The sequence below is a fragment of the Ahaetulla prasina genome, chromosome 2 (assembly GCF_028640845.1).
Source record: "Ahaetulla prasina isolate Xishuangbanna chromosome 2, ASM2864084v1, whole genome shotgun sequence".
Classification (NCBI taxonomy): Eukaryota; Metazoa; Chordata; class Lepidosauria; order Squamata; family Colubridae; genus Ahaetulla; species Ahaetulla prasina.
Genome location: NC_080540.1, coordinates 267,314,398 through 267,561,614, shown reverse-complemented (window position 1 = coordinate 267,561,614; position 247,217 = coordinate 267,314,398). Strand labels below are relative to the sequence as shown.

General features: G+C 37.1%; 4 protein-coding genes across 9 annotated transcripts; 3 read left to right on the top strand and 1 right to left on the bottom strand.

The window, feature by feature from the left end:
• The first annotated feature begins 27,514 nt into the window (after positions 1-27,514).
• Positions 27,515-151,018, top strand: RASGRF2 (Ras protein specific guanine nucleotide releasing factor 2). 2 transcript variants are annotated; one of them, XM_058169265.1, is made up of 27 exons: positions 27,515-28,452; positions 59,604-59,710; positions 67,518-67,665; positions 68,081-68,170; positions 74,601-74,854; positions 75,868-75,947; positions 76,521-76,714; positions 78,041-78,150; positions 82,098-82,216; positions 89,730-89,890; positions 91,369-91,435; positions 92,904-93,040; positions 97,266-97,348; positions 98,375-98,623; positions 99,857-100,239; positions 107,933-108,058; positions 109,583-109,672; positions 114,625-114,731; positions 129,361-129,473; positions 134,765-134,825; positions 140,396-140,499; positions 141,535-141,619; positions 142,200-142,397; positions 142,906-142,985; positions 144,298-144,415; positions 146,018-146,086; positions 147,767-151,018. In XM_058169265.1, exons 1-27 carry the CDS (start codon positions 28,168-28,170, stop codon positions 147,857-147,859), a joined length of 3,711 nt encoding a protein of 1,236 aa, XP_058025248.1. In that variant the 5' UTR covers positions 27,515-28,167; the 3' UTR covers positions 147,860-151,018. The 2 variants fall into 2 exon arrangements, with proteins under 2 accessions (XP_058025248.1, XP_058025247.1); XM_058169264.1 differs by having other exon boundaries at positions 27,516-28,452; positions 107,930-108,058; positions 147,767-151,017.
• A 6,242-nt stretch (positions 151,019-157,260) lies between these two features.
• Positions 157,261-198,295, top strand: CKMT2 (creatine kinase, mitochondrial 2). Of its 3 annotated transcripts, XM_058171352.1 has the most exons (11): positions 157,281-157,317; positions 159,231-159,419; positions 174,540-174,726; positions 178,282-178,480; positions 182,099-182,194; positions 183,979-184,200; positions 185,494-185,579; positions 189,320-189,443; positions 191,691-191,825; positions 192,027-192,152; positions 196,727-198,295. In XM_058171352.1, the coding sequence occupies exons 3-11, from the start codon at positions 174,575-174,577 to the stop codon at positions 196,844-196,846; spliced, it is 1,260 nt and encodes a 419-aa protein (XP_058027335.1). In that variant the 5' UTR covers positions 157,281-157,317; positions 159,231-159,419; positions 174,540-174,574; the 3' UTR covers positions 196,847-198,295. The 3 variants fall into 3 exon arrangements, with proteins under 3 accessions (XP_058027337.1, XP_058027335.1, XP_058027336.1); XM_058171354.1 differs by lacking the exons at positions 159,231-159,419; positions 174,540-174,726 and adding an exon at positions 173,964-174,150 and having other exon boundaries at positions 157,261-157,317; XM_058171353.1 differs by lacking the exons at positions 157,281-157,317; positions 159,231-159,419 and adding an exon at positions 163,778-163,863.
• Positions 198,296-207,735: 9,440 nt separating this feature from the next.
• On the top strand, positions 207,736-216,038 carry ZCCHC9 (zinc finger CCHC-type containing 9). 3 transcript variants are annotated; one of them, XM_058169924.1, is made up of 7 exons: positions 207,736-208,017; positions 210,110-210,169; positions 210,804-211,201; positions 212,718-212,868; positions 213,015-213,107; positions 214,702-214,770; positions 215,841-216,038. In XM_058169924.1, exons 3-7 carry the CDS (start codon positions 210,842-210,844, stop codon positions 215,957-215,959), a joined length of 792 nt encoding a protein of 263 aa, XP_058025907.1. In that variant the 5' UTR covers positions 207,736-208,017; positions 210,110-210,169; positions 210,804-210,841; the 3' UTR covers positions 215,960-216,038. The 3 variants fall into 3 exon arrangements, with proteins under 3 accessions (XP_058025907.1, XP_058025908.1, XP_058025906.1); XM_058169925.1 differs by having other exon boundaries at positions 210,784-211,201; XM_058169923.1 differs by having other exon boundaries at positions 207,738-208,017; positions 210,824-211,201.
• Positions 216,039-216,744: 706 nt separating this feature from the next.
• Positions 216,745-246,912, bottom strand: ACOT12 (acyl-CoA thioesterase 12). Its single transcript, XM_058168087.1, has 15 exons — positions 246,417-246,912; positions 239,631-239,700; positions 236,379-236,439; positions 235,433-235,534; positions 234,361-234,496; positions 232,759-232,915; positions 230,398-230,517; positions 225,223-225,370; positions 224,682-224,737; positions 224,001-224,064; positions 222,964-223,047; positions 220,130-220,263; positions 218,618-218,746; positions 217,665-217,821; positions 216,745-216,888 (listed from the first exon to the last, which is right to left on the bottom strand). The coding sequence occupies exons 1-15, from the start codon at positions 246,532-246,534 to the stop codon at positions 216,745-216,747; spliced, it is 1,680 nt and encodes a 559-aa protein (XP_058024070.1). The 5' UTR covers positions 246,535-246,912.
• Positions 246,913-247,217: the final 305 nt, after the last annotated feature.

The following is a 247,217-nucleotide window of genomic DNA, read 5'->3' as shown; positions in this document are numbered from 1 at the left end:
ATAATAAAGTCTCCATCGTTTGGTCATGACCCTCATCTTTATTATTATTATTTTTATAATAAAATAAAATGATATACAGTTATATATAAAACAAAAGTAGTTTAATATATATACACACATACATACAAGCTCCAGAACTGAAATAATTAAAATTTTATTCTACTAAGCTTTCGTCAGCCATTTGCTGACATGTCAGAGTATTAAACTACCATTTTTGTTTTACAAATAAATATACCTGGAACTTGTATTTTTAAAAATACTTTGTCTTATATAGAATATAGACATATATATGGACTAGAAGACCTCCAAGGTCCCTTCCAACTCTGATATTATTATTATTATTATTATTATTATTATTATTATTATTATTATTATTATTATTATTATTATTATTATAATATAATATATATATAGAAACTTCCACCGCGAGCTTAAGACACATCTATTTATTTGTGCAGGGCTGGCCTAGGGTTTAATTTTAAAATTAATTTTAAATGGGGTTTTGTACTTTTAACTATAGTTTTAAATTTGGCCTAATGGAATAAGTTTTTTAAATGTTGTTTTAACATGTATTTATTTTATACTTTATGTTTTATAAGGCTGTAAACCACCCTGAGTCCTTCGGGAGATAGGGCGATATAGAAATTTGAATAATAAATAAATAAATAAATAAATCTGAGAAAATAGAATCTGCCTGTCATGTGCATATATCCTGAGAAAGGATATTTAGGGCCCCAGCTCCATGAGATCAACATTATAATACAGATTACCATCCGAGGTTCATTTCAACCCTTTCTTGCTGGCATTTCAAAAAGGTACAAAACCAATGTTGTTTTGACAGCATGTAGTCACTGAGAAGAATGCCAGGCTGTTTTTGACTTCAGTTTGCATTTAATTCTAATGACAGTTTTTAATTCAAGAGATGCTGGTTTTATGGAGGCAGTGAGATGCTTGGATTGTACTTTGTGATTTTTTTCATGTATATCAGCTACACTCACTGTGATCAAACTGTATATAAATCTATGTAATAAATAAGAATGGATCTTTTTGCACCTTGTATTCATCAGTGCAACAGGGCCTGGACAGAATTCCAATTTAATAATAATAATAACAGAGTTGGAAGGGACCTTGGAGGTCTTCTAGTCCAACCCCCTGTCCAGGCAGGAAACCCTAAACCACTTCAGACAAATGGCTATCCAACATTCTCTTATAAATTTCCAGTATTGGAGCATTCACAACTTCTGTAGGCAAGTTATTCCACTTATTAATTGTTCTAACGATCAGGAAATTTCTCCTTAGTTCTAAGTTGCTTCTCTCCTTGATTAGTTTCCACCCATTGCTTCTTGTTCTACCCTCAGGTGCTTTGGAGAATAGTTTGACTCCCTCTTCTTTGTGGCAACCCCTGAGATATTGGAACACTGCTATCATGTCTCCCCTAGTCCTTCTTTTCATTAAACTAGACAAACCCAGTTCCTGCAGCCGTTCTTCATATGTTTTAGCCTCCAGTCCCCTAATCATCTTTGTTGCTCTTCTCTGCACTCTTTCTAGAGTCTCAACATCTTTTTTACATTGTGGCGACCAAAACTGAATGCAATATTCCAAGTGTGGCCTTACCAAGGCATTATAAAGTGGTATTAACACTTCACGTGATCTTGATTCTATCCCTCTGTTTATGCAGCTCAGAACTGTGTTGGCTTTTTTGGCAGCTGATGCACACTGCTGGCTCATATTTAAATGGTTGTCCACTAGGACTCCAAGATCCCTCTCACAGTTACTACTATTGAGCAAGGAACCACATATCAGGTACCTGTGCATTTTGGTTTTTTTGCCTAAATGTACAACCTTACTTTTTTCACTGTTGAATTTCATTTTGTTAGATAGTGCCCAATGTTCAAGTCTGTCAATTTCTTGTTAGATAGAGACCAATGTTCAAGTCTGTCAATTTCTAAGCTATACATTCCTATCTTTTTGGAATGAACTCTACAATATTCCTTTTGATAGGAATCTTCTGAGAATCCATCAGGACTGTTGCATTCTCATCATAGAACAATGGCCTTGACAACCATAATTTATTCCTCTACTACATCTTGCTTTAGAATTATTTTTGCCTCCTGAACTGGCCTGACCTACTGTACTGATCCCTACCCTGAATCTCTCCCTCATTCTGTTCATGTTGATGTCAAGTCTTTCAGACTTTTGGCTACTATTCCTAGTCATTTTATGTCCTGGAAGATGGCAAATTTAACAGCAGTGATGTTGATTTGTCAAGTGGAAGATTTATACAAATTGAAATGCTCTCTACTTTTCAAAGGATAAAGTAGTCTTCTCAAGCATATCTTTCTTCTACCATCTGTCTCCATTTACCCCAATTTCTTGATAAAGAAATCACTCCATTGTTTCAAAACAATGATTGTCTTCTGCTTGGAGACTACAAGAAAAAATTGGTTAATTTAAGTAAGTATCTGTAAATTCACACAACCCACCCTGACACCTGTTTCAAGTGATCTCTGTTTCTCCTTTGTTCCATTGTATCAGCCTTAGAAACTGAAGGTCTTTGCTATGGGCAGTACCAAATTATGCATAGTATGCAGACAGAGCAGGAGTCTATGAAGAATTTTGTAAGCTTCCAAAGGTCAGAATGGGCTCTGTGGAGATGCATGATATCAGTGCAGCAGTAGTGTAGAATTTTCATACTACTATTAAAAGTAGACAAAATCATAACCTTACATTACAATGACCATCTATATGTGATCAAATTTCTAATTCAGAGTCCTAATCTCTTCATAACATTTTCAGTAGAGTATCGGATTTGGTGGGAATGCAAAATTACCTGTGTCTCAAGCAATCAATTTTCTATTGATGAACTGCAACAATAAGCTATTTGTAGCAGAACAGTTTAGCATAAGAACTTTGGGCTAGTTCAGATCTAACTGCAGTCCTGCCTGGACATATATTCTCAAGTTTTGAGATTGAATTAATTCTTTTCTAAAATTGGCTTTTGTTTTATCTGAGACTGGAAGAAAACTGGTTTTGCCTCTGAAGCCCATTGTTCTGTGGAGTATGTGTCAACTTGCCTCCGATCAATGTTTAAGAAAATAAAGACCCAACTCCATCATTTTGAAGAGATGGGTAATTTTTACTAACCATGTCAGATTGCAAACAAAGTTAAGCCAGAACTGAAAGTATACTAAAAACACAGACGTCATATCCTCTCCTGAACCCTCCTCCCACTAGAGTTCAAACTGTCATAATCCAATGTTGTCTTCCTCCTTGGCCACGTGTAGTTTCACTTCCGATATTCTCCCTCTGTCAATCTTCTGGATGGAATGCGAAGCAGGCAACTCCCTTTACATTCATGTGCCAAATCAGTTCAAATGTCTGTTTGAAAGACTATTTCCCCCACACACATGCAATGTAAGCCCAACGCTGGCAACAGTACAAACCTCCCCCCTCCTCCATAAATCATGTAAGACATTCAGTAAGAAGAAAACCTTTAACGAAGTAATAAAACAGTAAAACAGTCTAGTTAGGTGAAATACACTTAAAATAAAGCGGAGGCTGACAGTATGTAGGCTGCCCATCTCAGATTTTGGGCTTTCTACATTCACCACAACTTTCATTACCTCTTTTTTGGTCTGTGCCTGCATTGCTTAGGACCTTTGATCACACTCTACCAAATCTGGCTGCAAAACTCAGATATGCTTAGACTGTTATCATCAGATGCATGGCTTCAATAATTTTTTTCCTTGTTTTCTGTCGTGGAATCTGTCCTGTGGAATGAGATCCCCTCTGAGATCTATATAGCTCCCATCCTGATGGAGTTCTGGAAGGCCTTAAATCAGTGGTTCTCAACCTTTATAGTGCTGCGACCCCTTTAATACAATTCCCCACGATGTGGCGACCCCAACCGTAAAATTCATCGTGGTGATGGGCAGCAATCTCAGTGCGCCTCAGCAGCCATAGAAGGGGGAAAAAAGCGGCAAACTGTTTTTTTGAATTTATCATGCCTGAAGCTGTATTGGCTAGCGATCTGAATTGCTTGCGATTGCCTTGAGGACGGAGGCATTAAAGCGGAGACTCCTCCCCTATTAAGTTTATCGCGCCTGAAGCCAGATTAGGCTAGCGATTGGGAGTGATTACAACTGGCTTGAGAGGGAGACATCAGAGCAAAGATTTCTCCCTTTTTTAATTCATTGCGCCTGAAGCCGAATTCGGCTAGTGATTTGAAGAGCCTGCAACTGGCTTGTGGAGTCAACCATTGGAGCGCGATTCTTCGACTCACAAGTATACTTTCCATATTTCCGATGGTCTTAGGCGACTCCGGCAAATCGTCATTCGACTCCCAACGGGGTTGCGACCCACAGGTTGAGAACCGCTGCTTTAAACAGCTGCCTTTTCTCCCAGAACCTAAGGCTGGGGCTGATAGAGCCCCTTGTTGGATGTGTTTGTACAGTACATGATTTCTGAGTCAAGTGGCCAGATGCCCATCATGTTTAGATGCTTTGTGTTCAGTTCTTTTGACAGGAAGAAGAATCAAGGAAGTGTTCTGTTTATCCTCACAATTCAAATTATGGAAAGGAGTTGTCAAAAGAACAGTATGAGTCTTTCCTGTTTAATGCCCAGTTTGAAGACATTGGTATCATATTTATGTAAGAAATGGTTATTACAGTCATATGATTTGGCCATGCAATTCCCTAATTAATTAGTGGTTGATGCACAGTTGACTGAGTATAAATGTCAAAAAAAAATAATACTGGGGACAATCTTTTCACAGAAATACTTTCACTGATAGATCAGCCTGATTCACATTTATACAAATATTACAACTAAAGAGACAGGAAAGTATGGTACATTGAACAGTAGTACCTAATTAATAATAAAAATATCTAATGGGTAATAAAATCATATAATTCAAATACATTCTGTAAATAATGTAATTAAAATTCAGCTATGTTCTGTGTAATTCTGAATGTTCAGTACTTGCAAAAAAAACATACCCTTCTACAAAGATTTTTAGATATTTATATCTTTTGCACTTATGTAACATAGACTTTAGTATGGGGCTAGTAGAAAGGCTTTCACACTGCCTACACACTGAAGTTCATTTTTCTCCTCTTTGTCAGGAAATTTAGAATTCAGATATTGTACAAGAGTTCTACAAAGTGCTTTGCATCCTAAAAAGTCTTTATTTATAGCACCATAATGTTACTTCACCAAATTCTAAAATTGAAGACTATTGGTAATTTTATGTGCATATACTGTACTTTCAGCAGTCACATGTTAATTAATTATTTTCTAAAGAAAATCCTTTTAATTTCAAGGCAAGTACATTTTTAGTAATTTTTAGTTACTCTGTATGTAAATTAGGCTAATGCCATAGTATCAGTTAACTAAGTGGTTAATTAACTTGTCAAAAAAATCAACCTTTTTGTCTCTCTCAAATATTCCTTTAATTCTAGGATAGAAGCCTTTCTATTGAAATCTATATAGCTGATTAATCATAGAGGTGCCTCTTCTCAATGATTTCTGGCAGCCTCACTAGTTCAGGTACAGTACAGTATCAGTTTCTGAGACCAGTGTCACTTAGTGGGTTTTAAGAAGTGTGTCTTCTTTGTCATGATCCTGTCCTGTGGAACAGCCTCCCCTCTGAAATATGAACAGCATCAGCATAGGCCTTCTGGAAGACCATGAATATCTGACTATTCGCCCAGATATTGGGGCCAGATATTAATGAAGCTCTGACACGGGTTTGGGTGTGTCCAGTAAACTGATTTTGTGGTTTTCTTACATTGATGTATTTGTGGATTTAATGATTTGTGAATTTGGGTTTTGTTTCTATCTTTGTTCACCATCCAGCATTTCTCTGATAGATAACTAGCCATAAAAATGGGTCCAATAAATAACAAGTATCTTGAGGCATCTAAAAGTAATTTTAAAAATAAAGGCCTTTTACCCCTATACTACCCAACTTTTTAATAGTCAAAATAGCCTTCAGTTCTTGACTTTTCCTTACCCAAAGAAGCCATTATGTTGTATGGTCTCTGTTTTAACATCCATGAATAGGAAGATAGAGAATGGCAAACACAAAAAGTTGCTTGGGCAAGAAGAGGAAGAGCAGCCTCATGCAATCTCATGACATTTTATTTATTTGTTTATATCCTGCCTTCATTACTTTTATAAATCACTCAAGAAGGAAACATAAGCAATACTCCTCCCTCCTCCTATTTTCCCAACAGTAGCCCTATGAAGTGAGCTGGTCTGAGAGTGACTGGCCCAAAGGCCTTTACATGCCTAAGGCAAGACTAGAACTCACAATCACAATCATTTGAAGATATGAAATGTGGGGGAAAAATATCTTGAGTTTTCAAGAAGGAAATCAGTAATTTTTTTTTAGCAGTTGTTAGCAGTTGATGAAAACAACATGATCCAGGTGGTCAAGAAGGCCCAACAGAGACTCCGTTTCCTTAAGGTCTTGTATAAAAACAGGGTGGAACAACAATTGATGACCTCCTTTTACCAGTCCACAATAGTAAACGTCCTTACTTATTGCATCACGGTATGGCATGCTAGTCTGATAGTCATGAATAGAAAAACATTACAGAGGGTGGTGAGCACAGCACAAAACATTGTGGGCTGTCCCCTGATACCACTAGATGAGATCGCTAGGGCTCGCTGCCTTAGAAGAGTGAGGAAAATTCTCAGGGACGACTCTCATCCTGGTCATAAGTTCTTTACTCTCCTACCATTGGGAAGGAGATATAGAAGTACAGCCAGTCATACAAACAGGCTGAAGAACAGTTTTAATCTGTGGGCTGTCAGACTCCTGAATGAGAAATAACATCATAACTATGTAGTATGATGGACTGCAGGGTTGGTTCAATATGTAACATGTTCACACTGATGCAATAGGGCTGGGTGTTTTGTTAATATGATTTATTGGATTAGGAATTTTCTGTCTTCACTGTGAGTTGTGTTGGGGTCTGTGTGCACTGAGGGAGCTCAACCAATCTCATTGCACATATGTTGTGCACTGACAATAAAGATTTGAATTGAATTTGAATTGAATTGAATTGAATGAACTTTGGAACCTGACCTCTACCGATAATTGCGTTATATTAGAAAACATTTAGCGTTCAGGTTCGGCATTCTTGATACTGTGTCATTTTTGATGATTTCTTAAAATGAGTAACTATTCTAAATCTTATGGATAGTCGGTCCCTCAAATGCTAAAGAAACCAGATCAGAAACTATTGGAACTGCACAGATTCCCTCTCAACACAGCAGATAAATTGGTGTGCTTGGAATGGGTGGGTAAAAACAGTCAAGATAACGGCTGCATGCATTGTGATAATTAAAAAAGGCTTGGGGCTTTAACATCACATGGTTGCAGATTCCATTTTGACTTTTTTGACTATCTACCTCCTCTCCCTATGGATGCTCCTGCATGCACATATTGATTTCAGATCTTTCTGGTGCACCAAAACATAGGAGCAGTAGTGTGTTATTTCCTAGCCCCTTGCAAATTAAAACTGTCAGTTCAGTTGACCATATTAAACACATACCTTTGGAGTCCTTTCAACTCCGTAATGCCAATTAAAAAAGGCATTTTGGTCTGTAGATTCTGTAGTATTTAGTGTGTAGATTTAGATGTAGTATGCAGATTTAGATTCTGTGGAAAGTTAGATGCTGATCACTAAAGCAGGGGGTATATTTAATCCATTCCTGCCTTTTTTTAACTCAGCCTCTTGGAGTAATAACTGTGATGCAAAAGATTCCTTGAGCGCCTTGAGTAGGTCACCAAACTGTCAAACAAACTTTGCTCCCGACTACTTATTCTTTTTAAAAAATGCATATATATATATATATATATATATATATATATATATATATATATATATATATATATATATATATATATATATATATATAATCAAGGTTGCCAGTTTGAATTGCTACTGTGGGCAAAATTTTCTCTCAAGCCAAGGTTTCTGCTGTGTTTTCAATGGAACTAATAGTCCTACCCACAAGGGGCCATTCATTTGTTTTGCTGCCAAGGTTGTATTTTTCTTCCTTCATTCATCAGAAATCTCATCTGTGCTATATACCAAATGTATTTCATTAATATACTGCTCTAAATGGTTAGTGGTCTGTTGCTAAGCTCTCAAGAAAGTTATTTATGGGGGCATTGTGAAATGTAACCTTTGTCAAATTATAATTCATTTGAAATGGAAGAGAAATGTTGCCTAAGTAGGATGTAGCTTTATGAAAGGAAGGCAGAATCTTTCACTTTGTTGGTATGTGACAAATCAGCCTCTATTAGTTATAGTCTAAAAACAGAAGTAAATTGTTTTGCAAAGGCAAACAATGATAAGAATGAACATTTGTCAATACATTTGCAATCTTTTCACATATATGCATATTTTTGCAATCAGATTATCATGAATATTCAGACATATGATTGTTCTTCTGTTGGCTCTTTTCTAGTTGCCCTTTTCTCTGAAATGGATTTATCAGACTATGGTTAGAGAACAGACAAACAAAGCTAAAGTGGGGTATATAACTTACACAGATGGAGTTGCACTAACTCCATTCTTGAACCAACTGCATTGTCATTCATAAATGCTGATTTTGATTTATAAAGCTGTAATCGTTCTGGGCTCAAATAATTGAAATATTATCTTCTCCTGAATATCTCTGACTATAACCAACATTTTCATCATATTCTGTTGTATGGTTTAGTATTTTAAAAGAATCTTAGGAGCTCCCCTTACAATAGTATCCCAACAATATTTTTTGCAGACTTTTAATAAAATTTAGTATAATGTCTTTGAATATTACTTTTTTGTTGTTGTTACAGTATTATTGCTTTCTTTAAAGTTTATATTACTTTGTGTACCCCCGTGGAGAGTTTTTAAAAATAAAAATTTTAATGAAAACTAATGATATAAATATAATGATATAAAATGAAAATATCTGAACTTTATTGCGAAGAATGTAATAATGTGGCTATTATTGTAAATGTTTACGTAGAGCATAAGCATGCATCTATGAGTAAATTACAGTCATTTGTTTATATTATTAAATTATTAAAATATGAATAGTAGACTTGCTTTGGTTACCATAGCAATTATTTTATCTTTGATGGTGTATTAGTATATAATCAATCTGCAGTGATAGACAAATATTTCATTTGTTGTGATTTCACCATGTTATTTCAATAATAAAAAGCAGCAGCATCTACATTAATTTTGCTGTTAAGTCAGTTGTTGATAAAGTGTTCAACATGAATCTGGGAAACCCAGATTCAGATCCCTTCTGACAAACAAAGCGAATTGGGAGGCTGAAGTAGGGCAGCGTTGCCCAACCTAATCTGTTTCACAGAGGTCTGGCAAGGATAAAATGTGGGAATGCCATCTGTTGATCTGCGTATTTTAGAAGAAACTCGAGATAAATATGTAATACATGCTTATTTAGTACTTAGATGATTGTTAGAAAATTATTATTACAATTTTATTATTCATAACAATTGCAAAACTTACAGAGTTCAAAAAATCTTTATTCTGAGAAAACCTGTAACAAGATAAGGGCACACTGGTATTACAATTCTACCTGTCTCTGTTAGACCAAAGGTATTTCTTTTAGTTACTCTCGCTTGTACCTTTGCTTTCATCTTAGCTGTGTTTTGGTTGCTGGCAGGCAATTGCTAATTAACCTTTATGTGTCTGGCTCATACAGGTTCAGGCTACATGAGCAGCCTTGCCACATGTACAACATTTTCTCCTATTCAAATCCTCATTTTAGCTTTTTGCTGCCCCTTTTAAACTACAGTGTATCCTTCTAAATTAGTCTCTTGTGTTCCTCAGACACAGTGTTATGTTTCCGTTTTCTCTAGCCCCCTTTTTTTAAATAACTAACCAGCTTTTCTTAACTTCTTCTGTCCTGCAGGCAAAACAAAAAAAATCCTCATCCAGTTCTACTGTACAATGGTCTCTCTCTGGGAGGTGCTATTCTCCCCAGAAGTCCTTATGGAGAATGTAGTAACTTTTCCAGTACTTCCAACGCAAGAGAATATCTGCTAGAGAGAAGTTCCTTTAAGATGGGTTCCAAATTCCAATACGAGTCTGAAACTTCAGAAGACAAAACTACTGGTTCCAGTGACTGACCCTGATTGGATCCTACAACCTTATCCTGGGACACATATATTTGTCTTCATACATGAGAATATCTGTAGTTTAGGATTGAACCGTGGAGTCCTTGCTGCTCTTGAGCTTGGTTGTTTGCTTGCAGACGCTTCATTATCCAACTAGGTAACATCACCAGTGCAAAGGTGGGTTTCAGCAGGTTCTGACCAGTTCTGGAGAACCGGTAGTGGAAATGTTGAGTAGTTTGGAGAACCAGTAGTAAAAATTCTGACTGGCCCCGCCCCCATCTATTCTCTGCGTCCCAAGTCCCAGCTGACTGGGAGGAAATGGGGATTTTACAGTATCCTTCCCCTGCCACGCCCACCAAGCCACACACACCAAGCCATGCCACGCCCACCAAGCCACACACACAGAACCAGTTGTAAAAAATTTTGAACACCACCACTGCACCAGTGCAATGTCAGCAAGCAAGCAACCAGGCTCAGAGAGCATCCAGGGCTCTGCTATTGTAACACGGCTTGTTTCACTAATTTTCTCTGGCTCCTCTTCTCTGGTTGTAGCTATTTGCTGCCTAGGCCAATGGAGCTTGCAGTTCTCTGACTCCTTCGGGTACATACAGACATCCACTAAATCTCCGCTTGGCTATGTCATTCAGTTGCATAGCAACCGATTGACTCTTCAGCCCCTTTTCTACCTGCATGGGTTTTCAGGTGTCTGTGCTGTTTTGGGTATAGGTACAAGTGTGTAGTTTAATATCCATGTCAGCTCCTAATGACAGCTCCTCCCAATTTCCTAAACAGAGTTTTGAATTCTGGATCCAAATTCTTTCTTTCATTACAGTAAATTAGTGCCCTTCTTCAGGCATTAAGAATTTATTGTGTATCTGGATTATTTTTAAATCCTACCTCTCCTATCTTCTTGGAGTTACTTGCTCCTGTGGGGCCTGTAGTAGAACCTCCTCCTTGGTACAAAGCAAAGCCAGTCCATGCAATACAAACAGATTGATAGGAATGCCCAAGTTTTTCCTCCTCTTTTACTTAATGCTTTTGTTCTTTCATAGATTTGCAGCTAGACAGCAGATGTTTTAATTAAGCCTGAAACTTTTTGGTGTCTATTTAAACACTTTGCCTGATTTTGACCCACAAAAAAAGTCTTTAACCTTGAGATCATTGCATCATCCCAATTCTATCTGGGTAGTGCACATACCATTCTTAGCACAATTATAAAGTTGCATAGACATCTGAGCAAAATTCTAGGCCTTTTATAAAGTCTTAACTTTTTTTTACCCAAGGAAAGCTTTTCTTAGCTGTTTCTGTTAATCAAATTACATTTAAGTTAATACGATTATAATGTTAAATATTACAATTTTATAGAATCTATGCCAGGCTGATAAATTGCACTAAGCATTATCCTAAATCTGATGTTGATGTTCCTGCCAAGATCTAGACAAAAAAAAGTAACTCTTCCCTCCCTTGTACTTAAGAAATCGACATGGCACTGTGCAGCATGGAGACACATTGTCCCTTTTGCTTATGGGAACAAAGGAATTCCACCCTGATTAAACTGGTAAATGTTATTTCTCTTCTCTTCTATTTATTGTTTAACACTTCTTAACTCTTGGATAACAATACTCTCTATCATCCTGCATTAATAATGGCTCTTTAACTTTAAAAGTGATGACATCACAAATGACTAAATTTAATAATGTCATGAAGGGTATTCACGGGGTTAAAAAAATCTAGATCGGATCATGACTAAACAGTTAGAGCTCTTTCCCACTTTTACTTATTCTATATGTAAAAAGGGACAGGATGTTAATCAGATATTCCACAGCCACCATCTTGACTTTTCCTTTTATACCCCTTCCTACCATGAAGACACTCCTGTCTACATGCCAGCCAGGGTTTGTGCTGCCGTTGCTACCGGTTCTCCGAACCACCCACCACCATCGTTACTGGTTAGGCTGAACTAGTCCGAACCGGTAGCATTTCACCCATGGTTGGTGGTCACATGAGTAAGTCCCCTCCTCACAACTTTCCTATGCACTGCACCATTGGCCTGCTTGCGCTTCCATGAACCTGTGCCCTCTGCACCCTGTTTCCCTTGCCCTCCTTGTGCTCGTACTGCAACACCTGTTTCCCAGCTTGCATTTTGCCTGTGTCAGGCCTTCCAGGGCCTCCCCCACCCCCATAGCACCTTTAAACTCCTTCCCTGGGGCTCCCACCGCTTCCTGCTTAACAACCCACAGGATATGGGGATTCAGTGGCAACCAGGACTGCCTGGATTGCCATCTCAAAGCATGAGATGTCGTGCTTTAGGTTAGGATCGCTTAGCAACAGTAATCCTGGTTCCAGTTATCATTACAACCCAAGGACAACTGCTATTTTACAGTGAGAAATATGGTTGGAGAACTCATGGCTCTTGATGCATATTACATAGTGCATTTCCCCTCTCCCCCCATACTTATACAGACAAGATCGCACAAAGGAAAAAATATAACCCACACAATTAATACTGATCCAAATTATTTACTGTAATTGCAGATGCCTACATAAAAAGAAAAACAAATGCTCCTTCAAAAACTCACAGATTTATGACAGTACTAACATATTACACAATACTATAATATCTGTTTGTTTGGATTTTTACTTAATTTAACCAGCTCTATGACAAGGCCTGGCCTCCTACAATCTCCACTTCTCTGAATACAACAAAATATCTTATGCCACCAGACTTGAAATCCTGGGTTTAGAAAATTTAGAACTACGCTGCCTTTGACATGACCTGAATTTAACTCATAGAATCATCTGTTACAATGTCCTTCCTATCGAAGACTACTTCAGCTTCAATTGCAACAATACACGAGCACACAATAGATTTAAGCTTAATGTTAACCGCTCCAATCTTGATTGCAGAAAATATGACTTCAGTAACAGAATTGTTAATACTTGGAATACACTACCTGACTCTGTGGTCTCTTCCCCAAATCCCCAAAGCTTCAACCAAAAACTGTCTACTATTGACCCCATTCCTAAGAGGTCTGTAAGGGGTGTGCATAAGAGCACAAACGTGCCTACCGTTCCTGTCCTATTGTTTCTTTTTGTTATATCCAATTAATATAGTTATTACATACTCATGCTTATATATATGCTTATATATAGTATAGTAGTACCTGTGAGAGGGATCTTGGAGTCCTAGTGGATAACCATTTAGATATGAGCCAGCAGTGTGCAGCAGCTGCTAAAAAAGCCAACACAGTTCTGGGCTGCATAAACAGAGGGATAAAATCAAGATCACGTGAAGTGTTAGTGCCACTTTATAATGCCTTGGTAAGGCCACACTTGGAATATTGCATCCAGTTTTGGTCTCCACGATGTAAAAAAGATGTTGAGACTCTAGAAAGAGTGCAGAGAAGAGCAACAAAGATGATTAGGGGACTGGAGGATAAAACATATGAAGAACGGTTGCAGGAACTGGGTATGTCTAGTTTAACAAAAAGAAGGACTAGGGGAGACATGATAGCTGTGTTCCAATATCTCAGGGGTTGCCACAAAGAAGAGGGAGTCGGGCTGTTCTCCAAAGCACCTGAGGGTAGAACAAGAAGCAATGGGTGGAAACTGATCAAAGAAAGAAGCAACTTAGAACTAAGGAGAAATTTCCTGACAGTTAGAACAATTAATAAGTGGAACGACTTGCCTGCAGAAGTTGTGAATGCTCCAACACTGGAAATTTTTAAGAAAATGTTGGATAACCATCTGACTGAGATGGTGTAGGGTTTCCTGCCTGCGCAGGGGGTTGGACTAGAAGGCTTCCAAGGTCCCTTCCAACTCTGTTGTTATGTTATGTTATATTGTTTAGTTATTTCATGCTTATGCTTATATATACTGTGTGAAAAAATTAAATAAAAAAATAAATGTAGTCAACAATGGAGATTAGCATCTGAATATATAGTCAGCGTCTTGTCCTCCTTTCTTGTTATTCAAGTTGTTCAATTGGGATCAAGATAACACCTAATCCCAAATTGACTCTATATAGCTTAAAATAAAACAATATTAAAAATACAATAATGGTGAACTCATTTTTCTTTAATTAAATTGTTTTGATTTTGCCTTTTAAATATTTTTATCTTACCTAAATAGGGAGCTGAAAGGGAGTGGAATTTCTAGAACAATAGATATATGCAACGTCTCTCAAGTGATTTTATAAACTCAAACACAATATTTTTTGACATTTTAGTGAGATCTCACATATATTTTGACTCTTTTCACATGTGATTTTACAAATTTTTGCAATGAAATGTTGATGTTCTTGGATAGGTTTAATTAAGAAGATGAAGAAGCCATTCAGTTTCTATTACATGATCTTGAACATATACCTACCATACTTTCAGGGACCAACAGAAATTGCTTTGAAAATGAATCTGATTGATAGAGAACCAGAGAAATTATGGAATGAATGTAAAAGAAATTGCCAATGGTGAACATAAAAATAGACTGCAGATACAACAGGAAAAGCAAAGCCAAGTGAATGTTAGAACAAATTGTGGAAATTGCCGAATAAAGAAGAAAAGGCAAAGTCAAGAAAGACAAAAATCCCAGAAAATTTCAGAAACCTCTTGGAAGAGACAAGAGGCAGTATTACAATGATATTTGTAAAGAGACTGAAGTTGAAACAGGCATGGAAAACAAGAAAAGTCTTTCAAAACAGGTGATGAGTGAGAAATGCACTTTTAAGACTTGCAAGATTCTGTTAATGTAACCTTATAATAAAGATAAAACTAGTACTCCTGGGTGTGACTGCTTGTTTGTATTACCCTTTTTGTAATGCTAACAAAAAAGGAGGAAGGAAAGAGAAGAAGATGACCAAGAGCAAGATAGACTCAGTTGCACTGGTGATGAGTGCAGCACTGGAAGATGTGAAAGACCAAGTCATGGAGGGATTGCCATGGAGAAAATCTGTATGGTTGCTAAGAGTTGACAAGGATTTGATAGCACATATTCAATCGATTTCTATGACTAAAGTTGAATTCTGAATACAATTTCAGCTGTCCTATGATAAATGATAAATTGGAAAAGAAGCCTAGAGTTTCATCAAAATTCTAAAATAACACACACCTATTTTAATATATTGTAAACTATCCTGGCCATAGTTATGTAACACATTAATCCTAAACCAAACCACATTGTAGCTTAATTCAAAGAATGAACCAAAGCTTTTTCTCTCAGCACAGATGTGAGATATTTGAACTTATAGATAATGCTAAACACCACAGTTTGTGGCTGATTGAGACACAAATACACACATACGTAGACATAATTCTGTACATAGATATTGAAGTTTTCACTTGTTTCTTTACAAGTTTTCTTTTTAATTATAATTTAAATGCACAGAAATAAAAGAACATTAAACATCTTACAATTTTTTAAATTTTATGCCATCCAATTGTGTATAAAATAAATGTGATCCTCTTGATTTTTAAACGTTTTAATTTAATTTCCCCATTTAATATCTGTTTGCGTCATATGAATATATATAGAATAATAAGAATATAACTTTATTACGGACATAGACCAGCAATAGGTATCACTGTTTACAATATATTAAAAAATAGTACTGACATTAATAGTGGATAATAACATCCCTGTTAAGAAAATACATGTTCTCAAACAGTTAGGGTCACTCCCTAGTTTATGTGAGTGGAGAGCCAATAAGTATGTGAGTAAATATAATTTTTCAAAAATTGTTAAAGATATCTCCAAAAAATTGGCACAAGTTGACAGCTAGAAATCAATTTTTTTTCTTGTAGACATTGCAGCAACACAGCATTTTGCCACTGTACATGTGACAGCCAGGTTAAAAATTGTCTGTCCTCCCTGGCAATCTCTCTAATAAGGGGAGACTATACAGTGACCTATAAATTCTGTATAACTCACAGTACAATAAAACATGTGAGATATCTTCGACTTCTCCTTTACCACATATGCATACCCATTCTGCTATTGGTGTTCTCTTATACCTGCCCTGGAGGAGTGCTGAGGGGAGAATGTTAAATCTGGCTCTGAAGAAAGCTATTCTTTGTTTTGGGAAGGTCAGGTCATTTGGATATCTTGCCAATTCCCAGACAACTTGTTTGATTCTGTCCCTACTGTGGAGAGGCAACCTATTTAGTTCTTCTTGGAATTCCATGCCCTTCATTCTATTGATTACTACTTGCTTTGCTTGATCAAAGCCTAGGGACATTAAGAATACCGGTGAGAGCCCGTAAGAGCCCAGCTTGTGGTCTATCAGCTATTTCCAAGTGGAGGAGATCATATGAAGCTATGCTAACATAGTGTATGATTAAATACCATTAAAATAGTTCTATTTTAAAAAGTTACTTATTAAAAACATTTTCAATATTAAATACATGTGAATTTACATATCACATTAGTCAATCAAAGTTTAAAGTGCAACAAAGTAAAAAATGTGACTGGGTTTTTTTCTTGAGAAGAAAGCTTGAGAAGAAAGAGTACTCTCTAAATACTTTATGAATTAATTTATGTGATTCATATCTCCAGTTTGTAAATAGCCCATTTTTTTATTACTATGTTTCTCTCCCCAAAATATTTCTATTGTCCTTTCTTTTCTTGTAAAACTTCGCTCTGCATAATACATTCTCTAATCCACTAATTCACTTATTTTCCTTCCTCTCAGTCATAGTGCTTGTCAACTTGCATTACAGCTGAATAAGAGAGAAATACAAAGGCATACCCTTGGGTGGAAAAGTGGTTCAGCTTTGTAGGATGGGCAAGCTTAATCACATAAAATAATTACAATAGGAACTTATAATAAATATAACCATAAAGGTAACAATCTTGACTGAGTATCACTGACATTAACTTTAAGAACCAAAACTGAACATCTACGAGGTCGTATCCACCCAGCTTGTATTTAGTGTTCTGATTTTTGCTGCCAGTGTGTAAGACAAAGCATTTGTTGGTTGAGATTTGAAGTTGCCAATTGTTCGACCATTCTGACACATAGTCAAGGTCACTTTTTAGGGTAGCAGTATTGTCAGTGGTGTTAAATAGTTTTACATCATCAGCGAAAAGGATGCAGCTTCTTATAATATGATCGCAAACGTCAGTTTTGTTTTTTCACCAAAGAGATTTTTTTTTTGATTGGAGCTTCCTTATTGTTATGGGTAATTTGTGTTTTTTTGGCTTTGGGGGTTACTAATGGTATGTATAGTTTAATGACTTTTTTGACTTCAAGCAAAAAAGTGTTATAATGGTCTTCAGCAGTATTACAGCCAGTGAACAGAATGCGCCAATTAAGAGATGAGAGAGGTCGGCAGCTATGAGATCATAGTTAGCTTTTTTAAAGTTATAAATTGGAGTTCCATCATTATGACCCACTTTGAAAGGACGTAAATTGAGACAAAACTCAATCATGCTGTGGTCACAGTTGGAAAAGTGTTCTTTTATTTTATTTATTCTTCTTTATTTCCTTGCTGGTGGATTTGCACAGATGGAGAGGTGGTAACTTATCCTTCTTCTTGTGACTGGTAAGAAAAGCAGAGATGTTTATCTTCACCTCTCCAATGACAACCAAGGTCAGTTGGCAGTTATTCTGTCTAAAAGGAAGGAAGTTCCCTGCAGTCAATTAATAAAAGCATCTCAGCTGCATTTGTTCTAGGACAGGGGTCTCCAATCTGGGCAGCTTTAAGATTTGTGGACTTCAACTTCCAGAATTCCTCAAAATCCACAAGTATTAAAGTTGCCCAGGTGGGAGACCCCTGGGTTTCAGCAGGTTCTGACCAGTTCTGGAGAGCCGGTAGTGGAAATTTTGAGTAGTTTGGAGAACTGGTAGTAAAAATTCTGACTGGTCCCACCCCCATCTATTATCTGCCTCCCAAGTCCCAGCTGATCCGGAAGAAATGGAGATTTTACAGTATCCTTCCCTGCCACGCCCACCAAGCCACGCCCACTATGCCACGCCATGCCACGCCCGCCACACCACACCTACAGAACTGGTAGTAAAAAAAAATTGAAACCCACCACTGCCTTTGTAGGAAATGCCTTTAATTCGTCACTGGTAGCAGAAGACAGAGTGTATTCCACTTTTGCTTGACTCCCTCAGATGCTGTATTGTTACTTCCGAAGATAGGCATTCGCTCACATATACGCCAACCTCCATAGGACTTGGATTTTAATGCATCAATAGCAGTTGTATTGTTTTTTAAAAACATAATTGATAAGAAAGTAACAAGCAATTATGATGGCTGATCAATGAGGAAAGAAATCCAACACTGAATACTTTTATTAGAATGAACCAAATGACAAAAGCATCCTCAAATTCTGGGTTCTCTAGATCTCGTCATGAAGCAAAATGCTACAAAACACTAAGAATGAAAAAGAAGAAACTGCTAAGATATCTGCGGATTAGTCTTGTGCTGGTAGTTGTAAATTTCCCAACATGGATTCTGTGCCAGTTTGAATCAAGTTTTGTGTTTGCATTACATTAACTATGTATGAGAGATATATGTTGGACTCAGCTGTCGTATGACTGATGCTGCAATATATATTCTCTTTAAAATGCTATGTTGGAACTATTTCCTCAGCCTATTTGCTATTGGTGGGTATAACTGCCCTGACTTACTTTATAAGGGGAATTTATATTTACCAACAAAGAAATAAAGGGAGACTAGTATATATCTATTTCAAGCTATTTAGTTCTCATCAGCTAGCCATACCCTTCTGGGATTCGAACCTGGGTATGGATATCTGATGAGAGCTAAATAGCTTGAAATAGACCTATACTAGTCTCCCTTTATTTCTTTGTCAGTAAATATAAATTCAACACAAAAATAGTTTGTTGTGAAAATGACTGCCTGCAAAGGCTCCTGGATTGGGGCTGAAAGGTGAAAGTGGAAGCAGTATGCTCCATCCTGTAGAATAGAATAGAATTTTTTTTTTATTGGCCAAGTGTGATTGGACACACAAGGAATTTGTCTTGGTGCATATGCTCTCAGTGTACATAAAAGAAAAGATACGTTCATCAAGGTACAACATTTACAACACAATTGATGGTCAATATATCAATATAAATCATAAGGATTGCCAGCAACAAGTTATAGTCATACAGTCATAAGTGGAAAGAGATTGGTGATGGGAACTATGAGAAGATTAATAGTAGTGCAGATTCAGTAAATAGTTTGACAGTGTTGATGGAATTATTTGTTTAGCAGAGTGATGGCCTTTGGGAAAAAACTGTTCTTGTGTCTAGTTGTTCTGGTGTGCAGTGCTCTATAGCGTCGTTTTGAGGGTAGGAGTTGAAACAGTTTATGTCCAGGATGCGAGGGGTCTGTAAATATTTTCACGGCCCTCTTCTTGATTCGTGCAGTATACAGGTCCTCAATGGAAGGCAGGTTGGTAGCAATTATTTTTTCTGCAGTTCTAATTATCCTCTGAAGTCTGTGTTTTTCTTGTTGGGTTGCAGAACCGAACCAGACAGTTATAGAGGTGCAAATGACAGACTCAATAATTCCTCTGTAGAATTGGATCAGCAGCTCCTTGGGCAGTTTGAGCTTACTGAGTTGGCGCAGAAAGAACATTCTTTGCTGTCCTTTTTTAATGATGTTTTTGATGTTAGCTGTCCATTTTAGATCTTGTGATATGATAGAACCTAGAAATTTGAAGGTTGATACTGTGTTGTCAAGTATTGTGAGAGGTGGAAGTATGGAAGGGTTTCTCCTAAAGTCTACCACCATTTCTACGGTTTTGAGTGTGTTCAGTTCCAGATTGTTTTGGTTGCACCACAAGGCTAGTCGTTCGACCTCTCGTCTATATGCGGATTCGTCATTGTCTCGAATGAGACCAATCACTGTTGTGTCATCTGCGAACTTCAGTAGCTTAACAGATGGATCATTGGAGATGCAGTCATTGGTATACAGAGAGAAGTGGGGAGAGCACACAGCCTTGGGGGGCCCCTGTGCTAATTGTACAGGTATTTGATGTGATCTTGCTTAGCTTCACCTGCTGCTTCCTGTTTGTTAGGAAGCTTGTGATCCACTTACAAGTCTGTTCCGGTACCTGTAGCTGGTTTAGCTTAGTTAGAAGAATGTCTGGAATGATGGTATTGAATGCTGAACTAAAGTCTACAAAAAGGACCCTTGCATAGGTCTTTGGAGACTCATGATGCTGTAGGATGTAGTGCAGAGCCATATTAACAGCATCATCTGTTGATCTGTTTGTTCGGTATGCAAATTGCAAGGGGTCTAACAGCGGATCCGTGATGGTTTTCAAATAGGAAAGCACTAGCCTTTCAAAGGTTTTCATGACTACAGATGTTAGAGCAACTGGTCTGTAGTCATTCAGTTCCTTGATAGTGGGCTTCTTCGGCACTGGGATGATGGTAGAGCGTAATTGGGTAGACCAGTAACTGGGTAGACCAGTTAGAGTAATTGGGTAGACCAGTTGCCCTGATAGACCGGTCTCACTGGAAAAAATACAAGGGGAAAATAGCTTGAGGGCTTCAGCTTTTAATCCTATAGGAACCACTGATTTTTATCTATCTGGATGGAATCTATGCACGAAAGAATTTATACAAGTATTGTCTGTTTTCATTCAGTTTAAACATTAGGGTAACAATATAGAAATGGGCATTGACAAATTAATTTTATCTATATGCATTATCTATGTCTATAAAACTCCATCCATCCTAAATGCCAAAAATTGTATTTCCCCAAGGAACATAAAACGGAATATTTTTCATGAGAAAAGCTCCCAATTCAAGAATTGGGTAATATTTTTATAATGACCAATTAAAATGACATAAAAAGTGTATACAATATATTCCCACATTCTCCAGAACATAATAAAAAATTGAAAATATAAATTTAGGATTTTGAATTAAAGCCAAAAATTGTTCCGATTAATATTAATAAATTAATTTTCAATAACACTTATTGAAAATAAATACTTATCAATCAAACATCAATTTAAGAGTGGCCTAGAGGTAAGAAGATTGAGAATTCAATCCTAGACAATGGCAGATGTTTCTCTATCAGGCCACAAAGAGAAAATATCTGCTGTGAACTCTGTGTAGGTGTCAGGAAGGCATCTGGCTAGTAAACACTCAGGTCCATTCAGTCGCCCCAACTCCACCCTGAACAAAGGAATTAAAGAGTCGTAATTTTTTTTTTTTTTAAATCAGACTTCAATTATTTGATCGATTGATTCTTACTGGAGCCTAATCTGAAATTATGGTATGATTTGCTTAAGGTAAGTAACGCACGATCAAAGTATACACTTTTGAACTCAAGAATTTCTAAACATTATTAATGTTCTTAGTTAAATAATATATTAAATATTTTACTTGAGATGTCTATAGGGAATGATAGCTATCTGGTTTATGAATTCTGTTCCAATGAAATGAATTTCAAACTTTTATATACTTTGTATTTGCATCATCAATTATTTAATATTAGTAGTATATTCATGCTTGCTATTTTTTTCTGCAAATGTTGATGCTATTGACCAAAGACCTAGTGAGCTTTCCCCCCATAAATTGAAACTGACTTGGATTCACATCTTAAAAAGTGAGTCTTCTAAATTTTTAAACTGTTTTTTGGAGGTAGAGTTGCTGGAATACCTGCTCTAGGGCAACATTCATGCTGAATATAAACTATTAGTAGTGAAATTTACCCCGTTATAACACGTTGTGTCATCTGCGAACTTCAGTAGCTTAACAGATGGATCATTGGAGATGCAGTCATTGGTATAGAGAGAAGTGGGAGAGCACACAGCCTTGGGGGGCCCCTGTGCTAATTGTACAGGTATTTGATGTGATCTTGCTTAGCTTCACCTGCTGCTTCCTGTTTGTTAGGAAGCTTGTGATCCACTTACAAGTCTGTTCCGGTACCTGTAGCTGGTTTAGCTTAGTTAGAAGAATGTCTGGAATGATGGTATTGAATGCTGAACTAAAGTCTACAAAAAGGACCCTTGCATAGGTCTTTGGAGACTCATGATGCTGTAGGATGTAGTGCAGAGCCATATTAACAGCATCATCTGTTGATCTGTTTGTTCGGTATGCAAATTGCAAGGGGTCTAACAGCGGATCCGTGATGGTTTTCAAATAGGAAAGCACTAGCCTTTCAAAGGTTTTCATGACTACAGATGTTAGAGCAACTGGTCTGTAGTCATTCAGTTCCTTGATAGTGGGCTTCTTCGGCACTGGGATGATGGTAGAGCGTAATTGGGTAGACCAGTAACTGGGTAGACCAGTTAGAGTAATTGGGTAGACCAGTTGCCCTGATAGACCGGTCTCACTGGAAAAAACACAAGGGGAAAATAGCTTGAGGGCTTCAGCTTTTAATCCTATAGGAACCACTGATTTTTATCTATCTGGATGGAATCTATGCACGAAAGAATTTATACAAGTATTGTCTGTTTTCATTCAGTTTAAACAGTAGGGTAACAATATAGAAATGGGCATTGACAAATTAATTTTATCTATATGCATTATCTATGTCTATAAAACTCCATCCATCCTAAATGCCAAAAATTGTATTTCCCCAAGGAACATAAAACGGAATATTTTTCATGAGAAAAGCTCCCAATTCAAGAATTGGGTAATATTTTTATAATGACCAATTAAAATGACATAAAAAGTGTATACAATATATTCCCACATTCTCCAGAACATAATAAAAAATTGAAAATATAAATTTAGGATTTTGAATTAAAGCCAAAAATTGTTCCGATTAATATTAATAAATTAATTTTCAATAACACTTATTGAAAATAAATACTTATCAATCAAACATCAATTTAAGAGTGGCCTAGAGGTAAGAAGATTGAGAATTCAATCCTAGGCAATGGCAGATGTTTCTCTATCAGGCCACAAAGAGAAAATATCTGCTGTGAACTCTGTGTAGGTGTCAGGAAGGCATCTGGCTAGTAAACACTCAGGTCCATTCAGTCGCCCCAACTCCACCCTGAACAAAGGGATTAAAGAGTCGTAATTTTTTTTTTAAAAAAATCAGACTTCAATTATTTGATCGATTGATTCTTACTGGAGCCTATTCTGAAATTATGGTATGATTTGCTTAAGGTAAGTAACGCACAATCAAAGTATACACTTTTGAACTCAAGAATTTCTAAACATTATTAATGTTCTCAGTTAAATAATATATTAAATATTTTACTTGAGATGTCTATAGGGAATGATAGCTATCTGGTTTATGAATTCTGTTCCAATGAAATGAATTTCAAACGTTTATATACTTTGTATTTGCATCATCAATTATTTAATATTAGTAGTATATTCATGCTTGCTATTTTTTTCTGCAAATGTTGATGCTATTGACCAAAGACCTAGTGAGCTTTCCCCCCATAAATTGAAACTGACTTGGATTCACATCTTAAAAAGTGAGTCTTCTAAATCTTTAAACTGTTTTTTGGAGGTAGAGTTGTTGGAATACCTGCTCTAGGGCAACATTCATGCTGAATATAAACTATTAGTAGTGAAATTTACCCCGTTATAACACGTTGCCTTAGTGTTAATTTTGTTGCCATAGTTACCATGTTCTTTTTGATACATTTAGCATTACCAAACATTTCCCTTTTCGAATTCTGTTGTCAGACCATCTCACTTGACTCATACTGGAGAATGCTGCTGTTTAAAGAATTATGCAAGCTTTTCATGGAGACAAAGAAATCTGGCATTGATCAAGAATCAGGGGAATATGACATCGGTCTAATAAATTAATAACCACTTTTCGTTCTTCTGGTTACTTTCAGTTATGTTAAACTCAATTTCTAATGTGTATCTGGGAATTATGAGACCAGTGATCCAAAAGATCTAGAGAACCACAGGTTAGGGAAAATTGATTTTACAGTACACTAATTAGTAGCAGCACTCCATGGCTTTTCATACAGTAATCATTCTCGCTGACATTTTAACCAAATGCTATTTATAAAGCAAATGCTTTACCTTTGAATTTTCAGCCACTACACATTGGCTGCACTGACACATCATGTCAGCCATAATGTGGAATATTTGGTCTTTTATTAATTATGTGTGAACTACAGTATGGCTAGTTCAATAAAATATAATTAAAACAAAGTATAGTTAGAATATTTGACATCTGAGTTTGGATTTCCTAAATCCATGCCACTATTGTTGGAACAGAGCTTTTCTAGGATAAATGGCGATTTTTATTTTTTAAATATATGGGAGATTAATTACACCATTCATGTTGAAACATATGTTCTTCTTTCCAAATAACAATACCATTTTCTGTAAAATACCAAAGGCACATATTAATATGAGATCAGGAGATCATTTTGATTTTTCCAAAATGTGGTGTTCCCAATTCGGGTTTGAACATGGTGCCAAAGTTGATGAAGAACACCATACATGAGGTGCAGGTTTTGTTTCCTTTCATTGAAGTGCTGCAAGAACAGGTTAGAAAATGCCAAGGAACCAATATCTCAGGGGCTGCCACGAAGAAGAGGGAGTCAAACTATTCTCCAAAGTACCTGAGGGCAGGACAAGAAGCAAATGATGGAAACTAATCAGGGAGAGAAGCAACCTAGAACTAAGGAGAAATTTCCTGACAGAACAATTAATCAGTGGAATAACTTGCCTCCAGAAGTTGTAAATGCTCCCAACACTGGAAGGTTTTAAGAAGAGAGATTGGATAACTATTTGTCTGAAGTGGTGTAGGGTTCCTGCCTAAGCAGGGGGTTGGACTAAAAGACCTCCAAGGTCCCTTCCAATTCTGTTATTCTATTTCTATTTCTCCAATACACATTCTGTTTGCTCCAGGCCATCCCCATTTCTAACTACTAGCTGAGTTATGCAGGATGACTCTTCGGTACTGTTATCAGTCATCTAACCACCTAGAATAGATGCAAGTATTGCACATGCATGTTCTCTGTGAATAAACAGTCTTTGTTCTTGCCAGAGAGACTCCACAATTACAGGCATCCCTTTTCTTTCAAGTGGATGCCATAGCCTTGCTTCCTTTTAGCTAACAACATCAATGGGAACCTATCTAACAATGTTTGGATCTAAATGAGCACCATTCATACTCTACTGACAGGTATTCCCCACCCTAGATCCCGATGATTTGCATGTATCTAGAACTGTAGCATTCAAGACATAAGTCACAGCTGATTATTTAAAATGTTAATTGGAAATCAGCTTACTCCTTTATCTGGCATTATATAAATCAGGAAGCAAAATAAAAGAGCCTTAGAAATGAATATTTCAGCAGGAATGCAAAATAACTTATCCATGTTTTATTACATTAACAATATTAATGAATAAGATCTGGCAAAAGTTCAGTGTGCTTATTAGGATCAACTAGCAGTTAATTTGATGTACAGGTATAAAATAGGGATTAATCAACTCTCAGGACTACCCACTCAACAAATGCCTTATACTATTCTGCAAGCTACAAAATTGCCCCTTGAACTTGGGCAAGTGTGCAGACATAAAACAAATTAAATGGTGTTAAAAATAGTTTTGCGATTATGAGTCCCAATGAAAAAAGGAATAGCAATTGCAAACAATGTTTTGCTTAGTTATATACACTGAGACTCACCAATATCTATTTTTATTGTAATGATTATCTGGATTTTTGTTTATGACTGATAAGGCAAATTGAAATAATAAATTTTATTTTTGAAACATACCAAAATATATTAAATGAATAAAAGTATGGGGCAAGCAATAAAAAGATATTAAGAATAAACTATTTTTACTGAGTAATTACTTTCCAAATTGACTGAATCCTTAGAGAAGGAAGATGTGATCTTTTAAAATGGAAAAGCTTTACAAACATATTTGCCATTTTATATGGAGAGAGACAAAAAGGAAGCATTATCTAGCATAGGAGATAAATTGTTAACCTGTTGCTTGATGTCAGCAGGTAAATCAGACGATAAATTTATATCCTGTTTAAAATGATGCAATATTATTTTAGATGGGAATCTACGTAGTGATTAGTGATGAGGAATGTCTATGCTTAAGGGATTGCAATTACAGATTTTGGTTAATTCAGATTTTGCCAATTTGCCAAGTGACCTGCCAGTCTTATGGCAGATACTTTGCAAATGTGACTGACCTTACAACTGATCAGGCATTTCAACAATACTAAGCCTTTCATTAGTTATAGATAGTCCTGTTTTGCACAATTTTTGTATAAATGGCTGTAGAAGAATACCAAACAATTTTACAACAAACTTAATAACCTATGTTAATTTCTGGAGGCAGACAAGTATATAGTTGCACTATTACTGAACAGAACTCCAGTGCCCTATAGTAAAACAAGGACATTTTTCATGCCAGAATATGATGATATGCCTATTCAGATTTAACCGGTAAACAGCACAGTCCCATGTGGGTCTATTCAGAAGAGACCCTTACTTTAATGGAATTTGAGGCCGAAGTTGATGGAGGATGCCAATGCTATGATTCTATGGGTTTTTTTCACCAGTTGCTAAATCTGAAAGGACACAGCCTTCTGTGCTTCTGGGAAAAAATGATAAGATGCTACATTCACCTATATTTATATAATTAAGAAAAATCATGAAGATTTTTTTAATCAGTGAAAGCTTATTTGATAATCAGTTTAAGATTTCAAGGACACCTGTAGAAAGAGATTCCACTTTTTGAGTTGACATTTTTCCAAAGTTTATTTTATAACTTTCTGTCTGACTGCTGTCTGTGCCATGCAAGTTGCTGAGGGATTTTTGGAAAACTCAGAAGCTTGTGCATGATTGGATGTCATTTTGCCCATTCCTAATGAAACCATTATTCAGCTCTGGGCTGCAGGTTCCTTTTGCTTCTCAGCAGCCAGGCCCAGCACCTGTTCTTTGAACTCAGTAAAACGTTTAACCTGTAGAGCAGATTTTGTGTCTTCAACAGCCTTGAAGATGAGGTGAGGAAAGAGTGGAGGGAAACGCTCTCTCCGTCTGCGTTACACAGACTCAGGAACACATGCTTAGGCTAGAACAACTCCTCCACTCAACTGGCGTGTCGTGAGAGAATGTGAAGATACTTTATTCTCGCTCCCTCCAACTAATCCCGCAGCCGGGAAAGCACCGCAGGAGTGGATTAAGCACTCCGCTTAACTTCCCAGGTCCTCATTCTAGAGCTTCGTGGGCCCTCCCGCATCGACGCAGAAAAAGCGACCGCTGCCACATGCCGCCTCGAGCATTTTGTCCGACACATCCGCGCTTCTCCTGGCCTTTCTCCCCTTACCCCCTCCACAAAATCCCGTTCCTTCCCTTGGCTCGACGGGCTGGAGATAACGCCCCCATTCCCGGAGGCGGGCGGCAAAAAAGAAAAAAGAAAAGAAAAGAAAAAGGAGGGAGGGAGGGTTAAGCTCTCTAGAAGCGGGAACGCGCGCCCACTCCGAGGGAGGGTTGTTATTCCGCGCTCTGGCACCGGCTGCGGTGGCGACTTTGTGCTTTAAATTGGTCTCAAAGCCGATTACGGCTCATCTCCCGAGTGATTATTTTCCTTTCTGGCTCCCGGTGGAGGAGAGGGCTGGGGTCGTGTGTGGAGAGGTTGAATGGGCAGCAGCTGCCGGAGGAGGAGGACAGGTCCGGAAGCCTCAGCGAGCGCGGCGCGGCTGTAGTCGGGGAAAGCGCGGCTCGCAGAACTTTCCCGGGCGAAAAGAAGCGTGAGGCGCCCAAAACAAGGATGCCGCCGGCGCCCCTGGGCGGGGCTGAAGCGCTCGGAGCAGCAGCCGGCTGAAGCAAAGGAGCTCAGCTACAGCCCCGGACTCCAATAGCGCCCAAGGTGGCGACACCCCCCACCAGGACGGAGGAGCGCGCCGGCGCGAGCCTTTGCAGTGGTGTGCGCCACCGCGGAAAGGCTGATGGCTCTGGGTTCCGTCAGGCTTCGCCTCGCCTGTCCGGAGAAGCCGCGCTGCTCTTCGACGACGCGCTGGTGACGGCAGGGGCTTCTCCCCCACCCTCCCACCCTCCGTTGATCCGAGCGGTTCGCCGTCGGCGCTGGAGGCACCATGCAGAAAAGCGTGCGCTACAACGAAGGGCACGCCTTGTACCTCGCCGTGCTGGCTCGCAAGGAGGGCACCAGGCGCGGCTACCTGAGCAAAAAAACCGCCGAGACCAGCCGCTGGCACGACAAATGGTTCGCCCTGTACCAGAACATGCTCTTCTATTTCGAAAGCGAGCAGAGCGCCCGGCCCGCCGGCGTGTACATGCTGGAAGGCTGCAGCTGCGAGAGGGCGCTCGCTCCAAAGGGCGCATCCGCCGTCAGCGTTAAGGACTCGGCGCTGGACAAGCAGGTAGCGGCGGGCCCCGCCCTCGCTAGGGTTTCCCCCTTTCTCCGCCCGGCTCTCTTCCTCCTCCTTTGCTAAGGTTCCCTTCCCGCTAATGGGACGTTGGCGCAGAAAAAGGGCTCAAGTTTAAAATGGGGCGCCTTGGCCCTGGGCCACCGCGCGACCGCGGGCTTTTCTCCGCTGAAGTTCTGGGGCTACTAGCCGCGTCTCACTTTGGGTAAAGGAGGTCGTAAGGCAGGTGCAGATATGTGCTGCTCTGCCCAGCGGAGGTTTGGCTCTCCCTGAGTTTAGAAGTTTTGAGCTCTCGACTAGCTTTTCTCAACCTTCTGGATGAGTTGTGATGCAAACTCCTCTGAGTTGCCCAGCTAGGACTCGGGAAGGCTGTCGGATGAGTTAGGGTGTGCTTGAAGCAGAAAAGGCCTTTAAATTTTGAAGTCAGCGCAAACAGCTCGACTTGAAACATTCATTTCAAATATTTTAGAGTTCTCTTCTCTTCAGTCCCACCGAATTTTGGAACGGCTTGACTGATCTCGGAGAAGAGTAACTGGAATGTTGGCGTATGTTAAAGGTTACTCCTCACCCAGTGGGGATGAAATTTAGTCAAGGATGTGATTTTCAACACGTTTGGGGGGGAAAAAAGTCCCCAAGAGAACAATAGGAACATTTCTCTTCCCTGACAAAAGTAGTTAGATTAACATGTCTTTAAAAAAAAAAAAGCTGTCAGCAGAATTGAAGGTATTTTCAGTCTCTTTAAATAAAGCCTCTAGGTTTTTCAGCCCATAGAGTACAAAATGAAGACAGCAGCTAAACTCTTCAACATTCCCTTGAATAGGGATCAGTGTTAATGTTTGGTTTTTAAAAATCCTTGGCCAATTTTTGATAGATACTGTTCTTTTTCTCAGTCTGCCTGCCAGGTGCAAATGGTGTTTTGTTTCTGATGTTTTTGCTGGCATATAGCAGTGACTGCTGGCTGAAAAAAAAAGATTTCCTGATTCTTCTTAACTGTTTAATAACATTAACTTTCAAAGAAACATGAGAGAATGCATACAGTGCATGTGCAAATCAAAATTCAATAAACCAAGGCAATACAGGTAGTCGTCTTCTTAGGATCACAATTGAGGCCAAAATTTATGTTGCTAAGTGAGAAATTTGTTAAGTGAATTCTGCCCCATTTTACGACTTTTTTCCCTACATTAGTTAACTGAATCACTGCAGTTGTTAAGTTAGGAGCATGGTTTTTAAGTGAATCTAGCTTCCCCATTGACTTTTGTCAGAAGGTTGCAAAAGATGATCACATGTTCCTGGAACACTGCAACCATCATAAATATGAACCAATTATGAAACATCTGAATGTAAATCATGTGACAATGGACGTGCTGCAATGGTCATAAGTGTGAAAAATAGTAATGTCACTCTTTTCAGTGCTGTTGTAACTTCGAACGGTTTCTAAATGAACTATTTCGAGGAGTACCTGTATAGTACAGTACTACAGTACTAGTCTTTCTATTTATACAACAAGTGGCAACACTTGTTTATGAAGGAGGTTAGGGCACATGTATGCATACTTTCGACTAGCACTGATGATGTTACTTAGTTTGAGTAATAAAACATCTGTAAGAAAACAGCCAAGCTCAGACAGCACCCAAGGACTCCTTTTACTTTTGTATTGCCTGTCTGCAAATGAAATACAGCACAATAGTCAGAACGCTCACTTTGTTTCTAGCTTCTCTTTAGAAAGTTTTTGTTGTTATTTTGAAACAGGAATAATTTAGCGGACATGCAACTTTGACTAACTTTCTTCTTGAGTCTAACTCTGTTTAATACAATTCTAGCTGCTGTACTGGCTAAGCAGGAAAACATTTGGAAAAAAGGAGTCCAATCATAACTGTCGTTCTTGGAAAGCCAAGACATTCAAGTTTTATTTCACTCTTGGAAAACAATATGCTCTGCAAATTATTTTGACACAAAACACATGAGTTTTAATTCAGGATTGGAACACTCAAAATAGGTATTTTGAGGTGAGAACATTTTTGTGGTTGTTTTGAACATTCCTGGTTATAGTCCAACTCATCTGAAGGCACCAGATCAGAGAAGATTGGTCTAAAGTATGCTGGCTGGAAATTTGTGAGATGTAATCCAATTTATCTGAAATACACCAGATTGGGTCTAGAATAAGACTTTTAAATATTGCTGCCTCTTTTTGAACTATATCCCCTGTGGATATGGATCAGCTCTCAGTATGGAACAAGGAATTAGATGGTTTTCAATGGAAAAAATGCTGTGATAACTTGATAGTATACTGCCACTTTTGAAAAGTTATCAGTTTTCCATGACATATAATGAAATATAACAATAAAGGTGTTAGTTAGAGATGAAGGAGATCTTCAACCATAGAAAACGATGTGGTGACTTTGAGGTAGTCATTCTTAATATAATCTGCCTGGCAGGATTGTTCTTGTGAGAAAAAAATGGAGGAAGAGGCAGAGCTGTTTATGCCATCCTGAAGAAAAGATACAATATAAATTTGATTAATAAATGGATTTAATCTATTTGGAAACTAGTTCTGGAACTTTTAATGTCAAATGTTTCAAGTATTCAAAATATGTAAACTTTCAGATGTTAAGTACAGTTAAACCAAATATTTCTGAACTTTTTCTTATTAAAAATAGACTGTATATGATTTGTATAATTTATCAAACTTTACTGAATTAATTTGAATTTTGTAATCATAATTTTTTGTTTTTTGAAACATAATTATGGCATTTCTTTAAATATAATACATGGAAACAATGGGTCCAATTATCCTGATGATGGATCAAAAGAGCTCAGTGATGTTTATAGGATGAATATATTTGAATTTAGATACCGCTATAGTTGTTCAAAGTCAGGATTAAATTCACAAGTAGGAAGCAATTAGCAATGGTAGTTTTTAAAAAATGGAAATATTGTAAAATTGAAAGTTTAGGAAACAATGCATTTTAATTGATATTTTGACTCAATACAGCGCTATTCCTAGACCCTATTAAAACTACCAATAAAATACTTTGGTTATTGAATTGAATTGTTAATTCATATAGCTTGCTTGATCTAATAAAATGAGGAAAAATATTTTATGCATTCAGAAGTAGTATTGATACAAAGTAACAGAGACAATATTCAATGAGTGATAATATGATGTAAATTCTCATAGTCATTTTACAAGTCTACTCTAAAATAAATGTCATCATGTTCAATAGGCATTTCTAGAATAAGAAGCATTGAACTCCAATTTTAGTCATATGCTATATCAGACTTCAGCAGTGGCATCTTCATTGCCAGTGCATTGTTCCTATGTGAATACAAATTTGCATTTGATGATAGACACTCATTTCTTTTGATTTATAGAATCAAACAGGTGTCAGTTTCTTTGGAAGCTCTGGAATTTTATCTCTAAAGGAATACATTTTTGACATTTAAAAAAATAGGAAATAAATTCTTCATAGCTTCAAAAAATCCATCAAATTAACTACATAAAAAACCCAAACCATGCCAGAAAACAAATGTTCAGCTGTTACAGTGAGAGACAATTAACATTTTTAGATGTATTTATAGAAATCAAGATGATTTAAAAGAATGTTTTTAAAATAGAGTTATTCTGTTTTTCTACTTTTGTGACAGATTTAAGCATAAATGGTTTCATGCTTAGTTAGCATGATCTACACCCACCCACCCATCCACACACGCTTGGTCAGTTCATTTGTCTTAGCCCCAACCCCAGCCCCAAACAATATTAATTGTATGAAATTATATTAATTGTTAAATTTGGCTAAAGAGATACATGTGCTTAAAATCTTGATAAAAATAAATGAAATATATTTAATGGGAAATACGTTTTATGGATTAGACCTGAATTTATTTCATTTGTATTTATTGTATTTCACTGCAATACAATGTTTGGTGATCTGGGGTGGTGACATAGGCGGCACAGGTCAAATTATCAGTTCATTACGGTATGCAGAGTGGAGGATGAATGACCTTGTTGGTCAAAGTAATAAGCATGCCTTCTGCTGTTCTACATGTAACTGCAGGTTTTTTTTATTGTGTGCTGCCATTCTCCAACATGAATTACCTTAATCATGTTGTTAGCTGTAACTATTATTTTATAGCCACATAGATCCTAAAATTTCTGTTACTTGGTTAAACCTGAGTGCAACAAAAGTAAAAGAGAACCTATTGTTTCCAATAAGGAGTAGTTGCTGCAAACCTACCATTGGATGATGTGATTGTCATGCATTAGCTGGCTTTTGAGTAGCTAACAGTCACAATTCTTGTTATCTCACAATTTCATCATTTTGTTGTAATAAATATCTATCCTGAAATGAAAATGTTTTTATTTACCTTTGCACTGTATGCAAGTTTATTCTATGTATAAAGCAATAAACATATATTGGGCTAGAAAAAACTCTAGAATGATATATTAAATGGGATTAAAATTTCTGGTGGGAACAGTGAAACCAGTCTAGCATTCTCCAGAACATGTTAAGACTGAATCTTCCAAAATTTTCCAGATATTGAAATTATCAAGCTAAGTACCTACCCATGTTTCCCCGAAAATAAGACTGGGTCTTATATTAATTTTTGCTCCAAAAGATTCATTAGTGCTTATTTTCCAGTTAGGTATTATTTTTGAGGAAATATGGTACTAAATGTGTCCATCTGGCTGATGATTTTAATGAGCTTATTTTTGGGGTAGGGCTTATATAATGAACATCCTGAAATATTATGCTAGGACTTATTTTCTGGTTGGGTCTTATTTATTCATTTGGTTTTAAATATGGGAGGAAAGAGAGCATAGATAAATTTTGCATCAACAGGCATAAAATAGCCATTGCAACTACATCCAAGGTTTCATATCTCAGTCTTATATCTCAAGTGTCATTAAAACATTTAAAAGTTATAATAATGTAAAATATGATTAAATATTTGATAGGCAGAAACAATACTGAATTTGCAAATGCACGCAGTGAAACAAACCAAAAAACCTTTTAATTTCAAGAAGTGGTGATTTCACATAACTACAGAGCAAATTTTACAGTAATTCTTTTGAGCACAGTACATTATATAATGCATTGTCTGCTTTATATGCCAATCCTAAACACTATTAATTAGAAGTAAAATTATTTACTACAGTAAATTTCAGGCAAAACTGAATACAGAAGGTTTTGCTTAAGCACTAGAAAAATATAGTGAAACATCAGGATTTACAAAATTGCAGTATACATTATTCAGTATTGGCAAACCTTTTCAGCACCAAGTGCCGAAACGGGAGCATGCGTGCGGGGGGAAACGCTGGAAACCGGAAGAGTAGCTCCCTGGAGTGCACGTGTGGGAGTGCAAGAAACCAGAAGAGCAGTTCCCCGGTGTGCATGCTGGTCATCTGAGCTTCCAGTTTCCAGTGCAATCATGCGTGCGAAGACCAGCTGGCTGGCGCCAGAACCCAGAAGAGCAACAGGCAACGGTTGGTGTGCCCGGAGAGATGGCTCTGTGTGCCACTTCCGGCATGCGTGCCATAAGTTCGCCATCATGGCATTATTTAATTCAATGAAATCAGTGAAAATAGATTTTATTAGAAGTAAATTTTGAAAGCATAGAATATTAACAGAAGGTAAATATGCATTACAGGAACCTAGAGCTCAACCTCTCCCCTTACCAGCATTGACTAGCTGCAGAGAAAGGAGGAAAATCACTGCAAAACCGAACCTCCCCCTCTAGTCCCCAAAACTGGCTCAGAAGGATATCAGAGTTGATGGTATCAAAAGAGATTGAGAGATCTAGGAGAGCAAGAATAGTTGCATCCACCACCACCCTTGTGTCAAGCCCTCCAGAGGTTATCTGCAAATTAATGCAATCTTGGCCTGAAAAGGGTCCAACTACAGGGCTCTGTAGCTAAGCTCCAACACCCCTCTCATCAACTTCCCTAAAATGGGGAAGTATGGGAGATGGGTTAAATATCTAAACTGTTGGGTCCAAGGATAGCCTCTTAAGAAGAGAACATAGTAAATTAAGATCTTCCATTTTATTACTTCGGTGGCTCTTCTTATAGTTATAGAAGCAATTTGTGGTAAGATGCATGAGAAGGCCTAGCAAAAACCTGGAAGCAGAGTCAAAAGAGGAATCAGTTTTGAGTTCTGCATAATTACAAAGGGACTTAGTCCAACCTCTTTTTTTTATTATTTTTTTATTTTTTACATTTATATCCCGCCCTTCTCCGAAGACTCAGGGCGGCTTACAGTGTGTAAGGCAATAGTCTCATTCTATTTGTATATTTACAAAGTCAACTTATTGCCCCCCCAACAATCTGGGTCCTCATTTTACCTACCTTATAAAGGATGGAAGGCTGAGTCAACCTTGGGCCTGGTGGGATTCGAGCCAAGTCTTAAAGGGATCAAGGTTGGAGACCCCTGCTCTAGAGAGTTAGAGTCATTGCCCAGAGGATCATTGGTTGCCCTCTCCCCTCTTTGGAAGAGTTTTATAACTCCCACTGCTTTAAGAAAGTTCAAAACATTCTTAAAGATCCAACTCATCCTGGGCACCCTTTTTTTGAACTATTACCATCTGGCAGACGGTATAGGACAATAAAAACAAGGACAAACAAGCTTCTATCCCGGGGCAGTAACTATATTGAATTCTACTGTATAGTGCAATATTAATGCAATATCGGGTTTTCAATTCAATTGTATAGAATGTGTAGGTTGTGTGTTTGTGTTTTAGTTTTATAGTTATAATGTACATTGAATATGGATTTTAATTTTATTGTATAGGGTGCAATGACAATAAAGTAAACTAAAAACTAAAATTAAAACTAATTAGAGCTTCATATATAGTTCTGATCTTTATGCCTAATATCTCTTACTTAAAATTAAAATTAACTTAAGGGAAATGGGAAGTCAGTAAATGTAGGTTTGTTTACTATTTTTATAATATATTTATTTTGAAAATGACCTAAAAGTCAAGTTTGATACAGGAAATAAAATCTACTATATATTGTCCTCGTCCTTTGAAGGAGTTACGTAACATGTTCCATTGCCAGACTGCTTTATTTTGATCTGTGAAGGCCGTCAGGTTTTGGATCCTGGATTTTTGGCCATTAAAAAAAACACCATAATTTGTGGACATTCTTGAGACAACAAATGATATATTAAGATAAAAATTGATATGTAAAATAAAATTCAAGCACTTGGCTGCCTCCCATTTACTCTTGCTTCGCTCTCTGATCTGCATAAGTGAAACAACTGCAATTTATCAGCATTTTCTGATCTAGTGATAATGGAAAGTTAAGATTCATGTTTTCTAAAAAAGGATATGAAGCCATGGTTTAATTTCAATTTCTGAATCCTAATGAATCTGGAAACAATTATCCATATTTCATAGGTTTTGAATTTTTGAGATTTTAATTTAAGACACAGCAGATCAGCACTCCTTTTGGTTTTCCACCCTTTTCATTTAGCAAATTCTGTCCTAATTCCTACTTAAAGGCAAGTAAGAAATAGTTACTCTAGCTCAGGGGTCTCCAACCTTGGCAAAGCTGGCTGGGGAATTCTGGGAGTTGAAGTCTTCCAAGCTTAAAGTTGGCAAGGTTGGAGACCCCTGCTCTAGCTGACATTCTTTTTTTCTCTTGAACTCCATTTGCGCTTCCATTTCTGGCAAAATGTGGGCCATTTTTCTTCAGCCTAGGTAGAAACATTCCCTGAAAGGTTTTCTTCTTTAGCACTCTTCTCTGGATTGTACCCTGCCTGTCCCCAAGAACAAACCTTTAACAACCAAATTCTGTGTCTATCTTTGGTTTGCTAGCATTACACCTCCATCTTCTTTCTTACTTTTTAAAGATGCTTTATCTGTCTCCTTCCTCTGTTAAGCTCAGCAGTGTCTTTTTCCTAATGGAGAATATGCTATCTAGTAAAAAGAATAGTGTTCTATAAAAGTTACAAAGAACAACATGTCTATTTGTTTATATGTTACAGAATGTTGGAGAGCTATGGGTGACTGGAGATTGTCACACTACAGTGCCTTGCCAGCTACAATTTATAGTTTGCATAGTTTGTTCAGCCTGATCATAGAAAATGTGTGTCAAAGGACTGCATATTACTGGATGAAATACATTTAGCCTGATTTATTGAACCAGGTTGAGCCACTAAAACTGTAGGTTAATGCCTATACAGGTAGTCCTTGATTTACGACAAGTATTCAGTTACTGTTCAAAGTTCCAACAGCATTTAATGAATGATACTTAAGATTATTCCTTGTAGTTCTGGACATCACAATATTCCTGTGGTCACATGATCACAATTTCCCATGTTCCTTGCTGGCTTCTGACAAGCGAAGTCAATGGGGAAACCAGCAGATAATGAGTTTGAAGTAATAATCACATGAGATACAATCTTTAACAACCTTGTTTAAAAATGGCAACTGGGATTGCCAGAATTGCCGTTGCACAGGTGACATGATCACATAATGTCATGCTTTATGGCCATGTCAGTTAGCAATAGCAATTCTTGTCCAAAGACAAAGACTAGGCTACGTGTAATTAGATATATTATAACACTATATATAAAATTGAGTACAGTGTAAGAAAGTAAAAATAAAAATATGAAATGAAAAGTAATAAAAGATACCACATTTCCTTGTAATATAGTACATGGAATGATAGGATACCATATTTTTTGGAGTACAAGACGCACCAGAGTATAGGACGCACATTAGTTTTTGGGGAGGAAAATAAGAAAAAAGCTGATAGGCAGATAGATTGGCCTCCTGGAATACCTCCAATCAGCTGTTCCAGAGGTGAATTTTAGCAACAAGTTCCTTGGTTGTGAGCTCCGTGCCTTGTTTTTTGTTTTTTGTTTTTTGCTTTTTTTTCTGCCTCTGAAAGCCTTTGAAACAGCTTCAGAAAAAAAGCCTCTGAAGCTCTGTTTGGGAGCTTCTTTTCTGAAGCTTCATTTCTGATGCTTTTTTCAGCCTCTGAAACTTCCGTTTGAGAAGCTGGGTGGGGCTACAAAACCTACCCAGATTTTCACCCTCTTTTTTGGGGAAAAAGGTGTGCCTTATACTCTGAAAAATACGGTAGTTTAAGGTAGGTTTGCTGACAGTCAATCAGTCTTTATTCGGCCATAGACCAGCAGAGATTTTCAGAGAAATCCTGTAATGCTTTGTAACATCCTTGATTGGATTTAATGTTACATGGAGCAAAATGCTACAATGTTTGTTCCTACAGGTGGAATGATGAATGGTCCATGCTCATCATTCTCTTGGGTGTCCCCGATGTTCTTGAAGTCCGCCTTGGAAAAATTGAGATAGATTTTTAGAAGTTGCAGAAGAAAAGATTCATAAGAAAAAATCGATACTCTTTTTCCTCGAAGTTACACTATAATGTAAAAGAGAAGCAGAAATTTAGACAACAAAGTGCATTTTTTTCTAATATTAAGAAATGGAATGGAACGCACAGTTGGGAACTAAAAAGTAAAATATAATTGTTCATTTAGAATAATTGTTAAATTGTTTTAAATTGTTTTAAAAATATTCTTACATATAGCAAGAGAAGGACTTAAACAAATGTTTGTTATTTAAAGATGATTAGCAGTTTAAAAATAGGCTGCTAGAAAAACCATTTTTGCTGTTTATCTCTGTTTAACTACAGCAGAGATGTCAAACTCGCGTCATCACATTGTTACATGACGTATCATGACTTTCCCCCCTTTACTAAAATGGGGGTGGGCGGGGTCCGCGCATGACGCATCCAGCCCACAGGCTGCGAGTTTGACACCCCTGAACCACAGTATCAAGATCACTTGGGGCCTACTGTAGGTGTCTCATATGTAGGTTGCAAAGATATGGATAATCACAACAGGTTATCAAAAAGTTAATGCTTTTTATATCAGTTTGCTGCTATCTAATGATTTCCTGGATTTTTGAAGTTCAAATACTATATGCCTATTGTAATAAATATGATAGGCATATTATATTTGAGAAAAATTGTTTGTGCTGCTGCAGTGTTACAAATGGAAATTGGAGAACATGAAAGAAGAAGAGAATTTCTCAAACTGGTTTCAATATTGTGGTCAGTATGTACTGGTAGATTGGCAGACATTTTTTTGATAAATGCTTTTAGAATTGCTACTAAACATAGAGAATAATTTAAAGGAAGAGTAGCTGAATTAAAATGTTAAGAAAAGCAACAGTAAACCTTGGTAATACGGTAGTTTGTAATATAATTTCAAGCTAAATTTGAAATTTTAATCAGACTTGTTATAATAGCTACTATGCAGATTTTTTTTCTTAAATAGCGAGCAATAATGACATTTCCTTGGTGACTATAGTCATGTCTGTAATTTTTGTAATTTGTTATTTTTTTGTTACTGTTAGTAGTGTTATTTTGTCATATTGATTTTCCTATTTTAATATTATTATTATAAGAAGGGAATATAACCTGGTCAAATTCCTGATGCATCGAAGTGTCATGTAAACTCCAAGAAATAATAAATGAAATATTAGTATTGTCATGTTTAGATGCAAAACATACATTGGAATTCACTCAAGGATGTATAGGACTTGTGATATAGGTGAAGAATAGATAGACTTGGAATTTGTGTAGGTACTCTAATGATATATTACTATTGGAGATTGTAGAGAGGCAGGATAATGAGTGAATCTCAAAGAAATTGTTCATGAGCACACTGGTTGATTAATTATTGATTGATGATCATGATTTACTGATTATATGCCATTGTCAGTGTTGATTTGATTACATACAAATTTTGTGGAGACTCTGTCTCCAAGCTGACCCTTCAGGTATTCTAACACTGTATTTAGTGACGATAAATTGATACTACCTCTGTCCAGGCGTAATCGCCTAAGGTGTTAAAAAGACATTTTGAAGCACTGAAAAATGTGGGTCTAAGATAAATACTGTATGATAGAGCTAAACCAATGTTTTTCAAGCCTGGCAGCTTTTAGATGTATAGACTTCGAGCTTCAAAATTTCTCAGCTAGCATGCATCTTAAAGTTGCCAAATTTGAAAAATATTTATCTAAACCTACCATTCCAGTACAATGGAAAGCTTAAGCGTCAAAGCCCTTCCTTAAGACAGAAAACATTATTTAATTGTGGTGAACTAGGGAACAATATATAAACAGTAGCTGTTTTGTTTATTATGTCATCCAGTCTATTAACTGCTCACACATCAGTTTGGAGCATCAACTGTTTCATTTGTGTTAGTTGAAAAAGGAAGATAGGACTAACTGTAATCTTGATATTGTTGACAACAGCTCATATTCTGAGATAGCCTCTACAGGTGGTTTCACAGAAATATTTAAAAGCACTTGGGATAAAATAAAATCCTAATGAACCTGATAAGATTGCTAGCTGCCAAAGAGCAGTGCAATAATTCCCCAATATCATCTTCTGGAATCCATTATTTACTTGGAATGGCACCATTGTAATACATTGCCTTAATATCCTGCTACTAATAACTAACCCAGAAGGACATTGTAGTTAATGGTACTGGAAATTGCTAAGAAATCAAACTAGATCAATTCCCCCCAAGAGAGTAAAGCAAATAATTTTTGTTCCAACTTTCTTTATTGATTTCATGTTTTTATGATGAACTGTAGAATAAACAATATTCCTGGAGATTCAAAAAATCATAAAATCACAGGGTTGGAAGGAACCTCTTCTAGCCCAGACAGGAACCTTCAGATCATTCTAGACAAATAGTTCTCCTATCTTTGTTTGAAAAAAGACATTTCCCTGATCCAATAAAATGACATTGTTTTATTGATAGGATTTTGATAAATGGGAATTTATCATCTGCTTATGATGTTGTTGTGCACTTCGTGTTTGAAAATACTATGAAGATACAAGGAAATGTCTGCAGATATTCTCCCGTTTTGAAATTTTATTTTCTCTGTGCTGCTTTGGCGAAGTGTAACCTTCATTTGTGTTTTTTTTCTGAAGTTTTATTGGCAATTAAGATAAATTGTGTGCTGAGATTGCTAGATTACTTGACAAAGGACACCGCTCATTTGCAAACTAATTCAGATATAATTTTATTATGTCTGAGTTGCAGGACCTTAGATCTGAACTATCTAGTTATTCAAATATTGCTCTTTTATATAACTGGCTCCTAATTGCTTATTATTGCTTTATCCTCAGGAAGCTGAGGATAAACTGGAATTGTGTTATACTGGAATTTTGGGTGCGGTTTTTTATTTTATAAGGAAAGCTTGAATAAACAATCTTCAGCTAATCACTCCCTTTCCTGGGGTTAACTACATTTTTGTGCCTGGGGAATAAATGCCATCCTGAATTCTTTGGCGAAAGAATAGAACAAAATGAAATCAGTCAAACTGTTTGACTTATACCCCATCTTCCTGCTTTACATTCAAGTTGCTATCAAAGATTGCAAAACAAAAAGAGGCTATAAAGTTTAAAACAAAAAACAAAAAGAGAATATAAAATTTAAAACTGTAGATAATACATTTTACTTGGGACAGAAGAGAAGTTAATTAGCAAGATTTATAAATTTTTGTTGCGCTACAAAACGGAAGAGGAGATAGTGAAAGAAACAACGATTAAATGGGCACAGAATTTTAATTATACAATAGATTTGGAGAGATGGGAAGCAATGTGGCAAATAAATTCAAAATTAACATTATCAGCGGTATTCAAGGAAAACCAGATGAAGATGTTTTACAGATGGCACCTTCCAAAGATGTTCCCAAATAATAATACAACATGTTGGAAATGCAAAAAAAGTCAGTGAACATATTACCATCTATGATGGATGTGTCCAGCGGCAAAAAAAAAATCTGGGCAAATATTTAAAAATGGCTAGAAAAAATAACAGAACAACCAGTTGAAAGCAAACCGGAAACATTTTTATTAGGAATCTTTACAAGAACATACACCAAAGAAATAAAATATCTGATTCGACACTTTATAACAGCTGCACAAATAACTTATGCACAAAATTGGAAACAGGAAGAGATACCAACAGATGAAGAAGTGATAGGGAAAGTTTTAGAGTGTGCCAAAATTAACAAGTTAACAAAAGAAATTAAAGAGAAAGAAGAGACAAATTATTATATAATCTGGAATAAATGATATGAATGGCTTGAATCTAGAAATAAAGGAAAAAAATAAAGGGGAGAAATCAGAATGTACAGAATGTATTGTTGTTGTTAGTTGCGAAGTCGTGTCCGACCCATCGCGACCCCATGGACAATGTTCCTCCAGGCCTTCCTGTCCTCTACCATCCTCTGGAGTCAATTTAAACTCATGCCTACTGCTTCAGTGACTCCATCCAGCCACCTCGTTCTCTGTCATCCCCTTCTTCTTTTGCCCTCAATCTTTCCCAGCATTAGGCTCTTCTCCAGTGAGTCCTTCCTTCTCATTAGGTGGCCAAAGTATTTCAGTTTCATCTTCAGGATCTGGCCTTCTAAAGAGCAGTCAGGGTTGATCTCCTCTAGGACTGACTTGTTTGTTCGCCTTGCAGTCCGAGGGACTCGCAGGAGTCTTCTCCAGCACCAGAGTTCAAAGGCCTCGATTCTTTGGCGCTCAGCCTTTCTTATGGTCCAACCTTCACAGCCATACATTGCAACTGAGAAAACCATAGCCTTGAATATATGCACTTTTGTTGGCAGGGTGTGTCGTGTCCCACTCCTCCGCTGATGGCCGGGTCAGGGAAATCCGAATCAGGCTTGCCTCTGCAGCTCTGCCCAAAGTCCTAGCAAAGTCCTCAGAGCAGGCAGGAGACCAGAAAGTGACTTCAGCAAGATAAGTTCGACTTTGCCTGACTCAGAGACTGCCAGAAAGCAGATCCTTTATATAGGCCATGGGGTGTGGCTCCATGACTCAGCACTCATTAAGGCCTGCCCCTCCCTTCCTTCTGTTGCCTCCGCCTATCCAGTCTTCTGATGCGAGGGTCACTCCAATCAGCAGCTGTTGGAAATAAACTTTCCTCAGGCTCACATGCTGTGGAGGAGGGGGAGGGGTCTAGCTGCTCCGTTTGCCTGGGCATGGAGCCAGGGCTGGGGCCGGGGGGTGCTCCCTCCTCTGCAGCCTGCTTGGGCATGGAGCCAGGGCTGGGGCCGGGAGATGCCCCCTCCTCAGCCTGTCTGGGCATGGAGCCAGGGCTGGGGCCGGGAGGACATTCTTCAGCGTTCGGAAGCAGATAAGCAGACCCCGGCTGCGGTGAGAGCGGGCAAGACACAACAGGGTGATGTCTCTGCTTTTTAGTACTTGTCTAGATTTGCCATAGCTTTCCTCCGCAGGAGCAAGTGTCTTTTAATTTCTTGGATGCAGTCCCCATCTGCGGTGATCTTGGAGCCCAGGAAAATAAAATCTGTCACTACCTCCATTTCTTCCCCATCTATCTGCTAGGAATTGAGAAGGCCAGATGCCATGATTTTAGTTTTCTTAATGTTGAGTTTCAAGTCACCTTTTGCATTCTCCTCCTTCACCTGCATCAAGAGGCTCTTTAGTTCCTCTTTGCTTTCTGCCATTAGAGTGGTATCATCTGCATATCTGAGGTTGTTGATATTTCTCCCGGCAATCTTAATTCCAATTTTTGATTCATCTAGCCCCGCCTTTCTCATGATGTGCTCTGCATATAAGTTAAATAGACAGGGTGATAGTATACAGCTTTGCCGGACTCCTTTCCCAATTTTGAACCAATCAGTGGTTCCGTGTCCAGTTCTCACTGTTGTTTCTTGACCCGCATACAGGTTTCTCAAGAGACATATGAGATGGTCTGGTATTCCCATCTCTTTAAGAACTTGCCACAATTTGTTGTGATCCACACAATCAAAGGCTTTAGCATAGTCAGTGAAGCAGAAGTAGATGTTTTTCTGGAACTCCCTAGCTTTCTCCATGATCCAGCGTATGTTGGCAATTTGATCTCTAGTTCCTCTGCCTTTACAAAATCCTGCCTGTACTTCTGGTAGTTCTCGCTCCATATTCTGCTGGAGCTTAGCTTGTAGGATTTTAAGCATAACCTTACTAGCATGTGAAATGAGTGCAATGGTGCAATAGTTTGAACATTCTTTGGCATTGCCTTTCTTTGGAATTGGAATGTAAACTGACCTTTTCCAATCCTGTGGCCACTGCTGAGTTTTCCAAATTTGCTGACAAATTGAGTGTAGTACTTTTACTGCATCGTCTTTTAAGATTTTGAATAGCTCAGCTGGAATACTGCCTCCTCCACTAGCTTTGTTGTTGCTCAGATTTCCTAAGGCCCATTTGACTTCACATTCTAGGATGTCTGGCTCAAGGTCAGTGACCACCCCATTGTGGTTAACAGGGATGTTAAATTCATTCTTGTATAGTTCTTCTGTGTAATTTTGCCACCTCCTCTTAATCTCTTCTGCCTCTGTTAAGTCCCTGCCATTCTGGTCCTTTATCATGCCCATCTTTGCATGAAACATTCCCTTCATATCTCCAATTTTCTTAAAAGAGATCTCTGGTCCTCCCTGTTCTATTGTTTTCTTCTATTTCTGTGCACTGTTCATTTAAGAATGTATTCTTATCTCTTCTAGCTATTCTCTGGAATTCTGCATTTAACTGGGTGTATCTTTCTCTTTCTCCCTTGCCTTTAGCTTTTCTTCTTTCCTCAGCTATTTGCAGAGCTTCCTCAGACAGCCATTTTGCTTTCTTGCATTTCTTTTTCTTTGGAATGGTTTTAGTTGCTACCTCTTGTACAATGTTGCGAACCTCCGTCCATAGTTCATCAGGCACTGTCTATCAGATCTAATTCCTTAAATCTATTTGTCACCTCTACTGTATATTCATCAGGGATATTGAATGGTTTGCCTTGGATTCGAACTGAGATCATTCTGTCATTTTGGAGATTGTATCCCAGTATTGCTTTTCCTACTCTTTTATTGATTATGAAGGCTACTCCATTTCTTCCAAGGGATTCTTGCCCACAGTAGTATACCTGATGGTCACCTGAATTAAATTCGCCCATTCCTGTCCACTTTAGTTCGCTGATTCCTAAGATGTTGATGCTCAGTCTTGTCATCTCTTGTTTGACCACATCTAGCTTGCCTTGATTCATGGATCTTACATTCCAGGTTCCTATGGAGAAAAAATCTTTACAGCATTGGACTTTCCTTTCACCACCAGATACAGGGGTCGGTTCTCTCGCCCCTCCTGTTTAACATCTACATGAAGCCGCTGGGGGAGATCATCCGTGGTTTTGGGGTGAGTTGCCAGCTGTACGCTGATGACACTCAGCTGTACATCTCCACCCTGAATCATCCCAACGAAGCCGTCAATGTGATGTCCCGGTGCCTCGAAGCCGTTCGGGTCTGGGTGGGGATGAACAGACTTCGACTCAACCCATCTAAGACGGAGTGGCTGTGGATGCCGGCGTCCCGGTACAGTCTGCTAGTTTCTTCGCTGACTGTGGGGGGGTGAGTCACTGGCCCCCAGGGAGTTGGTTCGCAGCTTAGGCGTTATCCTGGATGCACGGCTGTCATTAGAAGAGCACTTGACGGCCGGTGCCAGGGGAGCTTTTTATCAGGTTCGCCTGATCTGCCAGCTGCGTCCCTTCCTGTACCGGGACTCGTTATGCACGGTCACTCATGCCCTCCGGAAGGGAAAGGGTAAGGAGAGAGGAGTAAAGAAGGAAGAAAGTAGGTAGGTAGGTAGGTAGGAAAGAAGGGAGGGGGAAGAAAGGATAGGAGGAGCAGAAGGAGGGGAAGATAGAGGGTTAGAAAGGATGGAGAAGTGGGAAGGAGGAAGGGAAGTAGGAAAGCGAGGAGGAGGAAGGTGGGGAAAGTAGAAGAAGGATGAGAAGGGTAGAAAGGATCAAGGAAGGGAGTGGCAACTGAGCAGGCCCGATTGAGCATAATTTGAGTATAGGATCGATTGTTGGATAAGTGATTGTACTGTACACTGGTCAAATTGTTGCAATTATTATGGGAAATAAAAAACTTTTTTTGAAAAAAAAAAACATTTTGAAGGGGCTGTATTCTGACAGATTTTAAGAACACCTTTGTCTAATCTCCACCCTCTCTTTTGGGAAGAGTTTGTTGAGAAAGGTGGTCAGGTTGGAATTAAAGAACTTCCTGGAGGCAACAAGATTACCAGTTGAGTTTCAGACACAGCAGTACTTTTTGATGATCTCAGCCAAGTTCTCGTAGCAGTTTTGGATACCATCAATTGTGATATTCTTCTGGATTGATGATGTGCTATGTCCTTTGTGGGGTGGTGGTAGTGATTCTCCTTTTTTTGTGTCTGGTTACAGTTGGGGATGGTGGGAAGGGGACAATCAAGTCCAAAGCCTTTAAACTACCGGATGCCACAGAATCCAATGCTCTCATCTCTCGTTGTAATATCTATAGGCAGCTGCTGAGTGAAGTTATGTATTGGCATGGAGTCAGGTATCATCAAGAGGCTGGTAGTGGTATACCCCTCATTGACAAAGTGATGCTACCAGGTTTCTGTCCCTGTAAGCTAGAGGGAACTGAATGGGAAGCATAGACTTAAGTTCAACCCTAGCAAGACCAAGTGGCTATCAGGATTTGGATTTTTCAAAACCAGGGTTTTACATCTCAAGTTCTGAATGGGATTGCACATCCCCAGATGATACTGGTGCCCAATTTGGGAGTTTTGTTGGACTCTCAGCTCCTGTTCAAAAAGCAGGTGGCTGTCTTATGTGCCAATTCCAGTCATTGCTGAACTGGATTTTCATATGGTGTCAGGCACAATCAACAAGAACCACTCATGAATAGTCTCAAGCAGAAGCTTTATTGTTGAATTATATAATATAAATAAATAAGGGGCGTGCATAAGTGCACAAAAGTGCCTACCGTTCCTGTCCTATTGTTTTTCTTTCATTATATGTGCTTGTATATAATGTTGTGACAAAAATAAATAAATAAAAATTTTTCCTTGCGAACAATCAGTTTCAGACTCAGAGAGAAGTCAGGCCTGAACTGCTTTTTTCAGTGCAAGACATCTAAGCTCACCCACTTTTTAACACTTCCCTTCAGTCTGTCTGGAGTTCCTACCACATCTAGTTTCTCATTTCTGAGGAGTTTTATGTCTGCTCTTCCAGGATGGCTGTCTTCTTTTTTTGTTGCCCTGATGTTTCTTTGGTTTTAAATTTGTATTCCACTCAGTCATTGAAACGTTTGGTGGTTTTAGAATTAAAAAACAAATAATACTCTAAGGAATATAAAATATTAAAATGTACACCCTTATTTATGTGATATCCTTTACATGGAAGTGATTTAAAATCTGGGTGATGTGTCTGGAAGGCAAAACTTAATAAGCTTTGCCAGTAAGAGAATTATAAATTGATATGCAGCTTGTATTTTCTTTTCTACTTTTAAAATATCAAACTGAATAAAATACAAGATTCTTTTATTCTGTTTCTTATGATTCTATTTATTTATTTATTTGTCAAACACAACAATATATATAAGTATGAAATAACTATACGAATTGGATACAATTAAAGGGAACGTTAGGACAGGAATAGTAGGCACGCTGGTGCTCTTATGCACGCCCCTTACAGACCTCTTGGGAATGGGATGAGGTCAATAGTAGATAGTCTTTGGTTAAAGCTTTGGGGATTTTGGGAAGAGACCACAGAGTCAGGTAGTGCATTCCAGGCATTAACAACTCTGTTACTGAAGTCATATTTTCTACAGTCAAGATTGGAGCGGTTCACATTAAGTTTAAATCTATTGTGTGCTCGTATATTGTTGCGATTGAAGCTGAAGTAGTTTTCGACAGGAAGGACATTGTAGCAGATGATTTTATGAGTTATACTCAGGTCATGCCGAAGGCGGCGGAGTTCTAAATTTTCTAAACCCAGGATTTCAAGTCTGGTGGCATAAGGTATTTTGTTGTGATCAGAGGAGTGGAGAACTCTTCTTGTAAAATATTTCTGGACACGCTCAATTGTATTAATGTCCGAAATGAGGTGTGGGTTCCAGACAGGCGAGATTCTATCTAAGATTGCTAACTATCCCTAGACTGCAATAGCTATTTTATCAACTGCTTTTGACAAAAACTTAATGTGCAAATATAAGGTAATGAGAGCATAGGACACATGGCTCTGAGACTGCAATCCTATAATTTTCTGGGAAATAAATGCCTCTGAACTTAGTTGTATTTGTCTTTCTATTCACGTACTTGGACTACAGAAATAGGGTGTTCTGTCATTTTTGTATTCATACACTAAAATCTTAACTCACCGTAAGATTACTTTTAAATGGTCCAGAGCAGGAAGGATATAGATAGGGTGTGGTATGGTGGGAAACTTTACCTTTAAAGGGAAAAATGATTGTGATATAGTTAACACAGTCCAAAAACAATTTGCTGAGAGTAACGTTTTGGAAGTCTTCCCAAAACATTTCAGTTGACTTAGCTGTACATGTTAAAGTAATAGATGATAAAATGAAATATATAAAACAGAAAAGCAGTATAATTTAGATCAGGGGTCCCCAACCTTGGCAACTTTAAGCCTGGAGGACTTCAACTCCCAGAATACCCCAGCCAGCAAAGCTGGCTGGGGAATTCTGGGAGTTGAAGTCCACCAGGCTTAAAGTTGCCAAGGTTGGGGACCCCTGATTTAGATAAGAAAAAGTGGCTACTATGGTTAGGGACATACTTTCAGGTTTTTTTCCTCTCAGATAACTTCTGTCATAGAATGCATTGAATTCCAGTAAGAACTTTAATGTATCAGTTCTTTTTTTTTTTTTTCATTATTTCAACAGGAAATACCCTTCTTGAACAAAACAAAACTTTCAGGTGTGCTTTTTGAACCCGATGTCATCTCAGAACCATCCAAAGGGATGCCTGGTTAGGGAACGTTTACATACAATAAAGTCCCCCCCCACACACACCAGCAAGAGTCATTGACCCAGATGGATAGAAAAACTTTGTATATTTAATGATAATATTAAGTGTACAATATATACAATTATTTCATTCTATTAATTTTAAAAATATTGCAAGATCTGGGAAGTTAATCTTGAGTGAAGAGTTGTCTATTCAGGTGAGAATCCATTAACTAAACTCTCCAGAATTAGGCTTTTATTTCTCAGTGGCTGACTCTTTCAAGATATTTTACCAAGGATATAGATAATCTTTAGTTAACAGTCATCTGTATTACCCCAAGAATCTTCTGTATTTTTTGTCCTACTAAAAATCATTTCTTTTAAATGGAGGACTATAGAATAGTCAACTACTGAAATGAAGTCCTCTCTGGAAGCAATTTGAAAGGTGCAGTAGTGTGCAGACATTCAGTTCCTCCTACTTGGGAATATTTTTATTTTAGAGAAAAACAGAAGAATGGGGGAAATTTAGATGCAGCTGTTAGGAGGGGTTTGAATTGTCTTTTTACAGTTATGCAACTACCTAATGTGTTTGTCAGCTTTTCCTTTGGGCTTAGTTTAGGTGATGCTTCCTGGAAATGCCTGAGACTGGATGATTGTGAGGCCGGTGTAGCATTCAGTCCCTGCACAGAAATGTTCTCTTTTCCTTAGACTGAAATGTTGAGGAAATAGAAACTCAATTTTTAAAATATTGTTTCAAACTGGTTCCATTAAAGGGATTGAACATATAATCAGATTTCTCTGTGCATATATTTTGCTGGATCAAAATTTGTCAAGCATAAATCTGATAGTATAATGTATATAACAGCCATAATGTCGCCAAAATCTCCAAAACTTTAACCTAAGACTGTCTACTGTTGACCTCACCCCATTCCTAAGAGATCTGTAAGGGGCATGTATAAGAGCACCAGCATGCCTACCGTTCCTGTCCTAATGTTCCCTTTAGTTGTGTTCATTTTAAATAAATAAATAAATAAATAAATAAATAAATAAATAAATAAATAAATAAATAAATAAATAAATAAATAAATAATGTGTTTTAAAACTAGTAAAAATATAAGGTTGTAGAATATTTTGTATTTAAATCCTATACATAGCATTTGGCTATACCTTTTTAAAACAGCTGTATTTTTTCTTGGGATTGCACTGCAAAATACTCCTTTACCCTCAAACTCCAAGCTCCAAACTCCACGTTCTTTTTTTCCATTTTTATTTTATTTTTAAAAAAGTTAAAATACAAAATACCATTTTTTTAAAGAGACAAAGGAAACAAAACAAAATAAACAAGACATTATTAAAAAAGGGAAAAGTGCATTAAAAAATCCTAACACATATATACATATTGTCTCCCCAGTTGAATGCTGATTAATATATTACAAAAACATTTATTTATTTAGAAAATTTTTATTGCCGCCTATTCGCACATGGTGACTCAAGGTGGCTTAAAGGAATATAAAAGCATATATAAAAAATAAAACAAATAGAAGAAATTAATTTAATAAATTAATAAAACAATAAAATAGCCTCCCACCCCCACCCCCCATCCTGTGACAACACATCACACAAGCCATTTAATGGACTCCATCCCGCTCTGGGTTCCCCAAGCCTGCTGGCAGAACCAGGTTTTTAATGCCTTCTGGAAGAGTGTTAGGGTAAGGGCCATTCTAATGTATGAGAGAATGAAATTCCAGAGAGAGGGACCCACCATGGAAAAGACCCTTCTTCTGGGTCCCACCAGGTGTATCTCTCTAGGGGATGGGACCCACAACATTCCTTGCCTCCATGTTCTAATGGATCAGGGTGGATATGACTGGCAAGAGACGGTCCCACAGATAACCTGGTCCCAAGCCATGAAGGGTCTTAAAACTCAGCACCTTGAATTGCACCCAGAAGCAGATCAGCAACCAATGCAGTTCCCGCAGGAAAGGTGATACATGTGCACACCGAGGTCTGCACAAAACCATGCTGCATTTTGCACCAACTGGAGCTTCCGGATGCTCTTCAAGGGCAGCCACATGAAGATGTTGAGGAATTCTGGGAGTTGAAGTTGACAAGTCTGAAAGTTGCCAAGGTTGGAGACCCTTGCTCTACTGCATGCTTCTCTCCATATACATATGGAGTTGTATATGGAGTTTCACTGAGGACTAAACACTGAATACAGTTGGTCAGCCAATTTTGAATGCATCTGATGTTGATGCTGTTTATCCCACATTTTTTTCAATCTTATCGAAAAATAGGCTATGGTCTACTTTGTCAAATACTTTACTGAAGTTAAACGTGACAGCTTCACTTAACAAATGAGTTGCTATCCCAACTTTGGTAACTAAATGAGGATTACCTATGACCATTTTTCAGAATTAGTGTATATCTAACTGTGGTAACTAATTTGTAATATGGGGTAAAATCATGGATGAAATCCATTAAATGTGAGCAGATTTCTTCCTTTGCTTTGTTGTAGGGTTTTTGGTCAGGACCCAAGATTTCATATAGCCATGCTCATATACATACCAAATATATGACTTCACCATAAAACCAAGAATCCTTGCTGTTATGCACAGCTTACATAGGAACAGGAGATCAGTGTCAGCAGGGTGCTGGGTCATACAGTAGCTCCTAGGCAACAGAAGGTCTATATAGGTACTAGGAAAACTATGTTCTTGTGCAGAACTATTATTATTGGAAGGCAGATAATTAACTAGATACATGTATATGAAATATGATTTGACATTTTTAGATTCCTAGTTTTCAAATTTATTTGATTTTTTAAAAAATGGATTATTTACTAATCTTGAGCTGTGTAACAAGATTTTCCTAGCAGTAGATGTTCTTAAGTAAGCTAATGATTTGAGAAATGTACAAGAACTATTATAATATTTTTCTCCAAACTAATCAGCATATCTGTTATACTTCTTATAGCTCTAACTGTTTGTAGCTCAAGTGAATGACAAGTCCACATTTCAATACATTTAAGACTAGATTTCAAAGATGGCATGTTAAGTTGTTACTTAGATATCTTAACCTTTGCTAGATACCACATTAGATACATAGCAACAACAAGCAAACTGTGTCACATGGACGGCTTTAATGATTGCTTTATCTGTACATTTCCATTTAAAATAATCAATTGCAAATTATCAGTATATATCTGTTAAGTTATTTTCTATGGGTATATTACTTGGAACACTTGACATCTTGTTTATATAACCAAGCTTGTCTCTGCGGTGGGATTTATTTGTACTTTTTGATTATAAACAAAAGTATCCATTTAGAACATAAACTGCTTTATGCTATTTATTTCCATGTTTCCCCAAAAATAAAACCCGGACTTATATTATTTTCAGTCCCAAAAGATGCATTAGGTCTTAGTTTTGGGGAAACATGGGCAACATGGGCAAGCCAAGAGATGATGGGACAGATTGACACCTGATTTAATAGAGGCAGGTGATTCTGATGTGCGGTGGCATCCGCAGCAGGCAGAGGCATGGAGGAATGGCAGGCGATCCCGATGTGCTGCGTGGCCTTCTCTGCCGGCGTGGCCACAGGCAACCAAGACACTCACCACCTCCTGTGCTGGCCATGCCTCCACCCCTCCTGGACAGATGACAATCTTCACTGGGGCTTATTTTTGGGATTTGGGATTTTGTCATTTGGGATTTTGTCATGGTTCCTTTCAAAGATGGAATGGAAAGCAGCAAGAGTGACCAGAAAAAAAAATCTGGTTATTGAAATGTAGATATAGGAAATCTGTTTCTGGTGGCTTTAGGTTTTGGAATTTGCAAATTAATTTGGTTATTTGATAAGCTAAATATTTCAACCTTCTTAAGAGCCTGCTTTAGTCTACTGCTTTTTGCTTGTGGAGGATAGTTTAATAAGATGCTATATAAGGAAAGGATATTCTGTTGTATCAGCTAACCGAATTTTAGTTGTGTTACATGTTTTATGGGACATACTATGTTTGTCTCGTTCATTTTATAAAGATTTTTCAGGTAGTTTTTGTCTCCTGTTGATTACCAGATAGGTCTTGCAGCATTACACAGTATAACTAATATGTAAAGCCTGCTATGAGATAATAATGGGGTCTTTGTAATATTTTTTTCAAATCTAGTGAATTTGATCATGTTCCTGTTTTGCTGCATAGTACCGTCTTTATTTAGCTTTATTCTAATGTTGCTAGTCTCTGACTGAAATTAGATTCTCAAGCAGGCTGTAGCTTACCTCAGATAAAATGTGTAATATTCAAGTCAGTGAGTATCTATGTTTGGTGATGTTGGTTGGTTTAATATAATAGTCTCAGGACTAAGTGAAATGGGTCCTGTAATTGCAACTGTGCCAGAGTAAATTGAGCAGGTAAGCATTATTTTTCTTCTGACATGTATATTTGGTAAACCAGGAGTCTGCAAAAACCTAGTTCTAGTCTCAAAAACCAACTGGGTGATTTTTGGCCAATCTCTTTCTTAGCCCAATTCACCTCGCAGGGTTGATATGGGGAAAATAGGAAGAGAAAAGAGTATTGGGTGCGTTTGCTGCTTTGAGTATTTTTTTTTTAAAAAAGATGTGAGATATAAACAAATAAAATAAATGCTAATCTTAAATCCAGATTATCTGTTTATCTGGAGTACTAGCTTTCCAGATTTATTTGGGAAATATTATTGGAAGGGAAACCATGTTATGCATTCCTAGACTCTAAGCTAAACATTATAGTCATTTCCTGATGTTTGCCCTGACCATCTTGCTATTAAGGTATGTTTATAAAATATGTAAATCTGGCTTTCAGGTAAAAATATTTATTTACAGTTGCTTAATAAACCACCAGTACCATGTAAAGATATTTCTGCAGTTGTATGAAAAGAAAAATATAAACATTTACAAGTTCCTACATTATGCAAAGATCTCTCTCTCTCTCTCTCTCTCTCTCTCTCTCTGTGTGTGTGTGTGTGTGTGTGTGTGTGTCTAACCCTAACCCTAACCCCACCCCCCTCTCCTAAACTTCACCACAATAATCCATTCTCTCCTAAAAGGCCAGCTGCAGAAATTCAGGTGATAGGAAACCACCCTGCTCAATCACTTTGCCCCCCCTCAAAGAAATTGTAGTAGAAAGTGAGAGGTTTCGTAGAAGAAGCAATACTAGTACCGTATCTTCACATCTGGACAGCCTTGTTTGAAGTTGAGCTGCAAGAATCATGTGCTTTGCGGACTTCATTGTGCTTTTAGCTGAGGCTTCAGGCCTCCAATGATTATGTAGGCGCCAGGACTGTTTAGATCAGGGGTAGTCAACCTTTTTATACCTACTGCCCATTTTTGTATCTCTGTTAGTAATAAAATTTTCTAACCGCCCACCGGTTCCACAGTAATGCGCTGTGTATCATCGTCTGCGCATGCCTCTCATGCATCGTGGATTGGGTTTGGAGGGGTGGGCGCCGGCTACCAGCTCTGCTTGTCTGTTACAGTTGGGTGGTGTGGGGTGAGATAAGCGAGCTATTCTGGGACGAGGCTCTTTTGTTTGCGGTAGCACTATAGCGTCGTTTAGTTTCACTTACGTAACGTGAACTAAACTTATGCGCGGACGATACAAATAGTATATTTTCAGAAATTTAAATTCTCACGGGGAAGTTTATGAAAATCTAATGAAATTTTTTTAAATAATGCTATGAATTTTTTTTAAAAAGTCAATTAAATTAAAAAAAAGGAAAGTGCTTCAGTATCAGACAAAACCCTACCGCCCACCATGAAAGCTGGAACGCCCACTAGTGGGCGGTAGGGACCAGGTTGACTACCACTGGTTTAGATCCTGGAAAAAAAGGGTTGATTTCTGCATTTGCTTGGAATTTTAGCAGACGTGTGAAGAATTTTAATGTGGGAAATAAACAGAACAAAGGCACAATAATACTTTTTTAAAAGCTAGGTTGTTACATTTGTTTAGAAATTATATTTAGAATTATGGACCATTTTTAAAATCAATCCTCTGCTGTTTAGTAGATTATTACTCAGGAGACTTTCAGCTAAGTCCTAAGTGCGATTTTGCAATTGCATACAAATAACTAAAATATTAATGTTGAAATGTACATGTTTCCAATATAGGGTTTACTTCACATTTAAAAGCACTTGAGAAGGCATTTCCACCATTTGCTTTATTTTGAAATATACAGGTGACTGTCAGAAAGAGACTGGCCAAACTGGGGGAGAGGAGTCAAAGTGGAATTAGTCTGGAATTGTTACGTAGGCATACGAAGGCAAAATCTGATACTCCCTCCCACCCCCACCCCCGAATTGCCATTAAACCTTATCAAGTCCGGCCCAGGAGCAAACTTCCAGTCTGGGAAGATTCCTGTGAAGACGGCCTCAGCAATGAAGTAGCTAATTGAACTCTTCATGTGTGGTTCTGGTTCTTCATGCCCAACAAGGAGACAGATTTATACAGCATACTATACAAGTACTAATAATATGGTATATCAAACAATATATTAAGTTTTCCAGAGTAAGCCATTATATGACAAAATATGTTATTTCTAATTGAGTGTCTGTATGTAGTGAACAGAGTTGCCCAATGCCTTATTTCTGAATTTTTGATTATATGAAGCTTTTGAAAGTTCCAGTAAATAGTTCTCACTGAAGGAGATCAACTAATGATTGCTGTTGTCATAAAGGAGATCAGATAAACAAAATAAGTTTTTTGGCAGTATCATTCTGGGTCAAATCCAGTAGCAGAGGTTGGACTCAGTGTTTGTTTTTTGTCTTTACTTCATGACAGAATTTATCATTCCTTAACTCACTCTGAGCTATGCTATCCAAGCATCTTTTAGCCTAATTTAGGAAATAATAGTTTCACTTACATGCTGAAAGATTCCTTGTAATTCAGTATACCTGTAAGTCAGGTATAACTGATAACATCAAGTAATTTACCTGATGATAATTAAAATGTAAAGGTATAAAGGCAATGTCACACAGACAATTAGATATGAATAGCATACTTGTTTTGTGCTTGCTAATGCTTATCCCAAAGGTACTTTTTCAAGAGGCAACTTGACTTTCTGACTTTTTTCTTTGAAGACGTTTTGCTTCTTATCCAAGAAGCTCGTTCAGCTCTGATTGGACAGTGGGGAATGGAAGGATTTATACTTCTTGCAGAAAGCTGGTCATTTGCATTCTTTTAGTGAGTCATTGAGGCCACCTGGAGGTTTATCTGTGTTGTTAGGATCACTTGAGTAGTGCAAATGGGTTTGGAGCCTTCTTGGAACGGTTGAAAGGACTGGAGAAGCGAAACGTCTCCAAAGAAAAAACAAAAAGTCCAGTTGCCTCTTGAAAAGGTACCTTTGGGACAACCCTAACCTGGATGACTGAAAATCTCCATAGACATTGCTGATGTTTATATTTTATCAATATCAAGCCCAATTTGTAAGCCAACAGCTATCAGCCTATTAAAAATTTAAAGTTAGCCATTTTAGTCTTTTTGCAAAGTTTGCTATAAAACAAAAGGGACAGCACAAGTAGAAAAGCAGAAGTCACCATTCCCTATTTTACATGTTATAGATAAATGTGTGTTGCTGTACTTCAACCCCATTCTACAATCTTAGATGCAGGAGATAGAAATGTTAACAAGATGAAGAAAAGGAACACAGGATCCATATTCTCTATTATTACCTGTCATTCCTTCTTCTGTTTTTTTTCTGTTCTTAAGAGGCCAAGAAGAATTATTGAAGTCTTAATACAGGCATCTATCAAGTGTCATCAGGCCAAAGAGAAATGGTTGTTTCAGTTATTAAATCAGTCTCTTCCCATCCCAACTTTGCACAGTTTGACAGAGCATTTCCTAGTTTAACAGTAAAATACAAGGAAACTGTTGTTATTGTTTATGCTGAGTATGACTGTTCTCAATTGCCTATTTTTTATTGTTCCACATTCCTGGAAATAGTTTAACATCAATTTGATTAACTTGAACATACTGAGTACTTGATGAGAAAAGCTGCAATATTTTGGCAAGCACCACCAAGGTGTTTAGAGAATCAATGGCCATTTTCTAGTTGGTCAGCTTATGGATGATAATGCTTTTTATATTTGAATCTATATTTTCAGAGATCATACAGGGCCAGTCCTAAAATTACTTAAAATCCACATTACTAGTCAGACTGTAACACCCCTAACATTCTGAGTTTCTAATCTATCTATATAAAAGTAAAAACCACTCACGCCGTAATCACGAAATCTCCAGAACCATAAAGCCTGCAAACTTGAAATTTGCCACATTCCTCTTGGCTTCTAGGTGCTCACTAAGAAAGGATTTTTCGAAATGACCATCAGAACATTAGTATTTCCTATATTACTATGACATGCTCTGATGCTAATTAGTTAAATGTTCTACTCCCCCCTCCCAACTTGAAAATAACTCTGGAGAGAATGGGATAGCATAGGACAGGCTTCTGTGGGGCCAGCCTCATGGAGAGAAGGGGCTAGAAAGCCTGAGGGAGAGAAGGGGATAGGATAGCAGACATTTCTGTGGGGCCAGCCTGAGGGAGAGGAGGGGAGAGGAGAGGCCCATCGTTAACTACTCATTAATATTCAAGCTGTAAGTGTTCATTTATCAAGCCCGATCACATAGTTTTGTAGTGAAGCATGGGGATTCAGCTAGTATATGAGTAAGTGTTTCTTTTAATGTGTACTTATTTATTTATTTATTTATTTATTTATTTATTTATTTATTTATTTATTTATTTATTTATTTGTCGTAACAATATATACAAGTATAACATAGAGGATTATATAATATATAAACATATATATGAGGAGAAACAAGGTACTATAAACACATATATATATAGGGGAAGAAACAATAGGACAGGAACGGTAGGCACCTTCCTAATTACTTCTTTAATTATTAAGCTATTCAGGGGCAGGATGTGTGTGTTTGTGTCAATGACTACTTCAGCTTCAACCACAACAATACACGAGCACACAATAGATACAAACTTAAAATGAACTGCTCCAAACTCGATTGCAGAAAATATGACTTCAGTAACAGAGAGGTCAATGCCTGGAATGCACTACCAGACTCTGTGGTCTCATCCCAAAACCCCCAAAACTTTAACCTAAGATTGCCTACTGTTGACCTCACCCCATTCCTAAGAGTTCTCTAAGGGGTGTGCATAAGAGCACCAGTGTGCCTACCATTCCTGTCCTAATGTTCCCTTTAATTGTATTCATTTTATGTATTCAATTCATGCTTATACTTATATACTTATTATCTTATTATCCACAACATAAATAAATAAAATAAAATGTATGTGCTCTTTGACATCCCATAGCTAAGAGAAGCACTTTATATGAGAACATGAAAACATTTTCTGTTCTAGAATTCTTTTCCAAGAGATCAAGCTTGATGCTGACCTTGGAATTCCTTTCCCACACAGGCCACGGGTACCAGCCTTGTCTGCTTTCACTGCTAAATAAATACTTGGCTTTTGATACTAGTATTTGAGCCTAAAAAAACATTGCCCAGCCTTGCTATTTACCTACAAATGCTTTTGATGCTAGTATCTGAACCTAAGGAAACATTGCCCAGCCTTGCTATTTACCTACAAATGCTTTTCTATTGGTTTTTTTTTTACTGTACTTAATTTTATTCCATTAGTTTATTTAATAAAATGCTTTATGAAGGAAATTTGGATAGACCAGAAATAATTTTCCTTGCTCTCTATAGTTAAACTATACTATTTGCTATGGTAATCAGAATATATACTGTTGAAAGAGTAATAGAAGTATGGGACATAAGGGGTTTGTATAAGTTTTTGTTTTGTTCTTACATTTTTTTAGTTGCTGTAAAACATACAGAGTTATGTGTTTGAAATGGATGGCCATATAAATAAGGGTAAGTAGGTAGGTAGACAGACAGGCTACCTGTCATGATAGCTATATGATTCAGTTGCAATTAGAAACAGTAATGGTAGCAGCCATTGCTAGGACATCTTCAGACAGCTTTAGGCTGTGAATCAGTTATGCCTGTTCCTGGATTAGGAAACTGCTTAGTCCCTTCCCGATTGAATTATTGCAATGTACTCTACATGGGATACAAATGATTATTTCTCGCTCTCATTTATCTATATATATAAAAGCGAAAACCACTCACACATTAATCACGAAATCTCCAGAACTGTAAAGCCTACAAATTTGAAATTTGCCACTATGTTCCTCTTAGCTTCTAGGTGCTCACTAAAATTTTTTTTTTCGAAATGACCCTCAGAGCATTAGTATTTCCTATATTATTATTGACGTGCTGTGATACTAAGGAGTTCTACTCCCCCTCCCTACCTCAAAAGAAATCTGTTCCAAATGCAAAACACAAGCAGAGGAGTTTCAGTTTCAGTTTTATTTTCACAGCAGGAAGGAGCTTTAATACAGAACACTTGAGCTAAGCCACATCCAACCTCCTTCCTGTCTCCTTGCTCACACAGCAAATACAGTTTCACTTTCCAAATAGCCTTCTGATGGTAAGGAGTTCTACTCCCCCTCCCCACCTCAAAAGAAATTTGTTCCAAATGCAAAACACAAGCAGAGGAGAGGACTTTCAGTTTCAGTTTTACTTTCATAGCAGCAAGCAGCTTTACCACAGAATAGTTGAACTAAGCCAAACCCTGCCTCCTTGCTCACACAGCAAATACTGTTTGAGTTTCCAAACACCCCCTCAACTCTCTCACACATATTAACACACTTTGATGCTACGGAGTTACACATTCTACATTAAGTTTCAGGCTGTAAATGTCAATTTATCAAGTCTGAGCACATAGTTTCGTAGCGAAGCACGAGTGTCCAGCTAGTTCAAGTTATATAACAAGCCTGAGGAGTGGCTCAAAAGCTATGTGCAGTTATAAAAGGAGTCAGGAGGTACAAGCCAGCTAAGACATAATGCTAGCCTGCTGAAATATCAAAGATGGTTTGACTTAAAACACCTTTTCTGATGATGACATTTAGGTGACTGCAGCATTGTGGTAATTTTATTGCTGAAGCCTAAGTATGGCAACGTAATGTGATTAGAACAGATGCAGGGAGAGTATTCTATGAACTTGAGATGTGTTTCTGAAGCCAAATTCTTTTTCTGAATAGAGAATCTGTTCAGTTCAGAAATCTTTTTCACTAAGAGAAAACTCTATGAATTGTGATAAAGCAGGGGTTCATTGTATGTACTGATTGTACTACTTAGTTAATATTTACATTTTAATTTTACTGTATTATTATACTGACATTACATTACCACATTTAAACCTTTTTAAAACTATTTACAGTATTATTTCACAGTCCTCTTTGGCCATGAAGGGCAGAAGCCGCTTGAGCTCCGCTGTGAGGAAGAAGCAGATGGAGAGGAGTGGGTGGAGGCTATTCAGCAAGCCAGGTATGAAATTCCAACACTAGCTACTAATAATTTGGTTTGGCTAAGGGACAATGTTTTCCTTCCTTCCTTTTCTCGTTTCTCCTTTCCTTTTTGCCTCCTGGGGATTTCTTCACCATTACCATCTCTTTTTGTGCCTCTTTCTCTTATAATGCAGAAAAAGGAAAGTTCAGGCCAATACTCTTCAAAATATTTATTTCTACATCATTCATAATGCTAAAATGTCCCCTTTTATCTTGTTTTGTCACATTTTTCATTATACCTGATATGCAGGTCCCAGCATGATTCATCTATTTTGTCTGTATGGGTAGTCATATCTTCTGAGATAGGAGCAGCAGCTTAAGTCACTTTTATATTGTAACAGTAAAGTAACATGAAGAGTTACTTGCTGAACTCACGTATGTAGACCATTTTTTAATGGTGTCAAGTCACCTTAAACCGTGAAAAAGGTGGAAAATGAAACAAACAAACAAATAAAACAAGAGAAGGCAATTTCTGGACCATATATTACCTTGCAGCATTCATTTTGTAGTTCCACCCCTTAAAATATACATATAATTTCTCCTTCCTTATTGGTGAATCTTCTCATTGATAAAATGACAAAATGGATACCTTAAGGCTGGAGTGTCAAACTCGAGGCCCACGGGCTGGATGCATCCCATGGGGTGCTTAGATATGACCTGTGGGGCCACCCTGTAAATAATGAAAGATTGGCTCATTGTCCCTCTGCCAGCGAAAATGGATCTTGGCAGGGCTTCACACTGTATTTTTGCTGGCAGAGGGCTGCAGGAGGCCCTTGCAGGTAAAAACAGAGTTTGGGGCCATGTGAACCCCTTCTGAGGTCCATTTTTGCTGGCAGAAGACTGGAGCAGGCTGTTGCAGCCAAAAATGGAACTTGGATGGGCCGCGTGAGGCCCTCCCAAGCTCTGTTTTTGCTGGCAGACATTTGGAGCACGCCATTGCAGCTGAAAATGGCGCTTGGGTGTGTGTGTGAGGCTCTCCTGAGCTCCGTTTTCGCTGGCAGAGGGCTGGAGCAGGCTATTGAGTGACATTGAGCTGGCCATGCCCCCCCAGCCACGCCCCCTGCCCCCCTGAGGTCAAACATAACCTTAATGTGGCCCTCAATGAAATCGAGTTTGACACCCCTGCCTTAAGGTATCTTTTTTATCCATTAAAATTCCAGATATTTTGAAAAACAGTCTGAAATAAGTTACCAACCCTTTCTGATAATCCCATGACATTAAAATACACTCTCTAAAAGAAGATGCTTACTTATAGTTTGATCTCGACCTCAGTGGCACCATGATAAAAATCTGATCTAACTGGAAGAAGTTGCTTTGTTCCCCTTCAAAGGAATTAAGAGGAAGATCTTACATGGTATATCAGAGAAGCAGCTGGAAACAGAGCCCTTCTGGAGGGCATTTGGTTGGGTTGGTAGATTAGCTTTGCTATGTATTTTGCAATCTGTGTTCTACTTTTATTTGACGGTGGATACTTTGTGTATTTTTATCTGCCATCAAAAGTCCTTTAGGATTGCACCTCGCTATAAATTTGATAAATTACTTGCCAATGCTGAATTTCAGAATTTATGGTTTTTCAGATAGTGTGAGAAGATTGAGAGGGAATTTCTAATTTCAACAGTATATTTTTAGTGAAGGAGTTGACCAGAGAAGACACACTTGTACTTTCTCCTGTGAAACTTTCAGCAATCATCCACTTGAAAATCTTGTTAAGTTCTAATGCTGGCTGTTCTTGGTTGTAAATATTTCTCTGAACTCTCAGACATATGTCTGGCTACAGTCCATTATTATCCTCATTTCTTATTGTAACTTACTGCTTTTCTTTGTGAGGTTTTACAGAAGGTATCTTTTTCTTGGAACAAAATAAAACATATGGTATAAATTAAAAGAGCATCCGTCTGTTTGTTATTGTAATCACAGCTATTGGAATTTAGGTGTATCCAATTCATGACAAAATGCAAAGTGCATAATGTTATTAACAGAGAGCTATTCCTTTCCTGATGCAGCCTTATAGAATATGGCTTCTATCTTGTTTTCCCAAGAAAATATGAGGCCTTCCAGGTTGCTTAGGTTGAAGACTGTTAGAGTTGTAGCCTTCTCCTTGCTCCATTGGCCTCACTTTCTGCTTGTCACTAAACAGGATAAATAGGCTTCACAGCATGGGCATCCGGAAGTGAAAATGAAGCCGCCTCATCAAGAGTACATGTAATTCTGCTTTAGTAAAAGCATTCATTGAAGAGGGAACTGACTGAGGCTCCTATAGATTACATGAGTTTACAAATCTTAGCTTTCAGAGCAGTGGTGAAATGTAAAATTTGTTACTACCAGTTCTGTGGGTGTGGTTTGGTGGGGGAGGGGTAATGTGACTGGATGGGGTTGGCCAACTTTTTTTTTTACTTTTAAAAGCATTTTTTCTACAACCTCTTCGGCTGAAGAGAGTGTAAAAAAATGCTTTTAAAAGCCTCTAATGATCCCAGCTGACCTGTGCAATCATCAGAGGCTTTTGTTTTACTTTTAAAAGCATTTTTTTTGGTTGAAGAAAAAATGCTTTTAAAAGTAAAAAAAAACAACCCTCTGATGATCGTGCAGCTCAGCTGGGAATGGGGGTGGGCAGGGATTTTTGCTACTGGTTCTCCGAACCACCCGCCGCCATCGCTACCGAATCAGGCAATCCAGTCTGAACCGGGAGCATTTCACCCCTGCTTCAGAGATCATTGACATTCATCTGACAGAGTAGAAGGGGACTCAAAAAGTGTGTTCTTGATAAAGAATTAGAGATTTGAGTGCTATTCTTTCTGGTCTGTCTCTGTAGTTGGTTGCCAGAAGATTGCTTCTGTTATCACCCAGTGTCACCCACCTCAAAAAAAGGGAGAATATAGGTTTACCTGCCACTAAACGTATTGCACTCTCCTTGGCTGGTTCACTTTTTCTTCGGATCTGAAGGCTGCCCTTTCCCTGAATGACTTTGGTTTTTGAACAGGCCACCAGACTCTTTTCCTGGCATTTCTTCCCCCAATTTCTCTCGCCACTTTCTCTGTGGATATCTTGGATGTAGCTTCCTGCTTGTAGAGAACTACCAGAAGGGTCTTTTGCTTAACTATTGTGTCAGGACCTGAGAAGGTGGCTGGGTATTGCTTTTCCAAGTGCACAGAGTACAAGACCAAAAGAAAGCATTTTCTGCATGACACAGGAAGACCTAATTTATAACTAGAAGAGATGGGGTAAACCTTTTATTCAGTCTACAGGAATTGGGAATAAAATGCCTCTTTGGAAGGTGGCATCACTCAATTTTATAGGTTTTTTTTTTATATTCATGCTTGTCCCAAAGCCAAACAAAGGAATTCCATACTGATTGCACAGCTTTAGCAAATATAGCTTTGAGACAAATATATGTCAAATTGCTATGATCAAAGAAAAATCAGTTTTTCTAAAGCCAATGACTTACAACAGGACCTTTGATACTTCTATCATATAATATCAATTAAATAAAGCATGCATTCCATAGCACATCATTTTGCAATATTTATTGAAAGTAACAATTTATTTATTAAAAACTGTTTCCTTTATGTGTCCCCAAATTAAATATTGGTTCTATACAGTGGTGAAATGTAAAATTTGTTACTACCAGTTCTGTGGGTGTGGTTTGGTGGGGGAGGGGTAATGTGACTGGATGGGGTTGGCCAACTTTTTTTTTTACTTTTAAAAGCAGATAACCGCCCAGCCGCCCTGTTTCGGGTGACCCGCTCCCTCCTACATCAGGGGGAGCGGGATGACCCGTTGCAGGGACGTGCTGAGGAGTTTAACGGTTATCTATACGATAAAATCGTTCAGCTTCGGGATGGTTTGGACCAAGATTGCGGTGATACGGGTGAGACGGCTGAGGGCGGTCTTGGTGACATTGTATGGGATGAGTTTGACCCTGTCGCTCCCGAGGACATGGACAGGTTGTTGGGGAGGCTGAATGCCACCACATGTTTACTGGACCCGTGCCCCTCCTGGTTGGTGCTGGCCACGCAGGAGGTGACACGAGGCTGGCTCCAGGCGATTACGAGCGCTTCTTTGGTGGAGGGAGTCTTCCGCCGCCTTGAAAGAGGCGGTGGTGAGGCCCTCCTCAAGAAGCCTTCCTGACCCGCTGTTTTAGGTAATTATCGTCGTCTCCAACCCGCCGCGGCGAAGGTTGTAGAGAGTATGGTGGCATATCAGTTTCCTTGCACCTGGATGAAACTGTCTATCTAGACCTGCTCCAGTCCGGTTTCCGACCCGGTTACAGCACGGAGACGGCTTTGGTCGCGTTGGTGGATGATCTCTGAGGCCAGGATAGGGGTTGTTCCTCTGCCCTGGTCCTATTAGACCTCTCAGCGGCTTTCGATACCATCGACCATGGTATCCTGCTGCGCCGATTGGAGGATTGGGAGTGGAGGCACCGCTTATCGGTGGTTCTCCTCCTATCTCTCCGACCGTCGCAGTCGGTGTTGACAGGGGGCAGAGGTCGGCCCCGAGGCGCCTCACTTGTGGGTGCCGCAGGGTCGATTCTCTCGCCTTCTGTTTAACATCTACATGAAGCCGCTGGGTGAGATCATCAGTGGTTTCGTGTGAAGTACCAGCTGTATGCGGATGACACCCAGCTGTACTTTTCACACCGGACCACCCCAACGGTTATCAAGTGCTGTCCCGTGTCTGGAGGCCGACGGGTCTGGATGGGGAGAAACAGGCTCAAGCTCAATCCTCCAAGACGGAGTGGCTGTGGATGCCGCATCCCGCACAGTCAGCTAAATCGCGGCTGACCATCGGTGGCGAGTCACTGGCCCCGATGGAGAGGGTGCGAACTTAGGCGCCCTCCTGGATGAACGGCTGTCTCTAGAAGATCATTTGACGGCCGCCTCCAGGAGAGCGTTCACCAGGTTCGCTTGGTGCGCCAGTTGCGCCTTTCTGGACCGGGAGGCCCTATGCACGGTCACCACGCCTCGTGACGCCTCGCCTGGATTACTGCAACGCCTCACATGGGGCTCCTTGAAGGGCATCCGGAGGCTACAGTTAGTCCAGAATGCGGCTGCGCTGGTGATAGATGGAGCCCTCGTGGCTCCCGTGATAACACCCATCCTGCGCAGGCTGCACTGGCTACCTGTGGCCTTCCGGTGCGCTCAAGGTTTTGGTGACCACCTTTAAAGCGCCCATGGCATAGGGCCGGGTTATTCACGGGACCGCCTACTGCGACCAGATACCTCTCACCGACCCGTGCGCTCTCACAGGAGGGACCTCAGGGTGCCGTCAGCTAGGCAGTGTCGCCTGGCGACGCCCAGGAAGGGCCTTCTCTGTGGGGCTCCGCCTCTGGAACGAGCTCCCCAGGACTCCGCCAACTTCCGGACCTTCAACCTTCCGTCATGAGCTCAAGACACATTTATTCATCTGTGCAGGACTGGCTTAGATTTTAAATTTTATAGGGGTTTTAAATTGATTTTAATAATTATATTTCTATTTTTAATGATAGGGCATTGGAATAAGTTTTTTAAAGATTATTTTAATTTTGTGTATCGATGTTTTATATGCCTGTGAACCGCCCTGAGTCCTTTGGGAGATAGGGCGGTATATAAATTTAAATAATAAATAAATAATAAATAAATTTTTTCTACAACCTCTTCGGCTGAAGAGAGTGTAAAAAAATGCTTTTAAAAGCCTCTAATGATCCCAGCTGACCTGTGCAATCATCAGAGGCTTTTGTTTTACTTTTAAAAGCATTTTTTTTGGTTGAAGAAAAAATGCTTTTAAAAGTAAAAAAAAACAACCCTCTGATGAGGTTGGGGTGGGCAGGGATTTTTGCTACTGGTTCTCCGAACCACCCGCCGCCATCGCTACCGAATCAGGCAATCCAGTCTGAACCGGGAGCATTTCACCCCTGCTTCAGAGATCATTGACATTCATCTGACAGAGTAGAAGGGGACTCAAAAAGTGTGTTCTTGATAAAGAATTAGAGATTTGAGTGCTATTCTTTCTGGTCTGTCTCTGTAGTTGGTTGCCAGAAGATTGCTTCTGTTATCACCCAGTGTCACCCACCTCAAAAAAAGGGAGAATATAGGTTTACCTGCCACTAAACGTATTGCACTCTCCTTGGCTGGTTCACTTTTTCTTCGGATCTGAAGGCTGCCCTTTCCCTGAATGACTTTGGTTTTTGAACAGGCCACCAGACTCTTTTCCTGGCATTTCTTCCCCCAATTTCTCTCGCCACTTTCTCTGTGGATATCTTGGATGTAGCTTCCTGCTTGTAGAGAACTACCAGAAGGGTCTTTTGCTTAACTATTGTGTCAGGACCTGAGAAGGTGGCTGGGTATTGCTTTTCTGCATGACACAGGAAGACCTAATTTATAACTAGAAGAGATGGGGTAAACCTTTTATTCAGTCTACAGGAATTGGGAATAAAATGCCTCTTTGGAAGGTGGCATCACTCAATTTTATAGGTTTTTTTTTTATATTCATGCTTGTCCCAAAGCCAAACAAAGGAATTCCATACTGATTGCACAGCTTTAGCAAATATAGCTTTGAGACAAATATATGTCAAATTGCTATGATCAAAGAAAAATCAGTTTTTCTAAAGCCAATGACTTACAACAGGACCTTTGATACTTCTATCATATAATATCAATTAAATAAAGCATGCATTCCATAGCACATCATTTTGCAATATTTATTGAAAGTAACAATTTATTTATTAAAAACTGTTTCCTTTATGTGTCCCCAAATTAAATATTGGTTCTATACAATGGTGAAATCCAAATTATTTTACTAACAGTTCTGTGAGGGTGACTTGGTGGGTGTGGTGTGGTTTGGTGGGCGTGGCTTGGTGGGCCTGGCAGGGGAAGGGTACTGCAAAATCCCCATTCCCTCCCCACTCGTGGGGGAAGGATATTGCAAAATCTCCATTCCCACCTCACTCTGGGGCCAGCCAGAGGTGGTATTTGCTAGTTCTCAGAACTACTCAAAATTTCCACTACCGATTCTCCAAACTGCTCAAAATTTCCACTACCGGTTCTCCAGAACCTGTCAGAACCTGCTGGATTTCATCCCTGGTTCTATACCAGGGAAACATTGTAGAATGCCTGAGAGTGTGTAGAATAGCTACAGTGTCAGGGTTCTGACCAATGCCCTAATTAAATCATGAACCTTGAGTCAGACTTCAAAAGAAATCCAGTTATTTATTAGGAGCTTCCTGTCGGCAGGTTCCAAGTGAAGCCAACTCTGACCTCTGTTTCTCCCCCTCCCCCAAGGTGTGTCATCAGTCACATTCTCCAACGAAGCAATTTCAATTTCGTGGGTTGTAGAGATCACTCCCCTCCAGCCACTGTGGGTTACCGGAGACTGCCAAGACAGAGATATGGCTGGCATGTGCTTTTGTTTTGACTGCCGTGCTGCCTTACAGCAGCTGTAGAGTTCGTTCTCCCATCCCCCTTGCCTATGGCAACTCAAGAGCAGGCCAGGGATACTTTGCGAGTTGACATTTGGTTTATAAAAAATAATAGGAAGTTTACTGGTCAAAAACCACTTAATGGAATAAATTCTGTTTTGATAAACATAAGAGTATCTTAACATCAGTATTACCAATATAGCTCTTTTTCTCAGCCCTGCATATTTAAATATTCCTGGTCAGATTTATACATAAATTGTAAAACATAAAAATGTGTGGGAATACACTTAATTTATTTATAAGAATAATGGAACCTTGCATTTAAGATTTTGCTTAAATATGTTGCCTACATAATTTCTAACATAAACATTTTCATTATTTTTTCAACATATAGCTATTCAGATATCCTGATTGAGAGGGAAGTATTGATGCAAAAATATATCCATCTAGTTCAAATTGTAGAGACAGAAAAGATTTCAGCAAATCAGCTACGTCATCAGCTTGAAGATCAAGACACAGAAATTGAAAGGCTTAAATCAGAGGTATATTTCAAAATTCATTCTTATTGTGCTGCTACTGCTGTCTAATTTACAGTCTGGCTTCCTTTTCAATCATTGGCAAAAGTTTCATTAATTATAATGAAATTTTGGCTAGGAGTAACACCTCTGAATATGAACCTTATTACCTTTCCATTTTGTCAAGTTTATTAATCATTTTTATTAGTCTTGCAAAATTGTTTTTGAATGTTATTTGGAATGGTTGTCTTTTTTCTACAATAGATTGCTTTGCTCATTATTCTAACCTGGGCAAGCTAAAAGCAAACAAAAAACTATCTGTGACAATTTGCTTTAATAACAATCCAGGGGCTTGAAATTACATCTTCAAAATTTCATGTGATATTCTGAAATCTGTTGAAAACTTTTAAAATTTTACATTTTTGTTTCTTGTTTTTACCAGATTGTAGCTCTCAACAAAACAAAAGAACGAATGAGACCATATCAAGGCAATCAAGAAGAAGAAGATCCAGATATTAAAAAGATTAAAAAGGTACTTTCCTACTCCATTTAGATGAAGAAGTGATAACAACATTTCCTGGTTTTTTTTTCAGTTAAAGAAAATACATTTTCATTTGAATCGAGCAGCATAACATTTAGTAAGTGTTCCAGAACAGCTAATTATCTTGATGAACTGTTTGGTGAACCGTTTGGTGAAGTTAATAAGATCCATGTGGCTTAAAATTCATGTATTAAAGTACTCTGTGAAAACAATTATAAAGAAAAAAATTCTAACTATTGCATTTTAAAGCTTTTGAATGTAACATATCACTATAATATCAATTAAATAAAGCATGCATTCCATAGCACATCATTTTGCAATATTTATTGAAAGTAACAATTTATTTATTAAAAACTGTTTCCTTTATGTGTCCCCAAATTAAATATTGGTTCTATACAATGGTGAAATCCAAATTATTTTACTAACAGTTCTGTGAGGGTGACTTGGTGGGTGTGGTGTGGTTTGGTGGGCGTGGCTTGGTGGGCCTGGCAGGGGAAGGGTACTGCAAAATCCCCATTCCCTCCCCACTCGTGGGGGAAGGATATTGCAAAATCTCCATTCCCACCTCACTCTGGGGCCAGCCAGAGGTGGTATTTGCTAGTTCTCAGAACTACTCAAAATTTCCACTACCGATTCTCCAAACTGCTCAAAATTTCCACTACCGGTTCTCCAGAACCTGTCAGAACCTGCTGGATTTCATCCCTGGTTCTATACCAGGGAAACATTGTAGAATGCCTGAGAGTGTGTAGAATAGCTACAGTGTCAGGGTTCTGACCAATGCCCTAATTAAATCATGAACCTTGAGTCAGACTTCAAAAGAAATCCAGTTATTTATTAGGAGCTTCCTGTCGGCAGGTTCCAAGTGAAGCCAACTCTGACCTCTGTTTCTCCCCCTCCCCCAAGGTGTGTCATCAGTCACATTCTCCAACGAAGCAATTTCAATTTCGTGGGTTGTAGAGATCACTCCCCTCCAGCCACTGTGGGTTACCGCGGAGACTGCCAAGACAGAGATATGGCTGGCATGTGCTTTTGTTTTGACTGCCGTGCTGCCTTACAGCAGCTGTAGAGTTCGTTCTCCCATCCCCCTTGCCTATGGCAACTCAAGAGCAGGCCAGGGATACTTTGCGAGTTGACATTTGGTTTATAAAAAATAATAGGAAGTTTACTGGTCAAAAACCACTTAATGGAATAAATTCTGTTTTGATAAACATAAGAGTATCTTAACATCAGTATTACCAATATAGCTCTTTTTCTCAGCCCTGCATATTTAAATATTCCTGGTCAGATTTATACATAAATTGTAAAACATAAAAATGTGTGGGAATACACTTAATTTATTTATAAGAATAATGGAACCTTGCATTTAAGATTTTGCTTAAATATGTTGCCTACATAATTTCTAACATAAACATTTTCATTATTTTTTCAACATATAGCTATTCAGATATCCTGATTGAGAGGGAAGTATTGATGCAAAAATATATCCATCTAGTTCAAATTGTAGAGACAGAAAAGATTTCAGCAAATCAGCTACGTCATCAGCTTGAAGATCAAGACACAGAAATTGAAAGGCTTAAATCAGAGGTATATTTCAAAATTCATTCTTATTGTGCTGCTACTGCTGTCTAATTTACAGTCTGGCTTCCTTTTCAATCATTGGCAAAAGTTTCATTAATTATAATGAAATTTTGGCTAGGAGTAACACCTCTGAATATGAACCTTATTACCTTTCCATTTTGTCAAGTTTATTAATCATTTTTATTAGTCTTGCAAAATTGTTTTTGAATGTTATTTGGAATGGTTGTCTTTTTTCTACAATAGATTGCTTTGCTCATTATTCTAACCTGGGCAAGCTAAAAGCAAACAAAAAACTATCTGTGACAATTTGCTTTAATAACAATCCAGGGGCTTGAAATTACATTTTCAAAATTTCATGTGATATTCTGAAATCTGTTGAAAACTTTTAAAATTTTACATTTTTGTTTCTTGTTTTTACCAGATTGTAGCTCTCAACAAAACAAAAGAACGAATGAGACCATATCAAGGCAATCAAGAAGAAGAAGATCCAGATATTAAAAAGATTAAAAAGGTACTTTCCTACTCCATTTAGATGAAGAAGTGATAACAACATTTCCTGGTTTTTTTTTCAGTTAAAGAAAATACATTTTCATTTGAATCGAGCAGCATAACATTTAGTAAGTGTTCCAGAACAGCTAATTATCTTGATGAACTGTTTGGTGAACCGTTTGGTGAAGTTAATAAGATCCATGTGGCTTAAAATTCATGTATTAAAGTACTCTGTGAAAACAATTATAAAGAAAAAAATTCTAACTATTGCATTTTAAAGCTTTTGAATGTAACATATCACTACAAAAATGAAGTTTAAGATGAACATCTTTTAAGGGGAGATCCTTAATAGTTGCTATTCTGGTGCTAGAAAAGAGAAAAAAGGGGAGAGAAATTTAAAAGTTTATATAGCCAACAGTGCATTGTTATCTAGTAGTCTATAAACATACAATTATGGATGATAATGATACTTAAAACAGTAGGTCCTATTATTAGTAGGATTTTTTTTCCTTTTACATTTTACATTAGGGTTATATATTTGTGGCATTTTGACACATGCATTGGATAGAAAATACACTACCACTTTGTTTGACTATTTAAAACTGATTATTCATGAATAATGGCATTAAGTTTGCCAATTGTCTTCTCTGGGAACTCAAGATAGCATGCATGAATCAATTCACTCCTCATTTTATTCCTAAAGTGTCCAACATACTTGGGAAATAGGTTGGCATCAGAGAATGACTTGTCCAAAGTCAGCAACTAAACACTAGGACAGGTGTCAGCAATGTAAGGCTCCTGGGCCGTATGCAGCTCTTTTATCCTCCTGCTGTGGCTCCCTGTCAGATGGCTGGCCCCACCCCACCCCTCACCTTCCCCTCCCAGTCACTCTTTGCGTGGCCTGAGAAAGTAAGGGCGATGGCAGGGATGGAGACTCGCTGCATGTTCCAGAGCGGGAGGAAAGCGCCCCTGTACTTGCCTCTCATCTTGCGGGTGCATCTTCCAGCACTTCTTGGTGTTGCGCGCACCTCAATCGCTTGGGGAGATGCACGACTTGACCTCGCTTCAAGACACATCTGTCCTGGCTGCGCCCGATGCGCCGAGTTGTAATGGGTTCCAGGAGGAGGAGGGGATGCACTAAATTGCACAATTTAGATGCACTAAACTGTGAAGTGCACTAAATTTAAGTTCCTGTCCAGTGAGAGCAGTGAGCAGGCCATGGAGGCAGCAAGCTCTCGAGCAATCGAGGTGCGCACACAGCACCAAGAAGTGCTGGAAGAAGTGCAGTGAGATGAGAGGCAAGTACAGGGGCGCTTCCCTCCCGTTCTGGAATACGGAGCAAGTCTCCATCCCCGTTCTCGCCCTTACCTTCTTAGGTCACGCAATGAGTGACTGGGAGGGGAGAGCGAGGGGCAGGGCCAGCCAGCCAACAGGGAGCCACAGCAGGGGGATGAAAGAGCTTCATTTATCTGGGAACCTGAAAAACCTCTTGATTTAAATCATATGGTAAAAAGCACCCAAAGGAGAAGAAAGAACAGCAGGAACCCCCCCCCCCACAACCCTTGCCTGTTTTTGGAAATGGTTCAAGAGGGAGCAAACACACACATGAGAGAGGAGGGGAGAAAGAGAGAGAAGGTGGGGGGAGAGAGATGAGAGAAAGAAAAGGAGAGAAAAAGAATGAGAAATGAGAAAATGATGGAGGGAGAGAAAGAGAGGAAAAAGAGAGAAACAAATGAGAGAGAGAAAGGGAAGAGGGAGAGAGAAATGAGCTGGAAGGAGAGAGAATGAGAGGGAAACAGAGAGAGAAGGGGGAGAGAAAGAAAGAAAGAGAAAGAAAGGAAGGAAGGAAGGGAGAGGAAGAGGAAAAAGAGAAAAAACAGAAGGGAGAGAAGGGGAGAGGGAGGGAGGGAGAGAGAGAGAGAGAGAGAGAGAGGGAGGGAGAGAGAGAGAAAGAGAATGAGACCCATTTCCCACAGAAAACACCCAGAGCTACAAAACCCGGGTAAGTGTGGCTGGGGCAGATCATGTTACTGGGTAGGAATGCCATTGGGTTGGCCACGCCCACCCAGGTTTTGTGGCTTCCAGTGTTTTATTTTCTGCGGGAAATGGGTCCAAATGGCTCTTTGAGTGTTTAAGGTTGCAGACCCCTGCACTAGGATGTTGAATCTGAGTCTTTCTAGTTGAAATCCATCAATTTTAACTGTTATGCCACATTAGTTCCTCTGCAGTTAACTTTCATTTAAATCAATACAATTTATTGTATAGACCAGTGGTGGCAGGGGTAAAATCTAAAAATTTTCCCTACCGGTTCTGTGGGTGTGGCTTAATTGGTGGGTGTGGCTTGGTGGTCAGATGACTGGGTAGGCTTGGCAAATAACAATAAATAATTATTATTTTTTTAATTTGCATTTATATCCCGCCCTTCTCCGAAGACTCAGGGCGGCTTACACTAATAAAAATAATTAGCAAAGTATAAAAAACAATAAGAGGTACCAAAAACCAACTTTCACATTTTACACACACACAACAAAACAAAACAAAACACAACTGACTCACACAGTGTAAAAGCAGCTGCACTTCACACTTCACATAGCCATAAAAAGCTCAAAAACCAACTTTCACACTTTACACATACACAACACAACACAACTGACTCACACACAATGTAAAAGCAGCTGCACACAGTCACAAAAAGCTCAAAAACCAACTTTCACACTTTACACACACACAACTGACACACACACACACACACACACACACACACACAAAATGCCCCATACAGCTTTCTGAGATTTTGTGTGTTTGTGTAAGAGTGAAACACTACAGAAACACACAAAATCTCAGAAAGCTGCACAAATATTTTATTTTATTATTGTGGACTTCAAATCCCAGAGTTCCTCAGCCAGCAAAGCCAGCCAGTTGATCACCGAGGAAATAGATTAGCTAAGTGATTGATTCTGTCTGGCTGAAACTGAAACTGCTTTCGGGCTGTGGCCATGCGTTCATCAGTAATCAGGTAAGTGCCTTAGAATCTCTACTCTTACTTGTAGAAAACATATTTTCTACAAGTAAGAGTACAAGTAAGGTTCTGCTGATGAGGAACTCAGGTGAGATCGGCAGAGGAGACTTTAATTTTTTTTAAAAAGTTTAAAGTCTCTGCTGATCTCAGCTGAGGGGCGGGATCCTCAAAGGCTTTTTTTTTTTACTTTTAAAGGCCTGTTTCGGCTGAAGCAAAACCGGCTTTTAAAAGTTAAAAAAAAACAACACACCTCTGCAGATGGTGCGGCTCAGCAGAGGCAGGGGGGCGGGACCAGGGATTTTTGCTACCGGTCCTCCGAACCAGCAGCTGCCATCGCTACCAAATCGCGTGATCCGGTCCGATCTGGAAGCATTTCACCCCTGAGCGGTGGGTTGCTCTCGGTTCTGTCCGGTTCTATAGAACCTGTAGTAAAAGTGGTGGGAGGCTCCGCCCACCCGCCCGGACATCATAATTGACGATCTGCGCATGTGCGTGTTCCCGTTGTGAACAGGTAATAAAGGTAAGTAGAATCCACCCCTGGTATAGACCTATGGAAATGTTTCCTTTCCAGTTGATTTTAAATGTGAGATGTTGGTAAAAATAGAATACAGTAAGTAGAATGCAGAGTTTTGGATTGAGTGTTCAAGTGTTCTAAAATGCATATAAACTCATTAAAATAGATGCATCTTACCCCAGAAGCTGGCATGGTTGTTTTAATAAGTTTCAGATTAGTTCTGGGTTCATTTTTCCTTATGTTCAATTACATATCCTCTAAAACAAATGTGAAGAACGGCTACTTGGATTTGCTGAATTTAGTTCTGTTATTCAGATATGACTCTCATAAATATATTTTCGCTGTACTTAAATCAAACCAAGCATCCTAATTCCTTTGCATAGTCTGTTTTCTGAATCACTCTACAATGCCAAATATTCTAAGATCAGCTAAACTATTCTAGTCTTTCTAAGCATGCTCTATAGTAGAAGAGTAATTGCCACTTTATATTTATTAACTGCAGGCATTTTTGCCTTCCTTTCTTGAGATACTGATATATCAATACATCTGTTTGAATGGGATATATATGCATTTCAAAGACCATTAAAAATGTTATTTTTATCAGATCAGTATGAAGTAGTTTCTCTGAAGGTGGCCAGATTCTGTTATACTTTATATAAAATTAAGCAAACTTTTAACTCCCTACTATTAATCCCCTACCAATCACAGTATATTATTCTGTCTTTATTTTTTTACTATTATTGTTGTTTTTAATGCATTTATTTGTAACGCTGGTCTGTGACCGTAATAAAAATTGTTTTTTTAAAAAATTCACTCTTTAGGTACAGAGTTTTATGCGTGGTTGGCTGTGTAGAAGAAAATGGAAGACAATTGTCCAAGATTATATTTGTTCTCCACATGCAGAAAGTATGCGAAAAAGAAACCAGATAGTTTTCAATATGGTTGAGGCAGAATCTGAATATGTGCATCAACTTTATATCCTTGTGAATTGTTTTCTAAGGCCCTTAAGAATGGCTGCAAGTTCAAAGAAACCACCTATTAGTCATGATGATGTAAGCAGCATCTTCCTCAACAGGTATTATTGGATACATTTTAAAAAACTCATTCCAATATGATTGTATGAAATTGTTTTCTATCTGTTTTGATTTATAAGAAGCTGTAGAATGTGTAGAACATGATTACATTTGATTTTTAGAAGTTTCCTTCCTCTTTTGGGTGGCAGGGGAAGACTAGATGAATTCCAGTTTTTCCACCCTTAATTGCCAAAGCTTCATTGGGATGATATGGAAAACTAATTTATGTTGATTAAATTAAATTAAATTGAATTAAATTAAATTAAATTGAATAACATATTCATATGAAAAACTAGTGGACAAGTAATCCTAAATGGCTGAATCAAAGTCGAATGGTGCATCTATAGACTCTTTGATATCCTTGCCAATCATATCAATTAGGATAGAAGGTGCAAGAAGGTGTATTCCTGATGGGCTTCTCAGCCTAGCAAATCTAGGCATTTTAATTTCACTTTCAGCTCTTTAGATAGCTAAGGTTTGGGATGTTGTTTGATGTTGATATAGCTGATGTGCGTGTATTGGCAACATTCAAGTGATCAAATTGACTTAGAATTTAGTGGGTTCAAAATTGTCACTCCTTACTCACAGAAAGCCCAATTTGGGGATATTCCGCCTGCCACTATCAAAAGAGCTACAGATGCTACTTGATAAGCATCCTCATTTTGTGCCTAAACTGGAACTCACATTGATTCTGTTTATGATTGAAGTTTTTAATCTTTTTTTCTTTTGTAAACTGCCTGGAGTTAATGTATGTATAAATTATTTAAATAAATATAGTTAAATAAAAATATTGTTTATTATTTTGAAACTATGAAAAATGCTGCTCTGTAGTTTTATTTATTTTTAAAGTTCTAACTCACTGCATGAGGTGGCAATGCTTATTCAGATAGCCTGTTTTAATAGTTGTTTCATGATATGTGCTGATAATTTCAAATAATATATTTCAAATAATATATTCTACACAGAGATTTTTAATTTTTTGTTTCATTTTGTCAACTCTTTTATTTCTCTCCAGTGAAACTATAATGTTCCTTCATGAAATATTTCATCAAGGATTAAAAGCAAGAATAGCAAACTGGCCTACCTTAATTTTAGGTAATTTTGTGTGTTGGTTTCTGTGTTTAAAGAGTAGCATTACATTTTTTATTTAAAAGTTAAGGGTTTTTTTAGTTTCCTTACAATAAATTGCTTTATTTTTTATTTGCCCTGTTAGATAAATTTAGAAACTTGCAATATCCACCTGTGTATTCTTTGTTCAAAGAGTAACTTTGTTAGGAAGCTGCACTGTATTTCATTACTGTGATATAGTTTACAGCTTTTTTTTTCTTCAGTCAGAATTTTTTAAAAAAAAATACTATATTACAGGCAGAAATAAGACAAATGTGATATTTTTATCATTTGAAGTTCTGTCCTTGCATGAGATATACTTGCAAAAAGTATAAGGTTAAATTTATTAATATAGATAAAACTGTATCAATCACTTAATGTTCTCAGAAGAACTGAGCAGGCAAATGGTGACAGTATTAGGGGAAATTTTAATAAAGATGCTTTTCTTTTTAACACCTGTAATTATACAACATTACAAATGGAATTAATGTGGTTTAAACTTTTTATTTCTGTGAAGAAAAAAGAATGACTGCAAAAATCAAATCTTTTTTGTCTTTATAGCTGATTTATTTGATATTCTTTTACCAATGCTGAATATATATCAAGAATTTGTTAGAAATCACCAGTATAGCCTACAGGTGCTGGCAAACTGCAAGCAGAACAGAGATTTTGACAAACTCTTAAAGCAATATGAATCCAACACTGCATGTGAGGGCAGAATGCTTGAAACATTCCTTACCTATCCTATGTTTCAGGTAATTTTAATGCTTGCATCATTTTTATTATCATCCTCGTGATTTTTGCTGTCAAATAATCTTTCCCAAATGATGTTATTAGAAAGAGTGGCTAACCTGGACTCACTAAACTGAAGAAAATTGCTATAAGTCTTTTTATTTTATTCACTCGAGATCGATTCTGTATTACAATCTTTTATACTGGTCAGAATTACATAGACATTAGTATTTTGTTGCTTATTATTTTTCAGTGATAATTTTGCAGTGATGTATTTTTACATTATACTCAGTTTTCAACTATGAAAATTAAAATATTTGGGAGGATACCTAAATGTCATTATCACATTGTAGGAGTGATACTCAAACACATCTAAGTATGCATGAAAGTCACAATCCTCTTAGAGAATGAAGACTGCATCAGCTAAGTATGCTGTTGATGCCATGGTACTCTGGTTAAAAAGGATTGTCAGGTTCAAATAAGAGAAATAGGCAAACTGGTCCTGGATAGTGTCCTGGTTGGACGAAAAGCCTTTAAAAATACTTCTGCTGATGTACTGTGCCCATTGCAGCATGCATTTAGAACTTGCTGTAGCTTTCTGCAGCTACAGATTATTCTACTTCAAATAATTATATGGCAGCTACTGTTATTAGCTCATGAAAAATCTGCTGCCAAAGTCCTAGCGCGGGCTTTAAGACTAACAGTGACAGCTGTCAAATAATCACTTAGGAGGAGAAAAATAAAGGTTCATTTTGGTGAAAACAGCTGGGATAGACCGAGTTCATCCCTGTCAAGAAAACCTGTCACTACAATTTCATTGGGGAATAGCCTTCCTTCCCCCCACCCAAGCAATTTAAGTGAAGCAACTTTTATTTTTCTATGTGACAGCTGCCCTCAGAATAGTTAATGAAAGCAGCAACACCCCTAAAGCAGCTTATTAGAGCTTTAATAGCTGCCCTGATACTCTACACATATCTGAAGCCAGGTCAAAGATTAAAGATTAATCTGTTTCACTTTGGATGACTTTCGGAAAAAAAACTGATTCAGTTTAAGATTTAGCTATCATCAGAAACAGATGTACACTAAGTTCGTATTACTCTCACTGAATTGGTATTGCTATTTTAAGTAATTTTTGGGACTCTGAAGACTCTTGTACTGAGCCGAGGATTCAGTGGCCTCAGTGGCCCTTCAGGCTCCATAATTCTGTGACTGATTTCTGAAGTAGGAAATGCTATTTTTTTTAGATTGTATTGATGATATTGTAAGGAGATCCAAGATGGAAAACATATCGTGTTATAATTAATTATACATTTAAAAAGCATCGCTGACCAATATTTTCAATCCTTTAGATTCCTAGATATATTATCACCCTTCATGAACTTCTAGCTCATACACCACATGAACATGTGGAAAGGAAAAGCCTTGAGTTTGCTAAATCTAAACTGGAAGAACTTTCAAGGTTTGACTGCTTTTTGTTCTCAATATATAAATGTAGAACAGAAGTTTCATATGTAAAATCAGATAATATTTTTTTTTAAATTGTGCATGTATATTTTATTTATTATGTTTTTATAATGTCATGTTCCAAAAGACTAGTAGCTCAAAGTAACAACTATAAAGACATGACAATCAAAACAAATTCAATATTATGTACTGTGTGTGTGTGTATTAAAAAAATCCCATTGGTGTTGAATTCCATTGGAGACTATTCTAGGTTAAAGACTCTACAAAACACCACTCTTAATAACTCTCCATTGGGGAATGTACTAACTAATCTTCTGGGAGGAGAATATTTGAAAGTGAAGGGACTGCAGTGGAGAATTGCCATTCCCTTGAATATCTCAAAATGGAGGACCTTTGAGTATTATCTTATGGAATGAACTTAAAGGACAGATTGGTTTTTCTCCAAAGAGGCAGTTCTGGAGAGACTTGGAAGCCAAATCATGGAGGCTTGATAGATTAAATTAGCATTTGAAATGTACCCAAATACTATCAGAAAACAATGCAGGCCTACAGACCTAGTGAAATATAGTTATATGGTTTTTACCCATTGAGAAGTAGACCGTCACATTTTTCACGAATAATACCATAGTTTACAAGTAGTCTCTAAAAGCTCATGTCACATGCAAAGAACATTATAGTAATCTATAACCTCCAATAATTAAAATCAGATGGTTTTTGAAAAAAATAACTTAGCCTTCCCAGCGTTCAATTAAATTTATATTATCACATCCATATGCACTCAATAACAATATCTCCATCTTAACCTGGAAGTATATAATTTAGTGTCTTCAGTATACTTAAGATACTTCATCCTGACCAATGGATGTTCTCTCCTGGCAATTCAGATAAATAATAAAAAGCAGAGGGATACTATAACAGAACATCTACTGTTTTGACCTCTCTTTTGTCCCTGCCTGGAATGGCTCACTTAGGATGGAGTAGAAACATGGCAAATAATTTTCTCTGAACCTTGTAGATAGCCCAGAAGTATACCATTATTGAGGGTATTGTATACCACCAAGAAAAAGTTACAAGACAGGGCTGCATTATTATCTAGACCATGACAAAAACCTCTGCAAGATGGATCAGTACACGTTTCATTCCGTGCCCAGGTCTAACCAAACTGAAAGGGGTTCAAACAATTTGCTTTTTCTGGGATATGTTGCAATTGACATCCCACTTCCTTGCCAATTACTTTACCCCCAAACAGAAAGATGGACACAAGATGAAGGTTGAGCAACAGTCTAGGGGACAGATTATTTTGTCTGTTTTTCCCCAACTAGAAGTGGGTAACTTTAAAGTCGACCACGAGGGTATATCCCATCAATGCAGTAAGAGCAGCGGTTACTAAAACTTTGATGCTTTTACTGCCAATGTGTAGAGTTGAATGTGAGCTCTTACAGGTATTTAGTCAGATTTATTGGGACCTTCTTCCACTGGCATGCTAGGCATTTAACTTGCCATTTCATCTCTGGGAACCTTTCCAGTAAAACGAAGAGTTCCATAGGAATGGCAAGTAAGAGGCTGCTGAGGATAATCACTTGTATGACCCAGGTTGCCTCTGAATTCCAGATTTAAAAGTAAACACTTCATGGAACTATCTGCCAGATTGCTGAAAACACCAATAAGTGCCTACTGGAATCCATCTGGATCCAAAAGGCACCTGGATATCCTGCCTCAATCAGGCCATGACAAAATTATCTTTTTTGTCATCTTAAGATTTTGTCATCTTTTTCTCAAATAACAAGCCAAATGCTTTGAATTGGAAACAAAATCTAATGTTTGATTTAAACTTAACATTGCTGGGATGTGCCCATAGTTGCAAAAGAGATCTAAACTCTTAGTTTGGAACTAAAAGTTTAGTTTGGAACTAAACTTTTCCAAACTCTTCTGCACCTAGATGTGGACACTAAAAATACACCAGTTTCAGAATTGCCAATTAATTCTTGTACATCAACCCTACAAGGTAGATCAGATCAAGAAACAGATGCAGTGTAAAATTAGAATAACTATAGTAATAGCAACTAGCAAGTTTCTGAATGTGCATCCTCTTCTCCCTCTTTTCTCTTCATGTGAATTGGGGGGAGGGGAAATCTGCTTTAGGCATTTTTATAAATCTTTATCTTTGTAGGGGCTTAAGCCATATGTATCTGTTTGCTGCCTTGGTAACAGATTTTCCCAGTCTCTGTCAAAGCCATTCTGTATGGTCTTTATATTATCATTCTTATGGTAATTGTATTGCTTTTTGAAATTTATTATTTATCAACAAACATTTTATTGGAGATAGAGATAGAGATAGATGGAGATAGACAGACAGACAGACAGACAGACAGACAGACAGACAGACAGACAGGCAAATTATTAGCAGTTTGGCCCAGGGTCAAGGCTGAAGGTTCTGAAAAACTTTCTTTATTTTTTATTTTTATTTTATTAAATTTCTATACCGCCCTTCTCCCGAAGGACTCAGGGCGGTGTACAGCCAAAATAAAACACGGAATATATACAATTAAAAGAATTTAAAAAGAACTATTACTATGCGGCCGATTATTAAAACATTTAAAAATTTAAAATATTATTAAAACCCCAATTTAAAACAGCTATTTATGCCAGTCCTGCTTGAATGAATAAATATGTTTTAAGCTCACGACGAAAGGTCCGAGATCAGGCACTTGACGTAAGCCAGGGGAGAGTTCGTTCCAGAGTGTTGGTGCTCCCACAGAGAAGGCCCTACTCCTGGGGGCCGCCAGCCGACATTGTTTGGCGGACGGCACCCTGAGAAGGCCCTCTCTGTGAGAGCGTACGGGTCGGTGGGAGGCATAAGGTAGCAGAAGGCGGTCTCGTAAGTACCCGGGTCCTAAGCCATGGAGCGCTTTAAAGATGGTAACCAGAATCTTGAAGCGCACCCGAAAGGCCACAGGAAGCCAGTGCAGACTACGGAGCAGTGGTGTTACATGGGAGCCACGAACGGCTCCCGTTACCACTCGCGCAGCTGCATTCTGGACTAACTGTAGCCTCCGGGTGCACCTCAAGGGCAGCCCCATGTAGAGAGCATTGCAATAATCCAGCCGAGACGTAACCAGAGCGTGAGTGACCATGCATAAGGCATCCCGGTCAAGGAAGGGACGCAACTGGCGAACCAAGCAAACTTGGTAAAAGGCCCTCCTGGTGACGGCCGCTGTTCATCAAAGGACAGCCGACCATCCAGGAGGACGCCCAAGTTGCGAACCACCTCCTTTGGGGCCACTAACTCGCCCCCAACAGTCAGCTGCAGGTTGACTGTTCTTATGATTCCTGTCATATATTTTTTGTTTTTTCAAACCCCCGTGATCTGTCTATCCATCTTTCCCCAAAGGAACCCCAGCCCTCAAATTCCCCGCAGCTTAAAGCATGTTCTGGAGAGCATAAGAATCAAAATGTAAGCCGCCCTGAGTCTTCGGAGAAGGGCGGGATATAAATTCAAATAATAAAAAAAAAGAAATATTTCCATTTACCCAAGTGAATTGCAATCTAGCCAGCAATGTGACAGATATCTGACCAAAACTATTCTTATAAGTGTTCAATTTGGTGGGGCTGTTTAGTGAGAGACACCTCTCCTCTCATGTTGGTATAATAAATGAAAAATGTGTTTTAAATTGTTCCCTGCTGGGGGGAATTTGTTAAGGGATGTTCCAAAGTAAAATAGCTTGAAAAACAGGAACAGCAATTGCTAAGGAAAGAGGCAATTAACTATTCAGTGTACTAGTATGGAGGAGATCTCAAGAATAGCATTCTACTTTCACCAACAAATATCAGTTATGATGCACATAGAAAGTCTTATGATGGCCATAAAGTTCACCCAAGCTATTCTTGCTTTACAAATTCATAACTAAATAACTTATTTTTTTGCTCTCTCATCTGCAATAGAATAATGCACGATGAAGTGAGTGATACAGAAAATATACGGAAAAATCTTGCAATAGAAAGAATGATAGTAGAAGGTTGTGACATATTATTGGACACCAGCCAGACCTTTATACGACAAGGTAAGACCAATGAATTTAACATGCATGTATTGATTAGGCAGTTATAGAATATGAAGGAAAAATGAAATTGAAAACAATAGAATTCATGTTGGCATCACTGGGAAGTATAAGATGCAAAATATCTGTTTTTGACATCTGCACATCTATATATTTGTAATTTCCGGGCTGCTGTTGAGCCCCACTTCTGTGCTGTTTTTTTTCCAGGAGACATGAAAAACAGCACTATAATAATAAAGCACCCATGGGAAAGTCACATACACAATAACCGGACTATCATCTTCAGCGGACCAGAAATTCTCTCCAGCACCATGGAAAATAGTTCTGTCTGGCCGATAGATGTTGCAATCCCAAATGATGCCAACATTCGGGCAAAAGCACAGGAGAAACTTGAAGTACTTGAAGCTTTGTCAAATGGTGGAGCGATTGTGAGGAATGAAAATAGCTGTTTGTTGTTCCCATTTTTCATTTGTACTTCTAGAACAGCTCACACAGATATAATTTAATTTCTTTTTAAATTAAAATCATTTATAGTGGCAGATTTTTAAAATCATAGTGTGAAAGATCTGCTGATATGCTTCAGTTCTGCCAATTGGAAGATCTCTCTATAGTCCTTGTGGAAACTTAACAAATGTTCTAGAAGGTTCTTTACATAACTGTGGTGTGAACTGCTATCATATATGCTAACTGTATACTTAATTCTGCAAATTCTCCTTCTTATGGAACTCTAATACTGTTCCTGTAAAGAAGTGGTAGTACAAGTATAAAAAAATGGGTAGAATCCTTTAAGGAATTACAAGGCAACTTGAGCCTCTGGTGGCTCAACAGACTAAGCAGTCTGTTATTAACACAGCTGCTTGCAATTACTGCAAGTCTCACCAGGCCCAAGGTTGACTCAAGGTTCCATCCTTTATAAGGTAGGTAAAATGAGGACCCAGATTGTTGGAGGCAATAAAAGTTGACTTTGTATATAATATACAAATGGATGAAGACTATTGCTTAACACAATGTAAGCCGCCCTGAGTCTTCGGAGAAGGGCGGGATATAAATTCAAATAAAAAAAATAAAGCAGAGAATAGAACAGAAATACTAGAAGAAGACGTATCTGGCTAGCTGAAATCATGGAGAGGAGGAATTATAGTAATTTGTTTATTGCACATGGCATTCTTGCTATAGAAAATGCTGAAGCAATGTACAGTTGCTTTGTGTTTGTACTTTATAGAATAAAAAATGATGGCCACAGTCTAATGGTTTGCTCTAAGAGACCCCAAGGCCATTTGCCCATCTCTAATGGAATGTTTTCTTTGAAAAACAGATTCCAACACTGGATATAAGCTGTTGATTTAATGCCTCCACATTCCTAAGGAGTTGATTTTTTGTGAGGTTGGCACTGGAGATGGAGAAAATGTTTAAATTGCCCAGCGGGAAATGCATTGCAGAACAACTCAAATAGGAAATTTTATAGATCTATTTGATTTGATACTTTTTCTTTCCAAAGAGAATTTTTACAGAAAGCTAACACAGTTTTCCAAATTTATATAAAAATTCCAGATAATTGTAGCAGAAAATTCTCCAAACAGTAGTATAGAAAATAGATTTAGATTAGTATGTTCTGCCAGGAATACAGGAAAGAAGGAAACTGTGAGTGACTGGAAGAATTTTAGACATCTAAAATTTGATATTAAGGTGTCAGCATTTTAAATAATCCTGTTTCCATCCACACAACTTCTAAATATTAGTATTAAAGTAATTTCTTCTAAGCAGTGTTTTCCTTGTAATTTCTGTCCATGATTTGAAAATGAAATGGCTATAAAAAAGAAAAGTTTGAGTCATGGCACTGGTATAAATATAAAAATACTTTAGTACTAGGATTCATTCACATACTTAATATTTTTATGATGAGGATTTTCACTTATGAAGTATGAAAAAAGAACTTGTTCTACAAGATGAATAATATGAATAAAATAATTCTAATTAAATGCCAGTTTGCAGGTTTTATCTTTTCATATTATCAAGATTTTCCTGTGACACCTTGGCAGAGTTTTTAGTATTTGTCAGTGATCTATATAAATTATTTTTAAAAACTTTCAAGGTTTTATTACAAAGCATCCTTATCATATGTATGTATGTATGCCTACTCAGTTTTGGATGACTGCATTCTTGGGAAAAATTTCTATCAGTGTGGAATTCAATAAGTATATTGATGACCTCTTGATCTTTTTTGTTTGTGAGGAGATTATGCTTGAAATATTCAAAACTAAAAAAAAACATTTTGTTGTATGTAGATTACAAAAAGGCAATTTTATTAATGTTAAACCACTAATCATGACTAATCATAGAACTATTAATATCTATGAGTCTTAATGCTGTGTATTAATCATATTATAGTTTAGTGTATTAATATGTGTTCACTGCCAGTTTACATTTGTGCCTATATATGTGCAAACAATATATGATTCATCACATAGACAGCCAGATCTTCAGACTGGATTTGGTATTTTTGTTCGCTTATTGCAGTTGTGTCAAACTTGATTTCATTGAGGGCCGCATCAGGTTTGTGTTTGATCTCAGAGGGCTGGGTGTGGGGCGTGGGTGGGTGTGGGTGCATGGTTGGGGTGGGCGTGGCCATGGTGGGCGTTTGACACAGCCTCAGGATGCATTTTTTTCCTATGCATTCAAAACAGCTATTCCAGACAAAGGGAGTCCCAATTCCATAATGTAGAAATTAAAGACATGTAGAGTCCCCAGCTGCTATGGAGCTTGACTCTTTTGTATAGGAGCAGAACATAAATGAACTGACAATTTCTCCAGATGTCTCTAACATCTCCAAATGTCTGTCCAACAGTCTATCAATATTTGTTACTACCTCTGACACAGCCCTAGAGGAGGACTTAATATTAGTAATACCACCCAATTCTCAATGACTCTGGGTGGGTCACAACAATCAAAAAATTTACAATTAAATCAATCACAGGTAAAATATTAAGATAAAAGATGACAGACTCAGTGATACGAGGGGGCTCAATTTCACTTGAGTGAAGAGCCAGATGTTTTTTTGGCTCTTCTGAACAACAGCCATCCAGATCTTGGAGGGTACCTAGTTCTAATTGGGAGATGCTGCTAAAGAAAAGGTGAAGAAGGTGCTGCCTCCTGCAGCACTCTGCCAGCCACGGGGTGCCTCTCCCTTCTACAGCACTCTGCCTCCTGCCCACAGGGCCAGCCTGGAAATATCAAAGAATTGGCCTACGATGCCTCTGGCAGCAAAAATGGGCCATGGGGCCCCATTTTCAGCCTCCATGGCTTCCTGCAGCACTCTGTTAGCCAAAAATGGACCACAGAAGGGCTATGGGAAACCCCCCATGGCCCATTTTCATCCGGCAGAGGCATCGCGGGCAGATCGTTTGATATTTCCAATCCAGCCCACGGGCTTTGAGTTTGACACCTCTGGCCTATTGGATCCTTCCAGAGGCAGAATAGGCAGATATGGATGTTTGATGGCATTACAGATATCATCGCAGGATGTAAGCTGTTCCAAGTAAAGCTGCATTTTGCAATTGATTGATGGTGAATTTTTCAGGGCTGATTGTCTTTAAGTGGTGCTCCATTTGTTCTGGGATTGCACCCAAGGCACCTATTACTACTATTTCTACCTTTTTTTTGGGGGGGGGGGTTCATAGTCATTGTATTTCTATTTGCATATGTTTGTATTTTTTTCTCCACTTCTTTCTCTTTTGTTTTTTTCTCTCTCCAATTCTTTCTCTTCTCTTCTACTGTCTCCAGGTATTGCAACATCTACTATCCAGACTTTTTTTGTCTTTTTTATAGACACTTGAGTTATGTGGCTGGTGCTTGTTTGCCTGAATTCTAAAGTCCCAGAGCACTTTATTTTCTTTATTTTCTATTACTTTCTCTATTTTATGGTGCTGTCAGTTCTTTCTTGCAGGCAAGTAGTATTTCTTGCAAATCTTCCAATGTACCATTGTTGCTACTTTGTTGTTGTTTGAAGTTAGTCTGGGCAATCTTCTTGCAGCAGCTAACCAGCTGATCCATTGTTTCTTCTGCTTCTTTGTAAAGGCGTCACTTGCTATCTGTTGCTGTCGTCTCAATTCTGGTTTTGTATGCATTTGTTCTTAAGGCTTGGTCTTGTGCATCCAGAATTAACTCCTTTCTCTCTTTATTGAACTTTCCTGCTGTTAGCCATTGCCAGGGTCTTGTTATTATCTATTTTCCCTGCTTTTTTTTTTTTATGTACTAGCCATATAATGCTTTGTCTTCCCCTGCTTCTTTTCTGTTCTTCATTTGGTCTTTCTTGTAGACCAGTTTGGTTTCTTCCATATTCAGTAGGCCTTCTTGGTATACTAGCTTCAGTGCATCTTTTTCACTATCCTTCAGATATTCTTCCAATGTCCTTTTTTCTTCTTCAACCATCTGATGTACTTACAACATTCCATGCTCACCTGTTTTCCTTGGTAAGTAGAGTCTGTCAACATCACTGCATGGATGAAGTACATGATTCATTGTCATCATTTTTAATAAATTTCCAGGGTTTTATCAGAAAGCATCCTTATCAGATCTATATCTACTCAATTTTGGATAACTGTTCGTGGGAAATATTTCTGATGGCATGGAATTAAATAAGTTTATTGATGATGTCTTGATCTTTTTTATGTTTGTGAGGGGATTATGCTTGAAATATTTAAAGCTAAAAATGCTCTATTGTACATAGACTACAAAAGGGCAATTGAATTTTATTAGTATTAAATCACTAATCGTGGGTAACCCTTATAGAGCTATGCTAATACATATTATTCTTAATGTTGTGTGTTAATTATATTATAGTATATTAATATGTTTTCACTTCCTATATACTTTTGTGCCTATGCATTTACACACAATATATTATAATTATTATTGTTGTAATCCCAAATCAGTCCAGAGCAGGAAGATTTCTTCATTAAAGGTCATGTACTTTAATCTACTACAGTACTACATTCATCAGGTTGTGTTGGTAAATAGATTTTTTTGACTTCCTAGTCTGGGGCTGAAAGAGTGACTGACAGAAAGTCACCCTGGTGGTTTCTGTGACTAAAGAAAAACTGGAATTTGGATCTCCCAATTGCTAGTCCAGTACCTTAACTATTAAACTACTCTGGTAATCTTTTGTTATTTTCCATTTCCTTCTCTTTCTCTCTCACACATAAACACAATAACTTGGAAAGTATCAAAATATGTTTATTTGGAATCAAGTTTCATTAAGGACCTCATTTAAATGGGGTTCATGAAAAAGATTTTGTGGGATCTATTCCTCTGAATTTTACTGTTACGCTGAATCTTCTTTAAAAGATCAGTTTGTTTCTTACAAATTGTGACCTATTGTATAGAAAGAACATATTTTTACATTATAGGGTTGGTGTCCACATTAAAATACTTTTGTATTTGGCTTCATATGAATGTATTTGTCAGGATCTAACATCTTGTTTAAATAGATGCCACAAAGATGTGTATTGTCTTGGCTGAGTTTGATTTATTTGTCTGAAAATATGAAATTCAATAAACTATAGTATAGCAAAATTATATTTAGTGTATTTTATTACTCACATTGACTCATATTTTTACAATTCTGTGTTGTTACAAAAAAAAAACCCGAATATTGTATTCTCACAGCCACTTAAAAAAAAGTAAATCCTACAATACTCGTAATTCGTTTTTGTTTGCTTTCTATATTTAAAAGAATATCTCAGTGCTATATACTTAAAAATGCTATTTCCAATTCTAAGTAAACCTAATTAACTTGGATGAAAGGGCTACAAACCTCAGTGAAATTTACATTATGATGAATGAATATGTTAAGTATGTAATTGAATTTTATCTCAGGTATATTTTGTTTTCATTTAATCTTACATAAGGATTATTTTAATATTTAGAGATAGGTTTGCAGTAACATAAGCTATGTTTTTTATTCTTGGTTTGTTGAATACACAATAATAGCCTTGTTTATCTGTTAGAATAATTCATGAATGGGTATATCTCTAAACCCAAGCAAACCACATTTTGAAGACCCTTGATTCAGGATGTGAACAACGTGATATAATGGATATGGTCTTAGATTGGGAGGCCTGGGTTTTAATCTTCAATTAATCCTGAAGTTTACATAATGCCTGGAATAAATCTGTCTTGGCACATAACCAAATTACCCTTTTTATAGCACTATGACAATAAATTGGGATTAATGTTTATACTTTAGCCATCCATCCTCTTTATTTTATTAAAGTTTATTTCATGTTTAAATATAAAATGTATCAGTTTACAAAATAAATATAATAATACAAATTATGTAACACAATTATAAAACTAGAATGCAACTATTTCCAGGCAGTATAGTAGGTAGCAGAAACCAATAAATTCTGAAAATAAAAAAGCAGTGTAATACAGAATTAAGGAAAGAACTAGTAAGTGTGCATCCAATTATATGCACAGTGTTGTACCCTAACCTTACAATATATATTGTATATATATTCAATATAAATATTGAAGAATGAAATCCAGATCATATTGGTAGACTTCTATTTGCAAATCCAGACTTTTTCCTCTTCTGTTCTGCTTTTGCTTCTGTTGCTGGTTAAACTTGTGACTTAAAAACATTTTAGAAATGTATAAAAATATATATTAATTAGTCACAGTGTGTTAGCACTCTTTTAATATGCTGTTCTCCTAATTGGCATTACAATTTTCAGGATACTCAGACACTATTAGTTGGTTGAGGATGCTTAGAGGAGGGTATATTATGTTTTTTGTCCTTCCATTGTTTGATAAATGAGCTTTATATATTATAAGAAAAAATTGTCCTCAGCAAAGGATAAGGTAAGTTTTGTTATTGGACCTTGGGTTTCATGTTATGGTTATGTATAATGAATATATTACAATCTTATGCGTTATTTATTTATTTATTTATTTATTTGATTTCTATACCGCCCTTCTCCCGAAGGACTCAGGGCGGTGTACAGGCAAGAATAAAACAGACGGTACAATATACAAATTTAAAATGCAGTTAAAAAACTTATTTCAAAATTGGCCTGAGAAGTAAAATATATAATAAGCTAAAAAACCCCATTTAAAATTAATTACTACTAAGAATTTAAAAATTTGTTAAAATCAATTTAAGCCAGCCCCGCGCGAATAAAAAGATGTGTCTTCAGTTCGCGACGGAACTGAATTACATATCAAATGTTGATTTCACAATTGCAGCCAAATATTTTATGGAAATAAGATTTAGATAAGGGCTGTCAAACTTGCGGACCACAGGCTGGATGCCACGCCCATGCACAGTTTAGCGAAGGGGGGAAAAGTCCTGATACATCACATGACATCGCCATGATGATATGAGTTTGACAGCCCTGATTTAGATGGTCATCTAAATTTGTTATTTAAGTGGCAACAGATTTATTGTAAACCATAAAAAATAAGAATTATGTGCATTATATGTTTACAGAGTATTATTTGCTTTTCTGCTAACTAGGAACTCTTATTCAAGTCCCATCAGTTGAGAGAGGAAAACTTAGTAAAGTTCGCCTGGGATCATTGTCTTTGAAAAAAGAAGGAGAAAGGCAATGTTTTCTATTTACAAAGCACTTTTTAATTTGTACAAGGAGCTCTGGAGGAAAGTTGCATCTACTTAAGGTACGTACTTTTATAACAAAAAACTATGACTAGAATAGTGAATTGTAGAACACATAGTAAAATATATGACTGTTCTGATTAATTGCAGTAAAATAATATAAATTTTTGCAAAAAGAAGACTACACTATTGCCTGCTAGGCAATCAGAGCTTCCAGTTATAATATTAACATGCTTAAGGGGACTTTTTGTATTTATACATGGTAGTTTGTTTCATCTGTATAATTATAAAACCAAAATTCATTTATTTTAATTCTTTTTAAAATAAATATTATAAATAGAACGTATAGTTCAGAAAATAATTAAAATTTTCTAAAGAATCAGATGGATTTTTATGCATTTCTACATCTCTGCCTTCCTAAGCTAAATATCCTCCAGCAGAAACATTCGAAATTACCACCTGGCACTGAAATTCTGCTTGTTCCCTCAATGATTTTCTCTGAGCACTTTTTTGCTTTTAATATTACATTTTGTATTTTTGTTATTTGTGATGGATTGAACACATGGAGGAGCAGTGGAGGGGAGGGTTGGCAGCACAGAACTCTCCAAGGAAGGAGGCAGTGTATTCAATCAGAGAGAAGCCCACATTAAGAGACTGCCCTACCCTAGATCCTCTCAGGATATATTTATTCAGGTAGAGAGTGATAGTTTTTATACCTTGACAAGTTCTGTCCATTGGATGTAAGCAAATAAAGGATTGGACTCCATTTGATTTTTCTGCGTCAGGGCTGGGCCTGACATCATTCTGGTTTTGATCAGGTTTTTTCCCAATTATTTTATGGAACATTTAAATATAATACAGAATTTCTAGTACAGCTTTATATTACAGAATATTTCTGGAATTACAATAGTAATATATTCAGATATTAAAAAATAGATATGTTGTAATTTCTTATTTAAAAATATTGCTTATTTTGTCAAAATATTGCTTCTGCTGTATTGAAATACTGCAGTTGAGTGCTTCATGTTATTAATATTATTGGTAAAATTATTTTCAGTTGAACTGGGAAACACAGAGTTGTTTTAATTGGAAAAAGGAGATTATGTATTTCCACATTCTTTGCTAGAAATAATAATGTTCTCTTTACTTAATTTAAGAAACTCATCTAGTTATTGGAATAATGCATTATACCATGTACAGTATAGAATCATCTTGTCTAGTCCTCCTTTATGTATGAAACCAACTAAGTGACTTCGGGCCATTTCATCTCTCTGAGACCTAGGAAGAAGGCAGTGGCAAATTGTTTCTCAAAACATTGCTAGGAAGAGTGCAGGGACTTGTCCAGTCAGTTGTCAGAAGTTGAAACTGACTTGAAGGCCCTCCTCCCCCATACACAGAGGATGCTTGTCCAAGTATGTTGAATGAGGTTTACTTTAGGTTTGTATTCATGGATTGTACCTTCTGTTATATGATTCCATATACTTTTAAACTGAAGAACAGTGAAATAGATTTCTGAAAAAAATGCAATTTATGTCTCTAGGCAGGAGGTGTCCTTTCATTAATAGAATGCACACTGTTTGAGGAAACTGAGACAAATGATGATGAATGTAAGTTCTATCAAATTGTTTTATGGAATTATGAAATTTTCTTTAAAAAATAGCATTCATATTTTTTTTGCTTAATGAAATATAGTATAGACAGAGAGAGTGTTACTAATAAAAATTATAATTCAAGAAATAAAAGATGTACGTATATATGTGTTGATTTATTTATCATTATACCAGACTAGAAACTGAGAGACACTGAATTCTAGTTGTGCCTTAAGCATAAAGCCAGCCAGGTGACTTTGGCCAGTCGCTGTTTCTCAGTCATAGGCAGATAGGAAATGGCAATCCATCTCCAAAATCATGCCAAGAAATCTGTCTCTACTTGTCCAGCTCTATACATATGAGGAGGTGGAGAGGTTTGGGGCTTTTCAATTGTGGCTTTTTATTGTTATATACCATCCGGGGTCACCATCTGTGAGTTGGATGGTCATATACATTTGTTTAGTAAATAAATAAATTTTGGGCTGTTTACGTATGGTTAAAAGCAGAACAACCCATAACAAAGCACACCAAACAGTAGATTTTAAGATAACAGATGCTAAACTACAACTTATTCCAACTAAGTCATTTCAGGATGGAATCATCCAATATACTAGTCGAACACCCCCCAAGGCAAAAATCAGACTTTGAATACATTATGGAAAGTCAACAGGATTGGGGACTTTGTGGTTAGAGAATAGCAATAGCAATAGCACTTGGGCTAATATGCTGCCCCATAGTGCTTTACAGCACTCTCTGGAAGCTTTACAATGTAAGCATATTGCGCCCAACAACCTGGGTTCTCATTTTACTGACCTTGGAAGGATGGAAGGGTGTGCCCTGTCAGATTGAACTCCAGGCTGTGTGCAGAGTTAGCTTGCAATATTGCACTGAAACCACTGTGCCACCAGGGCAGGCAGTAATATCGTAACAGAGAAGACACATTTTCTAGGACCTGCTACATGACTTTACTTCATGGAAGGAATGTCAAACAACTTGCCAGATTTTACATTTTAAAAATAATTACTTAGGAAAGGAATATTCTGTACTTTTATTTTAATTTTTAAAAGGTTTAGAAATAATAATGCTGGCGTAAAAATTACTGCTCAGTTTGTATCTCTATTTTGCTTTTTCTACTATTAGCAGAGTTGGTTCTGAATTAGGTGTCTTGCCAATTAAAAGGCTATATATTGTCATAACAGAGTCAGATGTATATATTTTTGCCTCAAGTGAATAGGTTTTAACTGGAACACATAATATAATTTTTCCTTTGCTTAATTATACATTCTGTGAGCCAAAACTATTTTATATTTGCATGAATTTGCAATGTTTAAAAATATCACTGGTCAAAGATACTAAATTTGTACTTTAAATTTTGGGCATATCTACGCATCACTATGGGAAGTACTCGTCTCTGCACTGTGATGTAAACTAGGCTCTGCATTTCAACCTGTAACTGCCAAATTCTGTTTCTCTTTCAATCATGAAGCAAAAGGTTCTGGGCAAGTATTTGGGCACCTTGACTTCAAGATTGTGGTAGATCCTGCAGGTGCACCTCCATTTACAGTGGTCCTTTTAGCTCCTTCACGGCAGGAAAAAGCAGCATGGACCAGTGACATTAGTCAGGTAAGCAGTTTGGGGGGCAGGGGAGGAATACTACATAATTCATTCAGCACATTAATGTTGTTGTGAAGCTCATTATAAAATTTATGAATTATTAACAGAATATTGCTTTGAATACATATGTGTGAATGAGTGGCATGTTGACATAGCAGGTAAAAGTAAAGGTTTCCCCTGTCCAGGTATGTGTTTTGTCTTAGCCCCCGTGTCTGGCCTCCTGGCAGAGAGTGACTCAGAGAGTGAGGGGGAAGAGCCAACAGGGCTTCCCTCTGCAGGACCTTCCTCTCTGGCTCCGCTCCAGGTCCCAGAGGCAGGCCAGGTGGAGGAGATGATGAGGCCTCTTTCTCCCACACCTTTTCCCTCCCAGGAAATGCCTAAAGACTCAGCTGCTGACAATCAGTCCTGGTTAGATCCCAGGCATCGCAGAAAGGAGAGGCGGGAACAACAAAAGAAGGAGTGGGGCAGGCCTAGAGTGTGCTGAGTCACGGAGCCACACCCCACAGGGTATAAAAGCAGGAGGAGCTGCTCTATAGCTTCTTGTGACAGACAAAAACTGACTCTTGGAAACTTTGGCTGCAATATTTTGATATTAAGACTTTGGCTTCTGTTTATTCCTGAACTGCAGTTACGCTGGTCTGAGGAGATAAGAGAACTTGGCAGACAATCGCAGGTTCGTTGCCAGAACTGATATCTGTCATCGGAGTAAATTGCTGGCAGATATAGTCAGCTCGCGTGTCTGCTTGGTTGTGATTGCTGGGGACAGAACAGTATGTCTAACTCTAGCGGGTGGTGCTCATCTCCGTTTCCTAGCCAAAGGAGCCAGCATTATCCAAAGACACTTCCGTGGTCATGTTCCATGACTATACACCGAAACAAATAGAACACTGTTAAGTTTCCACCAAAGTGATACCTATTTATCAACTTGCATTTGCATGATTTCAAACTGCTAGGTTGGCAGCAGCTGGGAGAAGAATGGGAGCTCTTCCTGTGGTACTTGGGTCTCGAACTGCCAACATTCAGTCAACAAGCTGTGTGTCTTACCCACTAAGCCACTGCGCCCCCCACTAGGCCACCACGCTTTCACGGATACAGCAGCTAGTGTCTTGTGCTTAGAGTTGGAAAACCCTCATTTAAATAGTTATTCATCTGTGAAGCCAAGTGACTTTGGGCCTGCTACTGTTTCCCAGCCTAAGAATTTGAAGATTTTGGGGATTTTTTAAAAAAAGAGCAGGTGATACAAGAGGAATGTGACATAAACTAAGATTTTCTAAGGTTTCAGTAATAGATTTCTAAACGCCATGAAAAAAACAAGTTCCAATTTTCCAACGGACTATTTTCACACAAAGATCTTTTTCATTTTATTTAATAGTTTAGCGCAGCTTTTTACAATGTAAAGCTCCATTTAGATACATTAGAACTGTGAACCGCTGTGCTGACTGACAATTCAGTTGGAAGGGTACCAGGTTGGAAAAAGCTGTCTTTAGTCTTTATGCATATTGCATGCAGATGTCATTTTCCAGAATTCTTTAAAAATGTATTATATCTGCACATTTTCAGCTTCATGGAACTGTTCCTGCATACAGAAAAAGTTTCCAGAGAAAATTGAATTTAAGATTAAAGAGAATTGAAAGTGGCCAAATCTGGATATTCTGGAATGGCCTTTATTTTTGATCTCATGTTACAACTGTACCAGGTTTATGTTTTTGATTGCTTAGATCCATTGTGTTAATTGTAAAATAGTTAAAAATAAATAAGTTTTGGCAATGAAAATAAGAGAATGGGATAGCAGCTTGGAAGCGTCATTATGCAAGATTATACTGCACAAGATGCCATATATGTTTATATATGTTTTAAATAGTATAGAATATTTTGTACAGAAGTGCCAAGAACTGGAGTACAGAAATAGTTCATAGATGTAATACAGATTATATTTGCATAACTGCCAATATATATTTCACAGTGCTGCTACAAAAACAATATTTTTTATAGTTACAGTTGCAAAACTTACACTGATTGCTGCAGATCAGCCCAGTTAATCTGAGTTTATCTGATAATAAAGAAAAAACCAACATTAGCATTCATTTTTTTCTCTGTGCACTGGTAATATGATTACAATTGCAGCTAATTGGTATATTATGTAATTAAACATTTAATTGCAGATTAAATTTTGCCTGTCATTATTTAATGGGACTTAAATTAAAGGGCAAAGCTCTTTGAGGCCACATGGTTACTGTATATATCCTTGTTTACCTTCTGCATGCTAAATTAGAAGAAATGAAATAGAGTTGACTATTTCCTCCCAACTGTTTTATTGTATTAGAAACAATAGCAGAAAAATATTATTTATTTATTTTATAGAGTTAAAAAATGCCTGACTCCATTTGACTTTTTTTAATAATAAGAAAGTTAAAACAATAAAATATGCATATCCAGAAAAGCATCACAGAAACTCTGAGAGCTCTCAGTGATTCATGGTTAGGTCTTCTCATCCTCTCAATGGAACATTCTTTCATCACTCCCTCCTTTAGTGTACCCCTTCATGTTCCACTCCCCAAAAGGAACCCAAAGTTCCAGGTCACTCTCACAACCTGTCACAACCACCTCACAAAGCTGGTTCCAGACAAGCAGAAACTCAATTCTGTTGGGGACTCAGTTAAAGCTGAGCCTTGTCCAGCCACCGCAAAGATAAATTCAGAAAGGTATCACCAGACACCAACCTCTGTGTGTTGATCTAACTGACAAAGAACACAATGCCATGCTGCATGCTTATTCCCCAGTGACATTTCTGTGGCAATCCAATGTCCCATCAATCCAAGTTTCCCAGAAGACTCTCTCCCACTTCTTCAGTGACTTTCCAGCCCAGCGTAGGGCTCTGCTGGCAGCTGTCATCTTTTGCTGTACTACTATTAGATTTTGGATTTGATGCCTTAATGCATCATTTTTCAAATGGTTCTGTATAAACTCCAATTGATTCATAACATTGTATTAAGCCAATCTATGCAACTGCTTCCACAAGCATAGTATGCTTTAATAGATCAGAAAGAGTATTTTTGCAAGACTGTTTAAAAAGAGACTTTCATATTTTAAACACATTTCAAATACATTTATTAGGAAATATTCAATATTCCTGTAAAACCACCTGTTGGAAAAGATTACAAATATTTAAAGTTAAAAACCAGTGAAATGAACATTTGTTGCCAAAATATTATTGGTCAGTTAGGTATGTATGGAAGACAGTACCGGATGAGTTGTTGAGACCAGGCCTGTTTCCCGACCCCCTAAAATTTGACACACTCTGGATTAAGATGGAGGAGGGTGGGCCAGACTCAAGTGTAGTGGCCTCATTTTGGGCTACTATTTGAATTTGATCATAATCCACCTTAGAAATAAAGACCTGAAAGATTAATATTGAAATAAAACTGGATTAGCTTGGTTCAGTACCTCACACGACTTTCTCACACTCTCGAGCAGTTCCACCAGTTGCCTTCATATTCTTTCCTGGAAATTATATTACCTCAGAGCAGTTAATGAAACTAGTGGTGGATAGAATCCAGAAACTGTGAGAGACAGAAGAGTGAACTGATTATTTCCCAAATCTATTATGAGCCTGCCCAGTTGACAACGTCTCCTGGAAAGATCCTTAGCAGCAGATTGTCACTTTTTGAAACTTAATCTTATGACTATGGAAGATTGCTATTTCAAAAGCTTCAAGGCATCAATTGTTTCCAATAATCAGGAGCTGCTATTTTCAGTGCCTTTGGATTGATTGACCTGATGCAAAAGGAATTTAAAACCTGTGGTTTTGCAATGTTTCCAGGAGCAATATATTTTGAGATGGGAAATACATTCAGAACAACCAAATATTATTCGTTCATTTGCTTATTGACTGGAATGATATTCTAGGCTTTATCCAGGTTGCCAAAAGATAAAGATCACCTCAAAGCCATCCAATGAACTTCTGGGGTTGAAGATAGACATGAATGTAGGTCTTCCTTAATCTGCTCCAACATTTTAATTTCTGCAGCACACTGAATTATTTGCAACTCCAGGGACTTTAAATAGTAAAAAGTTTAGTTTTGATTCTGAAAATGTTAAAAATGTGGCAGTTCATCCTTTCTACTAACTAAATAATTGTTCCATATAAAATTTTATTTTCTGTAATTGTAGGATCTGAGATATATAGTATTGAGCAAAAACAAATCTGTGATTTGTTTTTTATCAACTTTTCTAGTGTATTGACAACATACGTTGCAATGGTTTAATGACAATAGTGTTTGAAGAAAATTCCAAAGTCACTGTGCCACATATGATCAAGTAAGTGTAATTGTTCTCATGTTATATATGGTTGTCTACTTTTGTTTAAATTCAAATACAGATTAAACAAAAATTAGCAGTTTTACTTAATTGTATTAACTCTGCATTTCATGGGAATATGTTAAATTATATTGTCAATTAGTCATTCTATCATCTAGGTAGCTTTCTATCCATCATCATCATCATCATCTATCTTTTTAAATGAATTTCCTGGGGCCAAGATTTACAAGTTACTAATCAGGGTTGCTAAAATTTCATGTACATCTCATAAATAACCCTGAAAAATAGATATGACCAGTAATAAAATATTCATGTATTAGCTCTACTTCCAGGATGTTGGCTTTCAAGTATATTTACCTTTGTTTTTATTTGGCCAGTCAGATATATTTGCAGAAAGCAGTGGGTTACAAACCAGTAGTTTTTTGGGAAATAAAAATGATGTTAAAGGCTAGGTGTCAGCGTTCCAGAAAACCCCTTCCTGCAGAAAACACTTTTTTCTTTTCATCATTTTTTTTTTCAATATTAAAGGACTTCAAATAATAGCAATAGCACTTAGACTTATGTACTGCTTCACAGTGCTTTACAGCACTATCTAAGTGGTTTACTGAGTCAGCATATTGCCCCCAACAATCTGGGTTCTCATTTTATTGACTTCGGAAGGATGGAAAGCTGAGTCAATCTTGAGCCAGTGAGATTCCACATTTAGCAGAAGTAGCCTGCAGTACTGCATTCTAACTTCTGTGCCACCACGGCTCAATAAAGAATTTAAAGTCAAGAAGGCTGAAAGGCTTCAGGCAAAACAAGAGATGCCCTAAGCATATTGGTGCTTATGCGATGGGCCATATTGCTAATTTGGCCCATCGAGAACCCATGAGACTATTCTATTGGCCAGAAATATGATTTTGATTTTATAAGTAGTTAAGATTATAAGCAGAACTTGTGTCTTCATATCAGAGACAATCTGCAAAAAAAAAAAAAAAATGATCTCTGACTTTCAAAGCAACTTTTGTACTGTTTTTCAAATAGGTCTGATGCCCGTCTCCATAAAGATGACATTGACATCTGCTTCAGCAAAACTCTGAACTCTTGCAAAGTACCGCAGATTCGTTATGCAAGTGTTGAACGCCTTTTGGAAAGATTAACAGACTTGAGATTTCTCAGTATTGATTTTCTTAATACTTTCCTACATACTTATCGTATCTTTACTAATGCAACAGTTGTATTGGAAAAACTGTCTGATATTTACAAACGGCCTTTCACTTCCATTCCTGTCAGGTGAGTTGTTTTCTACGGTACATTTTAAATTATTTTTATGGAAATTTTGGTAATAATAGTTGTTCTGGTCGGGGCGAAGGATCACGCTTCTCAAGCAGAGAAAACTCCATGCAAACAGGAAATTCATGCAGATTAAGTTTATTGTTCAGGCATTCAAAATCAATAATTTACAATACTGCTGAGATTCATCTGAGGCTGAATTCATAATCTGATCCCATTAAACGTAGATGAAAAGAGGTGCATCCTTTCCCATGCTTTGAGGCTGATACTGGTTCCTTTGTTAAGATTCAAAATGACCGCTTATCTGCATGGTATATTACCCAGCAGAGCTATAACTCAGTGGCCAATCAAATTACACAGATGCTATCACATGTCACAAAGACTACATTTCCCAGCGACCACATGACATAAAGACTACATTTCCCACAGATCTATCTCTTAAGGAGATACGTTCCCAATCTAAGATAAATATCCCTTTAGTCAGCACAAAAGTCTTCTTGCAAACTGCATTATATATTAATGGTTTGATAGAGCAAAAATCACTTTAGTTCTGCAAGATGCACTTGTTAAGTGAATCTGGTTTCCCTCAGTGACTTTGCTTGTTGGAAGCCAGCTCGGAAAGTTACAAATGGTGATCACAAGACCCTGGGACATTGCAACTGTCACAAATACATACCAGTTATTAAGTGTTTGAATTTTGATCACATGACCATGCAAGAGTCATAAGTGTGAAAACTTGGCATAAGTCACTTTTTTCAGTGCCATTGTAACTGTAAACTGTAACTACATGAATGGTTGTACAGTGAAGACTGACTATCTGTAGTTTTGGAAATTTTTTACATGGTATTCAGAACTACTACCATATAGTATTTTTTTTTAAGAAAACCCAGGTACTTCTATTCTCCAGATAGGCAATCTTGGACTAAGTCCTTGGCAAAGACAGGCCCTGCCTATAAATGTGTTACTCTAATCTCTCTGACCTGTGTTGTTGCTGATAAGAATACTTGACAAGCACCAACTAGATCCTAACTAGTGAGTTTGATCTTCCTAGTACATGGTGATTTCTTATCTAATGAAATCACAGATTATAGAAATTAATTTTGTATCTTGGGGTTTTCATTTTCCAGGATGTTTCCAATTGTATGTTGGTTATAGTATTTTCTTATAAACTACTTTTTAAAGGCAATACTGGTATGGTAAAATTACTTCTGAGTTTTTTTGTTTGTTTTCTAGATCTTTGGAACTGTTTTTTGCTACTAATCAAAACAATAGAGAACATATGGCTGATGCAAAGTCGCCACACCTCTGCCGCAAGTTTTCTTCTCCTCCACCTTTATCTCTCTCTAGGACATCTTCACCCGTTAGAACAAGAAAATTATCATTAAATTCTCCGTTAAATTCAAGAATAGGAGCATTAGATCTATCTGCTTCTTCTGTTAGCAGTCCTACCTCAACATACAGCCCTGGAACATCATCACCCCCCACGTCAACGAAAGTGCCACTGGATCTAAGCAAAAGCCCTTCATCTCCAGAGCAAAGCCCTGTTTTTTCAGAAGACAATTCAGAAAATCCACGCAATGAGCTTTGCAATAAGCTACGAAGAAGTATTCGAAGAGGTATTTGTCTGTCTGTTTATCTGTCCATCTAATCTTCTGTATCTATCATTTATCTATTTCATTATATTATATAACAACTTTATAATGTAGTCTTCTTCAATGTGATCTCCTCCAAGTGTGGGGTTTGGAAATCTTACAATATCCAGATATCCAGGCAATAGCTAATGCTTATGGTCTCTGAAAGTTTGGGAGTCTCTAGAAACTAAGTTGGGGAAAGTGCTGGATATTGCAGCTAATGAGTGCTCACTATGATTAATGTGGTCAACTGGATTATAGTAGAATAGTGAAAGTGGCTTTGCTGATGTTTTGTGTGAATACTGCCCACCAGATTTCTGACACCAATATTTCACTTAAATGTATCTGTGAAAAGAATTAAAAAGCAATATTGGAAAAATAAGCTTTTCTGCTTCCAATGCAAGGATCTACTGTTAAGCTAGAAAAAGAGTTGTTATCAGGCAGAGCCAGATGCAGGTTTTTTTTGAGACAATTTAAAGATGATCTGCCTAAATACATTACTGTCAGTCATGTGTGTTAATATTTATTTAATAGGTATATATGCTGTATGGATTTTTATCCCACATTTGTTATTTCTATAAATAACTCAAGAGCATGAACATGACTAATATTCCCCCCTCCTATTTTCCTCACAACAAAAAACCTATAAATTGGGTTGGGCTGAATGAGAGTGATTGGCCTGAAGTCACCCAGCTGGCTTTCATGCCAAAGGTGGGACTAGAATTCACAGTTTCCTCGTTTCCACCTTGAGATTTTAACCACTAGGCCAAATTTCTAGAAACAGGAGAAAAAAGATTGTATGGGGATCACTCTTTATGCATTGTAATTGCAGTAAAATAGTCCATTACTATGAATTTAATAACATTTTAGAGCTGTGATGGCGAACCTATGGCACGAGCTCAGCTCTGCCCTGCCTCCAAGGGGCCGGGCGGAAGGCCCAGCTCCGCCTTCACTATGAGAATTTTGATGACATCACTTCCCTTCGGCTTCCTGGTTGACTAACTGTACTCTGGACTCGTTGCTCCTGTGAGTGCCCCCTGGTGGATCCGGAGGAAATTACAAGGATACTGTGCTTGCCTGAGGATTTTGAATTTTTTTTTTTAAATGGCAAAAGGTCAGAGACCAACTGCTGGAGAGATGGAGAGAATTCTGGAAAAGTTATCCAATATGGACAAGAAACTGGATGATTTGCAAAGAGGCCAAACGGAAATAAGAGCAGAAATTGTGACTATCCAAAAGGATTTAAAGGATACTCAACAAGTCTCAGCAGAAAACAAGCAGAAAGTGGAAGGTCTGGAGGGTGAGATGCGGGCAGTGCAGAAAAGAGAGGAGACGACAGGCAATGCTGTGCTTAGACTACAGATGGATAAAATGTCTTATTTCCTTAGGTTTCAAAATTTGGAAGAAGTGGACCAAGAAGATTTGAGAGATGTTGTGACTAAATTGTTGGGAGAATTTCTTGGGAGAGGTGTTGATTTTATGAATTGGGATGTGGATCGAGTTTATAGAGTTAATTCACAATATGCACGCACGCATGCAGTTCCCAGAGAGGTTCATGTCAAATTTGTGAGAAGAGAGACGAGAGATGAAATTCTTAGAAAACATAGGAGTGGGGCACTGACTTACAGGGGCAGGGAGATAGCCATTCTGAGGCAGATTCCCAGACAGGTACGTGAAATGAGAAAGAAATATTACTTTTTGTCAAGCAAATTGTACCAGAAGGGAGTAGGCTTCAGATGGCTGATGCCAGAGGGATTGATGATTTTCCGGGAGGGCATTATGAAAAAAATTAGTACAATTGCGGAGGCTACGGCCTACGTGGAGGAACACAAAGCCCTCCTGGAATCAGAGGACCCAGGAATTGAAGAAGGGGAGGTTATAGACCATGGGGCGGAGGCGGCTGCCGCTGTTGCGGCCCTGGAGTTGGGTCAGGCTGAACCCAGAGTTCTGAGATCCAAAACTAGGAAGTGATAAAGATATTTGGTATTGTGTTGGTTTTCCTTATTCTCTTTTGTACGATATTCTGTTTATTCTTGACCCTTCTTTATTGCGTATGTAAGATTTGTAAACTTATCTACTTCGTGTCACCTGCTTGCCATATGGCTGTTGTATGTGTTAAAAAATTTGAGTAAAATTCTTATTTTGAATAAGAAAAATGAAAATTTACCATACCTGATATGTATTTGTATAAACCTTTTTTGACCAATAAAAACTTTTTGAACAAAAAAAAAAAAAAAAAAAAAAAAAACATGTATAACCACTTATCAGCCTTGTATGTATTACCGATTCTCTTGTTCCTTCAATATAAACAAATCAATCATGCTTTTAGTTTTGTATTAATTCTTTTAAAATATATAAATACGAATATATATTGTATTTGTAATGATTTTTTTCTAAGCAGATCTCTAGTCACCATACTGATTCATTCTTGGGTCTCCAAACAGCCATGTGACTTTTTCTGTGGTATTTTTTGTTCCATTTCCCATTTATTTATTCATATCACCTAATAGAATTTTTTCCCTTGGATCATTCATTGAAAATATTGCACGGCTTCCCCCCAACCACCCAATGCTTCTTCTATTATGAATGTGTATGAGTGTGACAGAGCAGCAGGGCCTTGCCTGCCAAAGAGAACTTACTGGGCCTAGTTGATAAGGAGGAAGCGGGACGGATCTGCCTTTTGCATAAGGCAGGAGAAGCATGAAGTCCTCACCTAACAATGATGTGGTTCTCACCTAATGACCACAACTAGGATTACTGGAATTACCTTTGCTAAAAAGTGTAGTCACATGATGTTTCAACTAACAATTGATTTGCTTAGCAATGGAAATTATGAACCAATTAGGGTTGTTATATGACCACTACCAAATCCAGGCTACAGTCTGTATTTTTCAAATGTACCCCATTAGATGCAGAGTAACTGTACTAACCTATCTTGTGAAATACATACTGTATTCATTCACTTGGATGAAAACATTTTCCAGTTTTTTGAACTCTCAAACTCCCATTTATAAAGTTACAATTAGAAAATAGGCTTCGCTTTTACTTCATTTCTCTGTTCTTATATTTAAAAAGCATTCTATAGTTAAGGAGTCACTGGCAAATTGTGGATATAATTAAAAAAATTTCTGTTACTGTTTTTTTAAATATATTCCTTTTTTTTAAAAAAAATAATCCCATTTATCAGGAAAGGTAAAATAAATGCTATTTCAGTTATATAGTCATAATGAAAAACTTCAAAATGTGAAATTTCCCATTTTTATACACTATTGTATATAGTGTATAGTTGTCAGTTGAAGTTTTCATTCTGGTCCTCTATTGGAGCGGGAAAATACTTCTCCTAATTGGTTGTTTGGCTGATCAGTTTCATATAAAAGCAGCTGTGTCAGCCAGGGAGAGAGCTTGCCTCACAGGCAATATTGAATAAAGTACTGTTAGAAATCACTCTGGCCTCATCTCCATTTTTCGTCCAGAACTTAACACCCATAGTCAAAGTAAATGGGATTGCAGACAGAATTTAACTCCGATAAACAGAATAACTTGCAATAGAGAAATGCTAATTACTTCTGCGCAAAGTATGTGTGTTAAATGCACATGTCTCTGGACTCAGAGGACTTAGAGCAGTGATGCGAACTTTTAGAGACCAAGAGGCATCCCAAAACCCACTTATTTACTGCAAAGTGCCAACATGGCAATTAAACATTAATGGTTGTATGTTGCATTATTTTGAAAGGACAGCACATTTACACTGTTATACAAGCTGTATACTCACTACTTTACATTGTAGCCAAGTGTCATTTCTTCAGTGTTGTTACATGAAAAGATATACTTAAATATTTACAAAATATGAGGGTATGTACTTACTTCTGTGACATACTGTATGTCATAGTTTTCTCAAAATAGTCAAATTTGTTGACTTTGCCCAAAAATCCCTTTTTGACTTAAAAAGTTGTTGTTTTTAATTTGCATTTATATCCCGCCCTTCTCCGAAGACTCAGGGCGGCTTACACTATGTAAGAGTGTTACATGGATGAGGCTTGTAGTTGTACATATTTACAAATTAAATCAAGATTCAGAAGGTGACTTTACCACAGTAGCCAAATTAAGACAGTAGAGACAGCCTCAGAAAAACCACATCAAAATTTAACACAGCACACCATTAATTGGGGAAAAAAAACTTCCGTTAATTTCTTGATATCCCAAATTAATACATGATTTAGTTTGCATTTCTGATAGGATTACTGTAAAGCAGAATTGCAAGTCACTGCTTTGCTCCTCAAATTGAACACTATAAGCAGCTGAGCCCATTAACTGACAAAATATTCCATTTAATTAAGCATTTTAAGACAATGTTCCCAGGGAGGTTTCATATCCAAGTTTCTGGAAAAAAAACTGTTCCAGCCCCAGACAGTTACTATATCTCACAAGCTATGAAACCTGATTTTGATCCCAGATGTTGATGTATTATTGTTATCTCTAACCCCTCATCTATTTTTTTGTTCTTTGCAAGATTATTTCTGAGTGGTTTGCATTTGGTTAATTAAAAAAAAACTTCTATATTCTACTTTCTATACTGTCCAGAATGTTAGTTAATGTTAGTTAAACACTAAAAATGCATGGTGTTTGAATCTCTAATTAGGATTGGGAGTGAATTTTGTCTTAAAGATTTTTTTGAAAGGCATAATTAAGCTTTAGGGTGAATATCCTGCATTTCTTTCCTACTCTCCAAAAGAACTGAGCAGGGATTTCAATTCTAATAACTTCTCCCCTTACTAATATTATAATAATATTTTCAGATGGGCAGCAAATTGGAAAGAAATTGGCTTTCAAAAGCTGCAGTTTGGAGGCATGGCCCCGCCCCTGTCCATCCACCGTGGAGAAAGGCTACGGTTCTTTCTAACTGAGTGCTTCACATTAGTCTTTCCTTGTTTCTTTTCCTCTGGGGGGATGGGCTTGAGAAGGGGATTGGGACAGCCTCGGTGGGATCAGGCATCTCATGGAGCAGCCTAGGGAGCGGGGTCCTCACCCTGGCAGAAAGTGAGGGGGGCGGGAAAAGAAGAGCCTTATGGAGCTGGAGCTGCAGAAGTAGAGACTGATGTTTACAGCGGGCCAAGGTAACCGCCCCTTCGGCGAACTCTGTGCTGGGGCGACGGCATGCATGCCCACAGCTATGAGTGTCATCTCTGGCACACGTGCCATAGGTTTGCCACCAGGGACTTAGAATGATTCATGCCTTATTCACCACTCATCTACTGCAAATGGTCCAAAAGACACTAGTATGGACAATATTTGGTGTCTCCCATTGAATTCATAAAACACAAAGCATGCTTCTGCTTCATGGACTGCACTGATTCCCAATGGGCTTCTACATCTGATGGCAGGATAACTAACATAAAAGAGTTATTCAAAATAAGCTAATTCATATAAATATTAATTTGCATTTTTTAGCTTATAATATGAGGTATCTGGATTTTCTGACAGCCTAAAGAATTATTCAGGAGCATTTACTGAAGAAGAAGTGGCTAATATTATGAGAAAGCTAATAATGAACGGGAGAGTCACAGGATTGAAGGAGCCATGTAAAACATCATGTCCAACTCCTTGCTCTGTGCAGAAAATCAAATACTTAAAATACGCAGGATAGATGGCCCTCTGGCTGTTCTTGAATCCAGCCAATGAATGGAAGCCCACTATTTCTTTGGTCCCATTGTTGAGCTGTCACTGTTAGGAAATTGTTTTTACCTTACAAAAGATACAATGTTCTACTATAAAAGTAATTCTCACTGCCAAATAAAGTGTTAAATGTAGAAGTCAAATCTGTTCTTCATTATCAAGTGCTTTCCCAATCAAAGAGTGGAGCACAGTAAACTCACATCTGGAAACAATTCATGGCCATGATTTTATTATTCTGAATTTTAGTCTTCTGAATAAAGAAGTTGGAATTTTAGTTCAGAACCATCATTATTTTTAGGGAGCATCCTTTAAGGTTTATGATACCAAGGGGAAATGTTTGACATCTCTTGTTATAGATAGAACCTTAGGAATTAAGCTGGTAATATCTGAGCTTGTCTATTCCTCCAAGCTTATATTAGATTAACATTATAAAGGGGATAATCTTATAGAAAAAAACTTCTAAACTAAATCAAGTCAGTGGTGATTTATTTTAAATATTAGGGTGTAGTATTTGATAGATGAAATGATTTTTTTTCATAAAGGTAGAACTAAATCAAATCTCAACACTGAAAAGAAAAGCCTTTCTCAGTTTTCTCATGTAATAGCAAAATGGTTTTGCAAACAATAAGTTTTAGTGAGCTATATGTTTTCTCTTTCATTAAACAGTCTTGTAATTCAGATTCCTTCCTTGTTTCTTTAACCTGGATTCTGAGGTTTTGTGTGCACCATTAGACTGTCTAAATAAAACTGGTGCAAAAAACCCAACTTTGCTACTTCCAAATATGCAGTATCACATTCCCCTAAATTATGGTTGAATTGAGTTAACATTGAGTTTTGCACCTTTGCCTAGTTCAAAGCATCTTGTGCTGGCACCTCCTTAATCCAAAAATGTATTTTCCCTAGGTTGCATGGCTGCTGTGCAAATCCAAGAAATGTTTGACATCTCTTGTTATAGATAGAACCTTAGGAATTAAGCTGGTAATATCTGAGCTTGTCTATTCCTCCAAGCTTATATTAGATTAACATTATAAAGGGGATAATCTTATAGAAAAAAACTTCTAAACTAAATCAAATCTCAACACTGAAAAGAAAAGCCTTTCTCAGTTTTTTCATGTAATAGCAAAATGGTTTTGCAAACAATAAGTTTTAGTGAGCTATATGTTTTCTCTTTCATTAAACAGTCTTGTAATTCAGATTCCTTCCTTGTTTCTTTAACCTGGATTCTGAGGTTTTGTGTGCACCATTAGACTGTCTAAATAAAACTGGTGCAAAAAACCCAACTTTGCTACTTCCAAATATGCAGTATCACATTCCCCTAAATTATGGTTGAATTGAGTTAACATTGAGTTTTGCACCTTTGCCTAGTTTAAAGCATCTTGTGCTGGCACCTCCTTAATCCAAAAATGTATTTTCCCTAGGTTGCATGGCTGCTGTGCAAATGCAAAAGCCCGCCAAGTTTGCACCATCCGTATAATGTGAAAAAGAAAAAAAAAAAAAAAAATTATATCAATATAGTGATTAATTATTGAACAATGGTGTTCAAATAGAAACATCTGCAATTTATTTATTTATTTTATTTGTTGAGTACATATTAGATAATATATATAAGTATAAGCATGGATTGAATACATTAAATCAATACAATTAAAGGGAACATTAGGATGGTAGGCACGTTGGTGCACTTATGCATGAGCGTGCCTACCGTCCCTGTCCTAATCACAATTTGTATAAACTGAATACCATACACATCATACCCCAGTTGATCCATGAATTACTTGACATTGTGCTCATCAATTTTAAAACCTGTTGAGATGTTTTTTCCCTTTCAATTATGTATTTTTATTTGTGGAGTTATAAATGTTGGTTATATACTGCCCAGATACAATACGTTTTCAAAGTTGTTTCAGTCATTCGTTTCTACACACTGAAAATTTAAGTTTTTAGAATAAGAATTTTGTATGTTTCCTGTATGTCTATAGTTCTTTTTTTTTTTTAAATATAGCAGGAGTTTTGGAATCTGTACCAGTTGATCATTCTATCCCAGAAAGTGCCTCAACAGTAGATCCTCCTGAGCTGTCTCCATGTAGATCCCCTTCAACTCCACGACATCTACGTTACCGGCAGACAGGAGGTAATATGAAAATATTTACTTCATTACAGAGCTCTGTTGCATGGATTTAAGCTGCTTCAATGGGATTTGAATTCTTGTGTAAATCAGTCTGGATTGCAGTCTTAGTCCTGAATTTGTTCCTCTTTTTAAATTTTTTTAATCTCTAAGATATTAATTTCCTTTTTTTAAAATGCTTCTTTATCACACACTATATAGAAAAGAAAATGTAAATAATACCATTCAAAATGACAGTGGCAGCAAGAGAATTTTTTGCATTAGCTGTGATGAAATGTTCTGAAACATTTTGAACAAAATGTACATTTGTTTGAAAAAAACATTAACTTCAGACTTCTGACAAATTTGTGTGATACAAGCTTGAGGGCACATTTTGGCTACCTGGTGTGAAGAAGATACGTACTATTGTTAGTGAGAAATAAGTCTTGTACTTAATAATAAAATAAATGTATCCCGTATATACAGCATAGGTAGATGTCCTAATCTGGTGAAAAGGCTTGGAACTAGCTATTAAGGAAACTGCAGAGAGAATAAATACTAGTTAACAATAACCCCAATGATTGCCTTAGCATTCTTTTTCCTTCCTTCCTTCCTTCCTTCCTTCCTTCCTTCCTTCCTTCCTTCCTTCCTTCCTTCCTTCCTTCCTTCCAATACATCTGAGGTATGCTGCATACTACTGAGATATAAAGAATTTAAAATATTTCGGAAGTAATAAAGTTTACATGTACAGAATCATACAGTATTTATTAATATAACATTAATATAACATTAATAATTTTTATTATTAATATAACATTAATAATTTTGCCTATATAATATAGGGTCTCAAACCACTAACAAACAGGAAAATTAAAGTCCAGGTTACTGTTAAACATAATAAAACTTGGGAAGAGGACTATGGATTTGAGCCCAAAGAACATAATGTTGTGAAATCCACTTAAGTCATTAGATGTAGGCCTGCTTTGGTTATTCCCTCAATGTGAAAAGACATGGGCATAGCCCAAAAAACAAATCTTCTCAATGGTGGCCCAACTTTATGGAATATGTGGTCTTTGGACAAGATTTTGTCCTTAAAATCTTCCTTTTAAAATAGGCTTTTAATATCTTGAAGCCTAATGAGAAAGAGGGATAGGCATCTTTGCATTTATTTTTTATTTATTTATACTAACATATTTCAAGATTGCTTGTTAAGATTTCTGTACATTCCTCAATGTTATGAAATTGGAGTGGAAATGAAATAAATAATGAACTGTGTTTGCTTCCATTCTTGAGTTGCTGTAAAGATTCAGACTAGACATACTGTATCAACACTCTGGAAAATTCAAACAAATTCATGCCTGCCTTGGTAGAGCTTGACAATAGAGACAGTAAGACTCATTCTATAAGCTGAATACACACACACATACACACACAAACATATATTGCACAGAGATGTTCAACTGGATTCTTATTTATAAAACAATGTTAAGTGAGGTATTTTTATTTATAAAACAATGTCAGCTGATGTATTTATTTTTATTTTCCTTGCAGTACAGGTGACTGACAATGGTCATTGTCCTGTTTCTCCTGCTTCAGCTTTTGCTATTGCTACAGCTGCAGCTGGCCATGGAAGTCCACCAGGTAAGATTACTAACAGATCTATGTGAATCAACCCTGATTTGACTTGAACTGGACATTTGAGCATGATAAGTTTCCAATTCAAGATTTAAGGGCAAACCAATTTATTCTACCTGATATGAGAGTTGATTTTAAAGAAGAATTTGTTAGTCTGTAATGAGAAGTATCAGAATATCTATTGCTTCTTCAGTTTTTGGACTGATGGGATAGAAATATTAGGGATTACAGAGCCAAGTTTAAATTATCTTCACAAATTCTGCTACAATAAATCTTGAATTGCATTTCTAACTTAAAAATAAACTTTTTGAAAAATTATAAAATATGATGGTTTTATCTCCGAAGAGTCAACTCTGAGGTGCAAAGACTGAACATAAATTTGTTTCAATCTGTCTGTAAATTATATATCCATCTACATATATTCTGTTTTCCTTGTAACTTTCACAAACCGTGATGAATTTGAATAGAATTCTATTTTTGTTCCAGAAGTAAAAGCTGTTTTGAAACTGGAGAACTGTTGCTTAGCAATTCTATCAAATGGTTGGGTAAATGCTTTCTTTCAGACTGGCAAATCATACTATGAAGCTTTTATTAAGTAATTATTAAGCAATAACCTTGTATTAAAGTTACAGTTATCTGAGAAAGATAAAGAGGACTCCTCGTTGATAAATACATGGTAATAAATATATCTCCTTTTATAAGGAAAGGCGGTGTATTTTGGTGATAGTGCATATAAGGTAAGTTCCAGATTCAGTCCTCTGGTCTTCAGTTAAAAGCATCGGCAGGTGATGGGACCAAGTTGTCAAGGATGTCCTTGAGATATCCTAGGAGACCGATAACACTTTACATTAGACATGGTACCTGTTAATAATGCCTCTGAATTCTAATTTATACTAGAGGTTAGTGAAATGTGCACAGCTTTTTTTACGTTAATACATTAGAAATCTTGGTTGTGGTCTTTTTCTTGCCCCATGATAAAGTCTGCACTTGTGGTACAGCCAAAACAAAAACAAATCTCATTTTATTTACATTTTATGTTAATTAAAATTAAATATACTTCTGCTTTATATGTATTTAAATCTGTTCAGATTTTATATAAGGAGAAGTATTTTTAAAATAAGTAAATTCTAATGCAGAAGAAGCAGGAGATAAGGAGTAATTAAATAACTCACTTCCTTTTTTGGATAATACTTTATCACACAAATGTATATTTTCTACTATGTAGACACTTGAGAATGTATCTGTACCATTCAACAGCAGTGTAGGAAGGGACTTTTAAAAAAAAATTCAATTGCCTTTCTTCACTTGAATAATGATGAAAAACTGTTATGGAAACCCAGGATTAGTCAAGATTCATTCTATTTTGACAGAAGAACATTCTTACTTATGTGAGCAAAATAAATTCCTTTATGACTCATTGTTTCTCTTCGATTGATTTAATGTTAATTTGCACAAGAATTGCAATTTCAAATAACAATAGTATAAAACTAAAAAATCAAAATGCAGCACATCTTCATAGGTATTGTTAATTAAATCCTGTGGTTGGAATGGCTGTTTAAAAATACTTCAAAAATGCTTCAGACATTTATTAATTCTTTCAAAAAAGTGGTGTTTGGTGGGTGTTCTTTAGAAATGTATTAGAAAAACAGGAACAAGAAAGTTGTCAACACTCTTCTTCATTGCAACATTCTTTCCCATTGGTGGCTATATAAATGAATGAGAATAAGAGGAATTAAAATTTTAAAACTGCCTTGCTAGAATATAGTTGAACAGGAGTCTGAACAATGATCATCTGGATGGAACTGGACAACAAACAAATACAATAAATCAATAGCAGAGATTGTCATCTCTATTCCTGACGTGCTTTGATAATCAAAAATGTATTGCCATATACTGTATGTAAAAACTACATTTATAATTGCCTTGTCTAGTAACTGATAGCTCTGGGCATCCACTAACTATAACCACAGTTAAACTATCAAAATTTGTAAGAATTAAGTATGCAAGGATATGTACAAATGAAAGAAGATATATTTGTTTTCTTCTTGCCTATACTATATTCTTTTGTCTATACTACTAGACTATTTTATTGAAACATAAATGTAATTGTTTTCTATTCATTTGCTTTAAGTATTGCAGAGTTACTACTCTGCTAGTTTATAGGCTGGAAATAAACATTTTCTTAACATTTCTTCCAAGCCCTTAATAATTGTAGTTGTTATTTTTATTTTTTTATATTTTTATAACTACTGTTATAAAAATGTTAAGTAGAATATTTAAAGTGATGATAGCTTTCTATAAATTTGTATAGCTGCATTACATTGACTTAAAGTTCTTTCATGAATTAGTTCACATGTATAACATGCAATTGACATTTTCAGAATTCCCTTTATTCCCTTTGCATATTAAGAATATAAATTCCATTAATAATTAAGTGCAAAGATGGCATATCCTCTTCAAAGTAAACCATTAAGATTGCATTCAACTAGCGTAGCTTTGATTTTATCATGTTGAATAATAGACGGAAAGTTAAATGGAGTTCATCATCATAGAACTAGAAAATGTTGAAAGTTAGTTAGTTTATTTATTTATTTGTCAACAAATACAAGAAACAAATAAAGTAGACACAGACATGGACACATGAAAAAATTTTGGCACAAAAAAAAAAGAATATAAATTGGCAAAACAGCCATAAACACATAGAATGATTACATATAGTTGGGACCAGTAGGGCAGGGATGGTAGGCACGCTGGTCCGCTTATGCACGCCTCCTTAGGGATCTCTTAAGAAACATGAAAGGTTCTTGGTAGACAGTTTGTGGTGAAAGGTATGGGGATTAGAGAGACTAACAACAGGATCAGGTAGATTGTTCCAGACGTTTATTACTCTATTTCCTACAATTGTTATTGGCTTGTTTAGTCCTCATAAATGATAGAGCCATATAAAGAGAAAATCCCACCTCTAATTCTGTGTTATACGACAATAATATGTGTATTGCAATAAGTAGCAGAAAGATTCCTACAAAACAGCACACTTCAAGTGGCTGACTGTCTCCAAATCAATCATAGTAAGCGTTGAAAAGAAGCCAAGCATTCTCCCCCAGAGGTAGAATAAGTCCTTCCAATCCCAATTATAGGAAATCTGAGAAAAGGAGAAAAGTGTTCTTTTTCTAAATATGGAAACTATTTTGAAGTTTCCCTGCATGTGAAACTGTTTACATATGTCTTTTCAGCTTTAAGAGAATCAGTTTGGTATAGTGGTTAAGGCATCAGGCTAGAAACAGAACATGAGTTCTAGTCCTGCATGAAGCCAGTTGAATGGACAAGTTGTCCTCTCTCAGCTCTAGGAACCAGGCAATAGCCAAATAATTCTGAAATCTTGCTAAGAAAACTGTAGACACTACAGGTAGTCTCCAGGATGCTATAAATAGAATGAAGCCTGGAAGCTATAGCATCTGTCTATCAAATGTTTGGTATATTTAATTTGTCTGAACAGATGGACAGACTAACTGCTCACAGGGACACTCAGCTCTAATATTTCTGGTTATTAAAAGATTTGAGGAATGAAATGGTTGCATGTGGATGACAATCATCATATTATCTCTCTTGCTTCTTGGTTCAGACAGGTGGTACATATCTTGATCATTGGTTTGGGGGAAATGGACCAGTTATGGGAAATAGATATAATCTATATATTTATAGAATTGTTGTAGTTAAATCTGCTAGATTCTGTATTGCACTATTGCTTTGAAAACACACGTTTTATCATCTGATGGTTGTCTTGGAGCCAGCCTTAATCTGGGTTGGAGTTTGTGGCTAGATGTGCCTTTATGCAATTTAGATTAGATATGTGCTATTTGAAATGCTGTTAATACACTCTGCATGACTTTGCCTTTGAAAAATGATCAGACTTCAGTGATCCATAAAGCAAATGATCATGTTATTAACAGAAGCAACATATTGAGACTAAGCAATTACATTAATGTATTAAGAACATTGTGAACTGTAATTATTTGATCCTTAACTACCAATGTTTGAAACCATAAGGAATTGCCTTATTAAAGACTATTTACCAGTAGGAGTTCATGCATGGATAAGGTCAGAAAAAATCTCCTTGACAGCATCAGGTGTGCTGCTGAGTCTGCCTCTTTCTTAGTAGCTTTGGAGAAAATCATAATTTGAGATTAGGTAGTCCTCAATTTATGACCATAAATGAACCCAAAATTTATGTTGCTAAGTGAGAAATTTGTTAAATTTTGCCCCATTTTGTTGCTTCATTTTTTAAGTGACTCACCGCAGTTCTTAAATTAGTAACATGGTTGTTAAGTAAATCTGGTTTCCTCATTGACTTTGCTTGTCAGAAGGTTGGAAAAGGGGATCATGTCAACCCCGGAACCTGGCAACTATCATAAGTATGAGCCAATTGCCAAGTGCCCAAATTTTGATCATGTGACCATGGAGATGCTGCAATGGTCATAAGTGTGAAAAATGGTCATAAGTCACTTATTTCAGTGCCATTGTAATTTCGAATGATCACTAAATGACCTGTTGTAAATTGAGGACTACCTGTATTTGGTATAGGGAATATTAGCTACATTCCCCACACTGATACAGTAGTTGCATGTATAGATAGTTAAATTGCATGTCAACATAGTTAAAAATCTGAGTAGGTAGCAGCAAATAGGTTATGAACAATTAATTTATTGTTTTTGCTCCCCTTTTCAAGTAAACTTTTTTTATAAATGCAGGAAACTCTTTTTCGGCAGTTGCAAATATATGTTGTAACATTTAATATATATGGTATGTGTAAGCAAAATTTTTAAAATCCTATGTGTGTCAACAATGAAAGTTTTTTAAAAAAATGTTTTTATCCAACCAAGCTATACTATGAAGAATTTTACTTTGATAATTTTCTTCATCTAATTGATTTTATTTCATATCTCCTTTAAAATATGTAGCATTTAATAATTCTGAACGAACATGTGATAAGGAGTTCATAATACGTCGAGCAGCTACTAATCGTGTCCTGAATGTCCTTCGCCACTGGGTGTCAAAACATTCTCAGGTACTTTTTATAATATATGTTTTCATGTGAAGCAGTGACACATTATTTCCACAGTTTATGTATTGTACAAATTCTCCTACTTTCCAGTTTTACAAAAAAGTCAAGAATTTATTAGACTTGCATCCTCTTTTTTCTTATTGAGATGTTAGCAATGCTGAATGAGAATTTTGGGAATTTTAATGCCAACACCTATATGGGGAAAACTCTGCTGGCATTAAACTTTGTAATAGCTTGCGTATAATTTTTGGCAACTCTTCCTTATTCTAAGTAGCTCTTCTGGATATTGCTATTACCTGGTTTCTATAAAATAAGGTTTGTACAATAAACTGATATGAAAGTCCCCCCCCCCCATTATTTCTAAAATATATGCAAGGCTGTCAAGAATCCAATACTGAATCAGCAAATAGGTTATGAACAATTAATTTATTGTTTTTGCTCCCCTTTTCAAGTAAACTTTTTTTATAAATGCAGGAAACTCTTTTTCGGCAGTTGCAAATATATGTTGTAACATTTAATATATATGGTATGTGTAAGCAAAATTTTTAAAATCTTATGTGTGTCAACAATGAAAGTTTTTAAAAAAAATGTTTTTATCCAACCAAGCTATACTATGAAGAATTTTACTTTGATAATTTTCTTCATCTAATTGATTTTATTTCATATCTCCTTTAAAATATGTAGCATTTAATAATTCTGAACGAACATGTGATAAGGAGTTCATAATACGTCGAGCAGCTACTAATCGTGTCCTGAATGTCCTTCGCCACTGGGTGTCAAAACATTCTCAGGTACTTTTTATAATATATGTTTTCATGTGAAGCAGTGACACATTATTTCCACAGTTTATGTATTGTACAAATTCTCCTACTTTCCAGTTTTACAAAAAAGTCAAGAATTTATTAGACTTGCATCCTCTTTTTTCTTATTGAGATGTTAGCAATGCTGAATGAGAATTTTGGGAATTTTAATGCCAACACCTATATGGGGAAAACTCTGCTGGCATTAAACTTTGTAATAGCTTGCGTATAATTTTTGGCAACTCTTCCTTATTCTAAGTAGCTCTTCTGGATATTGCTATTACCTGGTTTCTATAAAATAAGGTTTGTACAATAAACTGATATGAAAGTCCCCCCCCCATTATTTCTAAAATATATGCAAGGCTGTCAAGAATCCAATACTGAATCAGCAAAATAGGTTTTGTCTTTGCTTAGTTAACTCCTTCTATGATTGGGGCCTTGTTAAATGTAATTGGATTTTTGGCATGATTTTAGGGCAGATAAAAGAATCATTATATTCTCTAAATTTGATCCATGGTCCATCTTAAAATTAAGTGTGTTATCCTAGAGCCAATTATCTGGGTAATATCATTTCCTATAAATTGTGCTTGACATTTATAGCCTCAAGAGTTCAGTTATGTCAATAGTAGTGCCAATCTCATTTAGAAGATGTATTCTGTTATTGGCATCAGCTATGGAAATGAAGAATTGTGTCTTTTTTCTTGCTTTTGAGGATCGATTCTATTTTCTAAAGAAGTATACCATAGGTTATTTATCTATAATTATTGTGCTTGTGGAAAATGGTACTGTGGCACAGCAACTTTACACACAACAAATAATGTTTGAATAGTATGTATCATGTGTATTGGCCAACTGATTCAGTTATCTAAGCAGCAGTGAAATTGATCCATATCACCTGTCCATAATCTGTCCCCTTCCAGATTGTGCTGGAATACAGTTCCCATCATCTGGATAGCTTTGACTGGCAACAAGAAAGTAGCACCTGAAGAGCACAAAGTTGGAGAAAGTTCTCCCTAACTAAACTCCCTAGATAAGGTCATTATCACATGGAAGTGAATTAACATCAGAATAATACAGCAAACAAGTTTCATGCTATCCAATAGTATGTTGCCCTAGTAGAAAACCATGAAGAGGTGAAGGCAAAAAGTGTACAGTATGCTGCTGTTACTTTCTTGAAACGGATGTACAGAAGCTCGCAGTAGTAGTAAGCGTGTACATAAGAAAAAGTAACTTCAAAATCCCCTTGATAAGATTAATTAATAATTAATTAATTGTAATTATGTAGCTCAAACCTAAGTATATTTAGTCAAATAAGTCACTTCCAAGTAAACTTACCTAGAATTAAATCATAAGGATTTAGCATGTCAAGATTGACATCAGAGTATTTTCCAAATTAGACCAAGTATATCTGAAAATTATGCCATAACTATTTACTGCTTTCCAAATTAACTTGACTAACTAAAATATAATGTAACAATCTATATAACATTTTTTTATTTACTGGAAATATAAAATATAAGTTCAGTGCAAATCTTATACATAATGTATTTAAAGTATGATAAATACAATATATATAACATGCAGCAAGATATAAAAAATAAAACACAGTAATAAAACACAAAGGACATGTGGAAAAGGGGTCTGAAACTACAGGTATCTCTCGGAAAACAGAACAAGGTGGGACAACATGTATATCATGATTTATGTACTTGTGCCAGACTTAAATCCTTAAATGTTTTACCATTTGGACAAAGGCCTCATGATATACATCAGTTTGACTCCCAATCCCAGGTTAATGATTTCACATTGTATGGAGTTTTTTTTGTTTGTTTGTTTGTTTGTTTTTTTTACATTTATATCCCGCCCTTCTCCGAAGACTCAGGGCGGCTTACAGTGTATAAGGCAATAGTCTCATTCTATTTGTATATTTACAAAGTCAACTTATTGCCCCCCCAACAATCTGGGTCCTCAGTTTTATTCAAGAGAAAGAGGTGGAGGAAGATAGAGTGACCAGATCATCTGGAGCTCCATGCAAAGCTTTTAAAGAGAGGTTTTGTTAATGTTTTTATTGTTATTAACTGATTGTTTAATTCTTAGTAGATTTTTTTCTTTTCTCTAAAAAGACATGAGATATATCTGTGTTTTATCAGAATCTGAACACCTACTCTTTGATATATTGGCTCTTCAGTAAAAAATAGTCCATTATGTGAGTTGTATATTTAGTACCCAGAATGCAAGACTCCCACAGCTTTCCTGTCACAACATCCGATAGGTATTTGCATTTCGCCTCAGTAAAGCACAGTGTTAGATAACACGCTATAGCAAATATACTTTCTTATTTGACACGCAAAATTCTTAGGTTCATGGTGGCAAGCTATAGTGCTTTTCTGTTTCCCAGCATGTTACATGCATTTATCTTCTGCGAACACAACCCTAGTTCCTTGGAAGCTAGCTAGATGGATAAGCAAAGAGTTCCCCAGGTAGCTGTATTTCATGCAGGGCAGAAATGCCACGATGGAGGGCTTCAGCTATATGAGTAGCTGAAAATGATAAGATAACAAATGGAGCAACCTAGAAGTATATAAAAATGCTTCCTTAGTACAATGTAACACATCACCCTAAAGAAAAATATTGTGGAATGTCCTAATTTTGGAATGATTACAAGAATGGTGTAAGTTACTAGAGAAAGAAAAAACAGACTTGAGTTAGAGGAAGAAATGAAACTGAGATGTAGAAATTTAGGGAAGATTTTTTTTCTTGATTATGGAGTCACAAAAACAAAAAGATAAGCTATATCATTGTCAGGATAAAGAGGTCTGAAAATGCTGTATGTCTTTCTGAATTCTTTGAGTAATGTACTCAATCAGGTACCTACTCCAATTTGGTTGGCTTTGGATTTCAGAAGATAATACAGGAAGAGGCAAGGATGATAAAGCTACAAAGAGTGGCAGAAGAAAAGAAAGGGACATTTATTAAGCAAGGCAGAATTTGTTCTTATATATAGGCGAAGTATTCCATCTTGAAAAATAGTGCCCCTCCCCAACACTCCTCCCTGCTATAGACAGACATCACCATCAACTTCACCTGGTGGCTTTCAACAAGGACTTTCAGAATTCTCTTGTCAGCATAGCCATTGAAAACAAATAAAGAATTTGCTTGTGTTTCCAATGTTAAAAAATTTGAAATCAAAATGAAAAATGAAAAAAAAAATATTATCAATAACTGTCAAAGCTGCTATGTAGAAGTTGTACTCAATTAAAACAATACTACTAGGAAATGAAAATCTTTGGCTAGATAACAGCTTATTTGCTTGAGAGATTTGAATGTTCCTCTTAACATTTACTTTGTCAGTTTCTGTAGTTTAGTCACAGTATAAATAATACGAGTAAGGAGCTTGCCAGAAATTCAAAGTAGTAATATATTTACATTACATTTTATTTATTACTTAATCATGAGCAATATGGTAAAAGAGACAGATAAATGAAGGGTGAACTTTTGTTGAATTTTATCCTGATGACTTCCCACTGTGAGATGAATTATTTTGATATTCATGTTTGTACAGTCAAAATAACAGACTTTGATGTTAGTGGTGAAATCTTTAGTACAGATATTGGCTGATTTAGTCTTCATTCCCTTTTTATACCCTTATTTCAGGCCTACTAAATATACGTATTGATACTGCTTTGAGGGATTGTTTTATATTTGTGTCTTTATGCTCTAAAGACAGATGGATGGGTTAAACTGGCCTTGATTTTGTATAGTATGCTCTGATAAATCCAATTTATCGTAGATTATATTAGAAGTATTTATGATCTGATTCTATATGGAACTACTGGAATTCTTGACTTTCACAAGATGTTGGTCCTTTAAACAACACAATTAAGTGTGCCATATAAGTGCAACCTTTGTGAAATAAGTTTTCATTCATCTACTTCTCCCCTTTTTTGAGTTATCAAGTTATGCAAAATGTGGTGTATTTTTTTCCTCCTTTAACTGTCTGTATTTTAGCATTGTATCTAATCTGTGAACGATGGTCACTTTTAATTTGGTGAACAATATATTTTTCAGTTATTTTTTCATTTCTTTAAATTTATAAGCTACCCTCATTGTTGAGGTAACACTTAAGTGACATACTAGCACAATAAACATAATTTAGAATTCAAAAGAGAAAAAAACCCTCTTTGCTTGTTTGTAATTAAAGCTATCTACATTTCCATGTGTTTACATAACAAAAAACTGCTGTTAGTTGAAAATATCGGCCAATCTTTCTAATTGGCTTTCAGTGAAACTAAAGGAGGGAAACAGTAGGTGAAAGAAACTTACATAGTTTTGAGAATGCCAGAAATCAAACTACTAGATAAGCAAGTAAATAATATATGTTGAGTAAAGTGGTAATTTGATAAGGAAGATAGTATGGTAGTTAAAATGGATTAGAAACCTTGAATTCTAGTCATCCTTAAGCACTGAAGCTGATTGGGTGTTCTTAAGTTGGTCACTCTCTCTTAGCCCAGCCTAACTCGCAGACTTTTTAATAGTTTTTTTAAAAAACTATTTAAAAATAGTTTTTAAAAAAAAACATTTAATACCACCAGCAATACAGCTACCCTTCAAAAAGACCTTGACTTTTTCTCCGAATGGTCTAAAACTTGGCAACTCCACATCTCAACCAGCAAATGCTCAGTCTTACATATTGGAAAAAAGAACCTAAACACTAAGTACAAGCTTGATGGACATTGCCTTACAGATGACCCCCACCCTGTTAAAGACCTTGGAGTTTTCATATCAAATGATCTAAGTGCCAAAGCACACTGCAACTACATCGCAAAAAAGGTTTTAAGAGTTGTAAATCTAATCTTGCGTAGCTTGTTCTCCAAAAACACTACACTACTAACCAGAGCATATAAAATATTTGCTAGACCAATTCTTGAATATAGCTTGACTGTCTGGAACCCATACCACATTTCTGACATCAATGCAATTGAACTTGTCCAGAAATATTTTACAAGAAGAGTTCTCCACTCCTCTGAATTCAACAAAATACCTTATGCCTCCAGACTTGAAATCCTGGGTTTAGAAAATTTAGAACTACGCCGCCTTCGACATGACCTGAGTTTAACTCATAGAATCATCTATTATAATGTCCTTCCTGTCGAAGACTACTTCAGCTTCAATTGCAACAATACACGAGCACACAATAGATTTAAGCTTAATGATAACCGCTCCAATCTTGATTTCAGAAAATATGACTTTAGTAACAGAGTTGTTAATACTTGGAATATACTACCTGACTCTGTGGTCTCTTTCCAAAATCCCCAAAGCTTCAACCAAAAACTGTCTACTATTGACCTCAGCCCATTCCTAAGAGGTCTGTAAGGGATGTGCATAAGAGCACAAGTGTGCCTACCGTTCCTGTCTTATTGTTTCCTTTTGTTATATCCAATTAATATAGTTATTACATACTCATGCTTATATATATGCTCATATATTGTATAGTTATTTCATGCATATGCTTATATATACTGTGTGACAAAATAAATAAATAAATAAAATAAAATAAAATAAACTTATTGAGGCTCTGATGCTACCTTGAGCTATAGAAATAAAAGGGTAGGACATAAATATAATAAAATAAAATAAAGGAGCGGCGAGAGGACAGACCCCTGAGGCACCCCACAAGTGAGGTCCTTAAATGTTTTACCATTTGGACAAAGGCCTCATGATATACATCAGTTTGACTCCCAATCCCAGGTTAATGATTTCACATTGTATGGAGTTTTTTTTTTTTTTTTTACATTTATATCCCGCCCTTCTCCGAAGACTCAGGGCGGCTTACAGTGTATAAGGCGATAGTCTCATTCTATTTGTATATTTACAAAGTCAACTTATTGCCCCCCCAACAATCTGGGTCCTCAGTTTTATTCAAGAGAAAGAGGTGGAGGAAGATAGAGTGACCAGATCATCTGGAGCTCCATGCAAAGCTTTTAAAGAGAGGTTTTGTTAATGTTTTTATTGTTATTAACTGATTGTTTAATTCTTAGTAGATTTTTTTCTTTTCTCTAAAAAGACATGAGATATATCTGTGTTTTAGCATTGTATCTAATCTGTGAACGATGGTCACTTTTAATTTGGTGAACAATATATTTTTCAGTTATTTTTTCATTTCTTTAAATTTATAAGCTACCCTCATTGTTGAGGTAACACTTAAGTGACATACTAGCACAATAAACATAATTTAGAATTCAAAAGAGAAAAAAACCCTCTTTGCTTGTTTGTAATTAAAGCTATCTACATTTCCATGTGTTTACATAACAAAAAACTGCTGTTAGTTGAAAATATCGGCCAATCTTTCTAATTGGCTTTCAGTGAAACTAAAGGAGGAAAACGGTAGGTGAAAGAAACTTACATAGTTTTGAGAATGCCAGAAATCAAAACTACTAGATAAGCAAGTAAATAATATATGTTGAGTAAAGTGGTAATTTGAAAAGGAAGATAGTATGGTAGTTAAAATGGATTAGAAACCTTGAATTCTAGTCATCCTTAAGCACTGAAGCTGATTGGGTGTTCTTAAGTTGGTCACTCTCTCTTAGCCCAGCCTAACTCGCAGACTTTTTAATAGTTTTTTTAAAAAACTATTTAAAAATAGTTAAAAAAAAAACATTTAATACCACCAGCAATACAGCTACCCTTCAAAAAGACCTTGACTTTTTCTCCGAATGGTCTAAAACTTGGCAACTCCACATCTCAACCAGCAAATGCTCAGTCTTACATATTGGAAAAAAGAACCTAAACACTAAGTACAAGCTTGATGGACATTGCCTTACAGATGACCCCCACCCTGTTAAAGACCTTGGAGTTTTCATATCAAATGATCTACGTGCCAAAGCACACTGCAACTACATCGCAAAAAAGGTTTTAAGAGTTGTAAACCTAATCTTGCGTAGCTTGTTCTCCAAAAACACTACACTACTAACCAGAGCATATAAAATATTTGCTAGACCAATTCTTGAATATAGCTTGACTGTCTGGAACCCATACCACATTTCTGACATCAATGCAATTGAACTTGTCCAGAAATATTTTCTTTCTTGTCATATATTCCATGTAACAGGAACACATTTCTTCCTCTTTTCTCCTACCGGATTTCTAATGTGCATGGTTATCATGGCAGACAAAGAGGTAGAATACATTATGGCACTTCAAATACTATTAGCATTCTTCTTTATCTTGTGTATAGTAAATTCACTCACAGTAAAAACTCATGCTAGGGCCAAGGATCATTAGATGTACAGTAATACATCCCACTTCATTTCTTGTGTTAGAGAGGTCATTTTTCTTCGACATATTGTTGATACGATTTTGATTCCATAGTAACAGTAGAAACAGCAGATATGGAAAAAGTGGAAAACAAGGATCCACAACTGAAGCAACCACACACAGCACAATGATGAATGTGTAAGGATAGAGCAGAAAAGGATTTTGGAACATCGGAAAATGTTGTATTTTGGCATGTTTCAGATGGGAGTATATTTAAAAACAACAGCATCTGCATTTAAGACAATGAAATATGATGCTTTTGCATGCAGTATAAGTTTTGCATTGAAGACTGAAAGGGCTATTAGAGGTTAACTTTTGCTTCTACTTCAAAGATACTTGATATGGAACATTTTGTTGAGAATTTAGCTCACTCAACTTTAACTATGACCTCTAAAAATGACAATGGATTATGTAGTAGCTATAACATGCTACCTCTTGGTACAAGCTCACAAGAGAAGAAATATTCCACTGGAGAATTCATCAAATTGTTGTTCATGTTTCTCTCATTCTGTTTACTGAATGATTAGGGAGTAGGAAGTTATCAGGGCAGCTTCTTTAGCTTCCATCTTCCAGCCATAGAACATTGTCTGGATAATGAACTGCATTTATTCTGAAATTTCTTCTTACAAAGCTGTAAGTATCAAACAATTTTTTTTAAAAAAATAAGGTTATAATTTTATACTTGAACTTTGCAGAAGTAACTATTTCTTATTGAACTAAGAATGAACTAAAAAAACTCCTGACTTAATTAGTATACTCTAGAACTGCTAAGGGGTGGGTGGATAGGTTCATGAGTGTCTACGGAGGATTTGTCAAAATCTTTATTTCAAAAGCCTTTCAAGCATATATTTCATTTTCTTTTTATTCTTCCATACTATTTCTAAGAAACACGAAGCATGACTTTCCCAATCTAATATAACATTACTGTCATGGCCTTTTAACAGTTTTTCTTGTTAAAAATTATTGAGGATGAGATCTTATTATAAAAGTAATAACAGGCAGACAAAGAGGTAGAATACATTATGGCACTTCAAATACTATTAGCATTCTTCTTTATCTTGTGTATAGTAAATTCACTCACAGTAAAAACTCATGCTAGGGCCAAGGATCATTAGATGTACAGTAATACATCCCACTTCATTTCTTGTGTTAGAGAGGTCATTTTTCTTCGACATATTGTTGATACGATTTTGATTCCATAGTAACAGTAGAAACAGCAGATATGGAAAAAGTGGAAAACAAGGATCCACAACTGAAGCAACCACACACAGCACAATGATGAATGTGTAAGGATAGAGCAGAAAAGGATTTTGGAACATCGGAAAATGTTGTATTTTGGCATGTTTCAGATGGGAGTATATTTAAAAACAACAGCATCTGCATTTAAGACAATGAAATATGATGCTTTTGCATGCAGTATAAGTTTTGCATTGAAGACTGAAACGGCTATTAGAGGTTAACTTTTGCTTCTACTTCAAAGATACTTGATATGGAACATTTTTGTTGAGAATTTAGCTCACTCTCAACTTTAACTATGACCTCTAAAAATGACAATGGATTATGTAGTAGCTATAACATGCTACCTCTTGGTACAAGCTCACAAGAGAAGAAATATTCCACTGGAGAATTCATCAAATTGTTGTTCATGTTTCTCTCATTCTGTTTACTGAATGATTAGGGAGTAGGAAGTTATCAGGGCAGCTTCTTTAGCTTCCATCTTCCAGCCATAGAACATTGTCTGGATAATGAACTGCATTTATTCTGAAATTTCTTCTTACAAAGCTGTAAGTATCAAACAATTTTTTTAAAAAAAAAATAAGGTTATAATTTTATACTTGAACTTTGTAGAAGTAACTATTTCTTATTGAACTAAGAATGAACTAAAAAAACTCCTGACTTAATTAGTATACTCTAGAACTGCTAAGGGGTGGGTGGATAGGTTCATGAGTGTCTACGGGAGGATTTGTCAAAATGTGCAAGAAGACAAGTGTAGTAGTGTCATGAATGAAGCCTGAGGCTGTTGTCTGTGCATGTGAATAAACTTGGAAAATCCATGGGCTCTGGTTATAAAAGATCCTGATTTTTGATTGCCACTCATTCTGCAGATTTTAATCCTTTGTGGACAACACTGACTCAAATTCTTCACAAACATACATTATGAGGATCAGTTCGTTTTCGAATTAAAACATAGATTTAAGCTTAATGATAACCGCTCCAATCTTGATTTCAGAAAATATGACTTTAGTAACAGAGTTGTTAATACTTGGAATATACTACCTGACTCTGTGGTCTCTTTCCAAAATCCCCAAAGCTTCAACCAAAAACTGTCTACTATTGACCTCACCCCATTCCTAAGAGGTCTGTAAGGGATGTGCATAAGAGCACAAGTGTGCCTACCGTTCCTGTCTTATTGTTTCCTTTTGTTATATCCAATTAATATAGTTATTACATACTCATGCTTATATATATGCTCATATATTGTATAGTTATTTCATGCATATGCTTATATATACTGTGTGACAAAATAAATAAATAAATAAAATAAAATAAACTTATTGAGGCTCTGATGCTACCTTGAGCTATAGAAATAAAAAGGGTAGGACATAAATATAATAAATAAAAATAAAGATAACTTATTTCCACTTTAAATAAGAATGTATAGTGTATGTTGAAGTAAGATAACTTCACAGTTAGAATTGTACTCTAGATACCTTTTGGTTTTCTTATAAGTATTTTTCTAAATGTGTTCAGTTATCCCTCACTTGATGCTAAGTTACATTCCTCCAAAATTCCTTGCATAAAATGTATTTCCATAACAAGAGATACTGAACTGGTGGGAAAAGGTAGTTTTGGAGTATAGTGTTAAAAGTTTATAACCACAACACATTGAGAAATGTACTCATAACATTTCAGAGCCTTTTTCTTAAGCATTATGTCACTCAGAAATATTTTCTTCCTTGTCATATATTTCATGTAACAGGAACACATTTCTTCCTCTTTTCTCCTACCGGATTTCTAATGTGCATGGTTATCATGGCAGACAAAGAGGTAGAATACATTATGGCACTTCAAATACTATTAGCATTCTTCTTTATCTTGTGTATAGTAAATTCACTCACAGTAAAAACTCATGCTAGGGCCAAGGATCATTAGATGTACAGTAATACATCCCACTTCATTTCTTGTGTTAGAGAGGTCATTTTTCTTCGACATATTGTTGATACGATTTTGATTCCATAGTAACAGTAGAAACAGCAGATATGTAAAAAGTGGAAAACAAGGATCCACAACTGAAGCAACCACACACAGCACAATGGTGAATGTGTAAGGATAGAGCAGAAAAGGATTTTGGAACATCGGAAAATGTTGTATTTTGGCATGTTTCAGATGGGAGTATATTTAAAAACAACAGCATCTGCATTTAAGACAATGAAATATGATGCTTTTGCATGCAGTATAAGTTTTGCATTGAAGACTGAAAGGGCTATTAGAGGTTAACTTTTGCTTCTACTTCAAAGATACTTGATATGGAACATTTTTGTTGAGAATTTAGCTCACTCTCAACTTTAACTATGACCTCTAAAAATGACAATGGATTATGTAGTAGCTATAACATGCTACCTCTTGGTACAAGCTCACAAGAGAAGAAATATTCCACTGGAGAATTCATCAAATTGTTGTTCATGTTTCTCTCATTCTGTTTACTGAATGATTAGGGAGTAGGAAGTTATCAGGGCAGCTTCTTTAGCTTCCATCTTCCAGCCATAGAACATTGTCTGGATAATGAACTGCATTTATTCTGAAATTTCTTCTTACAAAGCTGTAAGTATCAAACAATTTTTTTTAAAAAAATAAGGTTATAATTTTATACTTGAACTTTGCAGAAGTAACTATTTCTTATTGAACTAAGAATGAACTAAAAAAACTCCTGACTTAATTAGTATACTCTAGAACTGCTAAGGGGTGGGTGGATAGGTTCATGAGTGTCTACGGGAGGATTTGTCAAAATGTGCAAGAAGACAAGTGTAGTAGTGTCATGAATGAAGCCTGAGGCTGTTGTCTGTGCATGTGAATAAACTTGGAAAATCCATGGGCTCTGGTTATAAAAGATCCTGATTTTTGATTGCCACTCATTCTGCAGATTTTAATCCTTTGTGGACAACACTGACTCAAATTCTTCACAAACATACATTATGAGGATCAGTTCGTTTTCGAATTAAAACATAGATTTAAAAAAAAATCCGACAAAAATCCGACAAATGCTGTATGTTTCAGTGTATTCAAGAGCCCCAGTAAATACTTTTATTTATTGTTTGTCAAAATCTTTATTTCAAAAGCCTCTCAAGCATATATTTCATTTTCTTTTTATTCTTCCATACTATTTCTAAGAAACACGAAGCATGACTTTCCCAATCTAATATAACATTACTGTCATGGCCTTTTAACAGTTTTTCTTGTTAAAAATTATTGAGGATGAGATCTTATTATAAAAGTAATAACAGGCAGACAAAGTGGTATCATGGCAATCTGTTATATAATCCTTCAAACAAAAGTACACCAAAATGCAAAACACGGAACAGACTAAATCAAAAGAGAACTCTAATGTCAGGAAAATATATAGTTGGTTAATTATTTGAAAAGATATGCACAAAATTCAAACACAGATCTCTTTCATTGCTACTGGAAAGTTAAATGTGCAGGAGTTTCAAGAACTTTGCTGGTGATAATTGTTTCTGTTCCTATGGAAACATATTCTGAATTGCTTCTCACGTGATGGTATTCATTATAAAAGAGACTGCTACAAAATACTGGAGACATGAAGCTTTTAGTTCAAATCCTTTATTGAAACATCTGCAGTAACCTGAAATATAAATGACTTGAGTTAGTGCTTTTCAATTAATTCAAGCATAAACATTGACAGAAGGTATTTCAACACTTGAATTCACTGATGGCTATCTTCTACCATATTCTTTTTGAAATAGTCTTAATTTGGATGGAGGAAGGAACATCTATTAAACAGGAGGGAAAGAGTAAATCAGTTCTGTTTTGTAAGATTGAGATAAACAAACACTTTTAAGGATAAATGAGATTCCATAGTCACATAGCAGATCAGCTACCTGCCTATTGATTTGATATGGTATAGGTATTCCTTCCCCATTCTAAAGCAGTAACTCTTTGCATTGAAAATAATTATGTAAAATTGCTATTTTTAATAACCTAAAATTATCTTAGTTCTAATTATCTACCTTGTGCAGATAACGTCTCCTTCCATAAACTCTCCCGTTAATTACCGTAATTACTAGTGTATCCCTGTTTCAGATTCCATATTGAGAGAAGTCTTAATTGGTTTCACAAGAAACAAACTTTTTTCATTACAAACTGAACTTCATGGGATGTCCAGCATTATTTTTATAAATTGCTTTAGTTCCACAATAAGCTTATGAAAGTGCTCACTTTTCTTAGAAATGTTTCTGCTGCTTTTAACTTGTAAATAAAAACTTTCTTTAATATCCATGTGCTCTGGTTATAAAAGATTCTGATTTTCTTACCTAAAGATGTTCATGATTTTACTTGAATATGCTAGTTATAGATTATAACTCTTGTTAATTGGCCCTAAAAGAACATGAAGCTTGGCTCACCATATTAACTTCTCCTAAAAAATGAGCTAATTAAAATGAAAAGGAAAAAAAAATGCTTGGGTGAGTTAAAATTTCAGATGTACATGGAAGTGGGAAAATTTGGTCAGAAATCTGTAAGAGCCCTGAAAAACCTAGAAAGGAAATAGTATAAGAAACATTCTTATGTGCAAAATGTATGTACTGTACATAAAAATAAAAACAAATATGGCAAAGTACTGTAAGACTCTAGTAAAATAGTTAAGGACTGTTAAACCATTTAATTTTTGCTACCCATTAGGGTGAAAAAATGTTTGGATACTAATTTACATATTGAAGATAAATTTGAAGGAAGTCAGGTTGTAGCGCTTCTAGTGAAAAAACCATGTTTCAGAAGGATGCAGTTTTTAAAACTAAAACTTTGGTTCACTTTTAAATGGTGACAAATTTTAAGCTTCCATTTGCATGCATTTCCCCCCACAATATTCTACTGCCTTAAAGAGTAGATCACATAAAAATAATATATGATACCACTATTTTTCATAGGAGTGTCAGTTTATTACCAATTTCTCTTAAGTAATGCAATTTTTCTGGATTTAATGAAGTAACATGCGATTAAGTTATAGGATAATGGTAAAACAATATCACTATCATATAAGAATTAATTGTAAAAGCTGCTAAAAAATGGCTTGCATGGAACTTGATATGCATCAGATAATTACAGTTCCCAGAAGGGTGATATTCATGGGCTAGGTTGTGGCGTGCAAACAACTGTAAACAAATAAGCCAGAAAATTATAACATGCAAAAGCAAATGTATGTATTTATTTAAAAATATTTATTATGCTCACAAAGTATAAATCTGTACTATGATTCTTACATGCAAAAGTACTTTGTTTTACAGGATTTTGAATTAAATAATGAATTGAAGATGAGTGTTCTTAATCTACTAGAAGAAGTTTTGAGAGACCCTGACCTTTTGCCACAAGAAAGGAAAGCTACAGCAAATATCCTAAGGTAAAGAGGATCTATGAGTTTCATAACAGAAGTATTATAAAAGAAACAGAAGTGTGATCAATTCAGATGTTTAGTTTCGGTGTATCACTTAAAAAAGGGGGAAATATAATTTTGTTACAGAAATGTGGTGTTGATCCATAGTTTCATAGAGTTAAAACCATTTTAAGCTTTCTCTAAGGAACATATACTGCAGAATTATACCTATGAAGAATTAGGGTCCTTTTGTTCTTTTCACCAAAAGTCTGATTGCAAATTAAAAATATATGAGCATTCTAAATATATTACATACAAGCAATTTGAGAAGTTAAGCCCCTCCAATAAGTCATCTAAATGACTTGTTTACATGATAAAAACAATGATTTCCAGTTCCAAATAGTTTTAGTGTTACAATTGAAAAGCCAAAAAATACTTCAAGCATTTCAAAAGAAGTAGCACCAAAATTTTCTTCTGCAAGAAAAGCTACAGAAAACTTGTATAGTATCTTATACTGTGGTGGTGGCGCAGTGGTTCAAATGCAGTATTGCAGACTAATTCTGCTGACTGCCAGCTGCCGGCAGGTGGGCAATTCGATTCTCACTGGCTCAAGGTTGATTAAGTCTTCGATCTTCTGAGGTCAGTAAAATGAGGACCCAGATTGTTGGGGGCAAAATGCTGACTCTGTAAACCACTTAGAAAGGGTTGTAAAGCACTGTGAAACCGTATATAAGTCTTAGTGCTTCTGCTGTTAAACAACATAATAAATGTTAGTCTGGACAGCATCATAAAACTCTTGTTTCTGGTATTATTTGCCCTAAGCACTTTCAGGTAGGCTTATATTGATGCCTATATAATTGACTATTATATTACACAGTTGACTCAGATAATTTGATACCCTTACTGACAGGTTGGTAGATGGTGGATCTGAGAATCAGTATCAGTGGATCTGCAAGGGATTGAACATTGAGATTCGATGCATGAATTTTCATAATTCCATGTCATCTTGAAGACAGGTTTTACATTAAGTGCTTCAGGTGTCTCTCTCAGTGTTGTGGCCCGCCAGACTCAGACAATGAGGAAATTGGGGAGGAACTTGGGCCAGTTCTGGAGTCTGGGGAAGGCTCTGATGGATGCTCTGTGTTGCACACAGAGATAGAGCTAGGGCTGTCTGACATTTCCCAGCCACTAGAGAGGTAGCTGCCTTTGGAGGGTGAGATGACTGAGGAGGAAGAACAGCTGGGGCCTGTTCCAGATGCACATATGCACAGAACATTTAGGAGAGGTGAACAACAGAGGACAAGGAGTCGACTCAGGAAGCAAAGCAAACATGGATGCTGAATGGCCCCTCCCTGGCTGGGGAATAAATAGAAGGAAAGGGGTGGTTGTCGTAGGAGACAACAGTTCATATTTCTGGAGATTTTGCTCATTGTGTTTCGTGCAACAAAGACTGCTTGCCAGAACTTAATTTGCAGCCTTTCAGCTGGGAACTCATGGCCTTGGAATTATCGCAAGGAACTGATAAGGTCTGTTGCTGCAGTTAACTCCTTGCAGGACTCTTGCTTGGACTTTTCCTTGGGGGAATGACATTAATTCACAAGAGGTAAATGAAGGGTTTTTCGTGACAAGGGAGTCTTTTTCTTGTTTCTGCTAAGACTGGATCAGAACCAGTGGTGGGTTTCAATTTTTTTTACTGCTGGTTCTGTGGACTGGCTTATTTGGTGGGCATGGCTTGGCGGTCATGTGAATGGATGGGCGTGGCTAGGTGGTCATGATCCTCGTTCCGCCTATGAGAATTCCCCCATCTGGATCTTTTGCAATCCCCCAAAGGGTCAAAGGAAACCAGATTCCACACAGCTCTGAACCCTTAAGGCAAACCAAATACAAGTGGTCCTCACTTAATGGCCGGTTGCTTAGCAAGTGTTCTAATTTATGACTGACCTCCCCAGAGCTACTTGACCAGTTTTTGGAGTTTTGACAGCCATGCACTCACAGACACACATAACCAGTTAAAACATCCCACACAGTCATGTGACTGAGGTTTTCCATGTTTTTTGCCAGTTTCCAACAATTTCTTCTGGTTTCTGGTTAAAAATGCCCATGGGGAAAATGGACTTGTTTAACAACCACAATGTTCGCTTAATGTCCACAAGGTTCACTTAATGACCATGATGTTTGCCTAACCCAGGAGTCTGCAACTTTAAACACACAAAGAGCCATTTTTCTATTTTCTTTTAAATAGACAGGTATATCTCTCTCTGTCTCTCTCTTTCTCCCTCCACCCCTCTCTCATATCCTCTCTCTTTTTCTCATTTCTCTCTCATCTCTTACTCCCTATCTTTCTTTCTCATCTCTCTTTCTTTCTCTCATCTCTTTCTTTCTCCCTGTCTCTCTCTCTCTCATCTCTTCCTCTTTGTTTATCCCTCTCTGTTTCTCATCTCCCCCTCTTTCTCTGTCTTATCTCCTCTCTCTCTCTCTCTCTTGTCTCTTTCTTTCCACCCCTCTCTCTCTGTGTCTTCTCTCTCTCGCTCTCGCTCTCTCTCTTTCCCTCCCTCCCTCTTTTTCTCTCTCTGTCCCCAGGGGGGAAGGAACCTCTGAACTGGTGCTGGGTGATGGGAATCTGATGTCCAGAGGCTGACGAGCCACGTGCTGAAGACCAGATGGGGGCAATCCCACAAAAATAACATATGTCTCTTGTTGCTTGCGAGCGCTTCTGATTAGGACAGGGGTGTCCAAACTTGGCCCTTTGGAGAGTGGTGGACTTCAACTCCCAGAATTCTCCAACTAGTAACTTGCTTAAATTTATAGCTCATGCTGGCTGGGGAATTCTGGGAGTTGAAGTCCACCACTCTCCAAAGGGCCAAGTTTGGACACCCCTGGATTAGGAGGAAGAGAAGCACAGTGGGAGGAGGCTTGGTTGGTGTCGGGGGCAGCAAGTGCTTTGTGGCTCCCTAAGTGGGATTGAGCCTCCCCGCTCACATCTTTGCCTGAGGGCGCTGGCAGTCACTTCCTGCGTTTCAGGAGGTCCGTACTCTTCCTGCTGGTGCTCGGCCTCCTTAATACACGCAGGCAGGAGGTGGCAGTTGCGACATGGGTTTCATTCACTGCCTGCAAGCTCTAGGTGGCAAGCAGCCAAGCAAGCAAGCCAGAGATCTGCCAGCAGCCTCTAATCTGCAGTTTACACGTGAGCACCATTGGCCTTTCTCCCTGCCTTTCCAGGCCAATGGTGCTCATGAGTAAACGGCAGTTAGGAATCTCAAATACGGCCATGAATGAACATTTGTGTGGTAGCCGCTGGCTGGAGCTACTAAATAGGCGGGCAAACTAAGTGCCTGAAGGACCCCATCCCGTCACTGGGAGTCCAGGCGACTTAAGTGATTGGTGAGCGGCTGAGCTCCTTGAGAGACAGAGTTTGCAGGGGGCTACCCTGGCTACAACACAATGTTTGTTCTCATCTGTATTTGAGATTCCTAGCTAGGGCTGACTTCGGCAGCTTCTCTCTGCCGGAGTGCTTCCTGGACTTACAGCTTACAGCTCTGAGCCCAAAGCAGCAGGAGGCATGGGCTGTCTTGGTGCCACAAGCTTTGGGTTCTTAGTGGTCTGCAAAGGACACACTCGAATTGGCGCCGAGACCAGGGCCCCAGGATGGCGCGACTGAAGACTTTTATGGCTTGCTTTCTGCCTTACAGAAGAAGAGATGGGCAGGAGGCCCGAAAGCACACAGACCCTAACACAGTGCTCTCCCAAGGGCTGCCTGCCCATCCCCCTCCACCTCACTAGTCCGGCTGGTGATCTCCCACGCGCTTCCCTCGCAGGCAGGCTGGCTTCAGGAAATATGGGAAGGGCTCTGGTGCTGCAATCTCCCACGCGCTTCCCTTGCAGGCAGGCCATCTTTGGGAAACAGGGGAAGAGCTCCAGTGCTGCAATCTCCTGCATGCTTTCCTTGCAGGCCAGGCTGGCTTCGGGAAACATGGGAAGGGCTCTGGCTGATTTGGGATGGAAACACAGAGAAACACCTACCAAAGCAACTGCCTTTTCTCTCCGAGTTCTGTTCGCAGAGAGAAGGAAGAGGCAGAGGTGGCGGCAGCAGCAGTGGCAGTGGAAGGGGCTGACCACTTCACTGCCGGTATGGTTACCTGGCCTCTCTTCGCCTGGCTCTCCTTTAGCGGCCCCGGCCCTAGCGCCTCTTCCTACCCCCACCACCTGCTTACCTTCCACGGTGCCTGGTCCAGAGTCTGGAAGGTAAGATGACTGGAGTTTTTGGTGGCCTCCAGCAAGCTGCTGCTGCTGGAAAGTGGCTGGCAAAGAAGCCTCCAAAAAGGCTTCTCCCCAGGCCGCCGAAAAGTACCAGCGGAAAAAGCTGCTGTTGTCGCCATGTTCTTCATGCACATGTATCCCATTGGATTTGGAAGGTAAGAACATGGCGGTGACAAACATGGCAGCCAGGGCAAGTGAGCGGCGATTGGGGGACCAGTTTGGGGGCATGGCCATCCATCATTGTTACCGGTTCGGCGGCCTTGGCCAAATTTTCACCAATGGTTCATGCGAACTGGTGCGAACCGGTAGCAACCCACCACTGGTCAGAACACTCGGTCCCTGTGTTGTTTTATAAATGTATGGAAATAGCATGGGATATACCGTATCTGGCATGTATTTATAGAGTACTAGAAACATTGCAATTGAAAATCATTCTGAAAATTCAACACTTACATGGCATCAGTGGAACTTATTTCTGAAGAGACATTAAAAATTATGGCTATCATTTATTAGGTATTATTTCAAAATAGCAGTTATGAAGATGCATCCTGTAAGTTCTTCTTAGTTATATCCCGCTTTCTTGAAATAAGAAAAAGAAACTCAAAAACTTAATTGGTGCTCCTGCTTTGCAGAATACCTCCCCTTACAATTGCAGAATACCTCCCCTTACAATTAAGACTTCTTCCATCTTTTATAATGTTCCAGAAGCAGCTACTAATTTTTCTGTGAAGCATTTGGTTAGTTTGTTTTCGCGGTCTTCAATTTATTTCAGTTTGAATGACTTATTCATTTATTTGTATTGTTTTTAATTAATTTTCCTCTCAGTATAATTTATAATTTATTCTTGATTGCTGTAACTTTGATTACATATTGTTTTAAAGTATTTATATTTATTGATTGTTTTGTAAACCATCATGAGTCTGAATTGATTTGACAGCATACTAGCAGAATAAATAAGCATATATAAACACTTGGAATACCTACAAGGTAAACATTAAAAATAGCGCAAAAGACCGCAGAAATTTCGTTGTGATATAAAATATATCGCTAATTATTTTTAGGACACTTTCTCAGGAGGATCAAGATGACACACACCTAAAAATAGAAGATATAATGCAGATGGTGAGTTTATTTAACTAAATACATGTTTGGTTTATTTTTTATTTATGTAAATTGAGCTTACTCTCTGGAAATTATGCTTGACTATTCCATTATTACTGCCTTTCCCCCCCCCCTCTCTCTGTTATATTTTACTTTGATCATTAGGTGTTTCAACTGTTCAGTAGTTACAATGAAACAAAATAGCTATGAATATGAACTTTGGTTTGCTGAGATATTTTATTTATTATTTATTTATTTATTTTGTCAATCACATATAAGAAAGTATAAACATAATTTGGATACATGAAAAGAGTAAGTAAAAAAAAAGGAGTGTTAGGACTGGGACGGTAGACATGCGAGTGCACTTATGCACACCCCTTACAGACCTCTTAGGAATGGAGTGGGTCAACAGTAGACAGTTTAAGCTTAAAGTTTTGGGGGTTTGGGGAAGAAACTACAGAGTCAGATAGTGCATTCCAGGCATTGACCACTCTGCTACTGAAGTCATATTTTCTGCAATCAAGTTTGGAGCGGTTTACCTTGAGTTTGTATCTATTATTTGCTCGTGTATTGTTGTGGTTGAAGCTGAAGTAGTTATGACAGGTAGGACATTGTGGTAGATAATTTTATGTACTATGCTTAGGTCAGACTGAAGTCTGCATAGTTCTAAGTTGTCTAAGCCCAAAATTTGGAATCTAGTGGCATAAGGTATTTTATTGCGAGCAGAGGAGTGGGGGACTCTTCTTGTGAAATATCTCTGGACTCTCGATTGTATTTATGTCCGATATGCAGTGCAGGTTCCAGACAGATGAGCTGTATTCAAGGATTGGTCTGGCAAATGTTTTGTATGCTCTAGTTAGTAGTACAGTATTACCAGAGAAGAAGTTAAGCAAGATTAGGTTAACAACTCTTAGTGCCTTTTTGGCAATGTTGTTATGCAAATATACTGAGGAAGTTGATTAAAATGAGTCAGAAACTATTTATATATTATCACTTTATATATTTTATTACACAAATTGTTTATTTATATAGTCATCCATCTCACAGAAAAGTGATTCTAAGTATTGCTCAATAAAAAAACAACCGTTAAATCAAAATAATAAAACAAGTACAATTAAAAAGACATCAAGCAGTAGTATTAATAACAATATGGTACAAAAGAAAAATTGATGTTAAAAACAATGCTGCCATCTCATTAAATCACCATTTGTTTGAGATTCCTAAGCCTGTGACACAGCCTTGTTATGGATTTTTAGAAGAATATCAAGCATAGGACTAATCTCACCTTGGTGGGAGAAGATTGATGTTCCACAGGTGGGCACCATGGCAGAAAAAGCCCATCTCCTGGGCCCCACCAAGGGAAATTCTTTCACCAGAAAGAACAACAATATATCTCTTCTTCCAGACCTGATGGACAGGTACATGTAAATCAGGTGGAGGCAGTTCCTCAAATAAACATTCAAATGGCTATTTAAAATTGCAATGGCAATTTGCAAGTAAAAAATAAACAGGAACTTATTTTTAAAAAGTGAAAATCTGCTAACCATGGAAGAGTTATTTATGTAGAGAAAATATCAAATTGAATTTGAAGCACAGAAGGTTTTAAACAGTGTGGAGCAGCAGTCATCAACTGGTGGTCTGTGGACCACTGGTGGTCCGTGAGAAAATTTTGGTGGTCCGCAGAAAAATTATTTGCATTTTTTATCTTGTACTAAATCAAGGGTCTTCAAACTATGGCACCTGGGCTGGATAAGTGCAATGAACGCTTCTGTTGTTGCAGAGAGTCTCCCCTTTAGGGGTCTTTTTGTGTGGGTCGGAGGGGGCCAGAAATTCCAATTTGGGGTTGCTTCAGCCTCCTGGTGTGGGGCTTTGGGCGAAGGCTGGAGGGAAGTGCCGCTGGTGGCGAAGAGCCAGAGGGCCTTGTTCCAGTGGGAGTGCATCATGGCCTGGAACTGGCTGACCATCTCAGCCCACTGAGCCTTCAGGCTCCTTACCTGGCCTTGCAGGTCTTCCCTCTGCTTGGAAAGCCTATGCTCCTAATCCTCAGTGAGGTGCTTCTGCTGAGTTTTCTCGGTCAGATCCAATTTGAACTGAGCTGTTTTGCCAACTCTTTCTTGAGGTGGCTGCTTAGCTCCAGCAAATGTTTCCTGTTGGGGCCCTAAGGAGCCCGAGGGGGAAGTCGAGGAGTGGCTGGGAGGGGAGGGGCAAGTAGAGGCCGGCAAGGTGCTCCTTGACATGAGTCACACCTTGTTGGCCATGGCCACCAAGTCACATGACCACCAGGCCACGCCCTCCCAGGCAGTCATTAGGCAGATCCTATTAGTGGTCCGCGGGATTTAAAATTATGAATTTAGTGGTCCCTGAGGTCCGAAAGGTTGGTGATCCCTGGTGTGGAGTGCTTGATGTAACTGTGACAGCTTGTTCAAAATCTAGGCCAAGGGTGTCAAACTCAAGGCCCACTGGCCTGTGGGTGCTTAAATCTGGCCCACAGGGCTGCCCTGGAAACAGTGAAGGACCGCCCCACGGTGCCTCTTTCAGCAAAAACGGAGCTCGGTAGGGCTGCACATAGCCCCCCCCCTCTATTTTCACTGGCAGAGGACTGCAGGACATTAAGCTGCCCACACCTACCCTGCCCATGCTCACCCCAGCCATGCCCACTCGGCCCACCTGAGGTCAAACATAACCCTGCTGCGGCCCTCAATGAAATCAAGTTTTACATCCCTGATCTAGGCATATTATTTATTGTGTTAAGCTTCTTTTTCCTATTTTGTTCTAGGAACACAAATACTCTAGGATTCTGTACCTACTATGCATTTTTATTTTAAAAATTGTGTATTAGCAAGTCTTTACAACTCCCCATTATTTATAGTATTTTATTCCTGTAAGTCTATCTGAGTCCATGAGGAGGCATATACAGAATCTGAAGATTTATACAAGTAACAAGAAATATTTAAAAGAAAAAAAAAAGAAAGAAGCCCAAATATAGCTGCCCATTTCAAGAATATCCAGATTCTGATTAAGTAGCCATAATGCTATTAATTGAAATGGGGTGAAAAAGAATAACATGGTTTACTAGAAGAGGACATGTCTGGTTGGCTAGAATGCAGTCTTGATTGCTGCTTAACCCCAGACTCGTGGATTAAGCAAGAAGTGAAAAGGTAATGAGTGCAGGGATGCCTCAGGAGGGAGATGGAGGCCCCGGGGGCTCACATGAGTTAGCAAGCTACACATGAGTTGGGGGAGGTGGGTTGAGGAAGGTTGGAAAATGAGGACAAGGGGTACATGCATGGGAGCACAGGGAGGCTAGGGAAAGGGCATGTGTACAAGCACAGGGTGATCTGGGAAAGAGGAAATGTGGGCAGGGTGCATGGAGGCAGGAGTAAAATGCTGGGTACATGTGAGTGCAGGGAGGCTGGAGAAAGAGAACAGCGATATAGGTATGTATATGACTGCAGGGAGGCCTTAGAAAAGGGTTGAATGATATGTGTCCATATGTACAAGCACACGGAAGCTGAAGCAAGAGGACATGGGGTGCTTGCAAATGAAGGAAGAAAGGAGGGAGTAATGCATGCAAGTGAGGAGACTTACCTAAGTGACTTGCAGCCTTCCCTACCCGTTTCCCCATTGACTTTGCTTGTGAGAAGGCTCGGAGAAGATCGCAAATGACGGTCACATGACTCTGGAATGCTGCAGCCGGTTGCAAGTGCAAGCAGGTTGCCAAGTGTTTGTATTTTGTTCATGTTCCCATGAGATGATGCAATCATTGTAAGTGTGAGCTGGTTGCCAGTCACCCGGATTTTGTTCATATGACCATGGGGAGCATTGGAACAGATGGACTTTCAAAGACTGGTTATAAATACCTTTGTTCAGTGCTGTCATAACTTCAAGCAATTTCTGAACTAATGGTCATAATCTGAGGACTACCTGTACTTTGATAAGAAAGTACAGATATACTGTAATAGTTTGTTACTGGTTGTATTACATTTAAGTCAATTTTAAACAATAGCAATATAACAGTCTTTGTGAGAAGTGACCTACTTCCAGCACAATATGTGTTCATGTTCTGTATCTATGAATGTAAGTCGAAAGGGGGAAAATGTCCCAGAATTTTGCAGAAAGATTTTCATTGGTAAAAGCCACAAGGCACATTTCATATCTTGCAACTATAGGTAGTCCTCAGGTTATGACCACTCATTCAGTGACTGTTCAAAGTTACACTAAATGACAGGGATTTAAACCCAGTCATAGTGAGCCATGGCCATATAATTACCATTTGCAACTTTCCCTACTTAATTCCCACAAGCAAAGTCAATGGGGAAAGTCTTCTGTAGCCCTCCCCCTCTCCATTTCTGTTTCAAAGCAGTTCCTGCCAACCTGCCCATGTTCCATAGTGCCTACCAGTGACCCACACTGATCTATCTGCAGCCTTCACCGGCTTATCCTTGCTCCATAGTGCCTACCTGTGGACCTGTCCTCCCTGAGTAGCACCTGCTCACAGCTTATGATCCACCTGTTCTCAGTAGCACCCACCTGTGGCACTCACTCTCCCCCCCAGCAGTTCTTGCCCACTGGCTTGCTTGCCTGGCGCTACAGTCATTTGAGGTCCTTTCTTAATGGAACATAATGGGGTGAGCTCCCGTTACTTGTCCCAGCTTCTGCCAACCTAGCAGTTCAAAAGCACATAGAAAATGCAAGTAGAAAAATAGGGACAACCTTTGGTGGAAAGATAACTGCATTCCGTGCGCCTCTGTCATTTAGTCATGCTGGCCACATGACCACGGAGATGTCTTTGGACAGCGCTGGCTCTTCGGCTTTGAAACGGAAATGAGCACCGCCCCCTAGAGTCGGGAGCAACTAGCATATATGTGCGAGGGAAACCTTTACCTTTACCTTAATGGAACTATACAGTTTCTGGCTAATCGTAGCACCTGGAATTACTAGGATTGCTCTTGCTAATGTCGTGTATTATTGCTTCGTGATGGAAAATCTGGATGGAAATTGCTGTCATAACTTGAGGACTCCTATAAGATTGGAAAACTGCAATGAAGTTGTTTCCAACATTTAGAAAACAATTCTCAGTTTCAGAAATAAGAACTCATGAAATGCTGTTTTGAATGATGGAGAAATGAGAATATATGCTCTCAATGCCCTTTTGGAAGCACTCTTAACTTCTAAAATCTTAATTAAATACTTAAAAAGTATTAATTTTAGGAATTATGAAATAAAATACTAAAATTTTGAAAGAAGTTCATTAATATGTGTAAAATGATAAACTTTTAAAAATCTGGATAAATAATCTATCAGCAAAAGGGAAAATTCATTACGGAAGATTTTTCCCCCAGTGTACTGTATTTTAGGTTTTATTTCTATTGAAATAGATGACTTGGCTGATTTTGTTCCAACTCACTCTCTTTTAAACAACAGAAAGCATATTTACATGAGTGCTTTTCCCTTTCAGGATTTTCCTTCAACAAATAATAAAATCTGACCAATAAAATTGATAAAACAGCTATTAACTTAATATTGTAGAAAACAAATAAAAAGGTTAAAATTGCCTTTTAAACAATTTAAAATATATTTTTTCCTTATAGCTAGAGTGTCCAAAACCAGAATGCTTTGAAACATTATCAGCGATGGAACTTGCTGAACAAATAACTCTCTTAGATCACATTGTCTTCAGAGGCATACCTTATGAGTAAGTGGTGTTCCAGTCATTATTATGGGAATGAAAATATTTCTAAGCAAAAGTTTGGATAATACAAGAATTTGCACAAAATTGGAATGGATCATATATACAGTGGAAATGGGATCAGTGCATATCTCTTAGCATAAATGGATCATGAAAATCTAATATCAAAGCACAGTGCAGTAATAGCACAGTATTTCTAAGTTGTTCTTTGTGAGCACGATGCAGTTTATTTCCTGAAAAGGCTAACGTATCTTCTGAACATAATAAAGCTCCAAAGCAGGGGTCTCCAACCTTGGTCCCTTTAAGACTTGAACCAACAATAATTTTTGTATGTGCTGCCAATTCAGAAAATCTGTAGGACAGATAGCAAGCCCATTAAAGGCCTTAATATGTAGCATTCAGGGAAGGAACACTCAAAAGTAGAGAATTGAATTCTGAATACAAAGGAGCCAGGTTCAGTTTGTTATATCCACTAAGTAAAATTCGGAATAATCATTTGTGAAATTTTGATTCAAAAGCCTCAATACTACTTCTAAACAGTATTGATGTATATGGGCCCGATGGATGAGCACCCTGATTCTGTAGAAGGTGGCTTTATGTTTCCTAATGTCTGTACTTTGTTTACTTTTTTAATCAGCAAAAGAGAAGGAGGTACCATTTTCCATGAATATCTTGTTCGGAGGGGGAAAGGAATAATGAGTGTAAAGAAGTTATATGAAGCAACATACATGATTCACACTGTATGATCATGTCAAATAGGAAAATAAGTTGATTTTAGTGGGACTCTACTGTAGTACAAAAGGTTTAGAACTTTTCTCCTACTTTTTCTTACTTTAAAGATCTGGCTAGAGAAAGTTTTTTTTAAACAAACATTGTTTGCTGATTTAATAAGGCTTTAAGTAAAGGCTTTTGCATTTATAGCCAATTCATTTTTAGTATTTGAGAAGAATTCATTGCAGAATTGTGAAGTTGTGGCCAAAGTAAATGGAGCGAACAGAAATAAATATTCACTGTTTTTTGGTGTTTCTTTTTTCCCCCCAGAGAATTTCTTGGGCAGGGTTGGATGAAATTGGATAAAAATGAAAGAACACCTTACATTATGAAAACCAGCCAACATTTTAATGATGTGAGTTGTAATAGAAATAGAGAATACTTTCTAAGAATACAAGAATGCTAGATTAAAAATATTTCTGAGCATAAAAGTTACCAAAGGATTCCAGTTTTCCTGAAGAGTAGCCAAGCAGTTTGCTAGTAAACATTTTAAATGTAGAATCTTTAAAAAATCTGCTGAGATTGCCAAGCAATGGCAAAAGAAATTAAATTATATTTTATTAAGACAGTGTAAAACAAATTGTTCCTTATTACTTTGATTATTTCTGCTTATATGTCATATTGCTTTTTTGCTCTTCGTATGCTATTGGAATCTATTGTACAGTGTTTCCTTTGCTATCTGTTCAATTATTTCCTTGTTTTTGTTTTGTTTTGTTTTATTAGAGGCGTTTGCAACCTAGCACCTCTCAAATATGATATCAGAATTTCCAATATTCTTGAAGGGTAGCAGGTTGGGAAAAGCTGTCTATTTTCATCATTTTTGTAATATATGTTTTGTTTGCTAAAAGCCAGACATATTTAAATCAGTAATTTAAATATGTGTTTAATTCAGTCTTGTAAATGCAAATATTTATGGTGCTAGTTCTTTCATTTAGATGAGCAACCTTGTAGCATCCCAAATTATGAATTACACTGATATCAGTTCCCGTGCTAATGCCATTGAGAAATGGGTTGCAGTGGCAGATATTTGCAGATGTCTGCACAACTACAATGGTGTCCTTGAAATCACATCAGCCTTGAACAGAAGTGCAATCTACAGACTAAAGAAAACCTGGGCAAAGGTTTCTAAACAAGTAAGTAATTAATACTGACTGAGACACTTCACAAAAAGTCTTACCCTTGGGTGAAAGAAAGATTGGCCAATTCTGTGAGATAACTGTTGAGCACCAAATTACTTTCATGATGAGAAAATTGTGCAGTTTATTTAACCTAATATTTTTGGTATCCTTTTTATAAGGGTGCATTTCTGGATATATTACTGTAACGGTTTAAATATTATTCTTGCAAAAATGACATGTTTTTCATGTAAATGTCTGGTACAGCCATGAATTCATTTAAATAATTTTATGATGAGCCTGTTTCAGGACTGTTACGTTTAGTATGTGGTAGGACAGACTTTGATATGTGCATTTAAAGAAGTTGAACAAAGCAATGAATACCCACATAAAGGTTTTTCTGTGCCAACCTCTTATTTCAGTTGGGCTAAATTTAATGAAGAACTACACATTTCTCTGAAGCTAAATTCTTCTTTAGGAAGCACTTTCTGTGTTCTATTACATTTTTGTCATTTTTTGTTTGTAGACTAAAGCTCTTATGGATAAACTTCAAAAAATTGTGTCATCTGAAGGAAGATTTAAAAATTTGAGAGAAACACTCAAGAAGTATGTCTCTTATTTTGTTCTAATGATTGTATTATTTAAAATTTGCATCTGTAGTGGATGACAGACTTTTTTTAAAAAAAAAAACATTTGTCCTTTGTTTCTGCAACCTAGCAATCATTGAGACAATTTTGATTTAAACCTGAAATCAAAAGTATGTCAGTGATAGCTAATTTGGCTTCACTTCCATATTCTTTAATAGGTTTCTTTGTTCCCCTTGCATCCAAAAACCTCTTCTTGCAGTTCTTCCATGAAGGAGGAATCGAAGAATGCCTGTTCTATACATGATAGGTTAGAGAAAAATAACCCCAGCTTCATTGAGCATAAAATGTGTGCAAGAGGCGATAAAGAAGAACCTTAACACTTTGAGGGAAAGGACTCTAAAGTAATGTCATTTCTTGGCACAAAAATATGTTATAGGAAAAAGGTTATGTTTGGATATGATGCATGTACTACCTGTAGTCCAGTGGTAGGTTGCTACTGGTTCACACTGGATCGGGTGAACTGGTAGCAGCGGCGGCAGAAGACTTCACCTACCCGTCCAGACACTTCTGCGCATGCGCACACAAGCGAACCGGTAGTAATGGGATTTGGAACCTGCCCCTGCTGTAGTCCGTAGCTGGAGGTTGCCTTGTTATTCACACACTTAATTCCCTGCAATTAATCAAATTAATTAAAATAGTATAATGACAATCAAATCTGAAAGTTAAATACAGTATGGTTATACCATGAATTCAGCTAATAAATATAGTATTTTCTAAAGCTAAAGTTGTTCTATCTATCTGTATTCAGAATACAGGTAGTCCTCGACTTACTACTACAACTGAGCCCAAAATTTCTGTTCTTAAGTGAGACATTTGTTAGTTTTGCCACATTTTATGACCATTCTTGCCACAGTTGTTAAGTGAATCACTACAGTTGTTAAGTTAGTATCACGGTTATTAAGTGAATCTGGCTTTCCCATTGACTTTGCTTGTCAGAAGATCGCAAAAGGGGATTACATGACCTTGGGACACAGCAACGGTCATAACTATGAGTCAGTTGCCAAGCGTCTGAATTTTGATCACATGATCATGAGGATGCTGCAAAGGTTGTAAGTGTGAAAAATTGTCATAAGTCACTTTTTTCAGTGCTGTTGTAACTTTAAACAGTCACTAAATGAATTGTTGAAGACTACCTGTAATTTCTGCTAGATATTGTGCACCTTTACTTCTAAATAAAGGTATTTATTTGTCATACATTTTGATAGTGGAAAAAGGGAGGAAAGATTGTCTGTAACTTACAATCCTGACAGCTGGTTTTTCTTATTCTGCAGTTGCAATCCTCCTTCGGTGCCATATCTTGGGATGTACCTCACAGATCTGGCATTTATTGAAGAAGGAACACCAAACTTTACTGAAGAAGGCCTTGTCAATTTTTCTAAAATGCGAATGGTAATTTTTTTCTACAGTTTTTTTTTAAAGTTATAAGAATTTTTAGATATCAGTATATAAGATTATATTTCATAGTTAAATGCAGATAGAAATTAAAAAAGCAATTGTTGATACTTGTATTTACAATCAATGTTCTATCACCATCTACTGGCATATTCTGGAGAATCAGTATTGTACTCTTGATTAGCCCAGTACCCATCATATCCATAACATAGACACTATGTTAGTGTCAATTTCTGGGTTCTATCATATCGCAAGATCTCAAATGGACAGCTAACATCAAAAACATCATTAAAAAAGGACAACAAAGAATGTTCTTTCTGCGCCAACTCAGTAAGCTCAAACTGCCCAAGGAGCTGCTGATCCAATTCTACAGAGGAATTATTGAGTCTGTCATTTGCACCTCTATAACTGTCTGGTTCGGTTCTGCAACCCAATAAGAAAAACACAGACTTCAGAGGATAATTAGAACTGCAGAAAAAATAATTGCTACCAACCTGCCTTCCATTGAGGACCTGTATACTGCACGAATCAAGAAGAGGGCCGTGAAAATATTTGCAGATCCCTCGCATCCTGGACATAAACTGTTTCAACTCCTACCCTCAAAACGACGCTATAGAGCACTGCACACCAGAACAACTAGACACAAGAACAGTTTTTTCCCGAAGGCCATCACTCTGCTAAACAAATAATTCCCTCAACACTGTCAGACTATTTACTGAATCTGCACTACTATTAATCGTTTCATAGTTCCCATCGCCAATCTCTTTCCACTTATGACTGTATGACTATAACTTGTTGCTGGCAATCCTTATGATTTATATTGATATATTGATCATCAATTGTGTTGTAAATGTTGTACCTTGATGAACGTATCTTTTCTTTTATGTACACTGAGAGCATATGCACCAAGACAAATTCCTTGTGTGTCCAATCACACTTGGCCAATAAAAAATTCTATTCTATTCTATTCTAACCCAGTCAAATCTCCTTCTCTGTGTTTCTGGCAACAGAGAATCATTCCTAAACTGGATTAAAAAGTACTATTTTGGAAATACGGAATCCATACCCATTTTTTCTATATTTTTTAAACCCAAGGGAGTTAAATGTAATTCACAAGAAAATTAATCTACATAGTTAAGCACAGAACACTCAAACCCACTCAAAAACCCATTTTGCATACCCTTAGCTAAAAAGGAGCTAGAGAGAAAGAACAAAAAACAACAACAAGTTTCTCTATTGTAGAATTTAGGCCAACCTAAATCAAATATACCTCCTCAAATCTCTCCAGTTGATAAGCCACACCCATTGTTGCCTGTTTGGACAATCAGGGAAATGCTACTGGGAAAACAGTTGTTTTAAGTGGAAAGTCCCAAATGACAGTAAAATGATAGTTTTTTCCTTGTTCAATTCTATTGGGTTGGAGCATATTTCCTGCTTTTGGCCTAGGATGAACTGTTCAGAGACTAAAAGAGTTACAGAAAGAAGAGCAAAAAATATAAACCTTGCTATATTTTACAATTTTCTATAGAAAAACTAGAATTCAAACCACTGTTCTAAAATTCAACAAGAAATTATTATTGATACTTGTTTATTTAACAGATATCTCATATTATCAGAGAAATACGTCAATTCCAACAGGCTTCCTATCGAATAGAACATCAACAAAAGGTACAATATTTTCATATCTCTTTTACCACTATATAAATTTTTTACCTTATTCTAATATACTAAATGCTTCCCCATATTTTTTAATCACTAAAGTATGTGAAGAGATTTGTGACTTAAAGTTTCAGCATTATACTGGTGTAGACTTTCATGGCTGGTATCTGTTGGTCAGTGTTTGGTTTCAGAGCTTAGTGATCATGTTGAGACAGCTGAATTCTTGATGTTACATCAGCAACGTAAAACCGGTCGTAAGTTAGCACAGACCCAAAAGTACTTACGACCAGATTCAAAATTCTGCCAGCTTTCAGCCCCCTCCTCCCCATGGACACATGATTGTATTGAGGCTGTTTGCAGCATCCCATGATCACATAACTGATTTATGATTATTATTTTTTGCCGGAAACTGGCATTTACAGCTGGTCCTCAACCTACGACCACAGTTGAGCCTAAAATTGCCATTGCTAAGCAAGACAGCTGTTAAGTGAGTTTTGCCACATTTTATGATCATTCTTCCCACAGTTGTTAAGGGAATCGCTGCAGTTGTTAAGTTAGTATCACGGTTATTAAGTGAACCTGGCTTCCCCATTGACTTTATTTGTCAGAAGGTCACAAAAGTTGATCACATGAGCCTGGAACACTGCAACCATCAAAACATCATACCAGTTGCCAAGCTTCTGAATTTTGATCACATGACCACGTGGATGCTGCAACAGTAGTAACTGTGAAAAATTGTCAAAAATCACTTGTTTCAATGTCGTGATTTTGAATGGTCCTTAAACAAATGGATGTAAGTTGAGGACTACCTGTACTTTTCTGGCAAAAAACACCCATTGCAGGCAGTGGATTTGCTAAATGACCACAACATTCACTTGACAACTGTAGATTCACTTAATGACCATGGTGATTCACTTAATGACCATGGTGATTCACTTAATGACCACCACAAAAATGCTGTAAAAATCAAACCAGTTATGTGATGACCTGTTTACTGACTGGCACAACTGTAATTCTAGGTTAGGATTAGGATTTCTGAGTTCAATTATGGTTGTAGGTTGAGGACTATCTATATTCGGAGGCAAGGGGATCTACAATATAAAAGCTGGTAGTGGGGGGGTCAAGGGGGAAAAAGAGTGGCAGAAGCTGCATCCCAATATTTGCTGGAACGCTACTTCTTTTTGCATGTCTGTAATGTGACCACATAGAAAAAGAAAGAGGTTTGCATCATGAAACTATGACAGCAAATGCCATACTTAAGATCTCTTGCTGCCCTCTGGACATGGCTGGTTCCTATTCCCAATTTCTTTTTGCAATACTATACAAGTCAAAGAGGAAACATGAAAAAAAAAATGGATTCCTGCCTTCTCTGGATTGATCTGTATAAGTAGCCATCACTTTGCATTGAGTGAGATAACAACCTAAAAGTAACCCACAGAAGGTGATTTTTAACCGCATTGCTTTGATGGGAGAGCTGGTGGGGTTATGGCAGATTAAATTGTCTGACTGCCCATCTGCATTAAAAAAAAGTATTTCTGTTCTTTTCTAAATCACATATCTGCTTCCTCTCGTGTTTGTATCAAAGAAGATTGAAATATCTCATTTTGACAAAAACTACAATTCTATTCAAGGAAGTGTATAATGATTCCAACATCACTAAACAATTGTTTCATATTCTTGTTTTCCCAGGTCACTCAGTACTTGTTGGACAAAAGCCTCATCATAGACGAGGACACACTGTATGAGCTATCCCTAAAAATTGAGCCCAGACTGCCAGCCTGAGAAACCAATATTCTTCAGCTACCAAGAACTTAGTTTAATGGAAAAAAATATGCATGGCATGCCTCTACAGAATGCAAGGGGCAAAAGCTGAGAAAAATTGAAATTCCTTTCTCCATTAAAGGGATGCAGAGTCTCACAGAGATACTTTTTCAGAGAAACAACTGTTGGAGGAACGGAGCCACGTAGCAGAAATGTGGGTCAAATGGTTGTTACTTGACAGAAGTAAAGAGATTTCAAAACAGATAAAGGACTAAAGAAAAGATGGGCAATAACGGTAATGAGCAAGTAGACAGCAGAATGAAATATGAATGCAACATTTTGCTAGAGTTGAATAAACGATAGCATGCTACTAGAGGAAGAAATCTTGTCTAATTATATTTGGATGCACTTCAAAAAGCATGCTTTATTTAGGTATTTTGACCAAATTTGAACTTTATCAAGTCTATTGTAAATGAAAGAGTATTTGTAAAAGCAACAATGTAATATGTAACAGCATTATTTCCTGAATAATCTGTCCATATAATCCGTTTGGCACGGTGAGAGATATTAAAACAGGCAAGATGGCATCTGCAGCATCCACCGGCTTGCCTGTTTTGATATCCTAAAGCTGTTCGTTTTAACTGAAGATGTCTGTTCATAAATTAATTTTCCTATATTTACTTTTTTCAAAACTGAAAGAAGACTGAAGAATATCATTGTGCCATTATGAATACTAGCTTAATAGTCTAAATATATTATTCATTCTCTAATAATAGCAATATGTGAGATGATCTGGTATGCAAATAAATGCACTGTCTTGCATGGTTGCTCGATATACAAGCTTAGAAGGGACTGGATTGATATTGCAGTGTTGTGGCAACCCTGTCTCTATAGTAGGTTAGTCTCTTTGGTAGTTTGTACGTTGTTTTCCAATTGCGCATTTCTTATATAACTTTTGTTAAAATATATATGTCTTAATGAGATTGTGATGTCTTTTCCTATGCAGTAGTAGATGAAATGAGTGGGTTTTTTCCTTTCATACTGGAAAATGGTTCCAATCAAATATCCTATTATAAGGATCGACTTCTTGCCTTCTTCCCCCCACTCCATTGAAGACAATAAGTAACCCTCAGTTCTGTCTTGGTGTCAGAGGCTAGTGACTTATAATCAGTAGGTTAACCTGAGAAATAATAGGAATAAATCGTATATAATTTTGATCTTCCATGGATTTTCATGCTCTTTTTAGGTCAAGTTATGAAGGTGTAGAATTTCTGAACTTTTTACTTTTTCATGGATAATGCTACACCCTATGATCACTCTTCTTGGCACTATAATATCATTTAACTACCATTGAATGATATACATTTACATAACTAGGCTAGCAGTAACAAGCATATATGTATGATTATGCATGTGTCTGTATACGATCATGACTCCAGGATAACCTTAATAATGATAAAAGCCAGCTTCTATAAGTGTAGCTTGCATTCAAACAATGTATGTATGCTCTGCCACATACATTAATAAAGAAATTCCATATTTTCTTCTAAAGAAAAGAAAATTTCCAACACGGAACAGTACATAAACTCTACTGTTTATCTAGAGTTTTGTGTAAACATACTTGGATTGCAGCTGTGATCTTATAAGAATTACAAATTATTTTGCATAATCATATTTTTGCTACAAGTCAATCTGTGTATATTAAATTCTCTCACCATGAATTCTAGATTACAAGATTGTTTGAACAGCAGTAATTTGTCAAATCCTTGAAAAGTAAAAATATATTTATCCTATTTTTTTAAACATTGAAAGAGTAAATAATATTTTAATCTCACATTCTCCATATTGACTTTAGAAGGAAGAATATATTTAAATATTTGTTGCAGAAACTACTTAGGAAGAAAAAATATTTTTTCTTTATCTGATTTGAGTAAGTTACTAACAGATTTATTTTTTTAAATCTATATGGAGATTAGATTACTTGTAGATCAATTTACATTTTCAGACATATATACTAGTTCTTTGATTGCCTAAATAAAATTAGTCTCCCTAAATGGAAAGAATACATAAACCAATTGTTTAAAAATGCGTTTAATATTACTTTTGAACAACTAGTATAAAAAAGTGTGCTTTTCCAAGGAGTCTCAGCCAGCAGATGAAAAATCCCCTTAAATCTCTCAGGAGCGCATTACTGTTTTAAAAAGGATGATCATTTGGTCATATCTGAGAATGTATTACTTAGTGCTAAACTCCAACAATGGAAAATTAATCTGTGTGGGGTTTTTTTTCATCTCCATTTCTAGTATATTGCCAGCCCAGAAAATCTAGTTTTGTCTAATTACAGATCCCATCCATTATCTGCTCAGTAGGAAATTTAATCATTCTAAACCCCTATTTTTATATAACTATACGCGTGACTTGCACATTTAAAGGAATTATAAAATACTCTCTTAAGTTTTCAGAAGAACTTAAATAGGAATGCTGTAGGCATGTTTAAGTATTTCTGGTTACTGAATATGGTAAATGTCAATGTGAAGAATGTTATTTATACATATTTGTTTATTATCTTTTGTTGAAAATGATTGTTCTTTTCATAAATGCCTGTCAGAAAAAGATAATAGCAGTTTGAGCATGATAGAAGCATGAATTATATGACCACCAGATAATTTACTGATATTTTCATTGTGTTAATAATTTTTAAAATTTCACGCACCAGTTATTTAACAGAAGTACACTGATTTCCAAGGCAGGACTTTTTAGTTATTTTCTTTCTTCTAGAGTGAATCAGCTTCCGTTCTTCACAAATTCCATTTAGAACCTATACGTTATTTTGTGAGAATTGTTTGTGAATGTAGTGATTTGTAATTTATTTTGATTTCCTTGTATTTCATTTTATAATATTAGCTTTGTCCTTTCAGGGGGCACTTTGTCTATTTTGGATTCTAAGTGCAGCCGAAGGTGCTTATATCTGTTTTTATCCTATTTAATTTACATATTCCATTAAATTATATGATAACTCTTATTCTGTGTGGTCCTTGTTTTCTGACCTTTTTGTTCAATATCTTTAGCAAGCTTAAATTAATTGTTGTTAACAAGAATTCAACATATATTTCTGCTATCATGAGGGGAGTTGTCAATATTCCTATTGAATATTCAATACTGTCTCACGTTATCCTAAAATGTAGTTCCTAGATTTAATTTTTTTTTAAAAAGTTCAAAGTATATTAGAATCATTCATGTATTTACTGCATTTAGAGACAGATTCTGTATTGTGGGCCTTCCATTCCATTTTCAAATAGAAAATCCCAATTTTTCTTTTTGTAACTGTTGTGATATCTTTGACATTCTACTCATTTATTATTTTTATTGCAGTTTCCTGAATAAATGCCAATAGATTTAAATTGTGTTGATGAAATAAAAAAATAGTAATAGTTCTTTTGCAACCTAATCTGTTAAATACATCAGTTATCTCTAGCAGTTGTTTAGCTGTATCTCAGTGACAAAGTTATCTCGTTTGTAAAATAACTATATAGTACATTATGGTATATCATTCAAATAGTCTTTTAAAATAGCAATTTTTAATAAAGAATTAATGGCCCACTAATGCTTCATTATAACTAAAAAAACCTATAAACTTTTTCAGATCAGCAATATTATCAGCCTTTTAAGAAGAAAACCAATTCAAATTAAATGGCTTTTATCACTTCTTTAAAAGCTTGTACTAATGGAGTTTTACGCAAATTTAGATATAATGTCAAGAGCCTATTTCTGCCTGCCTGATTTATCTTATAAACAGGGATATTCCTTGGCTGATGTAATTTATGTCACCATACATAATGATCAGTTGGTGGGGGGAGGGCAGCTGTAATCTTATTTTAAAGTGATTTAAAGTGAAATCATTTTGACTGTTCCAATACTGCATTCATAGTTTTTAAATTTTAGTTTAGGTTGCTTGCTTTTCAGCTCTCTTATTGGGTAGTTTCTCTGAGAAAAGTCTACATGGTGGACACACAATGGACAAATCTACAGATTATTTTTCACAATGGATCAATCTAGATGACAAACAGTGTGGGATAAAGTGAAAATAAACTTGAAGTGAAGATAAACTTCAATGTGCTAGTGGATCTCCTGTTTGTCTACAAACCACCTTACTTTTAGACATTTAAAAATTTAATAAACTTGAAATGTTAAATTATAATAAAGTATGTAAATGCTAAACATTTAATATTGCTGCTCACATTCGTAGAATACCAGAAGAAGCAGGTAGGTCTATAACTGTTTTCTAAAATCCACAGGAGAATTGCTTCAGATCCATTTAGCTTATATTAAAGATCTACTGCTGATATTGAGACTAACTGCCAAAAGACATATAGCTAGCACTCTCCGACACCTTTTCTAGCCAATCTCGGACTGTATATGGTCTATGGCTTCAGGGTTAACAGTCCGTATGCTGATGAAACTCCCCTTGTTCTGCATTCCCAAGAAGACATTAAAAGATGTTCTCCATCTAACAGAACTCTACAATCCTGACCAATTTATAGGTTATTTTTCAGGTATAAATTCTGGACCTCTTCCTTTTAGAGGCAATGGTTATGTAGCTGCTCATTTCCCAAATTAAAGATGTCTGCCATCTGTCACTTTTTTACAAATTTATTTATTTGAAGGATTTACATGGCTGCCAACTCAAATAATGTATTCTGGACAATGTACAATAAATGAACATATCAAAAATGGTTCCTATTATGAAAAAGCAAAAAGTTGTGATTTGATGTTAATGCCTTATTTTACTGCAATAGAGTTGGGAGTCAATGTTTCTTTTTTACTTATCCTTCCTCACTTCTCTTCCTCCTTTTCCTCCCCACTGCTTTTTTATTTACGTTTGTATTTTACAATATTTTATAACTCAGTAAAAATGTTAAACTTGAATATATCAAAAACAAAGTAATATTAATTAAAAACAGATAAACCAAAACAGACAATTAATTGGTGAAGGGATGTATATTGAAATTCATGGCACTCTTCTAGGCAGGAGCTCTAGTCATTTTCAACAAAAATAGTTTTCCCTTACACAAGAATATTGCATACCATATCATCTTCAGCCTTCGCATTATCATCTTCTCTGTCTTCACCTCCTCCTTCTCTGATGACCTGGAGCTGTCAGGACATAGCACACTCCCGTGATGGCAAACCTATGGCACGCATGCCACAGCTGGCACGTGGAGCCCTTTCTGCGGGCATGTGAACTGTCACCCAGCTGAGCTCCACAGTGCATGTGTGTGCGCCTCCCGCCAGCCAGCTGATTTTTGAGATGTGCAGGGGTGGGGTGCATGTGGGAGACACGCAGGGGGTCGCACGGGCATGTGCGGGGGGATGGGGGTTGTGGGAATGTGCGGGGGGATGGGGGTTGTGGGAATGTGTGGGGGTGAGGGAATGTGTGTGTGTGTGACATGCCCACCCTGTGGTCCATTTTTGGGCCCAGGAGGCTGCAGGGAGGCCTATTAGGCCCAAAATGGAGGGGGGGTCACATGCACATGCACAGGGGGCGGAGGAAGTGTGGGGGGTCATGCACACATGCATAGGGGGGGGCACATTGCATTAAGGGTGCCAGCACACAACAAGAAAAAGGTTAGCCATCACTGGCATACTCCCTTGCTCCATCATGGGTGACTGGAAAGCGGGTCCTTCCTTCCAATTCCACTGTATTTTCAACTAGATTGATTGATTGATCAACTAATACTATGCCTTCGGTTCAGTTCTTAGCAGCAACATTGATTCTTCAGTTGCAGTTCACAACTCAATACTCTGTTCTAATACTCTCAGTCTGTATGTGCAGGGTGGGTGGGTGGGGGGAGAATTTCCATTTCCTTATCTGGACTTGAGAGTCTCTTCTAACTTATTCTCAGATGTTTCCCATATCCCCAAATACTCTTCTTTCAGTCCATGCAAAAGAATATAATGTCGCCCTTATCTTCCCAAACTAATACACTTTCCCTTCAGTATCACAAAAAAGCAGATTGTGCAGCAATCAGGAAATGAATCGAGGAGTTTCACAAATGGAACTACTGAAAGAAACATATATATATCTGTCTGGGGAGCTCTTCCAAAGAATCAAATTGCCAGATTGCCCTTCTGGCATTGGGCACCTAAAACACATTCTTGCACAAATCTGCAATGCATCTGAGGGATGGTTGTGGGTGTGCGCATGTGTGTGTATGTGAGGGGCAATGTAGAACCAGAAAGAAACAATGAAAAACAGGACGTACACTATCTTCAGGATGAATAAAAAGTACAGATGAAAATTTATAGGAGTGATAATGCAAGTGCATGAAATTATGAAGAAAACTTATTTCAGTGTATTGATCAGTTCTCTAAACGCAGCCTAATCCACATTAAAAAGGAATAGTGTGGGTGGGGGTAATTATGCAAGGTTTTAATACTATGTACTTAGAGCTGAATTCTAAAATGTTTATTTTTCAGCATCAATTCCTGTTAGAGAAAAATCACTGTAGTTATTCTAAAATGGAAGCAAATTCTGTCAAATTCTACGATGTTTCTATTACATGAAAGTTGAAAGTCACTGGAGACCCATTATAACTCATCTCTAACAAATAAAAAACTTATTAAATGTTTACCACACAAAGTTGTTATAACAATCCATGTATTCTCTTCACATTTTGCTTTTAATATTAAAATTATGATCTGAAGTCCATACTTACTTAGTAAACTTTTTTGTTCCTATGACTTTCCTCTATTTGATATTTTTTCTTAGCCAGTTTGAGGCAGTGCTGCATACATTCCTCAGGATGTGTGCAAGGGGTGGGGGACTGACACATAGCTAAACAGTGCATAATAACTTGCAGAAACAATTGCCTTCTATCTACTGTAATAGCACTATTGTTAACAGCTTTAAACACTGATTGTCATTCCTCCACAAATTCATCTGACTATTTTATTTGCTCCAGTGTGCACATGAGTCTAGATTAGATGAAATAATTTTTATCCTGAATTTTTAATTTTCTGGTTATGTTGTTGTTCAAATGTACATAGAAACTGCTATACACAGAGATGTATATTGATTGCCATTTTTAAGAAATTTTGAACACAAAAACAAGTAGCTGAAAAATTCAGTAACTTAAACATTATCACAGAGATCAGAGTGATTGATCAATTATGTATTGTCAAATTGATATTGTCTCTTGGTGACCATAGAGATTTTTTCCATAACAAACTGTGTTCACCCTGGACCTATTACCAATTAGTCCATCCACCTTACTGCAGGTCTTTCTCTTCTCTTTCCTTCCACTTTTTCCAGCACCGTAGTCTTCTCCAGAGAGACAAGTCATTACATAATGTATCTGAAATATGATCATTTGAGCTTGGTCCTTTGAGCTTGATCATTTGTTCTCCAACTCTAGATTGAATTGATTGCTGATCCATTTGTTTGTTTTCTTGGCTGCCGAATGCTATTTTCTGCCTGAATTTGTTCTTTAATTTTAGTCCCATTTTTCACTATTCTTTATAACTGTTAATATTAGGATCCTTTGCATTTTCGTCTATCAGAATAGTGTCAACAGCATAGCTCAGGTCATTAATTTTTCTTCCTCCCATTTTAAAACCACCATAGCCTTCTTCCAATTCAGCTTCCCTTAGTATACTGTATATTCAGCATAAAAATTGAATAAACAAGAAGATAATGCACAGCTTTATCTGATTCCTTTACACCTTGGAACGAGTCTATTATGCCCATAAGGTGGTTTCCTGACCTATATGAAGGTTTTGCATCAGGGGTGAAATCCAGCAGGTTCTGACAGGTTCTGGAGAACTGATAGCGGAAAGTTTGAGCAGTTTGGAGAATCAATAGCAGAAATTTTGAGTAGTTCGGAGAATCAGCAAATACCACTTCTGGCAGGCCTCAGAGTGGGTGGCAATGGAGATTTTGCAATATCCTTCCCCCAGGAGTGGGGAGGGAATGGAGATTTTGCAGTATCCTTCCCCTGCCATGCTTACCAAGCCACACCATGCCCACCAAGCCACCAAGCCACAGAACCGGAAGTAAAGAATTTGGATTTCACCACTGTTTTGCATGAGATCAATGAGATGTTCTGGGATTCATTTTTTAAGCACATTCATGGCTTGATATGATCAATAGAGTCAAACTATTTTTATTATCATTGAAATATATACTGAATTCTTTTTGTTATGGTTTACTTTTTAAATTATCCAGTGTGCATCAGCAAGAATAGTTTGTATTATTTAGCCTTTTGTATAATTTCCTTTTCCAGGTAGGACTATAATTTGTGTTGAATGATTCTAATTATTATTTTGCTAGCAGATGAAATTAAGACTATTTTACGATATTTTGAACACTCCATTAATTTTCCTTTTCTTTGGTATTAAAATGCAGATTGTCCTCTTATTTATTTATTCATCACATTTCTACCCCACCCATTTTACCTAACTGACTCTGGGCATGTATTGTAAATACAACAAACATCTCACAATATAAAACATAAATATGAGCAAAGTTAAAATAGAATTAAAAATGTAAAGATATTAAAAGTTAAAGAGAAAACACCCTCATGACACAAAACCACCATCAGGTCACATAGCATTTTCTTCCACTGTGTTGATTCTCTAGCATAGATTGGGTTAGAAGAACCTAATACTTCATCTATTACTCATCATATTTCTGTGGATAGTTCATCAGTTCCTGTAGCCTTCCACCCTGATAATTACCAGAGTGCTGATCTAACATCATCTTATCATACTATTACTAGAGGTTCTTATAAGTAGGGGAAATCTTCAAAGATTTCTTGGAACAAGGCAGTAAAATGTATGCAAAATCTGTTCAGGCCAAGTACTTGGTTACAAGAATCCAGTAAAAAACAAAACAAAACACTGCAGAGCTAGCCAGTCTTGGAGATGCTGCACAAATATGCATCTGATTAAACTGAGCCTGTTAATTTGCTGATACAATTCACATTATCATGTACAATCCACTTGCTATGGGAATAAGAAGTGAGAGATGGGGAAGTGGAGATAAGCAGGCAACAGAGCCTACCATGTATATGTGTGGAAATCTTCTGAAGCATTGTCCCAGTAGTAAAAGGCTGATATTTCAAAGAGGATCAAGTTCCTCTGAATGTACTAATATATAGATTGACTCTGGTTGGGATCTAGGAGTGTCAGCTTGATATTTTATTTTAAGTACAAAAACCACTACAGAAAGCTAGATGAACTAATAAGAGCACAAAAGATGCCCAAGAAATCATTGTGCTTTCAAGGACATAGCTCTATGGTCAAAGGTTTTTCAAATACCTGAATGGTTAAAGATATTTTTCTCCTCGGTCGTCCCTCCCCATTCTTCATCTTTCACTTTGCTTCTCATGTGACCTATAATTTTGCTGCCACACAAACTTGAGTTTCCTTTACACTTCCTGGCTGCTGGCATACAGGACTTGTGTCACTTCAGCTTCAAGGTCAGTTGTGTTTGCAATTTTTTATTTACCATTGCTGTGACATTTCAAACAGTGGGGTTATTTTAAAAATGAACTCAAAATGCTGCTAATTGAAACCTTGGAAGAGATCATATTTAATCATTTGCATAACTGTGCAGAAAACTGTGATGGATACTTATCATGTTTCTATTCTAAATAGTGATCCTGAAACAAATAAGTTAAATACTTGAATGTCAATTTTTTTTGTATGCAAATAGCAATAATGTTTCTATAGACAATCTGTTCAGCAGGCAATTTAAAAATGTCAGGGCTGTCGATAAATGTCTTCTATTAAGAAGAGAGACTGAAATGTTATTGTCAATGTTTTATTACTAGAGGAAAGTTGCTTGGTATCCAGACTTATTTTTGGCTGGTGTGCTCTGTATTTTTTCAAACTAGCCTTCTATAAAGACCATTGCTTTATGAATTTTATTTTATCAATTAAAAAAAACCCCATAATAATATAATCAGATACTGGAGATTAGAACAAGTTAGATTTTGCTTGGTTGCAATTTTTAGCTCTAAACTCTTGACAGCTCAGTAGAAAACCTAGTTTCTCACACCTCTTAATGTTAATGGAAAGAAAAGCAAACACTGACAAGAAAAAAATATCACCAATTACTTCACTGGTGCATTCCTTTAAATGACTTATCATTTGACATGCAGTTTGTAAATGCAGTATGCTTAATTTGACACCACAACACACAGAATCTGAGCGAACAACTGTCCTGGAAAATATTCCCAATATAGGAGATGACAATTCAAGGTCAGTTTAGAAATTCCTGGTGAAAGCCATAAGAGGATTTTGCATGTGTCTGCTTAAATAGCAAATGGGGGATATTGAGATCAGCAGGATTGGGGGAGGGGAAAAAAAGAATTTCACTGCTTGTTCCACAGTAAGAACTATGCAGTCCAATTTATGTGATATGTGAAGCTCAGATTGCAGGACTTGGCACCCATCTAAAACAGAAAATGAGATTTGACACTGATGACCTCTCAAGTGAAATAGTAAGGTGGCCAAGTAGTTTTACCAAACTAACTTCGCTAGTCATATGTTAGATTTCCTTAGTAGAAGAGTGATATTTAGAATGTCCCACTATATTTCTCTTCTCTTAGTTGCTCTCTCAATAATGTAAAGTCCTATAAATATTTGTCAGCAACTTAATTTCTTTGAGAGACAGAAAGTAATTGTACATAGTATAACCTCTGATTTAAAAGTTACTTTTGGTGGCATATAGGAGATATCATTTCAATACTTGTTTTCCAAACTTTTTGAAGTAGCCCCAATTGAATATATTTTTTGGTTCAAAATTAAGAAGAAATAGGTATATAAAAAGGCTAGAGAAAGACAAATGTTTTTTAATATGTCAGTTGCTTTCAATTTCTTTAACTTTTTCTCTCAACTTAAAAATGTTGCTGGAGAAAAAGCAATTAAATTTGCTCAAAGTTTTCATTTCTCTTTTGTGACAGTCAGCATCAGCTTGAAAGGTCACAACAACAAATTAGTTCCAGGGGCAGCTTTTGAAATCAGTGTACAAAATTAAAGCATTGTGCTTTGTTCCATCAGCTGCATCCTCTGCAAATTACATTGACATGAAATCAGTTGTTTCATCTTTAGAATGGGCATCCCATAAATCCTGATGAAAAATATAGGTTATATTGATTTTTTTAAAAAAAATTACAACTATTTTAAAGTAGTAAAGGAACTTGTGCTTAGTAACTATTATTGTCTTTGTCAGCCTGAATGTTTCAACCACACCTCTTTAAGTTTTGTCATGTGTGTTTCAGGGTACAAATTATCTTGAATAATATTTGGAGTGGAACTAAAGCTCTGGGCACCCTCTTTGCATACCAACAGAAAGTCTAATAATTAACATAATTTCAAATTGATCTAGGAAAGAATTCTGCTTGAAATTTTGGAAATGGGATGCCCAGCAAAGTAGGAAAGACATTCTCCTTCTGGGTGCCATCAAGATGAGTTAAATTACAACATCTATTGTACTAATCTGATCATCCAGAAGGCATCATGTTGGAGAAGGCTAATACAGAGTATTGAACTCTAAGGACCCATGGTTTAACTCAAGGCAAGCAACTTTCTGTACTTCAATCTTTAAGCAATTTTGTGATGATTACAAACGTTTTTGTCAAACTATATTCATTTTTTTTGAAACAGAGCTCAGCTCTGAAAAGGCTATTTTTCCTACTTGGGTTTGACCTTGGACAGTACAGGAAGAGATATAGTGCTTCACTGAGAAGTGTACAGAATAAGTGTACAGAATGTCTTTGAAACCAATTTTATGTGGATTGTATACATGTAATGCATACAGAAAAAAACAAGACCTTGCTTACTTGATTTATATATGTAATTTCTCTTTCTCTATTTTTTTCAATATGTACATGATTCTAACGTGTGAAAGGGACAAGAATATTTATTTATTTATTTATTTATTTTGTCACAACAATATATATAGGTATCATACAAAAGATTATATAGTATATAAACATATATATATAAGTAAATATTAGGAGGTATAAGCATATATATATATATAAGAAGAAGAAAAAGAAAAACAATAGGACAGGAACGGTAGACACGTTTGTGCGCTTATGCAGGCCCCTTATGGTCCTCTTAGGAATGGGGTGAGGTTAATATTAGAAAGTTTTTGGTTAAAGCTTTTGGGATTATGGGAAGAGACCACAGAGTCAGGTAAAGTGTTCCAAGCACTGATGATTCTGTTACAGAAGTCATATTTTCTGCAAACTAGATTAAAGCGGTTAACATTAAGTTTAAATCTATTGGTTGCTCTTGTATTATTGCAATTAAAGCTGAAGTAGTCTTTAACAGGAAGAACATTACAATAGATGATTCTATGAGTTAAACTTAGGTCTTGTCGAAGGCGACGGAGTTCCAAGTTTTCTAAGCCTAGGATTTCAAGTCTGGTTGATAAGGCATTTTGTTGTCTAACATTTCATACATTAGAAGTCATTTGAAAGAATGAAATCATTAGAAGTCATTGAAAAGAAGGACTGAGAAAGATATAATAGCACTGTTCCAATAGTTGAGGGGCTTCCACAAAGAAGAGGGGGACAACCAATTCTCCAAAGCACCTAAAGGCAGAACAGGAGGCATTGGATGAAAACTAATCAAAGAGAGAAGAAGCCTAAAACTATGAAGAAATTTCCTGATTCCATTAATCAGTGGAACAGCTTGCCTCCAAAAGTTGTGGGTGCTCCAACACTGGAGATTTTTAAGAACAGATTGGACAACAATTTGTCTGTAATGGTATAGGGCTCCCTGCTTGAATGGGGGTTGGACCTTCAAGGTCCCTTTCAACTCTGTTAGTTTTGTTCTGTTCTATTTAAAAACTTGGGTTAATGGATATCATCAATATTATGGAATTCAGGACAATGTTTCTTTCTCATTTTCCTTTCTTCCTTTAGATGCTGAAAGCTAGTGATAAAAAAAAGAAACGTGTTGGTTGTTGAAAAACTACCTGCAAGGAGTTGGCATCTTTTTCTTATGCCGAGTAACACTATTATGACTTTTACTTTAGGGCAGCAGGATGCATCACAAATAAAAGACAAACCAACATTTCAGCAATATTATCAAATGAGCTTTCTGGGAGTAATTTCATATAATATTGTTATTTATGAGTATACTTATAGTAAAATAAATAAAGAAAACAGCCAACTACAATGCACATTAGTTTGTAAAGGATAGTAAAAACAGTACCCTGAACTATCAATGTCCATGGTCCTGCTCCTGAACTCGGAGCCATCTTCATTCCTGTCTTGGATTCCAGAAGTTAATCCCTTTATTACTATTTCCAGCTATCTGATTTGAGCTATAGGCTTTTGTAATTATGTATTTGCAGTAATGGATATAACTACAAATCAGGTTAGATTAGGTTAGGTTAGATTAGTATCAGTAACCTGTGCACACTAGTGCACAGTAGTGTCCCAATCAAGAAGCTTTGATTGATATGAAAAAAAGAAAAATCAATGTCTCTGTATGAACATGCATACATAAAATCTCTTTCGGATAGTAAATTCTTGTAAACAAAACTGTCCATGGTGAACTGCATTTTTTTCTTTAGCTTTGCAAAGAAGCTAACCAAGTGCCTTACTGAAATTTCCCAGATGACTTTGTACTCTAGTTTCCTCATCTTTAAATTTCAGTTCTTCTCCTGAAAACAATATAAACAGTTCTAACAGTTTCAAACCCCTGAGCTGTCAGTTGAAAATATTTTTGAACTTATTTCTTTTTAAGTTCATGAAAAGAGTGCTGTCCACTTCAGCAAGCATTTAGAGACGGATTAAGGGGCATTTTTTAAAAGAAAAAAATATGGATTACATCATATTTGAGAGGTTTGTTGCTGAAAACACGAAGGACTATTTATATTGTCAGTTTTAAGTCAATGTGCCTTAAAAGAATGGCTCTACATACCCAGAACGCTATTCTGTTTTAAGATTGCAATATTATGCAAAACAAAGAAAAAGAAGAGAAGTGGTAAGCAGAAGAGATTAAAGTGAAAAAAAAAAAGACAGAATATAAAATAAAAAAGGGGGATAGCTAAATCTAGCTTCCCAAAATGACCCTGTGGATATTAACCTCCATTATGCATCATTGTTTTTGGAACAAAGATTGAACTGACTGGCTCAAGGTGTCAGTCTTGTAAGATAGTGCAGAGAAAAAGCATACTCAGAAGTATTAATTCTAACTGTATTGTAAAGTTACATTAACAGACTCTCACACCTTTACAGTCTAAGAAACTAAGAAGCGTCCCTACTAATACATTTGCCATGCCCCCATTCCTTCTGTGGACTTAGCTGCCACTGGTCTGACCATTGTCCAGACTGTGCTTCTTCCTAAAGAATAACTTCTTCTAAAGTTATTCCCACATACCATTATACAAGGTTACCCAGTTGGCTTTGTACATAAAATTGGACTCAAACTCTCCCAATTTCTAGCCCAGTGTCTTAACCACTACATTAACCCCACCAACAGTAAAAATAATATTAGACAGGTTTCTTGCATTTTGGCCAGTATGCCACAAATGCAACTAAAACCCAGTTTTACCCCAAAGATGCTCATTCCATTCCATTCCATTCCACTCCACTCCACTCCACTCCATTCTATTCTAGACATTACCACACTATCACCCATATTCCACTAAATAGATGGTATATGCAATATATTGACACATAAAACATAGTATTAATATTTTACCATCTTCCTTTCTTAATTTATGAATGTCTGATAAAACCTTTCTCCAGTCCTTATTTTTGGAATAATAATAATAAAAAATTATACACACTGACTTTTTAAAGGCTGGGAGGCTGGGAAAAATTCTTAATAAAATTACCACATTTTAATATTTTATCCTTATGTCATCATGGAAAGAATCAAACTATTATCATATATGTAGGCATTTTTTTCCTATGGAATAGGCTATAAAATAAGTCTATAACTTATACAAAATATGCTTAGCACATGATACAGCATTGCAACAATCTTTGGGACAAACTATTAAAATGGAATAATTTTTTTACTATATTTATTTCATTTTATCCATTATTATATAAAATAATTAGAATAATTTATAAATTGAAAACATACAGGAATGATCTTAAAATATTTAGCTGAATATTACTTTAATCTAGCACTGAAAATTTTCAGCAATATTTTATTGCTTCTAAATTTTCAGATGTACAACATGGGCATTTAAAGCATAGCAATTTATAGCAATTTATTAGTGGCTTCTTGTGACAAAATTATAAATTAGATTCATTTCCAATAGCTCAGAGATATGAAAAAATTCTCCAGGTTTATTTAAGCCACATTTTCTATTGAACTACAAGAACCGCTGACCTGGAACTTTTTCTTATGTTCAATGGGTCAGTGCTTCTTCTTGGTGATCAAGTGTTGACATGTGATTGTGTGTGCAGAGGACACAGAAATAGTTTGATTAGTTTTCAGATGTCCTTTGACCTGAAAACTAATGGAAGCCAAATATCAAAAAGTTTAATATGGATAAAGCACAAGCTTCAGTGCTGACCTACACCATGATAGGTAATAAGTAAAAAAGTATCAAAAGCATGGATTGCATTTCTAATACAGCAGAATCTTAAAGCTAAAAACTTTTCTAACCAAAGTAAAGTACCAAATAGTAGTCACATCACAGTATGAGTAAAGCAAGAACTTGACAATATGACCAGGATTACTCTAGGCTACAAAGATTAGTATTTAAGAATGGGACTCTTCTTGTACAACACAATGAAATTTCACTAAAGCTTGAAGCAAAGCTGTCTAAGAGATGACTAAAATACAGGGAAGAAATTGGGACAAACTAAACAGCTAAATTGATTCTGGTCAAGAAAATGTGTATTAGATTGCTTCCTTTTTTCTTTCTTCAATCTACAACAGACTCTTATTGTGATGCTACATTGTTTCCCCTGGATGTAATGTAACACTGGAAGCTTTTGTCCAAGAGTAATGAACAAATCTACCTACTTGAAGAAAAATGTGTAAGTGCAGTGGAGGTTTCAAACAGTATTCTCTATTTTAGACTGGCAACATATAGAGATTAAGCTCTAAAATATGCTTAGCATCATTTGAAGCATTAAACAAGCAAACAAACCACCCCAAGCCATTATGAATTTAAAAAGATTCTTATGGAGAGACCTTACCTGTGCAGAATCCATGCCAAATTTTCTTTAGCAAGGCTTGTTTCTCTGAATGCTTAGGGATTTTTAAAAACTATTATTACCATTTTTGCAATTTTCTAGAACAAATAGTTTTTGCTACTATATTCTAGAACACTTGAAGCTTTTGAGTGGCAATCAATATTAGGTTCATATTTGATTTCAAACAAAAAAAATTGTATGGGTTTTTTGGACAGATGACCTGCACAGGAGGAATACACCTTAATTGGATCTTTTTTTTTTTATTCAAAAAGTTTTACAAAAAATTTTTTTTCCCCTTTCTCCCCAACCCCCCTCCCTTCACTGATCCCTCCCCCCTCCCCCCTGACTTCCCGGAAGAAGCACAAGGTATAGTTAAAAGTAAAACAAACATATGCTAAGAAAATTTTTCCCCAAAACTATTATACCAATTTTCCTTCTCTAGCTCTGACTTCCTCCTAACATAACCAAAATCCTTCAGAAAAAAAACAAAACAATTAACAGTAATAAAATATATAAATCAATAGAACAAATTAATCCTAAAGTATTTAAAACCAGCTAAAGCATAAAAATCCAATCCAATTCAAAGAATATCTCCCTTATAGCTTATATTCCGGGAGCGCGTGCTCGATGTCTTAAAGCGATCACGCGCTCCGACCCCTTGGACTTTTCCCGTTCCCCGGATGGTCAGGATCCTCAGAGCCTGGGCCTTCGGTTGATGTTGTGCAATGCTCGGTCTGTGGTGAACAAAGCCCCCCTTGTTTGTGATCTTATACAGGGGGGTTCCGCGGACCTTATGGGCATTACGGAGACCTGGTTGGGCACTGAAGGGGGCGTGCCCCTTGTAGAGATGTGCCCACCGGGTTTCCGTGCATTCCATCAGCCGAGGGCCCAGGGTAGGGGTGGGGGGGTGGCGGTTGTGATTAGAGAGAGTCTAGAGCCGAGGGAGACCACTGTACCTCAGATTGCCGGGTGCGAATCCTCTTGTGAGATGGGGTCGAGGTGTCAGATGGGCTTGCTGATCACGTACCTGGCTCCTTGCTGCGTGACAGCTGCCCTGCCCGAGCTCCTGGAGATGCTGGCTGGGTGGTAGTTGAGACCCCAGACTTTTAGTCATGGGGACTTTAACTTGCCATCTTCCGCTCATCATCGACGGCAGCTCGGGAGTTCACGGCTTCCATGACGGCCTTGGATCTGACCCAAGTAGTTGATGGCCCTACTCACATTGGGGTGGCACTCTGGACCTGATTTTTCTCTGGACAGTGGTTGAGAGATCTGGACTTAAAGGAAATAGTCATCGAACCTTTGTCATGGTCAGATCACTCTCTTCTTCGCCTGGACTTTCTGACCGCCATTCACCACCGCAGGGAGGCGGAGCCGACACGCTGGTTCCGCCCCAGGCGCCTGATGGACCCTGATGGGTTCCGGACGGAGCTTGGGCCATTTCCTGAGGGTCTGGCCCACGGCTCGGCTGAGGAACTTGTGGCGGCCTGGGAACGGGCCGCGGGGCCTTAGACCGTGTCGTGCCTTTGCGGCCTCTGACCCGGCGCAGGTCCCAACCGCCCTTGGTTCTCCGAGGAGCTGAGAGGGATGAAGCGCCGGAGAAGACGCCTAGAGAGTTCCTGGAGGTCTAGCCGTCGAAGCTGATCGACACTAGTGAAGTCCTATACTAGGACTTACCTAGTGGCATTGAGGAAGCGAGGCGTAGCTACGCCTCCTCATTGCATCGGCAGATAACCGCCCAGCCGCCTGTTTGGGTGACCCGCCTCCTCCTACATCAGGGGAGCGGGATGACCCGCTGCAGGGACGTGCTGAGGAGTTTAACGGTTATCTATACGATAAAATCGCTCAGCTTCGGGATGGTTGGACCAAGATTGCGTGATGCGGTGAGATGTTCGAGGGTGGTCTTGGCGATATTGTTTGGGATGAGTTTGACCCTGTGGCTCCTGAGGACATGGACAGGTTGCTGGGTAGGCTGAATGCCACCACATGTTTACTGGACCCGTGCCCTCCTGGCTGGTGCTGGCCACCGGGAGGTGACACGAGGCTGGCTCCAGGCGATTACGACCGCTTCTTTGGTGGAGGGTGTCTTCCGCCGCCTTGAAAGAGGCGGTGGTGAGGCCCTCCTCAAGAAGCCTTCCTGACCCGCTGTTTTAGGTAACTATCGTCTGTCTCCAACCTTCGCTGCGGCGAAGGTTGTAGAGAGTATGGTGGCATATCAGTTTCCCTTGCACCTGGATGAAACTGTCTATCTAGACCTGCTCCAGTCCGGTTTCCGCCCGGTTACAGCACGGAGACGGCTTTGGTCGCTGGTGGATGATCTCTGGAGGCCAGGATAGGGGTTGTTCCTCTGCCCTGGTCCTATTAGACCTCTCAGCGGCTTTCGATACCATCGACCATGGTATCCTGCTGCGCCGGTTGGAGGGATTGGGAGTGGAGGCACCGCTTATCGGTGGTTCTCCTCCCATCTCTCCGACCGGTCGCAGTCGGTGTTGACAGGGGGCAGAGGTCGCCCCGAGGCGCCTCACTTGTGGGTGCCGCAGGGGTCGATTCTCTCGCCTCCTGTTCAACATCTAGATGAAGCCGCTGGGTGAGATCATCAGTGGTTTCGTGTGAAGTATCAGCTGTATGCGGATGACACCCAGCTGTATTTTTCACACCGGACCACCCCAACGAAGCTATCAAGTGCTGTCCCGGTGTCTGGAGGCCGACGGGTCTGGATGGGGAGAAACAGGCTCAAGCTCAATCCCGCCAAGACAGAGTGGTTGTGGATGCCGCATCCCGGTACAGTCAGCTTAATCGCGGCTGACCATCGGTGGCGAGTCATTGGCCCCGATGGAAAGGGTCCGCAACTTAGGCGCCTCCTGGATGAACGGCTGTCTCTAGAAGACCATTTGACGGCCGCTCCAGGAGAGCGTTCTACCAGGTTCGCCTGGTACGCCAGTTGCGCCTTTCTGGACCGAGATGCCCTATGCACGGTCACTCACGCACTCGTGACGTCTCGCCTGGATTACTGCAATGCTCTCTACATGGGGCTCCCTTGAAGGGCATCCGAGGCTGCAGTTAGTCCAGAACGCGGCTGCGCTGGTGATAGATGGAGCCCTCGTGGCTCCGTGATAACACCCATCCTGCGCAGACTGCACTGGCTACCTGTGGCTTTCCGGTGCGCTTCAAGGTCTTGGTGACCACCTTTAAAGCGCCCATGGCATTGGGCCGGGTTACTTACGGGACCGCCTACTGCTACCGAATACCTCTCACCGACCCGTGCGCCTCACAGAGAGGGTCTCCTCAGGTGCCGTCAGCAAGGCAATGTCGTCTGGCGACGCCCAGGGCAAGGGCCTTCTGTGGGGCTCCACCCTTTGGAACGAACTTCCCCCCGGACTCCGCCAGCTTCCGGACCTTCGGACCTTCCGCCGCGGGCTTAAAACATATTTATTTAATTGTGCAGGACTGAGCTAGGTTTTAAATTCATGGGTTTTAATTGGGTTTTATTTGTATATTTTAATTAACGGGCTTTCAAATAAGTTTCTTAATTGTTTTTATTCTGTATTTATATTTATATGTTTTTAAATGCCTGTGAACCGCCCTGAGTCCTTCGGGAGATAGGGCGGTATATAAATACGATTAATAAATAAAATAAAATAAATAAATATAACCATATAATTTTTCACCCAGGTCTTTCTTACATAAAATCTTTCAAGAATATTCTATTTAAAATACAGTACAACACATTATGAAATTTCAATACCGAAAATTACAATGTCTATTCAAATTTAGTCCTTCCTCGTCAAAATCCAGTATAAATCCAAATACCTAGTCTTTTATGATAGATATAAAACATATAATCAACCCATTTCTTCCAGATCTTCCTCACATATTGTCTTTCAGGGACACTAATATTTTTGTCTGTTAATAATTCAAAACAACCTCGTTTCAAGGATAATACTTTTGTCTCTTGCCATTTTTTTTTGATGCATTAATCTCTGTCTTTCCTTCATTACTCCTTTTGAAAAGTCAGTCACAATATTTCCTAATAGTTCCTTATGTCCAAAAATCCACAAATTACTACCGTATATTCCATCAGTCCAAAAAGAGAACTCTTGAAAAGCATTAAGTCTGTAAATATTTTCGGTTCGGGAGACAGCCTCCTGTAGCACAAATTCTGACATTTCATCCAAACTATTTAAAGGAAACTTCTTTACATCAACTTGTTTATTCACGATCATATCTTCATATTTATCCACTTTTGTTTGTACCTCCTCCATTCCATTTTCCAAGTCCTGATCACACTGGTTAATTTCCTCCAAGCCTTGATCCAAAAAGTCCCCATTTTTTATCAGTTCGTATTTTTTAATAATTAAATACATTCTTTCTGTGTAATCCTGTGTAAAGTCACGAATCCATTTTTCTGAAAGAAACTTCATGGCAAAGTTTTTGCTGAAAATCCCCTTATAAAATACTTAAACAACGTAATATAATCCAACAATCCACAGTCCAACACAATAAGATAAAATCTCCATTCAGTTTCGATTTCGCAGCAAGGCTATCGGTCTACTTTCAGTTACTCTGAAACGCCATTTTAAAAGAAGGAAAAAAATTTTTCTCTCTTTAAAAAAGGAGGAAGTCAGAAAATCAAAAATACTTGCAAACCAGTAATTGTTCACTCATGCTTCTTCCGTCTGCTTATAGAGATCCACAAGAAAAAAATCAATTGTTAGCAGAAATGGACACCTTCCTCTTTTCCTGCTTTTGCAGGAGACGCGCTGAATACTGGAGATAAGGAGGAATTCAATGGGATTCAACCTTTCGGGACTTTGCATAACAAAAACAAAGTCCCTAGGGGAATCTACCACTCTCCCCTCCCTGCTCTTTCCTCTGCTCTTTCAACCAGAGAGGGAAAATTAAGTCGGGAACAGCTGTTCGTAGCTGTTTACACTGACTTTTACCATATCCAGTGCGGAGTGCCATAAATTAGCACCCAGCGAGAAAGGTGGCGCCAAGCGGAAGTCACCTTAATTGGATCTTAATTGGATCTGAAAGCTGCCTATCTAGAGTATTTCCATCTTTTGAGCAGTCAAATTCGGTGGCTCTGAACAGTCCATATAGACATGGCCCATTTGTTGACTCTGATAAAGGCAGAATAGAGGAAGCATGATTAGTATACTAGTAGCATTCAACACCTTGGATGGTTTCACCCACTGACTTTAAACAATAATACCATAGAATATATAGACTTCTACAAAGCCCATAAAGGTTCAGCAGTTAAAGGCGCTAAACTTGCCAGCTGGAAAGCTGACAGGCCAGGTTTTGAAACCTGAGCACCCTGTGAGAGATGAGCTCCTGTTACTTTCCCCAGCTCCTACCCACGTAGCAGTTTGAATAGAATAGAATAGAATAGAATAGAATAGAATAGAATAGAATAGAATAGAATAGAATAGAATAGAATAGAATAGAATAGAATTTTTTATTGGCCAAGTGTGATTGGACACACAAGGAATTTGTTTTGGTGCATATGCTCTCAGTGTACATAAAAGAAAAGATACGTTCATCAAGGTACAACATTTACAACACAATTGATGATCAATATATCAATGTAAATCATAAGGATTGCCAGCAACAAGTTATTGTCATACAGTCATAAGTGGAAAGAGATTGGTGATGGGAACTATGAAACGATTAATAGTAGTGCAGATTCAGTAAATAGTCTGACAGTGTTGAGGGAATTATTTGTTTAGCAGAGAGATGGCCTTCGGGAAAAAACTGTTCTTGTGTCTAGTTGTTCTGGTGTGCAGTGCTCTATAGCGTCGTTTTGAGGGTAGGAGTTGAAACAGTTTATGTCCAGGATGCGAGGGATCTGCAAATATTTTCACGGCCCTCTTCTTGATTCGTGCAGTATACAGGTCCTCAATGGAAGGCAAGTTGGTAGCAATTATTTTTTCTGCAGTTCTAATTATCCTCTGAAGTCTGTGTTTTTCTTGTTGGTTGCAGAACCGAACCAGACAGTTATAGAGGTGCAAATGACAAGACTCAATAATTCCTCTGTAGAATTGGATCAGCAGCTCCTTGGGCAGTTTGAGCTTACTGAGTTGGTGCAGAAAGAACATTCTTTGTTGTCCTTTTTTAATGATGTTTTTGATGTTAGCTGTCCATTTGAGATCTTGCGATATGATAGAACCCAGAAATTTGAAGGTTTCTACTGTTGATACTGTGTTGTCAAGTATTGTGAGAGGTGGAAGTATGGAAGGGTTTTTCCTAAAGTCTACCACCATTTCTACGGTTTTGAGTGTGTTCAGTTCCAGATTGTTTTGGTTGCACCACAAGGCTAATTGTTCGACCTCTTGTCTATATGCGGATTCGTCATTGTCTCGAATGAGACCAATCACTGTTGTGTCATCTGCGAACTTCAGTAGCTTAACAGATGGATCATTGGAGATGCAGTCATTGGTATACAGAGAGAAGAGAAGTGGGGAGAGCACACAGCCTTGGGGGGCCCCTGTGCTAATTGTACAGGTATTTGATGTGATCTTGCTTAGCTTCACCTGCTGCTTCCTGTTTGTTAGGAAGCTTGTGATCCACTTACAAGCCTGTTCCGGTACCTGTAGCTGGTTTAGCTTAGTTAGGAGAATGTCTGGAATGATGGTATTGAATGCTGAACTAAAGTCTACAAAAGGACCCTTGCATAGGTCTTTGAGACTCAGATGTTGTAGGATGTAGTGCAGAGCCATATTAACAGCATCATCTGTTGATCGATTTGCTCGGTATGCAAATTGCAAGGGTCTAACAGCGGATCCGTGATGGTTTTCAGGTAGGAAAGCACTAGCCTTTCAAAGGTTTTCATGACTACAGATGTTAAAGCAACTGGTCTGTAGTCATTCAGTTCCTTGATGGTGGGCTTCTTCGGCACTGGGATGATGGTAGAGCGTTTGAAGCAAGAAGGAACATAACACATCTCTAGTGATTTATTGAAAACATGAGTGAAGATGGGGCCAATTGGTCAACTTTAGTCCTTCCTCGTCAAAATCCAGTATAAATCCAAATACCTAGTCTTTTATGATAGATATAAAACATATAATCAACCCATTTCTTCCAGATCTTCCTCACATATTGTCTTTCAGGGACACTAATATTTTTGTCTGTTATTAATTCAAAACAACCTTGTTTCAAGGATAATACTTTTGTCTCTTGCCATTTTTTTTGATGCATTAATCTCTGTCTTTCCTTCATTACTCCTTTTGAAAAGTCAGTCACAATATTTCCCAATAGTTCCTTATGTCCAAAAATCCACAAATTACTACCATATATTCCATCAGTCCAAAAGAGAACTCTTGAAAAGCATTAAGTCTGTAAATATTTTCGGTTCGGGAGACAGCCTCCTGTAGCACAAATTCTGACATTTCATCCAAACTATTTAAAGGAAACTTCTTTACATCAACTTGTTTATTCACGATCATATCTTCATATTTATCCACTTTTGTTTGTATCTCCTCCATTCCATTTTCCAAGTCCTGATCACACTGGTTAATTTCCTCCAAGCCTTGATCCAAAAAGTCCCCATTTTTTATCAGTTCGTATTTTTGAATAATTAAATACATTCTTTCTGTGTAATCCTGTGTAAAGTCACGAATCCATTCTTCTGAAAGAACCTTCATGGCAAAGTTCTTGCTGAAAATCCCCTTATAAAATACTTAAACAACGTAATATAATCCAACAATCCACAGTCCAACACAATAAGATAAAATCTCCATTCAGTTTCGATTTCGCAGCAAGGCTATCGGTCTACTTTCAGTTACTCTGAAACGCCATTTTAAAAGAAGGCAAAAAATTTTTTTCTCTCTTTAAAAAAGGAGGAAGTCAGAAAATCAACAATACTTGCAAACCAGTAATTGTTCACTCATGCTTCTTCCGTCTGCTTATAGAGATCCACAAGAAAAAAATCAATTGTTAGCAGAAATGGACACCTTCCTCTTTTCCTGCTTTTGCAGGAGACGCACTGAATACTGGAGATAAGGAGGAATTCAATGGGATTCAACCTTTCGGGACTTTGCATAACAAAAACAAAGCCCCTAGGGGAATCTACCACTCTCCCCCCCCGCTCTTTCCCCTGCTCTTTCAACCAGAGAGGGAAAATTAAGTCGGGAACAGCTGTTCGTAGCTGTTTACACCGACTTTTACCATATTCAGTGTGGAGTGCCATAAATTAGCACCCAGCAAGAAAGGTGGCGCCAAGCGGAAGTCACCTTAATTGGATCTTAATTGGATCTGAAAGCTGCCGATCTAGAGTATTTCCATCTTTTGAGCAGTCAAATTCGGTGGCTCTGAACAGTCCATATAGACATGGCCCATTTGTTGACTCTGATAAAGGCAGAATAGAGGAAGCATGATTAGTATACTAGTAGCATTCAACACCTTGGATGGTTTCACCCACTGACTTTAAACAATAATACCATAGAATATATAGACTTCTACAAAGCCCATAAAGGTTCAGCAGTTAAAGGCGCTAAACTTGCCAGCTGGAAAGCTGACAGGCCAGGTTTTGAAACCTAAGCACTCTGTGAGAGATGAGCTCCCGTTACTTTCCCCAGCTCCTACCCACGTAGCAGTTTGAAAGTGCAAGTAGATAAATAGGTACCACTTCAGTTGGAAGATAACAGTGTTCCTCGTGCCTCAGCATATCGTCATGCAGGCCACATGAGCATGGAAATGTCTTTGGACAATGCTAGCTCCCTCAGATAAGAAACAGAGATTAGCACTGCCACCTTGAGTCAGACACAACTGTACAGGGAAACTTACCATTACCCATGGAGTCTTTTAACCTACTAGCTTTAAGGCTGAGCAGAAATCCTCTAAAGCAGTGATGGCTAACCTTTTTTTCCTCGGGTGCCAAAAGTGTGTGCCCACACCCATAATGCAATGCCCACGATGGACACCCCGCCCATTTCCAGACTTGTGGTAGGCCCATTTTTCATCCTCCCAGAGCCTCTGTGTGAGCTCTTTACTTACCTGGCATCCAAACCAGGCCGCGTGGAGAGTCCTGCATGTGCGTCTTCCGCATGTGTGGCAGCGACCCACAAATCAGCTGACTGGCGGGAGGCGTGTGCAATCTGGCCTGATACATCATGGTTTTAATTGGGGTTTTTATTACTTTTATTATAGTTTTTAAATGGGGTTAGCCTAATTGAATAAGATTTTTAAATTGCTTTTAATTCTATTTATAATTTGTTTTATGTTGGCTGTAAACCGCCCTGAGTCCTTATAAAAATCAAATAAATAATAATAAAATAATAATAATGCACAGTGAAGCTGATCTAGGGCAATGGCTTGCGTGCCCACAGAAATAGCTTTGTGTGCCACTTTGGGCACGCGTGTCATAGGTTCGCCATCATGGCTCTAAAGCCACTCTACAAAGAAGATCCTGGTGGTGAGAGCAGACTAGCATCTCTTAGTCTAGCTCCAGATAATAATTCAGAAGGAAAATTCAGAAAGTTGAATAGGGTATCATTTAGAACCAGTCAAAAACTTGTGCTAATTATGGTGGAGCAGCAATTGACATTATACTTCTGCTATATCATATCAATGTGTCTTGTACCAAAACCCACAAAACTACTTTGGCACATGAGGTAGAAAACATTAGAAGTACTTCCCCTGATCCTTGGAAGAAATACCTGATGTATAACAAATGATATAATTGACAACTTACTCTTCTTTCATCATACTGAAAATCTGCAGCATTACAGTAAGACTGATGGTTACATTGTATACAAAGTAGATATAACATATTCCAATACTTTCAGCTTTTCCATTGCCCTATGTTTTTTTTTAATTATTGACTGCCATGAAAGAAGAGTCCTACAAAGAATGCAGTTTGACTGGATGAATATTGTGCTATGTTTGTTCTATTGAGTATATATGTGTTTCTGATCTCTCTGGTTTTCACTTTTTTTCAGAGCGGGCATCTTTCAAAAAGATTAGCCGAAAAACAATGGCTAATACATTTGCACGTCTCCTGGTTGGTCGAAGAACTGCAGCTTTAGTTGCAACAGTCAGTACTGGAGCTGTGGCTACTGGATACTTTTTAAATCAGCAAAATGTGAAAGCTGAATCTTTTGGACATAGGAAATTATTTCCTCCCAGGTAATAATTTGATTCAGATACATGAAAATAAGAAACGCTGTTTAGAAATAGAAAATATTTATACGTTATATGTTGTGTGTTTGTCAGACTGTGTAAAATAAAATAAACAATAAACATCTTTTTCAATAAAAAATAAACCATATTCATTCAAAACAGATACTTGAAAATACATGGTCTGAAAGACTTAAAATATCTATTGAACATTCTCTACAGTAAGAAGGTTAAGGAAGAATATCCATAATAAAGTTTTTAAATTTTTTTTTAATTATTGACTGCCATGAAAGAAGAGTCCTACAAAGAATGCAGTTTGACTGGATGAATATTGTGCTATGTTTGTTCTATTGAGTATATATGTGTTTCTGATCTCTCTGGTTTTCACTTTTTTTCAGAGCGGGCATCTTTCAAAAAGATTAGCCAAAAAACAATGGCTAATACATTTGCACGTCTCCTGGTTGGTCGAAGAACTGCGGCTTTAGTTGCAACAGTCAGTACTGGAGCTGTGGCTACTGGATACTTTTTAAATCAGCAAAATGTGAAAGCTGAATCTTTTGGACATAGGAAATTATTTCCTCCCAGGTAATAATTTGATTCAGATACATGAAAATAAGAAACGCTGTTTAGAAATAGAAAATATTTATATGTTATATGTTGTGTGTTTGTCAGACTGTGTAAAATAAAATAAACAATAAACATCTTTTTCAATAAAAAATAAACCATATTCATTCAAAACAGATACTTGAAAATACATAGTCTGAAAGACTTAAAATATCTATTGAACATTCTCTACAGTAAGAAGGTTAAGGAAGAATATCCATAATAAAGTTTTTAAATTTATTTTTTTTTTAAAAAGAAAGAATAGTATATACAGTGACTAAGAAATTTGACAATGGATGTAGAAACCCAGGATGAAGGGAAAATATTTCCCAGGATCCAAAAGAAACTAGAAATATGGGAAATATGGCAGGCCAAAAGCTTTGCCAATAAAATGGAAAAGAGTGAAATCTTAAATTGTTGCCAAATATCTCACTTATAAACTGAGGGGATGAAAAGTGAAATAGAGAAAAATTAATATTGAGTATGAGGTGAAATGAGTGGGAAAACAGAAGCTGAATTTAAAAAGTTATTTCAGGTTAGTAAGTTTGGTACAAATCCAATGCTACTATTATTAATTAAAGCTATCATGCTTTCTCTACAATATTTATTTATTTATTTATTTATTTATTTATTTATTTATTTATTTATTTATTTATTTATTTATTTATTTATTTCGATTTTTATACCGCCCTTCTCCCGAAGGACTCAGGGCGGTGTACAGCCAAGTAAAAATACTATATAAACATTAAAAGAAATTAAAAAACATATTATAATGTGGCCGAAATATTAAAACAATTTAAAATCTTAAAATATAACTAACCCCAATAAAATTTCAATCCAGTCCCGCTTGAATAAATAGGTGCGTTTTCAGCTCACGGCGAAAAGTCCGAAGATCAGGCACTTGACGTAAACCAGGGGGAAGTTCATTCCAAAGCGTAGGAGCTCCAACAGAGAAGGCCCTTCCCCTGGGGGCCGCCAGCCGACATTGCTTGGCGGACGGCACCCTGAGAAGGCCCACTCTGTGTGAGCGTACAGGTCGGTGGGAGGCAAAAGGTAACAGCAGGCGGTCCCGTAAGTACCCGGGTCCTAAGCCATGGAGCTAATATGCAGGTATTATCAATATATGATTAGAAGAATATCTTTATTTAGAAATATGCTATTAAATTTCATAAGAGCTGCTATCTTACAAGTTTATACAAGATTCTAATCTAAAACTTTTATAATAATTAAGCAATGAGTGGAAACTAATCAAGGAGAGAAGCAACTTAGAACTAAGGAGAAATTTCCTGACAGTTAGAACAATTAATAATTTATTTATTTATTTATTTATTTAATCATATTTTTATACCGCCCTATCTCCCAAGGGACTCAGGGCGGTTTACAGCCAAGTAAAACATAAATATAAATACAAGTTAAAACCCCAATTTAAAAAACTTATTAAATACGGCCGAATATTAAAACCACAATAAAATAGTAAAACCCCATTAAAACCAAATTTAAAATTTAAAATTCTAGTCCAGTCCTGCACAGATAAATAGATGTGTCTTAAGCTCGTGGCGAAAGGTTCAAAGGTCAGGAAGTTGGCGAAGTCCTGGGGGAATTTCGTTCCAGAGGGTGGGAGCCCCCACAGAAAAGGCCCTTCCCCTGAGCGTCGCCAGCCAGCACTGCCTGGCTGACGGCACCCTGAGGAGTCCCTCCCTGTGAGAGAGTACGGGTCGGTGGGAGGCAGTCGGTGGCAGTAGACGGTCCCGTAAGTATCCCGGCCCAATGCCATGGAGCGCTTTGAAGATAGTTACCAAAACCTTGAAGCGCACCCGAAAGGCCACAGGTAGCCAGTGCAGTCTGTGCAGGAGAGGTGCCTCATGGCTCCCTCTATCACCTGCGCAGCCGCATTCTGGACCAACTGGAGCCTCCGGGTGCTCTTCAAGGGGAGCCCCATGTAGAGAGCATTGCAGTAATCCAGACGAGATGTCACAAGAGCATGAGTGACCGTGCATAGGGCGTCCCGGTCTAGAAAGGGGCGCAACTGGCGAACCAGGCAAACCTGGTAAAAAGCTCTCCTGGAGACGGCTGTCAAGTGGTCTTCAAAAGACAGCCGTCCATCCAGGAGAACGCCCAAGCTGCGCACCCTCTCCATTGGGGCCAATGACTCGCCCCCAACAGTCAGCCGCGGTTGCAGCTGACTGTACCGGGGTGCCGGCATCCACAGCCACTCTGTCTTGGAGGGATTGAGCTTGAGCCTGTTTCTCCCCATCCAGACCAGTACGGCTTCCAGACACTGGGACAGCACTTCGATAGCTTCGTTGGGGTGGCCCGGTGTGGAAAAGTACAGCTGAGTATCATCAGCGTACAGTTGGTACCTCACACCGAAACCACTGATGATCTCACCCAGAGGTTTCATATAGATGTTGAACAGGAGGGGTGAGAGAATCGACCCCTGCGGCACCCCACAAGTGAGGCGCCTCGGGGTCGACCTCTAAGTGGAACAATTTGCCTGCAGAAGTTGTGAATACTCCAACACTGGAAATTTTTAAGAAAATGTTGGCTAGCCATTTGTCTGAAGTGGTGTAGAGTTTCCTGCCTGGGCAGGGGGTTGGAGTAGAAGACCTTTAAGGTCCCTTCCAACTCTGTTGTTGTTTTTGTTGTTGTTGTTGTTGTTGTTGTTGTTGTTGTTGTTATTAGGTAGTAGTATTCATTTCACTGATACCCCATTTTTCTCCAAGTGATAGCTTTTATTTAATCTCTACAATAACTATATGAGATAGGTAAGATTGAGAATGGCTAAATGGTCTGTTTTCACTTAATTAATTCATAATTGGTTGGCATACAGTAATTGGGCAGCTTATTATTCTTCTGTTAAAATCTGATTTGTAATATTAGAATGCAAAATATCCATATCTGAATATCTAATCTGGTTGGGTTAGATCTGGGGAGACCCAGGTCCTAATCTCATTCAGCCATAAGGCTCATTGGATCTTTCTGGGTCAGCCACTATGATCCATATTGCAAGATAGGTGTGAAGATAAAATTTGGCAGGGGAAAAGTCTTGTAAAGCTGCCTTATATCCCTAGAAGGAAGATGGGATGGAAATGTCATAAAGAAATAAAATGTAAACAGACATAATAAAACTAAACTTATTCATATCAGTTATTTCTTCAGTTCATGCATGTTGTTCTGGAAATGAAAGAGAAACACACAAATATGTATTTTGAAGGCATTCCCCCCCCCTTTCAATCTGTCCAAGTGCTGACTGAAACTAACTGCTGTTAGTTTCTCCAAAGTCACACTGTTAGGTTTGTTCTCTTACAAATCATAAATGCCCATCTGAGTTATCAGTCTTCTGCTGTTTTTCCTCAAACTATCAAATTCATTGGAAAATATTTATACAGACTGCTTTTCATTCTTAAAGGCACTCAAGACTTGTAGAATAGTAAGGTCCTGATTGAATGCCTAGGCCACAGTTTCTATTAATGAAGTGATAAGTGGAAACAAGCATTTCCTGCTCAATACAAAAGCATTACTTTTCTTTTTACCCAGTGCAGACTACCCTGATCTTCGCAAACATAACAACTGCATGGCTGAGTGCCTCACTCCAACAATCTATGCCAAACTGAGGGACAAGATGACTCCTGGTGGCTACACACTGGATCAGTGCATCCAAACTGGTGTTGATAATCCTGGACACCCTTTCATTAAAACAGTGGGCATGGTCGCAGGAGATGAAGAATCCTATGAGGTGAAACAGTTTGTATCATATAACAGGGTCTCTTCAACATCTTCATTTACTTCACAAAAACGATCGATGCTGTTGGAAGAAATATCCATCTGGTTCAGTTCCAAGCTGGGAGAAAATGAAGGCTGGAGGCTGATTGGAAAGATGGTTTAATGATGAAGCAGAACCACATGGGTGGTTCTGGGCAGCTGACCCCATGGAGTTGAGAGTGTGTGTGTGTGGGGGGTTATTCCTTCTCTGAGCTTTGCATTTGAGCTTCCTGTTCCTGTGCAAGAACATGTATTCTATTGGCTGTTGTAGGGGTTATGTAGGGGTCATATATGGCTCTCTGAGTCTGAGTCTGAGTCTGAGCTTCCAGGTTTGGTTGAGGTTTGGACTGCTGAGATGATGCAATGAAGAGGCTTGTGTTCTGAAATGGTGTTGGGCAATTCCTATTATGGTTTAATGGCTTTGCCCTGGTTTGGATCTTGAGTGAGGGCTAATCCTATCACTCTGCCTTTGTTCAGACTTTGCTGGAGGGAGTAATGGATTACCAAATCTGCATTTCTAAAAGCTGCTCCAACTCAGTATCTGCTTGGGGGTAGTGAGCCGGGGCTCTGAGATTGCCTCCCTAAAGATGTTTATTTCTTTTAGGGGAAATATTTTATCCTGAATTGTTTATTATTCCTCAACATATTTCATTCTTCTAGGAGGGTGTGTGTATGGCTTCCCACAATGCATCACACTGTAGGAATTTAGCACCCACCCCCCTCCTAGAAGAATGAAATATTTTAGAAAATACTTAAAAGGCAGAATATATTTCCCTGGATGAGAAATGGAGAAACATGTTTTAAAGACAAAGCAGCTTCCTGACCCCCCCCACCTTTGTCAATGGGCCATTAAAGCCTCAACCAAGCACACTCAATCCCCCCATCATTTGCAACACAATAGAACAGAAACTCACCACATGGCAAGGCTCAGGCAAGCTTGAGGGACAACCTACAATGTTAACTAAGACCCCTAGACCACCTGGGAGTTTGACAACCAATCAGGGTACTCTTCTTGTGCCCCAGAAAGTTCAAAGCTCAGAAAAAGCATAAAGCCAGGGAGCACACAGGATCTCAGCCCTTTTCTGTTCAGGAACTCAAGCCATGTGATCCTGACCACCATTAAACCAACTTTCCAAGCAGTCTCCATGTTTCCAGTGTCTTTGTCCCCACTTGGAACTGAACTCAGATGGATATTTCTTCCAACAACACATAGGCAGGCTTTTAGGAAGACAAAAGAGATCAGCACAAAATTCAAGCCATGGGATTAATCCTGGGATTTTGTTTTTGTGTTTGGGAAAGTTTGCAGAAGTTTTTTTTTTTAAAATCTCTCTGGGTGAAATTTAGTGAAGGAAAAAAAAAATAGCATGAAAGACATACTCTGTATAACCATGTCTTGGATAATAAAACGCAGCACAGAAGACAACATGTATTGGCTTCCAGTAGCTGATTTGTCTGCTCAGCTTAAAATCAAGCCACCTTTTCAATGAAATGAAGTAAAAGTCCGTTGTAAAAGTATCCAGCTACTCTCGCATGAAAGATCAGCTATGTAAACAGTTTCATCCACATTATTATGCATTTTCTAGAGACTGTTAGAATATTAAATAATTAACAACTAGTGTCCAAACCAAAAACTGAGATTTCAACACCTTCATAATACAAGCATGTATCGACATACTAACTTTAACAGAAGACAGGAGGTGGCATCACAAAATCTAGATGGAAGCCTGTATGTAATATGTATGTATGTATGTATGTATGTATATATGTATTTTTAATAAAGAATCCTCTTAAAATATTTATGCACTAATTTTCTGGGTTCAGAATAAGAACAGTAAACTCTTATTTTATTTATTATCTTCCTATAATAACAGAATCCAACACTTTAGTGTTTGGCAGAATAAAATAAGCAGAGGCAGTGCAATGTCTCCTGGGTTTGCCTGAAGTATATAACAGCGTGATCAGATATAACTTCTCTTTGCCAAAAGCTCCATAGCAGAGCTTGCACTGTTCCCCAGAAACAGGAGGAAATAAATAATTCCTGTAGATTTTCAAAGCAAATGTTTCCAAAGCTTTATAGAGACTAGGAAAAGGTGGAAAACCTGCTGTGAGTGTTCCTCTTTTTCCCCCTCTTCTTATTAAATCAATGCAATGGAAGAAAGAGGGGTCTCAAAGTGTCTGGGAAGTTTATTAAACAATAAACTTTTCTCTGGCACATTGCAGCTCATTGTGCCTTGCCCCTTTTCATTTATTTCTTATTAAACTTGAACAAAGTAGCCATAGCGAATACTCTTAAAATGTGATCATGGGTCTTTTGGTTGGTTTTTTTTTTTTTAGTAGTTCCAAGAACAACCTTGGAATCCTGTTTAGTAAATATCTTCCTTTCTATTTAAGTATCCTTGGGGATATTTTAGGTAGGGAATATCAAAAGCATTTCTTAAACTTGTTTTTGACTCCAAGATTTCTTCCCACTTTTAAAAATTATGGAGGCCCCAAAACAGCTTTTGTTTGTATGAATTATATTTATTAATGGGATTTGTATTAATAATTAAAATGGATGCATTTGCTGCTTCTAACACTTCTCATGATTGTTTGATGGCATTTTAATAGTGTATTAAAATCAATGATCATAGACTGGCAAATAGTTTTTATTTTGTGGACCCTTGACAGAATCTTGGGAACCCCCACCAAGGTCCCAGGCCCATATTTTAAGAAACATTGATCTAGAACAGTGATGGCTAACCATTTTTTCCTCAGGTGCCAAAAGCGAGTGCCCACACCCATAATGCAATGCCCACGATGGACGCCCCACCCATTTCCAGACTTACGATAGGCCCATTTTTCCTCCTCCTATAGCCTCTGTGTGAACCCTTTACTTACCTGGCATCCAAAATGGGCCGTGTGGAGACTCCTGGGAGGGGAGGGGCGACATGGGCATGCATGTACATCTTCGGCATGTGTGGCCGTGACTCACAAATCAGCTGGCTGGTGGGAGGCGTGTGCACATGTACAGTGGAGCTGATCTAGGGCTACGGCTTGCGTGCCCATAGAAATGGCTTTGTGTGCCACTTTGGGCACGCATGCCATAGATTCGCCATCACGGATCTAGAAGATGGTCAGTGATTCAATACAGCATTCAGACTTCAAAGTAAAACCACCCAAGAATTTTCCCCATTCCCCAAGTTTAGGTTCCTGCATCAATCACCTATCATAGTGGTCAAAGCTTTCTTTTGCCAGAATGTTTGAAGCCAAAATTTAACTGAGGCTAGCTAATCAATATATTGTAGAATTCCTGGAGCTGAGATACCACAATGTGCTTGAGCATCTTGTTCAGGAAGTCATCCTGGCAGTTGTTAAAAATTATTGAAAACAAGGCAGATTCAAAATAGTACCAAGAAAGTTAAGAATGTGTGTGGTTATTTTATATTATTGAGAATTTTGTGCACTTCTTCAGACTGATTTACGAGCATAGATAGCCTGAAAAAAATAAATAATCTACAAAATAAATGATTAAGGAATAAAAAGAAAGCACAGGGGGGAAAAACCTAAATACAAAGTAAACGGGAGAAAATCATATACTTTATTGACTTGACAGGTATTTGCTGCGATTTTTGATCCTGTTATCAAACTAAGACATAATGGATATGATCCCAAACTAATGAAGCATCACACTGACTTGGATTCTTCAAAGGTAGGATCTAATTTAAAGGAAAATAAATCTGAAGATAAAACTGGTTTGAGAATAGCAATAAAAAAATATTACAATTAATGATAGTATTTCAGTACTACCTTCTCAAAAATTACTTTACGACAGCTAGAAGAATAGGACCAAGTGAAACATACCACAAGCCAAATCAGATAAAACTCCCTTAACAAACTAACAAAAATGTGTGCTACATTAAAGCAACTATAGCAGGGTTCTCCAACCTTGGCAACTTTAAGACTTGCAAAGCTGGCTGAGGAATTCTGGGAGTTAAAATCCACAAGTCTTAAAGTTGCCAAGGTTGGAGACCCCTGAACTATAGAATACTCAGCAAGTGTCCTCTTAGCACTGCAAATGGTATAATCCACATTTATCTGCATTGTGTGTTTTTATCCCGCCATCTGCCCCAAAGCTGCTCTATGATGGGAGGTAATTCATATGGGTGATATGACTTGCATACCTTGCAGTTATAAAAAGGACATAAGTACCTTTATTCTGGATAGTTACACACTTTTCCCAGGTTTAAAATGAAAACAAAACAAACAAACCTCCTAAATTTCTGACTGAAATACTCTTAAATTATACCTGCTTTGTTTCCCAGATTTGTTCCCTCACTTGCAAATCCAAAGCCAGTTTTCTCCATATTCCTATCCATTTCAGGGTTTTTGTCCTGAGTTACAAATAATATTGGTATTCCAGATTTTAATTGGGTAATATCTATTTTTACTCTGGACTGTCAGATGTCTCTTTAGAATACTAGTACAGTATCATTTTAAATGTTGGGGATTACATGCAGAAAGTGGATGGGTCTAGGATGAAAACTACATTTGTTTTAATTTAATTTACATTAAATGAATTAAATAAATACTCCCCAGGTGTTTAGTGGGGAACATATATTTGTTTAATAATTTCTAAATTTTGTTAACTCATTGTTACAATTTAACAGGAAAATTACATTTAGATTGTGTGTATAGGCATTGTATGTGTGTAGCCATTAAAGGAGATTGTCCGTTCCTGCTACATTTATTTCGTGTCAGGATCAGTGGTGGGTTGCTACCAGTTCGTCCTGGATTGGATGAACTGGTAGCAGCGGTGGTGGGAGGCCCCACCTACCCACCGGGACATCTCTATGCATGGGCAGACACATTGTGTGAGGGCGCCCGCCCATGAGCAAAATGGTAATGAACAAAATTGAAACCCATTACTGGTCAGGATGTGTATTCTCCTGTAACCCTGTGCTTTGTAAAACAGAAAACAAGGTAAGAGATTGTTATTGACACAAAATAAATGCAGCAGGACTGGACAAACTCATCTGCAAAAAAAGGAGGGAGAGTCAAGATGGGGAAACAACCCCAAAATTGAAGCTAGCTCCTTTTACACATACCACAATGCCTGTAAAAGTAGGGGCAGGGCTTCCATATTGATTGTTTTAACTCCTGTAGATGCCCCAATAGAAAGATCAAGTTCACTGCTGAAATAACAAAGTAGACAGCAATTTTGTGATGAATAATTGAATGAAACATTCAAATTGCTAATTCAAATGGTTACAGTTTCTCATGAAGAAAAGTTAACTAATTATGGTTGCTTCAGAGTGAGGTGTTGTAGCTCTCCTAGAGGCACTGTAATAATATTGTTAATCTTGGTACCACACAACCGACTGAGATAGAGATTAGGGTTCTTGCTCACCAAAATATGTAGGGCTGATCCTGAGTATCCTTGGGTATAATTCACAACTGTCTCAATATATTTTCAAACTATTTAATTTTGGACAGATTGCCCAAGGACAATTTGATGAGCATTATGTTTTATCCTCCCGTGTACGCACGGGACGAAGTGTTCGTGGCCTAAGCCTCCCTCCTGCCTGCTCCAGGGCAGAGAGAAGAGCTGTTGAGAACGTCGTTGTCACTGCTTTGTCTGGGCTGAAACGAGACCTGGCTGGAAAATATTATAGTCTGACAACTATGTCTGAAAAGGAGCAACAACAGCTAATTGATGTAAGTTTAATGCCAAACCTGGGAGCTAAACATGGGTAACAAGGCTATGATTAACAATGTGGAGAGTCTCTCTTGAAGTAACTCCTGGAGATTACATGGACACGAGTATGAAGACATAGACCTAATTGTCCTTGTCCTTCTGGGCCTTTCAGTTTCCCAATTTTATTTATGTGTTTTCTTGGTGCCCTCCAATGATTCTGCTTGATTTTTCTGAGATCAACCAAGGTTGGTTAGCCTAATTAGGTACTCTGGAGCAGGGAGAGTTAATTTGGTTCTGCTAGACAAAGAGCTGGCATTCACCCTGGTCATGTCTAAAGGGTCAGGAGAAAAAAGGGTGCAGTATCCATTTTGTTGCTTAGATTTATTTTCTTTACCACACTAGAATATAACAAACTATTCATTGCCTGTTAAATAGCAACTAATCAACATTTTCCAGCTGGAATTGATTTTTCTTCCCCCTCATTACAATATAAGCAAATTATATATTCTGACAAGATCCAAGCAATATTAAACACACATGAATATATACACACTAACAGAACTCTTTTATTTGTGGAATTTGTGGAATTCTGGAAACAATGTCATACCCTAAAATAACTCTAGAAAGTACGCAAGAATTCATAATCCATTGATTTAACAATGTGAATTGAAAATTTGAAATATATTTATGTGAGGGCCTGGGTAGAATGAGGGTTAGAAATAAATATAAAAATAAAATGCAAATACACTGCAATCCTAAAAACACTTAGGAAATGTGTTAATGAATAGTTTTGCAAATACACATAAAACAAAACTGAGTTGTAATTGAGGATTAACCAGAAATGAAGAACAGAATTGATCAGCAAAAGTGATATAAAAAGATTAGAATAAATTAGTTTTTTATTTTTATTATTTTAATAAGCCTTGTGTCTCCAAAAAATCTTATTTGTGGGTAATGATTAACTAAATATTATGTAAAAACAGTAGGTGTGACTCCAATTTTATTCTATGATTCCTTAAAATTAATTTAACCCAAGTTTGAATTTAAATTTATTAAGCATAATTTTATTTTATTTTAAAATACTTTTAATACTTTAATAGTTTCTTTCTATCTTAGCATGTTCCAGTTCTTTACAAAACTTTAAAACTACAGGAAATTAAAAACATAGGAAATACAGCCTTTATTTTCCAGGGGAAAAAAACAAGTAGTATTTTTCTGCACTCTTCACGTCTGTGAACTGATTCCCCATTATAATTCAACTTTTTTCTTTTTTTTTCTTCTTTCCCTCTGCCTTGAATTATGCTGGTCTCCAGGACCATTTCCTATTTGATAAGCCAGTTTCCCCTTTGTTAACGTGTGCTGGAATGGCCCGTGACTGGCCAGATGCCAGAGGAATATGGTACGAAATGTGAGATGTGCACGTTTTTAATGTGAACAAATAATTATACTAGTTTCTAACTCAGTTGCTGCTATTCCTAATCCTGAGCACATGCTTGGCATACAATGTCTCTTTTTCCAGTACATAATCTTTAAGCTTGCGATTGGCAACATTTTGGTGGCCATGAGTGGCTTTTGACCAGCTGCCAGAAATTTGGAGGGGTGGTGTGAGAAGGGAGCATTCAGGAATGTTGTTTTTGTTTTGTTTTGAATAGATGAGTATTCCAGAGTTTACGTTACAATGTTTAATTCTTTCTCACCTCAATATGGGAGGAAACTACTTTGAATTTTCTTCAATCATGGTTACAGAGAAAACCAAGGACCACTGAAAAGGATGTTTTTAGGGCTGCCCATGGCCCTCAACATTTTTTTAAAATTAAAAACATTTGTGATCAAAGATGTAACAATAACAAAAGAAAAGAAAAGAAATTAGGGATTTGGACCAGTGGTGGAATTCAATTTTTTTTTGAACTAACGGTTCTGTGGGCATGGCTTGGTAGGCATGGCAGGTGTAAGATACTGCAAAATCTCCATTCCCATTCCACTCCAGGGGAAGGATACTGCAAAATCTCCATTCCCACCCCACTCCTGGAGGAAGGATATCACAAAATCTCCATTCCCACCCCACTCTGGACCCAGCCAGTTCGCAGAACTACTCAAAATTTCCTCTACTGGTTCTCCAGAACCTGTCAGAACTTTTCACCCCTGATTTGGACTCTTTTCTTTGTTTCTATTCTTAATTGTCAAGAAGTAGCTAATAAAGTCCATAGGTATATTCTGGGCAGTGGGTGGGTTCTAAACGGTGTTACCACTGGTTTGCTTCGCTCACACGCTTTGCGTGCAATCGTCATTATCGGCACGCGCTTCACGCAAGCGCATTAACTGACTGAACAGCTAAGGCATTGCAATCCGGTCTGCCATTGAAGGTTGCATTATGCTATAGGCTTTAGTGTTGAAGTTACTCTAATGCTGTTTTACTTTTTATGTTTCACTGATCTCACTTTGAACTGCCCAGGGTTGTTATTTATAAGATGGACAACCAAGTTAGCCTTTAAAATAAATATTAAACTGTATAGATATACAAGTATAGAATCGGAGGGACATTCTGCTGCACTATGCAACATGCAAGGTACAAGGTTCATATGATGCTTGCACGAAACAACCTGCATTAATTGGCCAACTGCTTTTTTTCTTTTTTTGTTTAATCTTTCCAGTTCTTAGAGACTGTCTGCACATATCCGTGCAATTTTCTTGGCAAGCTTTTTCAGAAGTGGTTCCTTCCTAGGGCTAAGGGAAAATGACTGGGGCCAAGGTCACCCAGCTGGCTTTGTGCCTAGGTTGGGATGAGAACTCATGGTCTCCCAGTTTCTAGCCTAATGCCTTAATTGCTACAAACTGGCTTTCACCAACTGTTTACTAGCCTTTGTTTAATGTACAGTATTTATATTGATTGCGCTTTTAAGCCTTGAGCAACTTAGGATCTGACTATCCAAATTTCTACTTCATATGCTGCAAAACTGTCTTATTGTTAAGACCTGCCCAAGAGGGTTTTTTGAAGATGCTACTACTGTCAGAAGCTTCCTTTAATCCTGTTATTTCCAGGCTTGGCAGTTGCAATTGTCACTGCCCCAATATTGAGAAAATCTGCCTAGACACATCATTTCCTTCAAATGATTGTTACATGATTTTATTTATTTACTGTTAGTTTCAATTTATATTTTAAAACTCTTATGTTCTAATTTTGTTTCTAAATTTTTTAAGCTGCCCCAAATGCTCACCAGATCAGACAAGCTGGGTATAAATCAAATACATAGTAAATTAATTAGTCCCAGCTGCACCGGGGAGAGTATTTAAGAGATATTTTTCTTTTGCCTTACAGTTTTTTGAACACTGGCAGTGAATGCTAAAGAAATTTCTATACCAACCCCCTGCAACAAGCAGTTCATGTGTGAAGTCAACTGACACTAAAGTGCAGCTAAAGCAGGCGGGATGTCAGAGTACGTGGGCAGAACAGCAGGGAGAAAACAATTCAAGTCTCAAAGGTGCCAGCTGATGGCCCATCTTCAGCCATTGAAAATGCAACCTTGGACTTCGAATTAGAAATCTTAACAGTAGTGCAATTTATCTTGGCAGAATGAAATAGAAATATTTTCAAAGAAAAGAGTGGGAAAAATATCCAGCCTCTGTTTTATTATATTCAGTGGAATTCCTTCACTTGTCTGCTTCATCAAGTTTTAAATCATCTTAAAGATAAACATAATAAACAAATGTTCCCCTTAAATCAATTTTTCCTTGCATGGTTACATGATATTCTCCATTATTTTAATTCTTAATCTCTAATGTGTGCTACTCAGCCTGTTACAAATAATAATGTTAATATCTATAAATTTTGTGTTCATCCCTTTTCATATTACATAATTATTCTGTCACTCCTGCTATTAAAAAGTTCCTGTAATCCCCGCTTTGCCACATCCAAGCTGACGGCACCCCAATACTCTGACAATACTTTTTGCAATTGCCATTAAAGGATCTCTTAAGGGGTTTTAAGAGAGCAACTGTTATTTCCTTGTGCAGAATTAATATTACTCTCTAGTCTAGTAGAGAAGGAACAACTTTTCAAAGAAGGTCTTAGGCATTATCTGGTGCAATGTTTCTTAACCTTGGCAACTTTAAGATGTGTAGACTTAAATTCACAGGATTCCACAGCCATATTCCGGGAGTTTTGAGATTTGAAGTCTGCACATTTAAGGTTGCCAACCTTGAGAAACACTTTTAGTTTTATGGTGCCCTGAATATCTTGATTACTTTAAAAAGAATGGACAGAATCAGTGGTGAAATCCAAATTTTTTAACTACCAGGTCTGTGGGCATGACTTGGTGAGTGTGGTAGGGGAATGATACTGCAAAATCTCCATTCCCACCCCATTCCAGGGGAAGGATACTGCAAAATTCCCATTCCTTCCCCACTCCTGGGGCCAGCCAAAGGTGCTATTTGCTGGTTCTCTGAACTACTCAAAATTTCCACTACTGGTTCTCCAGAACCTGTTGGATTTCACCCCTGGACACAATGCAGAAGACACTTCTCTCAGACAACACACTATTTCTGACCCAGATGCTGTTATACCTTGCAGTAGGGCCCTCACTTCTGATAAATCTGTATTTCACTGGAATTTCTTCCATTTTTGTACCAGTTCGTCCCTGGATTTTTCAACAAACAAATCAGTTTAGAGAAAATTTAGATAAAGATGATGTCTCTTCCATCATTCCTATTTCATAATGTTTTAAATTTGAGGGACAGATTTATCTTCTTCCAGTCAAAAAGCTCCTCCATGCTTTCCCATTTCCAGTTCCCTACATTTTGAAGCAAAGGCAACATGAGGTTTATGCTGCTATGCATAAACCTCATGTTGCCTTTGCTTCAAAATGTTCTAGCACGGCAGCAGTTCACTACCAATAGGATTAGAGCTGTAATGGTGTTACTTTTTATATAAATTTGGAAATTTGGGATTGTGAGGTTGCTAGTCAAAAGAGAAATACAGCTTTGGGGATCTTGAGTTACCCTTATTTTTGATGCCACCGTGAAAGTCCCAGCGTGATAAATAACAAAAAGGAAAGGTAAAATGAATGGGCAGGCATCTGTGAAGATGGTTTTGAAGTTTGCTGTGACCAGAACACTAATGAATTGTGCATATCTCTCAACCAGGCACAACAATGATAAAACATTCCTCATCTGGATCAATGAAGAGGATCACATTAGGGTGATCTCCATGGAAAAAGGCGGCAACATGAAGCGGGTTTTTGAAAGATTTTGTCGTGGATTGATAGAGGTGGATGCTTTTCTTTGACTATTAAAAATGTATTTTTAGATTTTAATATAAGATCCATTTGTGCTTTTATGTTATTACTGCTAATTTTTCTTTTTATTGTATGTGATACCATTTGAGTAAAGCAGAATCCTATAGTAACAGAGTTAGGGCCTTTTAAACTAGAGTGAGGTAATTAGTACAAGCAGCAAATACTGCATGGAAATATAGGAGCTGTTTCTTCAATTTATTGTCTTTTTTTTTTTAGAATAAGACAGTAGGTACCACACAGCCTGTACTGCGCTCTGCAAATCAACTTGTTTCTCTCAAGTTGGGAGGGATCAGTGACTTTGCTGTTGTTAAGGAAGATTTGAAACTCAGTCAAATCAAGTGGAATAGAACTTGGGCAAAAATGTCACTCTTCAGCTAAAGCAAGGCTGTCAAACTCGCAGCCCACGGGCCAAATGCGTCACGTACTGGCCACACCCACTCCCATTTTAGCGAAGGGGAAAAAGTTGCAATATGTCATGTGACGACAAACATGACGCCGCAAATTTGACGCGCATGACCTAAAGAGTCTTAGGATGATCGATATTTAATGCTGTTATAATGCTTGTTTAAAATTGACCTAAGATGTTTGTTTTTTGCTTGAAATTTTACTTTATCTGAAGTATCATTCAAACTGCCATTCCTCATTCACATTTTGAAACAGTACCACAAACTCAAATAGTTTTCTAAGTTTAAATCAATGTAGATTTTCTTATAATTTCAGTGAAAATATCAGATTGGCTCAAGTACAAACAAATTTCATGTGAAAGTCAATCAAGTTGTTATCTTCAAAGCAATGAAAGCTATGAGAAAATAATTAAAATATAAATTATATATTTCATTATAAACAAATATAAAATTTATATATATGATATACACACAGAGAGAAACAAAACACCATATTTAATTCTTTTCTCATAGCTTTAATTGCTTTTTAGATAACAACCTTGATTGGCTTTCAAATGAAATCTATTTCATTTTATATGTATTTATGTACGGTATGTATGTACTGGTATGTATGTCTGTAATGTTTTCATCTTTGTCAGACAGGATGGTTAAAAAATAGGGAATATTTCCATATTTTTAATTACAGCAATTATTTTAAAATGCGTATAGGTTTAAATTGTGACTGAACCAGATTTTAGTTTAATAGGAGGCAGGGTTTGAAGTCTTTTGTGTTAAAATGGCCTCCAACTCTCTGTGCGATAAAAGCAGCTCTTCTAACATGCTGCTTGCAACAAAATAGAATAGAATAGAATTCTTTATTGGCCAAGTGTGATTGGACACACAAGGAATTTGTCTTTGGTGCATATGCTCTCAGTGTACATAAAAAGACAAGATACACTCGTCAAAAGTCACAGGACACAACACCCAGTGACAGTCATACGGTACAATGAGCAGTCGAATCATACTAGGAAATAATCAATATCAATATAAATCACAAGGATACAAGCAACGAAGTTACTTTTTTTTTTGTTTGTTTACATTTATACCCCGCCCTTCTCCGAAGACTCAGGGCGGCTTACAATGTATAAGGCAATAGTCTCATTCTATTTGTATATTTTTTACAAAGTCAACTTATTGCCCCCCCAACAATCTGGGTCCTCATTTTACCTACCTTATAAAGGGTGGAAGGCTGAGTCAACCTTGGGCCGGGCTCAAACCTGCAGTAATTGCAGGCTTTGTGTTCTAATAACAGGCTTCTCTATTGCCTGAGCTATTCCGGCCCTTATTTATTTTAAAATATACTATATTATTATATACTGTGCATCATAAGCAAATTACACTGTTTATTATATTAAATGATGAGCTAAAATTCATAAAATGGCAAAAGATTTTATTGAATAAGATTATGGTTAGAATAACTGAAAATGAGCTGATAAGTTTCTTAGCTGTGATAAAGCTTTAAACAGCAGAGAAATCAACACTATAAATTTTAGCACCGTTACCTCTAATGGAAGCCCTGACTAAATTCAGTAGTGTTGTCCTTTAAACTGAAACATGTAGTGTGAAGATCTAATATAAGGTTCTATCTGGCCTCTGAAGCTTTAGCTCTATTTCTATGCTTTATGGATTTATCTGATAGATAAAATGTCCTTATTCTATTTGCAGCAGACTGTTGAAGCTTGTGAATTTGACAGTCTGGATACAGACAACTAGTACTGTGCACAGATGGCATTTTAATATGCTATCATGATTCATTGAGTTTTATTTTCTTTCCAGGTTGAGAGGTTAATTAAAGAACAAGGATGGGAATTTATGTGGAATGAACACTTAGGATTCATCCTGACCTGTCCATCTAATCTAGGAACTGGATTACGTGCAGGAGTTCATGTTAAACTTCCAAAACTTAGCAAAGTAAGTAAGCAATTATATGACTCCTAAACATAAAAAAATCTTTTGCGATGCCTATAAAATAAATCCAGAAAAGTAAAACAGTGGCGATCTACCTCCTTCCTCTTAAATGGTTAAATTAGATGAACAAGTGTTTGCAAACATACATGTTGTTAAAAAAGGCTCAGTATTTTTGTTTTCAGGTAATTGTTTCTTACATTGTAGGATCCCAGATTTTCAAAGATCCTGGAAAACCTGAGACTTCAGAAGCGTGGCACAGGTGGAGTTGACACAGCAGCTGTAGCAGATGTATATGATATTTCCAACCTAGATCGCATGGGTCGATCAGAGGTAAGTTTCTGCCTAGTTTTTTTTTTTAATAAGGTCCAACGCTGAAGAGAAACAATTATTAACCTAAGTGTCTGAATGTCTATAGAGATTCTCAGTCATTCAGGTCACCGTTGTCCCAAAGGTGCTTTTTCAAGAGGCAACTGGACTTACTGGTTTCTCTTTTAAGACGTTTCGCTTCTCATCCAAAAAGCTTTTTCAGCTCTCACTGGATATGGTGGGGAATTCTGGACAGAGAGGACATCTGGTTTGAAAGAAGGATTAAAGAGGCCATCTACTTCCAAATTGAACAGCCCTCTTTCAACAGACAGTGAGGGAGAGGACATCATCTACCTCCAGTCTACAACACCTTTCAACAGTTCCAAAAAAGCTCCACACCCATTTGCACCACTAAGGTGACCCTGATGACACGGATAAACTCCAGGGGGGCCTTAATGACTTGCTAAAAGAATGCAAATGGCTAGTTGTCTGCAAGGAGTATAAATCCTTCCATTCCCCACCATCCAGCCAGAGCCAAACAAGCTTCTTGGATGAGAAGCAAAATGTCTTCAAAGAAAAACCAGAAAGTCTTGAAAAAGCACCTTTGGGACTAAGTGTCTGAAAGTATTTGCAATATCAATGATATATTCGCTTATTTGAGGAACACTCCCCATCCAACATTGAGTGTGTGTGTGAGATGGAGCTTGTGTCTTAGCTGTGCTTTGTATGATACTCTAGCAGGTGTGTATCTTACTTTTGGTTTATTTTTAGCTACCTGCGTACAGTTTTATTCATTTGAAAGTTGTGTGCCATTCAGAGTTGTGTATATGAGATAGGTGACGATATTAAATAAATAAATACATACATACCTTAACATATGTGTGGATAATATTAAGGAAAATAAAATCACGCAAGACTGTAATTTTTTGTATGATATTTGAAAAAGTATATAAATGTGATTAACTGAATCTATTCTTCGCAAAAGGACATTCCAATGCCGACAATTCTACTATTCACTGGTTGTTCCTATCTTTCTATTCTGTATATCTAATATATTTGGTTATTGCTGACCTCTAAATTTCTTTTGCCTTAAGTGCTATGTGCCCTGATTGTAATTCTCCATAGAGCAATACTCCTACATAATTCCAACTGTTTTCAGATCTTTTTTACTTTCTGGTTTCTATTTCTCTTCTGTCCAAGCCTGTTTTATCACCTTTCCATTCCTGTGTTCCCAGCTGGGCTTCCTGGCTCTTCTCTTCTTTCAAATCTTTGATTCAGATTACAGAAACAGCTAGAAGAACTTTTTCCTCATGCCAGTGTCAGGCAAAGAAGAAGCATCCCTCTTGTGCCCTAGCTTGCATTATCCCTGTTTCTTTGATTCTGTTTATTGCCCCAGGCAGACCTCTTCCCCAATCTTTCCCTACCTGCTTGGTTGGGAGCAGACGTTTGATTGGCAGATGGATCATCTTGACACGGGAGAAGGACGAGAAGGAAGGAGAAGGAAGGAAAAAGCCACAGGGCTTATAATCTTCTCTGGTAGCCTATCCTTCCACAAAAATGATTTTAAAAATCGGAAGTAAAAAACACACAAATGTCTCTTTCCACTTAGGTTTCATCATACGTAAAAAGATCTTGAAAAAATATACTTTATACCCTTCCATTTATTTCACACATATGCCATTTTCCTCATAGGCTACAGTCACAAAAAACATACCAAAAAAATCTTCCTCCAAACAGAAGAAAGGGCCGGAATCATAGATATGTGAAAACCCTTATTCAGCTAATGAAATTTGGTCTGTATTTACCCATTGAAGACACGGATAATGATGGATAATGACGGCCACCTGTATAATTAAACATCTATATGCAGTATTCCTACATGGAATAATATTTATTCTGAGAAGAACAACCTATTAGGGAAAACTAAGTGTAGAATTACAACCAGAATTGAATATTTCTGCCCTTAAGTGTAAGGTTTTCCAATGCTGTTCTTCACCTTTTTGATTTCTCCCATTTTAAGGACCACTGCTCCAGATAAAGATGAATATTAGTGTTCCAGTGTCTTTTTAAAAACTATACCACCTCTTATCCATGCCCTCTACTCAAATAAGCAAATTTTGGGCAGACATATCCCTTCATCCTCATTCACCAGATCTCAGTGAAACACGGCAGACACTCCCACTCCTCCTATATCAAATTATGGAGGAGGAAGTTCTTATTACTAATGAACTTGGCATTTAACAGAACCAACGAAAATTGGTTAGCACTCAGGATCTCAAGTTGGAACAGAGAAGCTGGAAGATGGGCAGCATGCAGATCTCCCCAGATACAGAAAGATTGCCATATTTATGCCACCTTTCCTGGGATTTTTCCAGCTGATGGCTTTTGATATCTAACCAGTATTTTCACATATAACAACTGTGTTAATCTAGCATTTTCACAATTTAGAATTTTCAAAAGACAAAAGAAAGGTCTATATACTACTTTCCAAAAAAAGCTCTCCTCTGCCATAGCTGAACCTCTAAGCACCATCTATGAAGTATCTTTTAGAATGAGCTCCTTGCCTGACATATGGTTATTAGCAACAGTCATACCTATCTTCAAAAAAAGTGACCCCGACCTTGTTTTTTTGTTTTTTTATTTGCATTTATATCCCGCCCTTCTCCGAAGACTCAGGGCGGCTTACACTATGTCAAGCAATAGTCTTCATCCATTTGTACATTATATACAAATGGATGAATTATATTATATTGTTGAGAATTATAGACCAATCTCCCTTTGCTGCGTCACCTGTAAAGTCATGGAATCCATCATAAACCAATCCATCACCCTCCACTTAATGTCAAATAACCTACTCTCTGATAAGCAATTTGGTTTCAGGAAAAATTTGTCATGTAATCTGCAACTCATACACTGCAAAAACATTTGGACCTCTCAACTCAACCAGGGTAAAGCAATAGGTGCAATCTACATAGACTTCTGCAAAGCCTTTAATCCAGTGGTACATGACAAACTTCTGTTAAAACTAAGTTTTTATGGCATTTCTGGATCTTTGCACAAGGGGATAGCTACATTGGTATCAAACAGGCATCAAGTAGTTAAAATTGGAAATGGTATATCAAACCCTGCGCCAGTTAACAGTGGTGTTCCCCACGGCAGCATTTTAGGACCAACACTCTTTCTGCTTTATATTAATGACCTTTGTGATCATATTACAAGCAACTGCCTCTTCTTTGCCAATGATGTAAAACTATTTAACACCACACAATTCTACTACCCTACAAAAGGACCTAGATTATGTATCTGAATGGTCGAACAATTGGCAACTCCAAAACTTTGCTAACAAATGCTCAGTCTTGCACATTGGCAATAAAAATCAGAACATCAAATACAAGCTGAGCAGAAATGATCTAAAAGATGACCCACACTAGGATCTAGGAGTACTCATTTCAAAAGATCTAAGCCCCAGAGCTCACTGTAACAACATTGCTAAAAAGGCATTAAGAGCTGTCAACCTTATTTTACGAGGTTTTCTCTCTGGTAATGCTATACTTCTAACTAGGGCATATAAAATCTTTGCCAGACCTATCCTTGAATACTGCTCACCTGCCTGGAACCAACACTGTATTCAGACATTAATAGAGAGAGTCTAGAGGTATTTTACAAGAAAAGTACTCAACTCATCTGCTCGCAATAAAATTCCTTATACCACCAGGCTTGAAATTTTAGGCCTGGATAACCTTGAACTACATCATCTACATACCTAAGCTTAATACAAAAGATTATCTACTTTAATGTCCTACCTGTTAATGACTTCTTTAACTTCAGCCACAATAACCCAAGGGCTATCAATAGATACAGACTAAATGTAATTCGCTCTAATCTTGATTGCAGAAAATACAACTTCAGCAATAGAGTAGTAAATGTCTGGAACACTCTACCTGATCCTGCTGTTAGTCTCTCTAACCCCCATACCTTTTACCTTAAACTATCTACCGTGGACCTTATACCTTTCTAAAGAGGTCCCTAAGGGGGCATGCATAAGCGCACCAGCATGCCTACCATCCCTGTTTATATGTAATCATTTTATGTGTTTATGGCTATGTTTTGCCTATTTATATTCATTTATTTGTGCCATTTTTTTATGTGTCCATGTCTATGTCTATACTGATACTTGTTTCCTTGTACTTGTTGACAAACAATTAAAATAAAATAAATGAAATAAATACTATTACCACATAAAGGCTTTATCTGAAAGGCAAGCTATACATATAATTTTTAAAAAACTTGTAGTTTAAACCTTTCTAGATTTAACCACTTTGTATTATAGGTGTATGCTTGCACTTTTCTTCCATTTTTAACATAGTTTTCTTCCACATGGCCAATTTCAACACACATAGTATGTCAAAATGACAAGAGATGGATTATTCACAATATACTTTTCTCCTAGAACTAAGAAATGGCATAGTCTAGGAAGAATTGTAAAGTATAATTTACTGCAGATATAATAAACTTTGTGGTAAATAATTATCAATAGAGCTACCTGATCTTCTTATAGCTTCATAATCTAATATCAGAAACCTTTACTTTTATTTCAGGTGGAACTTGTCCAGTTAGTCATTGATGGGGTGAACTATATGGTTGAATGTGAAAAGAAACTGGAGAGAGGCCAAGACATCAAGATACCACCACCACTGCCTCAGTTTGGCAAGAAATAAAACTGCATCTGATTGGAAATATTTTTTGGGGTGGGTGGCTATGTATTCTATGTTCCTTTACAATATTAAAGAGAAATATGGGTAACATTTTTCTTCAAATAGGTACCTATTAATCAGGGTGTTGGTCAGGGTTGCTGAGAAGAAGACAAGAATGTAAGATATGGAAATGTGCAAAATACAAATAGAATAGAATAGAATAGAATTTTATTGGCCAAGTGTGATTGGACACACAAGGAATTTGTCTTGGTGCATATGCTCTCAGTGTACATAAAAGAAAAGATACGTTCATCAAGGTACAACATTTACAACACAATTGATGATCAATATATCAATATAAATCATAAGGATTGCCAGCAACAAGTTATAGTCATACAGTCATAAGTGGAAAGAGATTGGTGATGGGAACTATGAAACGATTAATAGTAGTGCAGATTCAGTAAATAGTCTGACAGTGTTGAGGGAATTATTTGTTTAGCAGAGTGATGGCCTTCGGGAAAAAACTGTTCTTGTGTCTAGTTGTTCTGGTGTGCAGTGCTCTATAGCGTCGTTTTGAGGGTAGGAGTTGAAACAGTTTATGTCCAGGATGCGAGGGATCTGCAAATATTTTCAAATGTTTACAAATGGTTGTAAACATCATTGCTGAAGAGTAGGGTTGTATTTGAAGATTAGTAGTCATGGAACATTTTCCTGTGAAGTTTAATTTCATAAAGCAATCTCATTTCCTTTCTTTTTCTTTCCTTTCTCCAACTATTTCTTCCAATGTCCTTATTCTATTCATTTTGTTCACATGTTCATCTTTCCTTAATCCTTCCTTCAGTGGGGGGATTCAAGTAATTTAACAACCGGTTCTCTGCCCTAATGATTTCTTCCAACAACCAGTTTGCCAAACTGCTCAGAAAATTAACAACCGGTTCTCCTGAAGTGGTGAGAACTGGCTGAATCCCACCACTGCCTTCCTCTTACCCAACTCCATTCCCCCCCTTTCCCCCCCGTTTCTGGACACCAATATGCTTGAGAAAATGTAGTTTGTGCATATGAATTTGAATAGTTGTTATATATAAGTGGGAGCCAAATGTTAAAAGTAAAGTACTAGTTATTACAAGCAATGCATTTTATTTTACATTTTAGTAAATAAATAATTCAATGTTTTTATTTATTCCTGGCACATGCATATACATATACAAAAATGTGCCATATGCACACATTTATGTAACTATAGGTGGGTGGCGGGGCAATTCCAAGATTGGTTTCAGATGGTGATAGCAACCCTTGACTAGCAAGATGAAGAATTTTTATTATTTTTTCCTCCGTACATTTCCTTTGAATAGAGAAAAAAAGTATTGGTTGTTCTCACTTCAGATAAGCACAAATTAATGTAATATATTATTATATGTAAAATTAGATCTTAGTGGCATGTTAAATAAATAATCTCTGATGCCTCAGATGCTACATATCTTTCCAATTCATTTTTAAAAAGACATGAGTTATTCATATAGACAACCCTATTATGGCATTGGCATAAGGATATTATGGGATCCTTGTGAGATCCCAGAGAGCAGAAACAGAGATGAGGCAGCCATGCCAGGATCTTTTGTCACAGAACCCAATGGCAATGTCACTACTCATCAATGACAGCAATTCCGGTTATGTTCCCTCATGAAGTTAATGCCTGGAGTTAAGGCTCTAAATGAGAATGTTACAATGATGTCACATTGCCTGGAATATGCGTATACTTCATTCACAAGCCAAACAAGTGTATTGCTATTGTTCTGCTTAATCCCTGACAGGTACTTGAATTAATTTTTGTTGATTTCTTGGTGCCCTCTGAGCTTGGTTATTTTCCAACTGATATTTCATTACCAGGCTAACTAACACTATCAGTATACAGAGGATGGAGTTTGTTGGTTTATATATTTTAGTTTGCCTTGCCAGACACTATCATCCTATGCACCTATGATGCTTCCTAGCCTTATGATGAAATGTCTGCAGGAAAACTGAGAAAACACCAAGACTCCAATAGTTCAACTCTGAACTAGATATGGCTCTACATCACTACTGGAGGTGTTGGTGTGTCTGTGTGTGAGAGAGAGAGAAAAAAAAGAGAAAGAAGGAAGGAGAGACAGAAATTAGCAGATCTAGAAAGCCTCTTTGAAGGTGAACAAAAACAACATCTTCAACTGGATACTATTAATTTGGTCCTTTTGATGTATCTCATATTTAGTCAAATACTCAATTGAAATCAGTAAAATTTATTTCTGAATAAACAGAGTAATTGAGAAGACACATTTCTATTAGCACAGTCTTGAATTAAAAAAAATTATCAGATATAACTTCTGGTGTGTTGTCTGTAAAACTCAAAACAAAATAACATTTATAATCCACATCTGCTAATGTCTTTTATGCTTAGTAAAAAATAAAATCTATTGATTTAAATTATATTACCGGTAATTTTCAAAAATGCTTATTTGAAGCCAAGTTACAAGTTAGGATTGTGCTACTGATTTTTATTCAAACAGATATGAAGTGAGATATCAGTTGTTTATTAATTGCATTTTTAAATCTTTTTTCTCATGCTCTATTGAAAACAGTCATGCTGGACATGAGCAAACAGATAAAATTTATATTGAGATATTATTTTATTAGATCAATACAAAAGACTGCATTTGATTTTTCAAGAATATTTCATCAAGCATAATGTTCTGTGATATGCAGACTCTCATGCATATATGATAATGAGCAAATAAGATAGCAGATTCGCAAAGCTACTTGTCTGGTGTATCTTCACATCACAAAGCTTTGTTGTTGTTTTTATCACTCATTCCTGTGGCTAGTTTTCAATCAAGTGTTTATATCTTAACCAAGTACATCCTGTTTTGGCTTCTGCTATAAATCATCACATGGAGTGCCACAAGGGTAACAGCTCAAGTGTTTTTCAGAGAAAAGAATCTGGTGAAAATGCATTGCAGGAAGCAAAACAGCTCAGAAGCCTTGCCAGGGATCCAAGGATTATTTAAAAAAGTATGAGATGGAAAGCTTTTTCTTTTTAATTTTTAAAAATGAATCCTAATCTGGTGTGATTTCTCTATTTCTCTCAACTCTGTTTCAGATGTTCTGTTGTTCTGATAATAGATTTATATCAGTTGCTAAATCTCTGATTATCTAAAATATAGACAACAAAGGTTTGTTGCTATTTATATTAATCTAGGCGATATTGGGCTTCTATCACCTTGATTCTGAGGAGTTGATGATATTACTAATGTTAGATCGTATTAGGCAGAGTCCCTCCGATGTACTGATTTTTTCTTAATTTCAGTAGTCTTAAATGGATAGGCTAATTATTTGAAGACTTTTTGCAACTGGTGATAGAAAGAAATGGAACCAGGTACCATATAAAATTAATTAGAATTCTTTCTATATAAAACCTAAAACAGGGAATTTGTCTTTTTGTATATAGCTTGTATGGATATGATGATAGAGAGACAAAATTCCTGTTTTAGATTTTATATAGGTAAATTCTTCCTCGGTAATAACTGGGAAATGAATATGAAAGTTGTGGTGCAAATACTTAGATATAGCAAAAGATTCATTATTTTTCTACAATTACATAGGAATATGCTGACTGCAAGGAAGAAGGATGTTGATTCTTGTGAGAAACATAATTAGAATGCTCAGCTAGGAACATAATCAGATTTTTGAAAAATATATTATTTGTCTTTTATTAATAAAATATGATTACAGACTGTATGTTGATGAAGAAGAATACAGAAACATATGGACACATATATAATTACAAGTCTGCCCTCATGGAACAATATATAAGATTAAATCAAAAGTAATAATTAAAAAAAGCTATTAGTTGCAATAAGCAACAGCTACAGATGAACATTTTTTTCAGCAATACTTAAAGATAACCTTTATATTTTATTTAAATACATGCTAAAACAAAGCAGGAAAAACAGCAGTTCTGGAAACCTGTCATTTATGTAGCTATTGGGAATTATATCTCCTTATATAACATTTCTCTCTTCCCTATTATTAATGGAGCTTTAAGTCCAAGGTGTTTCAGTATATTAATTCTTACCATTGGATAGAATGATATTGGCACACATTCTGATTGATTCTTTCAAAACTAGATCGTTAATTGTATGCATTCAACCAAGTGTTTCCTTTTCCTGATACCTTCTTTCATATTTCCTGTGCTTTCATCTAGATTCATACTCTATATTTAGGAATTCCTTTGCAGGTACGGTAGGTATCATTATCCCTTCCCCCCCCCAGTTTTTTTATTCAATCTTATCAACCCTGTGCATCTTCATTTAAAAATTCACATAGTCTCATGAATTATAAGGCTGCATATGCTTCACATTTCATGGATGACACACAATAAAGGTATGGTCTCAATCAACCTATATATTTATTCATCCAATTTATATATTCCCTTGCTCAAAGAACTCTCTTTCTCACTTGAACCGACTCACACAACACTGCCTAGGCTGCTTTCACCAGCCAGGAGGGGCATAGAACTCTGGAGCATGTGGCTAATTTCACAGTCCTGAGGACCCCATCCACTTCCCTCAGGTCCAGCAGGTTCAAATCATTCCCAGATAACCAGACAAGACCCCTCCATAAGCATATCCTCCAGCCCTGCAACAAGGCCATCATCCAACTGTGAAAGAATCCAAGCAATTTTGTCCGACAGATGCTGAGCCAATTTCTCTGCATGACTTTGCAAAATATTCCCTAGACCCATGATGGCAAACCTATAGCACATGTGCCACAGCCATTGGCACGCAAGCCATGCCTAGCTCAGCTCCAGCATACATGTGCGTGCTGGCCAGCTGATTTTAAGGCCTTTTCCACCCCCCCCGGTAGGCTGGAAATGGCCCATTTCCCAACTTCTGGTGGGACTGGAAGGCCCATTTTCACCCTCCAGAGAAAGCCTCTGGAGCCTGGGGAGAGCAAAAAATGGGCTTTCCGGGCCCACTGGAAGTCAGGAAACAGGACATTTCCAGCCTATGGAGGGCCTCTGGGGGGTTGGGGAAGGCCATTTTCACCCTCTCTAGGCTCTAAGAAAGCCTCTGGAGCCTGGGGAGGGTGAAAAAGGGGCCTACTGGGCCCACAGGGCCATTGTGTGCCAAAAACGGGGGCAGCACGGGGGGGGTTCACATGCACATGCATGGGGGCAGGGCATATTGAATTTTGGGTGTGGGCACACACGTGCATGAATCCCCGCGCTCCCCCCGCTTTTGGCACGCGACGGCAAAAAGGTTAGCCATCACTGCCCTAGACCCACTTTATCCAAGAGGGTTTTTGTCACCTGAAAAGAACTGGGGTACAGCAATCTGTGGATGCAATAAGGGTAGAGAAATACAGTCACTTTGCCATCCTTACTCTTCAGAATAAGCCTTAAAACAGCTCTAATTCATGTTCAGTCATGTTTGTTCTTAACTGCATGCCAGCAATGCTCTAGATATCTCTCATTTCATCTCCCTCAATCTCTGAAAACCACAGAGAATGACAGGATCCCTGAGAGGGGAGACTTCATATGGGTGAAATCTGATCTAACACTTCAGCTGCTCCTTTTTATTCCAAGTGGCAACCAAGGCCTTAGATAGACTGTACAGCAAACCAATAGGAACAACTCCCAGGTCCCTCTGAAACCCACCCAAGTTCATTAGCCACCAAGGATAGATCAGTCTAATGGATCCAGCCTCCCTGTAGTGGATAGCAATGCCAGAGAATCCCATGGTAATCAAGGCATGATGGAACAATGACAGAAGCTCCTCCGGGTTGAAGATCATATAGCCACTGCTCTGATGGGAACACCAGAACAAGCATATGACTGCTGTTCTGTGTCAGATTATGAATGATATGAGATAGGCCTATGGCCATTATAGTGGCTATGAACATCTGGGCAGCTTTAGACCACATTCTCAGAGAAGATATATTGAAGTTCCCCAAGACTATAAGTCTGGGGAACTCCACTGCCAATCCAGAGATAGAGTCAAGAAGCTCCAGAAGGAAAATTGCTACACAGGCAGGCTTGTATCATGGCAACACTCTCAACTGGTCTCTAGAGCCCAACTTAATGAACAAGACCTTACAACCAGTGACTTGAAGGCAGTGTCCCTGAAAGCCATAAATGATTCCCAGATAACATTTATCACATCTTCACCACGGCCTTAGGTTCTCACAGGTGCCCAGGCAGCTTTGTCCAGCTCAAACCTGGCTGGGCAAATCTCTGAAAGGGTCATACCCCCTTCTGAGGCAGCCAGGTCTTGGTAATATATGCCAGGTCATTGTTAATCCCTTGATAATAGCGTGGAAAGAGTTTGCATTTGACCCTGTTCTATACAAAAGATCAGTGCTTGAGTTAATCCACTCTTTCGTTAACAATAAAAATAATCTGAAAGCTTCTATTGTAACATTTCTCAACCAAATACCTTCCAGATGTATGGGGACAGACCTCAGAATTCCCAGCCATTTAAAGACCAGTACATCTGGACAGCATCAGTTGAAGGTGATTCTAATGCAACTGTTAAATGTTGTATTATTTCATATGGGTTACTGAGCAGGATTGGCTTTGAATAAGACTTGGATGGGAGATGATCATGGAATTCCACAACTATAGACTAGACTAGAATTTTAAAAAAGCATATCACAAGGAGTAAAGCCTATATTAGTGATGGCAAACCTTTTAGAGGCTGAGTGCCCAAACTGCAAGTCTCTCTCTCTTGTGCACGCACATGCGCGCACAGCAGCGACCAAAAACCAGCTGGCCGGCAGGAGGCAGAGCATCACAACACCAGCAGCTCTGCAATAGGCAAGATCTTTTTCTTTTGCGAACTTCTTTTACACACAACGGTGAGAAATGAATATCACGGAGAAACACGGTGGAGCTTAGCTGGGGTGGCAGCAGGCATGCCCACAGAGAGGGCTCTGAGTCCCACCTCCGGTACGCGTGCCATATGTTCACCACCACTGGCCTATATGATTGTATAGGTGTGTTTATGTACAGTTTTAGCTACTAGAAATAAGATGTTGAGATATAGTGAGAGTGAGAAATCAAAATATTGCTAAAATATGGCAGCATTTTACACTTTATTTGAATTCTTTTTTTAAATGCTATTCCCTTTTAGTTTATTGTCCATGGTAAATGCTTAGAGGTCAGGCTTTAAATCAAGATCTTATCTGGGAAGCAACCATTTACAAGCTAAGCAAACTAGTTCTTTGTGTGTATCTCCATCTACTGGTAAAGTGTTATAGGGCAGAAAAGCTAATTTTCACTAAAAAGAGGTAATTATTATAGATAGATTATAAAATATTTATTACTATCCTATGTTTACAGTTTTCTCAGGAAATACTTGTAATGTTTGGTTGCAACTATTTTCCAGGCAAAGACTTCACTGGAGCCCTTTTGATTCTGAAACACCACCGTGCAAATATTTCTACCATAGAAAACTGTGGTTCATATATTATATTCCTTATTGATATATTTTTGCTGTCACAAATATTTGTTTGCAGGGATTTGCGCAAAGTATTAAAACAAAGTATATCATATGTACTATCTAGGGAAGTAGAGTAGCAATATTTTGGCTGTCTGTAAACAATGTACATAGTGATTATTTAAATTGTATTTTATTGAATTGTTTTAATTTTTATGCAGATGCCTTTGTTTACTGATAACAATCTCATTAATTATATTTACATATAAAGCAGTTTGGATAAAGCTGAGATAACAGCACATTTCTCTAATATGTTCTTAAATTTCAAGCAGCAATTCTACATTATTACTTATGAACGTAAGAGCCCAATCCTGTGAAATCAAAGAAATGTAAATGTATTGAAATCAAATATGCCTAATTTTGCATTGGATCACATGAAAATATAAAACATTCAAGATAAGTGCCACTAAAGATCTTGTTACTTGTAAATATGAGCTATGGGTTTATGCCCACTTACAGTAATATATTGAAATAATTAAACCATCCCTGTATTCTAATTATTTAAACCAATCCCTAGAACAGATTGTTATAATTTCCTATCTCGCACTGAAAACATCAACTTAGTTTCTCTTGATTAAAATTGGTATTATGGTTGTTGGAATGCTGGGAATATTATTTATTTTATGCTATATGTTATATTTTATTACTTTGCTTTATTCCTAGCGCTATATTGTTACATTAACTCTTTTGGAGAACTATAAATCCTTCAGAATCAGTCATGATTGGAGCAGTATAGAAATCTAGAAGTAAATAAATAAAATAAAGTATATAGTGAGGCCATACTGCTAAAGCAACTGCTGAATCTCTTCCTAAACAACTATTATGTTTAACACAAGTAAATCCTGCTGAATTCAACAGGGAGTCTACTTAGGAATATGCATATGATTGAATTAGTTATAGCCCGACAGTTCAATAGCATTCACTTCTAAATGTAATTGATGATGTTATGCTATTATTGTGCCTTTGTGCATATGTTTCCTCATCTCTTTCATGCAGGAGGGGAGGAAATATTAGACTTTCAGTTTTGATTTAAAAACACCTTCCTATATCTTAAACCATCACCCATGAAATCTGGAACAATAAGAGTTTTTGATCTCCAAAGATGCATTTGAAAAGTGCTGTCTTCTCAAATTCAGCATGTATGAGTCCTTAAAGCTTAGCTTTTAGTACCATGGCTATCATTTTAAACCATCTCTGAACATATTCTAAGTTCTTACAGAGATATGTTTGATAATACAGTACATGAGATGGAGGTGTGACCTATTCAGAGAAACTATTATTTCCCATAATTTGGAAACTGGCATACCATTGATAAAGACTAAGTTTTTCTGTCAGCATATAACACCGCTGAGTATTTTTTGCTTTGAAATCAATCAATATTCCAAAATTTACAGTTGATTACCTTGTGACTTATATTCAAGGCTTATATTAAAGAAGAAGCAATCACATATGAAGATTGTGAGGAAATATGATTCTACATGAAATATCATTCTTGAGAACCACAGTAGTATAATACAATGGTTAAAGTGCTGGACTGCCACAGGGTGACCCAGGCTCTGCCTACTCAGCACATACCACTCATTGGCTTTGGATCAGCCACACTCTTGCAGTCCAGTTCACTTCACAGAATTATTGATGGGGAAGGGGGAAAGAGGACCTCCAAGCTGAGTTCCTGAATGAAAATTATATGTAATCTAACAAAAAAATCTTTATTTGGCAATCGCTGAAAAAACAAGTAGATGGTTTTATATCAGGGGTGAAATGTAAATTTTTTTACTATTGGTTCTGTGGACATGGCTTGGTGGGGAGGGGGTAATGTGACTGGGTGGGCGTGGCCAACATTTTTTTTTGCTTTTAAAAGCATTTTTTCTACAACCTCTTCGGCCGAACAGCTTGTAGAAAAAATGCTTTGAAAGGGTTCTGACGATCCCAGCTGAGCCGCGTGATCATCAGAGGTTTTTTTTTAACTTTTAAAAGCATTTTTTCGGCTGAAGAAAAATGCTTTTAAAAGTAAAAAAAACCTCTGATATTCGTGCGGCTCAGCTGGGCATGCGGGGGGGGGCAGGGGAGCAGGGATGTTTGCTACAGGTTCTCCGAATCACACGCCGCCATCACTACCAGATCGTGTGATTTGGTCCAAACAGGGAGCATTTCACCCGTTTTATATGTAAAAACGCCATAGACATAGTGCAGGGGTGTCAAATTGGCAGTCTGAGGGCCGGATGCCTCATACACAGGCCACACCCACCCCGGCTCTGCAAAGGCAAAATGCATCGCAATATGTCACAATAAATCACATGACATGATCAAGTTCGACACCGATGATGTAGTGAGTCAGATCAAAGTCCACAACACTCCTGGTAAACCAACCAGGACAGGAAGGAAAATAATTTGTTAATTATTGACCAATAATAGTTATTTACATAAGGTTGCATATTTGGGAAAAGATGAGCCATTCTCACTCTTCCCTTAGAAAAACTTTGTTTGAGGTATAAAACTATCCTCAAAGTTTTAGAATAGGAATGCAGTTAATGAAAAATTCCCAAAAGCTTTAACCAAAAACTGTCTACCCTTGACCTCACCCCATTCCTAAGAGGACTATAAGGGGCGTGCATAAGTGCACAAAAGTGCCTACCGTTCCTGTCCTATTGTCTCCTTTCAATATACGTGCTTGTATATAATGTTGTGACAAAATAAATAAATAAAAATAAAAATGATACAAGATACTCCAATTCATACTTGCTCCTGGTGAATCACCAACCTTAATTTAATATGGGGGTAACTAAAGAAGGGGGGGACAGATTTTGTTTAGCAATTTTCAAACATTTAACAATGTATCCTAGTCCTTTTCTCCATAATAGTTTACGTATCCACCAAACCATGTCACTATAAACCACATTCAAACGGATTACGTGCCATTAAGTCATCATCCTCTTTTAGCGACCACTTACATTTGCTCTGACGTCCAAATCCAATGTAAAACTAATATTCAGTTTTATCAGAGCCACGGACAGCTAGAATGCAAGATAAAATGTTCGGATAGACTGAAAGTAGGGCATACTTTGTTTTAACAGAAAAACGGGAACGTTTTATTTATTTGATCAAGTCACACTTTATCGTAACAAGCGCACGTCAACCGCGCAAAAAATCACAAGCAGCGATTCTTCATCAGAATAACTGCATAAATGTCAGCATATGGTACATTTTTAATTATGGACGGACAGGAGTCAGTGGATCGAGAACGAACTCCCTGCTTTCCCATCCTTAGGAGATTACGCATTAACCACGCCTTAAGTCCCTTCGACTCCGCCCTTGCTTGGCAACGTCATAAAAGTGCTGCCTCATTCACCTCCCGGAAGAGCGGTGGCCAGATGTGGACTTTTTTTTTTTCCTGGCCGCTCTTTCCTTTACAGGCTGTAGTTTTCGAATGTTCTGGAGGCGTTTTGTCGCATTGGTCTCCGCACTTTCTCTTCTCGGTGCGCAACTGCGTGGTGCGGAAAAGACCTTCCGGACAGTCAGACACGCTGGGTGTGGAGTTGCTCCTATATTCTGGATCAGTTTAAATTCTGGGAACTGCTGCGAACGAGTTTTAGGAAGCTCCGCTGGGCTCATCGGCTTCCCCGGAAAGTTTGGGCTCTGAGCCGCTCATTTCATCGGTATCTTTAGGTAGGCTGTGAAAATCTTCGCTGTGAAATCCTTTAGAGCGACTACTAGGTCCCCGGGACTAGAGTTAATAGCCTCTGACCACGTGTTAGTCTTTCCAACCTGATCACCAGATGTGTTGGGACACCCAGAAATCCCACCCAGAATTCCGGTAATGACTGGAAGTTTGGGGAGTTTTTCATAGAGCACATCTGGAGAGCACCAGTGATTTCAGGAAGGCATATTTCTCACCTCAAAAACGTTGCTGGTGCCAGAAGTGAGTTCACAACCCTGTCCTTCATGAAGATTTGCACCTATAAGTTTTCTGTTTAAAGTGTAGCAGTGCTGTTGTGATAGTAGCTAATATATTGACTACATTTTATTTCTTTCGTTTTAATTCAATTTCAATGTGTTCTGGTTTGGGGGCTTTTTGTACAGCTATTCACTGAATGGCCAACTGCAACTTTTCTTTCAAAAAAGCTGTGTGTATTCTTTTGCTGAGGATAGTATGTGGACCTCCAGGTGTCATGCATGTCAAAGCCCTTCAGCCCTACCTAGAGTATATGGTTAATAATATAGGATGATGGGAGTTGAAGTCCAACATTTGTATGGCAAACTGCTCAAATTACTTTCAGAGGAATTTTCAGATGTTTAGAATGAGTGAACCCTTACTTCCTTTGTCACTTGGTGATACAGTTGCAAAATTGGACATGTACCAATTTGAAAAAAGTACACAAGCAACAGTTCTCTCTGCCCGGATGCATATAATTTACCAGTTAACTACTTGCTTCTCATCTTAGTTTGGTAGATATTATGGTTAAATATGGAGCAACCATCATTAAGTAGAAATACCATCTCTGCCAAGAAAAGAGTTAACTGCATAAGGTTAAGGGTATTTCATTACTCAGAAGTTCTAGTCTGACCAGTTTGTGGACTGGGCTTTAGGATTAATCATTCTTTGGTATGGATTCTGATTTTTTAATATTTGAAGAACCATTAATGAAACTTTTTACATTATCTGTTCCTATGAGGAAAAACTCCTTATTTTCCTTTTGGGAAGGAAGAAATGGCAGAGGACATTACTAAGAAGAAGAAAAAAGCCAGAGGAGGTCTTGTAACGATAATTGAGAGCTGCCTATCTTGCTGGATTGCACTAAATCAAAAGAAGGGATCATCTGTTTATCCATTTTAAAAAGTAATAGCAGCTTTTTCATCTTACAAATTCACACAAAGAATTACAGCTCCTGCTGGTGTATCTTTCTCTCCCTGAGCTGTTCAGGTACATCCATACAGATAAAAACTTTGGTAATTGGCAGGAAAAAGCTGATCTCTGATAGGCCAATCAGCCAGCACTACCTGGTTGGCTGGAATCTGGCCCCTTGAACTGAGAACAGGAAGAGGCAGTGGGGGGGTGGGGGAAGGAGCTGGAAGAAAAAGGCCTATTGGCGGGAAAAAGGAGTCACATGGAGTAGGGAAGCAGAGGGTCACACTGTTAAGGCCGTGGACACCTTCGGAGAGAGAGAGTTCCTAGAGAGAACTGCTACATCCTGGGCTGTGAACTGTATTCCTGCTGCCATAAAAGGCAACAGTCCTAAACCAATGATAGAGTTCAGGAGTGATTGCATTCCTGATCCAGTTGCAGTTTCTTGATTTATCACCTCTGGCTAGAGAGATGGGTTCCATAAACATCTCACCAAGTCTGTAGAGGAAGCACCTAGGAGGAAGTCAGTAGGATTGGCTATTTGACCATGAAACACCTTCTCTGACTTATTTGTGTCTTCTACTTGAGAGTTCTATCACAAGTTTTGAGCCCATACATTGGCTGCCACTTAACCACTGACCAGTAGATAGGGAGGGATTGTGCCTCAGTTAGGTTCTTTAGCATTAGAAACATTAGTACACTCAACCTAAGTGACATTTTCTAATATAAAGGGTAATTTCTTACTGTGTTAACTATATTCACTGCATTTTGCTGTGTTATTGATTGTATACCCACTGCCCCAGTATTTGTTGCTGCTACCTTTAGTTCTACTACTTAATATTATTTTAGCCTAAGGGCTATTATCTTAATTAAAGACCCATAATCTCACAAGGTTTGTTGGTTGTGTTTTATCAGGCAGGCTGGTCATCTTAGAAGAGGAACAGAAGGCTCTGATCTTCAGTGTCTCCTTTAGAGGTGAGCACCTTAATAGTTTTTATTATCAGAGACATAATTGGTTCCAAACTGTGACTGAGCCCTTTCTTCAGTCTGTTATACTACATATGGCCTTTGTGTTTAAAAAGCACAAAGTATTTCTTGGTAGAACAAAAGCTCCACATACCTGCTGTAATGTATGTAAAGAGTTACTCACATAAATACCAAAGGATTTTTCCATCATTTTCCATAATAGCAGGTCTGGATACTTGCAGCCTATGCTGTTTAGAAAGCTCTGGTACCCCATGACCATCAGAGATGCTCTATAAAGCATCCACTACATTTTTGTTACTTTTAGAATGAAATGTACAGTAAAACGTGTGATGTCTTAGTGCTTTTATAATTAAGTGTTGGAAGCTCTTCCTGCTATTGGCTCACAATTACTTTCACTTTTTTCATACAGATGATTGTCACTTCATTGATTAAATGTTGAGATGCTATGTCAAAATTCCTCTGTAAATTAAAAACAGATAACCAGGAAGCATTATAGAATAGCCTGCCTTCTGCTAGTATAAGTTTTGAAAGGAAGAAATACAGTAAATCATGACTTTCATAACCTCCTGATATTTTTATGCACCTATGACTATTATAATTAGATTGAATTTATCAATGGCAGTAAACATGTGGATTTTGTAGGAAGATTTGGATGAAGCCATGACAAGATGGGCTCGGGCAAGAGTCACACATAACAAGAAAGTCCTAGATGCAACACCATGGGATGATATGAAAAATGGGGCTGCTGGAACTGTAGAAACAAATAAAAGGCAGAGCTCTTCAGATGGATTTTTTTTAAAGAACAACCAAGTGAAAAAGAAAAATAAGAAGAAAAAAGACTACCTGAATGAAGATGTCAATGGCTTTATGGAATACTTAAAACAGAACTCACAGATGTTGCACAATGGCCAGTTGATTGATAGTCATCAGGCAGAGGAAGAAATAGCAACAGCTTTCAAAAAGGACAAGCGGCGAGAACAGAGGAGAGTGAAGCGCCAGGAAATTAAGAAGAATATAATGGTAAGATATTCTCTTGTTTTTCTTTTTTTACTGTTTAATACTTTTCTTTTCTTAAAGGGTAAATAGGGATTGCAGCCAAGGGAGATTGAATAAAAGTTTTTTTTCCAGTTGGATATTTTTCAAGAATATTGCATGCTACTTCTAAAAAATAACCTGCTGTGAACAATTGGCACATAAAATTGTTAAATTTTTTGGCATTTAATCTCCAAGCTGATTTTACATTTTCTACCGGATAGGCTGAGTTGAAATGATTATTTGTAAAAGAACAAAATGATAAATTCAGTCTAGTTTCAAGCATGAACAATTGTGTCCCACTCTATCTAGGGTAGCAAAATATTTTCTGACTGATAAAAATAAATTGCCATAGCCTGACAGTAACTTTGCTTAATCAGTCTCACTTTTATTTGTTGTTTCATCTTTGTGAGGCTTCATCAGGGCCAGAGTGCAAGAAGATGGAGTACTGGAAAGAAACAAATTTGTTCGTATTGATTATTGATTGCATGCCATCTAATTGGTGTTGACTCTTAGTGCCCATATATAGATTTTCTCCATGATGATCCTTACCTAACTTTGACCTATCATCACTTTAACTGAGCCAGCCCACCATGCTGATGGTTGTCATTTTTTTTCTTCCACTTTTCCCAGCATTAGAACCTTTTCTAGAGAGCGGAATTTTTGCATAATGTGTACAAAGTAGGCTAATTTGAGCCTGGTCATTTGTGCCTTAAGTGAGAACTCGGGTTGATTTATTCAGTGATCCACTGGTTTACTTGCTATTGTTTAATATGCAGTTTCTGAGTTCTTTAAGAAACATAGCAGATGGTCATAAGAAAGTTCCTATACAGAAATTAGTTAAACCAGAGATAGGTGTATATTAGTGCACGAAATTTGTTAAAATGTTAGATGCAACCTCAGATTGTAATTTTTAGTGGAAGGTGGAAGCAAAGCATTTAAATAAACGAATCACATTAAATATATTTATATATATAATGGCATTTAAATAATATGTAATCAATGTTATTTTTTGTTCTGGCCTACTCATTACGATGTATAATTTTGCCTTTAGTGTTACATAAATGCAGGGCTAGTATTCTGGAACTTTTAGCATTCTATTCAAATATATGTGGTTGTGGAATGTTTTTCTTGCAAAACTTTGTTGAATCAAAACAGTTGTTAATTATATGATTGGGTGAGATGAGTAGCTTTTCACTTCAAAAAAACCTTAACTTCAGAGTAAGGGTTAAATTACAAGAATATTTTTTTATAAAATGCAAATGTAATTAGTGTGGAAGTGAATAGTAATATATTCAGACAGTGCTGTGAAGAGGAAGTCTTCTGAAAAAGAAAAATCCTTTTTCTGAAACATTTCTATTTGGAGGGTATCTCATTATATGTATGTGTGGCTTCCACTTATTATACACCATGGTAAGTTTAGGTTGAAAAGTGGTTAATGTAAAAAGATACTGCTTTAAGTCCATAATGAATTCACATGGTAATTCTCTTTGGACTATCAAAGGTATGCTTCCACTGTCGAAAACCAGGCCATGGGGTTGCAGATTGTCCAGCTGTCCTTGAAAGCCAAGACATGGGAACCGGAATTTGTTACCGATGTGGCTCTACTGAACATGAAATTAACAAATGCAAAGCCAAACTAGATCCAGCTCTTGGTATGTGTAATAACTATGGTTCTCAGCATGATAAATGTCACCAATTACGAGGGTAATATTGATTTAAATATTTCATGTTAGAATTATGATGATTTACAAAATCTTAATGTATTTCCTTCATGACACTAACTATGAATTTCTTTCAGGGGAATTTCCATATGCGAAATGCTTTATTTGTGGGGAAATGGGCCATCTCTCAAGGTCATGTCCTGATAATCCTAAAGGGCTTTATGCTGAAGGTAAGGCCTCCCCTTTTGAAATCCCATTATTTTTTAAAAAAATGGATTGTTGACATGCTTCAGAATATTTTTCTTGACAGCTTGAGTGAATACAGTTACTCCTCTTTTGATAAATTCTGCAAATTTTCTCTTGGAAAAATTATGTAAGAAAATACTTTATGCCATTATTTTACACAACAGCAACATCCAATGATCTTTGCCATGTTGGTTCTATTCCCTCCCAAAAAACCAATAATATGTTCTAATCCTGTTTAAAGATTAGAACATATATGTAGGTTTTATTTACCTTTTCAGATTACAACTTTCTAATCTGCAGCAGCAGGAAAAAATTTGAAATTATCTTAATATAGCTGGACTGTGGAGGTTCACATCTGTATTATGCTTACTTGGTGCATCTTTTACCATATATTTAAATAATACATGCCGGACATGTTTGACAAGTTACTTAATAAAAACAATAAAATCTGAATAATTTTAGTGAACTTTCAGTAGTACGTTCTATTTATATTATATAGATTTTCCAGGAATGGAAACTTTAGAATGGGTGTTAGAACAATAATTGACAAAGCAATCCTAGAATGATTCTTTAACCTTTATCTTTAGAATGTCAGGAATTTTTCAGAATTTAAATAGGACAAATAGAGTGAACATTTTGATTTGCATTTCCTTTCTTAAAATTTTATTAAAAGATTTACAAAGAACATAAAAACCAAGAATAAAAGAAGCAGAGAAAAAAAATAAGAAAAAGTCTTTTCAATTTTCAGAAAAAAGAATTGGGTCTGATTAATTGGGTCTGAATCTGATTAATTTCAATTTCAAGGAAGAATTTAATTTGGCAAAAAAAAAAAAAAAAAGCAGAAAGAAATCTTTCACCAGTCTTTTCAAGAAACGAAATCTTAGTAAATTTAACCTCCTTAGTCAAAGTGAACACCTATTTCATGTTGTATCCTTTCCTTTCTCTTTTATATTTGAAGATGCCCAGCTAGAGGAAGAAGTAGGTGGAGCTGTAGTAGATAGAATTATTAAAATAGCTAAGCAATGGGAAAGAATGGGCTTGGTTAAAGATACAGTAAAGCAATCTTAAAAATTCACTTGTTTTTCTTTACTTTGTGTGTCTGTGATGGTGGGGGACATATCATGGAGAGAGGATATCAAAATAAGTAGATAAAAAGAAAAGGGTTTTCACAATCTTGGAAGCTTCACAGAATTACACCTGCTATTCAAACATGTGTCTTTATCCACCCCTTTTTAGGCATAGAATTGCCACAGATTTTATTGTCTATCTGAACTATTTTCCTTTTCTTGTCTGTACATGATAGATTCTAATCTACAGAAAGTGTTTCCTACAACTGTTATAGTTCACTACTAATTATAAATAATTATGAGATCTTATGCTAATTTAAAGGCTAGCAACTTTTTCTGTTAAAGTAGAATATATTGTAATTTTCATTGGCAAATACATTTAAAAAAAAATCTATTTCCCGCCATTGCATTGCTTCATTAAAAAAATAAAGGTACAATTAATATACATTGCAGAGTGCAGTTCATATATATATTGTATTAAATTAAATTATTTATATTTATGCTTTTATAGGAGGGTCTTGTCGGATTTGCGGATCTGTGGAGCACTTTAAAAGAGACTGTCCAGAAAATCAAAACTCAGGTGAGAAGCTTAGAATTTCTGTTTATGAAGAAGGCAGAGTTATATGTAGAGAGCTTTTTGTAATGAACTCTGGCTAGATAATTACAAAACTCAATGAACAATCTTTTTTTTTCAGATTGTATTGATAAGTTTAATGTGTTATTCAATATTATCCAATTTTTAACAGGTCATTTGATAATCAATTTAAATATGTTCCAAGATATATCAGTTGCTACAGCTTGAGAACAACATTCACAATTCTCTCTTTATATATATACAGGTAGCCCTCAACGTACAATAATTCAAAGTTACAACGCCAATAAGAAAAGTGACATGACTGTTTTTCACACTTATGACCATTGCATCAGCCCCATGGTCACATAATCAAATTTCAGATTCTTGGCAACTGATTCAGATTTGACAGTTGCAGTGTCCTGGGGTCATGTGATCACTTTTTGCAATCTTCTGACAGTCACTTAACAACAGAAGCCAGATTCACTTAACAACCATGTTACTAACTTTACAACTACAGACTCACTTAATTGTGGCAAGAAAGGTCATAAAATCGGGCAAATTTCACTTAACTGTCTCACTTATCAACAGAAATTTTGGGCTTAATTGTCATTAAATCTAGGACTACCTATGTTTATATTTTTTGGCATTGAAGAATTTCAGAAGTGAAATATAATGTTGATAGTAATAGTATCATGGAACTGATTAGCCATGCATTGTGGAATTCTTGTTAAAAATTCTTGGAGGAGTTATCTACATCAGATTTATTTTTGAGTAGAAAAAATGAAATTGGAATAAAATAAATAGCATTGTAGCTTTTGGGTTATCAATTGTGTGTAAAGGCTGGAAATGTTAGAAAGTATCAATACTAACTGATATTTTTAATCAACTTGAATTCTTAGAAGGCTTATTATAATTGATCTAACTTTAACATGGACAAAAATAAAATATGTAATCACTATTGCAACAAATACTTGTACAAATTACTGTATTATATCCTAGAATAAAAGACAGTTGATTTCTCATACGTTTTTTTCTCTCTTCCCCCCCCAAAAAACCAACAACACCCCAAAACACAGATCGAGCACTAACTGTTGGTCGGTGGATGAAAGGAATGAGTGCAGATTATCAAGAAGTTCTAGAAAACCCTGGACCACAAAAAGGAAAACCAAAAGTACCTAAGATTGTTAACTTTTGACCATACTTATTCTCCATAATACTTCTCAACATATGACTTAAAATAAAAACCATAAGCTTTTGGAGATCCCAAAAGTACACATTGTCTTCTAAGTATTGATTTAGTGATATAATCTGACCTAAATGGAAACAGCCTGGAGATGAATGAAAAGCCTTTGAATAGGATATGTTAGAAATTGTTCGGTTTACCCATTAGCTTTGAATTGGAAGGAAATCTTTCCAAATATTACATAATCACTCGGCCTTTGCTCAGTACAGGTAACACCCATCTTAGACCACAACTGGAATTGGAATTTGGTCTCTCAGTGATGTCATTAAGTGAATATTTGCTTATGAAAAATTCAATTTCTAAATAAATGATGGCTAGAACTTAATGTATAAACTTTATTATATTGATCAGATATTATAATATAAACTTATAATTAGCAGTCATTTTTATTAAAGCTAACATATTTTAAGTCACCTGATTTATTATACAGTTGCAAAACTGTGAAACATAACTATGGTTCAGACTCCTGATACACACATTATAATAAATAGCAGATTTAAGTTCATTTTAAAATAAACATTTGCATCTAAAATTTTTAAAATGTAGTATTATAGACTGCATTTACAAGGATTTTTGTAAAATTTAGAAAATGGTTAGATGGTCATTCAGTTAGCCTTGGATGATACTGCAATTGTCATGGTGATGATTTCAAATAAGTAGATGGCAATTGCTTTGTTAGATTGAAAGTTTATAAAGTTTTCAATGATTTTTATCATTTGCAGTAGTGTGTTGGTACATTAAATGTAGCTCATTTTGCTGCTCTCTGATTCTAAGAACTGGATGCACATGGATGCTGTATCCTCTATTGATTCCCATAGACAAGCAAGGTTTCCAGCAAAGTAAGGCATGATATTATGTACATCATGGATGAAGACAGAAACCTTTAAAATATACAGACAGTCATTGTGATTTAATCCAAGCTGTAACCGGCACTAATGTCAAATTGCACTAAATATGGAAGATTCTAAACTTCATATGGGTGCGTGGCTTTCTAAACACAACAAGCATATTCATTTCAATCATTTCCTAAGGGCTCCATTTTTAGAACACTGGTGTTCATTGGAAGGCCAAATTTATGCTTTATGCTTAGATATGATGATCAAACAGAGGGTCCAGCCCACCTAATCTCAAAAGATTTTGTGATAAGAGGAGTGAATGAAAAGAAATTTAAATATTTCTGCACCCCAAAAAACAACTTATTCACACAGATGCTACTTGGGAAGCTTTAAGCTTCTTTTCATTTAAAACGTTTTTCAAGTTGTATCATCCCTTTCTTTTGTAACTTGTAAACTAATATATAAATATCTCAGGTATTTATGTAACAGTTCTAAAAATGATTAAAAGGAAAATTTGTCATTTTGAATGGACTTCTTTATAAAATAATGGAGATGATTAAAAAAAAACATGATTGTGTGTCAAATACTTCAAAAATCAAGTCTAGTTCATAGTGGACTTGGTGAATATTTCCAATGTAATCACCATGAGTGTATATAGAAATTTTGAGAAAACCAATACTGGTGGAGAAATAGACAAGAATTATATGCTCAGCATCTTCCTCTTTCCATTAGAAGTATTTCTTCAGGTGAAAAGCGGAATCAAAGCTAGATGTAATTACCAAAATTTACAAAAAGATGGCATGTAACTTCAAACCACTTACCAAAGAGGAATCCTCATGAGTGTGGATTAGGAATCCAGCACACTGGATTTCATTTTGATGGTAGTTCTGATGAGCAGGCAGAGTAGCTGTTACAGCAATTGACTTCACCGCTATTATGTAAGGATCTCTAAATTGAATAAGTGTAGCGTTATCATCACTAAAGGACAAAAAAAATACAATTTATAACATGTAGGGAACAGCTAGTTTAAGGCTGTAATTTTAGTCATAAGGCAAGATAAATCTTTGCTTATGAAGCTGCACATTTAGTGGATAAATGCAAGCTGTAATGAGCATAGATTGGTGGCAAAGATTAAAGAGGGACGTCTCTACTATTACCTTCTTTTTCTCTCCATTTCTACATGTTTCCCTAAAAACACCTACTGCTGCTCAGGACTGCATCTTGAAATAAACGCCTCTATTATTATAAATTAAATGCCTCTATAATGCATTACTAAAGAAATTATTAAATGAAGAATTAAGTATGCTGTTATAGCCAAAAGACCAGTTTGCTGGGATAGTAGCCCTGAGCTCATCAGAATTCCAAAAGGTGGGACCAAGAATCTAAGAAACGCTACGACATTCTATATATATAAACAAGGCAGGGATGTTATTCAGCAGGTTCTGGAAAACAGGCAGCTGAAATTTTGAGTAGTTCCGAGAACTGGCAAATACCACCTCTGCTGGCCCCAGAGTGGGGTGGGAATGGAGATTTTGCAATATCCTTCCCCCAGGAGTGGGGAGGGAATGGGGATTTTGCAGTATCCTTCCCCTGCCATGCCCACCAAGCCACGCCCACAGAACCAGTAGTAAAAAAAATTTGAATTCCACCACTGAAACAAGGCTGTTTGCAATGCACATAAACACAGAGAAATTACCATATAATATGAATATATGTATGTACACACACACATAAACATACTAAATATATAATTTTTTTCAAATTTGATACTTACTCTGTTTTAGAAGGTTCCCTTTGAGACACAAGAATTAAAACACTGGTTTTATTTCCATTAGCTGATGCTGAGGATGTAATGTGGTATATTTTGTCCTCTTCAGTCACACACTCCATGACACTACAATTTCTACAAGCATATAAGGCATATAGAAATAGAATTTAGAGCTTTGGGTATCACTGAAAAGTAATTAACAGACATTATGTAACCTTTAGATCTAAATTTGTGGAAATCAGTTCTATTTCAGGTTACATCTGTTGAAGCCTTTTTTGTTTTTAAAGAAATAAGGATGAAAAACTAAAGAGAGATTTCTGTTTACAAATCCAATCTTATTAAACTGACTAACCAGTTCTGCTTTAAAGGGTTATTTTTTTTTTGCTTTATTTATTTATTTTATTATTACCGGGCCTAGCTGCTAGGCTGGTTAAGGAACTGTTGATTTATTCCTGAGGTTTTAGATGATGATGATGATGTATTTTGTTTTTTCTGTGTACTTCAAAGAACACTTTGGACTCTGAGTGTAACTTAATAAAATACAATGAAGAGGTCTCTGAAAACCCTGAGATCTAGTTGATCTGGATCTGGAAGCTTAAATTAATTCACAGCAGGCAGATGCTTTCTATACCTTAACTTGCCTTGGATTGCCACTTAATCCATTTGAATGCAGTTCCATATTGGAAACCGACCCGTACGACCCATACGCTCACACAGAGAGGGCCTTCTCAGGGTGCCGTCCGCCAAACAATGTTGGCTAGCGGCCCCCAGGGGCAGGACCTTCTCTGTTGGAGCTCCTACGCTCTGGAACGAACTTCCCCCTGGTTTACGTCAAGTGTCTGATCTTCGGACTTTTTGCCGTGAAAACGCACCTATTTATTCAAGCGGGACTGGCTTAAAAGTTTTATTAAATTTTAATTGGAGTTATTTATTTGGTTTGTTAATTGTTTTAAATTTTCGGCCACCCTATAATATGTCTTGTTTTAATCTTGTTTTTAATGTGTATTTTGTGTATTTTAAACCGCCCTGAGTCCTTCGGGAGAAGGGCGGTATAAAAATCGAATAAAATAAATAAATAAATAAATAAACAAGGGTGAGGCAAAATAGGAGTGGAAGGCCTCAGCCCCTTCTCTACTACCTTATACTGTATGATCATTTTTTTTTCAAGCAGTGGATCCTGCCTTTCCTTTTCCCTTCACTTCCAGTTCCTTTTGGTCATTTGTGAGGCCAAGCTCTTTAGCTTTTCTGAATTTTCTTTCTGCAGGCATTTGCTGCTCACTTGCCCCATGGGGGATTGCAGCCTAATATGTCTCTACATTTGCTAAAACTGCCTTCCAAAAGATCCTTTGTCTTTTTTAGATATATCTATTTCCTTCATCATAAAATGTTTAGACTTAGGTTGCTGTTCTATTCTCATTAAACTAGTCCACATTATTGAAGATTTGTCAAAATGACAGCTTAAAAAAAATTAAGCCTGTAAGAACCGATACTAAATGAAAGATACAAAATTATGCTTACGAGTAGTATTTAGTCCAATGCTTATGGAGTAAGAAGTTAGATAAAAGGAAGAATGCCAGTTTTGAAGGTATCTGTATTTGCATTTCAACCTTGATTGACAGAGCATTTTCCTCTTCCAGAGTGTACATTTTTGTCTAGGGAAAAATGTATTTTGAATGCTGAATTATACAACCACACAAACTAAGGTTACAAAATGATTTAGTTTTAAAAAGCAATCTTCAAATAAGTACACACCATTCTCTGAAAAGGAGTAAGCCAAGTATCATACAACAATAAAATATAACATTGTGACCAATAATTCAGTTTCTGTAAAATAAATTTAGGTCAGAACCAGATTTATAGATTGAAGAATTGTGCAAAGAGAACAAATAAATAAATACAAGAATAGCATTCAGTGTGAAGTAGTGGTTTTACCTTGATAAAAAAATTGTTAACAATAGAAGGAATAATAGTATGCGTAGATATGGAGTTGAAAATATGAAGATTTCTATTGGGAATAACCTGTTCCCTATGATCTGACTAACCTTTAAAATAGTCTGCTGAGGACTTGCTTTATATTCTCACTTATGAATAGGAATACAAACCTATCACCAATACGTTCTTTTATATGGGGGAGAAACTAAAAAATTGAAAAGGTTTTCTCAAAAGAAGATTTTTGAGCTATATCATATATTAGCATATTAGAATGCAAGTTTAAGGTGGATATGTTTTTTAAGATATTCCTGTACATTTAGTTTTTAATAACAATAGCACACTGGCTGGGGAATTCTGGAGTCTAAAGATGTAATGCTTCAGAAACTAGTCTCCGGAATCAGCAATAGTTCTGTCTTATCTGAATTCGGCTTCACCCTGTTCTCCCACATCTACTCCCATCAGTTCTGAAGACACAGGCAAGCTCCTAAGAGCTGTGGTGGCACAGTAGTTAGAATGCAGTACTGCAGGCAACTTCTGCTGACTGCCAGCTGACTACAATTTGGCAGTTTGAATCTCACCAGGCTCAGTGTTGACCCAGCCTTCTGAGGTCAGTAAAATGAGGACCCAGACTGTTGGGGAAAATATGCTGACTCTGTAAACCACTTAGAGAGAGCTGTAAAGTACTGTGAAGTGGTATATAAGTCTAAGTGCTATTGCTATTGCTAATGGGAACTTAACAGGAAAGGAGATACAACTTATCATCAGCATATACAAATAGTAATGATCTTTACTAACAACTTCATATAGGTATTAAATCACAGGAGAGCCAAGACAGAATCTTTCTCCCTCTTGTGAAAATTCCTAGAGGGCTAAGCAGATGTCTCACAGTAGCACCTAAAAAGCACGCCCCTCCCCTGTGACTCAGCTCATTCAAGCCTCCAAAAGGATTATAGCATGAAAAGCTACTGAGAGATGAATGAATACTAACGGGGCCATACCGCTTCCATCAGAGCAGCCAAAACTATCTCCGTGCCAAGTCTGGGTTTAAATCCAGACATCAAATCAGCATCCTTTAGGAATTCCTGACATTGCAATGACTTTGTCCCAAGCTTGTCTAAATAGAGAATGCAGAACTTTAGTTTACAATTGTTTGTATTTTAATGTGGTGGGAAGCTTCAAGTACTTAAAGAAGAATTAATAATCTCAGGGATCATTAGTAAAATGAAGTTTTATAAGCCAAATCAGGATATGATCTAATACAGGGGTCTCCAACCTTGGTCCCTTTAAGACTTGTGGACTTCAACTCCCAGAGTTCCTCAGCCAGCTTTGCTGAGGGACTCTGGGAGTTGAAGTCCACAAGTCTTAAAGGGACCAAGGTTGGAGACCCCTGATCTAATAGGCAAGTAATAGCACTAACCTATTTTATTACTTTAATAGATATCACAGAAATATTGGAAAAGCATCTTAATATTGTATGTAATTTACAGATTCCAAGTACTCATTTAATTGGCAAAAATAATTTTCTTCCTTAAACTAAATATAACTTATGTTATCTACTGATCAAAGTTCTGCCACTATTTCCTACGCATTTGGGGTCTTCTCTTTAAATTTATCTTCTACTAACATGAAAGTTAATGTTATTTATTTTATTTTATTACCAAATATTTTATGTCCTATACTTAGCAAATAAAACTTCCCCCCCCCCAACTGTATAAATAAGATTAATGAGGATTGTAGAACAATATATCAACAATTATGTTTTTGTTGATTATCTTTATCTTTTTTAGGTTAATTTTACAAAAGTGAAAGTCTATAGCAACCCTAAACAATTATATCTTATGGACTGCAAAGAAATTACTTTGCATTAGCTCTATCTCGACTCCATTGTCTTAATTAAACAAATAAATCCATGCCTATAGACAGTATTTTCTATAGTTGCTGAAATAATGTGTTGTTTCTTGGTCACATAATTTTTCAGCCTTTATTATTCCTAACATAGGTATTTAAAAGATACATTTTGAATGTTGAATAGTTAGTAATGATCAATCATGTTATGTTTTGCAATATATTCTTGGTAAGTGAATCTGATGGGAAGAGGTACAGTTCTGTAATTCAATGGACAGTGTGGCAGTTCTCTACAGAGTAAGAGATTGGTCAGAAGGAAGGTAGTGAATCTTTTGCGACTGAAAGGGACTTCTGTTGTTATCACCAAGAAAAATAGGAGAAACAAAAGAGAATGATTAAGGGAGAGAAAAGAGACCTGTCTGCTTCTGTAATGCATGTAAACTCCTTTACATCAATCCCCATGTCTTCACATATCTTTACTCCAAGTAAAAGGATTTTTTTTTAAAAAAATAAACAATTAAGACATGCACACAATTCTTAAAACTATTGTAAGAAAATACATGGATAGTACCTACACGATTTAGAGTCATACATATCTCCCATCCAGGCTTTGCTGCCAAGAAAGTCAGTGCTGTAACATTGCTTTTGATTATGAGTGACTGAAATTTAAAACAGACAATAATTAATTGCAAGCCAGTTAGAAAATACAGGGTTTCCCCCCCTCTTTACAGTGTTGAGGAAGGTAGAAATCGAGCTTGAGATCTTTTAAATGATGAAGGCAATACAAATCTCTATCTGTACATCTCTATCGGTTTCTCTGATAAATTAAACATACATATTTGACAGGACATTCTTTAAGTTGCAATCTTGTTGATAGATGACAGTGGCAAGCTAAAAAGGCCTACAGTAAGTAATGGACTAAATCTGAACCCAAAGAACATGCTCAGAATCAAATTTGACTGAATTCAATGTGATAGAGCTAATTTTAAAAAGTATAGTAGTGCCACCATAATTTGCACAACTAGCACATTAGGAATATGTATAAAAAATCCTGATACAGATGTCTCTGCATTACATGCCTCTGATGGAAGATTTTTCTTTCCATCACATACTCATAAAATCAGTGCTATAAAACACAATTGCTGTCCTCTCTGCTATCAGCATTATATAAAATTTGTTAATTTTAAAACAATTCTGATAATAAGAAAACCAAGTTTGGTGGGACAGAAGAATATTCCAAAAACATAGTACTGAGCACTAGATTTTTTCCTGGTTTGAAAAATAAATCAATCAATCAGGATTGGCCAGTTTAGGGCTTCTAAAAATAGTTTCATATTTTGTGCTTCTCAAGAATATGCAATCCACTTTTCTTTCTTTCTTTTTCTTTTTTACAAAAAAGATTTCCATGGCCTTAAAAATGCCAGAAACAGTGTGTGTGGGAAGAAAGGCATAGACTTGTAACCCTAGAACTCCTGTAACATCCCTTCTACATCGCTTGCAGCCGAGGCCAAAAACTTTAAAATTGGTCCTAACTTTAAAAAAATTGCTCATCCTGCATTAAATGATCCAATTTACTTGATGGATATCAATGTGCAAATAATATAAATAGTACCTGGTTGCTAATGTCCCAGAAATCAGGTGTGAAATTGCTTTCTTTCTTTAAGAGCACATATCTCCTGAAGGTAATATACACAAGTGGAAAGAAAGCCAAAAGTAAATTAAGGAAATACATGGATTCCAAAGAGCATCCTACACTTCCAAATAGGTTTAAACTACCCAAACCAAGTATTTTTAAATTGCTGTTTATAAGTGTTAATTTTGTTTACATTTACTAATGTGATGAGGAAACATTGTAATAACAATCAGTGAAAAATACAGAATGCTGATTGCTAAAATGTACCTTGTGCTGATAACTAAATTTCAGCATTATCCTTTCAATACATTGAAATATTAAATCCAGCATGCAAGGTGAGGATAAGGCTTCCAGATTTTAATGAACACTTGTAGTAATAAAGATGACTATCTGGTAAAACTGGAAGCATTACAAAACAGGAATAGGTATTTTGTCCCCTTTCACTTATAATCCCATACACTGGAATATGTTCCTGAATCTGTTCTGCTCCATCATTCCAAAATATTTTCCATACAGCCTATCAGGAATATGCCTCAAACTGAATATTTGTTTGATATTTCATGAACCAAGTAGTTATTTCTGGATGAACTGAGAAATAACAGTGATTCTACTATAAATAAGTTATTAAATATTTATGTAATCTTTGAGGGTTATTTTTACCTGAATAATCGAATTTTCTTACGTGCAATAGCTCCATGGTACCTTCTTAAGCCATCCTCCAAATGAACAAAGCAGGTAAATAAGGAATTAACTATAATATGTGAACTTTTCTTAAAGAAATAATATTAGTTAAATTAAATATAATTATACTTCATTTTAAGAATAGCTGATAGGTCAGGTAACAAATTGTGTGTGATATAAACATTACAATAAAACGAAGAAGGGGATGAAAACAACTATTTGAAGAAAATATGTAATTAAACTATGAGGCACTCTGAAAAACTTAAGACCACACTATAATTAATAAAACAAAATTAATTAGCTCTTTTTCACTGGCCTAAGTGATTTTCCAAGTAACATTTAATCTAAAGCACTTTAGAGTCAATGCCTCACATAGAATTCAAATCAAGAAATCACTTTACTTACAGTATATTTTAATTTCCTCTGCTATTGTTGCAATTATAAAAATCGGCAAAAAAAATAACTTTGCTTTATCTAGTCATTATCTATTGTCTTCCTTTCCAGCTGAAAAAGAACTCACCTTGGTCATGGAACTCATTCTGGGAATAAGAACATTTCCATGTTTATTGATAGCATTGAAAATAAGAAAGGCACTGTTAATATGCCTTGCTTGACCTTTGGCCCATTCCTCACAATTGTATGCTTCAACCCGAACTCCAACCTCAATGCTGAAAAAAAGGTGTTTACTTAGTTTTAAAATGGGTTGAAATCTGCAGCAGTGATTTATGAGTCAGTAGAGTGCAACTGGTTGAAATAGATAGCTTAAAGAGAGAATGAAAGAGAATATGACATTATTTTTCAAATTCAAAGGAAGCAGAAGATAGGACAAGTTAGAAAAGGTTTCAGTTACAGTAGAATTGGTGTTAAATGTCCATTCAGAGAAACGAGAAAGCTCTGTTTGTAGAGAAGTGGTAGACTATCTTTTGTGGGACCTCTTCAAACAGAAGCTCAACAGCTTAGGTTTTAGAGATAGCCTCACTGGATTTCAAGGAAACGACTGGCTTAGATAACCTAACACATCAAGTTAGATTCAAAACCAAGGTTAAAAAACCTGATTTAATACAAGCCAGATTAATTTGTAAAGGGGAAAGAGCCACAATGCTATTGAAAATAACTGGGGGCTACAAAGAAATAGCTGATGTACCAAGTAGCTGTTTGGTGACTAGCGGTGTGACCGCAGTGATGGAGCTGGCAGTCTCACTGAACCTGAAGATTTTGGAAGTGCCCAGCAACATTCTTTGGGGATGCAAAATCGGCAGCAGTGGATCCTTTCTGGCAGTGGATCCAATTTAGCAGAAGTGATTTGTTGAGTTTTCAAAAGGCATGAAAGGGCCACATAAGGCAGCTTGGCAGGCTATAAGTGGCCCTATAAGTGGTCTGAATGTTGTGCAGGCCTGATTGAATGTGATGCGTGAAGTATTTTTTTCTGATCATCCAAGTAATAGGTTGTTTGGATAAAGACATAAATAAGTTGTACGATATGATACAAATCTCACTGAAGCTATTTCGGAGTAAAATTGCACAGAATTTAAAATCTCTAATTCATTAGTATTAATTATTTGAATATGCAGTAGTATATTTCATGTAAATGGATGTTTGCATTATCTGTCCTTGTGCTTTGTCTCTTTTCTTTTTCTGTTATTCTTTTAAATACCAAAAACTTCCATGTAAATGACTTTTGTTATCTTAAAAATATATATCAGAAAAATATGATATAATGAATAACGATTCCTGCAAATCTTTCTAACTACTGATTTCCTTCCCAAAAATCACTGAATCATTTTTAATTACAGATAGTCCTTGACTTACACCAGTTCATTTAGTGACCTTTCAAAGTTACAAAGGTACTGAAAAAAGTGACTTATGGCCATTTTCAGACTTACGACCTTGGCACCCCCATGATCATGTGATCAAAATTCAGATGCTTGACAACTGGTTCATACTTACGACCATTGCTGTGTCCCAAGGTCATGTGATCACCTTTTGTGACCTTCTGATAAGCAAAGTGAGGACCCAGATTGTTGGGGGGGCAATAAGTTGACTTTGTAAATATACAAATAGAATGAGACTATTGCCTTACACACTGTAAGCCGCCCTGAGTCTTCGGAGAAGGGCGGGATATAAATGTAAATTAAAAAAAAAAAAGTCAATGGGGAAGCCAGAGTCAGTTGACAACCATGTTACTAACTTATCAACTGCAGTGATTCACTTAACAACTGTGGCAACAAAGGTCATGAAATGGGGCAAAACTCACTTAACAAATGTCTCATTTAACAGAAATTTTGGGCTCAGTTGTGGTTGCAAGTGGAGGACTATGTGTATATCAATTAAAATAATCCAAAAAGATTTAAATCTACAATTGCACTTGATAAAAATCTATTTCCTTTGTAAAATATTTCATATTTTATAGTATGTGAATACATTATGTTTGGCTCCATGGTTAAATAGTGACATAGCTTCAATAATTACATACCTCTTTAATCCTTTCTTTATTTAGAAGCAGAATTAATTTTGCAAAATATGCACATTTACTTAACAGCAGGAATAATTACTTTTTTTAGGCAGAATACGTTTAATCTATCTAGCTTTATACACAACCTTACCATTAAATGTTTATTAAGATGAAGAACAGATTATTTAATCAGTGTCATTGTATAATCTTATATTCTAATCTGTGATATAATAATCTAGATAAATATTTTTTTTCTGCTATCTAAAGCACTGCAAAATGTAAACATTAGGACCTGATTCCAAATATATCCTGCATTATAGCTTCTCTTATCATAGTCTGATTTGGTGATGTGCTGGATTCTGCTAATACTATAACAGAATACAGAACAGAAACTGGATTTAGGCTTAGCACTATGCAAAGTATCACAGAATCATAAAACTGTAGAATTGGATTGGATTTTAGGAAAATCTAGTACAGTATTTCTCAACCTTAGCAACTTTAAGATGTATGTGGACTTCAACTCCCAGAATTTCCCAGAAATCATTCTGGAGCAATTTATGTTCCTTATGGATTGTCCTGAATTATCTACAGCACGGGTATCAAACTTAATCGTGTTACTTGACAAATTGTGACATATCAAAATGTTTTTGCCTTTGTGGAGCCGGAGTGGGCGTGGCCTGTATGTGACACATCTGGACCATGAGCAGACAGTTTGATAGGCATGACCTACAGCAATGAGGGCAAAACTTTTCAGCACTGAATGCCGAAAAGGGAGGGAGCTACAACCTGAAAGAAGAACTGCCCAGGGTACATGCGTGCACCAGGAAATGAACTTCTGGTTTCCGGCATGCATATGCGCACCAGCCAGCTAGATTTCTGGTTTCTGGCACACATGTGCACGTGACAATCAGCTAGCCAGTGCGCATGTGCACACTGGAAACTGGAAGACCTGTTCTTCCAGTTTTTAGCATTGCCACATATGTGAAGGCCAGCTTATTGTCGCGCACGCATGTGCACCAGAAATCCGGAAGATGAGCGGGCAACGCCATGCTTGCCATATAATGTTTATATTTATATTTTTATTTATATATATATATATATAGTGTTATACAGAATGCTTCAACATTAAAGCTTCTTCAAGCAAGACTATACCTATTTGCATTGTAATTTTGCATATATTTATATATATATAAAATATAAATATATAAAATTTTTATATATAATTATATAATTATATATATATATATATATATATATATATATATATATATATATATATATATATATATATATATATATATATATATATATATATATATAAAGTGTTTTTCTGTCGAGGTACCTGGTTACCCCAATATGGGATGGAACATAATACTTCCCTTTCACCTTTCAACTCCAATCCAGGAGCCCTCAGACAGTTGCTTTCACGACCAAATTTGTATCAAATTTGTGTTTTGCTGAAATAAGGGAGACTAGTATAGATCTATTTCAAGTTATTTAGCTCTCATCAGCTAGCCATACCCTTACTTGGTTTGAATCCAAATCTATACAGTCATGGCCGAAAGTGTCGGCACCCCAGAAATTTTTCCAGAAAATCAAATATTTCTCACAGAAAAGTATTGCAGTAACACATGTTTTGCTATACACAAATAAACCCCTTTGTGTGTATTGGAACAAAACAAAAAAAAGGCAGGAAAAAAAGCAAATTGGACATAATGTCACACAAAACTCCAAAAATGGGCTGGACAAAATTATTGGCACCCTTTCAAAATTGTGGATAAATAAGATTGTTTCAAGCATGTGATGCTCCTTTAAACTCACCTGGGGCAAGTAACAGGTGTGGGGAATATATAAATCACACCTGAAAGCAGATAAAAAGGAGAGAAGTTCACTTAGTCTTTGCGTTGTGTGTCTATGTGTGCCACACTAAGCATGGACAACAGAAAGAGAAGAGAACTGTCTGAGGACTTGAGAACCAAAATTGTGGAAAAATATCAACAATCTCAAGGTTACAAGTCCATCTCCAGAGATCTAGATTTGCCTTTGCCCACAGTGCGCAACATTATCAAGAAGTTTGCAACCCGTGGCACTTTAGCTAATCTCCCTGGGCGTGGACGGAAGAGAAAAACTGATGAAAGGTTGCAACGCAGGATAGTCCGGATGGTGGATAAGCAAAGAAATTCAAGCTGTCCTGCAGGCTCAGGGAGCATCAGTGTCAGCATGAACTATCCGTTGACATTTAAATGAAATGAAACGCTATGGCAGGAGACCCAGGAGGACCCACTGCTGACACAGAGACATAAAAAAGCAACACTACAGTTTGCCAAAATGTACTTGAGTAAGCCAAAATCCTTCTGGGAAAACATCTTGTGGACAGATGAGACCAAGATAGAGCTTTTTGGTAAAGCATTTCATTCTACTGTTTACCAAAAATGGAATGAGGCCTACAAAGAAAAGAACACAGTACCTACAGTGAAATATGGTGGAGATTCAATGATGTTTTGGGGTTGTTTTGCTGCCTCTGGCACTGGGTGCCTTGACTGTGTGCAAGGCATCATGAAACCTGAGGATTACCAAAGGCTTTTGGGTCGCACTGTAGAGCCCAGTGTCAGAAAGCTGGGTTTGCGTCCGAGATCTTGTGTCTTCCAGCAGGACAATGACATACGTCAAAAAGCACCCAGAAATGGATGGCAACAAAGCGCTGGAGAATTCGGAAGTGGCCAGCAATGAGTCCAGATCTAAATCTCATTGAACACCTGTGGAGAGATCTTAAAATTGCTGTTGGGAAAAGGCGCCCTTCCAATAAGAGAGACCTGGAGCAGTTTGCAAAGGAAGAGTGGTCCAAAATTCCGGGTGAGAGGTGTAAGAAGCTTATTGATGGTTATAGGAAGCCACTGATTTCAGTTATTTTTTCCAAAGGGTGTGCAACCAAATATTAAGTTAAGGATGGCAATAATTTTGTCCAGCCCATTTTTAGAGTTTTGTGTGACATTATGTCAGATTTGCTTTTTCTCCTGCCTTTTTTTGTTTTGTTCCAATGCGACGTTTCGACGTCTCACTCATCATCTTCAGGCTAGTGCTTTCGGCTTTGAGCTTCTGTAGGCAAAGCATGGTCGGAGCTGCTGTCCTCTATAAATACTGGTGGGGAGGGGGGGAGTGTTGCTGTGAGTGGGTTCGTTGGCTGTGTGGTTGCAATATATATGAGAGAGAGATGATAAATATTTGTAATATATAATATTTTACCTTTTCTGAAAAGTATTATTAACTATAGCATTGAAAATAAGGCGGTCACCAACAGTTGAAGGTCCTCGGAATTTAAACATATCTACAGACTTCAGAGTTGGATGCACATGACACAGGCGGCTGAATGAAAGCAAACAAAATAAAATACATATTTTTATGGCAATGCAATTGCTACATAAATACAGCACAAAACTGATTTTCAAGTTTAAATTAGCTCTGAGAAAATTAATAAAAGGTACTCAATGAGAAGTTGTGAAGTTTAAGAATTGTGCTTTAATATTCATATTTTGGAACAATCCTGTATATTTTTATAGATATAACATTACATTCTTTCTTAAATTTTAATGTAATCTCATAATTAGTCAATATTGCTTGGCTAATAAATCCAAAGGGATTCTAATGAAGTTTTATTTGAGGCTGTTCCACATTTATCAAGATTTATTGAATCTTTTAGAAATGTTGAAAAAAACACCTGCTGTGGCCTATCATGATTTACATAAAAATAATTTTTAAAAATCGTCCCAATGCTGTGAAGATGTATTTTAATGCCTACAAAGAGAAAATGATACGGAAACAACAATGATATGGGAACTTCCCATGCAAATGTAAGTAGCCCAGCTAGAAAAGGGACAGCAACTCTAGGATTTTCTTTTTCCAATACATATATTAGCAAACTAATTATAACACATTACCAACTATGTTACTCAATTTTTTTTACTAATCAAGCTTCTTGAAAAGTTCTGTGAAATCAAAGGAACATGTTGACAAGGGAATTTGTCAATAACAAATTCTTAAGCAGTGACGTACATCAGTTTCATTAATGATCACCAATTTCTTTGTTTGTATTTTTATAAATAATCACCAATCCTTTCATTTATATCCTTCCATTTAGATTTATTTTAACACATAAATGTTCTATAACGTTTTGGCCAAGAACTCAGTGTTTATATGAGTCCGAAATTTTTAACCTTTGTTTAGCAATGACATTGTTTGGGCCATTATTTATCCTTAGCGTAACTCAATTACCTCTTTATGATGTACCAGAACTGTTAAATGTGCACAATTATCTGTTTCTAATTAATTTAACTGAGCATCATTATAATGCATTCAAATTACTTTGGATTTCATTAGGAATAATTTGCTCCTCCTATTTAAATTGCTAAATATCTAATTTGCTATACTCACAGTTAAGGGCACGGGCAGATTAATATTAGATCAGATGTGAAGGATATATAGGTTTGTTGTCTATTTTGTTCTTAATGTTATTATTGAAAATTAAAATAATTTTATTAAAGCAAGACTTCTGTGCTTTTGTATAGATCTTATTCTAAAAGATTATTTCCGGATCTAATGTTTGCTTAGAATTACAATAGTTAAAAATGAACAAAGGGTAAAATTCCTCATATGGCAATGGTCTTTAATTTGTACAGTAAGAATATTCTTTACAGGTCCCTAAACTGATCAGTCCTCTAGGGCAGATTTTAATGTTGGGAAATTACATGGCAGATGAGAAACTATTCTTTTTTATAGATGGTATTAGTTCCATCACTTGATAAACTGTGCTAGATATCATTCATAAACTTTAGATGAACCATTCTGAGTTTTAATTTGTGTTTTGTGAACAGCCTTTTTTTTAAATAAACGGCCTCTTTTTATTCCTCGGCAGTGTGTGGCCATAGCAACTCTGCCGCCTTCCAAAGGTCAAATCTAATTGTGAGTTGTTTTACAAAAGCTTTGCAGCAAGGTCATTTATTTCTCAAGCAGAATAGACAGTTTTTGGTTACCATTTAGCAATGTTTCTAATGTATTTCCATAAAATACAGCAGAATTTTAACCTTACGGGTTATGCTCCTTATTTTTCTTGTTACAACTATTTAGTTTCTTACAGCTAACTATGACCCCTGTTTTGTCCGATTGATGTATTACAGATATTTAGTGTATATGTTTATGTAGAAATGTTGCTTTCTTGGGTCTTTGGTGATTATAACCTTTGATAGATTTACAATTTTAATAAAATGATTTATTTATCTGGCAACGAAGCAAAAGCAGTTATTATTACTTATAAGTTCAGGTTACGAATCAGAGCTACATGAATAATGAATGGGAATGACGCATCCAGCATCCTGACAATGAATCTGGCCCATTGGAGTGTGAAGGGAATTCTAATAGAAATTCATGTCTCTCACACACAAAGAAAGAGCTGCATGTACCCAGCAATTGGGGGAGGATGATGGAACTCTGTGTGATGAAATGAACTTTCAGTGAGACCCTCCCTCCTCTTATTTTTCCCTAGTAGCCATTATTTCTCACTAAATGTGTCCGATAATATCTAATACAGAGGAAAGTTCTATGAAAAGGCACCTTGCTGAAATAGTAGCCACTGTTTCCATCCAAGCCATAATTTGGCCACCAAATGTATTTCCTTGATGATTGGCATGAGGAGGCAGGACGAGTTCAATGCTCTGCACATGAGTGCAATCGGTGTAAACCACATCTTTCTCTTTACTGCAAACATGGTCTAGAACATATGACCCTGGTGTTAGGATAATTGCCAAGCACTCCAAGTACACTTACATTTCAATTAAAGTTACAATGTTTTATTCTAGAACAGCTTTTCTGAATTTCATAGGCATCGATAAAATTTGTATTGCATTAGAAAAATCCTAACACTTCTAAATTCTTTTAGAACAGACATTTCTCACGTGCACTATTATTACAGGAACGTCTCCGGTTATGAAGGCAATTGGGACTGAAATTTCTGTTGCTAAACAGTCTGCTGCAAAGCACATCACATGACTGCATCACTTAGCAACAGTAATCCTATAGTACAGGCTTCTGTCATAACTCCAAGACTCTACAGATTGTTAAGTAGAAAGAGACAGGATCTCCAGATAATAACAAGTTAAATGTATTTTAGAGAGAAAATAGGAAAGAAAATACAGTATATTTCTATTATCAGAAAGGAACATATTCCTACTAAAAGTGTATGTTTTTGTTTTAAATGCCAGCTAGGCTAATCTGTCACATGATTCCACTTGACCTAAATTAAGCCTTTGGCTTCTGCCCCAGTTTCATTAGTTTTATAATCCCAGACTTGTAGCTGGATCCACCTGACTGCCTTGCATTTTGGACTTACTTATCAGCCTGTTAAATTAGTAATTTCAACAATATAATTGAGCCTTTCTTCTTTTTTTTAGTGAATTCTGTACTCATTTTCAGCAAAGCAATCTTAGCATTCGATAAATTCATCCTTACTTTATCTACTTTTATTAGGACAGGCCCAATGCTTGTTTCAATAATATTCTCTTAAAAGTGAAGACCTGAAAATACATAAGCTGCTTTCTAGTGATATGCCTTGCACAAACAAAGTGTGTATGGGGGTGGGATGGATGGAATGATTGTATAAGTTGAAAGAATGGGTTCTATCGTTTGCCTTGATTCTGTTTCAATGCATGCATTAATTATGCATTCAGAAACATGTGGATGTCGGAGTATGGAAATGAAATAATATGCAGCTGCATTGTTCAATTACATAATAAATTGAAAAGGGAAGAGGCATGTGGGTGTGATGTGTATAAATGTGTGTGAGAATTTTAAAAAGTGGAGATGGCATTAAAAAAAGAAAAATGCCAATAATCTTTAGAGAAGTTGTGGGACATTCATGTTCATTAATAACATTTGTTATGGTATTACCAGACATTTTCTGAACTGCTAGAGAGAGCAATAAGCTAATGGCAAGCTTATCTATATTGCTCCTAGTTTTGGAGATCTAAAGCAGGAATATCACCTCACCGAAGGGCATGTGGCTTTTCCTTATATCTTTCATATTTTATATTTTTCATAAATGATACATTACACAATGCTGTGAGTTCCCAGGGCTTTTTCAATCAAACGATGCAGCCAAGGAACCATTGGAACTTTCAGAGAATTGGAAATGAAGAACACAACATTTGTTTTACTGACCATCATCCATGCCACATTTATCCATTAGATCATTAAATACACGTTCATGATCCAGTCGAATTTTTCTTCGCTCAGCAGCCAGGTTGTGCTCTAGAAAATCTTGCACAGTGAGAAGCTTGACTGGCTTTAGGTTAATCTAAATATTAAAAAAAAGAAAACAGTATCAGCAAGTCATAGTAAAATTATATCACGAACCCTTAACAGTAAAAATTATTTCTGCCACATCTGTAGTAAGCTTAATACTAACCTAAAATCTACTAATCATTTAATAAACAATTTCTAATAATTTGCACAATAGTCTAAACGTGAAAACAAAAATCACGTGAGATTAGCTTTTATGAAAAAAAAACTAGAAATACAAGATGCTAGGGATTATTCTACATCTTTAAACTCTACAATAGTTTGCAGCCCAGTCTACAATGTCCTTAAATAGTTAATCAGTTATGCATTTAGATTTCAATGATCCTCATCAGCTTTAGTGTACAGGTGATCCCCCTAACAATATCCTTATAATAAATGGAAATACGGAGATGTGAACAGAATTTGCATTCATTCATTGCCTCCCAAGATTTGCTCTGGGTGATTTTTCAGTGCTGTAGATTTTTTAGAAATATCCAGGTAGACAAAAAAATGTAATTGCCTTTCCATTCTTTAAGCAAAAGCTATCCTAGCAGCAAATATTGTTAATTGTATATTGTCTTAAACATTCTAGATTACCAAGATCATTGGCAATGGTATATGTGAAAATGGGCTGTTTTTTAAAAAAATAAAAATTTAAATATGGCTGCTTACGAACGATGCTAATAATATCTGCAAGCAAAATGAATTTTTGATATTAGTGAATTATAAAAAGACATTATTTCAAAAAAGGAATTGCTGAAAGTAATACATGGAGCAAGAAAATATTTAGAAAAGTAGAATGAAATTATTACTCTGAAGTAAAATGTAAAATTTTTCATTTTTTTATTATCAATACAAAAAACAAAAAAGAAACAGTAAGTAATATTGGCTTTCTGGCAAATTCACAAAGTTAGAGAACAGAAACATTAGAATTTTTCAATGAAATGTTTACCTTCTCTTTTCTTACTGGCCTTGCAACATATGTAGAGAAAGCCACACAAATTAGTTTTTGAACATTAGTTAAGGGGTCCTGTAATGTAACTCTGACACCAACCTATGTGCAGATAACAAAGTCATTGTTGAATTCTAGGCAATTACATAATTGTGAATAAGTGCATTAGTAACAACTATTCTTTTCATCTTAATGAAAATAAGAAGCTCTACCTTGTTCATGTATTCATCATTACCCCAAGTGACTATGCAGCATTATTAGGATCCCCATCCCAATTCAGACACCTGATGATAATTTTATGTCCCCCATGAAAAACCCTCCGCTGTCATCTCCTTCTCACCCACCAGCGCTGCCGGTTGGAACTCTGAATGGCCCAGAACCCAGTATGGTGGCCGTGACAGGGATGTGAAAAAGAAAAGCCCCCAGCTGCCGCCACCACTGTGGTGAGGGGGCCACCCCAACTTGGCTGCTCCCACCTGGCCACGCCAAGTTGACGCATTCCATGCTGGAATTGTCACTGCTAAGCGGGACATTCATATGATATCTAGACATTTGTATTTATTGCAGTAATTCAATTTGTTTATTTAATCTTTATTACATCTTTTATTAGAGGTTTACTGCTGTAGCCTCTTAATTTTAACTGCACAAACAAGTCTTTATAGGACATAGGGCTGAGAATGACTACCACAGACTCACTTATATAGAGTCACTAGAAACTTCAGTTTCTATGTTCAACTCTTTCAACTTTGAAAAAAATTTTTTGTTCAAATATTCAGGTATCTAATATAATGCCAAATTTGGAAAATAAGGCTATTGAGAGTATGGAAATGAATGAAGAAAAAGCCATCTGTGATGGAATTTGCATGAATTCATTTCTTTACTTGCTTCATCCTGCCTAAATATAATAAAATATAGTATTTTAGCTTAAATAAATACAATCTCTTACCTCCATACTGGTAGTGAATGCCCTGTTTACCTTTGCTGTAATGCTGATAATCTGTCCAACTCTGTTTGAAAAAAAAAAATCACATATAATTACAAAACACATAATTTTATGTGTTTTGCAATATGCCAACACTATAATGTACACCTATGTGTTTTGGAAATAACTGATATAGAATTCATATAATTTCAAATGTCCTATCTTAATATTATGGCCAGAAGTGAAGGGGGACTGGAAAAGACTCTATGGATCTCAAAAGATTATTGTCCTTTTTTCTTAAATGCCAATGACAGGAATACTGGCCAGGAAAACTCTTTTCACAATTAGTCTCACTTAAAGAAAGAACTTACGAGGGAGCCTTTAAATCTAAATTTAAATTTAGAACTGACCAGGTAACAACTCAATGCCTGATTGTTTTGTCCAGTTAGCTTAATGTCATAGCAACACCTCTCCAAAACCTTAAAATTTCCCACTTTGCATACTAACTGTTTGTTTTACCTGGTTCTAGAGCAGCAATTCACAACGTTTTTGACACCAGGGACCAGTTTTATGGGAAATGATTTTCCCAGGGAGTGGGGGATGGTTTCAGTTTTGCGCGCTCATCTGCTGCTCACCTCCAGCTGTGCCGCCTGGTTCCTAACAGGCCACAGACTGGTACCAATCCGTTGTGGCGTCAGGGTTGGGGACTCCTGTTCTAGAGACTGAAACTAGGAACCTTTGGAAACTATTTACCAAGCCAGACTATTAGTCAATTCAGAATTTCAATCAGAAGAATTTGCTCCACTTAGGGAAGATAGGAAGTAATTTAAGACCTTGTTGAAGAATGCTTCAACAAAAGATTCTGTCGTTTTCTAAATAGTTAGTGTCACTTAAGGAACATTGCTTTTGTTCTCTAGAACCTTGGATCTCTGAAGAATGCACCTTATCAGAACACATTATATAAATCCTATTTAAATCATTATGATATTTTATCCTATGATATTCTGTATATGTTTATAATCCAATTTCTATGTTGATATTTTTTATTTAAAATCAGAGACCAAAGAGACAGATAAAAAAATTGATCAAAAGACCAAATGCTTTCTAATGGTGATCACTGTCGAAAAGAATTTATCTATTTACAAGAAAACGCTGGGTGGATCGAATTAAACATGTACTATCTCTTCTGCAGGTCATCCTAAACACTTAGAAGTATTATTAACCCTGAGGGCTATTTGTTTCAATGTTGGGAATATACCGCTTGCTTCCATCACAACAAAAGTGCATATTTTTAACACAGACCTTGGGAATTAGAATGCAAGGAACATTGCCCTGTCACAGACCATTGCATTTTCATTTGTGACTGATGAGAACCTTTTGAATGTAGCAGTCTGAGAGTTCTTATTAAGGATCCAGGAACAAATGCAAAAAGAGGAAAAGAGTCCAAAGTACAAACATTTGTGCAATAAAAATGTGAGAACAGGAAATATTCTATAATTTAAGGGAAAAGGGCTCTATTTTTTTCTCTGTTCTCTGAAAGTTTGAAAATTCCATGCTCCAAAGATAACAAACACAGCTGTCCTACAAAATGGAATACTACATAATTGGTCTAAATATTATATTATAGCCAATTTGCTACATGTATTGTGTTCATTTTTCTTGTGGAAAAGCATGTTTGGGTAGGATTCAGTTGTCCTGAAAATTTAGTAACGTAATTATTTTTCAAATTTCTGAACCGCCATCTCCTTCAGAGGGATTCTGGGCAGTATTACGATATAAAAACAGTACATAAAAGTTTAAAAAATTTAAAAGAAGCAAGGATTATAAAACACTGTTAAAATTACTAGCCACAGCTGCGCTCCCCATTCAAGGCCACAGAGCCATGTTTTAATTCGTTTTCAGAAGGCCAGGAGAGTAGGAACCTGCCTTACAGTGGTGGGATTCAAAATATTTTATTACCGGTTCTGTGGGCTTGGCTTGGTGGGCATGGCAGTGTGGTTTGGTGGGTGTGGCAGGGGAAGGATACTATAAAACCTCCATTCCGTCCCCAGTCCAGGGGAAAGTTACTGCAAAATCCCCATTTCCTCTTGATCAGCTGGGACTCGGGAAGCAGAGAATAGATGGGGGCGGGGCCAGTCAGACGTGGTATTTACCGGTTCTCCGAACTACTCAAAATTTCCGCTACCAGTTCTCCAGAACTGGTCAGAACCTGCTGAATTACCACCTCTGCTGCCTTACCTCCAGGGGAAGAATATTACAAAGGGCACTTTTCCAGAAATCTAAATTAAAAAACACATCTGTCATTTATAAAGAAAAAAATTCCTGCTTTGGAACATTTTTTTCTTATGTTGTTGGCAAGTACATCCACCTGTCAAAGGAATCTTGTATATTAATTGAAATAAATCACTATTGTCCTTTTAATCCATACAAATGGCTTACAATTTGGAATTTAGTCTTGGCCTTTTGGTTAAGATCAAATGTAACATGTAGTGAATGCACTCTGTTTTTGAACATTTTGTTATTTTCCCACCTAGCATCAAATTGAACTGTAGTCAATAACCTTTAAGTGTTGAATTTTGTGGAACATTTTTAAAATTTGTTCTCATTTTCTTTCACTAAAGGTAATTATGCACAGCAGTGTTGCTGGGGTATTTAATCTTAGGTTCAAGGCAATTGGAGATGTCAAAATAACTGAATCAGCCCTTTCTCCCTTCAAATGGTGTGTAGTGCTACATCTGCTGCTTCTTCCTTGCAAATGTCTCTCCCAGCCCAGTTTGTTTCTCATTTCAAACCATTTGGAGGAAATCAACTGGAGACCATTTACAGGGAAAATAACAGAAAATGAAAACTTTCTTTCTTTAGGATATGAAAGGAAACAACTATTCCTTGAACAAGCACATTATAAATTCATGAAGCATGTACAAGAAATGTGACAATTAATGACCTTTTAATTTATCAATAATGTTCATTATCAGATCAAAAAATTAAAAATTAAATACCTTTCTAAAAAAAATTTAAATTTAATGTTAAGAATTAAACCGTAAGAAACAAAACTAAGTTGCAACTCTCAGATTTTCACAGCGAATGCTTTATTTAATGTTAAGAGTAGAAAAGATCACTTTGTCTATATAAATTTAAATTTTCTATTTTTTATAATGCTTTTGCAATGAATCATATTCTTAAAGTGCCAATTATATTTCTATGTTTATATATACTGATTAAAACTACAGTATTAACTAACGAACTATAATAAGGCTTGATAAAATTAAGATGTACCTGGCTGTCTCTTCAAACTGTATGTCATCCACTGATGCCGTTACACAAGGAATGCCAGCATGTTTTTCAGCTTAGAAGAAAATAGAGTTTATTGGAGGTAAAATTAAGTACTGGGAAAAATTCAGTTTATTTATTTTATTTATTTATTTGTTTGTCAAACACATATAAGATAACATAAATAAGTATAAGCATACAAATAATTGGGGACAGTAGGACAGGGATGGTAGGCACATTGGTGTGCTTATGCACGCCCCTTACAGACCTCTTAGGAATGGGGTGAGGTCAACAGTAGATACATCACATTAATTTACATCATATAAATACATCATATAAATAGTAGATACAAATATAAATTATATACATATATAAATAAAGTCTTACACTTAGGTAAGAAAAACCAAAATCAGACAAATAAACTGGGGGAAACCAGGCTTAATAGCAGTGACTGTGAGAAGGATCTTGGAATCTTAGTGGACAATCAGCTAAATATGAGCCAGCAGTGTGCAGCGGCAGCTAAAAAAGCCAACACAATTCTAAGTTGCATTAACAGAGGGATACAATCAAGATCAAGTGAGGTATTAATAGCACTCTATAAAGCCCTAGTAAGACCACACCTAGAATACTGCATCCAATTTTGGTCACCACACTATAAAAAAGATGTTGAGAGTCTAGAAAAAATGCAGAGAAGAGCAACCAGGATGATTAGGGGACTGGAGAATAAAACATATGAAGAACAGTTACATGAACTGGGCATGGCTAGTCTAGTGAAGAGAAGGACCAGGTGAGACATGATAGCCGTCTTCCAATACTTGATGGTCTGCCACAGAGATGAGGGGGTCAAGCTGTTTTCCAAAACACCTGAAGGACAGACAAGGAATAATGGATGGAAACTGACCAATGAGATTCAATCTAGAAATGAGGAGGAACTTTCTGACAGTGAGAACAATCAACCAATGGAACAGTTTGCCTTCGGAAGTTGTGGGAGCTTCATCACTTGAGACTTTCAAGAAAAGATTGGACTGCCATTTGTCAGAAATGGTATAGGGTCTCCTGCTTGAGCAGGGGGTTGGACTAGATGACCTATTAGGTCCCTTTTAACTCTTTAATCTGTTAAAATCTGTTAAATTTATATCAGCATCCATTAACTTTTAAGCAAGATTATTTGATTATCTTAAGATATTTTTAGAAAAGATATTGAAGAATGCATTGTTGTATGATTGTTTGCCCAAGATAAAATAATCCAGTACTGAAATGCAGCATTCAACTTTTATGAGAGTAACACTTATGCATTGAGGCATCTCTGCACAAACATGCCAAGAACTGTGTTATTACAGCTGTATGGTAGAATTTAAAAATTATGTAATGTTTCTACAATACTAATGTTAAAATGATGGAGAAACTGTTCACACCTTTGCAGCTCAGATAAATTGACCAGTGGACTGAATAATTATAATTGCTGCCCCTTTTTTCTCCTCTCCGTGCAGTTTACATAAAAATTGGGATGGCAAACCAGCTCATGATGCAAGAGTTCCCTGACTGCAGATAAAGGAATAAACTTCCTTCGTCCAAGTCAGACGACTGCCTTACTTATCACAGCATTAGATTTCAGAAACCTTATCTGCGCCCTGAGATACCTGGGTTGAATGTGGGAGCTGATATGGGAAAAGCAAGCCATCATCTGTCATTGTGCTATGCTTCTTTTTTATTCCTATTAAATAACTAAGATGGATCTATCAGCACACAAATATAATAAGCAAATACAAAAAATATAGTTCTCTCTGCTTGGAAAAAAATATTGCCATATTTTTATCATGATTTTTAAATTATCTTATATTCTAATTTCAATTCATTCAATGGAATGCTTCAGAATGCTTCCTTCCATTTCTAAGTTCCCAGAAAACATCAGTTACATTAGATATATAGATAACATATTATATATAGATAATAAATATAGATGATAGATAGATAGATAAATAGATAGATAATTTTCTCTTCAAAACCAGAACTAAATAGAAAAGAATGCTTAAATTCTGCAACCCAACAAGAAAAACACAGACTTCAGAGGATAATTAGAACTGCAGAAAAAATAATTGCTACCAACCTGCCTTCCATTGAGGACCTGTATACTGCACGAATCAAGAAGAGGGCCGTGAAAATATTTACAGACCCCTCGCATCCTGGACATAAACTGTTTCAACTACTACCCTCAAAACGACGCTATAGAGCACTGCACACCAGAACAACTAGACACAAGAACAGTTTTTTTCCGAAGGCCATCACTCTGCTAAACAAATAATTCCATCAACACTGTCAAACTATTTACTGAATCTGCACTACTATTAATCTTCTCATAGTTCCCATCACCAATCTCTTTCCATTTATGACTATAACTTGTTGCTGGCAATCCTTATGATTTATATTGATATATTGACCATCAATTGTGTTGTAAATGTTGTACCTTGATGAACGTATCTTTTCTTTTATGTACACTGAGAGCATATGCACCAAGACAAATTCCTTGTATGTCCAATCACACTTGGCCAATAAAAATTCTATTCTATTCTATTCTATTCTATTCTATTCTATTCTATTCTATTCTAAAGAATAAGACTTTATTGTACTGAAGAACACCTAAATACTGTCAAAAATAAAGTTTTTGGGAAACGATTTACAATGTTTAAATCATGTACTGTATTGCACAAATTACCATAAAACTGGTTAAGCAATTTAAATATTACACAATTTTTAAATATTTAAATTTAAATGAGGTATTGCCTTGGAAGGCAGAGTAGAATAAATTAGGAACAAGTAAGACAATTATGAAATCATAAAAGAACAACCAGCATTAAAACTGTTGTATGGGAAAATCTTTCCCTCCATTCTGCTTAAAGTAGAAATTTAAGATGCCTACTATGTAAGTCCTTAGAAACATACAAATCCAAATCTGCAAAGGATTACTGGGGCTTTTCATTGGAACACTTGCTAATTGGAACTCTTCTTTATGAGTATAAATGAACTTGCACTCAATTAAAGCTTCTATTTAAAAGGTCCTGCTCAGTTTTTGTAAACATCTCTCCAAAAGAGTACAAATTCTTGGTTAGATAAGGTTTGATCCAACCAGACAATTATAAATATGCCTTATATAACTTTTTAGATAAATATATTACTTCCTAGGATAACAGAGTTGGAAGTAACCTTGAAGGTCTCCTAGTCCAAACCCCTGTTCAGGCAGGAAGCCCTATATTTCAGACAAATGGTTGTTCAATCTTTTCTTAAAAACTTCACGGTGCTGAAGCATTCACAACTTCTGGAGTCAAATTGTTCCACTGATTGTTGTTTGACATCTATGGAGCTAGAAGAATTTTTAATTTGCACACTAGAAGGGAAAAGAACCTTATATAAAGGCAGCTAAGTTCTTGATTTGATATGGCAGGTTGATTCTGAACCATGCCTTTCAAAGAGAAGAACTGGGGGGTGGGCACATCATAACTGTCTTCTAGTACTTGAAGGGCTGCCACAAAGAAAAGAGGTTTACTTATTCTCCAAAGCACCAGAGGGAAGGACAAGAAGTAATGGGTGGAAATGTGTTAAAGAAATATCCAACCTAAAACGAAGAAGAAATTTTCTGACAATGAGAACAATTAATCAATGGAATAGCTTGCTTCCCAGAGTTGTGGGTGCTCCATCACTGAAGGTTTTCAAAATATCCCAAAATGAAGAAAAATTCTTAAAAGAATAATGGTCAAAACAGCTTACTTATTACTGATATTCTTGATTTCCTTCTACATTGTTAGAATAGATTACATATTGGTTTAAAGAAGCAGCCATAAAATTAATATACAGTTGGCATTCTGCAATTTAGAATGGGGGCCTGTGCAGAGTTGAAAAACTGTGTGGGTAAACTCAAACACAAAGTACAAAGTAGTCCAAAGAAATAATGTTAAAAATAAATAAAATGGCACAGATTTATTATTTATTATTATATTTTTATAATTAGTTATTCCTGCAGCTTTTATCCAATTAAATTGTCAGACATTAAATCAGCATTCCCCAATCTAGGGACATGCATATGAACTGGGTCTGCAGTTCCAAGATGCACCAAGCAACCAAGATAAACCAACGTGCCTATAACCTGTTAGTAATGGTTAATAATGGTTAAGGACCAAAGTGGCAAAGTACCATAAAGGTATAGGTTCCCCGCACGTATGTGCTAGGTGTTCCTGATTCTAGGGGCATCTCCATTTCTAAGCCGAAGAGTCAGCACTGTCTGAAGACAGTGGTCATGTGGCTGGCATGACTAAATGCTGAAGGCGCACAGAGCACTGTTACCTTCCCACCAAAGGTGGTCCCTATTTTTCTACTTGCATTTTTAACATTCTTTTGAACTGCTAGGTTGGCAGAAGCTGGGACAAGTAATGGGTGGAAATGTGTTAAAGAAATATCCAACCTAAAACGAAGAAGAAATTTTCTGAAAATGAGAACAATTAATCAATGGAATAGCTTGCTTCCCAGAGTTGTGGGTGCTCCATCACTGAAGGTTTTCAAAAAACCTTCAGTGGACAACCATTTGACCTGAACAACCATTTGACCTGGATGACACTGGAAAACCATTTGACCTGGATGACACTGGAAAACCATTTGACCTGAACAACCATTTGACCTGGATGACACTGGAAAACCATTTGACCTGGATGACACTGGAAAACCATTTGACCTGGATGACACTGGAAAACCATTTGACACGGATAGTATAAGGTCTCCTGTCTTGACCAGGATATTGGACTATAACACCTCGAGGTCGCTTCCAAAACTATGGTTCGATATTCTATGAAGTATTTAATTATGTTTTATAAAGCCTACAAAGCATAAACATCTTAAAATTACAATGTAAGCTCAAAACAGCAGCTTAGCGTAGATAGAAGCAAATTTCTGTTGAAAAACTGTGTGGGTAAACTCAAACACAAAGTACAAAGTAGTCCAAAGAAATAATGTTAAAAATAAATAAATAAATAAATAAATAAATAAATAAATAAATAAAGTGGGAAATCATGTGTTCAAGTCTCATCTTAGTCATGAAAGCCAGCTGGATGATGTTGGGCCAGTCATTCTCTCTCAGCCCAACCCATCTCATAGGGTTCCAGTTGTGGGAGAATAGGAAGAGGAAGGTGTGTTGGATATTTTCACTGCCTTGAAATATTTGCAAACATAATAAAGTCAGGATACAAATAAATAAAATGGCACAGATTTATTATTTATTATTATATTTTTATAATTAGTTATTCCTGCAGCTTTTATCCAATTAAATTGTCAGACATTAAATCAGCATTCCCCAATCTAGGGACATGCATATGAACTGGGACTGCAGTTCCAAGATGCACCAAGCAACCAAAATAAACCAACGTGCCTATAACCTGTTAGTAATGGTTAATAATGGTTAAGGACCAAAGTGGCAAAGTACCATAAAGGTATAGGTTCCCCTCGCACGTATGTGCTAGCTGTTCCTGATTCTAGGGGCATCTCCATTTCTAAGCCGAAGAACCAGCGCTGTCCGAAGACATTTCCGTGGTCATGTGGCCAGCATGACTAAATGATGAAGGCGCACAGAGCACTGTTACCTTCCCACCAAAGTGGTCCCTATTTTTCTACTTGCATTTTTTAGGTGCTTTTGAACTGCTAGGTTGGCAGAAGCTGGGCCAAGTAATGGGAGCTCACTCAGTTACATGGCGCTAGGGGTTTGAATCCCTGAATTGCCAACCTTCTGATCGACAAGCTCAGCCGCGTCCCTCTAAATATCAACAGGTAAGCTTATTGTTGCTGGTTTCTTAAAATCTGTTGAAAAATACAGTTTCCTTATACAATATAGAATGTTCTTTAGTCCAACTATTATTTCATAAATCCAATGGTAAATTATTATTTGGATTGCCCAGAAAATTATCAGAGGCTTTATACAGCATATTCCAGAGTGGGTGGGTAGATAGTTAACTGACATTCATGGTAAAATTACAAATAATCATTATCGAAAGACTGAAGAATTACTGACAAACCCCACTTAAAATTTATGAAAAACAGAATTACTACTATCCACAGGAATTTAAGCAAGAATCTCTTTAAGTTGACTCAGTCTTCCATCCTTCTGAGGCGAGTAACATGATGACCTAAATTGTTGGGGGCAATATGCTGACTCTCTAAACCGCTTAGAGAGGGCTGTAAAGCACTGTAAAGAGGTATATAAGTCTAAGTGCTATTAACTAACTAATAGTAGTTATATATAAGAGTTAATATATAAGAGGTATATAAGTCTAAGTGCTATTAACTAACTAATAGTAGTTATATATAAGAGTTAATATATAAGAGGTATATAAGTCTAAGTGCTATTAACTAACTAATAGTAGTTATATATAAGAGTTAATATATAAGAGGTATATAAGTCTAAGTGCTATTAACTAACTAATAGTAGTTATATATAAGAGTTAATATATAAGTAGTTGATATAAGAGTGCTTCTTAGCCTCGTTTTTCTCAGAATTCTGGGATTTGGAGTCTACACATCTTAAAGTTGCCAATCCAAGGTTGAGAAATGCGGTTTTCTTTCCTTTCTGATTCCGCCGTTTTATTTGATTACTGCAACAGATGATTTTCTGCTGTGTTTTTTTCTCCTGTCTCCACACGGAACCTACCGGCCTCGCAGCTGCAGAAAACCCCGCCGACCCCGCAGAGGGGGGTCCCCAATGCACGTGGCTTTAAGAAGGCGGTGCCCCCGCGAGAGGAAAGAGGGGCTTGAGCTTACCGGCCAGGCACGCCGTGGTATCGATCCACTTGAGAAGCTGGCCGGGGCTGAGGTCGCCGAGATGGTTCGTGTGAGCGGGAAGGAGGGTCTGACACATGTGCACTTGCGCGCGCTCCATGGCACCGTCTCCTTCGCCGGCGAGCGTCCCTTTGCTGCGGCGCTTTTGAGGGCAGGGACCGCCCGGAGTTTCGCATTCCCTCCCCCGGTGCTGTGGCGCTCAGGCGTGATTAAATGTGCCCCGGCGCGCTCCTGCGCCTCTTAAGCAAGCCCGGCCGCACCGTCCAACTCGGCTGTTCGGTTTTGTCACGGGTGGAAGGAGTGCGGCGGTTTCACCTTTCCTCTCCTTCTCGAGCTGCGGCAGGTGGCTGCGAGCGAGGTGTGGTTGCGTCGGTTCAGCGCCTACGAAATAATTAGAACGAGAAATAGCGAAGTGAGGCGCATCATTGAAGCCAGTCGATTTCAGCTATTGCGCTGCGTGACTGGAATTGTCTTCTCCAATCCGAAGCCTTTCAAGTCTGTTTCGAGGCCTGTTCGCACAACTCCCACGCAGGCTGTATGGGAGAATGACAGAGTTGGAAGGGACCTTGGAGGTCTTCTAGTCCAACCCGCTGCTCAGGCAGGAAACCTTATACCATTGCAGACAAATGGTTGTCCAATTTCTTTTTTAAAACTTCCAGTGTTGGAGCATTCACAACTTCTGGAGGCAAGTTGTTCCACTGATTAATTGTTCTGTCAGGAAATTTTTCCTTAGTTCTAGATTGCTTCCCTCCTTGATTACTTTCCATCTATTGCATCTTGTCC

Excerpts from the sequence above, each read along its gene's own strand:
- RASGRF2 (XM_058169264.1), top strand. The coding sequence starts at position 28,168 with ATGCAGAAAAGCGTGCGCTACAACGAAGGGCACGCCTTGTACCTCGCC. Across the intron at positions 93,041-97,265 it reads GGACCAGTGACATTAGTCAG|TGTATTGACAACATACGTTG; the intron begins GTAAGCAGTTTG and ends CAACTTTTCTAG. Across the intron at positions 142,398-142,905 it reads GGGCAAAGGTTTCTAAACAA|ACTAAAGCTCTTATGGATAA; the intron begins GTAAGTAATTAA and ends TTTTGTTTGTAG.
- CKMT2 (XM_058171354.1), top strand. The coding sequence starts at position 173,999 with ATGGCTAATACATTTGCACGTCTCCTGGTTGGTCGAAGAACTGCAGCT. Across the intron at positions 178,481-182,098 it reads GAGATGAAGAATCCTATGAG|GTATTTGCTGCGATTTTTGA; the intron begins GTGAAACAGTTT and ends TTGACTTGACAG. Across the intron at positions 185,580-189,319 it reads CCAGATGCCAGAGGAATATG|GCACAACAATGATAAAACAT; the intron begins GTACGAAATGTG and ends TCTCTCAACCAG.
- ZCCHC9 (XM_058169924.1), top strand. The coding sequence starts at position 210,842 with ATGACAAGATGGGCTCGGGCAAGAGTCACACATAACAAGAAAGTCCTA. Across the intron at positions 212,869-213,014 it reads CAAACTAGATCCAGCTCTTG|GGGAATTTCCATATGCGAAA; the intron begins GTATGTGTAATA and ends AATTTCTTTCAG. Across the intron at positions 213,108-214,701 it reads TAAAGGGCTTTATGCTGAAG|GAGGGTCTTGTCGGATTTGC; the intron begins GTAAGGCCTCCC and ends ATGCTTTTATAG.
- ACOT12 (XM_058168087.1), bottom strand. The coding sequence starts at position 246,534 with ATGGAGCGCGCGCAAGTGCACATGTGTCAGACCCTCCTTCCCGCTCAC. Across the intron at positions 230,518-232,758 it reads GTGGCTACTATTTCAGCAAG|CCGCCTGTGTCATGTGCATC; the intron begins GTGCCTTTTCAT and ends GCTTTCATTCAG. Across the intron at positions 224,738-225,222 it reads GAATGAGTTCCATGACCAAG|GATGGCTTAAGAAGGTACCA; the intron begins GTGAGTTCTTTT and ends GTTCATTTGGAG.